The 288358-nt window shown below is 38.9% G+C and overlaps 3 protein-coding genes across 5 annotated transcripts; 2 read left to right on the top strand and 1 right to left on the bottom strand.

The window, feature by feature from the left end:
- The first annotated feature begins 66122 nt into the window (after positions 1-66122).
- Positions 66123-215643, top strand: ANKRD17 (ankyrin repeat domain 17). Of its 2 annotated transcripts, none has more exons than XM_081342915.1 (34): positions 66123-67377; positions 134101-134254; positions 135744-135900; positions 140012-140159; positions 146884-147031; positions 152155-152388; positions 153365-153459; positions 154264-154501; positions 155319-155510; positions 155826-155935; positions 160872-160959; positions 162769-162896; positions 163274-163417; positions 163858-163960; positions 167090-167839; positions 170175-170320; positions 170926-171037; positions 173951-174096; positions 175783-175925; positions 178629-178842; positions 186545-186720; positions 188890-189052; positions 190494-190589; positions 191071-191187; positions 197604-197778; positions 199251-199698; positions 201225-201380; positions 202713-202862; positions 203371-205043; positions 209062-209259; positions 209694-209945; positions 213510-213688; positions 214180-214344; positions 215060-215643. In XM_081342915.1, the coding sequence occupies exons 1-34, from the start codon at positions 67018-67020 to the stop codon at positions 215117-215119; spliced, it is 7818 nt and encodes a 2605-aa protein (XP_081199041.1). In that variant the 5' UTR covers positions 66123-67017; the 3' UTR covers positions 215120-215643. The 2 variants fall into 2 exon arrangements, with proteins under 2 accessions (XP_081199041.1, XP_081199040.1); XM_081342914.1 differs by having other exon boundaries at positions 170172-170320.
- Positions 215644-233458: 17815 nt separating this feature from the next.
- Positions 233459-263962, top strand: COX18 (cytochrome c oxidase assembly factor COX18). Its single transcript, XM_081343822.1, has 6 exons — positions 233459-234123; positions 234897-234997; positions 235971-236134; positions 253618-253739; positions 262118-262225; positions 263454-263962. Exons 1-6 carry the CDS (start codon positions 233782-233784, stop codon positions 263619-263621), a joined length of 1005 nt encoding a protein of 334 aa, XP_081199948.1. The 5' UTR covers positions 233459-233781; the 3' UTR covers positions 263622-263962.
- A 3846-nt stretch (positions 263963-267808) lies between these two features.
- RPIA (ribose 5-phosphate isomerase A) lies at positions 267809-286743 on the bottom strand. Of its 2 annotated transcripts, XM_081343823.1 has the most exons (10): positions 286678-286743; positions 286434-286587; positions 285497-285557; positions 282689-282744; positions 281962-282021; positions 279471-279535; positions 278056-278124; positions 276775-276916; positions 270019-270118; positions 267809-268954 (listed from the first exon to the last, which is right to left on the bottom strand). In XM_081343823.1, exons 1-10 carry the CDS (start codon positions 286719-286721, stop codon positions 268857-268859), a joined length of 849 nt encoding a protein of 282 aa, XP_081199949.1. In that variant the 5' UTR covers positions 286722-286743; the 3' UTR covers positions 267809-268856. The 2 variants fall into 2 exon arrangements, with proteins under 2 accessions (XP_081199949.1, XP_081199950.1); XM_081343824.1 differs by lacking the exon at positions 286678-286743 and having other exon boundaries at positions 286434-286653.
- Positions 286744-288358: the final 1615 nt, after the last annotated feature.

Raw genomic sequence — 288358 nt, 5'->3', positions numbered from 1 at the left:
CCATAACACAGAATATGATACATATGCAACTTTTTTAATATTTGAAAAATCTTCCTATTTGAATTAATAAAATAATTTTATTATGCAAACACAGAGAGTCCCACAATTATGCTGCAATCACTCTTTAGTTTGGCCAAAATTCTCTGACCTAACTAATGGACAAAAGACCACCAAGTTTGGCATGAGGAACTGCTATTGATGATAGCTACTCACGGTCCATGATACAGTATATATTCATAACCACTCTACATCCAGATCTAGTCTGTAACACAATTCTCATCCATTTGGTATGCAAAGTAGATGAAACTACGTGTGAGTTGTAATTGCAAATTTATGTTTCATCCTAGGCAATTCCCTTTTCAATATCATTATGTTTGATTTCCACCATGATTCAGGATGTATCTTACTGCGGTTTTTATAACTACCAAAAAAATGATGGACACTGAGGCTTCCTCAAGAATTGCAAACAAAAATTCTGGAAGAAAAAGGTCTTCCTGTTCTCCTATATAAGGGTCTATACACAGAAACGTGTGACACCCTGTCAGGATTCTATGTGAGAATCTTGTCTTTTTTCATACACATTATTATATTACTTATAACCAATCTGCATTTCTTTAATCTAAAGAGATGTATGAGAAAATTCCTTTCCTTTGATTTACTGAAATTAGCTACACAATTAAATCATGCCAATATATTAAAATAGCTATCTTCACAATGTTAAAGTATTTTTTTTCTATTTAATCCCATACTAAAAGGAGCATAAACTGTGAGATGTAGACATGTTTCAGGTGACATGAACTTTTAACAGGGAGATGCAGACAAATTTGCTCTGCATCTGTCCAACAAAACTGCCTGGATTTATTCGCAAGATGGATGCTGGTCTTGTTGCAAGTCTGAAGAAGATGCCTAGGATGGAATCTTGTCCAGTTACCTGGGAATGGTTTGTAATTGTTGGACGTGAGGAAATGGACAGGAACGTTAGAACTATGAGCTGTTTGCTGTCTATCCTGGTTTGTAAAAGTTGCCCAGGATGTGTATGTGTCATGTGAGTTTGTACTAGCAGTGATTAGTTCTTCTTTGAGTGAAGGAGTTCTTCCTTTAGCTCTTTTGAACAACTTTTGCTCAGTACCAAAAACCCCTTTTGAGGGAATGTCATTAAGAAGTTTGCACAACAGCTTGAGAAAACCCTGGATGAAGCAGATAATCTGGATCCCTTTCGGTCATGTTTCAGAGTTGGCTATGGAGCAGAAATGGCCACTGATTATGCTTTTGAATGATTCTCTGATGTAGGAGGTTCAGTGGTGCTGTGTCCATCCATACTTTACTTGACTTCTCATTGGCTTTTGATGCCATTGACCACAGAATACTACTGGACTGACTCAGAGGATTGGGAGTGAGTGGTGTGATATTGATTCACCTCCTTTCTTCAGGGTTGATTCTGGTAAGTGGAATTGGGAAAGAAATATCCCACCCTCAGCTGCTTCAAGGTGGGGTGTCATTATCACGTTATTAAAAGATTTATGAAAAGGCTAAATACTAGTTTAAATTTGGCACTGATTCTCACCAACCTCAGTGTCATGGGCCACATCTATTATTTAAAATTCCCTTTCCTTTGCTATATTAATGACTCTATTTTGTTAAGAATTGTAACATCTTCATTTAACAATGGCATACTGATTTACTTTTTTAGAGTATCCAGAAAACTGGACTTAAGTGTGATCATTTTTCTTTCCCTTGGATTAGCAAACTAATTGGTTACATTTGAAGGAAAAGTGATAGCCCTCAGACTATTGATTTTTTTAAAAAAATCCAATAACATAATTTGCTCTGCAAAATTCTAAGAGCATTGAAGATTAGATTGGAATTTCAAGAATGCTTTAACTCCTGAATCACTAAGCATGACGGCAGGTCTGGCTTGTTTTCAAAACTAATGCTGCTCTACTGTACAGATTAATATTTTGCTCAGTTTTTATCTTTGCTTTTTTAAAATTATTACCATATTTTTAACATTACCATACCATAATATTACCATATTTAAAACCCTATCAAGTCTCCCTACTGGAAGATGGACAGGTGAGACACACGTCTCCCACTTAGTAGGAACTGTCTGAAAGCTCAACATAAGGAATGATCACTTCCTTTCATAATGATAGACACTTTTCAGATAGTATCTCAGGTTTGGCTTGAGGTGAGTGCATTACAGAAGATAGGCTGTGCAGTGCGGTGCTTAGTAAAGTTTACTAAACAATTGAAATAGAACAGGCAGATAATTGAGAACAGGCTGCTGGGCATAACTTTTTACCAAACTTCTGCTTCCAGTCCCAAGTTATTTCCCAAGGTTACCTCAACAAACTCATTCACTTTATACTTGACATATGTGAAAATTCAGGACTGACACCTCTTATTCAAATTGATCTATTCAGAATATTCTTCCCTGTAGCCATTCCCCACTTTACTCAGCTGGTACTGGCCCTTATAGAATATGTTGAATTCTGTTTCTTCTAACACCTTCTGAAAACTGCTGAAGCAGAATGTTTTCCAAACTATTTAGGTTCAATTTATTAAGTTTTGCTTTGTTATCTTGATTTTTTAAAATTTATTTTAAGATATTTCCCATTGTTTTGGATGAGATATGTCTTTTTTTGTGATTTGTTATATTCTTATCTGTATATTTGAAAGCATATAGTTTAATTATAAAATCATAATTAGTTATATTGTTAATTTAGTTTTTATATATCAGAGCTTGTTTTATTTATTTATTTATTTATTTATTTTTGGGACTTATATGCCGCCCTATCTCCCGAAGGACTCAGGGTGGCTAACAACAATAAAAACAACAATACAAAAGTTAAAAGAAATTAAATAAACAGCCCCAATAAATAAGTTAAACTAAACAATTTAAAATTAAAAAACATTTTAAAAAACCCGGTTGTCAGTCCAAGTCAGCCTGATGAAAAAGGAAAGTTTTAAGGCCGTGGCGAAAGGACCAGAGATCCGGGGCCATCCGGAGCTCAAGGGGGAGTTGGTTCCACAGGGCTGGCACTCCCACAGAAAAGGCCCTCCCCCTGGGGGTCACCAGCCGACATTGTCTGGCCGATGGCACCCTGAGGAGGCCCTCTGTGTGTGAGCGCACTGGGCGATGGGAGGTTGTTCCCGGCAGCAGACGGTCCTGCAAATATCCCGGGCCTAGGCCATGTAGGGCTTTAAAGGTAAGTACCAGCACCTTAAATCTCACCCGGAAGAGAACCAGTAACCAATGCAGCTCACGCAGGAGGGGTGTAATATGGGAGTATCGGGATGCTCCCATCACTACCTGCGCGGCCGCATTCTGTACCAGCTGGAGCCTCTGGGTGGTCTTCAAGGGTAGCCCCATGTAGAGAGCATTGCAGTAATCTATCCGGGAGGTAACGAGTGCATGAGTGACCATACGTAGGGCATCTCGGTCCAGATAGGGGTGCAACTGGCGCACCAGGTGAACCTGGGCAAATGCCCCCCTGGCCACGACTCCAATATGATCTTCAAAACTGAGTCGTGAGTCCACGAGGATGCCTAAATTGCATGCCCTATCAATGGGAGGTAACACCTCTCCTCCCATAACCAAAGATGGAACCTCTTGGACAAGTCGAGATGCCGGTACGTAAAGCCACTCAGTCTTGGCCGGGTTGAGCTGGAGCCTGTTCTTCCCCATCCAAATCCGTACCACTTCCAGGCAATGGGACATCACATCGAGGGCATCGCTGGGTTGGTTCGGGGTGGAGATGAAAAGCTGGGTATCATCAGCATATTGATGATACCTCACCCCGAAACCACGGATGATCTCACCCAGTGGCTTCATATAGATGTTGAACAGGAGGGGTGAGAGTACCAACCCCTGAGGCACCCCACAACTAAGGGGCCTAGGGGTTGACCTCTGCCCTCCTGCCAACACCGTCTGCGAATGGCCCGAGAGGTAGGAGGAGAACCACCGTAAAACGGTGCCTCCCACTCCCAAACCCTCAAGACGTCACAGCAAGATACCATGGTCGATGGTATCAAAAGCCGCTGAGAGGTCTAATAGGACCAGGACAGAGGAATAATCCCTGTCTCGGGCCCGCCAGAGATCATCCACCAGTGCGACCAATGCCGTCTCCGTGCTGTACCCGGGCCTGAAACCCGATTGGTATGGATCCAGATACTCAGTTTCCTCCAGGACCAAAGGGAGCTGCCATGCCACCATGCTCTCGACAACCTTTGCAAGGAAGCGAAGGTTGGAGACAGGACGAAAGTTATTTAAAATAGCTGGATCCAAGGCAGGTTTCTTGAGGAGGGGCCTTACCACCGCCTCTTTCAAGGCAGCAGGGAAGCACCCCTCACTCAAGGAAGCATTAATAACTGCCAGGAGCCAGCCTCGTGTAACCTCCCGAGCCGCATAAACCAGCCAGGAGGGACACGGGTCCAACAAACACGTGGCGGCACTTAATTTCTCCATGATCCTGTCCACTTAATCTGGAGTCACAGGATCAAACTCTTCCCAAATATTATCGGCCAAACCCATCGCTTCCCCCTCGTCAGATACTGCCCAGTCGGAGTCCAAGCCAGCCCGAATCTGAGCGATTTTATCCACCAGATACTCACTAAATTTTTCGGCCCGTCCCTGCAAGGGGTCCTCTCCCGTCCCCTGATTTAAAAGGGAACGGGTCTCCCTAAACAGTGCAGCCAGGTGGTTATCTGCGGATGCAATGAGGGTGGCGAAGTGAGTACGCTTCGCTACCTCCATTGCCACAAGATAAGATCTAGAAAAGTATCTTAACTGTGTTCGGTCAGACTCGGACCAACTGGATCTCCAAATGCTCTCTAGGCCCCTTCTCCGGCGCTTCATCTCCTGCAGGTCCACAGAGAACCAAGGAGCGAGCTGGGATCTGCGCCAGGTCAGAGGCTGCAAAGGCACAACACGGTCGAGAGCCTCCGAAGCAGCCCGTTGCCAGGCGTCAACTAAGATCTCGACCGGGCTGTGGGAAAGGGAGGAAGGAATCAATCCAAGCGCCGTCTCAAACCTATCTGGGTCCATCAGGCGCCTGGGGCGGAACCACCTGGTCGGTTCTGCCTCCCAGCAGCGGGGAGTGGCATGACGGAGGCCCAACCACAGGAGATAATGGTCTGTCCATGAAAGGGGTTGAGATGTTGGAGTAACCCCACCCAGACCATTAAGCCACTGCCCAGAGATAAAAATAAGGTCGGGCATGTTTCTCCCCTCGTGGGTCGGACCCTGAATAATCTGGGTCAGGTCCATGGCTATCATGGAAGCCATGAACGCTCGGGCCACCCCCGACGCGCCACCCAGGGAAGGCAGGTTAAAATCTCCCAGAACCATAAGCCTGGGAAACTCTTTTTTTTATTGAAAAGTTTTACAGTACATTTTTGACTTCCGGTGGCGGCGCGGCGCCGGAGACAGCCCTTTCGGGCTGCCCGCGGCTCAGCTGTGTTATTTCCACCCGAAACAGCGCCGATCAGCTGTTCGGGTGGATTTGAAGCCCCCTCCTCGGGAGAAGAGGAGGGGGTGAGCCCCCAGGTAGGGGTTGAGTTCTCCGGGGCCGCCTGAGCTTAAAGCTTGGGCGGCTGAAGGATCGAACTCCCCCGTAGCCTGGGCTGCTCCCAGCTGGTCAGCGTCTCTGCTCCGTGATTTCTGGAGTGGAGCCAGGCGTTTGCGACCACCCCTGCCAGAAGGAAAGACCATGGAATAAAAGGAGCAGGCAGAGCGGTACAGGAGGAAAAGGTGAAGAGGATTTTTATGGCTGCTTTCTAGCTTAATGGATTTTATAAATTTAAAAGTGAAAGTGCGTAGTAAGTGAAAGTAAAGATGGCGGCTAAATCTCTCCCAAAAGCTCTTTGGAGTGCTGGAACTTCTCCGGTGCAGCAGTCATCATTGCAAGCGTTGCTTCTTCCTGATGTATTGACACCGAAGGATTTACAAGATGCTCTTGGAAAATTTGCCCAGGTAATTCTGGAAGCAATGGGTGATAAATTTGCAAAGATGGAGGAGAAGTTGGAGAAATTGGAGGAGAGAATAGAAGAGAGGATGGAAGAGAAGTTCAGAGTGATGAAGGTAGACATTTTGTCTTCAGTGTATAGAGTGGCTGAATGTGTGGAAGATTTGGATGAAAAAGTGGAAGACTTGACTCAAAAAAATGCCATATTAGAAGCAAAAGTACTGGAAAATGAAGATTTAAGAGACAAAATGGACAAAGAATTGAGTCTTGCTCAATATTACCAGATGCAGTACGCTGTTAGTGTTTCGTGTGAATTCATGGATTGCCAGACAGAGAAAGCTACCTAGAGATGTGGTGGTTTATTTTGCAAAGAGGGAAATTAGAGACGAAGTTATTCAAGCTGCTTATGGTACTAAAGTCGTGATTGCTGATCAAGAAGTTTTGGTTCTAAAAGAAATTCCTCCAAAGATTTTAAGGAGAAGGAAGGATTTTACATTTGTAGTGCAAGAGCTCAAGCAACGAGATATAAGGTTCAGATGGGAGATTCCAGTTGGGTTGATGGTGATGCATGAAGGTAAAAGGTACCGTTTGGCTACTGTGATGCAGGCGCGTGATTTTTACAATAACGTTTTAAAAGCAACCCCACTATCACTTTTGGAAGCTGCAAAGGGATCTGGAGAAGGAGAACACCAAGAGGCTGAAGATGGACAGACAGAGGAGAATGGTGCTGGAGGAGATCAAGCTACAACTTCTTTGGATGATTCTAGAGAGCAGAGGGAGACGCGTGCTGCTTTAAAACGATAAAAAAAAAATAAAAGAATAAGATCAGCAGAAGTCTATGGAATTTCTAAAATGTATTTACAGCCAAGTAGTGGGAGGAGCACGGCCTAAAACAGATAGTCCTATTTAAGCAAAGGATGCTTTTAGTTGGATTATATGCTCCTAATCAACAACAAGTTGACTTTTTTAGTTTATTTCATACAAAGTTTACCTAGTTGGATTATAAAATTTTTATTTTTATGGGGGATTGGAATGGTGTTTTGGATGTACAGATGGACAAGGCTGGAGTTTTTAAGCGCGGCCCAAGTCATGCTAGACTGTCTAAATCCTATTTTGAAATGAAGGATGACTTGGAACTGCGAGATATTTGGCGTGAAAGACATTCGCATGAAAAGGATTATACTTTTTTTTTCTGACAGACATCAATCTTTTTTCAGGATCGATTTTATTTTGTTGACTAATGACTTTTTTTTAAGGATTAAGAAGGTGAAGATATGTGCAAGAACTATTTCTGATCATAGCCCAGTTTGGCTAGAGATTTATAAGGAGAATAGAGATAGGCGCTCGTGGCGCGTAAATGAGAATTTGTTTAGAAACCAGAGAAATGGGGAAGAATGTAAACAGCGGATGAAGGGTTTTTGTTTTTTTTTTTGAAATTTATATGAATAAGGGCACCTCTATGGATATGGTTTGGGATGCTAGCAAGGCCTATTTGAGAGGGGTGTTGATATATATGAACAATAAACATAGATGTGCTGTGGAAGCTAGGAGGGAAGAATTGGAGAATGAAATAAAGGAAAAGAAAAGGCTTTGATTTTGAATTTAGAGGTTGTGAAGTCTAAGGAGGCTATTAAACTGTTAAGAGGAATGGATTGAGTATATCCAGAACAAATATGGGACTAAGACGTTTCATGTAGTATTTGAATAAGTCTTCCTTTCTTTTTTTTCTGTTTTTTTAATATATTCTATATTAATAGTGTTTGTAGTTATCCTATGTGAGCTAGAGAGTGATAGATTTTAGAGTCTATGGTTGTTAGCATATGGTTGTTTATGATTCTTTCTTTGTTTTTTTATACCTTGTACTTAGCTCTGGGAAGTCGGGGGGGGTGGGGAGGGGGGGAGGGGTAAGGAGGGAGGGACAGGGGAGGGGTAGGGGGGACTGTCAAAGATAAAATGTATGATAAAACTTTTCAATAAAAAAAAAGTTTTACAGTACATTTTTGAATACAAAACCCCTCCCCTCCCCCTCCCCCCTCCCCAAACCTCCCCAACTCTCCCCTCCCCTCCCCTCCCCCCTCCCCGACTTCCCAGAGCTAAATACAGGGTATAAAAATACAAACATAATCTAAAATATGCAAACAACAATAAAATATTAAATTCTATCGCACTTTAACTCTTAATAAAATAACTACAAGCGGCAGCAGCAAGCGTATAGACTAAAAGCAGCCTGACAGGAAAACACGCGGGAACTTTGACAGCTGTCAAAGTTCCCCGCACCGCGCAGGCGCCACCACTGACAGCTCGCGGCTGTCAAACGCCGGACTACGAAGAAGCCTGAGCTGTCAAAGCGTCCACCGTACAGCGCAGGCGCAACCACTGACAGCTCGCGGCTGTCAAAACACTAAGACACGCGGAAGCCGGAGCTGTCAACAAAAGACGACGCGGATTGGTCCCTGCCTGACAGGGCGCCAAAATGGACACCGCTGATTGGTCCTCGCTACCAGCTGCCGGCTATAAAAGCCGGACAAGTTATTCTATGTTGGCCTTGCTCTTAATAAACCTGTTGTTACTAGCCTGTCGTCCCGAGCGGTCCTTCGGCTACTTCACTGGCGACGAGGGTGGGATCGCTCCGGAGCTGAAGTCACGGCCGAGGAAGGAAGTTCCCGGCAAGAGCTGTCACGGAAGTTTTAACTTCCATCGGAGCAACCCAGGACCGGACGACATGGCAAACTTCGGCCGTGTGAGGGAGTTTGATACCCGCCATCCCGAGAGATGGCAATCACACCTCGGCCAAGTCGAGGGATTCCTCCTCGTCAGTAAAATCACTGACGACCGAGCAAAGGCCGCGGCTCAGCTGTACATCAGCGGGCCCCCGGTGTACGATGCAGCCGTCGGGTTGTTCAGCCCAGTGCCCATCACTGAAGTCTCCTACGCGGACTTGGTGGACCAGCTGAACAAATACTACATGCCGGCTCGATCAGAACTGTACTGTTATAATAAGGTTGGAATTGAGGTTGTGGATTTTGAGCTGGCCATCCTGTTGTGGCCCATTTGAGGATTCTGGCAAGTATTTTATCTTTGGCTGAATTATTAGCTATAATGTTTGCAGTCAGGGGGCATTCAGGAAGTTGGGAGATTGCTAAAATCTGGCTGGCTGGGGCTGGGTCTGAGTCCCTGGTTTGTATGGGCAGTCTGCTGAGGCAGTCAGCATGTCCCAATTCTTTACCTGGTTTATGTATTAGTTGATAGGAATAGGCTGCTAAGAATGTTGACCATCTTAAAATTCTCGGAGAGAGAATTTGTGGAGTAGTTTTGTTCCAAGTGAATATGCCTAGGAGGGGTTTGTGATCCGTAAATATAGTAAATGGTCTCCCATACAGGTAATCATGAAATTTTTTGACCCCTGCTACTATTGCTAGGGCTTCCCTGTCAATTTGTGCATAGTTTCTTTCGGCTTTGGACAGAGTGCGTGAATAGAAGGCTATGGGTCTGTGTGTACCGTCCTTAAATATGTGACTTAAGACAGCCCCGATTCCATAGGGAGAGGCATCGCAAGCGATGCATATTGGGGTGTCTTCTCTGAAAAGGGTGATAGTTGAACTGTGACAGATAATCTTTTTTAACGATTGGAAGCTATTCTCATGTTCTTTGGTCCAGGACCAAGTTGTACCCTTGTCTAGGAGTCTATGCAGGGGCTCTGCAATAGTGGCTTTATGGGGAATGAAAGCGTGGTAAAAGTTTAACAGTCCTAAAAAGGATTGAAGTTCTTGTTTATTCCTAGGGCTGGGTGCGGTCTGAATAGCCTGAAGTTTTTCTGAGGTGGGGTGAATGCCCTGGCTATCTATTTTGTACCCTAGGAATTCCGTGGATGTGACTCCAATAGAGCACTTTTCCCGCTTAAGTTTGAGGCCGGCTTCTCTGAGCCGGCTCAGCACAGCTGACAGCCTGTCAGCTAAGTTTGCTTCGTTTTCTCCGGCGATGAGAACATCGTCGAAATAGGGGCAGACCCCGGGTATTCCTTTCAGGGTCCTCTCCATGATACCCTGAAATATACCCGGGGCCGCCGATATGCCAAATTGGAGCCTCTTAACTTTAAAGGCACCGCGGTGGGTGACAATAGTCTGGGCCTCCGCAGTGTCCTCAGTGACAGGCAGTTGCAAATACGCCTGTGTGAGATCGAGCTTGGCGAAAAGGGCGCCAGAGCGGATGGAAGCAAATACGTCCCTTACTGCTGGCACCGGGTAGGCATGGGGGCTGAGGGCTAGGTTGACTGTCGCCTTATAATCAGCGCACACTCTCACTTCACCATTAGGTTTGATTGGGGTGACAATAGGGGTCTCCCAGGTTCCCCCTTCTGTTGGCTCAAGCACCCCTAGTCCTACGAGGCGATCAAGTTCGTTTTCGATTTTTTCTTTAAGGGCAAAAGGTACCCTCCTGGCTCTTATCCTAATTGGTTGGATTGCAGGGTTTAGCTGTAAGGAGATGGGGGGACCCGTATATTTCCCTAAAGTGCCATCGAAAACGTCGGCGTACTTATCGCAAACGGCTTCTAGGCTGGGTGTTTGAATGGTGTTAACCCCCGTTAAGGCGATGCCTAGAGGGCTGAACCAGTTTAGTCCTATCAAGTTGGTACGGTTCCCTGGTGTAACTAAAACCTCCAGGGGACCCTTGAACCCCTTGTACTGCACTACGACCTTAGCTTTTCCTTCCAACGGAATGGGGGTTTTCTGGAAGTCAGCTAGGTGTACCTGAGTTTGTTTCAGGGGAATTTGCCCTCGGCCTTTCTGACAGATCTCCCGATAGGTTGTCAGCGAAATTAAGGAGACTGCTGACCCTGAATCTACTTCCATGTGGCAGGGCACCCCCTGAATTCTGACCCAGATCTTAACCTTGGAGCTTATGCTGTTTACCCTGTCAATTGTCTCTACCAGGGGGCCTGGGTGGGGTTCTCTGCTGGCCTGGGCAGCCGGCCTACCTGGGGGGTTTGCCTCCACCTCATTGATGTTGTCCCGGCCCTTGCTGCGGCACACCGGCTTGATGTGGCCAGTCTTCCCGCAATTGTGGCATTTCGCGTTCCTAAAGCGGCAGCTTCCTCGGGCATGGTTGCCCCCGCAGCTGGCACAGGCGGCTCGTTGCTCGTAACGCGGTGGTGGCGGTGGAGGGTTCCTGGACCCCCGGCGGTCCGACGTTTTGCTCCTTCTCGGCTGCCGGTGCTCCATTCTGCGCTGTAGGGCTTCTCCATCGGTGAAATCTACCGACTCTCCGCTGTCGCTGAAGGCTGCGCTTTCCTGGTAGACGGTCGCGGGGGTCTCTGGGGTCGTGTTAGTCGGCTTCTTCTTGTGGCTGTGTTCGTATGCCATGATCTCCCTGGTCAGCTCAGCCAGGTTCATGTCGGGTTTGGACGTCAGTTTCTTCTGTAGCTTCTCGTCCCTCAGACCGATCACCACCTGGTCTCTGATGCGGTCTTCCAGGTCGGGGAAGCAGCAGTTCCTTGCGGCGTGTCTGACCCCGGCGATGAACTCGTTGGCGGGCTCGTCCTGCCGTTGTTTCTTTTGTGCGAATTGCACCCGCCAGTACAGTTCTGATCGAGCCGGCATGTAGTATTTGTTCAGCTGGTCCACCAAGTCCGCGTAGGAGACTTCAGTGATGGGCACTGGGCTGAACAACCCGACGGCTGCATCGTACACCGGGGGCCCGCTGATGTACAGCAGAGCCGCGGCCTTTGCTCGGTCGTCAGTGATTTTACTGACGAGGAGGAATCCCTCGACTTGGCCGAGGTGTGATTGCCATCTCTCGGGATGGCGGGTATCAAACTCCCTCACACGGCCGAAGTTTGCCATGTCGTCCGGTCCTGGTTTGCTCCGATGGAAGTTAAAACTTCCGTGACAGCTCTTGCCGGGAACTTCCTTCCTCGGCCGTGACTTCAGCTCCGGAGCGATCCCACCCTCGTCGCCAGTGAAGTAGCCGAAGGACCGCTCGGGACGACAGGCTAGTAACAACAGGTTTATTAAGAGCCAGGCAACATAGAATAACTTGTCCGGCTTTTATAGCCGGCAGCTGGTCGCGAGGACCAATCAGAAGTGTTTATTTTGGCGCCGTGTCAGACAGGGACCAATCAGCGTCGTCTTCATCTGACAGCTCCGGCTTCCGCGTGGTCGGGTGTTTTGACAGCCGCGAGCTGTCAGTGGTTGCGCCTGCGCTGTGCGGTGGACGCTTTGACAGCTCAGGCTCAAAATCCACAACCTCAATTCCAACCCTATTATAACAGAAAAAATGAGATCTCAACACATAGAGGATGCCTGCTGTGGGGAAATAGGGTCATCATACCAGAGAGAAACATAGACCAAACATTACAAATCTTACACGAAGGGCACCCTGGAATTGTAAAAATGAAGGCGATGGCTAGAAGTTATGTGTGGTGGCCAGGCATAGATAAACAAATAGAAAAGTACGTGGGTGGGTGTTATACCTGTCAAGGGACCAGGAATGAACCACCCCAGGCTCCAATCCATAAGTGGGAAACAACAAGGAACCCTTGGTCACGTATACATATAGATTTTGCGGGACCCATCCAAGGCCAAAGTTTCTTAATTGTAGTAGACAGCCACTCAAAATGGCTGGAAGTCACCCCCCTTAGAAAAACAACATCCCAAGCCACTATACAAGCTTTACGAAAAATATTCGCTACGCACGGCCTACCTGACACCATAGTTTCTGACAACGGACCTCAATTCACCTCTCGTGAATTTCAGATCTTCGCTACGAAGAATTGTATTAGGTTGGTCACGTCGGCGCCGTTCCACCCATCGTCAAACGGGATGGCTGAAATTATGGTACGATCCACAAAAGAAGCATTAAAAAAATTCGTTAAAGGAAACTGGCAGAGGCGCATCAGCCAGTTCCTCTTAGCACAACACACAACACCTTGCTCCACGACCGGCAAATCACCAGCCGAATTAAGATGGGGGAGAAGGCTAATAACACGTCTGGACAGACTGCACCCTGACACGTATCCAGAAGAAGAACCGCACCCCCACCCCGCCCGCACACTCAACCCAGGTCAATTAATTTGGGCACGATCATACACAGATAAAAACAAGTGGGTCCAAGGGACAGTCATAAAACAAACGGGGCCCATCTCATACCTTATAGCTACGCAAGCACACGGCAACATACGCCGCCATATTGATCAGCTCAGACCCAGACAACCACCACACACTTCTGGGCAACCAACCAATGCCAGCATACAGCTCCCACCGGAAATGCTGCCTATTCCAAACCAGGAAGAAGAACACCAAAACGAAGACCCGGAACCTGAGCACCCTCCACCCCTTCGCCGCTCAACCAGGAATCGGAGACCACCCACCTACCTAAAAGATTATCAGTGGGCAGGTTCAAACGTCCAAAACGGCAGAAACGCACCAGGGGAGGGGTAAGGGGTGTGTTATATATGTAAACAATCCCTTGATATGATGTATATATGTTAACTGTTCAATCAAGCGGCAGCAGCAAGCGTATAGACTAAAAGCAGCCTGACAGGAAAACACGCGGGAACTTTGACAGCTGTCAAAGTTCCCCGCACCGCGCAGGCGCCACCACTGACAGCTCGCGGCTGTCAAACGCCGGACTACGAAGAAGCCTGAGCTGTCAAAGCGTCCACCGTACAGCGCAGGCGCAACCACTGACAGCTCGCGGCTGTCAAAACACTAAGACACGCGGAAGCCGGAGCTGTCAACAAAAGACGACGCGGATTGGTCCCTGCCTGACAGGGCGCCAAAATGGACACCGCTGATTGGTCCTCGCTACCAGCTGCCGGCTATAAAAGCCGGACAAGTTATTCTATGTTTGCCTTGCTCTTAAATAAATCTGTTGTTACTAGCTTGTCGTCCCGAGTGGTCCTTCGGCTACTTCACTGGCGACGAAGGTGGGATGAATGCCCTGGCTATCTATTTTGTACCCTAGGAATTCAGTGGAGGTGACTCCAATAGAGCACTTTTCCCGCTTAAGTTTGAGGCCGGCTTCTCTGAGCCGGCTTAGCACAGCTGACAGCCTGTCAGCTAAGTTCGCTTCGTTTTCTCCGGCGATGAGAACATCGTCAAAGTAGGGGGAGACCCCGGGTATTCCTTTCAGGGTCTTCTCCATGATACCCTGAAATATACCCGGGGCCGCCGATATGCCAAATTGGAGCCTCTTTACCTTAAAGGCGCCGCGGTGGGTAACAATTGTCTGGGCCTCCGCAGTGTCCTCAGTGACAGGTAGCTGTAAGTACGCCTGTGAGAGATCGAGCTTGGCGAAAAGGGTGCCAGAGCGGATGGAAGCAAATACGTCCCTTACCGCTGGCACTGGGTAGGCATGGGGGCTGAGGGCTAAGTTGACTGTCGCCTTATAATCAGCGCACAGTCTCACCTCCCCATTAGGTTTGATTGGGGTGACGATTGGGGTCTCCCAGGTTCCCCCTTCTGTTGGCTCAAGCACCCCTAGTCCTACGAGGCGATCAAGTTCGTTTTCGATTTTTTCTTTAAGGGCAAAAGGTACCCTCCTGGCTCTTATCTTAACTGGTTGGATTGCAGGGTTTAACTGTAAGGAGATGGGGGGACCCGTGTATTTCCCTAAAGTGCCATCGAAAACGTCGGCGAACTTATCGCAAACGGCTTCTAGGCTGGGTGTTAGGATGGTGTTAACCCCTGTTAAAGCGATACCTAGTGGACTGAACCAGTTTAGTCCTATCAAATTGGTGCGGTTCCCTGGCGTAACTAAAACCTCCAGGGGACCCTTGAACCCCTTGTACTGCACTACGACCTTGGCTTTTCCTTCCACCGGAATGGGGGTTTTCTGGAAGTCAGCTAGGTGTACCTGAGTTCGTTTCAGGGAAATTTGTCCTCGGCCCTTCTGACAGATCTCCTGATAGGTTGTTAGAGAAATTAAGGAAACTGCCGACCCGGAATCTACTTCCATGTGGCAGGGCACCCCCTGAATTCTGACCCAGATCTTAACCTTGGAGCTTATGCTGTTTACCCTGTCCACAGTCTCTACCAGGGGCCCTGGGTGGGGTTCTCTGCTGGCCTGGGCGGCTGGCCTACCTGGGGGGTTTGCCTCCACCTCATTGATGTTGTCCCGGCCTTTGCTGCGGCACACCGGCTTGATGTGGCCAGTCTTCCCGCAATTGTGGCATTTCGCGTTCCTAAAACGGCAACTTCCTCGGGCATGATTGCCTCCGCAGCTGGCACAGGCGGCTCGTTGCTCGTAACGCGGTGGTGGCGGTGGAGGGTTCCTGGACCCCCGGCGGTCCGACGTCTTTCCCCTTCTTGGCTGTCTGTGCTCCATTCGGCGTTGTAGGGCTTCTCCGTCGGTGAAATCTACCGACTCTCCGCTGTCGCTGAAGGCTGCGCTTTCCTGGTAGACTGTCGCGGGGGTCTCTGGGGTCGTGTTGGTCGGCTTCTTCTTGTGGCTGTGTTCGTATGCCATGATCTCCCTGGTCAGTTCGGCCAGGTTCATGTCGGGTTTGGACGTCAGTTTTTTTTGTAGCTTCTCGTCCCTCAGACCGATCACCACCTGGTCTCTGATGCGATCTTCCAGGTCGGGGAAGCAGCAGTTCCTTGCGGCATGTCTGACCCCGGCGATGAATTCGTTGGCGGGCTCGTCCTGCCGTTGTTTCTTTTGCGCGAATTGCACCCGCCAGTATAGTTCTGATCGAGCCGGCATGTAGTATTTGCTCAGCTGGTCCACCAAGTCCGCGTATGAGACTTCAGTGATGGGCACTGGGCTGAACAACCCGACGGCTGCATCGTACACCGGGGGCCCGCTGATGTACAGCAGAGCGGCGGCCTTTGCTCGGTCGTCAGTGATCTTACTGACGAGGAGGAATCCCTCGACTTGGCCGAGGTGTGATTGCCATCTCTCGGGATGGCGGGTATCAAACTCCCTCACACGGCCGAAGTTTGCCATGTCGTCCGGTCCTGGGTTGCTCCGATGGAAGTTAAAACTTCCGTGACAGCTCTTGCCGGGAACTCCCTTCCTCGGCCGTGACTTCAGCTCCGGAGCGATCCCACCTTCGTCGCCAGTGAAGTAGCCGAAGGACCACTCGGGACGACAAGCTAGTAACAACAGATTTATTTAAGAGCAAGGCAAACATAGAATAACTTGTCCGGCTTTTATAGCCGGCAGCTGGTAGCGAGGACCAATCAGCGGTGTCCATTTTGGCGCCCTGTCAGGCAGGGACCAATCCGCGTCGTCTTTTGTTGACAGCTCCGGCTTCCGCGTGTCTTAGTGTTTTGACAGCCGCGAGCTGTCAGTGGTTGCGCCTGCGCTGTACGGTGGACGCTTTGACAGGGGTTAACACCATCCTAACACCCAGCCTAGAAGCCGTTTGCGATAAGTTCGCCGACGTTTTCGATGGCACTTTAGGGAAATACACGGGTCCCCCCATCTCCTTACAGTTAAACCCTGCAATCCAACCAGTTAAGATAAGAGCCAGGAGGGTACCTTTTGCCCTTAAAGAAAAAATCTTTAAGTCCAGATAATCCCTCCTTCATTTTTTCACCGGAGACTGACTACAGCCCCTCAGTCGCGATGACATCTTAGGCATGGAGATAGATGAACTACCACCGCTCATCACCGGAGCTACGAAGTTATCCACCAACAGACTATGCTAGCATTCACCGGACTCTCTCTCCTCCTGCGACCTACCCGGAGCTGGATGGTGACCCCCTGAGATCCTGATCACTGTGAGAGGGTGACCATGTTCTCAGGAGCCACTACTTCAGCTCTGTGGTCTTGATATGCAGTTGTTCCTACCAGCTCGTCCTTTACTCCTATTTCCACCTCTGATGGCTTACACCAGAAGTGAGCTACTTGCCCTGAGAGCTTCCCCACTCTCTCAGAGATGGCCATCAGACCTACGCCGCCGTTTCCTTAATGACGGGTCCTGGGACCCCGAGAGGTGGCATGGCGCCAAGAAGAGGCTCTTGGGTTTTCTTTTAAAATTTTTTGAAGGGTTAGGGAGGGGGGAGGGTCAGGCCCAGCAAATCGAGGGGAAGATCCCACCGGACCTGTCTCAGCCTAAGTTGGCCAATGGTCGCGGCAATATGAGGGCCATGGAGAGTCTTGTAAACCAGGGGGATGGGACAGGGATACCGATCCCCACAGTAATTGGGAATGGCAGCAGATGGAGGAGCAGAGGGTCATATCGTATTCTGAGATCACGCCCACGCTATCTTCTTGCTGTGGCGCGCTCTGACCCTCTGGCTCCCGCTTGCTGCCCTGGGGAAGAGGGAGGTCTGACTCCTGAGCTCAGGCTGATCTATTTTAATGCCAGGTCTGTTGTGAATAAAGCTCCCCTCATCCATGACTTGATCGAGGAGGAAGGCGCAGACCTGGCATGCATCACGGAAACCTGGCTGGGCCCAGAGGGAGGGGTCCCTCTGACTGATTTATCCCCCCCAGGTTTCCGTGTGCTACATCAACCTCGAGCTCAGGGTAGGGGAGGTGGCGTGGCGATCGTTATCAGAGAGACCCTCCATCCGCGGGAGGCCACTGCCCCTCAGATAGACGGATGTGAATCCCTCCTCTTAAGGTGGGGTCCTGGTGGTCAGTTGGGCCTACTTCTGGTATACCTCTCTCCAAGCTGCACAGCAACGGTTCTACCCAAGCTACCTGACGCCATCTCAGGATTGGCGGTCAAATTTCCAAAGCTTATGGTACTGGGAGATTTTAATCTACCTTCCCTGGGCAGTGCATCAGAAGTGGCCCGAGAGTTCATGGCCTCCATGACGGCCATGGACCTTACTCAAATTACTCAGGACCCAACTCACGAGGGAGGAAACATGCCGGATCTAATTTTTGTCTCTGGGCAGTGGCTAAATGGGATGGGTGGGGTTACTCCAACATCACAACCCCTTTCATGGACAGACCACTACCTCCTGCGGTTGGGCCTCCGTCACGTCACCCCCCGATGTCAGGAAGCGGAACCGACCAGGTGGTTCCGCCCCAGGCGCCTGATGGACCCAGATAAATTCCAGATGGCGCTTGGACCGATTCCCACCTCCCTCTCCCACAACCCGGTCGAGTCCTTAGTTAATGCCTGGCAACAGGCTGCTTCGGAGGCGCTCGACCGCGTTGTCCCTTTGCGGCCTCTGACCCGGCGCAAGTCCCGACTCGCTCCTTGGTTCTCCAAGGACCTGCGGGAGATGAAGCGCCAGAGAAGGGGCCTAGAGAGCATTTGGAGAGCCAGTCGGTCTGAGTCTGACCGAACACAGTTAAGATCCTTTTCTAGATCCTATCTTGTGGCAATGAGGGTGGCAAAGCACGCCTACTTCACCACCCTCATTGCGTCCGCAGATAATCGCCCGGCCGCCCTATTTAGAGTGGTCCGCTCCCTTTTAAGTCAAGAGACGGGAGAGGACCCCCTACATGGACGGGCTGAGGAATTTAGTAAATATCTGGTGGACAAAATTGCTCAGATTCGGGCTGGTCTGGACTCTGACTGGGCAGTATCTAACGAGAGGAAAACGATGAAGTTGGCCAAGTACATTTGGGAAGAGTTCGATCCTGTGACTCCGGATGAAGTGGACAAGATCATGGGGAAACTAAGTGCCGCCACATGTTTGTTGGACCCGTGTCCCTCCTGGCTAGTCTATGCTTCTCGGGAGGTTACACGAGGCTGGCTCCTAGCAGTTATCAATGCCTCACTGAGTGAAGGGTACTTCCCTGCTGCCTTGAAAGAGGCGGTGGTAAGGCCCCTCCTCAAGAAACCGGCACTGGACCCAGCTGTTTTAAACAACTTCCGTCCTGTCTCCAACCTTCGCTTCCTTGCGAAGGTCGTTGAGAGCGTGGTGGCACGACAGCTCCCTTTGAACCTGGAGGAAGCTGAATATCTAGATCCGTACCAATCGGGTTTCAGACCGGGGCACAGCACGGAGACGGCATTGGTCGCGCTGGTGAATGATCTCTGGCGGGCCCGAGATAGAGGTTATTCTTCTGTCCTGGTCCTATTAGATCTATCAGCGGCTTTTGATACCATCGACCATGGTATCTTACTGCGTCGTCTTGAGGGGCTGGGAGTGGGAGGCACCGTTCTACGTTGGTTCTCCTCCTACCTCTCGGACCGTTCGCAGACGGTGTTGGCAGGAGGGCAGAGGTCAAGCCCTAGGCCTCTTAATTGTGGAGTGCCTCAGGGTTCGGTGCTCTCGCCCCTCCTGTTCAACATCTATATGAAGCCGCTGGGAGAGATCATCCGTAGCTTCGGGGTGAAATATCATCAATATGCTGATGATACCCAGCTATTCATCTCCACCCCGAACCAACCCAGTGATGCCCTCGATGTGATGTCCCGTTGTCTGGAAGCGGTACAGATTTGGATGGGAGAAAACAGGCTTCGACTCAACCCGGCCAAGACTGAGTGGCTGTACATACCGTCATCTCGTTTAGTCCAAGAGGTTCCATCTCTGACTATAGGAGGAGAGATGTTACCTCCCATTGATAAAGCACGCAATCTGGGCGTCCTCCTAGATTCACGACTCAGTTTTGAAGATCACATCGGAACCGTGGCTAGGGGGGCATTTGCCCAGATTCGTCTTATATACCAATTACGCCCCTTTTTGGACCGAGATGCCCTACGTACAGTCACCCACGCACTCGTTACCTCCCGTATTGATTACTGTAATGCTCTCTACATGGGGCTGCCCTTAAAGACCACCCGGAGGCTTCAGCTGGTGCAGAATGCAGCTGCGCGGGTTGTGATGGGAGCTTCCCGATACTCCCATATTACACCCCTCCTGCGGGAGCTGCATTGGCTACCAGTTGCCCTCCGGGTGAGATTTAAGGTGCTGGTACTTACCTTTAAAGCCCTACATGGCTTAGGTCCGGGATACTTGCAGGACCATCTGCTGCCGGGAACAAATTCCCATCGTCCAGTACGCTCACACAGAGAAGGCCTCCTCAGGGTACCGTCAGCTAGGCAATGTCGGCTGGCAACCCCCAGGGGGAGGGCCTTCTCTGTGGGAGCACCAACCCTATGGAATCAGCTTCCCCCTGAGCTTCGGATAGCCCAAAACCTCCAATCCTTTCGCCGCGGCCTCAAAACACACCTGTTCCACCAAGCTGACCTAGACTGACAGGCATCTTAATTAATTTATATTTAGTATTTTTAATTCATTTTTAAATTCTCTAATTTTTTATTGCACTGATGTTCTCAATTTCATTTATCTTGATTTATGCACTTATTATATGTTTTATTGTGAGCCGCCCTGAGTCCTTCAGGAGATAGGGCGGGATATAAATCCCATCAATAAATAAATAAATAAATATAAATCCACTACTTATTCAAGTCCACCATATATGACCCAACTGGCCCCCAGGACCCCACCTCAGGAGAAGGGACTCACATCCGCCTATCTGAGGGGCAGTGGTCTCCCGCAGACAAAGGGCCTCCTCAATAACAACTGCCACCCCCCCGCCCCTACCCTGAGCCCGAGGCTGGTGAAGCACACGGAAACCTGGTGGGCATAGCTCAAGCAAAGGGACCCCTCCCTCCGGGCCCAACCAGGTTTCAGTAATGCATGTTTTAAATGTTTAAATGTTTTTAAAAAATGTTATATTGTTTCAAGTTTAAATTTAAAAAATAAAAATAAAAATAACTTTTCCAAAGAGCATTTCCTTTAATAATTTTTTCTTGACAACCTTATTTCACTTTGAATTCTCATTTTGCTTTAACAAAATATTGATATTGATATCATTTTATTTAATTTTGTTATAACTTTTAATATTTCATTACTACTATAATATATCCTTATCTTGTTATAACTTAGACTAGTTGTTAGTTGTTTAAATGGAAGTTAAAGCTTAGCATGGAATTTTTTATCAAGATTATTACTATATGCACAGAGATTGAAGGACTCTGAAATACCCTACAATGCAGGAATGATTGGCAAAAACGTGCTTGTTTAAAGAAAAGACAACCACATTTGTCAGTGGATGAAAATTCTGTAGGGGCTGAAATTCTGTATTTTGCTGAAAATGGGGGGAAAATGAAGTTGTGATTTATGGATTTGATTATCAGAAAGGATAGAATAGGGAGTCCTGATGTAACTTTTGAGAAAGGATAAAATACAAATGTATTTATAATTATTATAAAGGAGATAGAAGCAGCTTCTTTATATCTTTTAACATTTTTCTCTTTCTTTTCTTACTTTTTTCTTTTATTTTTTTCCTATTTATTTACCATATCACTTTTCTTTTGCTTTGCTTTGCTTTTTTCCCTTTAAATCTGTATTTATTTGTTTTTTACTTTGGAAAAACCCCTCTGAAATAATTAATTAAAAAAAACCTTACCATGGAATTTTAACTGTTATAAGCCTTAACAACCATTTCTTGTTATATTAACTACAGGAATACTAAAAAGACCTCTCCCAACACAGAGCCCATTAGATTAGTTAAGTCTAGATCCTATACATACGAATGTCTTCAGTTTTGAACTTGTTGCCCTCCTAGAGTTGAAAGTCAAGTTCCTCAAATTCTCATGAGCATAGCCAGGAGATATATATTCCCAACATGTCTGGGGAAACCGGCCCTTCCCATTAAGAACCTGTTTATTCTCCCCACTGTCATCAACTGCAGCAAGTGGATGTAGAGAACCACAGAGATTCTATTCTGCTGAAATTTAGCTACATCAACTCAAAGGAGGTGTGATGCTGTTTTTAGAAAAGGCAGTTCCATTTAACTGGGGCTTTTGCTACTATGTACTGATGAGTGAGCTCCTGTTACTTGTCCCAGCTTCTGCCAACCTAGCATTTCGAAAACACGTAAAATGCAAGTAGAAAAATAGGGACCACTCCGGTGGGAAGGTAACAGCGTTCCACATGACCACGGAGACATCCTCAGACAAGCACTGGCTCTTCGGCTTTGAAACGGAGATGAACACCGGCCCCTAGAGTCAGAAACGACTAGCATGCATGTGCGGGCGAACCTTTACCTTTACCTTACTGATGATTCCATTGTTTTGTATGGTTTTGTGTATACTTTATATTAAATGGCATCCACTGTTGTTTTTAAGTTGCAGAGCAGCTAGGGCTCTTCTCCACAGAAACAAGTAAATAAGTAATAAATGCGTGCATAACCTTCCCCCTGGTTTATCGGGTGTGCTGCTAAAGCACAGGAAATGATGTCCCACAAGGCATTGATTGCACAAAACATCACAAGAAATGCTTTGCAGAGTAATGCTTATGACGCATGTCTCGAAAAGCTTCAAGGCGCTGAGCTTGTCAGCCATAACATAAGCTGATGACAAGACAGGAAGATAAAAGGTGATTCAGCAAATTATATTCAGCTTGCCAATGTGGTTTTTCTTTCAAAACAAATGTTTTCAAGATTTCTGCTCTGTATTTTGAAACTGATCACTCTGTCATTTTCAAATAGTATTTTATAATTGGGAATATAATTGTAAGGCCATGGGGTGACACATAAGTGAGATGGGCAGCTATACAAATTGAAATAAATAAACTTTGTGGAAAAAAATCAGTTTTTTTCTGCAGTACTAATTGTTCTTTATGAGCTTTTGAAGGTAAATTATTCTCATAGATGGTCTACTACTTCAGTTAGGACTTATCTTTTACCATATGAGTCTACACTCCGTTGTCAAGAGAGGACGTTGCAATTTAAAATATTCTAGGCAATTAGGATATTACATAGAAAAGGAGAAACTTGCAGGATTTTGACCAAGTGGCCAAGGGCCATGTTTTATTATAAGTGCTCAATAATTCAAGTCAAGGCAATGCTCACAAGGGGGAAAAATGAGCTTTTATTTGAAGAAAATCACCCCCCAAAAGAGAATTTGCTGAGATTTATTTATCAGGTATTGTTTGGACTATTTAATGCTGAATCAAGGATGCTTGTACATGATGTGCTGTTTCATAAGATCAAAGCACTTCCTGGTTTTTTGTTATGTAGAGTAGTCATATTGATCAATTTTTTTCTACTAATGCTTTTCCTGCTAATAATTTCAAGTATTATGACATAAATTCCACAATCGGAACCTGAAGATCATCAGAACAATGGCCTTGCCTGCTTGTTTACTCAGCTGTGATTGCTGGAAAACCAGCCAGCAGTAATTGCCTGAAAGCAAGGAGGCCTTAATTCTTAGAATGATTTTAATTCTAAGAATTTTAATTTAATTCTAAATTAATTTCTTTAATTTAAAGAACTTGATCTTGCCCAGGAGGTCAAGAGAGTTTTCCATTTCCTTTTTGAGGTTAATATTAGTCATAATATTAACCTCATGAAGGAAGGAAGTCTAAACTCGGTGACCTTGATTATCATAGTTTATTTCAACATCTGCAGCAAAAATCGGTTAAACTTTTTTTATCCAAGAGACTGCACTTCAAAAACATCTCAAAACCTTTTTCTTCTAAAGGCAACTGGACTGTTTTTTCCTTGAGGAGGAAGAAGAAGAAAACATTTCATTTCTCATCCAATATGCTTCATCAGTTCTAATGGAGGTAGAATGGAAGGATACTGACAGTTGAGACTGGATGGTGATGGGATGGAAGGATAGGTTCTGATAGGATGGTGGGAAGGAAACAAAAAGATTGTATTTCTTTGCAGTCATCTGGTCGTGGTGTCTTATTTCTCCCTCTCTGTTGAAGGAGGGTGTTCAGTTCTAACATAGACAGATTCTTTTACTTCTCTTTCAAACCAATGGTCCTCTCTATTTCAAAATGTGGGATTTGCTATCTTCAGAAGAGTAACATTTGCCTTTCAAATACAGATGGACTGCTGAATCTTGACTTAATAGATTTGATCTCTTCTGTTGTGCCATGTGTTTGTGAAGTGGTTTTGTTTCACCAAAGTACAGATCTGCACATCTCACTACACTGTATTGCATATGTCACATTGCATATATCACATATATCAGTTTGTATCTGGTGTTTTATCCTCGGGTTGGACAAGCTTCTGCCATAGTGTATTATTGGATTTAAAATATACATGTATGTTGTGTTGGTTGAAAATTATCCCAAGCTTTTCAGCTTTTTCTGGCAGGAATGTCTGAAAAGCTCAGGAGGATTTTCAACGAAAAACCTCTGCCTTAGTGTATTCTTGTTTAAAGTGTACATGTATGTTGTGTTGATCCCAACTGTCAGTAACTGTCCATCCTCCCACCATCAGAATTGATGAAGCTTCTTGGATAAGAAGTGAAATGTTTTCTTCCTCCTCCTCCTCAAGAAAGAAACAGTCCAGTTGTCTTTTGAAGAAAAAAGCATCTTTGAGACAACTATGATCAAGGTGATTAAGAATCTACACAGACTTCAAAAGGAGGAAAAAATAAATATGATTTAAGGGTCATGTGGATATTTATCTAATAATTGAAGAAAAATAGTTTAATCCTTTTGGTTTGGGGAATTGACAAACCTTTACAATTTTTTCTTTTCAGAAAATTACCATTTCCTTCTTATTTAAACAGTTGGCTTTACTAAAAGTCTATAATATAAAGATGATAGTTTGGTTACTAAGTTCAGCTGGATAACTTCACAGAGTTCCATATACCATATACCTGGTTATCTATCCAATTTACGCTGAGATCTTCAGGTGAGAACAGTTTTAAAGTTTATAGTCTCCCTCCCTCCTTTTTTCTCTCATGCCATCATTAAACAAAGGAAGCTGGTAAGGTTTTTTTGGCCATGACCAAAGATCAATTATTTTGTGAGATAGGGATTTTCCTCCTTTATTCTGCCCTGGGTCCCATTACTTTTGCCTTCATCTGTAGCCTATGACTGAGGGAGTTAACTGACCCTAATTCCAGATTTCTCAAGATGACAGCAATCATCAACAGGTAAAAAAAGTGAGGACAAGTTCAGTCTTCATGTAGATGGTGGCAGATTCAGCTGACCCACAGGAGCTGAATACATTCATTACTTATTGATCACACTGTTTTTCCTTGAGGTTTCGGCAGTCTCCTCACACATACCCCTTTTTTATTTGTAGAGGAGGGGAAAGCAGGGTGCAGCTATTGGTTACTTCATATCAATAAATAATTTGTTCCCGAAACAGGATATATGTTACTATAACAAATAATTTTATGGTTATGGTTGCCCAGAGTCACTTCAAAATAACCCTTCAAAATAACTCTCCAAATTACAGATTGGGATGGAAGTGCAGTGCCTGGTAAAGACTGACAGTGGTATACAGTCAGTGGTATAAAGACAGTGGCTTTTTTTGTCATAGAACGCACCGGAACAGAGTTCTGGCACCTTTTTTCAATGAATTTTCCGAAGTTGCGTTCTTTTGCCATTGTTTCCCTTCCTATCCTCGTTTTTGTTTCTGAAAATGCCCCGCTGGAGGTATGGTGTGGGCAGGGTCCCCTCTGGAACTGTCTGCCTCCTCTAGGAGGAGCCATGAGGTGCTGGAGTATCACAGCCAGAGCGTGCCTTGATTGGCTGGGTCGGACCATGTGGTGTGGAAGCTGATGGTGGCAGTGGGAGACACATAAACATGGAGGCCATCTTTCACGAGTGGGTGATTGAGCCTTTTGCCTTCTTTTACAGAAGGTGGGGTGTGAGGTTAAAAAGAGGCCAAAGTGAGAGGAAAGAAAGGCAGCTGGCATGGAAACTTGCCCAAAAGTGAAACTTTGCTGTTTCAGTTCCTTGGGTAGTTCAAAGGCTGGGATGTCTAAGAAAATCTCTTTTTAGTCTTTTATACTTTATATTCAAACTTCAGAGGGGAAGAATAAGAATAAAGCCAATGTCTTGTGATTTGGAGGTATTATTATTAATAATATATATTAATTATGTATTGGTCAGAGGTAAAGGTAAGACCTACAGTATGAGGTTTAATCAGATCTATTTATTAAATTGGGTTTAAATTAAAGGTAAATTAAAAGTAATCTGTTCACTGACAAAGTTTCAACTTTAATTTGTTTCAAGTCAATATCCATATTAAACTCTAAATATAATTTTTCCCACCTTGTTTGACAACTTCTTAAAAATAATTCAGCCTTTTACAAGCAACCAAATTTTGTTTTATTGGGCCAATTTCATTCCACATAGAAAGCTGACATTTCCACTCATTAAACTAAATGGGTGTGCCAGTGGTAAATGTCCCAAAAGACTAATAAAATGACTTCTTGTAATTTAAAGCCACACAGTGCAAGGTAACATTAATAGTATTAACTTACCTTGAACGAAATCCTAGTCTTTTAGATACATCAAAAATTGAAGGTTTTTTTTCCGACTACAAAGGTAAACCTTGTAGGGTAGGCAAAGCGGGTTGTGTGACGGGTGAGAGTTCCGGCACCTTTTTTTTTTTTTTTACAAAAAAAGCACAGGCAGTATATACAAACTCGGTAACAAAAGTCTTGTTTTGATTGCTGGCAGGAAATCTGTAGTGGGGGGTTGCACAATGCTCTAAAATGGCATTTCTGCTTTTACATGCAGGCCACCTATCAGATTTCCTCACCAGATCTTGGGAATAAACTACAGAACTCTTGCTTCTTTATGACTTAGCTTGACTTCTCAGCTGGACTTGACAAATTACCAGACACAGACAGTATAGATTAGTGTAAACACTTTATTACAAACAAGAAGGAAGCCACATCCAATAGCTGAGTGTCCATTGCCTGAGAAAAGATATGCATGACTTTTATACACACTGATGTTTTAATTGTTTGTGCCACCTTTTTGAATTGATAGTTGTCACAATACAATTGTTGTTGTTAGTTGCGAAGTCGTGTCCGACCCATTGCGACCCTATGGACAATGTTCCTCCAGGCCTTCCTGTCCTCTACCATCTTCTGGAGTCCATCTAAGCTCACGCCTACTGCTTCAATGACTCCATCCAGCCACCTCATTCTCTGTCGTCCCCTTCTTCTATTGCCCTCAATCTTTCCCAGCATTAGGCTCTTCTCCAGTGAGTCCTTCCTTCTCATTAGGTGGCCAAAGTATTTGAGTTTCAGCTTCAGGATCTGGCCTTCTAAAGAGCAGTCAGGGTTGATCTCCTCTAGGACTGACCGGTTTGATCGCCTTGCAGTCCAAGGAACTCGCAGGAGTCTTCTCCAGCACCATAGTTCAAAGGCTTCAATTCTTTGGCGCTCAGCCTTTCTTATGGTCCAGCTTTCACTGCCATACATTGCAACTGGGAAGACCATAGCCTTGACTATACGCACTTTTGTTGACAGGGTGATGTCTCTGCTTTTTAGTGTGCTGTCTAGATTTGCCATGGCTTTCCTCCCAAGGAGCAAGCGTCTTTTAATTTCTTGGCTACAGTCCCCATCTGCAGTGATCTTGGAGCCCAGGAAAATAAAATCTGTCACTACCTCCATTTCTTCCCCATCTATTTGCCAGGAATTGAGAGGGCCAGATGCCATGATCTTGGTTTTCTTAATGTTTAGTTTCAACCCAAGTTTTGCACTCTCCTTCTTCACCCGCAACACGAGGCTCTTTAGTTCTTCTTCACTTTCTGCCATTAGAGTGGTATCATCTGCATATCTTAGGTTGTTGATGTTTCTTCCGGCAATCTTAATTCCAACTTTTGATTCATCTAGCCCTGCCTTTCTCATGATGTGCTCTGCATATAAGTTAAATAGGCAAGGCGACAGTATACAGCCTTGCCGGACTCCTTTCCCAATTTTGAACCAATCAGTGGTTCCGTGTCCAGTTCTCACTGTTGCTTCTTGGCCCTCATATAGATTTCTCAAGAGACAAATAAGATGGTCTGGTATGCCCATCTCTTTAAGGACTTGCCAGAGTTTGTTATGATCCACACAATCAAAGGCTTTAGCATACTCAATGAAGCAGAAGTAGATGTTTTTCTGGAACTCTCTAGCTTTCTCCATGATCCAGCGTATGTTAGCAATTTGATCTCTAGTTCCTCTGCCTCTTCGAAATCCTGCCTGTACTTCTGGTAGTTCTCGATCCACATACTGCTGGAGTCTAGCTTGTAGAATTTTAAGCATAACTTTACTAGCATGAGAAATGAGTACAATAGAACTTGATAATTTTATATTTACCTAACAGCAGTTGCCCCTTCATGGATTACTGCCTTGTCGTGGCGAAGGGGCTTGCGTAATTCAATGAAGCCATGAGCTATGCCGTGCAGGGCCACCCAAGACGGACAGGTCATAGCTGAGAGTTCTGACAAAACGTGATCCACTGGAGAAGGAAATGGCAAACCACTCCAGTATCTTTGCCATGAAAACCCTATGGACAGTACCAAAAGGCAAAACGATATGACGCTGGAAGATGAGCCCCTCAGGTCGGAAGGCGTCCAATATGCTACTGGGGAAGAGCAGAGGGCTAGTACTAGTAGCGCCAGAAAGAATGAAGCGACTGGGCCAAAGCCGAAAGGACGCTCAGCTGTGGATGTGTCTGGTGGTGAAAGGAAAGTCCGATGCTGTAAAGATTTTTTCTCCATAGGAACCTGGAATGTAAGATCCATGAATCAAGGAAAGCTGGACGTGGTCAAACAAGAGATGACAAGACTGAACATCGACATCTTAGGTATCAGCGAACTAAAATGGACAGGAATGGGTGAATTTAATTCAGATGACCATCAGGTATACTACTGCGGGCAAGAATCCCTCAGAAGAAATGGAGTAGCCTTCATAGTCAATAAAAGAGTAGGAAAATCAATACTGGGATACAATCCTCAAAATGACAGAATGATCTCAGTTCGAATCCAAGGGAAACCATTCAATATCACAGTAGTCCAAGTCTATGCCCCAACCACCAGTGCTGAAGAGGATGAAATTGACCGGTTCTATGAAGCCCTACAGCACCTTATAGAACTAACACCAAAAAATGATGTCCTTATCATCATGGGGGATTGGAATGCTAAAGTAGGAAGCCAAAAGATAACTGGAATAACAGGCAAGTTTGGCCTTGGAGTACAAAATGAAGCAGGGCACAGGCTGATAGAATTTTGTCAAGAGAATACGATGGTCATAGCAAACACTCTTTTCCAACAACCCAAGAGACGGCTCTACACATGGACATCACCAGATGGTCAACACAGAAATCAGATTGACTACATGCTCTGCAGCCAAAGATGGAGAAGCTCTATACAGTCGGTAAAAACAAGACCAGGAGCTGACTGTGGCTCAGACCATGAGCTTCTCCTTGCAAAGTTTAGGCTTAAACTGAAGAAAGTAGGGAAAAGCACTAGGCCAGTCAGGTATGAATTAAATCATATCCCTGTTGAATATACAGTAGAGGTGACAAATAGATTTAAGGAATTAGATCTGATAGACAGAGTGCCTGAAGAACTATGGACAGAGGTTCGCGACATTGTACAACAGGTAGCAACCAAAACCATCCCAAAGAAAAAGAAATGCAAGAAAGCAAAATGGCTGTCTGAGGAAGCTTTGCAAATAGCTGAGGAAAGGAGGAAAGCGAAAGGCAAGGGAGAAAAACATAGATATGCCCAATTGAATGCAGAATTCCAGAGAATAGCTAGAAGAGATAAGAATGCCTTCTTAAATGAACAGTGCAAAGAAATAGAAGAAAACAATAGAATAGGGAGGACCAGAGATCTTTTCAAGAAAATTGGAGAGATGAAGGGAACATTCCATGCAAAAATGGGCATGATAAAGGACCAAAATGGCAGGGACCTAACAGAGGCAGAAGAGATTAAGAAGAGGTGGCAAAATTACACAGAAGAACTATACAAGAATGAGCTTAACGTCCCAGATAATCACAATGAGGTGGTCACTGACCTCGAGCCAGACATCCTAGAATGTGAAGTGAAGTGGGCCTTAGAAAAGCTGAGCAACAACAAAGCTAGTGGAGGTGACAGTATTCCAGCTGAGCTATTCAAAATCTTAAAAGACAGTGCAGTAAAAGTGCTACACTCAATTTGCCAGCAAATTTGGAAAACTCAGCAGTGGCCACAGGATTGGAAAAGATCAGTTTACATTCCAATTCCAAAGAAAGGCAGTGCCAAAGAATGTTCAAACTATCGCACCATTGCACTCATTTCTCATGCTAGTAAAGTCATGCTTAAAATCCTACAAGCTAGACTTCAGCAGTATGTGGATCGAGAACTACCAGAAGTGCAGGCAGGATTTCGAAGAGGCAGAGGAACTAGAGATCAAATAGCCAACATACGCTGGATCATGGAGAAAGCTAGGGAGTTCCAAAAAAACATCTACTTCTGCTTCATTGACTATGCTAAAGCCTTTGATTGTGTGGATCATAACAAACTGTGGCAAGTTCTTAAAGAGATGGGAGTACCAGACCATCTTATTTGTCTCTTGAGAAACTTATATGCGGGTCAAGAAGCAACAGTGAGAACTGGACACGGAACCACTGATTGGTTCAAAATTGGGAAAGGAGTCCGGCAAGGCTGTATACTGTCGCCCTGCCTATTTAACTTATATGCAGAGCACATCATGAGAAAGGCAGGGCTAGATGAATCAAAAGTTGGAATTAAGATTGCTGGAAGAAATATCAACAACCTAAGATACGCAGATGATACCACTCTAATGGCAGAAAGTGAAGAAGAACTAAAGAGCCTGTTGTTGCGGGTGAAGAAGGAGAGTGCAAAACTTGGGTTGAAACTTAATATTAAGAAAACCAAGATCATGGCATCTGGCCCTCTCAATTCATGGCAAATAGATGGGGAAGAAATGGAGGTAGTGACAGATTTTGTTTTCCTGGGCTCCAAGATCACTGCAGATGGGGACTGTAGCCAAGAAATTAAAAGACGCTTGCTCCTCGGGAGGAAAGCCATGGCAAATCTAGACAGCACACTAAAAAGCAGAGACATCACCCTGTCAACAAAAGTGCGTATAGTCAAGGCTATGGTCTTCCCAGTTGCAATGTATGGCAGTGAAAGTTGGACCATAAGAAAGGCTGAGCGCCAAAGAATTGAGGCCTTTGAACTGTGGTGCTGGAGAAGACTCCTGCGAGTCCCTTGGACTGCAAGGCGATCAAACCGGTCAGTCCTAGAGGAGATCAATCCTGACTGCTCTTTAGAAGGCCAGATCCTGAAGCTAAAACTCAAATACTTTGGCCACCTAATGAGAAGGAAGGACTCACTGGAGAAGAGCCTAATGCTGGGAAAGATCGAGGGCAATAGAAGAAGGGGACGACAGAGGATGAGGTGGCTGGATGGAGTCACTGAAGCAGTAGGCGTGAGCTTAAATGAACTCCAGAAGATGGTAGAAGACAGGAAGGCCTGGAGGAATGTTGTCCATAGGGTCGCGATGAGTCGGACACGACTTCGCAGCTAACAACAACAACAACAGCAGTTGGGAACACTGGATCACACCTCACTCATCAGAACAACCATTCTGCATATCAACTATATAAATATTGGAAGTGCTTTTTTCTATATAAAAAAAACAAAAGGTGCTGGAACTCTCATCTTGTTAATCTTTTATTTATATAATTTTATTTATATATTTATTTATATAATTAAAAATTATATATTCAATTCTTAACATAAATTTAATTTATTACATTTAAGGCAAATGTTCATAGTAAATTCCAAAGCTTTTTCCAATTCTCATCCTGCAAGTCTTTGAGCCAAGTTTAATTCATTTGAGCCAAGTTTAATTCATAACTGCCTTTAGTTTTTTCATCTGTTTTTGGCTTAGATGAAGTAATGCATCTTTCAGGCATTCACCAAATAAACTAGGAGTGCACATGGACTCCGCTTTTTTGGCAGGGAAGAATTAAGTGCTGCTCCCCACCTCCCACTCCTGGTCCTCTCTTACTTACAACTAGGAGATGGTGTAGTTGGGCAGCAGGGAGGGGTGCAAAGTTCCTGCCAACTCGTAAGACAACTTGCATGTGCAACATTTGCTGGCCGGGTCTTTTGGTGCGCTCAGCAGCAATTCCTATTGGCTTTCAAAAGCCAATAGAGGGAGTTGCACAGCTTATGCAAAAGTTGAAAAAATCCATCAAAAAAAGGTGCCAGAACTCTGTTCTTAGTGTTCTATGAGAAAAAAATCCCTGTGACTTGGGGTGGGAGCTGCCAGTAAAGCAAGACATGTTGCTTTACTATTGTACTTTTCTTAGCAGGGTGCATGCGTGTGTTCTGAAGCTTTCATTTACTGGTTTTTCTATTTATTTAATTTCAGTCATTAGATAAATATCTGTGACTGTGAATATAATGGGCTGCCAGACACTAACAGCTGATTCTTCTTTTAATTCTACCAAATGGGAAAGAAGAAGGGGTATTAAAGATAAAAAATTAACTCTGATATGACAAGCCTGAAGAAAGCATCAAAACTATAGAAAAGTGGGACTTGAGTAATTTACAATTCAATACAATGCAATGCAATGCAACGCAACGCAACGCAACGCAACACAATACAATACAATACAATACAATACAATACAATACAATACAATACAATACAATACAATACAATACAATACAATACAATACAATACAATACAATACAATACAATACAATACCAGAATTGGAAGGGACATTGGAGGTCATCTAGTCAAACCCCTGCTCAGGCAGGAAACCCCATACCATTTCAGAGAAATGGTTGTCCAATCTCTTCTTAAAAACTTCCAGTATTGAAACATTCACAACTTCTGGTGGCAAGTTGTTCCATTTGTTCTATTTGTCAGGAAATTTCTTCTTAGTTCTAGGTTGCTTCTCTCCTTGATTAGTTTCCATCCATTGTTTCTTCTTCTGCCCTCAGATGCTTTGGAGAATAGCTTGACTCCATCTTCTTTGTAGCACTGAGATATTGGAATACTGCAATCAGGTCATCCCTTCTCTTCATTAAACTAGACATGCCCAATTCCAACAACCATTCTTTATATGTTTTAGTCTCCAGTCCCCTGATCATCTTTGTTGGTCTTCTCTGTACTCTTTCTAAAGTCTCAACATCTTTTTTACATTGTGATGATCAAAACTGGATGCAGTATTCCAAGTATGGCCTTACCAAGGCATTATAAAGTGGTATTAACACTTCACGTGATCTTAATTCTATCTCTCTGTTAATGCAGCCTAAAACTATATTGACTTTTTTGGCAGCTGCAGCACACTGTTGCTCATATTTAAGTGATTGTCCACTAGGACTCCAAGATCTCTCTCACAATTACTGCTTTTGAGCCAGGTACCACCTACACTATACCTGTGCATTTGATTTTTCTTGCCTAAATGTAGAACCTTACTTTTTTCATCCCTCAAATTTCATTTTGTTAAATAGCACCCAATGTTCAAGTATGTCAAGATACTTCTGTATCTTAAGCCTATCTTCTGGAGTGTTGGCTATTCCTGCCAGCTTGTTGTCTGCAAATTTGATGAGTTCCCCATCTATCCCCTCATCCAAATCGTTGATGAAGATGTTGAGGAGTACTGGGCTAAAACATCCCCCACTGCTTACTTTCCCCCATGTAGATACAGTTCCATTGAGGACTACACATTGAGTGTGGTTGGTCAGCTAGTTATGAATCCATCTGGTAGTGATGCTGTCTAGTCCACATTTTTCTATCTCATCAAGTAATAGGTTGTGGTCTACTTTATCAAATGCCTTACTGAAATCCAAGTAAATGATATCCACAGCATTCCTCTGGTCCACTAATTTTATCATCTTGTCAAAGAATGCAATAAGATTTGTCTGGCATGATCTGTTTTTGACAAACCCATGTTGGCTTTTGGTTATGATTTTGTTTGCCTGTGTTCACTGATTCATTGCTTGAATATCTTTTCTAGAATCTTCCCAGGTATTGAGGTCAGGCTGATAGGTCTATAGTTTCTTGGATCTATTTTTTTTTCCCTTTTTTGATGATGGGAACTACATCAGCTCTCTTCCAGTCCTCTAGTTGTTCCCCAGTACTCCAGGATCTTTGAAAGCTATACTTCAATGGTTCTGAGACCACATCTACCAGTTCCTTGAGAATCTTTGGGTGTAATCCATCTGGTCCTGGTGATTTGAACTCGTCTAGGCTGGACAGGTGCTCACTTACCATTTTCTTGCCTATTTTAACTTGTGTTTCTATTCTGTTTTTATGGCACTATTTTTGATAGGTTGGTCTGTTTTTTCCCTTTGTGTAAAGACAGATGCAAAAAATGAGTTAAATAGTTCTGCTTTTTCCCTGTTGCTTGGGATGTGTCAAAGAGTTCTTTATGCAGCCATGCTGGTTTCTTTTGAGAACTGTTATTTTTCTTCTATGTTGGTATTGTGCTAGACTGGGCTTTTATAATCTCACTTTTCAAAATTTCCCAAGCTTCTTCAGTTGTTTTCCCCTTGAGGATTCTCATCCATGGAATCCTTCCCAAACTCTCTCTAAGTTTATTAAAATTAGCTCTTGTAAAGTCAAAGATTGTAGTTTGACTGTGTTCTATTGCTTGTGCTTGCATAATGTTGAATTCCAATGTTACATGATCACTCCCCCCTCCCCCAATGTTCCTGTGGCTTCAACACTCATCTCTGTTAGTGAGAATTAGGTCCAATATGGTTGATCCCCTAGAAATGGCTTTTTGATAACGGGCAATTTTAAAACGCTCCGATTAGGAAAAACTGATCAGTCAGAGAAGTCAGTAGCTGCACATATCTCTACTCAATTTTGAATGACTAAATGAAAGTTTATCCACAGTATAGAGACTTCCCCACTCACAAGATTCCTATTCTCCAAGTCCTCAAAATGTCCTGAATCCAACTCAGGTATCCTTGCTTCCACTGACCTTGAAACAACAAAGTAATATGTAAAAAATTATTCTTCAACCAGAATTCTACTCTGAGTTGTCACTAGTTCTGGAAAAACAAAAATTCTCTCACCTCTGACTACACAAAAAGAGACAAAAGGAAATTGTAAACACAATTTTCCCACTTAAATCTATGTTCTTAATTTGTGCAATTTGCTGGTTGCATGCATACAAAGAAGTCCTGAATGGCTGTTACAAGGTGGATTTGCAGAGTTCCCAATCTGCTTGTCCCCTCAAACATTTTATGAAATAAAAGTGTAGGTGTGAAATTTAGTAGCAAAGAAGCAGGGTGACACAAGAAATATACCAATGAAAGAATGGACCAATCCCAGCATTTAAGAGCTACAGTTTTGCAAAACCATTAGTTTTCTTCTAATTTCAGATAAACTGGCATTGAATCAAAGGGCGAAAAAAAATCAACAAATCAAGACACTGTATACCCTAGCTTAAAAATAAGACTGCCTATTAGTTTTGAGAGAAAAAGAGAAAGACTGAGAACTGAAAATTTGACTTCAGAAGTTCTAATAATAATAATTCTGAGAGCCACATCATGTAGTGTTAAGCTGTGCCTCCATAATGCTCAACTGATGTACAATATTTGTAAATAAATTCAAGCACTTTGTGAATTTCCTTAAACAAACTGAACCTGGGAAAGCACTATGTCTATAAAGCAAGTGATTGTGGCAACATATCATTTTATTGGAATTGGTTCAATTCCTGGTTAATAATATGGGTACATCATAGATTTGCATAATTTTATCTTGGTAGATAGTATAGGCAGTTTTATTTTTAGTCACTTATATATAAACTTGGCGTGGCATTCACTTTTGAAAATCTATTTTAAGCCCAAGCCAATTATTGCAAATTGGTACGTCATATGCAAATTTTAAGCTTTATGTATCACAGATACTTTTTGTAAGATCAAAAGATTGTTATGGTTGGATATGAATTCAGGAATGAAAGATGTTGCTGGGGGGGAGGGGATTTCCAGTATGGATGTGGACTTTTTATTTTATTATTCTAATTCTATGCGTCTACTATATTCACACTTTAGTCCATCGAGGAAACTAGTTTACATTGGTATGTGGTTTTCATTGTAATAAATTCTCAGGAAAATTCTGAGATGCAGAGCCAGAAACACTTTTGCTAAACTCATCCATCTTTTCAGTTTCAATTTGTTCTCAAATTGGATTGATGGAATAGAGTGTGCTCAAACAGGGAGTTGGACTAGAAGACCTCTGAGGTCACTTCCAACTCTATTATTCTATGTTCTACTTTTTTAATTTAATTTAATTTTTATTTTTCAAAATTTTATTGATTTTCTAGTTTAATGAAGAGAAGGGTGAGGGGTGACATGATAGCAGTGTTCCAATATCTCAGGGGCTGCCACAAAGAAGAGGGAGTCAAGCTATTCTCCAAAGCGCCCAAAGGCAGGACAAGAAGCAACAGATGAAAACTAATCAAGGAGAGAAACAACCTAGAACTAAGGAGAAACTTCCTGACAGTTAGAACAATTAACCAGTGGAACAACCTGCCTACTGGAGGTCTTTAAGGAGAGACTGGACAGCCATTTGTCTGAAATGGTATAGGGTTTCCTGCCTGAGCAGGGGATTGGACTAGATGACCTCCAAGGTCCCTTCCATCATCATCATCATCATCATTATTATTATAAAATCTAATAAGAATACATGTCTTATCTATTTGAATATATTTTATTTCTCACCATCTTACATCAACTAATTAATAATACAGTATAACATTCTTATTTTCTATTAATTTCCAAATGTCTTAAATTTAATAACCAAAATTTATTTTATTTCAACATTAAATACTTCCTCTCTTTTTCTCTTGGTGTCTACTATCTCATATTTAAGTTAGTGATTTTTATTGTAGCAGCTAAGTAAAAACATTTATTATATTTATCAATAGATTTTTAGCTTATATATATCTTAATTACTTTTAGGTTCAGCCTTTATAAGCAAATCAATATTCAAATTTAACTTTTAATATTTATACTTCCAAGTTTTAAATGACCAAAGTTTTCTTTGTCTCAGCTCATAATAAAATCTAATATTCAAAATACACATCTTGTCTATTTGAGTATGTTCTGTTTTAATTCTCACTGAGTGATGGCTCAGTGGGTTAGGAAACTGAGTTTGTCAATCAGAAGGTCGGCTGTTTGGCGGGTCGAATCCCGAGTGCCGCGTAACAGAGTGAGTGCCTGTTACTCGTCCCAGCTTCTGCCAACCTAGCAGTTTGAAAGCACATAAAAATGCAAGTAGAAAAATAGGGACCACTACGGTGGGAAGGTAACAGCGTTCTGTATGCCTTTGGCATCTAGTCATGCTGGCCACATGACCACGAAGACATCCTCGGACAAGCGCTGGCTCTTCGGCTTTGAAACGGAGATGAGCACCGGCCCCTAGAGTCGGAAACAACTAGCACGCATGTGCGGGGGAACCTTTACCTTTACCTTAAAAAGTCAAAACCCCAATTTTCTTCAGCCTTATTCTAGCTTTCTTTCTTTGCCAACTTGGCTTCCAAATCCCTGCTTTTAAGTCATCAAATAGATCTCCCTGTATTATTATATATGTTGTTTGAAGTAGAAAAGGCCATCTGGTTGCCATTTTTTGGAAAGTAACAAATTGTCTCTCTATTTTTCCATCTCGACATAGTTGTCCCTTCAGTCTGTTCTTCTTCTTGATCCTCAGGTTTCTTCTGGTTTATATAGAAAATCTTTCCCTTTTCCATGTTGTCCGTCTCTTCTCTGGGTTTTCCATTAACTGTGTTTGTTGGTCAATTGAATCTTCCATCATAGTATTTAATTGTTCCACTTCTTCTATTATATTCTGTGTAGTTAACTCTTTAGTTGTAATTTTGTATATCTAGGCTGACATCTTGTTCTTTTCTGTAGCTTCATATTTTATTAGTAGCTGTAAGAATAATTCCATAAATTGCTTTCAACATAAAGAGAATCTGTTCCTGATCTTCCTCCATGTTCTCTTAGTAGAGTGTTAAGTTAAAAGCTTTACAATCCGAAAACGAAAATAATTTTGTCATTGAGTATAGAACACAGCTGGGCTTCTCACAGCTGATATCTCTCAAGGTTGCAGTCTTATCTATAGTCTGGGCTTCAAGCCAAGTCTCTTTTTAGGCATTAACATTTCAAATTCTCCTGGACAGTCAGTTGCCGCCGTTTTTAGAGGGTGGGATAGAATCTCCCTTCCCTCTCTTACAGGGGGAAAAATACTTTGGGCAGCTTATACAGGTGAAAAAAATAGTTAGGATTGAAGACAGTGTTGCCTATCTGCCTTAAGAGGGCCTCTCTATTGCTGAATGGGATTCTATGAAACTCAACCTGAAAAAAGGAGGAAATGGTGACTAGAATATCAATAGAGGAAAATTCAACTCTATTGAGAACTTAAATTCTGCTTCATATATATTCTAAATGTGAGAGTTTGAGGGTTGTGTGAGAGGCTGTGCAAGAGACAGCATTCTGAATGGAAATCTGACCTGAGCATTGATTAGTAAAACTAGTTTTATAATTGCATCAGAAAGGAGTTTTATTTAAGCAATATTGTGTAAAAGAAATATATTATGGAGAGGAGGAGAAGAAGAAGAAAGTATGTGCTGCCCCAAAGCATGTGCTCTGCACATATACGCCCAGGAAATAAGGTAGAAGGAAAGTACCTGCAATTAGCAACCTCATAAAACCAAGAACAGAATGTTAGACAAAGAAAAGAAACAGAGTAAACCCTTTAATTCTGCATCTATCTCACTGCTCCTTCATGAACATTTGGATCATAAGTTGCTAAGATTTGCTGCCCTCCAACGTAAAGAACAAATGTATCTGTGACTTGTTAAGCACTTTGTGCTTAACTGGTTGCATCTGCATTCACATCACCCACAATTCAATAGCTATACCAGGGTAGGCAACCTTGGCTCTTTTATAACTCGTGGACTTCAACTCCCAGAATTCCTGAGCCAACTCCAATTCTGGGAGTTGAAGTTCACAAGTCATAAAAGAGCCAAGGTTGCCTACCCCTGAGCTATACTTTTCACTATACTAGTAAAACTGTTTCTTGCTACCATTAGCCAAATGAATTCCTTTTATGTTAATGTAAGGATATTTTACTTTCCAGAAAGCCAACTCAAACTTCTGTACATAAATGTTGGTATAGTATCTAATATGATGTATGAAGATCTCTGAGCAAACTCCAGAAACGCTTGGATTTCTGGAAATATTTTATTGCTAGTGGGGTAGTGCAACAGAATCTTAAGAGCCTGCCAAAATAATTGTCTGCACAACTTATATCTGGTATAATTAAAATTGGAGTGACTTTCCCACACTTTCCCCCTCCCCTGGACTCAAGAATCTCATTTTCTTTCTTCTGTCTTTCTGCCTCTTCTAGCTAGATGGGCCTAAGCCTGATCTTGCAGAACCATTTTCATGTTCAAAAGACCTCAAGTTCATGCATTTAGAGACTATGCTGGCTGGAAATGATATTATATGCATTACAAATATGGTAGTACATTTAAAAGAAAGAGAACAATGAACTGACGAAGTAAGAAGCTTATTACGGGAGCACTATTTAGCTTGCCTTAATGTGAGCAAAAAAGATCTGTGGATCTTGAAAATTCCCTTGCCTTTGAATGGAGAGTATATGTCTCTGACAAGGGATATCTTGATCTTTCCATTTTTTTTATTATTCACATATAATTTAGTTTGAAGATATTTAATTCACAATTATAAATTATTCTAAGAGCACACTGGGACAGAATGGGAATAATAAAATGAGAAGCACATGAAATTGCACAGTTGCTGTTTCTTGAATATTTTTTATTTTTTATTTTATTTTATTTTAATTCCATTTATATCCCACCCTTCTCCGAAGACTCAGGGCGGCTTACAATTTAAGCACAAACCAATGTGCTTAGCAATAGCCTTCATTCTATGTATATGCCTGCTTATTAGGGCTTTCACACACACACCCCAAGTGGCATTATTACAAAGTCAGCTTAATTGCCCCCAACAATCTGGGTCCTCATTTTACCTACCTCGGAAGGATGGAAGGCTGAGTCAACCTTGAGCCTGGTGGGATGCGAACCTGCACTAATTGCAGGCAGCTGGTGTTACTTAAGGAGGCATTAGCCCACTGCTCCACCAATATTACATACTGTTCTTAGAATGGAGGAATGAAAATAGAATGTAGCAAATTTTAAAATAAAAAATGTAACCTCCTGCTCTTTGGAGGTAAAGGTAAAGGTAAAGTTTCCCCCACACATGCGTGCTAGTCATTTCTGACTCTAGGGGCCGGTGCTCATCTCCGTTTCAAAGCCGAAGAGCCAGCGTTTGTCCGAGGATGTCTCCGTGGTCATGTGGCCGGCATGACTAGACGCCAAAGGCACACAGAACGCTGTTACCTTCCCACTGTAGTGGTCCCTATTTTTCTACTTGCATTTTTATGTGCTTTCGAACTGCTAGGTTGGCAGAAGCTGGACGAGTAACAGGCGCTCACTCTACTACGTGGCACTTGGGATTCGACCCGCCAAACTGCCGACCTTCTGATCAACAAGCTCAGCGTCCTAACCCACTAAGCCTGCTGCCAAATATGAAGTCCACCCTCACCCTTCTGGCCTTCCAAAAGGACCAGTAAATTTGGCTCTGTCAGTTGACATGAGATGCCAATGGAGACTCTTCTGACAGGAGAGTGACATTAGAAAACACCACCTCCACTCTTTGTGAGTCCTTGATTTTTATTCTCTTTAATTCTTCTAATTTTAACTGTTTTGGTATTGGAAGATAATTGTTTTTTTATTTCTATTTTTATTGCTTTTAATTACATTGCGGTTCTGGGTAGAGAGACGGGTCGCATATAAATTTAATAAATCAATAAAACAATGTTTTTAGGACTCATCCAAATCAATGGGCCTTAAGCTAATTATGATTAAGTTTTCAAATCAATCATTGTTTTCCTTATTTGGCTATATGAGGGACATTTTGTTTTTCCTGACAAGGAATAGATTAAGTATCTGGTTCGCTTACATGCTTACCATCCATCAAATATAAATAGATTTGATATTCCTGAATCTCATCATTCAAGGGAATTTATGATGTTAAAAACCCATGGCTGAAAAGCTGAATGCCCAGTGATATTCTCCTTCGTGGGTCCTGAATGCAGGATATTTTCCACTACTTCGTAAAAAGGGTATAACAGAAAGGTTCTGTTATATATTACAACATGGTTTTACACTGATGGATCAACAACTAAGAGGCAAGAAGTAAAACCAAACCAAACATGGTGGAAAACAATTCTTTCTATTTTCTGACTATAAGGGAGGAGGTCTCATTAGAATATTTTACAGCCAGTACACTGGATAATAATCATAAGGTTTGTATATGAACACATCTAAAAGCTATTAAATTGACAAAGATTGGCTTAGAATATAATTATTTCTTGATACATAGAAATTTTTGGCTATCAGAATTTCAGAAATTTCACAAAAATAGACAACTCTATGGTAAATGTTGAGATAAGCTCAATAGCTTTTTGGTTTGGAAATTAAATATGTTACAAGCTCATAAAATATCACAGAAGTAGTTTACACTCTAAAGCAGAAGACATCTGAAATATATTTGCTGAATATTATTTAATATTATATTATTCACATCCCCTCTCCCAATTTCAAAAGTTATTCACATTATATGAATGAGTTACTCATCTGAGATTACAAAAGAGATAATTCAATAACATGGCAATGAAAAGCAACTAGTAATTGAGAAAAACCCTGCAAATGAAGATACATGGCTTTACTGCCAGTTTTTATTTTGAAAGAACTAGAGAATATTTTCTTCCATTCCTACACAATTCTTTACTGTGATTGCACATTGCAAGAAAATATTAGCAGTCCTTCGGAGAAGCTCATCCATCAGCTATGCTATGTAGTGAAACAGATTGGATGCATGCAATTTTTATTTGGCAAGGGAAATTCCAGAGGTACTGATAAATTGTTAGAGGTCAGGGACTGGGATTTTCCTTTCTTTCTTATCTTATTACCTGGAAAGAATTTACATTCTCTCTACTGCCATCAAGAGGAAACAATAAAGGAAATGTGTAGCAGCAATTGCACATTGTGTCATATTCAGCTTCCTTAATAAATAGTCTCCATCACTTTATGACTCTCCTAGCCAACTTCCTAGAAATTTTGCCTGACTCAAACAATTACAGTATAATAAAAATAGATTCTTATCTCCTTTACCATCAAAGCTTGAAGCTGCCAATTATCCTAGTTTGGCTGATATTCTGCCTGGGAAACAAATTTTGACCATTGCCATCACACTGACATGGTCCTGCAGCTGCTGCTACTATGTGCCCCATTTGACCATTTCAAAAAGTGGTTTTTACTCTGTCTCGTGAGCTTACTCTCCTCCCTCTATCATTGTGTTTGCATCACAGACAGGAGAAGAAGCCCTTCTTTCTGTCATATGGCAAGGTTTGTGGGAGAAAAAGTGATGGGGATGGCTGCCATATCTACGTCTGAAGCTGCTGGCTGCTGCTTTCCAGATGATGAGGCCAGTCCTGGATTAACCATTAAGCAAAGGACATCAAGGGAGAAGGCATTGGAAGTTTTTCCCCCTAGCTATCAAACTCTTGGCTCCTTCACTGCTCCACTCAACTTTAGTTTTCAACACTTGGTAATTAGAGTATATGTTTTCTCTAGGCAATATTATTCCCAAAACATTATTATTTTATTTTTCAAAAAACTATTGCTTATACGTTCACATCAAGGTTGTGTTCAGTATATGTTATTTCTCAAATTTGTTTCAAAGATGAAATAAATCTTTTCTTATTCAGAACAATACTGTGTTTCCAGAATCTTATTGTTAGAATATGCTGAGACAAAATATAATGTAGGTAAAAACGTAAACTACATTTACTCATAAATATTGTCATGAAGACGTCCAGAAAAGGACTTTTGTCAAACATGTGCTGATGGCTTGTTACTCTAACTTGCAGTGTAAAAGGGATATATAATATAGGACAGGTACAGAAAGTCAAAGTTTTAAATCTTTCCAATTGCAGTCAAACTCTTGATCTAACCAATACAATGTACAAAGCGGAGAACACTTTTATTATGATTGATAGCTGTCTGCCATAATAATAGTATTGAGTCTTAGTGGCCACATAGAAGGACTTTATCAGGGTGATCTGTCCACAGTCTAGCCACTTTTGGAAATTGAGTTAATCCATCTTGCTGGTGGTCATCCTCTCCTCTCCCCTTCCACCATATAAATTTCTCAAAAGAAGTAGGTTTTCATATGATGTTTCCAAAATGCAGTAACTTAAATCTGGTAATCTGTGCTTCAAGTGAAAAATTTGGGTTTCTTGCTTCTATGATATATTTTTTCTTGGCTACCTATTGTGTTGGAGAAAAACAGCCTGGATGAATGGATGGGTGGAAGGAAGGGAAGAAGGAAGGAAGGAAGGAAGGAAGGAAGGAAGGAAGGAAGGAAGGAAGGAAGGAAGGAAGGAAGGAAGGCTTCCAGAGGAATAGCATGAATAGATTAGTTCGTCACAATGTCTCCAGAGAAGAAAAAGATGGGAGATCTCCCACACACACTCTGAAGGCTTGCTCCTTGTGAGGAGATGACAAGACAGTGGTCTCTGGTGTGTTTTGAATACTGGATGATGATGGGAATAACCATCTTGCTGACAGCATGGTTGGCACCTATCAAAAGATACTAAGTTTGCAAACTTCCTTTTCTAATCATATTTGGAAATTGCTTGTAAATTACTTTCAAGGCTAGAAGATTGGAAGCCACTTTTTTCTGTATTCTTTTTCTCTTTCTTTACTATAGTCTCATTTTTTTCCTTCCTATTTTCTGTTTCTTCCTCTCCTTTGCACTTTTCACTCTTTTTATTTTTCTTTCTTTTATTTTGTATTAAATTTTAGCACTGTAATTAAAATCATTCATACACACCAGAGAGACGCACACATGCTAACAAGCTAATGAAGATGCAAGAAAACTTTATTACTCAATTATCCAATACTATTTGGACATTTCCTTAATAAAACAGATGTCTTAAACAATGAAGGATAAGTTTATATAGGATTTCCATACACATATTCATTAGTTAGTTAACAAGCATAATTTAACAGTTTATATTTAAGACATCCACACAGTTGAGTAACTTGGGTGTTTCTTATCAAAACATAGTATTTGTATACTCTCCTTTCTCAACTGATTACAACTAATGTTGTGGTTTAGACATATATACTCTTGAGGTTAAATAGAGTTTGGCAATTTCTGTACAGGCTGGGATAGATAGCTTGTTCTATCCAAGTATATAGTTTGGTTATGAAGGGCTTTCCTATGTTTACTAAAAGCCTAAACTTACCAAAAGCTTACTAAATTTCCCTCACAATGGTATTCTCAGGAGTCTTCTCCAATACCAAAGTTCTCCCCTAGAATAATTGCTAATATTTATTTCTATTTTTTTTACTAGAAATGTTTAGCAAATTGCTTCCCAGAAGAATGCACCATTAGCTTCATGTATCCCGAATATTATGCACTTGAAAATGACAAAGATCAAAGCATTTTGTGTAATTTTTTTGTTATGTTTATGCCATCTGGCTCTCAGTTTGGAGACTTGTGATAGGCAAGCCTATATTTTTTAAAAATGCAAACCACCAATTCTTCAAGAATAAAATAATTCACTGCTGCCTCAGTCTCACATAGCTTGAAATTACCACAGTCTATAGAGAAACTCTGATGATATTTCCAAAGAATCACATAGGTTGATGACACACAGTTTGAAAATCACTGTATCACGAAATGCATTTGGAATTTTTGGTGAATGGTTTGGAGTAGACTTTCCCAACTCCATAACCTCTGGATATGTTGAAATCTAGATTCTAGAGTTCCTTGGCCGCAAGAATTGTATATATTAGTTAGTGTGAAACTCTAAGAATTGCAATTCCAACAAATCTGCCAGTACTGGGAAGAATAAGACTAAAGTATTGATTTCTTATCATGACAACTTATTTTAGCAATTCAAAATAATACTAATATCAAATTGAGTTCTACAAATGTTCTTTGAATTATTCTGTTGAATATTGGGTCCTATTTCAAATGTTCCAGTATGTGTGATATCCCAAAGGTGCTTTTTCAAAAATCAACCGGACTTTATTTTTTCTTGAAGACATTTCACTTCTCATCTGCTTCTTCATTTCTGACTTGTGTGATAGTTTCAGTGACATCGAGCATATCTGCAGGCTTTCAAACAACTATCTACCTATAAGAAGATTTAGCTTTGGGTAGAAAAGGAGGAGCATCTGACAGCTGGGTCATAGGAGATAGAGCAGCTTGATTTCTTTTTATTTCAGGAATATTAATGACTATAAAAAAAAACATCCTTCGTTCCTGCTTTCAGATAAATTGGCATCTCCATGTAGCACAGGGCAGCAACTGAAACTCCGGGAATTGTACAAAACAGTATCTTTACATAGCTTTTTATATCTTGTTGAAACTCTGTCAAATTATACAATATAACATACGACCTTTTGTGATCACATTTATATCTAATAAAATTCAAATTAGTTTTTTTTAAAAAAAAACCCTAAAAATCTACAAAATTATCAGTTCTAAGAAAACATAAATAGGCCTATGTACAGGACAGGAAGGCCTGGAGGAACGTTGTCCATAGGGTCGCGATGGGTCGGACACGACTTCGCAACTAACAACAACAACATTGTATCATGGCTTCACTCATCAAAAAAGCAAAAATCAGGAATTATAGCACCTCTTCAGGGTAATACATTTTATTATAAGGTATAAGCTTTTGAGAACTACAGCTTACTTCATCAGATGCCTGGAGCGTATGGGAATGATACAAAAGGCCACAGTGTATGGCAATGATACAAAGAGGACTTGGAAGGGGTATTTTATCCACATGAGCAAAGTTTGAGAGGGCTGTTTTTTAAATTTGAACTAAACAAAATCTAATTCAGGTCTTATGCTATTGTTTCCTTCCACAAATGGCAGAATCCCATGCTGTCATTTCCAGAAATTCTGCCACTAAATTTTTGAGGGAATGCTGGGCTACACAAAAGGGTTTTTTGAACCACAGATTGTCACCTTGCATTTAAAGCAAATGGGGAAATGCTCTTCTTTTGGAGCTCTAATTTACCTTAATTTCATCTGCAGGGATTAGTATGTGAAAAAGCATTATGGAAGTCAAGAAAAAGGACAATTCTGCAATTCTGCTCCTATCCCAGTGATGGCAAACCTTTTAGAGACCAAGTGCCCAAACTGCAACCCAAAACCCACTTATGTTTCATCGGGTGCTGGGTGGGCGTGGCCAATTAGGTGGGTGTGGCCTATTGGGTGGGTGTGGCCCATTGGGTGGGCATGGCTGCAGTGGTAACGGCAGACTGGGTGTGACTAAAAAGTTCAATCAATCAATTCCAACTTTGCGAGATCTTTTTTTTTCTTGCGAGAAGTTGAAATTGATTGATTGATTGAACCTTTTTTTGTTTTTTGCACATGGCGGCAGAGGCCTAAAGTGAAAAGGTTTTATAAAACGCAGCTGAAAACCTAGGACTGGGGTGACAGCGCACGTGCCCACAGAGAAGGTTCTGCATGCCACCTGTGGCACGCGTGCCATAGGTTCACCACCACGGCTCTATACAATGTTCAGTGAAATCAACCTTTATCTTAGTATAATGTTTCCATGTGTAGTTGCTTGTGATATATTTATTCCACTAATATGATGACAGATTAAGCACTCAAAAATTAAATTGGCTTTTCCTGAAAAAGCACTACTGTAGTTTTCTCTTTAAACAAGGTGAAAACGTCATGTTTATTTATTTTATTTATTTATTTAGTTATATTTATATACCGCCCTATTCCCTGAGGACTCAGGGCGGTTTACAGGGAATTAAAAATCCAAAATACAAAAATTAAGAACCAAATTAAAAAATATTAAATTGACCCTGTAGTCGATTAAAAAGAACCCCAAATTAAAATTTCTCCTCAGTCTGGGCCCGAGAGCTCGAAGAGCCAGGTCTTCAGGCCCCGGCGGAATGATCGGAGGTCGGGAGCAGTCCTCAGCTCCACCGGCAGCTGGTTCCAGAGGGCAGGCGCCCCCACTGAGAAGGCCCTATCCCTGGGTGTCACCCGCCGGCAATCTCTTACCGGCGGGACCCTGAGCAGACCCTCCCTGTGGGAGCGCACTGGGCGAAGGGCGTTTGATGACGGCAGCAGGTGTTCCCTCAAATACCCCGGACCCAGGCCATGTAGGGCTTTATAGGTGATAACCAGCACCTTGAATTTCACCCGGAGGGCAACCGGAAGCCAATGCAGCTCGCGGAGTAGAGGTGTTACATGGGAGTATCGGGAGACCCCCATTACAACTCGCGCAGCCGCATTCTGCACCAGTTGAAGCCTCCGAGTGGTCTTCAAGGGCAGCCCCATGTTGTCCAACCAACTTTCCACCCATTCTGCTCAGCTAACATAATGTGACACTTTCTTTTGAGAATATAAATTGTGGTTAACCTCTTAGTCCTAGGAGCTGCCACTTTCCCCTGTTTGTTCATTTACACCTGGTGTTAGTAGTTACCAGCAGGAAACCCTTATCCTGACTTCCCGAACATCTAGGGTAGTAATGGCGAACCTTTTAGAGACTAAGTGCCACAAACCCAACCCCATCCCCACCCCCTCCACCCCTGCCCTGCCTGCTCCACCCCCGCTCCACACTCCACCCGCCTGCAGGGCCACCCACCGCCTCCACAGCCCACCACAGCAGATCACCTAGGCAGCCCAGCAGTGCCATGGTGGCCACGCCCTCTGCCCACACCCCACAGCACCATCTGCACATGACAGGGTGTGAGGGCGGAGTCTTGTCCCCGCTGCCCAGCTGCCATGTCCTTGGCTGCGCTGCTCTGCACAGGCCTTGTTTGGGAACAACTCTCCTTGGGAGAGGGGCTGTAGGTGAGGAGGAGGCCCTGGGGGGAGGCGGGGCTGAGGCAATGGCATGCGTGCCCACAGAGAGGGCTCCGAGTGCCACCTTTGGCATGTGTGCCATGGGTTCGCCATCACTGTCCTATCCTGTAGAACAAAAAGTACAATAAAGCACCTCAGTTATTCTTTGTCTGTATAATAAATATGCACATAATAATTGGCTCAATTTAGTGTAGCCGTGTTCATCTCTTTTATTAGAACTCTTTCTTGTTCTCTACAACATGGCCATCTACTGGATCATGATAAGTATTGTAATTCCACAAATACAAATTTGTTAGCTCAGGTCAGGTTCTTTTCACTCCAGTAGCTGTGTGTCGGGTCCCTATACATATGTGCATGTGTGTGTGTGTGTGTGTGTGTGTGTGTGTGTGTGTATCTATCTATCTATCTATCTGTGCATGTGTGTGTGTGTACATATGTATATGTATATATATTGAGAAATGATTAACCACACCTATTCATCTGGGACAACTAGGTATTTGGTCTAATAAATAGAAGCACTTTTTTACATGTCATATTGGTAAAACCCCAAATCTGCTGCTTACTTTGTCAGTTTAAAAGAGAACTGGGATATGAATGGCTACAACCCTAAAGTATTTTTGTCTTCTAAAACATAAGCAGCTTACCTTAAATACCAGATGTCAGAGCACAACAGTGGAAGAAGATCATTCCCCTTCCTATCTGTTTTTGTGAACTTCCTAAATGTAGCTAGTTAACCTCTGCAAAACACAGTGTAAGGTCTTGCCTCAGCTATCCCCTCAGGATATATATACATCCTTAATAAGACTAAAAATATGAATCCTGGGTGTGTGCATGTTAGAAAAAAAAAAGAATTGAGCACCAGGATAGAAAAATAAACAAATTATTTAATATGCAAAACACTTAGCTTTCATTGGCCAAACTGCCGACATCGTCAGAGTAAGAATAGGTGATCCGAGAGTTTGCCTATATAGCCAGCTGCTTTTGCACCCTGCTCAAAGAGAACTGGGATATGAATGGCTACAAACCTAAAGTATTTTTGTCTTCTAAGAAATGTCCCACATTTCTTTGTGTGCTTGCAGGATCAAAAGTTGTTTGCTTACTCATGGTTGCTCCCCTGGTGAGCGTATACACATCAGGGAGTCGATTACCCAGCCGCAGTTGCTTTGTACCTCCCCCCCCTTCTTTATATTTTTTTTTAAATTCCATTTATATCCCGCCCTTCTCCGAAGACTCAGGGCGGCTTACAAGCTTAGCTTAGCTTTGGTCGAACCTGAGCCTCCGTCTCAAGACCTAAAGCCGGGCATGTTGTGGATTCGTCCTTCCTGGGGATCATGATTGTGGCCACCCCCTTCAAATTGTGATCTAATACAGGCATGTCCCAAAGTCTGACACAGGGCATATTGAAGATTCATCCTTCCCGGGGATCGCTGTTGTTCTGCCTGTAGCAGCGTTGTTCAGGTCCTGCAAAGAGGAGCCTCGTTGTGCCCGTCGTAAGTCATAGCATCGTTCCTCCCATTCCCTGAGCATCTGGTAAGCAGGTAAAAGGTCTATATGACGATTAATGGAGTTTTCATCAGATAGCCAGGCCTCCTTAAGCAACCAGCTGCCCTTGGTGTCATCCCGGGCTACGGCCTCAGCGTTGGCAAAATCAAACATATGTTTGTGACTAGCCATATGTGCCCACACCTGTGAGCGTTGTTCTTCTCTCTTGATCGCCAACTCATGTTCATGGAGCGTGGTTTTGAGCCTCTTAAAGAGCCACTCCCCAACGAAGAAAGATCATCAATTATATGTAGGATTCAATGTAAAAATGCAATTACGTTGGAGAAACAACTAAGAGGGAGAGAGAGAGAGAGAGAGAGAGAGAGAGAGAGAGAGAGAGAGAGAGAGAGAGAGAGAGAGAGAGAGAGAGAGCGCTTATATAAAGCTTATATATATAAAGCTTTTATATACACACACATACACACGCACATATGTATATACATACACGCATATACATACATATATATATATATACACAAGAATTGAAGCCTTTGAACTATGGTGCTGGAGAAGACTCCTGCGAGTCCCTTGGACTGCAAGGCAATCAAACCGGTCAGTCCTACAGGAGATCAACCCTGACTACTCTTTAGAAGGCCAGATCCTGAAGCTAAAACTCAAATACTTTGGCCACCTAATGAGAAGGAAGGACTCACTGGAGAAGAGCCTAATGCTGGGAAAGATTGAGGGCACTAGAAGAAGGGGATGACAGAAAATGAGGTGGCTGGATGGAGTCACTGAAGCAGTAGGCATGAGCTTAAATGGACTCCAGAAGATGGTAGAGGACAGGAAGGCCTGGAGGAACGTTGTCCATAGGGTCGCGATGGGTCAGACATGACTTCGCAACTAACAACAACAACAAAATACACACACACACACACACACACACACACACACTCCTTTACTTCCACCTTACAAGGCTCTTCTTGTCTCCTATTAACTTATGAATGTTGGATTCTAAACAGCTGATTTTCATGAGTTTTGCACTGGAATGTTGTTTCAGTTTAAAAGACAATTTGGAGAGCTCTTGGATATTTTTATTCCTCAGACATAATTTGATCTCTGGTCTTTGTTATAACAGTTTTAATTCATGCACCTCTGCATTTAGATGGATGTACAGGATCTCATTGGACTGAGTTTTCAATTAAATTATTGGCAGATTACTAAATTCTATAGTATTAGTAATCATAATGGCTGCATGTAACTAATTAATTTAAATAAAGATGAAGCCAGTCATAGGCTGCCTCCTGGTGGTTACCTAATGTGTAAAACCAACAGGAATAATGAATTTCCTGCCTAAGAACCTATAATTATACATGTAATCATTGACTTATGACCACAACTGAGCTCAAAATTTCTGTTGCTAAGTGAGACAGTTGTTAAATGAATTTTGCCCCATTTTATGACTTTTCTTGCTACAGTTGTTAAATTAATTACACGGCTCTGAATCTGGCTTCTTCATTGACTTTGCTTGTCAGAAGGTCACAAAAGGTAATCACATAATCCTAGGATATTGCAATCATCATAAATATGAGTCCATTGCCAACCATCCAAATTTTGATCATGTGACCATGGGAATGCTGCAAAGGTCATAAGTGTGTGTTATGTATGCAGGCATCTGCATAGCAACAGCCATCAGGGGGCGTTGGCCTGGACAGTTTCGGCGGGAAACCTAGGGCCAACCCCATTGGCTGTTAGCTTACCTGGCCAGGTATATAAGGAGGCCAGGTAGCCCTCATTCCCCAGTTCACTTCCCCTTCCAATAAAGAGCTGAACTCACACACTGGCTGGCGTCTCTCTTGCGTCGGACCCACTACACAATAGTGTGAAAAACAGTAATAAGCAATTTTTTCAGTGCTTGGATCCAGGAAATTATAGACCAATCATCCTGACATCAGTACCAAGGAAAATCCTGGAAAAAATACTGTAATCAAACAACAAATCTGCAAACACTTAGGAGCAAGCAAAGTGATAACCAGAAGCCACCATAGGTTTGTCAAAAATGTTTTGACAGCAACAAAAAGATGCAGACTTTGCATGCATAGTCTTGAAAAAAGAAAGTCATCAAAGACAATTGAAATTCAAGGATTGGCTTGAGACACAGCAAGAGTACACTTGCAGGCATTAATCAAAGATGAGAGTGGATGAGATAAAACAGATATTTCCTACCTCCTGTACCTAAAGAGAGCCTTTATAATTCTTACACGGAGGAGGAAGATGAAGTAGTCCTTGAATTACAATGGCAATTGGGACTGAAGTTTCCATTGCTAAGCAATACAGTGATAACACATTGCTTAGTGATGGCAATCCCTGCGGTCCCCATTATCATTGTTAAGTACAACATAAACACAGACGTATTTTGGGATGGTGTGCAGGTGGAGAAGACTCACCTGAGCAGTTTGCAACCTTCTCTGCTCACTTGCCTATTGACTTTGTGGGATACTGCAACCATTGTAAATGAGAGCCAGTTGCCAAGCACCCAGATTGGGATCATGTGCCTACAGGAGTATTAAGACGGCCAGAATTTTGAGGACTAGACATAACCATCCCTTGCTCAGCACCATGGTAATTTCAAAAAGTCACTGAACAAGTGGTTGTTAACCAAGAAATACTTGTAATATAATCTCACATAAGAGAGTTTCAACTTTCTCAGATGAGGTGTCTTTAGTATTTCTGTTATTTTTTTGAGCCACATCTGTGAATTTCCTTGAACTAATAATTTGCATCTCACAGCACACTGTGAGTTTGCTGCAGTGTCCTGGGGTCCCATAGCACACAATTTCGAAAGTGTGGCCATAAAGGTATTGGCAAATATTTGCAGATTATGCCTGCAATTCTCAAGGCATTAGGGAGGGTATAGGTGGCACCTGTCTTCAACCTGATTGCACAACTAGCATTAAGGACACAGAAGACATAACAGTTGAACATTTCATGTAAATCCTACCAGACCTTGTCAGATTCTGAGGTCATCCTGAGATAGGAAAGAGAGCAATAGAACTGGCAGAGAGCAGTCCAAAATGCACAAAACACATTCTGTAGTATTTCTGATCTTAGCAAACATCACAGAGCTGGAACTGGAACTGCAAAGGAGAAAATTAAGTCTTAAAAGATAAAACCTCTTAAGCGGCAATTCTAATGTTAAAAAAGGAAAAAGAAATCCTAAAGAGAGAAAAAGATGGTGAAGAAACAAAAGGAAACAAAAATGTCACCACAAAATATTGGGCAAAGCCTTCAAGAGAATGTTTCAAAAGCTACTACCTTAACTCTCCAGGATACTGTCCTGCCGAAAATGGTTATGGAGGCCAGTGGTTAGAGGGGCTCTTGGACACTGGCAATAGAAAAACTTCAATGAGGCCATATCTAGTCAGAAATGTATCCAGAATGGGTTTGGAGACCATCATTAGTGTCACTGGACTAACTAGAAAAATGCCATTGGTTGAAACTTGGGTTCAAAGGACAAAAGGAGAAAATGGCAAAAAGGTGACAAGCAACAGGAAGAAAGCAGAAATGCTTAACTAGTCTGTCTTTACACAAAAGGAAAAAACAGTCCAAGCTATCAAAAACAGTACTGTAAAAAACAGATTAGGAACACAAGTTAAAATAAGTGAAAAAATGATAAGAGAGCACCTGTCTACCCTAGACAAATTTAAATCACCAGGAGCAGATTATATCCTCAAGGTTCTGAAGGGGAACTGCAGATGTGTTCTCAGAACCACTGAATCATATATTTCAATGTTCCTGTAGCACTGGGGAACTACCAGAGGTCTGGAAAAGGGTTGATGTAGTTCCCATCTTAAAAAAAAAGGGCGGGGGGACAAATCCAGCAAACTACAGATCTATCAGACTGGCATCAATACTTGGGAAGATTCTGGAAAAGATAATTAAGCAACAAATCTGCAAACAGCTAAAGATAAACAGTCATAACCAGAAGCCAATAAATCATACCAGACAAATTTTATTGAATTCTTTGACAAAGTGACAAAATTAGTGGATCAATGAAGTACTGTGAATATAATTTGCTTGGACTTCAGTAAGGCATTTGATAAAGTAGACCACAACCTATTATTTGATAAGGTAGAAACATCACCACCAGGTGGATTCATTACTGGCTTACCAACCATACTCAAGGTGTAATTTTAATGGAACTGTTATGTCAGTAGCTTTAGTGCAAAGAAGGTTCCTTTGAAGCGGGAAGCCGGGGTGCAATTATTGGCTAACGTTGTAACGGCGGGAAACCCGGGGTTTGGATTGGATACAGTTCAAACGGCTCGAGTATAAAGCCGCAGTCTTTTTGACAGTTGTCAGTTGACCATTGTGTATTAATAAACCTTTTCTGCTGTTAAACCTCACTGAGTCATTCGTCTGTCTGAACTTAACAAGTGGCGACGAAGGTGGGATAGACGGCGGACTAGTGAAGGATCGGCGACAACCAGCTGAGCGTAAGGCGGTAAATTTAAAAATACACAGTCAATCGCAAGCGGCCGCGGCAGAATCAACAAACCTCCGAATGGCGCAACTTGGCTCTTTAAAAGAATTTGATCCAAACTACCCAGAGGACTGGGAAGAATATGTAGGACAGGTCGAAGCTTTTTTGCTCGTGAACGGCGTTACTGACGACCGTAAGAAGGCGGCTGCCTTATTAACTATTAGCGGCACACCTGTGTACCGGGTTGCCGTGGGACTCTGTCAACCGTTGCCAGTAGCAAGCGTTCCGTACGCTGACTTACTGGCCAAATTAAAAGTACATTTTACGCCGAAAAGATCAGAACTCTTTTGGCGGCGCATTTTTGAAAAACGCAATCAGAGACCGGGCGAGTCAATCCAAAAATTCGTTGCTGCGGTCAGAGAAGCAGCGTTACGATGTAAATATGACAATCTAGAAATAAGGATTAGGGATAGAGTGGTGCTGGGCTTGCGAGACGAACAGTTACAAAATCGTATCATCGCTAAGCCCACCTGCGATTTGCAAGAAGTCCTTGACGAACTTTTGACGTACAAATCCACTGGAAACCGCGACCCCCCCGCAATAGCACGGCTACTTCTTCCGAAATAAACTTAGAAAATCGTGCGGACAGTGGGGAGGTGGATCAACAATGGGAAGCTGACATAGCCGAAGTCACCAGAAGGTTTGGAAAAATGGCGGCAAAACCATTCCGCAGTGAAGGACCAGAACCGAGTCGCCGATTCCAAACAACAGCACCGCAACGTCAACCGAGAGACATTCCAACAAGACCGCGCGACAGCGACCTCAGATGTGGAAGCTGCGGGGGCAACCACCCCAGAGCAACATGCAGATTCTGTTCGGCTAAGTGCAGATTGTGCGGAAAGACCGGCCACATTCAAGCCATTTGCCGGGGTCGTTCACGCGACAATCGTCTACACAAAATCGACGTTTGGGCCGAAGGTAAGGTAACCCCTTATTATAGTGGCATTGAGACCCCTAAACCTTTGGCACAGGACCCCAACCGCGGGGAGGTGGCGCGAGTCAACCACATAGGAAAGCCTAAAATAAATCATATTCTAAGACCAAAATTAAAAATCTTAGTCCAATTGCAAGGAATTTCTTGCAAAATGGAAGTTGATTCTGGGGCCTCGGTATCAATAATTTCCTACGAGACCCTTAAAATTATCGAGCATAAGAGTGGCCAAAGAATTCCAATTAGTCCAACAACAATTCAATTAGCTGACTTCCAAAAACCCCCAATAAATATTAAAGGGAAGGTCAGTTTAAAAGTTAGGTATAAAGGATTTAATGGCTTCTTAGACTTATTAGTCACCAAAGGCCATAGAACCAGTTTAATCGGACTTAATTGGTTCCCAGCTCTGGGAATTTGGGTTGGGGGAATAAATACCATCAATACTAATAAAAAGACCCTCAAATCTGTCTGCGATGAATTTGCAGACGTATTTGATGGATCTTTGGGAAAATATAAGGGGCCCCCAATTAACTTTAACTTAGACCCGTCAGTAAAGCCCATCAGGCTTAAGGCCCGTAGGGTGCCTTTTGCCTTGAAGCAAAAAATCGAGGCCGAGCTCGATAAGCTTGTAGGCCAAGGCATTTTAGAACCGGTTGAGGGTGGCTTGTGGGAAACACCAATCGTCACACCCCTTAAACCTAATGGGGATGTGAGGATTTGTGCTGATTACAAAGCCACCCTGAACCTCGGAATGAAAAAGCATGCTTACCCGGTCCCGACGGTGAAACAGGTCCTCGCCACGATACAGGACGGCGCCATATTTGCCAAGCTCGACTTGGCGCAGGCGTATTTGCAACTTACTGTTTCCAGGGAAGCTGCTGAAGCTCAAACTATTGTCACCCACAAGGGGGCGTTCCGAGTCCACAGATTGCAATTTGGTATTGCTGCTGCTCCAGGCATCTTCCAGGAGGTGATGGAGAGGACTTTAAAGGGCATACCAGGTGTATGCCCTTACTTTGATGATGTCCTAATAGCTGGGAGAAATGAAGAAATTTTAGCTGAGCGTCTGGAACAGGTACTGGGAAGATTCAGGGAGGCTGGACTTAAATTAAAAAGAGAAAAATGCTGTATTGGAGTTAAATCCACTGATTTTTTAGGATTTAGAATAGATGAAAAGGGAATTCACCCTACAGCTGAAAAAATTAAAGCAATCAAATTGGCTCCAGAACCAAAAAATAAGGCTGAATTACAAGCCTTTTTAGGATTAGTCAATTTCTATCACACATTCTTGCCACATAAAGCTGCCATAGCGGAACCATTACACAGACTATTAGATAGGAAAACCCCATGGCAATGGCAAGAAAAACATAAAGTCAGCTTTCAAACCTTAAAAGATATTCTATCTAGCCAGTCCACAGTTACTCATTTTATTGAGAACAAACCAATCTATTTAGCTTGTGATGCTTCGCCTTACGGTGTGGGGGCTGTCATCAGCCACATGGATTGTCAGGGCATTCAAAAGCCAATTGCATACTATTCCAGTACGCTTACCAAAGCTGAACGGAATTATGCACAAATTGATAGAGAAGCATTAGCTATTGTGGCAGGAGTAAAAAAGTTCCATGATTACCTTTATGGTAGGAACTTTACCATACTCACTGACCACAAACCGTTACTGGGACTGTTTACCACTGATAAACAGACACCCCAAATAATGTCTCCCAGGATGCTGAGGTGGTCAATTTTCCTCTCAGCATATTCATTTTCATTGCAACATAGACCAGGTAAGGAAATGGGCCATGCGGATGCCCTTAGCAGACTGCCTCTAACTAACACCGAGGAAGACCCTGCCCCAGTAGGCCAAATTATGTCACTACATGAAATTCCTGAATGCCCCTTAACAGCTAGAGAAATAGCTGTGGCCACTAAAAAAGACCATATTCTCAATAGGATTATGACCTGGGTACTAGGGGGTTGGCCAAGTAGTAACCCTGACTCCAAGTACACTCCATATTTTAGAAGGAAAGATGAACTATCATCCCATTTGGGGTGTATATTGTGGGGTAATCGTGTTGTTATTCCTGAACTTCACAGGAATACAATTTTAACGGAACTACATGAAGGTCACCCTGGGATTGTCCGAATGAAGGCATTAGCCAGAAGTCATTTGTGGTGGCCGGGGTTAGACAAGTCTATAGAAGAATGTGTTTCAGGGTGTTATCTGTGTCAGCGATCTAGGCCTGAACAGGCACACGCACACATGCATAAGTGGGAATTGGCCAGGAATCCTTGGTCTAGGATTCACATTGATTTTGCAGGGCCATTTCAAGGCCTAACCTTCCTAGTTGTGGTGGACAGCTTCTCTCGGTGGCTGGAGGTTGTGCCTGTTAATTCAATGACATCTGGTAAAACAATACAGGTTTTAAGGGGCCTCTTTGCCACTCACGGGTTACCTGATGTGATAGTATCTGATAATGGGGCCCAATTCACCTCTGCTGAATTTCAGGGTTTCCTCAAGGCCAACTCGATTAGACATGCAACATCAGCACCCTTCCACCCGTCCACCAATGGCTTGGCTGAACGCAATGTGAGAACCACCAAAGACGCCTTGAAGCGAATCATCCGAGGCGACTGGCACCAGAGACTGGCAGACTTTTTGCTGACTCAACACACAACACCTTGCACGGCTACCGGGAAAAGCCCTGCAGAAATGAGGTGGGGCAGACGGCTAACCACTAAACTGGACCGGTTACACCCTGATAGACTACCCTCCAATGCTGAACCGGACATTCAAGATTGGAGACTTAGTTTGGGCCAGGAACTACGGACCGGGGGACAAATGGGTTCCTGGGGTAGTCACTGACATAATGGGGCCATTGTCTTACACCATTGAGGGGGAAGGGAATAGAGTAAGTAAAAGACATATTGATCAACTAAGGAAGAGGGTTCCCGAAAGTGTGTCAGTCAATGAGGGTCAAATTGAACACAGGGGTAATACTGCATCTTGGCATAATCAGAATGACCTTCCAGATAGTGGCGGAGAAGTGGAAACTCAACCCTATATAGCTGTTGCAACCCCACAGCATGGTCAAAATGATTGAGAGCTGTTTCCTGTGGACAGGCCAGCAGTACCTGAACAACAACAACAACAACAACAGCCACAACAGCAATTACAATCAGTTAGTAGGGAAATTTCAGAGCCAGTAACCCATAATGCCAGACCCATAGCAATCAGCCAGTCAGCCAACAATGACGTAAGTGGCAAGTCCAATAGATACCCATCAAGGGCCCATAAGCCACCCAAATACTTGAGTGATTACGTCAACAAATAACATCAACTGGGGGGGAAGGGGTGTTATGTCAGTAGCTTTAGTGCAAAGAAGGTTCCTTTGAAGCGGGAAGCCGGGGTGCAATTATTGGCTAACGTTGTAACGGCGGGAAACCCGGGGTTTGGATTGGATACAGTTCAAACGGCTCGAGTATAAAGCCGCAGTCTTTTTGACAGTTGTCAGTTGACCATTGTGTATTAATAAACCTTTTCTGCTGTTAAACCTCACTGAGTCATTCGTCTGTCTGAACTTAACAGGAACCACATCTACATGGAGGGAAGTATGCAGTGAGATACCCTGAGGCTCTGTCCTAGGCCCAGTCTTTTTCAATTTCTTCATCAATGATTTAGATGAGGGGATAGATGGGGAACTGATCAAATTTGCAGATGACACCAAGCTGGCAGGAATAGTCAACACTCCAGAACACTCCAACGCTTCAGAAGATTCAGATGGATCTCAACAGACTTGAACACTGGGACCTCTCTAACAAAATGAAATTTAATGTAGACAAAAGTAAGGTACTACACCTAGGCAAGAAAAACGAAATGTACAGGTCCACATTAGGGGAAACTTAGCTCGATAGCATTAACTGTGAGGGGGATCTTGAAGTCCTAGTGGACAATCACTTAAATATGAACCAGCAGTGTGCAGCACAATACAGTCCTAGACTGCATGATCAGTGGATAAAATAAAGATCACATGAAACATTAGTACCACTTTATAAAGCCTTAGAAAGACCACACTTTGAATACTGCATCCAGTTTTGGTCACGACTGTATATAAAAAAAGTTGAGACTCTAAAAAGAGCACAGAGAAGAGCAACAAAGATGATTAGGGACTGGATACTAATACATAGGAAAAACGGTTTCAGAAATTAGATGTGTCTAGTTTAATGAAAAGAAGGACTATGGGTGACATGATAGCAGTGTTCCAATGTCTGAGGGGCTGCCACAAAGAAGAGGAAGTCAAGCTATTCTCCAAAGCATCTGAAGGCAGGACAATAAGCAACAGATGGAAACTAATCAAGGAGAGCAGCAAACTAAAACTAAGGAAAACTTTCCTGACATTTAGAACAATTAATCAGTAGAACAGGTTGCCTCCAGGAGTTGTTTCAGAAGAGATTGGACAACCATTTGCCAGCAATGTTATTGGGTTTCCTGAGCAGGGGGTTGGACTAGATAGGTGTCAGAAAGAGTAAATAACCCCTATCAGAGAGCGATGAATCGTGGTTGTTTTGATACATGATAAACAAAGAAAACCTGAAGCATATATTCTACTATTAATCTTTTAATTACAAAGAAACTTGTAAAAACACAGAAAACTCATGGCTACATGTCTATCTCCCAGAGAGCAACAAAGAAGAGGAAAGAGAAAGTAAGTTTTGCTTTGGACATGCGCACACAGTAATAAAACCAAACAAAATACATGGTTGAACATGTGACACTCACCATGGTTACAATGATAAGATAACAATTCCCTTGCAAAAAAACCCCGACTGCCAGGAGCTTACTGACAAAACTTAAAACACAGTGACATCCCCTTCTTTTGTCAGTAAGGCAGAACTCAGATAAGACACATTTTCTTACACAGATACTCGTGCTGGGCTACAGGAAGTGGCTTGTTCAGCATATCAGCAATCTGATCATGTGTAGGCACATACTGTAATTTTACAAAACCTTGTTTAACTACTCGTCTTATATTTTGATAACAGATGTATCCTACCCAATCTTCAATGATTATAATGTCACAGGGATGTCACACTCGCACACAGGCTCACAATCACAGCAATAAAAACAACCATTTGCAATCGGTAATGCAGTTACAATCACAAAACCAGCACATCCAGTAACTGCTGGAGTTCAGTATTTGTCACTTGATCCTTAGGGTGGAATAGGATGGGTTGTCAACTTTTCCTGAAGCAGTATAGTGCTGCAAAACCTGCAATGAGAAAAATAGAAAACAACAACCAAGCCACTATCTCTCCATTCTATAGCAACTACATTATTTTTAATAATTGTTAATTTTAAGGGTCCATTTTCTTGTTCTGCTCTCCACTCCCTTGGTTTGTCCACTGGTCCTTTCACTCTGGTATAAAGGTCCCATCCTTTTTCTTTTGTCCGAATTGCTGTGTCAGCTGTCAGGAGGACTTGATAGGGCCTGTCCCAGGCTGGACTAAACTTCTCTTCATGCCAGTTCTTTATTAGGACCCAATCACCAGGCTGGAACTTGTGAACCACAAATTTGAGTGGAAGTGTTTGTACTAGGAGACTTTTATTCCTGATGGAAGACAAAGCAAAAGAGAGCCCCAGCACATGGTTCTTTATATCCTTAGTTTCATGTTGTGGAATTTCCCCCACTTGAGGTAATTTAAAATCAACTTAATTGCATTGAAATGGCCTCACCACTAGATGATGTAGAATTTTTGATTTATCCATTTACACACCATACATTTGTCACAAACTTGTTTAGCCACTGTGTACAACCCACAGCATCCATAGGCTTCCCAAAACAAATCACATAATGCCTTAGTTCCCCAATGTCTACCCTGATGTAGTACTTCCAAAATTTCCCTAATTATCAATGTGCCTGCTCCTTCCACATGAATAATAGCTAACTCCTGTGCTAACTCCTGCTGCTACAAGCACATCTTCTATCAACTGTACATGAGCCAACTCTTTCCCTTTACTATTAATCAATCCTCGTTCTTCCCAAATCTTTTCAAAAGTGTGTACTACTCCAAAAGCATAATTTGAATCAGTGTATATAGTCTCTCTCTGTTTCTCCAACAATTTTAAAGCTTGATTTAATGCATGCAATTCACAAGTCGGTGCAGACCAACTTAAAACCAACTTTCCTGCTACCACCAAAACTTCTTCTCTTCCTTCTATTATTGCATATCCATTCCTTTGCTTCCTTTCTACCACTATACCATCTCTGATCCTCCTTCTAAATCCCTTCTTAAAAATTGAGCTGGATTCAAGCTAACATCAGTAGTCAATATTAAATCATTTTGTTCAATAAGTATACTCTCATATTTTTAATACAGAAAATTACAACATTATGTTGTAACTCACAAGAGTATATTTCAATCCAGACACTCTGCCCAGCCCTACCAACAAGTAGACATATGATATACATTCAAGGTTCTTCCATTAATACTTTTGGTCTGGGTGTGCCTTCAAGTTAATGACTTCAAGCCACAGCCTGCTGTTTTCTCAGCAAGATTTCTGGAAGTGGTTTGCCACAGCCTCCTTCCTATGGCTGAGAGACATTGACTGGCCCAGGTCACCAAGTTGTCTTTGTGGTTAAGATGAGACTAGAACTCCTGATCTCCCAGTTCTAGCCTGGTGCTTTAAGCAATACATCAAACTGGCTCTCCTATGAGTATTTACCAACTCAGTTAGTCTTTGGTGGGATATGTTTATAAGTCTTCACTATTTTACAAATGTGACTTTTCATGGATGCCTATCTACCTATATCATACACACATACATTATTATACTGAAGCAAAAATGTGACACATGAACAAATCTCTTGAGAAGGAAGAAATCTCTAGGAAAGATTTCATCTGGAATTAGCAACTCTAGATTGTTAAGATGGGGAAGCTCAGCATTGTGTGTAATTTTTGTGTATATTTATAGATCTCTTTCTGTCTACTCTTGTGGAATTATCTTAAATGTATCTTGCCTTCTTTCATCTGAAAGTGTAAATCATTAGCTCTGCTAATTGCTAAATGTAAATATGTGTATTTAAATTAGGAAGAATTGCTTATTATATTTGAAGCATAAAATTTCCTCTTGTCTTTGTTTACCAAAATTGGATGCTGCATGGGAGATAAAATGTTGTAAGAGATGTTGGGGTTCAAATCAACCACAAAGCTCAAAAAATAGATAAAACTGGGAAAACTTCTGGAATAAGGATGCAACACAAATGTAATTACTTAGGAATTTTTTAAAAATGCACACGAAAAAGAGTTAATAATTGCATTATATCACTCTTCTGGGTGCCCTTTGTAAGATTCAGGAGGTAGTCATCCTTAAAAGTATCCAAGTAACTGGAAAGACAGTTAACAGCACTCAGTGCTTCAGACAAGTACATACCTCAGCATTTCTTAGGGCCTTTCAATCTCTTAGTAGCCTACAATTTTTTTAATACTAGTAACCATGTTGAGTAATAGCTTAATTAAGAAAAAAAAAATAACATAAACAACTTGCTGAGCTAGAACATTTCCTTTGCCTAAACATGCATTGCCATCTTAAAAATGCCATGTTGCTAGTCCTACCCAGGTAATTGGAGAAAGTATAGCAAGGTGGAACTTGCCATGGCATGCCTGGTTCTTACTATGTCTCCCTTGCCTTGGGGCATTATCATGCAAGTTAGAGGAGTGATATACATAAGCAGAAATATATATATGGTTTTAAATAAATAAATGACAAGGCCTTATTACTGCTCTCTCCTCTTTCATTCATATAAAAAGCTAAATTCTTTAGATTTAAATATTTTCCGTGCCTATTTCTTGCAAGCTTGATGGTGGCTCTTCTGTTTAGGAACTGAATTATTACAATCTCATGTCATGCTACCAATCCCAGTCCCTTGTAATATCAATCCTACTGAATTTCAAGTCTGTTTACAAGATTTAATCATATTATTGTATAGCATTTATAATTGCCTCCCATTTCAAGGAAGAAAGAATAAAAGAAAATTCATAATAACCAGGGCTTTTTTTGTCATAGAACACTCAGAACGGAGTTCCGGCACCTATTTTGGATGGAACCTTGTAGGGTAGGCAAGGCGGGTTGTATGACATGTGTGAGTTCCGGCACCTTTTTGTTTTACAAAAAAAGCACTGATAATAACCCTCGCCCATCAGAAAAACAAGAACAACAGATAAAACCCAAGATAGGCACCCACAGTCAATAAGCTGGGGCCAAAGGTTTGTTGAAACTGAAATATCAATTAATTAAAGGCTGCATATATTGTACTTCTGGGGAAAAGTATTCTTCAGAAGAAGCAATCAGTATATCTCATGCTACTTTAAGGATTTGCCAACCCTAAGCCAAAAGAAAACTAAATTAGTGTAATATTTGTTGTCACCATTCCCAATCCCTATCCTGCCTCTTCTGGCTTACTTCCAGATATCCAGATTTTGCTGAACATATATTAAACAAAACCAATGGTTTTACCCCTTGGCTTTGCAGTCCTTCCTCTTCTCCTATATTCTTCAACCAGCAGAAAACACTATTGTGTTTGGCAGATAGTTTTGACAAACATCTACAGCCATCTATAAAAACTGATTATCTCCAGAAGCCATTGGACAATGGAAAAGACTCCTGGCTTTACTAAACAATCTCCCAGCTGATGTCAACACTTTACACTTTAAGGTAAGCTTCCCCAAAAATTACAAATACATTTTATTGGAAATGTATTAACATAGGGTACAGTAACTTACTCTTGAATGCCTGCCATTGTTTCCCCTCCCCCCCTTCCCTCCCAATTATTGCAGAGTTAAGTTGGAAACAATTTATGTTTCTACTGTTGTTTTTCCATTTTAGGCTTAAATCATGTTTTGCTAACCGCCACTGCATATTTTCTTCAAAGTAAGCTCTATGGTTCTCTATAGCTCTTTAGTGGGTTTGCTTTGATGCAGGTCTATTGAAAGAGTACTAATCCTACCCTTAAAACCAGCCCCCATAGCAGCTAGTTTGTAATATGGAGGAGGCTACATGTCAAAGAAAAAGAGACAGCTTTACCTGAAAACAAACTGGGTAGCAATATGAACATAGTGGGGCTGTCAGTAAAGTTTTTTTTTTTACCAAACAGCCCCTGCTCTGTTAATCAACAAGAAGTTTCTGCGTGGCTTTTAATAGTCTTTTGAAAGAATAATGAATGTGGATTCCAAACAAAGTACCCAAAAACAAATCTTTACTAAGCAGATCCTATACCACTCAATTATTATTATTTTTTGAGAACATGTTTGGATAATGATCTCTTTTCCCGTATATTTCTCTTATCCCACTGATAACCTACTTAGACTCATGGGAAACAACCAGCAGACCTTATTCTGACAAACTAGGAATTTATTTATTTTTTAAATGGATTTAGACAAACCATTCTTGTTCTTAGGACCATGCAGTGCACCAGCTCAAAGTGACCAAAGGATGATAACATTTTCCCAATCCTTTCAGATTATCTGAATGCCAGCAACATCTGACTGGGAAATATGAAAGATTGTCTACATCCTTAAAATGTTGCTGATTGTTTAGCTTGAAGGGGGAAATATGATCCTAACCCACTACCGTGGTTTCCTGAAAATAAGACACAGGGGATATCTTATTTTGCAGCCACCTGCCCACTCCATCCCACTGTCTGGTTGCTCGCAGCTGCAACGGGGCAGGAGAGCATACATTGCACCTATGTCACCTCTACAAGGTGAGGAAAAGCAGGTGGGGGGGAGGTTGAACCACATCTGCTTATATCAGAGCCCCCATAGCCAGGTGACTCCCCACTCAGAGACCTCCCCTAGCCCATTTAATAAACCCAGCTGCCAGCCTGCCTCTTCCCTTTCACTCCCCTCCTGAGCCGGACTGCCATGCTATGGAGGATGGGCGGGGCAGGCTCAGTCACCTTAACCAGTCCCCCTCCGCTGTTTTCAGAGGTGGGGGGAGTGATGGTGAAAGGCTCTGCAGCTGCTGCACAACAGTTGTGTCTGCCGCTGGAGGGGCTTTCTTTGGTCCTGGCCAACCCTGCTTCGCCCACAGATTTGCCAACTATCCGGAAGCCAAACCTGAGCGTCTGGTAGGCAGAGGGAGGTGGCAGGGGAGGTTGCATCGCTTGGTCCTTCGGCTGCCCCTATCTGTCTATACTGCTCTCCTCCTTGCCTGAAGGTGCATTCTGCCAGCACTACCCTCACCTCCCGAGTGTCTGCCATGGGAAGCCCTATAAGCCACTGTGGCCATGGGCAAACAAGAGGTGGGAGAGAGCAGGCGGGTGGCTTCAGTGGGTGACGGGTAAGCAGAGGGTGGTGGCAGGGAAAGTTGGCAGCTGGAGTGACAGCAGCGTGTTTTTTGGAGCACCCCCACTGCCAGCCCTCATATAACTTTTCTATGGCTATATGGGCAGAGCTGAGAAGGGGGCCGGTGGCCAAAACAGCCACCCAGGGATGATGCAGAGAGCCTACCACTAGCCTCCAGAGCTACCACCATTGCTATCACTTTCACTATCATTCCCCCTTCTCCCCAAAATAATTGAAGGGGACGAGATAAGGCAACTGAGCCTCCCCCACCCATCCTCTGAAGCATGGCAGTCCAGCTTGGGAGGGGAATGAAAGGGAAGATGCAGTCAGGCAGCTGTGGGGCCCCTGAGGTAAGCAGGTGTGGGGCATGTGGGGAAGCTCCACCCCCACCTGCCTCATCTCAACTCGTGGTAGCGGCATCGGTGTGACACATGCTATCCTGACCCGTTGCAGCAGTGAGCAACCAGAGGATGGGACGAGTGGGCAGGCTCTTAACTAAAGCTTATTTTGGGAGTAGTGCTTACATTAGGCACATATGTAAAAATCATGCTAGGGCTTATTTTCTGGTTGGGTCTTATTTTGGGGAAAACATTCTGAAGCAATTAATGATTTAAGTCTATAGTATCACAATTTGCCTTTTTCTTAGAACCTTCCCTAACTTGCAGCTAATTATATGAATATTCCCTGGCAAGTCCTCATATTTAGTTTCCATCTTTCCATTGGGATCTTAAGATGGTATGCAAAGTATTCTCCAGTGTTTCATCCAACCAACCTGACATAGGCTGCACTAACAGTATGAGTAGCTCAAGGTCACTAAGTAAAAAAGTATGCTTTCAAAGCGATGGTTGGGATTTAATCCTACAGTTTCCTCAGATCTAATCCAACATTTTCATCAATATACCACACTGGCATATTCTCTAGTATTTGTTATAGCCGGTCCTCACTGAGAGCCATTTTTTCTTCCATCTCCTTTAAATCAGTTTTAACTTTTTCCAGATCTTGTTGGGTCAGCATCAAGGCTTGCATCTGAACCAGGATCTAATTTAGCAAATTAATTGAAGACTCCTCTTCCACCATTTTCCCTGGTTCAGGCAGATAATGATACAGCTTTAAAAAAAAATAATGGCACATCTAAAATTAAGCGAGCTATTATTTATTTGTTTTGATGTATATACCGCCCTTTTCCCGAGGGACTCAGGGCGGTTTACAGGGCAAATTAAAACAGTGCAATGTACAAATTAAAATAAAATTAAATTAATAGCCCCCAAAAAGTTTAAAATTTAAAACCTTAAAATCCCTCAGTCCAGGCCAGCTAACTCAAATAGCCAGGTTTTTAGGTACCGGCGAAACGAGCGAAGGTGAGGGGGGGGGGGAGAGGGGCGATCCGGAGTTCCACATTTGAATCTTGTTGCCATCTCAACAGTTCATAGAAGGAAAATAAAATACAATGAAATGTTTCATTTACCCAACGAGCTAAGTCTTTGTTTAGACAGTCTGGTAATCTAGAAACCTGAAAACATTTAATCGAGAGAATGGCGAGAGACATCCACTCAAAGCGCCATGCAAAACCGGAAGTTTATTCAATAAAACACAATTAGGAAAGCTGACCATAACCGTAATTAGGAAAGCTGACCCGGACTTGTTACCGTTTCCAAGACCCATTTCCCCCCCCTTTAAAAAAATAAAATAAATCCCGCCCCCTTTCCTTCTGTCCCAGTGATAATTCCCATCAAGGAAAATAAAGTAGTTAAACAGCCAGAGTGAGAGGACAAGCACCTTCCGAAGTTTTGAAGAATGTCAACTCCCGCACTGCGAGAGGGCGCACCGCGATGACGCACGCTCCAAACGCGGAAGCCCAAACCCCGGAGTTTGCGCAGAGAACAGCCAATAACCGGAGTTGCTCCTTTTCTGGCTGCGGTATAGTGTGGTTGCGCTTGCGCGTAGCGCAGGTCGGTGGCAGCAGTTGAAAAGCAAGCCGGGTCGGGTCGGGTCCCGTTGACTTTCCCATCTCGCGAGAATTCCTCAGCTACGCGACGGCCCTGGAAGTGACCGGCTGCGAGAGCTGAGAAGCCAGCGGTGGCGCGAGCAATCATGGAGCCGCCTCCTCCTGCCCGGGCGGAGGTGAAGGGCAGCGGTGTTGAGGGACAGTCCAATTCTTCTCCTTGCTCGGCCGAGGGGCTCGCAAGGGTTTGCGATCTCCTCCTAAACAGCGACCCGTCTCAGCAACAACCCCCGCCGTTGTCATCGTCGTTAACGCCGCCGCCGCCGCCTTCTCAGCCGCCGCCAAAGCGAAGCTGGATTCGGCGGCGGCGGCGGCAACCGGGCGTGGAAAGTGGTGGCACCAACTGCAGTAGTAGTAGTGAAAGCAGCTGCGGTGGTAGCGAGGACGAGGAGGAAGAGGAGGAGGACGACGACGACGACGAGGAGGAGGAAGAGGAGGAAGTCTCGGAGGTAGGTGACGGGCTCGCCGGGGTCACCTCTCTCTCTCTCTCTTTCTCTTTTTTTATCCCGGGGTCTTTGCGGGACGGAAGAAAACGAGAGTCTTCGGAGTTATGGGCCGGATCTGGTTTCATAACATAGTCCTTGCGGTGACGGTGCTAGAAACCGCCGCAGGGGCAGGCGCGCAAGGCTGTGCCGGGAAAAAAAAAAAGAAGAGCGCGGCACCAGAGCCCCAACGGGCGGCGCCTGGGTTAGCAGTGCCTTCCCGCAGCTGGAGCAGGAGGTGGAGAAGAGATCACGAGGGCATTGACCTGACCAGGGTGGAACGGAAACAGGGTAGTTTGACTCCTCCCTCCGCGTCTTGTTCCCAGGAGGCAGTAGACTTACGGACTGACGTAAGATATGTTTCTGTAGAAGTTTCGATGAAGGTCAAGTAAACTCTCAACCCGACATGGTCCTGTGATGGTTTTAATTTTCTATTCTTTATAGCTTCTCTGCTTTTAAGAATTACATGTTAGAGAATTTTGATTTTATCTTTTAAAGTGTTGCAATTGGATGTCTGTTTTTTCTTCCTACTGGTATCCTGGCAAACAGTATTGGAGCAGATCATGACAAGTTTGAAGTTTGGAGGAGGCTGGAGGAGGAGAAGGAAACTAGACAACTGAAAATAATAGGAAGGCTTGCATATTTGGAAAATTAATTTAGCTCTGTATTAAGTGAATATATTCAGAACTAACATTTTGAGATTAGTGATGTGTGCTTTCAAGTATGTCTTCATTTGTTGCCTTAGATCTGAGTTGCTCTAGGGTTTGGGTATCACATCTTTCATAACCTTTTACATTTTGAAGCACTGTAATGAGGTCCTAGCTAATTTGCTTTGTTGTAATCACAATCATTTTAACATGCATCATCAACTTTTGAGTGCTATTAAAAAGTTTGTAGTGGTTATGACAACATATACTTTGTATGACTTTGGCTGAAGCATTGTGGTTTATTTATGGTTTATGTGATTTCTCCTTTGGAAACTATTTTGTGAGAGTACCCCAATATGGTTTCAAAATGTTAAGTTTGCCTTCCAGCTCCAAAAGACAAGCTAACCCCAAGTGAGCAGCATATTAGGCATTATCAACATTTTAGAAGCAAGGTGGGGATTATCTACATTCATATGTTAACAGCAAATATAATGTAAATCATGTTAAGAAATGGGTGAGTGATGTAACAGTTTTCTTTCAGAAGCCCAAAGATTCAGCGGGATTGTTTAAAACTTGTTTAAATGAGTGAATGAAGAGCATGTTGCTAAGGATGGAGTTCAGTATCACTGCATTGTGAGCCTCTCACAATAGTCCTTCAGAACTGTTGATTATGCATAATAATGGCTTTGGGTAAGTAAACAAAATTAGAGGAAACCAGATAAACAGAGGTACTATTGGACAATAGATGAGCTGAACAAGGAGTAGGGATAAGCCAAATTCTGAGTGGAGGTTCCTTTTACTTGAAAGATCAAGTCTGCCAATTTGGAATGTTTCTGAATTGAACTATGCTATTCGTGGGTGGTAGCTATGTACAACTTTAATCATAACTCCCTGTGTAAAGCCAGTCATCACCTCAAGTTTGGTAACATTCTGATTTTAAAATGAGGCTGCCTCTACAATGCATTTAAAAATGACTGGTTGGATTGATCATTTTATTCTGACTTCAATATATATATATTTTATAAAAAGGATGCTATTTTCCCCATCTAAACGCACTCAATAACACAGGTCTTGCGTTTCATTCCATGAATGCAACATAATGGCTTAATTTGCTAGGATATGTTCTATTGCAGGGGTGTTGAACTCAATTTCATTGAGGGCCACATCAGTATTGCGGTTGCCCTCAGGGGGCCAGGTGGGTGTGGCCTGGGTGGGCGTGGCTAGAGTGCGTATGGCCTGCTCTACATCGTTCGCATCAAGGGTGCCTATGGGGGCCTGGGCAGGAGTGGGACAGATCTGAGGGTCTGTGGTGGAAGGAGGGTCTCTGGGCCAGGGCCAAGGCAGTGGGGACCGTTCCCTCACTGTTTCCAGGATGGCTTCGGGGGCCACATGAAACCACTTCGCGGGCCAGATCCGGCCCCCGGGCCTTGTGTTTGACATGTCTGTTCTATTGTGTCATTTGGTTTAGAAAAGTCCCTCCCTTTTGAGCTTTAGGTAAGCTGTTAATGTTTAGTTTGTAAATATCTCTACTGGTACTATTTTGCTTTTATAAGAAAATTAAGAATGTATTCTTACTTTTGACACATAGGTGCAAAAACAACTACCTCAGGTAAGAATGGCCTCTAAAACATACTTAGAAATGTTGAGACACTAAGAAACAAAACTTCTATGTCTGTATTTTGTTTTAGAATGCTTCAAAATGCTGCAAACAGTTGACATTATTTTAAAACAAGATATTTCATTCAAAACGTTTTGTACAATGTTTGAGATGTATTATTGAGTTGCATATTTTTGTTAGATAAATAGATAACGTGTTCTTCACCCAATGTCAACTGTAATCATCACATAGATTTTGTTCAGGACAAATGTATATGTGTGCGTGTGTATGTGTGCGTGTACACACACACATACACTTAAATGATAAGGTTTGCCAAGTAAAAGGAAGTGGCTAAAGCACTTTACTGATATTAAAATATGAAATATAAAATAAGCATATGCTATTGATTCACTTTTCATCAGGCTTTGATTTCCTGAACTGTATAAACCCTGCAGTCATTGGAAAGAAATTTACCGATTTGACTGAAACCCACATTTAGATTATAATATATTAGAAGAAAGGAATAAACATAAGTTTTGTTTTATGCATTAGTATAATATTAAGTTATTAACTGTCCCCGTAGCAGTTTGAAGCCATGTAAAGTAAGTATTAATACCACTTTACAATGCCTTGGTAAGGCCACACCTGGAATATTGCATCCAGTTTTGGCCACCACGATATAAAAAAGATGTTGAGAAGAGCAACAAAGATGATTGGGGGACTGGAGGCTAAAACATATAGGGAACGGTTGCTGGAATTGGGTATGTGTAGTTTAATGAAGAGAAGGGTGAGGGGTGACATGATAGCAGTGTTCCAATATCTCAGGGGCTGCCACAAAGAAGAGGGAGTCAAGCTATTCTCCAAAGCTCCTGAAGGTAGGACAAGAAGCAACAGATGGAAACTAATCAAGGAGAGAAGCAACCTAGAACTAAGGAGAAACCTCCTGACAGAACAATTAACCAGTGGAACAACCTGCCTCCAGAAGTGGTGAATGCTCCAACACTGTGGAAGTTTTAAAGAAGAGACTGGACAGCCATTTATCTGAAATGGTATAGGGTGTTAGGCATATGGTGTTAGCCTACAATGTTGGGTTAAAAATATATTAACCATAATGCTATGGCTTTAAGAAGTTAATTGGCCAATGGGTGTGTAAGTGTTCTCATGGCCATAAGAGGAAGCTAGGAACGTAGCTTCTTTCTCTCTCTGAATTCACTGATCTCTACTGTTACTGTTTTTTGCTCTGCTGTTGGTTTACTACTGTTGTAACCTGAACTGTGTATTGACCTCTGGACCGGTAAGAAGACTTTGTAGTTTGGATTACTCCTTGGACTGTTGCTATTGTGTATGACTTGGACTGTTTATTTTTGACTGTGCATTTTTGTTTTTACACCACCTCAAAGTAAAATACTTTTTGCTTTTAGAACTCAGTGTATTTCTGTGTGTGATTTTTACTGCTCTCAGTGCCCTTCCTTGTCTGTGCAACTCTTTGGTAGCACAAGGAGACCTCTGCACAACAAATTCCTCAACACTGGTTATGGGCCCAGGCCTGTACTGAGAGTTAGTACACACAGTATTCCTAGCTGAGTTTGTATTTGGTGTAAAATGGCACAGGAACTGTTGTCAGGCATCTCCTGGATAACCCGGTTGGATGGGACAAACTATGTTTCCTGGTCCACAAAATGCTGCTTGCTTTTGCGCAAGGAAGGACTATGGGCTGTTGTAAATAACCCACCAGATACTACTGCTTGGGATCCAGATGACGAAGAGGATGCAAAGAAGTTAGACGACTTTAAACGTAGCAATGAGAAAGCTCTTTGCATTATTGGACTAACACTGAATGACCAGCAGCTTGTCCATATTCGTAGTGAGGAGTCTGCTGCTAGGTGTTGGGATGTTTTGCGAAGGCTTTATGTTCGTGACAGTGTGGGTGCACATATACACCTTACACGTAAGCTGTTTAGGACTCGTCTGCAGAAGAATGGAGATATGCTGACCCATTTAAATTACATGAAGGCAACTTTTCAAGAGCTTCATGAAAAGGAGCTGATTTTTTCAGAGTTGCATCAGGTCTACATTATTCTGTCATCTTTGGATGAGAGTTATGATGAGTATGTTTCTTCTTTGGAAGTCCTGACCAGAGAGGAACTGACTTTGACTAACATTACTGGGAGACTGCTGGAAGAGTCCAGAAGAAGGCGTGACAGAGACCAGCTGAGAGAAACACAGCCACGAGAGAAGCAGCAATTCACCACTGCTTACAACGTCAAGAAATGTTATTCTTGTGGGGCTAGAGGGCATATAGCCAAATTCTGTAGAAAGGGTAGAAAACAGAATGTAAATAGCAGTGGGAAGGCTAAGAAGGGCATTGGTTTGGCTATTTCTGGTAAACCAACATCCAGAAATAATGAATTGTGGGTTGTTGATAGTGGGGCTTCACAATGCATTACTAAAGTGAAAGAGAGGTTTGTTAATATGAAAAACAGCAACCAATATGTTTCACTGGCCAACGGTTGGAGGATGAAGGCCTCTGGTGAAGGTAATTCCTATTGTCCATGCATTGATGAACAGTTACCTATGTTATATATACCTAAACTAAGATTCAACTTGTTATCTGTAAGGGAATTGGTTAAAGTTGGGTTTGTGGTAACATTCAGAGGGGAGCAATGCACTATTGAGAGGAATGGAACCTGTGTAACTGCTAATTTGAAAAATGGTTTATTCGTTCTCACAAGTAACCAGGTTAGTACAGTTAAAGCTAACTCAATATGTGAGAACAAGAAGCCACATGATGAATGTATACATTTATTGCATAGGCGGTTAGGGCATGTAAACTTTAACTCACTACGTAAAACAGTGGAATTAGTAGAGGGAGTTAAACTGAAGCCATGTAGTAAGTATTTGAATTGCAATGCCTGTAATCAGGAAAAGAGTAAGGCAAGTCCGGCAAACAGGATAAACAGCTTCAAAACAACTGTACCTTTGGAAGTTGTGTTTGCTGATTTAATTGGACCCATGAAACCAAGTTTAGGAGGGTCATGTTATATTTTAAGTATATTGGACCACTACTCTAGATATGGTTTTTGTTATCTGCTTAAGTCAAAGGCAGATACTTTCCAACAATTTGCAAACTGGTTGAAGTTCGTGGAGAGAAAAACAAAGAGAAAGGTTCAGTGCATAATTACTGATAATGGTACTGAATTTACAAATAAGCATTTTGTTGATATGCTACAATCAGCTGGCATTGAGCATAAACGTTCAGCCCCTTATAGGCCTCAACATAATGCTTTTGTTGAGAGACGTGGGCAAACGTTACAAGCCATGATGAGAACTATGTTAAGAGATTCTGGCTTAACAGATAGACTGTGGGGGGAGGCAGCAAAATGTGCAAACCATGTTCTGAATATAGTTGTTAATACTTCTACTGGTAAAATACCATATACAATATGGCATGGTAGAAAACCAAACCTTGATTACCTGCACACGTTTGGCACCCCAGCTTGGGTCCACATTCCTGCACAACTCAGGAGTAAAGGCCAACATAGGGCTAGGCAATTATACTTCATAGGTTATGAAGCTAACCATAGATCCTATCGTTTCTGGGAACGAGGCACAACTAATGTATATAACAGTGCTAGTGCAAAATTCCTTGAGCACGTTGGTTGGGATAGGTTAGAGCAAGTAACTGTTAATACTGATCCTCTAGTGTTTGAGGACTCCTCTGATAACGTAACTAGTAATGATAATGCATCTCCTGTAAATATAAAAGATGAAGAGGAGATAGGGGAGATAATAGATGAATCAGAGGAAGGAAAGGAGACAGAAATTCAAAGCCCTGTAATTCCTTGGCCTTCAATGCGTATCAGACATCCACCTGATCGCTATGAAGCTAGTATATGTCAAGTTAATGTAGAGCCTTCTAACTATGATGAGATCAGGATGTATCCTGAAAAAGAACAAGCATCATGGAAAGCTGCAATGAACAGGGAGTTGAAGTCTTTGCAGAATCTTAAGGTTTATCAGAAAGCAAAACTGCCACCTGGTGAGCAAGCTATAGGTTGTAAATGGATATATAAGATAAAGAAAGGTGTAGACGGGACTGTAACCCATAAGGCACGTTTGGTTGCACAAGGTTTTGCCCAAACTACTGAGGATTATGACGAGGTGTTTGCACCCAGTCTAAGGGCAACTACTTTAAGAGCAGCTTTAGTATGGGCGGCTAAAAACCAATATATGGTTAATCATGTAGATGTTGAAACTGCATATCTACATGCTCCATTGCAACATACTATTTATTTAAGAATACCACCAGGATTGACCAATGATAGAGACCATGATTGTTGGGAATTAAAGAAAAGCCTCTATGGATTGAAACAATCAGGCTATGAGTGGAACAAATGTATAGTTAATGAGTTAAGTGCATTAGGTTTTGTAGCCAGTAATGCTGATCCTTGTTTGTTTAGAAGAGAACACAATGGAGTGTTATCTTTTCTTTTATTATTCACAGATGATATTGCAATAATAACAAAAACTGAGTTAGAAGCACAAACTATCATTTCAAGATTGCAAACTAAATTCACAATTAGAAATCTTGGAGAAATTAGCCACTATTTGGGGTTAGATATTGTGAAAACAAATAGGGGTTTTAAGATGTCACAAGCCAGTAAAATATCTCAGTTATTAAAGAGATACAATATGGAAATGTGTAAACCAGCAAAAACTCCGATGGCTATGGATTTTAAGGACACTAATGTTGAGAGTCCTGTATTTGATAAGACTATGTACCAATCTTTGATAGGAAGTCTTATGTATCTGAGTAATTGGACTAGACCTGATATTTCTTACTGTGTAAATCAATTAGCTAGGTACAACAATAATCCTACTGTTAGACACTGGCAATCAGCTAAACGAGTATTAAGGTATTTGAAGCAGACTATTCACTACTCGTTATATTTAGAGCCAAATCGTGAGTTAATCCTTACTGCATATGCAGATGCGAGTTTTGCCTCTGATTCAAACAGTCGTAAATCTACCTCAGGGTTGGCTGTAATGTTGGGTGATTCTTTGATTGGATGGAAGTCTATTAGACAAAAACACATAAGCTTATCTACAATGGAGGCTGAATTTTCATGTCTATCAGTGTTATGTACAGAACTGCTAGTGTACAAACAATTATTGTTAGATATGGGTTTAAATGTAAATGATCCATTTATTGTGTATGAGGACAATCAAGCTGCGATAAAGATGGCTAATAATGCTGCAGTAAGAACAAGATCTAAACATACTGATCTTCGTTATTTAAATGTCAGACAATGTGTCAAAGATAAATTAATACAGTTAGAGTATTGTCCATCTGATGTAAATATTGCAGACCATTTTACGAAGGTACAAAGTGCTGTGAAACACAATGCTAATTGTGAAAGAATGTGCATAAGATTGTAAGAGTTATATATTATTCTACCCAAAGGGGAGAATGTTAGGCATATGGTGTTAGCCTACAATGTTGGGTTGAAAATATATTAACCATAATGCTATGGCTTTAAGAAGTTAATTGGCCAATGGGTGTGTAAGTGTTCTCATGGCCATAAGAGGAAGCTAGGAACGTAGCTTCTTTCTCTCTCTGAATTCACTGATCTCTACTGTTACTGTTTTTTGCTCTGCTGTTGGTTTACTACTGTTGTAACCTGAACTGTGTATTGACCTCTGGACCGGTAAGAAGACTTTGTAGTTTGGATTACTCCTTGGACTGTTGCTATTGTGTATGACTTGGACTGTTTATTTTTGACTGTGCATTTTTGTTTTTACACCACCTCAAAGTAAAATACTTTTTGCTTTTAGAACTCAGTGTATTTCTGTGTGTGATTTTTACTGCTCTCAGTGCCCTTCCTTGTCTGTGCAACTCTTTGGTAGCACAAGGAGACCTCTGCACAACAAATTCCATAACATAGGGTTTCCTGCCTGAGCAAGGGGTTGGGCTAGATGACCTCCAAGGTCCCTTCCAACTACTACTACTACTACTACTACTACTACTACTACTATTATTATTATTATTATTATTATTATTATTATTATTATTATTTTATTATTAAATGCAAGTAGATTAATAAGTACCATTTAGGTGGAAAGGTAACAGCATTCCATGCACCTTTGGCATATATCCATGCTGGACCCATGAGAATCAAAATTATCTTTGGACAATGTTGGCTCCTTCAGCCAAGAAACTGAGGTGAGCACTGCGTCCTAGAATCAGATACAACTGACAGGGAAACCTCTACCTTTATAGTTATTAAGGTATTGGATTGGGAAGGCTCAACTTGAAGTTCTCCTTGAGTTTGTGCCAGTTAAGTTTCTCATTTTATTCTCCATAGGGAATAAAATGAAGAGACAGTTATGTTTCAGAGAAAATGTAGATCATAAATACACCTGAATTTAACAACAAACTGTATTTGTTGATGATAATATAGGGAATAAGTCATCAATTTGGTAGACAAAGTCCAAGTTGTTAATCATTTGTTTTAATAAGCTAGCAAAACATATACATTTGGGTAGCCATTGTGGCCTTAAACAGACAAACTAGTTATTGATGGATTTCTGAGTTTGATTATATATAAATAATTGTTGTCCTGTTGACAAGGCAGGTAGATGTAAGGTTGGTACTAGGGCTATTTAATTTTTGCTATCACACTATAAGATATATCCTTTTTTAAAGCTCTTGGAAGCAAAGCAGTAGATTGCCCCCGCCCTCCAATATTTTATTTTTTAGGAATGACTTTGTGGTCTAAATGGGACCCAAGGGCACTTTACAATGATGTTTTGCACCATTTTAGTTTTACATTTATTTTTAATTAAAATACACACATAAATTGTATGATGTGGACAGGATCATGGGGAGGCTGAGCTTCACCACTTGTTTGTTGGATCCGTGCCCCTCCTGGCTGGTTTATGCAGCTCGGGAGGGGACACGAGGCTGGTTCCAGGCAGTAATAACTGCTTCTTTGAAAGAGGGTGTCTTCCCCGCCGCCTTGAAGGAGGCGGTGGTGAGACCCCTCCTCAAAGAACCTGCCCTGGACCCGGCTGTTTTAAATAACTATCGTCCAGTCTCCAACCTTCGCTTTCTGTCGAAGGTTGTTGAGAGTGTGGTGGCGCATCAGCTTCCTCTGTTCCTTGAGGAAACTGATTATCTGGACCCGTACCAATCGGGTTTCAGGCCTGGTCACAGCACGGAGACGGCACTGGTCGCGCTGGTGAATGATCTCTGGCGGGCTCGGGACGGGTTGCTCCTCTGTCCTAGTCCTGTTAGATCTCAGCGGCTTTAGATACCATCGACCATGGTATCCTACTGCGACGGCTCAGGGGGCTGGGAGTGGGAGGTACCGTTTTATGGTGGTTCTCCTATCTCCTGGGCCGCTCGTAGTCGGTGTTGACGGGAGGGCAGAGATCCACCCCGAGGCCTCTCACTTGAGTCCCTCAGGGGTCGGTTCTCTCGCCCCTCCTGCTCAACATCTATATGAAGCCGCTGGGCGAGCTCATTCATGGTTTCGGGGTGGGGTATCATACCCAACTTTTTCTCTCCACCCCGAACCAACCCAGCGATGCCCTCGCCGTGATGTCCCGCTGCCTGGAGGCGGTCCAGGTCTGGATGGGGAGAAACAGGCTTTGTCTCAATCCTGCCAAGACTGAGTGGCTTTGTGTATCGGCATCTCGGGCTAACCAAACTATTCCACCTTTAATGATGGGGGGTGAGGTGTTACCCCCCGTTGATAGGGCTCGCAACTTGGGCGTCCTCCTGGACTCACAGCTCAATTTTGAAGATCATATAGGAGCCGTGACCAGGGGAGCTTTCGCCCAGGTTCGCCTGGTGCGCCAGTTGCGACCCTACCTTGACCGAGATGCCCTACTCACAGTCACTCATGCGCTCGTGACCTCCCGTTTAGACTACTGCAACGCTGTCTACATGGGGCTGCCCTTGAGTACCACTCGGAGGCTTCAACTGGTGCAGAATGCGGCCGCACGAGTTGTGATGGGGGTTTCCCGATACTCCCATGTAACACCTCTACTCCGTGAGCTGCATTGGCTTCCGGTTGCCCTCCAGGTGAGATTCAAGGTGCTGGTAATGACCTATAAAGCCCTAAATGGCTTGGGTCCGGGATATTTGAGGGAACACCTGCTGCCAGCATCAAGTTCCCTTCGTCCAGTGCGCTCGCAGAGGGAGGGTCTTCTCAGGGTGCCGCCGGTAAAAGATTGCCGGCGGATAACACCCAGGGGGAGAGCCTTTTCTGTGGGTGCGCCTGCCCTCTGGAACCAGCTGCCCATGGAGCTCAGGACTACCCCTGACCTACGTTCAGACCTGAAGACTTGGCTCTTTGAGCTCTCTGGCCCAGGCTGAGAATTTTAACTGGGGTTTTATTTTCAGGGATAATTTAATCTTTTATTTGTCTTTTAACTTTGTATTTTGTATTGGTATGATTTTAAAATGCCGTGTAAACCGCCCTGAGTCCTTCGGGAAAGGGCGGTATATAAATCTAATAAAATCTAAATCTAAATCTAAATCTAAATCTGAAGGGTGGCAAGGGATATCTGAGTCCGGAATATCTGAGGGAACACCTGCTGCCGGCATCAAGTTCCCTTCGTCCAGTGCGCTCCCACAGGGAGGGTCTTCTCAGGGTGCCACCGGTAAGAGATTGCCGGCGGGTAACACCCAGGGATAGGGCCTTCTCAGTGGGGGCGCCTGCCCTTTGGAACCAGCTGCCAGTGGAGCTGAGGACTGCCCCCGACCTCCGTTCATTCCGCCGGGGCCTGAAGACCTGGCTCTTCGAGCTCTCTGGCCCAGGCTGAGGATTAATTTATTTTAATTGGGGTTTTATTTATACAGGGATAAATTTAATCTTTTTTTTAAACTTGGTTTTTAACTTTTGTATTTTTGGTTTTTAATTACCCTGTAAACCGCCCTGAGTCCTCCGGGAAAGGGCGGTATATAAATGTAATAAAATAAATAAAAAAATAAATACCAGCCAGCAAGTGAATGTCATGTAGAGGATCTAAAGATTACTTTAATATGATTTGCTTAAATTAGGCTGTATTATGTAGGCAAGAGATTATGCTTTGTAAACTGTATCTTTGTCTATGGTTTATTCAGTAAAGGTGACTGCACGATGACTTAAGGTGAAATGTGAAACTGCTTATTTTGTGTCCAGAAAACACTGTCTCCTATAAATTAAGTCAACTTTACTATGGTTAGGTGATAGGTGGCTTTTTGTGTACTTAGGATAGTAGGCTACTATTTTATTTTTTTAAATAGTATGCATTTCTTACTTATTTAAGTTCTGTTTCTTCAAGGAAATTAGAACATTTCAACCTTACCTTTATGTATGAAATAGGGTAAATTGGGAAGCAATGATTTGCCCAAAGTTTCCAATCAATTGGATGAACATTCACTTCTGTAGTAAAGAAACAGAATGTACTCAAAGATCTACTGTATATCTTATTGTGGGGGGAAATCATTATAGTGCTATGTTGTTCCTTGTTAATCTCATTGAAGCATTGACATCATAAATAACTCATTTCTTTCTGTATACAATGTTTTTGAAGCCCACAATTCTAATTGTATTGCTTTGTTAATATTTTAAAATGATAAAATATTGAATACTTACAAACAAAATCTGTGCAGTGATACTGTTTGGAAAATATTCCTTATGAACCTGTTTGTATACTTGTGCTGTTTTTGCTCTTATTCGAAGACAAAAGTTTGAAAACAGGTATATTTGGTAAGCCCTTCATTTTAATTATTGGGGGCCTGCTTCAGAAAAAGTGACAAAAATTATTTGTCAGGTTAACTTGATAAGAGTGCAAAGCATTTAAAATAGGATTGTGACAAACAATGTTGGTGTGAATAAAGTTAATCTGCTTGAAGCAGTCACATCCTCAGGAAGGCTTGACAACAGCTGAAGATTGAAGATTCTTTCCTCTGTGATGTGCATACACAGCCACTTCACTTTGCTGACAATCCAGTGGAAGTATTGATTGTATATCAGTGAACAAATGTTTGGGGAAGAATACTTGGGAAAAATCTTCTAAAAGCTGGCTGGAAGGATTTCTTAAATCATTTGAGACCCATGCTTTGGGTATGCCAGTATGTTTTCTGAAACACCCCTTTCAAATGCTTTGCACAATGTTAATGTTTTAATTTGTAGATTACAATGTAGCTCATTTGTAAATAAACCTTGATGGAGAATGATCATCTTGTTTCTGGATCCATGCAATCTGTATATTTAATAGCTTTTTAAATGAATATACAAATTACTAGCAGATTAAATAATGTTATTGTCTGGTAAATTTCCATATTTTATCATTTTTACTCAATGGTTATTCATCAATAATGTTTTCTAAGGTTTTTCTATTAACAGTTATCCTTGTTCTGTGTTTCTAAAACTAAATACTGGGAAATAGAGGATCCCATTATTGTTTTCCTTTTAATTGTGTACAGTTATATATATATGTATATGTATATGTATGTATGTGTATATATGTGTATATATATATGTATGTATGTATGTATTAAATGCTTCTTAACTATTTAGATTACCTTGCTAGGCCCCGAACATGGGACAAATCTTTATTTCCTGTTTCAGCCTAACCGAAGGCCATCGACAGGCAGTATGTATATATGTATGCATATGTGTATGTGTGTGTGTGTGTGTGTATAAAAAAAAACTACACAATTAAAAGGAAAACAATAATGGGATCCTCTATTTCCCAGTATTTCCCACGTGTGTGTGTGTGTGTGTGTGTGTGTGTGTATAGTGTGTGTGTGTGTGTGTGTGCGCATTATACTATGCTTATTAATAGTTCCTATTTTTTCTGCAGTGTTTATACTAAGTGGTTCTTTTGGTAAACTATTGCTACATAGTCAGAATACTGATTTTAATCTATAAGAAATTTAATTATATAGTAGCTTCTCTTATATTTGTCATATAGTCCAAATTTTCTCAAAGAGCTTAAGGTATTGTAATCAGTTTTTCCCCCCACAGCAACAGCAGCTAGGGGTTAGATTTGGCTAGTAACTATTTAATTTATCTTCTACATTTGGGCAGTAGGGCTTAATTTATTTTCAATTTTCTGTATTTGTGCATTTTGACATTTATGTCACTGTTCACTGCCCTGAGTCCTTAGGGAGAAGGGCGGTATACAAATCAAATAAATAAATAAATAAATAATCAATTTGTATACTTGAACATGAATGTAGTTAAATATCTTAATCACTACAGTGAAGTCCTCTACACTGTATCTTTATAGTGTGATTAAATTATATATAAATTATATTTAGCAACATTATATTGCTAATCTTATTTTGTCAATATTTATTTATTAGGAAAATTTATATGATCAGCTGAATGGCTAACACTGACTTTGCGCAGCTTACAGAAATAAAACCCCAATACAAAACCCAATACTCCCCATATGCAAGACTATCATAAAAATTACTTATTGTAGCAGGTATTAATCATATCTGTTTATACATGCTTTTGAAAGGACCTCCCAGCTTTCTAATGTTTTCAAATTTGAGGAGTTACTGATAATAGAAATTCTATTTTTTACACAAACTATTTCTAGAATCAGATTTTAGTTTCCAATTGTGGTTGATAACAGTATGTGTGTACCATCAGGGCCTGATCTAGCATTCAATATATGTTGACAAAGCTTCTACGTTCTGTTTAGTTTTTATACCACACTTTTATTTTAGAATTATATAAGACTGTACAATATTTTCTTTCAGTTCCTTGGTATTACTCTCTTTTGTATCTTCAGGAAAGACTGAAAAATTAGGGAAAAGTAATATCTTGCAGCATCAGGTCTTTATATGTGCTCTGTTATTCAGGGCAAACAGTCAATTTGTGGTTTCCAACAATATAGGAGTACATGGAGGCTACCTATTCCATTGCTCTCCCAATCTTTTTGAGAGCTAGTCAGGCTGGCAGGATAGGATGATCTCCCAACCTCTCTGAAAATGAGGAAGAATCCTTATTTGTTTGGAAGTTAAGTGGCAGCATCCCATCAGGCTGAAATTTATCTTGCACTTGCAAGTTATTATGTAAGAATCATAATGATTTTGTGTAAAATAGTCTTCCTGGAGAAGTTGGGGTGGAGGTTTCAATATATAAAATACCATACTTTTTGTTTATAATTCAGAGAGATACTTCATAATATTTCATTCAGAAGACTAAGGATTTTCTGGATAGGAGAGGAGACTATAACAAGAATAATTTTTTTCCACAGTCTCCACATTTTTTAAGACTGTTTATTTGTGAAGCTACCTTGCAATGTAGACTTCTATTTTAATCTGATGGTCCACTAATTATTTTATTTGGCTATTTTTTTTAAAAAAAACACCTGACAGTTCATAGTCTTGAAGAAAGATAAGCCAAATTCGTTAGCAGGAACATTTCATACCTAGTGCAAAAATAATATGCATTTTTTGTACAAATTATTTTTTTGTTGCTAATTAATTTGAATTTTGGGGGAGGAGTAGATGGTGAACGCCAAAACAAAATGCAGTTCAAATTGAGGCAAATATATTTTTTGTTCAGCCAGCCCTCGGTTACCTCTGAATCCAAATATTTCTGTGTATAGGCTTTTTGATCCCTTAGTACTCAATGAAGTTTCCACTTCCTGTTACAGGATGTCTAAGTCTAGAATTTTATTATTCTATTGTTTAATGTATCACTTATTTGGATCCAGAGCTGCTGCTTGTCAGATTTGCTGCTACCAGACAGACTTACTTGAATATGTTTGTAGCAGGAATGGAAAATGTCCACCTACTGGCATGGCCCAATTCATCAGTCTTCAGATCTCTTTATTATCCCAAATGTAGCCTCACCCAAAGATCCTAAATTCCTCTTGTCAGTTGCATAAAAAGAGTGCATTTGTGGGCACGAAAAGCAACCCTTGTCCATCTGCCAAATTTACATATAGTGGCACAGATTGCTCCTTTTCACATCAATCCCAGTCCCCTCCTGCATGCCTAGAAAGGTATTCATCCACATAAGCATAATGAAATAGATGTGCCTGTATTGTAATTAGCCAAGTTTCCTCTTTCTGATGTTTACCCGATATTTTAGAGATCAAAAAAATATGGTCTGTTCCAATGGCAAGGATCAGAAAGAGCTGGGAACCAATGAAATTTTAATGAAGTATTCATTTATCCCAGTGACTATTTTGCTTGAATAATTTTAGACAGTTGAAATTTCTGAACACTGAAAAAGCCAATTTACATTAAGGATGAGATGTGAGTTCAGATGAAATTTGCTGCCTGCTGTGATCCAGGCTTGTTTGTGTTTTTTCTATATCATTTATAAACATGGGTAACCTTTATATTGTCCTATAAATTTAATTTGCAGAAAAGGCAGTGGTTAATGCTGAAGTGGTTAATGCCCTTTTCCTTCGGGAAAGGGCGGTATATAAATTTAATAAAATAAATAAAATAAATAAGTACTTTGAAAAAAGTTTAAAAGTATGGATTTGCTCCTTTTGTTCTAATTTCTCTAAGATGGAAGAGTGAAGAAAGATGTAACTGAGAAAAAATGCTATGTTCAGAATGAACTAGATAGCTGTAGTCCCTTTAAATAGTTACTTTTTTTCTATGTAGAAAAGGGTTAGGAAGTATTGATTACTACTTCTTCTGCTTAGGGGCTTCTGTTTAATGGCTTCCTATCTGCATTTATATTCTATTCCTGAATGGGCAGGGACGCGGTGGCTCAGTGGGTTAGGACCCTGAGCTTGTCGATCTGAAGGTCGGCAGTTTGGCGGGTCGAATCCCGAGTGCCGCGTAACAGAGTGAGCGCCTGTTACTCGTCCCAGCTTCTGCCAACCTAGCAGTTCGAAAGCACGTAAAAATGCAAGTAGAAAAATAGGGACCACTACGGTGGGAAGGTAACAGCGTTCCGTGCGCCTTTGGCGTCTAGTCATGCCGGCCACATGACCACGGAGACGTCCTCGGACAAGCGCTGGCTCTTCGGCTTTGAAACGGAGATGAGCACCGGCCCCTAGAGTTGGAAACGACTAGCACACATGTGCGGGGGAACCTTTACCTTTACCTTACCTGAATGGGATTCTGTTATCAAGTAAAAGTTTAAGTCACCCTTGAATCAAGTTCATTTTATAGAGGTTATGGCAACATACTATGTTGCATTCTTGACAGTAATTCAGGGTGGATACATTGCAGTCTAGGCTTCTATGAATATAATGAGTTCCTGTCCTGGAGTGGCTAGGTTCTTCTATCTCCTATGGCAGTGGTGGCGAACCTATGGCACGTGTGCCAGAGGCGGCACTCAGAGCCCTCTCTGTGGGCACGCACACCGTCACCCCAGCCCCGCCACTCCCCCGTGGCCCTCTCCTCACCAGCAGCCCCACTGGAGAAGAGTCGCCCCAGGCACAGTCTGCGCAGAGCAGCACAGCCAAGGACATGGCAGCCAAGCAGCGGGGACAAGACTGTCCTCGCGCCCCATTGTGTGCAGATGATGCGGGGTGTGGACAGAGGGTGTGGCCACCATGACGCTGCTGGGCCACCTGAGCGATCTGTGGCGGGCCATGGAGGCTGTGGGTGGCCCTGCAGGCAGGGGTGAGGCAGTTTGGGGGCACTTGGTCTCTAAAAGGTTTGCCATCACTGTCCTATGGTTTCCAATTCTTCATTAAGTAATTAGGATTTCAAGAGAGAAATAATTCTGTATTAACTTTTGCAAACATATTTCTAAGTACTAAGTTTTAACCCAGGATTTAACAAAAATATTTGACCTGCCAATCTGAGTTTTCAAACATAGCACAGTCCCTTGTATTATAATGAATATTCCTCACTCTAATGTTTTAGTAACCAGTAACATTTCTGTATTTTTTCCTTTTTCCTGTGTCACAGGTTTCTGTTGGGGCAATTTCTTGATATCCTTTTCTTTGGTGGTAATTTCTGCTAATTATATGGGCCAAACTCAGAAAAAGGAAACCTCTGAGAAAAGCTGCTAGGATGTTACCACAAAGTTCTTTCCCCCTGTCCCCCATTTTTAGTTATTTGTATTTTTATTCAAACTGTAATGGACTTGCATGCAGTGATTTAGGATTAGTATTTTTCAAACTTGTCAACTTAAGATGCATGGACTTCAATCATTATATCACCCCCCCAAAATTTATAATTACATGCCTTAATGATTACCTTCCAGTTGCACTCACATCCATTATGATGAAGTGTTTTGAGAGACTGGTAAAGGATGATATTGTTTCATGATTTCCCCCTACATTTGACACATTACAGTATGCTTATTGGAAGAACTGCTCTGTAGATGATTCACTTTCTTGTGTGCTTCATCTTCATTTGGTGCACCTGGAGGAAAAGAATAATCACATGCAAAAGCTGCTTGTTAATTTTAGTTCGGTATTCAACACAATCATTCCTCAGCATTTGGTGAACAAACTGGGCCTATTAGGTTTTAATACTTCCTTGCATAACTGGATACTTGACTTCCTTATTGGTAGACCCCAGTTCGTGCAAGTTGGAGGAAAAGTTTCCAATTCCATTTTTTTGAGTAGGGGCTCCCCACAGGACTGTGTTTTGAGTCCGTTATGGTTCACCTTAATGACCCATGACTGCTGTGCTAAGTCTGCTACAAATTATATTGTGAAGTATGCGGGTGATACGGCAGTGGTGGGTCTTATCTGGGATGATAACGAAGATTCTTATAGGGAAGAGGTGAAGGCTTTGATGGACTGGTGCAATAAAAATAACCTGGTTTTGAATGTTAATAAAACAAAGGAGATCACTGTTAATTTTAGAAAGAGCCAGCGTAGTCATACTTCACTTTGTATCAAAACTGCAGCTGTGGAAGTGGTCAATAGTATTAAGTAGTTGGGGGTGCAGATAACTAACAATCTGACTTGGTCTCTTCATACGTTATCTTTAGTGAAGCATGCAAAACAACATTTGCATTTCTTGCATTGGATGAGGTGAGCACATCTTTCTTCTACTGTCCTGGCCACTTTTTACAGAGGTACAAGAGAGAACATTTCCCAAATTTGTTCAGTGTGGGAAAGAATGTACAATAGAAATTAAGGGAACACGAAACAAATGGTTTGATGAATAAATGAATAGGGAGACAAACAGACATAGTTTTTCAATAGATTTGTAGAACAGTTAGCCTTTTTAGAATAGCCATTCTCTCTTCTCAAACTAATGTAATAGTTACAGTTTAAAAGAAATAGAACTGTATTTAATCACACAGAATAACAGAATTGGAAGGGATCTTGGAGGTCTTCTAGTCCAACCCCTTCCTCAAGCAGGAAACCCTATACCATCAGATCACTGAGTGATATTTAAGTCATTTTACATATTCCCTAGCAAAGACATTTGGTTTTCACCAAATAAACGAGTTATATATTTGTATAATTCAGAATATTCACCAACTGATAACCTTTTTACCTAGCTTAAAGATGGCATATTTCTCAATTCCTTCTACTTAATTTTCCAAATCCCAGATATAGCATTCATTCTATATATTACATATTATACAAGTTTACAAATATATGTACTGTGTATATTTTTCTAGTTATAGATTTTAGGATTTAAATACTTTTATTTTGCTCTTACCACTTACCCCCTCATGTAATTTTACAGAAAATTCAACTTAGATTTAATATTCTATATAAAAGTAATGACCAGGGAGAACTTATTTGTTACTTAGTAAATGATGTATTATATTTTCCTGATACCAATCCAGAATATCTATAACCACACACTTGGCTGAAATATGTGAAGAATTATTTAGTTAATTCTTTAGAAAAAAGTAAAAATTCTTTTTTATAGTCAAATAGCTAATGCATAAAATATATTTGCCCTTGAGCAAATTACACAGTTTTCCGTTCTTCCTCTGCATCAGATTATAGCTTTCCTAGTTTCTAGTCAATATTGCCAAATTCTGGGTGGTCTGGCCATGACTTAGAAAGGCTGCCTCAATAGTTGTTGAATTCAAGTCCTTGACCAGCCATGGTGTTATGGAGACTAATCCCCCTTTCTACATTTCTTAGGGTTTTTAAACATCATCTTAGTGCAAATATGCAGGTAATTCTCAGTTTACAACCACAATTGGAACCAGAATTTTGGCCGTTAAGTGACATCAGTGCTCCTAGATAAACTAGACAGAAAACATGAGATGAAATAATTCTACTTTATTGTAAGGCTACATTAACAAGAATCTTGCAATCTGATGGCACCAACTTCCTACCTTCACTTTTAATTACTTCATCCATTATGATGAGTCTTTCCTATGTTTCTTTTACCATTAAGTAACTGGGCTGCTCCTGTTCTTGTCTGACTGTTTCCTAGGCAGCATCTCCTCTTTTCCCCCAAGGTCATTCATACATTCCATTTTATCACTCCCCTTTAGAGTTATCCTCCCCTCCCAAGTTCCCAGGAGGAATAGGTTGTCGGTTTTGAGAATAAAATATAACTCTGACACTCCCCTCTTCTGGCAACTCTCTACAACCACCTGAGGTATCCCTTAAGTCTTCTGCTCCAGTTTAGGGGTTGAGAAGCAAAGAATTGTCTTAACTTTTAAATATTGCTTCCTGTTGGAGTGACCAGGAGAATTGCCAACCTTTTCTCAGGACCTGCAATAGTGGTTTTGCGAATTTGGCAAAATTAGGGATGAATTTTCTGTGGAAGTTAGCAAAGCCTAGGTCCTAGGAAGTGATGCACGTCGTTTGCATTATGTGTGTGTGTGTGGGGGGGTGTATTACAATAGAATAGCCTGCCCCTTTGCTGAATCTGTCCATCCTTTTCTAGTCCACTTGAGTCAGATCAAATGCACATTTTTTCTGATGTAGCAAAAATTGTCCTGTAATTTTTCAGAAACCTTTGATATAGCTTGCATGCAAGAAAGGTTCTTTGAAATAAACCAAGGTATCATCTAGAAAAACAATACCATGAGTCCTTCGGGAAAGGGCGGTATATAAATGTAATAAAATAAAATAAATAAATAAATATTTCTCTAAAATGTATGCAAAAATGTTATTCATGAATCTAGAAAAAATAGTTTCACAGTCCTGTACCATCTTGCTGCATATGTGGGATTGATTGGGGTAGATTGCACGGGTGACTCCAAAATATAATTTTATCATATTTTACTTATATCTTAAATTATTGTACTCTATTACAATTTCATTTTAGATGGTATTTTATTCTGATTTTATTTTAAATCGTATTCTATTACAATTCCATTTTAAACTGTTTTTATCAAATTTTAGTAATAATTTGTTGCTGGAACTTTGCACTTTAATATGGCCCAAGGGCTAATTAATAAAGACTTATTATTAATTAAATGAGTCTTGGTAATCTGAGATGGTGAATATTATGTTCTATTAGTTATGTTTCTTCAGAACAGAATGAAACTGAACTTCACAGTACACATCATATCCTTAAATACCTTCAGTGTTCAGTAGAGTGGAATTTCCTCAACTAGTCTCTAATTGCTATGTAGATAGCAGTGATTAACTTTCCTCCCTGTTTAGTTGTTTCTACACATTTGTTTGTCTCTTTAATAAATCTATTAATATCTAATTTTAATAATACATTGTTGGAGATGACCAGGTGGAGACCAAAGGCAGGGCCATACTTGTCATCATTTTGAAGTGGCTATGGTCTCACAAGATACCTCAGTTCAGCCCTCCCCCTTGAATTCCATTCACTCTTATCAAGTGCCAATTTGCCTTGACCCCTAATAGACTAGATTCTTATGTATAGATTCCACGTAGTAAACTTTTAGAGCTTTGAACTTGATTTGGTGTATAGATGAGTACAGATTACTACTTATGATTTTTCTGCACTAATATACTTTCCTTGAAAGTGAGTATGGTGATAATAGAATGCATGTATTCTTTGGACCAAAGAAAAATAATTTGTGGCTGAAAATTACCGTATTTTTCCATGTATAAGACACACCCTTATATAAGATGCTCTGGCATGCAAGTTCCAAGCTTACAGCAAACAAAGTCAGCACTGGGAGCAACTGCCTCCCAGGACTCTAAATAGACACCTCCCAGCCGGCCCCAGCCCCCACCCATCCAACCAGCATCTGGCACGATGAGCACACATAGTCAGTTCACAGCAGTAGCCTTCCAACCCTGGTAAACAAACTGGCGTGAGCACCGGCATGACAGCAAGGCAAGGGAAGCAAAGGCAGGTTTTAAACTCCTCGCCGTTTCTCTGTATCGAACAGCAGAGATGGCAAATCCAGATGTTCGGCTGGCTGCTATTATCAAGCAGGACGGCCTCGTATCTGTGTTCCAAAGGGTCCCTGGTCAGCATACAGGTATGAGGAAGGGAAAGGGCTGTTGCTGCCATCCATGCTGCTGGTCCCATCCGCTGCCTACGGACGCTGCCATCCACCGATCTTGCCCCCTCCCCCTTCCCGTTAGTGGCAAGCCCACAGGGGCTTAACACCTACACCAGGCAGCATGGCAGTGGCATGTAAAGAACCACACAGGCATGCCCTGGGCTGCAGTGGTTACCATTATTTTTTTGTGTATAAGATGCTGCACTTGTATAAGACGCACCTGATTTTTGAACAGGGTATTTGCAGGAAAAAATAGCGTCTTATACATGGAAAAATACGTTACTCTTATTCCTTTTTATAGTTTTATGGGGGGGAAACTTACAAAAATATACTTTATCTGAATATTTCCTCAGAATTAGTAAATCTAAATGGATATAGCAATGTTATCTCATATTTTAGGTATATACATAAGATTTAGGAGGGCTTACTTTTCCAAAGGTTTTTAAAGTGTCGATTTCCAAATTTCAGGGGCAGGCACACATTATTTTAGGTTTGCACACCCAAAGCAGGATTGCTATTAGAGTTTTCTTCTGCTCTATCTGAACATGTCAGCAACCATTTTGTCTTCTTAGAATGAGCAGGACTGAATTCTGACAAACAAGATCTCTGTCAGAACTTGTTCCTGCTCTGTTTGGCAAATTGGCAGCTGACTTGTCAAAGCAAAGCCTACAATGAGTTCTTCCAGGATTCCGGCTTTGATTTTATACTTACTCAAGATTGATCATGTCAAAATTTATTCCTGCTTTGCCTGAATAGACCACAACAAAGTGAAAAATTTTCTGCAGTTGCTACTTTAAAGACTAGCTATTAATTCAGAATAAATGTAGAATGAGAAATGAAAATTATTTTGAAAAATAAAATATTCAGTGTTCCATTTTCAAAACTGGTGGAGAAATAACTTAGTATCCCTTAGCCAGATGCTACCGCATATGCTTCTATGTAGCCACTGAAATAATACTTTATGGCCTGTGGCCTATACATTTCCCAGTATACAACAACAGGTGATCCATATTATAGTGTCCAGTCTTTGTTGGACATAGAGACTGGTCTGCACCTTGAGTCTGTATAGTTTCTACTAAAAGATATTTCCACTGAAAACTCTGAAAAAGTTGCTAAATTATTTTTTAATACAGTTCCCATGAAGGCCAATAGACTCAAAATGTTTCTATCTAGAATGGTTGATTGCTGCTTTAGTGGACTAAAATGGTAATTGTTCATTGTCAGCTATGGCTTTACTGTTTACAGTATTAACATACCACTTTGAAAATCCATACACACATCTCTGACCATAATAAAATAAACACATAGTTTAAATGTCTAGAATACTGAACATGTATTTAAACTTACATTCCACCGTAGACATATATAAATTAATGATGTTCCATTGGCATTTGCTTTATCGAAAAAGCATAGCTTGTTCAATTGATATTATTAAAGCATCTGGAATGTTATTTTTCTTAAACAATGCCTGTGGCAATTACATAGTGATAATCACGCTAAAAATAGTTGTATTCATGAGATTCCAACCTCTTCAGTAAGTTTAAGATTGAGTGGATATGACATTGAAAAATGGACTTCTGGTAGCGCTGCCGCGCCGAATGGCAGCGTTTCAGAAGCCGCCCGACCTTGGGAAGCGTTAAGCGCTAGGAGACAGCGAAAATCAGCTGTTCCGTGGTGCCGAAGTCTCTCCCTCGGGAGAAGAGGGAGAGACGAGCTTGTCTGGGTAGAGGTAGAGCTCCCCTGTCAATTCCTCAACTAGTTTGGGGGTTGATAGGGTGAGTTCCCTCGGAGCCCAGGCTCTCTCCACTCCCAGGACGCTTTCACCAGAAGTGACAACTACATCTGCTGCTTAGATGGGACTGTGAGTATTTTTTTCTCTGAGAAGCAGGCAGAGCGAAACAGGAGGATTTGAATTTTCAAGTTGGATTTTAACTTTAACTCAGATTCATTATCTTCTTCAAGTTTTAAGCTGATTGAAACGGAGTAAAAATGGCACTGGAATGTTGCTTTCTTGTATGAACTGACAGTTTTGGAAAGTTGCTACATTTTGCAACATAGCATGAGATACAATTTGCAACTGATTCTAACCAGTACCGGATTTTGTGTATTTGAGAATTTGCCTTTTTTTTATTGAAGGATAAGGAATTTGGGAGAAAAACTTTTATTTTTTCTTCCTGTCCTTTTCCCCCCCCTGAACTTTGATTCTGCTAGAAGAAAGAGGAAACCGAAACTTAAGAGATGGCTGCAAGGCGTGGGGGAGGCCCTACAATTTCTAAAAGTGCAATTTCTTCAACTTTATTACAAGCTGCAGGGCAAACTACAATGAAACCTACAGTACAACCATCTTCCCCCCCACCACCTGCATTTACATTGGCAGACATTCTCAAGTTGTGATGTAATCAACGCAAGTATTACAGCAAGAAATAAAGGATACAAAGGAAGAATTTGTTAATCAAAACAAGCAGATGAGGGAGGATATAGTGCTTGCACTTCAGGGCTTGGCTGCACACATTGAACGCCTGGATGTTCGTGTGGATTCAGTTATGGAGTATGTTGAGAATTTGGAAAATAAAATTATCAGTGCTGAACAGAAATTGGACAGAGTAGAGATTAAAATTGACAGAACAGAAGATGAAATGATCATTTCACAATATAGAGACATGGAGTTTGCATTGCGTATAAGGGGTTTGAAAGAGAACCCTAAAGAAGATTTGGAATGGGAAGTGGCACAGGCAGTGGCTCCTGTCTTGAAATGTGAACCTGAAGAATTAGTTAAAGAGATGGATAAAACATTTAGGGTTAATTCCTGGATTAACCTAGAGATGTAGTGATTTACTTCTCCAGGAGATCAACTAGAAATGCAATCATCCAAGCTTTTTACCGGGAAAGATTCCAAATTGCAGGCCAAGATATTATAATTTTAAAGGAGATACCCCCAAAAATTCTTAGAAAAAGGAAAGACTTCGCCTTTTTGTCTGATGGGCTTAAGAAGCAACAAATTCAGTTTAGTTGGGAAATACCCATTGGAATTGTGGTGAATTATGCAGGGACGAGGTATAGGTATAGTGATAGACTTGATAACTAGGCATGTATATGTGTTTGCATTTTATGCTTTTTTGGTGAATCCCCATATCCTATTCCTGTTCAAGTGTGCCAGAGTTTAAAGCATCTAGTCAGCAAGAGTAACTTAAATAGAAAAAAGCTTAGAACTAGTGTTTTTCCAAATCTATCCCACCCATTGTAATTTCTGTTACTCTCAGTAACAGAGAAATATTTATATTTATTATGTAGAGATCAATATATGTGTAGAGGTATGGATGTAAATTTGGATGATATGCAATTCCATGAGTATATTAGGATAAAAATACAAGATGGAAGAAGTTTTGCACAAAGGAAACTGTTTTAGACATAAATTGCAAAAGGAATCAAAGGAAATTGTTCCTTATCAAATTGGAAATATTTTGTTGATGGAAATAAGTATATCTTACAAATTGAAATTGAAAAGAGATTAGACAATTCAATAAGGTGCTGATCCAATGAATACTAAAGATTAAGTACTTAACAGTACAGAGGAAAAAAACAAAGTCTTTGTAATTGCCTTTGCAGTGCTCAGGCTGGAATATCACTAAAAATATAAGGGGCATCCTCAACATGCAGCATGTTGAAGAAACTTAATATTTCAGAACTAAGAGTTTTGCAATAAAAAGTGAAAAAGTGCTAAAAGAACACAAAGACTTTGGAAGTGACAACAAATATTTCTGCCGAAGGAGGGTTCATAGAGAGGATGTCTTGTTTTTTTAAGAATCTATAAGCTACTGCATAGAAATAGTAAATATACTTCCAAATTTGCACAAAGATGTTGTATTTGTATCTTATAGCACTTATGTCAGCTTCAACTCATTCTGGAATTCATTGAAGCATACCGGTACTTATAGTCTCAGGTAACTACACTTTTGCAAAACTTTGTACTGTATATGAATGTTAAAGAAAACAAAAACATACATCTGTCCATTCCTAACTTGAGTGAAATCATATTTACTGTTTAGAGATATTGTTTAGGACAAAAGTCAATACATGCATTTCCTATTTGAAGTATATGTCTGTCTTTTGTACTTTAGAAAATTTGATAATTTCATCTCGATAATTATTGGAGCTACTGTACCTATAGGGATGATTTTTCTCACTGCTCACATTTCTAAATATGGAAAGGAGGAAATTACTCTTTTGGTGATAGGCTGCAAAGACCTTTAAGAAGCGGTTTAGCATCTGCTAGTAATCGTATCCTTGAGTCTTCAATATGGCAATGACCTTGACAGGCTTGACAATCCAGTTCTTATCAGACTCTACATTTCTCATGGAGAGCTTGCTTTGTTACTTCAAAGACATCTTAATCTACTAGTAACATTAATCAAAGAACTTCCTAGTTAGTGAAAACTTTAATCAAAAATGCCTCCCTCTGCTGCTGCCATCAATCTTGAAGGTACTTTGGTGCCCAGCCACAAAAGCTTTAAAGATTAAAATCCTTTGAAGTGCATTTGGCAATCTATTGACAGCCAGTGTAGGACGCACAAAATTCTTAGAATATGGTCATAGGCTAAACACCCAGCAGCATTGCATTCTGGAGTACTTGCAATTACTGAATTATACTGAAAGGCAGTCCCATGTGAAGTGCATTGCAATAGTTCAGACAGGTGGAAATGGAAGCTTGAATTGCTGTAACTAAGTCATTCTGCTCTAAACAGAGGCTGAAGCTAGCACTCTAACAGAGTAAGAATCACCAATCCATGGATCTACCTGTGTCCTCAGCAATAACCACCAGTCAAAGAGAAAAAATAGCAGTAAAGTATTGGATATATCTTCCATCTGACTCACTGTGACTCTAGGCAGTTTACAGATTATTAAAAATACTTCAAAACAGGGAAACAGCAAAATAAAAAATAAATAAGAAATGAGACAATTGGGTAGGGAAAATGAAAAGGGTTTCAGTTACCCTAGTCAAAGGCCTAACTGAAAAGCCAGGTTTTCAAGGCCCTTTGAAACAGGGCAGGTTTTCACAATATTTCTGGCCACAAATAAGGTAACAAATATAATTAAATAATGTCAATATATTGATAGATATAGGCCCTGATAGGTATTATCAAGATTTCCCAGGATAATTTTGTCCTGAACTGCCAGATTATTTTTTCCAGCAGTTTGATGTACATGTTAAATAAATAGAACAAGTAGAGGAAAGGATCAAACTTTGAAATGCCCTGGGTAGAGCCACTGTACATTTCATCATATCCATCAACTAGAACATTTGCTTGAAAAGGAGCAGAACTGCTGCAAAACAGCATCTCCAATTCCCAGTTCTTGCTTGTGTCCCAAAGGAGGCTGTGGCTAATGGTAACAGAGGCTTTTGAAAAGTCTAGTAGGATTAGGAGAAGTGCAACAGTTCCATTCCCAGACAAATGTTATATGCCAATGCCATTTCGATTCCATATCCAGGCCTGAAACCTGATTGGAAAGGGCACTTTGCTGATCATCATAATTTGCTAAACAGCCTGAATAAGAAAAGTTTGGAGACTGGGAAATAGTTATTAAAATCTGCTGGATAAAGGGGAAGACCTCTTATCTAGCAACAGGTTCATGGGCAACAGGTTTTCTGAAGTGAAGCATTGATAATCTCTTAGATCCAGATCGTCATGCACTTGTGACTGCATATAGGAACCAGAAGAGACATGGATTAAGCTCATAGAGGTCACACTGGGTAAGCCAAAAGAGTCCCACCTAACATATTGCAAAACATTGCCCCAGTCACTATATGGATCAAGACTTGAACCTTAGTGACTTTATTAGCAAATTCTGAACAAGGAAGGTATTGTAGTCAGGCAGGCTACAGGTATTCTATCCCTTTCTAGACGGGAGTTATGTAAGTAAGGCCACTGACTGACAATGAACCAATTTCATAAAGGTGGAAAATAACCTCTTTATCTTATTGTGTAGACTGTAATTACATAGCATGGCTATGTTTTGTCACCCCTTCATGGATTACTGCCTTGTCGTGGCAAAGGGGCTTGCGTAATTCAATGAAGCTATGAGCTATGCCGTGCAGGGCCACCCAAGACGGACAGGTCATAGCCGAGAGTTCTGACAAAACGTGATCCACTGGAGAAGGAAATGGCAACCCACTCCAGTATCTTTGCCATGAAAACCCTATGGACAATACCAAAAGGCAAAACGATATGACGCTGGAAGATGAGCCCCTCAGGTCGGAAGGCGTCCAATATGCTACTGGGGAAGAGCAGAGGGCTAGTACTAGTAGCGCCAGAAAGAATGAAGCGACTGGGCCAAAGCCGAAAGGACGCTCAGCTGTGGATATGTCTGGTGGTGAAAGGAAAGTCCAATGCTGTAAAGATTTTTTCTCCATAGGAACCTGGAATGTAAGATCCATGAATCATGGCAAGCTGGACATGGTCAAATAAGAGATGACAAGACTGAACATTGACATCTTAGGTATCAGCGAACTAAAATGGACAGGAATGGGTGAATTTAATTCAGATGACCATCAGGTATACTACTGCGGGCAAGAATCCCTCAGAAGAAATGGAGTAGCCTTCATAGTCAATAAAAGAGTAGGAAAAGCAATACTGGGATACAATCCTCAAAATGACAGAATGATCTCAGTTCGAATCCAAGGCAAACCATTGAATATCACAGTAGTCCAAGTCTATGCCCCAACCACCGGTGCTGAAGAGGATGAAATTGACCGGTTCTATGAAGCCCTACAGCACCTTATAGAACTAACACCAAAAAATGATGTCCTTATCATTGTGGGGGATTGGAATGCTAAAGTAGGAAGCCAAAAGATAACCGGAATAACAGGCAAGTTTGGCCTTGGAGTACAAAATGAAGCAGGGCACAGGCTGATAGAATTTTGTCAAGAGAATACGATGGTCATAGCAAACACTCTTTTACAACAACCCAAGAGACGGCTCTACACATGGACATCACCAGACGGTCAACACAGAAATCAGATTGACTATATGCTCTGCAGCCAAAGATGGAGAAGCTCTATACAGTCAGTAAAAACAAGACCAGGAGCTGACTGTGGCTCAGACCATGAGCTTCTCGTTGCAAAGTTTAGGCTTAAACTGAAGAAAGTAGGGAAAAGCACTAGGCCAGTCAGGTGTGAATTAAATCATATCCCTGTTGAATATACAGTAGAGGTGACAAATAGATTTAAGGAATTAGACCTGATAGACAGAGTGCCTGAAGAACTATGGACAGAGGTTCACAACATTGTACAACAGGTAGCAACCAAAACCATCCCAAAGAAAAAGCAATGCAAGAAAGCAAAATGGCTGTCTGAGGAAGCTTTGCAAATAGCTGAGGAAAGGAGGGAAGCGAAAGGCAAGGGAGAAAAAGAAAGATACGCCCAATTAAATGCAGAATTCCAAAGAATAGCTAGAAGAGATAAGAATGCCTTCTTAAATGAACAGTGCAAAGAAATAGAAGAAAACAATAGAATAGGGAGGACCAGAGATCTTTTCAAGAAAATTGGAGAGATGAAGGGAACGTTTCATGCAAAAATGGGCATGATAAAGGACCAAAACGGCAGGGACCTAACAGAGGCAGATTAAGAAGAGGTGGCAAAATTACACAGAAGAACTATACAAGAACGAGCTTAACGTCCCTGATAATCACAATGAGGTGGTCACTGACCTCGAGCCAGACATCCTAGAATGTGAACTGAAGTGGGCCTTAGAAAAGCTGAGCAACAACAAAGCTAGTGGAGGTCACAGTATTCCAGCTGAGCTATTCAAAATCTTAAAAGACGATGCAGTAAAAGTGCTACACTCAATTTGCCAACAAATTTGGAAAACTCAACAGTGGCCACAGGATTGGAAAAGATCAGTTTACATTCCAATTCCAAAAGAATGTTCAAACTATCGCACCATTTCACTCATTTCTCATGCTAGTAAAGTTATGCTTAAAATCCTACAAGCTAGACTTCAGCAGTATGTGGATCGAGAACTACCAGAAGTACAGGCAGGATTTCGAAGAGGCAGAGGAACTAGAGATCAAATTGCCAACATACGCTGGATCATGGAGAAAGCTAGAGAGTTCCAGAAAAACATCTACTTCTGCTTCATTGAGTATGCTAAAGCCTTTGATTGTGTGGATCATAACAAACTCTGGCAAGTCCTTAAAGAGATGGGTGTACCAGACCATCTTATTTGTCTCTTGAGAAACCTATATGCGGGCCAAGAAGCAACAGTGAGAACTGGGCATGGAACCACTGATTGGTTCAAAATTGGGAAAGGAGTCCGGCAAGGCTGTATACTGTCGCCTTGCCTATTTAACTTATATGCAGAGCACATCATGAGAAAGGCAGGGCTAGATGAATCAAAAGTTGGAATTAAGATTGCTGGAAGAAATATCAACAACCTAAGATATGCAGATGATACCACTCTAATGGCAGAAAGTGAAGAGGAACTGAAGAGCCTCTTGTTGCAAGTGAAGAAGGAGAGTGCAAAACTTGGGTTGAAACTAAAGATTAAGAAAAGATCATGGCATCCGGCCCTCTCAATTCCTGGCAAATAGATGGGGAAGAAATGGAAGTAGTGACAAATTTTATTTTCCTGGGCTCCAAGATCACTGCAGATGGGGACTGTAGCCAAGAAATTAAAAGACACTTGCTCCTCGGGAGGAAAGCCATGGCAAATCTAGACAGCACACTAAAAAGCAGAGACATCACCCTGTCAACAAAGGTGCGTATAGTCAAGGCTATGGTCTTCCCAGTTGCAATGTATGGCAGTGAAAGTTGGACCATAAAAAAGGCTGAGCGCCAAAGAATTGAGGCCTTTGAACTCTGGTGCTGGAGAAGACTCCTGCGAGTCCCTTGGACTGCAAGGCGATCAAACCAGTCAGTCCTAGAGGAGATCAACCCTGCTCTTTAGAAGGCCAGATCCTGAAGCTAAAACTCAAATACTTTGGCCACCTAATGAGAAGGAAGGACTCACTGGAGAAGAGCCTAATGCTGGGAAAGATTGAGGGCAATAGAAGAAGGGGACGACAGAGAATGAGGTGGCTGGATGGAGTTACTGAAGCAGTAGGCGTGAGCTTAAATGGACTCCAGAAGATGGTAGAGGACAGGAAAGCCTGGAGGAACGTTGTCCATAGGGTCGCGATGGGTCGGACATGACTTCACAACTAACAACAACAACAACATGTTTTGTCAGAATCGACTTTTGACTTTCTTTACCCAGTTCTCAAAGCATCGTTTCTGTTACTTCTTTTTCTGAAGTTCATTAGTAAACCATGAAGCATCCAGAATGAGCAAACAGAAACTACATGGTAGCAATCTTATAAAATAACTTGCCTGTCAACTAGAACTCCTGCCACACCACTGGGAAACTGCCCAAGTACCTTTGGAGTCCTCCTAAGTCCATCAGATTTCTAGGAACAACCAAATGAAAACCTAGGTTGCAGTCAGTCTGATTTGGATCAGTAATTAATCTGATCACATCAACAAATACTTTTATCAGAAAGCAAATGCTCAAAGCCTAAAGGGAAAGCCTCCCGTTTGGCTAAGGCAGGGGTGTCAAACTCACAACATCATGTGACATATCGCAACGTATCGTGATTTTTTTTCCATTGCCGGCAATGCAGTAGGCACAGTTTTGGCATGACGCATCCAGTCTGTGGGCCAGCAGTTTGACACCCCTGGGCTAAGTTATCCTGGGAAGTGGCATATGACGGGGTCCAGCAGTGATTAATGCTTCTTTGACGGAGAGGCTGTTATTGCCTTAGAGGTGGTGGAAACATTGGGCCCAGCCATGCTGAAAGACTTTCATCTAATCCCCAAAATCTTTTGAGAGTATAGTTGGTACTCATCTTCATAAGGTCCTGAATGAAGCAGATTATCTGAACCCTTTTCAGCCTGGAATCAAGCCATGGTGCAACACTGAAACAGTATTTGTCATACTTGTTGATGACTGAAGGGCTTGAGAGAGGGGCTGTGCAGTTATCCTGAATCTCCATGCAGGTTTGGATATCACTGACCCTTTTGAAAAGGCTTCAGGGGTTGGGAGCAGCAGATGGCTTTCCTTTCTCCGAGGCTGATTTGGAGGTTGGGGGAGAGGTTGAGCCCTGCATTGTGGGATGCCTCGGGGTTTGGATTTGCTCCCCTGCCTTCTTTAATATTACATGAAATTGCTGGGTGAGGTTATTTGATGGCACAAGATGTGATATCATTAATATGCTGATGTACCTATTTATTTATCTCCACCCTGGTTGGGCAGTTGATGCACTTGTATTGTTGACCAAATCCCTGTAAGCTGTGGAGATCTGGATGGGGAGAAACCGACATTGATTCACCTTAGCAAGAGAAAATGGCTTTGCATTTTTGGTCAGGTGATTTGTCATTTTTGACTCTGGATAGGGTTGCACTTTGTGAGGCTGAACTGGTCCAAAATACTGGATCCTCCTGTACTCACAGCTTCTGCACAAGGAGCAGGTGGTGGCTATAGCTAGGGAAGACCTTTGCCAGATTTATTTTGTGCAGCAATTGTGTCCTTTATTGGAGGCCTTGCTGATTGTCACTCATGTCTTAGTCCAGTGATGGTGAATCCTTTGTGCTCAGCAAGTCAAAAATTCAGGAAATGACTCTAGGAGCATGCCACCCCCACCCCCTTGAACAAAAGAGGCCTCACTGCACTACGTCTCTGAACCCTTTAGAAGTCACACAGGAGGGCCTCTGGAAAGGCTCAGAATGTGCGTGGGAGCCTCTGGAGCCTCAGAAAATCACACAAGACATGGCATATTGTTTCACAGGTTTGCCCCTTTAATCACTTCCTATTTGGTTTGTTGCAATGTGCTTTATGTAGGGCTTCCCTTGAACACCATTCAGAAGCTACAACTGGTCTAGAACAGGGGTGTCAAACTCAATTTCATTGAGGGCCGCATCAGCATTGCGGTTGCCCTCGGGGCCGGGTGGGTGTGGCCTGGGTGGGTGTGGCCTACTGGGTGGGCGTGGCTAAAGTGCGTATGGCCTACTGGGTGGGCATGGCCAGCTCTACATCGTTCGCATCAAGGGTGCCTATGGGGGCCTGGGGAGGAGTGGGACAGATCTGAGGGTCTCTGGCAGGAGGAGGGTCTCTGGGCCAGGGCCAAGGCAGTGGGGGCCGTTCCCTCACTGTTTCCAGGATGGCTTTGCGGGCCGCATGAAACCACTTCGCGGGCCGGATCTGGCCCCCGGGCCTTGTGTTTGACATGTCTGGTCTAGAACATTGTGGTGGACGCAGCTTAGTGTGTCCCTAGGTTTGCCCATATTTTGTACTAGCTGTACTGACTATCAGTTTCCTTCTGGGTGCAATTCAAGGTTCTGGTTACCACCTTTAAAACACTACATGGCATAGAATCAGCTGATTTGCAGGACCACCTCTCCCTGAGAATTATCTGCTTGTCCAATAGATCAGGTAGGATAGGCATACTCCAGATCCCTTCCCTGAAATTTTGCCATCTAGTAGGGCCTTGGAAGCATGCCTTTTCCATGACTGCCACCACCTTATAGAACACTGTCACCCAAGTAACTTGGCAGCCCCTTCCCCACATTTTAACCTTTTGGAATGCTATTAAGATCTGCAGTTTTTACCCAGGCATTAGGATAGAATTTTTTATTTTTTATTTTAATTCCATTTATATCCCGCCCTTCTCCGAAGACTCAGGGCGGCTTACCTGGAGCTGGTTGCGGGGCCAAGTTTTTGATTTTATGCTTTATGATTTTATAGGTATTGCTTTTATTGTGAGCCACCCAGAATTGCATTTTAAGCCATCAGAAAGACAGACAGAAAGTTGTGCATCACATATATGTCTGCATGCATTAGCCTGGAGATTATCTGGAATATGTTCATGGTCACCATGGAAGGTATAATTCCTTCAGCTTCCCTATCATTTAACACTATAAGGTCCAGTGATTTCTGCCTATGTAGGAACAGTAATTACATGTTTATATAGGAAGGCTGTGATGACTTTCTAGAATGAAGTTAATGTTAGTGTAGAACACTCTCATCTCACATATGTGAGGAAAACTTAGGAAAATGGCAAAATGTTGTGCTGCTTCAATATGGAGGACTTTCCTGAAAATACTCCAGATAGCAAAGCATTTGATTGCATGGATGATGCAAGAACTTTGTTGGCTTTTAATGTTTGTATTCCACCCAGAGTTGCCTATAGGCATGATAGGTGAAAAACAGGTCAAACAAAATAAATCGTGTTAAGATTAATGGGCAAAGCAGAACACCATACTATTTTTTTGAGAAATCTACAGGGAACAAGAAACTACTCTAAGAATTGTAAAAACTTATTTTTTTGAGAAACAAAATAGTTCAAAATAGGAAAGGGGCTGAGACAAGGACACATATATTTCCATATTTTTGTAACTTCTCCAGTGAATCTATTATAAGAATTGTAGAATTAGGGTTGATGTAATAAGTTAGCCATGTTTGTACATGATACTAATCTAGGATCAGAGGTCATCCAGTGGCAATATTTGGAAGAGATTTAGAACAGATTAAAGAAAGCATTACTTCATAAATTGCATAATTTTCCTGAAAATTCATTATTGCCAAGATGTACTGTACAAAAATTAGATGATTTTAAAAATAGACAAGATAAATTCATGAATAACAGATCTGTCAAAAAACATTTATCAGCTTTATTTCTGAGAGTGGCCGCCCCTCCTCCTCCTGCTGCTTCCCTGCATGGTTGGCCAGTCAAGGGTTTGGAGCAGCAGGAGCAGCCGCCGCCACTGGGCCATCTCCACACCGAAGGGAGATGGCGGAGGCTCTGATTCCCCCCTGCCAGCCAGCACTCCCAACCCCCTGCCTGGTGCCCCTTCCATGCAATCCTACATGACTGCAGTGTGGATGAGAGGCTCATCTGGCGGAGGGGGAGGCTTTCCTCTGCAGAGGTGTCCCAGCCCTCCTAGCTAGACCCCCTTGCCTTCCCCTAGCCAGGACCTGATGACCCCCATCCTCTTGAAACCCCCCAGCTGGGAACTCCAGCAATTCTGCAACCGGGAGCTCTTGCCCCCACCCCAGCTGACCCCCCGAGCAGCCCATTCAAGGTGCAGGGAAGGTGAAGCAGAGAACCAGTTGTTAAATTATTTGAAACTCACTACTGGTTTCTTACAAAGGCCGTTTACTCACTCTCCTGCCAAAACCTGCTTCTTTTGTAGGGTCCCCTCTCTCTGCTCGGCTCTTGCAGCTGTTTCTGGATTCTGCCTGTGTGGAGAGGGGGAGGGGAGCAGCCCGGCCCCGCGTCCTTCTATTTGGGGTGACGGCACACGTGCCCACAGAGAGAGTGCCACCTATGGTGGCGTGCCATAGGTTCGCCACCACTGGTCTATAGAATGCCAAGCTGCATTTGACAACTTAAGAAGACTGTTTGCAGCCGAACCTGCTTTAAAACACCCAACCCGGATGAGCAATTCATCATCCAAGCCGATGCCAGTGATGTAGCTGTGGAGGCAGTCCTTCTGCAAAGAAACCAAAGGGGAGACTAACAATTCTACGCCTACATCTCCAGGAAATTAATGGACGCTGAGCATAGGTGGACTGTTTGGGAGAAGAAAGCTTTTGCAGTGAGGTAGGCCCTGCTGACTTGGCATCATTTCCTTGAGGGGGACAAAGTGCCTTTTGAAGTATGGACTGATCATAAAAATTTAGAGGCATAAGTTATCTCCCAAACAAGTTCGTTAGGCACAGTGTTTTAACCATTTCAATTTTACTTTAAAGTATTTCCCAGGGGGAAACATTTTTTTGACTGGCGCCTTGTCCAGAATGCCCAGTATAAAAGTCGCTGTGAGGAGATTGTGAGCTCCATCATTCCACTACCACAGTCAATCTCTCAGATAACCCCTGGACGCCAGGTGCAGGCGAAACTATCTGAAACAGATAGCCCATTGACAAAAAAAACTTAAGGAGGAATTAAAAACAGATTCTTGGTTCCAGGAAAATAAAACCATACTGACTTATAGAGATGGGCTGTGCAACTTGTGCAGCCATGAAAAAACACTCTGGTAAGCCTCTTGGATTATTGCAGTAAGTAGCAAACCCCGCCCCCCAAACCCTGGGAGGAGATTGCCATGGATTTTATTGTGGAATTACCAGAAAGTAGGGGAAATATAGTAATATGGACTGTCATTGAGCTTTTTTCAAAGCAGGCTCACTTAATAGCCTGTTCTGGTCTCCCCTCCACAATGAAGTTAGCCAAACTGTTCCTTAAGCATATATACTGTCTTCATGGAGCATCAAAACAGATTATTTCAGATAGGGGAGTTCAATTTACTGCAAAATTTTGGAGGGACTTCCTTAAGCTGATCGGATCATCAGCTTTTCATCTGAATACGAATGGAGTGGCAGAGAAAGCAAACTCAATGGTGGAACAATACATTAGATGCTATGTTGATTACCAACAAACGACCTGGGTCCCTTTTGCTGAATAGCTTATAATAATACTGTGCATAGCAGTACTGGACTTACTCCTTTTAAAATAGCTACTGGTCGAGAATTCATTCCTGTGCCTGAGTACCCGCAGGAGCCTCCCGCCTCTCAAACCTTAGATTGGTGGGTGACCTGGAAAACTCTTTGGAACAATGCAAAAAAGGCTTTAGTGAAAGCCTCAAAAATTTACCAAGGGCAGGCAGACAAGAAACAGGCTCCTCAGAAGCCGTTTCATGTGGGGGAGAAAGTCTATGTCTCTACAAAGTATTTAAGACTCAAATTGCCTAGTAAAAAATTAGGACCAAAACTCCTCGGTCCCTTCCCAATAGTTCGAATTATAAGCCCTGTTACAGTAGAATTAAAACTACCTCATCTCTTGGAAAAAGTCCACCCTGTTTTCCACTGCAGTTTACTAAAACTTGTCAGGGAGTCCTCCTTCAAGACCTGTTCCCAAAAATCGCCTGGTCCTCTTGGTAGAGGGAGAGATCCATTATGAAATAAAATGAATTCTTGATTCTAGGTTGTAGAAGGGAAAATTACAGTATTTAGTACAATGGAAGGGATACCACTATCAAAAGCTACTTGGGTAAAAAGTCAAGGCAGGTAGGCTAATATGTAGATTTTTTTGATAAGCACCTCATAAGCCTTGGGGTAACTTTTCTTCATCTGCAGGATTCTGGGGATCCAACTGTCAACACTGCAGCAATCTTCGCTGAAGCCATTTTTTCTTCGTTTTTAGTTGCCACAGTACTGGAAGGGGGGATGAGTGGTTTTAAGCTTAGACTAAACAATAAATTGTCCTGTCTGAACCAAGGTCCTACCTGCCTTCCGTTAGAAAGCCCACCAAAGTATTCTATTGGGAAACGTGGATAGTTACATAATGCTCTGGTGGGAAGTTCAACTTTTAACGCTTGGGAGGGAACTCCAGAGTTGGTTGCACTTTTGACTGTGCCGATACTTTGTAGCCAATAAATATGTTCTTTAAGGAAACCTCTTGCCTTGGAGTTCTGCTTTTACTGGTCTCATCTATCGAACCATGACAAATAGGAGAGGAGTATGTCTCCGTCTCTTCTTGGTGAGCACTGAGAAACAAAATGCTGGACTATGCGGTTTCTTGTGATTTTATAGGCCTGTGGAGAATTTTGCAAGACACTCAAGAAATTGATTGGAACCAATCTCTCTGGGATAAAAACAGATTTTCAATATACTTTTCAGTCAGGTTTTAGGTGTTGGAATGATCTTTGCAAAAGACAGATGGGGTCTGCTAAGGTGAACCTTTCAGCAGCTTTTGAGATAATGATCTTTCTGAAGTTTTTTAAACTAAGTGAAGCAGATTTTTGTTGGTTCTGTCCAGGCCTGAATGGTGATACTGGGGGATTTTTGCTGAAGTCATGCTGTTTATGATATGGAATTCTGCAGTTTTCCTTTTTATAATTCATACCCTTTAACATCTATATGAAGCCCATTCAGATACCTAAAGACAGATGTGTTCAGAGTGTTGCTCACATTTTTATCAGGTCCAGGACATTAGTAAAAGTACTGAGTCATTGTGTTGGTCACTGTAATGGATTAAATGAGCACCAAGAAATTTAAAGTCATTCTGGGTAAGACATGTATGCTGTTAACAAATGTGTTATCTATCCAGCTGAGTTTTTTCAGCTTACTCCAGAAGAGGTTGTGGCCTCCGAAAGGTTCAGATTTGTAGCTATGAGTCATTGTCATTCAAAGCATAAGTGTCATCTGTAACAAAAAACACCTTTTACCAATTTAGGCGGGCACACTGATTACAATAGGAATGGGGAGAGAGAGTTGCTATGGCCTGGTTGTTTTAAATTTCTACAATTGTAGTAAAAAGAATCACCCTCTAGGATTGAAATTTCAGCTTGTACAAAATACAAAGTAGTCTTCAATTTATAACCATAACTGAGCCCAAATTTCTGTTAACAAAGACATTTGCCAAGTGAATTTTGTCCTTTCTTGCCACAGTTGTTAAATGAATCACTGCAGTTGTTAAATTAGTAATATGCTTGTTAAGTGAATCTGACTTTTCATAGATTATACTTGTTAGAAGGTAAGAAAGGTATGATCTCATGACCCCAGGACACTGCAACCATCATAAATATGAGTCAGTTGCCAAGCTGACTCATTTTCATCATTTAACCATGGGGATGGTTGCAAGAGCTATAGTTGTGTGAAAAATGATCATTTTCAGTGCTATTGTAACTTTGAATGGTCATTAAATGAATGGTTTAAGTCAAGGACTTCCAGTATTGCAACAAGAATACTGACTGGAACTGGGTAGCATATGCCAGGGGTCCCCAACTCCACGGTCATGGCCCACTACTTGGGCCTTGAGGTGTTTGGAACTGGGCTGCAGAATTGGTGGGCGAGTGCACCCGTGTGTGCGCATCCCCACTTGCGCAAACAGCAAGTGCATGTGCCCACACTCCGTTTGCACGAGCAATGGGCATGTATGCTAACTTCTCATGCAAATGGAGCTGCACACGCTTGCCCGCCGCTCACACAGAATCATCCCCTTCCCCCTCACTGATCCTCAAGGCTGGAAAGGTTGGGGAACTTTGGCACATATAATCAGTTATTAGAATCTTCACTTGCTCCAAATTTGATTCCATTTTAAAGTGAGCAGGTTAATTTAAGATGGTATAATTTCATGGCTTGGAATCACAGAATTTGCTTCTTTCTAAGCATTCCTATTTCTATTCAGAAATTATCTTCAGAAGCCTTTATGTGCCAATCATGCCAAGATGAGTTCCTTTCAGGATGTTTTCGAGTATGACTTAAACTTGCAGGTGGTTTTAAAATCATTTGATATAATATGTTTTGTTCATTACAACATATTATCTATTATGGCTTAGAAAATGCATTTTTGTGAAAACATCTACAATCGAAATGGGCAGAAATGTTTCTTATATTTTTATAGGCCTGTGGAGAATCCCATACTTCTGTTAAGTAGTGATCTCATTCTATAACATTATTAAATACGTATAAGAGGCAAGTAGAAGAATGCCATATCAGGATTTTTTATCAGTGTCATTCTGTTAATTTTTAGTCTTCTGACATGCAAAACAACCTGACTGATTAGGATGATAAGTATTCAAAGAAAAAAATGCACAGAAGCAGACATTCTAGCAACTCTTCAAAGCAATTGCATCTTTTTCCAAGATCCCTGATTGCCTTATACAGCTACTGAAAGGGAAAAGACTAATTGATTTAATGAGTTGCAGACAAGTGGTGTATGCATGCCCATGGATGTTCTGGGAACATGATTTTCTCCAATGGAAATGCTGCATAGTTTAAATAAAACATATTTGAAATAAAAACGAATAGTAGTAAACTTGTTTCATTTAAACTAGAGCACTCTTTTTAGTTAAAAGACAATGGGAAGATTTCACTATAGGCAAAAGCCAATAATTGGGATATTTGTTCTTATACACAGAATATTTAATCCCAATTACACAAATAAATAGGGGGCTGATTTATTAATATAGGTAGTCCTCGAGTTACGAATATAATGGAGGCTGCCAATTACATTCGCAACCCGAGGATTTGTAGGAGTGCGTTTGCACTCTGGCTCAGAGCGGCGCCTCTGCTGTGTGTGGTGTGTGCGATTGCCCTCCCTGCCGCCTCCAGCGCCTGCAATCTGCCCAGCCTCCCCTCCGGTCCCGAGCAGCACCTCTGCTGTGTGCGGCTGTCCTGCTCGTGCATGCGGTCGCCCTCCGCACTGCCGCCAGCGCCTGTAATTTGCCCAGCCTCCCCTCCAGCCCCAGGCAGCGCCTCTGCCGTGCGTGGCTGTCCCGTCATACCTGCGATCGGCCTTCGCGCCGGCAATCTGCCCGGCATCTCCTCCACCTTCTTTGCACAGCTCCTCCTGGGCCCCCCGTTAACCCTCCCGCCACCATACAGGGTAAAGTTGCTGCCCCCATCCCTATCCATATGCCCTTGCCTCCCCCAAGTGGTGTTTTTTTTTTACTAATCTGCCTTTCAGCTGCATTCTCAGCCTTCGCCATGTGTTTGTGGGACTATCGGGGGAAAAAAAGTTCCATGAGATTTTTCTAACTTCTTGTGAGATCTCATGAGAAGTTAGAAAGTCTCATAAAACTTTTTTTTTGTCCCACAAACACGGGGCAAAGGATGAGATGCGAATGGAGAAACGGAATGCAGCTGAAATGCAGGTTAGTAAAAAAACGCTTGGGGGAGGTGAGGTCACCTCAGTGGGGTCGGGGGCAGCAACCTTATCCTGCGCCGCTTCATCAGGTATCTGGCAGGGGGAGGGAAGCAACAGGTCTTGCCCCACCCCTCACATGGAGTGCCCTGCTCCCTCCGCTCCCCTCACCCCCAGACGGCATCTTTTTTCCAACTCTGATGCATCACTTCCTGCACCGCTGTGTGGGACACAAAGTTCAATCAAGCAATTCCAACTTTGCAAGATTTTTTTTTTCCTGCAAGAAGTTGAAATTGATTGATTGAAACTTTTTTTTTTGCGCGCACGGTGGCGGAGGCCTAGGACTGGGGTGACCACGTGTGTGCCCACAGAGAGGGCTCCATGTGCCACCGGTGGCACAAATGCCGTAGGTTCATCACCACAGGCCTAGTGCCTATGGAAACCTGGCTGGGGGGAATAGATAGGGTGAATGTTGTGGTGCCTCTGTGGTCATTTGTAAGGTTGAGCGACTGCCGTGGTGCTGCAATTCATAACCTTGGGACTGTGTTGTAAGTACTTTGTGTGTGTGTGTGTGTTATGTCGCAACTTTGTTCGCTAAGTGAAGTGACGTAATTTGGGGATTACCTGTAGTTAAGTTCATCTATGTTTCATACAATCAATGATTATGGACTGCTTCTATAGACTATATTTGGGCATTGACTGGCAAAAGTTTAAATATAATCATGTAATTTTTTATGTAAGTGGATTTACTTTACAGAGTTTATAATAAGGAGATTTCCAGTTTTGGAGGAATTTTTTTAATAAATACTTTTTAGGTGGCATTGTAGCTTCCTTCTTATTAATAGACAGCTATGTAAGCTTATTTCCCTAATAATTTATAACAGACTTGGAATAAAGTTGAAAGTATTGGAATTCATAAACAAAAATAGAAGTTTTGAAAATCTAGCTATTAGCTCCTTCCAAAGATTTTGAAGTTCTTTTGAAAATGTTTCTGCTGCTAAGACTTTTTCAGTTGTTTCTAATTGTTGCTTCAGTGGCTCCTTGGGCAGGTGCAATTAATACAACTTTTCATGGTTCCAAATTTGCATTATTTGGACATAAAGCTTTGCACTGTGGATTATATATAGATCTGCATTTAGGATGGGATTTTTTTGGAAGTGTCAACATTGTTTTAGGTATTAGTAATTTGTATTGAACATTCATTGATTTGATAAATGGAAGCTTATCAAAAATGAGAAAATAATAAGGGGAGGTAATTGAATGCACATACACATAATAGTGTGAAAAAGATTTAGGCGATTGTGCAAAAATGCTGAAAATTAATGCTTTCAGAAGTAGAAATATTAATAGTTTTTTATCAATGAACAAAATGGAAAGTAAATGAACGAAATCCATATGAAATCAATATTTGGTGTGACCCCCTTTGCTTTCAAAACAGCATCAATTCTTCTAGGTACATTTGCACACAGTTTTTGAAGGAACTTGGCAGACCTGTGGATGTAGGCTGCCTCAAATCTTCCTATTTTTTTATGTAATCCCAAACAGACTTGATGTCGAGATTAGGGCTCTGTCGGGGCCAAACCATCACTTCAAGGACTTGTTCTTCTTTATGCTGAAAATAGTTCCTAATAACATTAGCTGTATGCAGAATAAATTTGGGGCCAATCACACGCCTCCCTGATGGTATGGCATGATGTATAAGTATCTGCCTGTATTTCTCAGCATTGAGGACACCATTGATCTTGACCAAATCTCCAATTCCATTTGCAGAAATGCAGTCCCAAACTTGCATGGAACCCCCACCATGCTTCATTGTTACCTGCAGACACCGTTTCTACCAGTTCTGTGCTTATGGCACTGCTGTATGCGTCTTTCATCTCCTGCATTAAGTTTCCTTGGCCGACCACTGAATCTGTGGTCCTCAACATTGCCCATTTCTTTGTGCTTCTTCAAAAGAGCTTGAACAACACATCTTGAAATCCCAGTCTGTGTTGAAATCTTTGCCTTAATCTTAGAGAGACCTTCCTGATGCAGTATAACTACCTTGTGTGTTGTTCCTGTACTGTTTGCCTTGGTGTATGTCCTGTGACGTGAAACTGTCTTCCACAGCCTCACCTTAGTAGCAGAGTTTAGCTGTTCCTCACCCAGTTTTAAGCAGCTGTTTCTGTTTAAAGTTAATGACTGTGTTTCAGCCTACATATGAAATTGATGATCATTAGCCCCTTCTTGGTATAATTGGTTAATCATACACTTGACTTTAATCCTATAAAATCCCTGACTTGGTGCAAGTGTAAGAATTGATGCTAGTTTGAAACCAAAGGGCAGCCACACCAAATATTTAGTTTTTTCTTCTGTTCACTCACTTTGCATTTTAAAAATTGATAAAAATAAACTATTAACACTTCTATTTCTGAAAGCATTCTTAATTTGTAGCATTTTTGCACTGCTGCCTAAATCTTTTGCACAGTATTGCATATGTACTCAATTTTTATAATGTTCCTTTTATAGCATTACTGAATGTTTAACACAAATTACTAACACCTAAAACTTCATGCTTAAGCTGGGACTAGTACTCATGGTTTCCCAGTTTCTATCCTGGTTTGTTAATCATTGCACTAAATGGATTGTAATCAAAACTTAAAACTACAAGAAGTTTAAATGTTTTAGGTTTTAGAGCTAGTTGAGTTTCAGCAAAGCAGCATATATCTGCTCAAAGGTTTAGCACAAGTAAATTGCAGTTTAGTTTGAAATGACCACCCAGAATCTTTTGTAAAAGAATTTGTTTATAATTCAGATTAAAACACATTTTTCAAAAGGAATGTTGCAAAACATAGTTGTGTTTGTCTTGTGTCCTTGAAAAATGCAGCTGTGCCTTTAAAAAACTATGCAGTGAGTCACCCCTGTTCTGTTGGTAGATCCCTAGTTTGCCAGCAGTAAAGGATATAATAGAACATTCCATTTCCTGTTCCCTTGCTGACACGGAGGAGTGTTCCTACTGACAGTGATCTAATCGGGAGTGCAGCAAGAATCATGGTAATTTGATAAAACATGATGGAGACAGCATCTGAAATGGAAGCATATGTTTTAGAAGACATTCTTGAGGTAGGAATTGGATTTTATAATAATGCAGGGTACAAGGAAGAACCAAAAAAATATGAAGTCCCTTTAGAAGGAAAACCTGTGCACTGAGAGCTTGCTATGTGTTTGATGTGCCAATATTGATTTGCAGTGCAGTTAGATCAGTTGAGAATTAAACATTATTGGTTATAAAATATAAATTATAGAATAGCTGCAGAAGGACGGAGGAAAAGAAATGCTTTGTATTTCATATGGTGCCTGCCAGCTTATGACCTTTAGAATAACTCATTAGAAAGGTAACTGCAAATCATGAATATATAATCATGTTTTGTACAGTAGAATTAGATTCTAGCATACTGTTTTGTAATTAAAAGATGAAATGTGTTTTTCATGCAAAAGAATTATTTCATGTCAGCATTCACATACTTCCACTTAAGAGATATCTGGAACACTAAGTCACTGAATGAGTATATACTATATTCCACATAGAGAAGTTAACAGTATTAAGACTCCTGACTTAATACCTCATAGCCTGCTTCATAATCAGGTTGTTATTTTGATATCTGATAAGGGAATTATATTAGCATGAAGATTATTGGAATTCCCAATTAACAGTAATGCTGATCTTGGGGGAAGAGATGCAGTAGAGAAGATGGACTTCTCAGTATATAAAGTGTTGCATGATCAATGGACATTTTTTTAATATCTCTGTGAAAGTATGATAGGAGAATTAAATATGATGGGGACAATACTGCAGACAGGTTTATACTTCTGAAACATACATTATTTAAATTTTGATTATTATAAAGCCTATTCTCTGTGCAGTTACTCAGTACATCCTTAATTATAAAATATCATTGGCTAGTTGCATTTTAGGTTTAGGAATACTTTTGAAGAGTTCACTGATATTTCTTCCTCTGAATACTAATGAACATTCTTTGAAAAATTACCGTTAAAAGGGCAAGTAAGGAGAATTTAAATATAATTTATCTTTTTTTACTAAGCTTTCTGCCATGTTCTGTTTTGAACCTTGTGTACTTTCCAAATAACATTTTGATTTTGTGTATATTCCTCATAAAGATGGTATCATGTATTTCTTATGAGGATAGATTGAAAGTTGCTTTATGAAATCATTTTTTTTCTTTTTTCTATTTTAAATTGAAGAAATTTAATTATGAAATGAACACATAGCATAACCTTAAGCAGTAGTATAACCACTACTTAAGAATTATTACGTAATTGTTAAATAATCAGCAAAAATATGTAGAACAGTCAAAACATTCTGAAACTATCGGGCTGTCTCCGCTGGGACCTGGTTGCAAACAGGTGCAAAACATTGGTAGTTGTATCAGCTGCCTTGTGGGAAAAGTACAGGTGAAAATGCAATTATGGTAAGAATTTACTTCATTGCTAATCATTGACAGACTTACACTTCTGAACAGTACTTCTTTTTTCAAACTGTATAGTTGTCTTTGCAACATTTAGTCGATTAAGAAACAAGAAACCTAAGTTTCTTTTGTCTAATAAATGGAATGTGCATGAAATTCAGACATTTAATGTTTGGATATTATTATCATTTTCTGATAATAGAAGCAGAAAGAAAGCCAAGGAATATCTAGACTGTTTGGCAAACATGTGCTTTAGGAAGATGTTAAAATTATTTCCATAACTTAATGATGGGAAAAATAAGATATATATATTCTCACTTTCAGCATTAAGAAAATACTATTAATATGCCAATTGTAGGTTGACAAATAACATACACACTGTTGAGATTCCAGGCACTGAAAGTCACAGAATAATAATAATAATAATAATAATAATAATAATAATAATAATAATAATAATAATAATAATAATAATAATAATAATAATAATAATAATAATAAATAATTAATAATAATAAAAGAAGAAGAAGAAGTAGTAGTAGTTGGAAGGGACCTTGGAGGTCATCTAGTCCAACCCCCTGCTAAGGCAGGAAACCCTATACCATTTCAGACAAATGGCTGTGCAGTCTCTTCTTAAAAACTTCCAGTGTTGGAGCATTCACCACTTCTGGAGGCAGGTTGTTCCACTGGTTAGTTGTTCTAACTGTCAGGAAGTTTCTCCTTAGTTCTAGATTGCTTCTCCCCTTGATTAGTTTCCATCCGTTGCTTCTTGTCCTGCTTTCAGGTGCTTGACTCCCTCTTCTTTGTGGCAGCCCCTGAGATATTGGAACACTGCTATCATATCACCCCTCACCCTTCTCTTCATTAAACTACACATACTTTGTACTCAATATGTGCACGTGTACACATACACATAATATTTCAAGGCTGCATACCTAGCACTTCCTCCTTCCATTTACCTTGAAAGCCACACTTCATCAGGCAGATTGGACTGAGAGAAAATCACTGGCCTAAAATCATTCAGTGAGCTTTTGTGGCTTAAAGTGGATTTGAACTTGGCTCTCTATTATATCAATTTAGGGTTGCCAAATATCTGAACAGGCAAAGGAAGATATAGACAGTTGGAAAGGAATAGGAATAGAATAGGAAAAACAACACACACTATTTACCAGTAATATTTGAATGTACATTCATTGGAGAGAAAAAGATTACAAGTGAGTAAGCTGGCACCCAGTGGGGAATACACATTGAGAGGGATGTGCTAACAACATTGAAAGAAAGCCAAGCCTTTACTGATTATTTGCCTGCCTGTCAATTTTAGGCAGAACTTGTTAACTTGAACTTAGCACTTCTTAGGTAAGTATTATAGTGGGAGAAAAGCTACTCAGATACTCAAAAAGTCAGACAATAATCTTTTAAGGCTATGCCTGCCACACAGAGGACAAAGGGGGAGGATATGTCCTCTTTTAGTCATATTTCTGGTAACTCTGTTCCAGTCCAATATCTTAATTGTTATACCATACTGGCTTCCATATTTTGAATTTGATGTTAAAATTGAATATTGGAATCTGTTAGATAGCCTATTAAGTAAATAATCAGATGTATTTAATTTTTCATACAGATATGGAAGTTATACATAACTTTAATTCCCATACAATTCCCATTCAGTATGCTTATCCCATACAATACTTATCCAATATTGCAGATGTTTACATTTATCCATGACACCACTTTTAACAAATGTCCTTATTTTATATGCACTTGTCCCTGAATTATGTTAAATTAATTATTTCAGTTTACAAAACTAATTTGCTTAAGTAGATTCTTATTCATTCCAGGTGTATCCCTTTGGATGAATTATTAAATATATAGCCGATATTTTTTTAAAAAATGAAGAGTATAGTACTTGATGGCATCTTTCATACAGATGAAATGCTAATTGCACAATGTAATTGAGAGATTAAAAAGATGTTGCAATTTTTAAAAATTTTGTAGAAATTCCATTTTTATTACAGCGGTCAAAAATAAATGCTTTTCTCTATTTATTATCAGGCCTGTGACCTCATCATTTTGTTCTATTATGGCCAACAATTTTGTGCTTGTTTCCAGAGGTTCTTCCAGTATAAAGACCAAGTCATCCGCAAATGCCTGCAATTTATATTTTTCACCCTTTATCTCCAGTCCTTTGATCTCAGAATCTTGTTTAATATTTCTGTTCAATACTTCCAAGTTTAATATAAATAGCAATGGTGATAAAGGACATCCTTGTCTTGTGCCCTTTTTAATAACAAAGTTTTCTGTGTAGTCTCCGTTTACAATTACTCTAGCAGTCTGTTTATCATAAATTGCATTCATAAAGTTTTCCCCAAAATCCATTTCCAAAAGTTGCTGAAACATAAATTGCCAATTTAAGTTATCAAACGCCTTTTGCGCATCAAGAAATATCAGCCATCTGTTTGCCTGGATGGGCCTCATAATACTCTAGAACGTCCAAGATTGTTCTTAAATTGTTTTTTATCTGTCTTTTAGGCAGAAAGCCATTTTGATCTGTGTGTATAAATTCAATCAAAAATTACTTAATTCTTTCCACCATTATTGAGGCAAAAATTTTATAGTCTACATTTAGCAATGACATTGGTCTATAACTTTTTATATGTGTCAAATCTGTATCTTCTTTGGGTATTAAGGTGATATTAGCTTCAGACCATGTCTTTGGTCTTTTGGTTTTCAGAAGAGTTTCATTACAAAGTTCTTTCAGGATCGAAGTAAACACATCTTGTAACGCAGTATAATATTCTGCAGGTAATCTGTCTGGCCTCGGAGTCTTTTCCTTTTTTTGCCTTTTTATAGCTTCTGTAGTCTCCATCATTGTTATTGGTTCGTTTAATATATTTTGGATTTTCTGAGGAATTTTCGGTAGATTTGCTTTTATTAAATACTGCTCTATTTTTTCCTTAGACATTTCCTTTAAAATGTCTCATTCTTTCACAATTTTTCTCATTGCATCGTTTTGAAACTGTGTTTCTCCTTTTGTATCTTAGAGTTTCTTTATCATTTTCTGTTCTTTTTCCTTTCTTAATCTATTTAGATTTTTAGATTTTATTAGATTTATATACCGCCCTTTCCCGAAGGACTCAGGGCGGTTTACAGGGCATTTTAAAATCACATCAATATAAAATACAAAGTTAAAAGAGAATTAAAAGATTAAATTATCCCTGAAAATAAAACCCCAGTTAAAATTCTCAGCCTGGGTCAGAGAGCTCAAAGAGCCAAGTCTTCAGGTCCCGGCAGAATGAGCGTAGGTCAGGGGCAGTCCTGAGCTCCACGGGCAGCTGGTTCCAGAGGGTAGGCGCACCCACAGAAAAGGCCCTCCCTGGGTGTTATCCACCGGCAATCTTTTACTGGCGGCACCCTGAGAAGACCCTCCCTCTGCGAGCGCACTGGACGAAGCTTGTTAGCGTTTTCAAAAAAGTTCTGTTTTACCTGTTTAATGTATTGAGCCATTAATTCCATCTCAACTAAGTTTAATTTGTGCTTTATTATTTCCATTTGTTTCTTGAGTATTACTTTCTCTGGATCTATTTGTAATTCTAGTTCTAGTTTTCTAAGTTCCTCCCTCAGCTTTAATTGTAGTTGTTTCTTTTCTTTGATCTTCTTAGCTGTGTAAGTTATGGCCAGGCCTCTAAAATATGCTTTGGCAGTGTCCCAAACATTTTGAAGTGATGTTTCTTCCTTCTTGTTTATTTTAAAGAAAAATTCCATTTCCTTTATTGCTAGTTGCAGGAATTGTTTATCCTTCATTATCGATGTATTTAGAGACCATCTAGGTTTCTTCTTAATTCCTTTTCATATCATTTTTATTGGATTGTGGTCTGCCCAGTCATTGGTTTCAATTTCCGTCTCTTGGATCATCAGTTTCAAGTCCAATGACATCCATATCATGTCAGTTCTTGACCATGATTTGTGTCTGTTTGAGTAAAATGTATATTGTAGTTTCTCTGGGTTTTTCTCTCGCCATATATCTAAAATACTAAATTCTTCTATCATTTTTGAAAATGCTTTAGGTAGTAAATTTCTTCCTTTCCATCCTTGTTTAGCACTTTTATAGTCCAAAGTTCCATCCAGTATTGCATTAAAGTCTCCCATTATACAAAGGTTTTGGTAGTTTAAGTCTAATATTTTCTTATATAGTTCAAGATAAAATTGTTCTTGTTTGTCATTAGGTGCATATATTCCAATCATTAATATCTGCTTTTGGTCCATCATGATTTCAACCATTAAGATTCTCCCCTCATCATCTGCGTAAATTTGTTTAGGCATCATCTTTTCTTTGATATAAAAGGCTACTCCTCTTTTCTTTTGAGATGACGCTGCAAAGTAAAGTTTGCCGATTTTTGGTTGTTCTAAAATTTTAATACGTTGCCTCTTAATATGGGTTTCTTGGAGACAAACTATATCCATTTTTAATTTTTGTAAGTGTGTAAAAATTTTCCTCCTTTTGGAGGGGGAGTTTAAGCCATTGATGTTTATTGATAAAATCCCAATTTCCTCCATCTTTTTCAATAATATCTAGGTTTTAATCTTCTAGTCGATCTTATCTGTCTCTGATCTCTTGGTCTTGCGCCCTCTTCTGGATAAGAGTATGTAGTTTTACTTTCTTTGGTTTCTTCTCTTACTCTTTGATCGGTCTCACTTTCCACTTGCGCTTTGTCTTGTTTCTTGGGTTCCGAGTCATCTCTCTCCAGAAAGGCTCTGTAGCTATCGAAGAACTCCAATGCTTTAAGTGGTGTATCCAGTCTGTATCTTTTCGTATCCCAGAAGATTAAAATCCCTTCTGGAATCAACCATCTGAAATTCACTCCTTTTTTGACAAGTTTCTTAGTTAAAAAGTGGTAGTCTCTTCGAGCCTCTCTTATCCTTCTAGGGATTTGCTTGAGAACCACAATTTCTTTTTCTTTGTATTTCAGCAGTTCATCTCTCACTTTTCTCAGGATCTCATCTCTTGTAGCTCTTTTTAAAAATGTGACATGCATTTCTCTGGGCACCTTATTTCTTCTAGCATAGTTGGAGTTAACACAATATACCTGGTCTATTTTCCCTGCCATTTGTGACTTCCCAAATCCAAGTGCGTCTGCCAGCAACTCTGTCATCAGTTCTAAAGGATCCTTTTCCTTATCTTCCTGTATATTTTGAAATCTTAAAAAGTATGAAGCTCACTCCATTTCTATAACAGCCAAGGAGTCTTCCAGTTCTCCATTAATTTGCATCAGTTTTTGGTTTTTATCTTTCAGGTCTTCCAGTTTCTGGTCCACCTCCGTTGACTTGTGTTTCATTTTTTGGATTCTTTGTTGATTTTCTGCAATTGCCTTTTTGAATTCTTCCATTTGGGAGTCTATATTAATAATTCTTTGGTTCATTTTGTCTAAATCACTTTTCAACTCTTCATGATTTTGAGTTGCTGTAGCAGACTGGGCAGCGTTAGCATCCTGGATTGCTTATATAGAATTGCTTGGGTGTCCTTCTGTTGGGTGTCAATCTTCTCCTGTTGTAACATTGTAGTAATTGGTTTGTGGTAGACTGCGCTTGCAGGGGTTGAAGCAGGGGTAGAAGAGCCTTTTTTCCAAGTTTGTATAAGTTAGAAGTACTCATCTTTTTCTTCAAGTCGTATGGTGTCTCTGCCCAATAGAAAAATTTTGTAATCCAATAAACTCCTAATGGTTAAGAGAGGAGAACCATCAAAATAGTAAAAATAGTAAGTAATATGAAAATCCACAAAAATAATGATCCCTCCCCCCAAAAATGGAAGGGGAGCAAAAAAGAAAAGAAAAGAAAAAGCAAAAAAAGAGAGACCCGGGAAAAGTAAAAGGAGCAAAATAGGAAGTATCTGAAAAAATAGTAGGGGGAAAGAAAGTTACCCCAAAAAGCATAAAAGTGAGAAGAAAAAGAAAAAAGGAAAAAAGGGGGGAAAAATGGAAAAGGCACACAAAAGAGTACAGGGAAAAAATAGAAGACAAAAAAGACAAAATTAAAACTAAAGAAAAAAATGGTAGAAGTAGGTACTAAAGATAAGTAAAATGTAGTAAACTAAGTAAAATTGTCAAAATTGTAGTCCAGGAAATTATATTCAAAAAACCAATAATAAGAGTTCCAAGCTTTTGTATATTTATAATCCAAGGGAGTCCAAAATTTTCAAAGACAAATTTGTTTAGGCAATAATCTATCTTGAGAAAGGTAGAAACACACCAGACAGGCCAAAAAAGAAAAAAAAAGAGCAGGGAGTCTATTTTTCTGAAACAAAGTCTCCACTAATTTTCAAAGGAATGTCTGGGCAAACAGCCAAGTTTCAGGCATACATAACTCCATGGAGGGAAGGCGGATGTAGTTTTCATGTTTTGCCAGTAGATGGCAGTAACTGTACATTCCCACCCTTTTTGCCGAGCAAGACAAAAGGGATATATTTATCACTTTCGATTTTAAAAGGTTTAAAAAATATAAGTACAAATAAAAGTAAAAAGAGAGGAAAGAAAAGGGAAAAATAAAAGTTGTGATGGCTTTCAGCAACAAACGCCCAGTTCTGTCAAAACAAAAGCTTCCGAAACTTTTATGCCACAGACAGCCTTGTAACAAGGTGGACTTTTCACTTAGCCAGAAGCTTAAACTGCCGCTTCTAATTCGGGAGGGAGGGGATGAAAAAAAAATTCCACCCCCCTCCCTAATAGTGAGGGCTTCGCTTTCAAGGGCTGGAAGGGTGCTTTCTGCTAAAGATCTTGGCTTGTAGGGAGAGTAAAAGGAAAATTCTCACCCAGACCAGCTGATTGCTCTTTTAATTGCCATTCTTCTGCTTCCACCAAACAGCTGCTAATGGTGGAACACAAAGTGCGGTCCGCCTTTCTTCCTGCCGGTTCCAGGGGCTCTGTTGGGACCAGCGATCTGGCTACCGCCTAGTCGCAGTCCTCATAGATTCGCCTGTTGGGGGCCACCTCTACAGGGCGGCATTCAGTCCATTCGGACACACCAGCTGGTAGAATTCGGACCCGGGGAGAGAGAGAGAAACAATTCCTCGAGTCTATCTCAGCTGACGTCAGCCAGAAGTTTTGACAAAGAACTTTAACAGAAAAACAGAAAATGCAACTTGCAAGAAAAACAAATCTTCAAATAGTTAAAAAAGTTAAATACTTGGGAATTTATTTAACACCAAAATGTATAACAGTGAAAGAGGACAACTATACAAAACTATTAAAACAAATAAAACTGGACTTAGAAAACTGGAAAAATCTCCAACTGTTAATATTGGGGAGAATAGCTACAATTAAAATGAATATCTTACCGAAAATAGAAAGGGGAGGTCTTGGGCTTCCAGAGTGGAAATTATATTACCAAGCAGCTATTTTAACATGGATTAAAGAATGGGTAACACTTAGAGACAAAAGATTACTATACCTAGAGGGCCATGACCTGCAGATTGGCTGGCATGCCTTTCTGTGGTATGGAAAGAATAAAGCGCATAGATACTTTCAGAACCATGCTGTAAGAAATGCACTTCTTAGAATGGGAAAAAATAAAAGAAAAAAATAATACTAAGATACCTGAATGACTTTCAACAATGGAAGCCTTTGCTTACCCAAACTTAATTAACTATGATAAACATGTAAAGACTTACTGGACAATGAAGGAAGATTGAAATCCAGATAAGACTTACAACAACAAGGTATTGACCTACCATGGTGGCCATATTTACAAATTCAATCAAGATATGAAAAAGACATGAAAGCACCGGGGCTTTATAAGGAACAGACAGAACTTGATCGTACATTGCTAAAAACAGATGAAAAGCTGATTAAAAAACTCTATAGATTATTGCTTAACTTAAAGATGGAGGGAGGAACAAGTTAAAGAAACAATGATAATATGGGCAAAAAATATTGGACATAGTATAGAGATTGAAGAATGGGAAAAGCTATGGGATAGAAATATTAGATTAACCAAAGCGGTATCTTATAAAGAAAATTTATATAAAATGTTTTGTAGATGGCACATGACACCAGTGAGAGTAGCTAAAATGTTTAAAAATACTTCAAATGTTTGTTGGAAATGTAATCAAAGACCAGGTACTTATTACCATATCTGGTGGTCATGTCCTAAAGCAAAAAGGTTTTGGCTTAAGATACACTTATGATTAGAGAAGATGATTAAAAAACAAATAGAATTTAAACCAGAATTTTTTCTCTTAGGAATGATAGCCCCTAACTATGACAAGGAGAGCGGATACTTAATGTTACATGTATTGACTGCAGCGAGAATTATGTATGCCCAATATTGGAAAAATGAAAAGCTACCGACTGAAGATGTATTAAGAAAATATTGGATTGTGCAGAAATGGATAGACTAACCTTAGAGATTAAAGAGAAAGAACACTTAGTTTATTATAGAACTTGGAATAAATTTTATCAATGGTTAGATAAGCGAGTTAGAGAGAAAGGAATGTGATATGCAATTTTGAATTTATTTGAGTAAGAATGATATCATACAGTGAAAATTTAGTATTGTTTTTGATAATTTATTATACCTATCAGTGTTATTGTTAGCTTTATTATCTTGATTTATGTACATTTACCCAGACAACATGCCATTTGCCTAATTTTGAATGTTATTGGGGGAAACCCCAACCCTCACCCCCAACCCTTCTTCTACCCTATCCCAAACCCCCATTTCCCTACCCTCCTTTTTAATTGTATAAAAACTAATAAAAAAATTTCTAAAAAAATGCTTTCACACTAATTCTGTACTTAGAATTCATTTGTAAAATATGCTTGTAATGAAAAATGTTTAGGATGGCATGTATTTGAAAAAATATTATTATCTGGTGGGGTTTTGGGGTGGGTGGTTTTAGTAGCCTTGAAATCAATTAGTGTTGCTGAAGCTTAGATAAAACTGAATTATATACACAAACATGTATACATAAGCAAATATTTTATTTTTAATATCTGGATTTTTTATAGTAGTTCAAGAGGAGGCTTACCTTGCTTTAATGAATAAGTAAAAGTGTTTTGTATATTTGCAGAAAATCATTATTTAAATTGATGAATTATTTGTTCTGTTTTATGAAAGGGCTCTCCATCTTTTGGGATCACTTGGGGATATTTGCAAAATGGAGAACACACTATGGATCTTCTCACAAAATGGTTGCTGTATGTTATACCCCTTTAGTTTTCTGTCCCCTTTAGCTTAAAATTGCACCTTTTTTGGCATACCAAAATACTTTCTTGGATTCCAGTTACTTACCATTTTTATTATCAAAGAATGTATTTGGATCTGCATCCCATACATGAGATGGAAATAAAAAAGATACTATGACTTTGCTTTTGCAGCACACCAGCTTTGTCATCTGCGGAGAAGGGAATCTGCTGTATTGTAAATAAAACATTACCTACTGAAAACTTTGTTTTTTTTAGTGTATTATAGTAAGATTGCAATCCTATAATACTTTCTTCAGAAATAAGTTGCACTGAAAATAATATTGCTCTATTATCAGTAATCTATAACAGTAATCTATAATCTATAACAACATAAACTTAGTAGCTCACTAGTTAACATACTGTAGTTAAAGTGACAGAGGAAGTAGCTTGGTTTCTTTTATCTCCACACTTTCAGGAGTTAATACTTACAACCAATGGTAATTTTAAAAACAGCCATCCTCACGCTGGTGCCCTCAGTTTTTGTTGATTAAGTTGCAGTTTGATTCCCATGATTTATAGCTCACCTTAGTCAACCTGGGACAACTTTTAGGAACAACTGATTAAATGCATTCTTGACCCTTATTATTACTGTCATACGTGGAAAATAATGAAAGGAAACATGACAAAACAGAAAATCATAGTTGCTATTGAGTCCCTAACAAGTTCATTTCTGATATTGGTTTGACTTAATTTGTCCTATTCAAAAAATGATTAGCTTTTATGTATGTTAAAACTGTGGCGTCCTTGATGCTGTCTCTGAGCTTGGTTGTTTGCTTGCAGATATTTCATTATCAAATTAATAATGTCAAGGACTTCACATTTAAAGTCTGAGCTTCGTATATTCTCTTCTATTAGGATATTAAATTGTGTTCTAAACATTGTCATTATTATAATTCTCATATTTGTTTGGATATTTTAAAAAAAACTATCCTGAAACAAAACTGTACTATAGTGCTTAAAGATTTGTGTTTTCAATATTTCTGCATAGATATGAGCTAAAATGCAATCTATTTCCCATATTAGTCCTAAAACTAAATAAGGAGAACCCAGTCAAGTTAAAAATATTAGGGTTTTTTCATTGATTTGAGGAAAATAATCCAAAGCTATCTATTGTTGTGTGGCAAAAGTATAAGAACCTCTAGGATTATTATTTGAAGGAGAAATTGGAGTCATTTCAATCAATAGGATGATAAGATGATAGCCAGATATCAGTATGGTAGTGTTACAAGAAAAAAGCCACTACTCTCCTGAAATAATGGATCTATATCAAATTTCAGCATAAAATCTTATCAAATATGTGAAACTAGTAGACCAGTAAGATTTCAGTAAGGCATTCGACAAAGTAGACCACAACCTACTGTTAGTAAGCTAGAAAAAGGTGCATCTGTAGCTGGCTGACAAACCATATTCAGTGAGTAGTCCTCAATGGTACTACATCCAGGGCTTTTTTTTTTCTCATAGAACGCTCAGAATGGTGTTCTGGCACCTTTTCTTTTTTTTTGCAAAAAAAAGCTCCCTCTATTGGCTTTAGGAGTAGGCAATCTTGGCTCTTTTTTTGTATAAATATTTTATTAGAATTTTTTAATATAACATAAATCATTCAGTAATTTGTAAAAGACAATGTTGTCTGGGTAACATTTATAAGACAGTCCTTAACAATTAATTTCTATGATCTATATACCATATGTTAATTTCATTTGATTTCCCCTTCCCCCAAAGTATCTTTCTTTGCAAAACATTAGATTAAGACAATTCTCATTATTTTAATTAACAATAGTTAAGTATATGGTTTCAATAATCCTATTTGTCATTTTAATTGCCTTATCATAAATCCTGTTACCGTATTTATTTCAGCTTATTTCTCCCCCCCAAATTGTAAATATTCTTACAAGTGACAATCTTTTCAACACTTAACTATATTTACATTGGTGGGTTTCATTCTGTTTTTTCCATATAAACCTTCTCATGCTTTTATATTTCTTAATAAGTAAAAAAGTAAAAAGAGACAAGAAAAGAGAGACACAAAAAAGAAAAAGAAAAAGAAGAAAGAAAAGGGAAACAAGAAAAAGAGACAAGAGCACTAAGATACAAAAAATAACATATAACTTAAAATATGTATCCCTCCTAATTTAATATATATTTATTCCCTCAATTTCTTATTCTTTTTGACCATAGCTAAGAATGTATTTAATCTGTTTAAACTTTAAGCATTCCATTCAATAGTTCTGATCATCTAATCCTTTAACTCTCATTCAAAACACATTTTTATGCTTTTCTTATTGTCACATTTAAATAACTAAAACATTTGCTTTTGTTTAAATCATTTCAACTTTTTTCAGAGGGAAAAAACATATTAATTAAGGGGGAAAAATTCATCCCTCTAAGAGTAGTATATTTCAAAGTTTTTCCATTTCTTTAGACATATTCAAACAAATGTTTCTTTTTAAAGTATTCTTTCTGATAAGCTCCATCTTTTTTCTGAATTTCCATTTTAGTCTTTTTTCTCTGGCCATTGCCTTTCTTAATATGTTTTGCTGCATCATTTGTTTCCCTGTAAGGAATTTTTTCTCATTCTTTTCCTTATCTTCAAAGTTGCTTAGACGTATTGGAATATTTCCCATTTGGATTAAATCATAATTTTTTATTTTATATAGTTCCATCTTCAAATCTCTATCCTCAGAATTACATTTAGTCATCTCTACTGTATTTTCCTGAGAAATTTCTTGGAGTGAAATTAGGTTAAAAATAAGTTGATTTATTCTCTCAAGGTTGTTCTGCATTTCCCTGTAGTTTAAAGTCATTGTCCTTTGAAATTTTTGCCGCTTATCATATGTTTCCTTTTGTAAAGTAATTATTTTATACGGTTCCATCTTTAAGTCTCTATCTCAGAATTTTGTTCAGTCATCTCTTCTGTATTTCCTGGGAAATTTCTTGGATTGAAATTAAATTAGGAATAAGTTGATTCATGCTCTCAAAGTTATTCTGCATTTCTATGTAGTTTAAAATCATTGTCCTTTGAAATTGTTGTCGCTTATCATATGTTTCCTTTTGTAAAGTATTCATTGCTTCAGCTTTATTATTCTCACTTTGTTTACACAGCTACATTTTCTAACAAGTTTGAGGTGCAGCGGGAAGAAAATCCTCATCCACCAGCAGGTGTCAGCATTTGTTCATTTTTCATGTCTTTCTAGTTTTTTTCTCTAAAGAGTAAGTTCCGCCGCTAACTAAAAGGGAGGGAGCAGAGTCCCCCTCTCCCTTTCCTTCTTCGGAAATCTCTTATTTTGGGGACTTTCTTCTTCAGGAAAATAGGTAGAATAGAGAAAATCAATATTCTTACCCAGATTCAAGCATGCTGTTTAAGATCCGCTTAATTTAAAAGCTTATGGCTTCCGTTGTTTCAGCTATGGCTGGACACGGAGTTAGCCAGCCTTTTCTTCCGTTGGTTTTTGGGAGGCTTCTCCTGGACTGTTTGGACAGACCGCCGTCTCTCCTAAGTCCCTGGGATTTCCTTCCTTCATTCCACCCCTTCAGGGTGGGTTCTGGCCCCTTAGGGTCCCCAACAAAAAGAAATTTCAGCCGAAAGATTCAGCATTCCAAATCTTCCAACTGCTCAAACAGGAACTGGAAGCCAATCTCTGCTCTTTTTTATGACTCGTGGATTTCAACTCCCAGAAATTCTGAACCAGCCATGCTGAGGGGAAAGAAAGAGGTTTCCAAGCTGAGCCATGCTGGCTCAGGAATTCTGGGAGTTGAAGTCCTTGAGTCATAAAAGAGCCAAGGTTGCCTACCCTGCACTAGAGGAGGACATTAAAATTATTTACAAGGTTACTTCTTTAGGAACTAAACTTTTAGAATCTAAAACAGCTAATTCAAAAAAGCCAACAGGAAAGAACCTCACATTTTTCATATGCTTCTGTCTTTTGGAAGGTAAAATTAGATAACAAAATAATCTGTTTCCTATGTTAACATCTCTGCAATGAAATCAATAAAGGTAACAGGAAAGAAATGAGAAACATTTTTCTCAATGTAATATGTCTAATTTAGCTGATGCTAGAAAAAAATAGTATCTTTTGTAAACTTAAAACTATTTTGAATCTATAACCATCTATTACAACTAAACCACTTTAAATTAAACAATTCTTAAGAATGAAATATTCTTAATTTGGACTTTACTTTTACTGTTTGGACTGTTGTGTGTTTTGAAAAATAGATTATTTAGAATCTAGTTATGTTGCACTTCAGTCTTTAAATAATTAACCTAGTACATACATATTGTATTACATCCAGAAATGCCAACTTTGCAATCAATATTTCTCATCCATAACTATGGCACCCTAAGGATACCTGCATACATGCAAATGCTTCTCTGGGATTAGTAATGCAGCAGGGATTGCTTTTTCCTTCCAGTAACAGGTTGCTGGGAAATACCAAACATGGCCTTAAGAATTCCAATGTTTGTTACAAATTTTTCTGGATGTGGTTGGAAAGAGGCTGTTTGGCGCTGGAGACCACTGCCACTAGGAACACAGCTCTGTGTTGGGGTACAGAGCAGCTCCGGTTGGGGGCTCAGCACGGGCCACAGCGTGGCAACTGCGGGGAGGGGAATCCCCATGGCAGCTGTGGGGAGGGGAATCCCTGTGGCATGTGGCTCCAAGCTGCAGGGGCGGGGGTGCAAAGGACGGATGGCGACGCCATAGCAAGACACTGGCATCACTCCCAGTGACAGCACCTCTGAGTTCTGGCACCTTTTTTTTCAAGAAAAAAAGCACTGACTACATCCACATGAAGATAAGTAAGTAATGGGGTACCACAAGGCTCCCTCTTAGGCCCAGTACTCTTCAATATCTTCATTAATGACTTAGAAGAGGGAATAGAAGGGGAACTCATCAAATATACATATGACACTAAACTGGCAGGAATAGCCAACACCCCAGAAGACAAGCTCGGGATCCAAAAAGATCTTGACAAACCTGAACAATGAGCCCTATCCAACATAATGAATTTTAATGTGGAGAAAAGCAAAGTTTTACATTTAGGCAGGAAAAATCAAAGGTACAAGTAAAGATTAGGTGAGACCTGGCTCAAAAACAATAACTAGGAGAGGGATCTTGGAGTTCTAGTGGACGATAACTTGACTACAAGTCAGCAGCGAGCAGCAGCAGCCACAAAAGCTAATAAAATCCTGGGTTGTATAAACAGAGGCATAGAATCAAGATCACACGAAGGATTAGTACCGCTTTATAAAACCCTAGTAAGACCACTCCTGGAATACTGCAACCAATTTTGGTCATTATACTAGAAAAAAGATGTTGAAACCTTGGAAAAAGTTCAGAGAAGAGCACCTAAAATGATCAAAGGCTTGAAGACTAAAATATATGACGAATGGCTGTAGGACTTGGCTAGTCTGAAGAAAAGGAGAAATGGGTGACATGATAGCAGTATTCCAGTATTTGAGGGGCCGCCACAAAGAAGAGGGCATAAAACTATTCTCCAAAGCACCAGAGGGCAAGATAAGAGAGAATGGTTGGAAACTGACCAAAGAGAGAAGCAACCTGGAATTAAGGAGAAACTTCATAACAGTGAGGACCAGTGGAACAGCTTGCCTTCAGAAATCATGGGCGCTCCATCACTGGAGATTTTTAAGAAGAGACTAGACAGTCACTTGTCTGAAATAGTATAGGTTCTCCTGCTTGAGCAGGGGGCTGGACTAGAAGACCTCCAAGGTCCTTTCCAGCTCTATTCTATTCAAACATAATGGTGGCAATATCATGGTTTTGGCCTTCTTTGATGCCTCTAGTCCAGGATGGCTTGCAATAATTGATAGAACTATGAATTCTTATTATACCAGCAAATTCTACAGGAAAATATCAGGTTATCTGTCTAAACTGAAGCTCAGAGAACATGGATCATGCAACAAGACATTGATTCAAACCGCAAGCCATTTAATCAAAGAATAGTTAAAGCAGAAAGAAATTAATGTTTTTGAATAGCCAAATGAAAGTTCTGATCTTAATCCTATAGAAATGTTGTGGAAGAATGTGAAGTGGATATTTCATGTGAGGAAGCCTTCCAACATCCCTGAGTTGAAATTCTTTTGTAAGAAGGAATGGCTGAAATTCCTCAAAGCTGATGTGCATGATTGATCCACAGATATTGGAAATGTTAGTTGCATTATATTGCGGTATAATAATTGAAAGGAAAGCTTCACATATTTCTGTCTCACACAAATAGGTTGATTTGAATCATTTTCCTCAGTAAATGAACAAGTATAATGTTTTTGTTTAAGTGAATTCTGTTTATCTAGTTTTAGGACTTATAGATGACCCTATCTAAGCTACGCTTATGCAGAAATATTGAACATTCAAGAAGTTTCATAAATTTTTAGGCACCACCATAATATGTTGATATGTAGTCTTTAACTCTTTTTTTATTAAAGAGTTTTACAAAAACAAAATTTTACAATATATCCCCAAATCCCTCCCACCCCAAACCCACCCACTTCCCCCCCCACTTCCCAGAGCTAAATACAGGATTATAGTTACAATAATCATATTCTAAATAAAAATTATGCATAATATACAATTAACCAAATTCATAATGCGCTTTAACTCTCTTTTAACATAACTACAAACAACGTACCAATAACAATATCCCACTAAAATCTACTCATAAGCTAAATGGAACTTTTTAGTCCCATATTTGTTTTGAATATAATTTATCCATCTCCTCCAAACTGAAATATATCTTTCCTGTGAATGATCCTTCAAATAAGCAGAAATCTTAGACATTTCTGCAAGATTCGAAACTTTAAACACCCATTCTTCTACAGTGGGCAAACTATCCTTCTTCCAATATTGTCCCACCAGTAACCGTGCTGCCGTTATCATGTTCAACATCAAGTTAGTTTCTTTAACATCACAATCTACAACAATACCCAATAAAAACAATTGCGGGGAAAACTTTATCTTTCTCTTAAAAATCTTTTGAATGTTCCACCAAATTTTAATCCAAAAAGCTTAATCCAAAAAGCTTATATTTCTACAAGTCCACCACATGTGAAAATAAGTAGCTTCTAAACTACCACACCTCCAACATTTAGACTGTAAATTAGGATACATGTTGGACAACTTCTTGGGATCCAGATGCCATCTATAAAACATTTTATAAAAATTTTCTCTTAAATTTTGAGCCTGGGTAAATTTAACATTTCTGACCCAAATTATCTCCCAGGTGTCCAACGAAATTGGTTCCTGAATATTTTGTGCCCACTTTATCATGCAGTCTTTAACCAGTTCCGTTTCCGAATCCAATTCAATTAAAGCATTATATATCCTCTTTATATGTGCACAATTTGAATCTCTAATTTGCTTTACTAAATTTTGATCTGTAATTGTGATGCCAACCTTTTGATCTGACTTCCACCTAGCTTTCAATTGGGTATATTGAAACCAAGAATAACTTATGTTTTCTTGTCTTAACTCCTCTACTGGTTTAAGTTGCCAATCATTCCCTTGCAATCTGAGTAGTTCCTTATAAGAAACCATATCCATACTTATAAAAACCATATCCATACTCACCATACTCACTCCCATAGATACGCCCTCTTTAATGACCACAATTGGGACTGGCAACTTGGTTCTTAAGTGAAACAGTCACTAATTGAAACCACAATTGTGTGTTCAGTATTACTTTGGCTTTCCTTTGCTTGACAGACCTGTGAAGGTTGTAAATGCAAGGATTGGTCATAAAGTTACTTTTTCATCACTATATAACTGAATGATTGCTAAACGAGGACTCCTTCTATTGCCCTCTAATAATAGCAATAGCACTTAGACTTATGTGCTGCTTCACAGCATATAAGCTTGACAGCCCTCTCTAAGTGGTTTGCAGAGTCAGCATATTGCCCCCAACAAATTGGTTCCTTATTTTACCGACCTTCGGAAAGATGGAAGGCTGAGTCAACCTTGAGCTACTGAGAACCGAACTGCTGAACTACTGGCAATAGACAATCAGCAGAATTAGCCTGCAATCCTGCATTCTGAACCATTGCGCCACCACAGCTTTTAATAATTGGGTTTCCTAATTTAGAAAAATATTCATTTTAAAAAATCTAAAGTAATATTGAATTAATTGCTTAAGAAATTAGCTGCTTAATTTGAGATACATCAGAAACAGTAAGCTTATAACTTACTTTCAAATTGCATGGATATTTTATCACTATAGTTAATGAATTATTTTCATCCTAAGTGACTTTTTTCAGCATGTGCAAAAGATATATTTATTGAAAATTTCATTGTTGCTTTATTTTGTTAAATAGAACAAAATGCATAATCAGTGTTGTATTTTTAAGTTTATATGCTGCCCTTCTAACAGACTCATTATATTTGTATGGCTTTTTAGAGCTAACCAAGTTATAAATTTGTATTCCTCAGTTAAAACCGAATTAGACTCTTACTTTGGATATACTTTCACTATATCAGGCATGAATTAAAGGAACAAAACTATTCTACTCCATAAGACTATCTGATTATTTTTACATTGATGAACCAGATGTTTCTGGAAAAGCAAACTGCTCTCCTTGTTTGTTTGTTTGTAACCCCTGGTATTTAACTGCATACAGTATTTGAATTCATATTATGTACATATAACCATCATAAAATGTTTACCTTTCAGGTATTTATCCAATCCTTGTTAAAAGGCATATAAATGCTGGCAACATTTAATACTAATTGTGGAGTAAATTCTTAAAAAACACCAGACTGTATTGTGAGCATTTTTTTGTCTTTCAAAAATTTTATTACCAGGAAAAACTACCATAAGTTATCTTCCAGTTCTCAGTCCCCTCTTCTATAGCTTTATTTCTTTCTAAAGTAGAAAAAGGGGTTATTTATTTCACAGCAAATATGTTTCAATTCATTTGCGTTACTGCTTCTGCACGGATATACAGTGTGGCTTTATATGGAGGCCAAATGTGGCCAAACCATAGACTTGAATATAGAGTCATAGAATCTAAGAGTAAAAAGGGGATATTGGATAATTGCACCCAACCCCCCGCCAAATATAGGGGTCTACTACTACAGAATCTATACTGATGGCCATACAGCAGCCTCTGTTTAAACCTCTCCAGTAAAGGAAAGTCCACCACCTTCAGGAATGGCAGTCTGTTTCATTCTTGAAAAGTTTTTATTGTTAATAATTTTTGTGCGATATCCAGCTATAATCCTCTTACTTATAATTCAGTTGTTTCTTGTCTTTTTTTTAAAAAAAAAACAATTGTACAAATTTCTGCCCCACCTTCTACACTGACACTGCTAAGACAGATATAACCCCCCCCCCTTCACCAAGTCTTCTCCAGGTGAAAGATACCAAGCACCATTGTTCATGAGTTTTTCCTTCCAGGTCCTCTATCATAATATTCTACTATTGTTGATTTGTTGCCAAACATTAACAGTTTTGAAAGATTCTTCTAATACTACTGTCTTGCTTGAGTTGTCAGGAATTCTATATCTTTTGATGTAATTTCTGAAGGCTCATTTCACATAGCTGCAAAATATACATAGCGAATCTGAATTTATTTCCTGTAAAGAATTGCCTAGTTAATCTCTGTGATTAAAATAACTGGTTGTATAAAATTAAGAAACAGTAATACCACTGTTTCATGCCAATCATATTTTATATGAAAAGATGGATGAATCAGTCATATTGAGGATTTTTGATTAATGTGGTTTTAGCGGCCAAGCAAATTCAAAATGATTCAAGTGACAAAGTGTTGAAAAGAGGTTTTGAAATATTGTTCAGTTGCGATTTCCAATCCCTAATGCCCATTAAGCATTGCCTACTTAGGGGTGAGGGTGCAGGATCTGAATTTTTTGCAAGCTTAAATTGCCTATTTGATATTTAGCCCTCTAGCTCTACCAAATGGATAGGGCCTGGGGGTACATGCCCCTTGAATGTTGTGCCTTCATGTTGTACATATTTTTTGTTCCAATAACATCTGGAAGTTAATGTAAATGATTACCTGGATGCATTATAATTTTTGGTTACTATATGAAATTGCCACTGGCTTGAAATAACTGTAGAGATGTACAGGGAACTTGGTGGAACAATTGCAGTTTATCTTGTGTGGTATCAGGCTGGGTTGTGTCTTAAGTGGAAATGTGAAGGCTTCAGGGAGAGAATAATAATTTGAAAAATTTAAGAAAAAATCAGGTCCTCCTCACCATTTGGAAAAAGTAAGAATAAGCTTTAATGAAACGTTTAATTATTACTTCTAACAAATAAGTAAAAATAAGATATTATCATCAACTATCTTTCATTGATATCAACTATTTCCCCAAAATAGTTTATATTAAGTTATTATAGGAACACTTTTATGTAGCATATAAGACCAACATAACAGTTTCTGTAACAGAGAATGACCAATGTAAGAGCAAGATATATTTACTCCTCAATATTCAATTCCAAATTTATATTGTTTCTTTTTTATCTAGAGAAAAGTTCTCTCAGAACATGCTTAACCTGAAATACTATCATTGTTAAGAAATGGGAAGACCAATTGTTATCTATTTACTTATTTATCAGATTTCTATACTGCCCATCATACTTACTCCCCTATTGGGTCCCCAGGCCAACCAGCAGAGCCAGGTCCTTAGGGAAGGCAATTTCAGAGAAGATTCTCTTCTTAAACCCTATCAGTCAAACTTCAAAAACCCAACAGAGTTCCTAACATTCCTGCCTGCATGACCTGGTGAGATAGGCCAATGAAATAGGGGTGAGATGGTTCCTTAGATAATCTGGTCCTATATTATGAAGGTAAAGGTAATAACCAATACCTTAAATTGGACCCAGGAGTAAACTGACACCCAGTGCAGCTCATATAGCAGAGATGTTACATGCACACTAGGGATGCCACAAAATGCACCACCACATTCTGCACCAGCTGCAGCTCCTGGATACTCTTTGTTTTATTAAATTTGTATGCTGTCCATCTCATGGTTTGAGGTGACTCTGAGAGGCCTTTCAAGGAGATCCCCATGTAGAGGGCATTTCAGTAGTCAATACTGGAGATTACCAGGGCATGAGTGACTGAAAGAAGGGTCTTTTAAAATGGGAAGGGGCAAAACTGACATACCACACAAAGTTGAACAGAAGCCCCCCTATGTCACAATCTCTTCCTGCTATTTGAGACTCGAGAAGATTACACATTGGGTCCTTCTGGGGCAATTCCATCCAGAACCAAAGAGGTTTAAGGGTTTAAGGTGATAATCATGGTTTTTACCCCAATAATTTTTCAATAAAACATTTCCTAACAGTTCAGGTTTATAGATTGGGATTGCTCTTTGATCCTGTGCTGTCCTCGGATTCAAAAAGGCATTAATGACAAGAAATGTGTCAAGTTTAATGTGTGAGGTGCAAGTATTTCTGGCTGTCCTATTAATAATTAAACATACATTGATAGCATTGAAATTAGGCTACTGCAATGAATTCTGCCTAAAATCTTAATTTGGTTCATAATGCAGCATTATCTGATCAGCATACTTTATGGTGATCATCATGGGGTTATTGGAACTTTTATTAGTTTTTTTCTAGATTTAGATCAATGTATCAAAACTCTACATCAACATTAAAGGTGATCTGAAGGTGTGCCTCTTGTTATGATCTTGCTGAAATCAATTGGAAGATCCTTTCAAGGAGGCTTATATTTGCAAAAATTGGTTACCCCCATATTCATAAAATGGTATATTCCATATCATTCACAAATTGAGGGATATGCTGAATTTAAATTGCTTAAATTTAATTTACATTTTAAATTATTCTAATAAGTATGTTTCTAGTTTGACAAACCTACTGTTTCTTTTTCAACATGCTATGGTAGATTCATTACAAATTTGCTTTTGATGTGTAAACTCAGCCTATATTATGAAGTCTTGTTCTGTTTGCCTTATTCTACAAATGTTAGCAAACTATTGAAAGACATAATGAAATCATTGTAGCAAATTTTGCTGCATTTACCAATTTTACCTTCTGGATATCTGCATAATATTTTCAAATGACTTTCTAATTCTTGATTTATTTGCTGTCTTTTAAAACATAATTTTCATTTTTGCTTACTTAGGGATACAGTCAGAGTGTAAGCTAGTATAGTTCAGTGTTGGTCATAGTAAATTTTATTCCTGTGCAAACATTTTTGATAGTTTAATTAATAGTTCAAGTGCTGTTGGAATTCAAGTGCTGTTCACAGGTTTTAGTTTATAGAATTCAGGCTAGATGAACTATCTTCCCAATGCAAGAGTAAAAGGAATAGTAAAACAATTCTGGTTGTTTAACAATGCATGCAAAAGAGCTATATCCCAAAAGTCTACATGGAAAATCTTAAAAAAGAGGTATTGTATCTGTCTCATCTTTATTTGGGAATTCTATCACATTATGACAATGTTAAGAGTTTAATTAGATTAGAAAATAGGAAAAATAATAGAATAGTTAGAAAAGATAATAGAAATAGTTAGAAAAGAGAAGAATTGATTATAGTTCTTAATTTAGAAAACAGAAAATAGAAGTAGTAAGAAAGAGGAAGTGATTATAATTCTGAAATTTCATAAAACTGGCAAGTAGATGGTTTGGAAACAAATCAATATAGATAATTTTTCTTATATGTAGAGAACCTTACTTCAATATAAACTTATGAATTAAAAATCATTTTCCTTCTAGGTGGAGTCATTTATTTTGGATCAAGATGATTTGGAGAATCCAATGCTTGAGACAGCTTCAAAATTGCTGTTGTCAAGTACTGCTGATGGTGCTGATCTCAGAACAGTAGACCCGGAAACGCAAGCTAGATTAGAAGCTTTACTAGAAGCTGCAGGTAAAAACACACCACTGATTTTGAAGAACAATTAATTTACAGAATATTCATAAAACAATATCAAATTCTTGAACATTTTAAGTATTATAAAGTTTATGTTTATGTGTGTTTTGAAAAACATCTTGATTGAATTTGTATAATACATTCTCTTCCTTACTTAGCAATTGCAATCTGATCCATCAACTTTGTCATTAAGTGAAATGGTCACTAAGAAAAAATGTGCCTGAGAGCAAAAGAGAGACATGTTGTGAAGATCACTGGTCACTACCATCTCATTCAGATAAAGTAGTCACTATAGCAGGGGTGTCAAACTGCAGGCCGGACATATCATGCGGATGCCATGCCCACCCCATTGCCAGTAATGGCAAAACAGTCCCGATACTTTGCGTGATGTCACGTGATGTCACGAGTTTGATATGTCTGCTCTATAGTGTCTTCTCTTTTTTTTCAGGGAAGGTTTTACCACCTTAAAATTGCTTTAAAAAAGTGTCTCTTCCTGAGCTCTTTCTCCTGCAGTGATAACCTCAAGTTAGTAAGATGAGGCTTGTGACCTAAATTAGTTGATTAAACCCTCCCCCACCTGCTGGTGTTGCTACATAAAATTTACCAGACATAGCTTTTTTTAAAAAAAATGCACAAAATTTGGTTGTAAATGTGCATTGGTTGGAAAACAAATTATTTAATACTGTCATATTTGCAAATGGCTGCCAATTGATGTAGTCTCCAGCTGAGGAGTGTCTATATGGTTTCTGCAGTGACTGTTAAACATTATAAATTTTAATTGATACATAAGAAAGGTTTTGAGTTGAAATTGGTGGTAACAATTACTTAATATGGAAATGCCTCCATCACATTCCTGTAGGGAGTTTTACTTCATTTTATGATTATAACCTAGTTATCTGAAGAATTGCCTTTGCCTATATAAACTTGCCCAGACATTTTGATCCTAATCTGAGATCTTGTCATGTCCCTGTTATCATAAGTAAGCCATGCAATTTTGATTGTATATTATTTATGAATAATATTCTACAAGTGTACCTTTGGCACGTTTTAGTGTCAGATAATTTTTTTATTCAAACCCTTTTGGAATTTTCAGTCTTTAGCAAATAATAAGCATATTTTATCCGCAAATTATTGATTTGATTTCATTAGTCCATTTTAAATATTAAATAATGTTGATTTGCTAGCTGTTTTAGAAATGTATTTTAAATTTTAAAATGATACCACTTCCAGAAAAAGAAATAATATTACCCAGCTAGGTTTTTTCCTATGCTAGTTGAATGTGGTTTTGTTGTAGAATGTTACCAAGTTACGAAGAATATAGTAAGAATTGTACTGCATCTTCTCCAAGACTGTTTTCAAGTATTATCATTTTACATGTGCTTGCTTAAGAATTATGCTATTGGTAGTGTGAATAGTGTTTTGTTAATTGTCTTTATTTTCCTCTTTCTGGATAAAAAATTGCTGATTTGTGATCTAAAAACAAAAGGAATAGGTAAGTTATCCACAGCTGATGGAAAAGCCTTTGCAGATCCTGAGGTGCTTCGCAGACTAACTTCGTCAGTTAGCTGTGCATTGGATGAAGCTGCTGCTGCACTTACCCGAATGAGAGCTGAAAGCACAGTAAACTCAGGGCAGATGGACAAGTAAGTATTTACCTGAAACTACTTATTTCTTATATTTCTGCTTAAAAATGAATTATTATTAAACTATATTATACAGATTTCAGAATGAATTTCTTCCTTAAATTGTTATGTACTACATAGGTTGGAAGGGATTATAGAGGACATGCAGTTCTGCCCTCCCCCTGGCTTTGATGTAGAATCACAAGAGAAGCTCTGACAGATGGGAACCTAGTCTCATTTTGAAGACATCTAATGAAGGACCCTCACCATGTCCTCTAATAGCTTGTTCTGCTTTCTTTCTTTCTGATGTTTAGCCTGGATATTAGCTTCCCTGCAGTTTTAACTTGTTGGGTCTGGTCCTGTTTATTCCTTTCAAATATTTGAAGACTGGTATCACATAATCCTATTAATCAATTTTTCTGTAGGTTAGGTATAGAATACCAGTCAAAACCGCTCATCATCTTGGTACCATGCTCTGAACTTGCTCCAATTTATCACTGAATGATTGTACTCAAAGAGTGCTCTTTGATGCTGAAGTTTAACTTGAAGAGAAGTATCAAGAAGAATGCTATGTCCTGTGCTATTTAATAAGCATATCAGTGACTCGCATGAGAGAGTTGAGAGGAAAGACACTAACAAAGTTTGCAGAAAGCACAAACATTAAGGAGAGAGAAATGCATTAGAAGAAGAAAAAAATCTAAAAATAATAAAATTAATTTAATGTAATAAATTAGTTTAATAAAGTTAAATGGATAGAAATTAACAGGGAGAAATGTTTCTGCTTTGCTTGCCAAACTCCTGTTGTTTTCCCTGTGAGATTTATGAATAGTTTCATACAGTTCATTTATAAAATGTTGAGCTCCAGAAGGCCAAGGAGAGAGCATTTTGTCATTTTATTTGATTCTTCTCTTCAAGCTGATACATTATCAAACCATTTATTCTTTTTCCCTTCAAGATTCTCTGCAGGAAATTTAGTGTAGGGAATATTTGTATGATCATCTGAAAGTGTCGGCATAGGAGTGGGGAGACCATCAGTAGCAACTGAATTTATAGTTGAAATTATAAGCTTAAAGAGTTCAGTTCATGAATTCTTCCTTAGCCATATATAAAGTTGCATATTGTGGTGCATGGCAAAATCACAGCAGGCATTTTGCACGTGACAAAAGCTATTTTTGCATTTCTTGTATAAAGATTTTAATGTAATTTAGGGACTCTGTTGCTTCAAACTTAATTTTGCAAGATTTCAGTCTGTAAGTTAAATACCATTCTGATATAAGATACACACTTTTGGTGAATCAAGGACTGTTACAGATTCTACAGGGCTTCAATTTATAGATTTATGGGTCCATAAAATAGAATTTTAAAATGGATTTAGGGCAAATTAAATTGTATTAATCCTACACATGGTATTCACATTCCCTTACATTTTGATTGGTTCCTAAATTTATAATTAAATTATGTGTTAGCATATAAATATAGTCTTCATTTAACAATTGTAATCGGGACTAGGAATTCTATCACTAAGCAACATAGTCATAAAGCACATGTTGACTTAGGACAGTTGTGGCACTTCCAGTTGCCAGTGTTAGGAGAATTCTGCATAGTTGCAGATCCCATAATTATGTAATCATTTGTGACCTTCTGCCGGCTTCCCAATTAACTTTGCTTGTTGGAATCTAGTAATAAAGTTTGTGACTGTAGCTGCTGCAATATAATTTCAAACCAGTTGCCTAAATCATGACCCTGGGGATGTCACAACCACTGCAACTATGAGGATCTATCATAAGTCCCCCTTAACCAATACCGTTATAACTTTGAATTGTCACTGAACAAATATTCATTCAGTGAGGACTATTTGTTCATACATAAATACATACACATGCTGATACTTTCACAACCATGAGCCTCATGTACAAAATCACACAGTGACTTGAGATAGAGGCAGCAGTATAAGATTTTGTTGCTAGCTGGCAGGAAAGCATTGACTACATAGGACTTGCTCTTGATCATTAGTGGGCTGAATGTCACTCAACACTGCAGTTTACATTTACCTCTGTTGGAAAGCAAAGATTTTCTAAAGAACAAATGAATTGAATGGCATTAAATACATAAACATATACCTACATTTTGTGGACTGGCTGCAGGGCATTTGTTTACATTAACAAATATGAAAACAAATCTTTTTATAATATAAAAGTAAAATACAAAACGTACAGACAAAATAACTATGAATAATTAATAGTATTGTTCACAGAATTGGTGAGATAAACATTATTTCATCCATTTTTGGTAATATGTACATATTTAACTGACGTGTCATGAGAGCTCATTTTGTTTTTCCCCATTTGATTCCATGTATATGATACCGTTTTATAATCAGAATGCAAGTCAAGATTTCATTTCACTGAAATTATGTACTGTTGAACTATCCACTCTGTGTTATCCCCATGATAAGATGGGTGGTCAATAAATTTTATAAATACATAAATCCACTAGATAAATAATTTGCATTTTTTCATATCTTTCACATTTATACAGTAATTGTCATTATAAACTAAAAGGTACTATATATACTAAAAAGATACTAAAATGTCTGTAAAAATGTTCAGTGAAATTTTGACAGATCACAGCATTGTTATAAAGTCTTTGATTTCATATTACGTATGGGTTAGTTTTGCTTAATCGGTCTTTATATGATTTATAATAATTTGCTATTTTGGTTGTAAGCTGTTGCATCACAAGCTCTCATGTTTTCTCATTTTTCTGTTAAGCCTACAAAACTAGCTTATTGAGGATGATATACCTCCAAAATTAGGAAATGCAAAAATTAAGATACTATAGTAGAAAAGTATTATTTCAGGGAATTACCACATACTGTTTATTGGCAATTGTACAACCTTGTCTTCCTCAAAAAAATCTTACATTACATAAATATATTCTAAATAAAATATTTACATTATTTGGATGATTCATAGTGGGGGAAAAATTGAAACATCAAGGCTAATAATCAAGACCAGGATGGAAGATACTGTTTATTTCTCCTTATATTTATTCTACAACTCTATGCACCATCCTTCAAACATTTTTTCCTAAGTAGTTTAATGTACAAAATGTTAATATTACAATTAAAAAAATAAACTGAAAATATTGAATAAATAGGTTAATGGAGAAACATCAAATGCAAAGAGATCACAAATATATTTTAAAAATACATTATAGCATAGCAATTATTAACACACTAAAATGATTTACAAAGTGTTCTGCAGATCCAGATCTCCTGGAGCTCTTTAGCAGCTCGCGCTTCTGACTTAAAAAAAATATGTTAGGCTTGTATAGACAAAATGGAAGTGTTTGCCCGTTGCTATACCTGCACAACCCTGCAATAGGCAGTTGTGATACTGCAGAGTTAGAGAATTCCCTAACTTTAATGTATAGATTAAAACTTAATAATTTAAAGTAAATTTATATCTTGCCCAGCTATAACTCCAGTGAAAACTTTAGTTTCATTCATAGAAGTTGCACAAATTGTCACATGAGATTATGATGCTACAAAATTTGACAACTCCTACATTAAATATGTGTTTAATTTTAAAAATTTAATGACTAAAACAGATTTGCCTAAATTTGGAAAGAAAACAAACTAAGCACTATTTAATTTCCAGTTGAGAGGATATTTGGAAGGATGGAGAGATTACTTTTAATAGCTACTTGCTTCCTGTGAATTATTGGTGAATAGGGCATGGAAGATAGTTTGAAATGTTGCAAATGTAAAATTCTGCATATCTACCCTGAAGCACAGATTGGGCTATTTTTCATATTGCTGAATCATGTTGATCTTGAAGTAGCAGCTTTGTTCAGATTAGACAACTTCCAAAGTGCTCAGAATATCTTACTTTGTAAAATTTCATTTTCAGAACATTTAAAAATAAGCACTAAAGCCAATTCTCTTAGTAAATGGTGGACTATAATTTGGAGTTCTTGACACTGCAGCTTCATAATTGTTCATCTCCAGTAATCATAATATATTTCATTATATGCATGACATGTTTAAGTCTATATTTTATGGTAATCTGATTATCTGTAAAATATTAATATATTCATGCTACAAATAACTTCCTCTGTATCTCTGTAGCCGCAGTTTGGCTGAAGCTTGTTCAGAAGGAGATGTAAATGCTGTGCGGAAGTTGCTTATTGAAGGACGGAGTGTGAACGAGCACACTGAAGAAGGGGAAAGTCTCCTTTGTTTAGCCTGTTCAGCTGGATATTATGAACTTGCTCAGGTTTGTCTCTTTACATTGTTATAGGGAAGCTAGAGCATTTATTTATAACACATTCTGAACATGATACAGAATTCAGTTTGTTAATATTTACTTTGGATCAAATCCATTGTCATGTGGATTGGCTATCTGTGCAAGCTGAAAATTCAGTTGATCATCTGCCATCTATCAAATTCCTATAGAGTCTCTTAGCCAGAGGAGATTTTTAAGATATCAAAGGGAAAGGGAAAGAATAATTTTCTCTCCATTCCAAATTTCACTGACCTAATCAATTAATCAGTAGGATTGCTTTGGGTACCATTTTGTTCTCTTAAACTGTATGCAACAGAAGCTTGGCATTAACTCGGAGAAGAGCAAAAATCCATTGGAAGAGACAACTCAAGTCTGTTTTTTTGTATCAGAAGGAAAGATTGCTACATACAGAGATTCCAGGAATGTTTCATGTCCCTTGCCTAAAATCACCATTCCACCTTAGTGTTGTTTTAATTTACTGAGAATAGAAACTCTGTCCAGAATATGGACTTCAGACAGAGACAACCACTGGATGGAAGGAGGGGTCATCTATGTTAAAACTGAACAGGCCCTCAACAGAGAGGGAGGGATATGACGCCATCTATCTACAACACATTCCTTTCAGCAGAAGGTTCACAGACCTATTTACACTATTCAGGTAACCTGAGAGCACACATAAATCTCCAAGTGGCCTCAACCTCTCATAGAGAGTGCTAACAAACAGATGACTTCAAGGAGTATAAATCGTTCCATTCTTTATCAGTCGGTCATAACTGAAGAAGCTTCTTGGATGAGAAGCGAAACATCTTCAAGGAAAAACAAAGTCCAGTTACCTTTTGAAAAAGCATCTTGGGGTCTAAGCCTGCAAATGTATGATGATTTCCAGCAATGCTTGCATTCTTCCTGTGCAAGTCACAGCTAATTATTGAAATAATGGGAAGAAGGTAGACTGTAGTGGTTTTTCATTAAATGCTAGGGTGTAATAACTGCCTCGGAAAATACGATGCAAAAGCATATTGATGGGAAGTCACAAAATTCCATCCTCTTCATAGTAAACAGCATTTATCTAGCTTTTGCTTCGTAAATGCTTGAGCAGTACATACATGCTTTCCAACCATTTTCAAACTTAGGAAGAGTTGTAGTGAATTAATGAGTTAGTTACTTTATTAAATGCTTCATGAAATATCTCTAAATATTGTACAATACAACAGATGTACATTAAATACGATAAAGTGATACAAGTAAATAGAAACCATCTATTAAATCTTTTTTTTGTAACTGAAGAGGGAGGTGAATTTTGAAGCTAAGCAAAACTGCCAGCATACAATGGTTGGTTGGTCTTATCAAAGCAACTTTAGTAATATGCTAGGTACTGAATTAATTATGTTACATTTTTTTGGCATTCAGTAAGTTTTTGTGCCACATTTATCTTTAAAAATGTTAAAGATCCTAATTAAAATAAAACAGAAGCTAGGATGCTGTAAAGCAAACAGAGCAAATCTCTAGTTTTATCTTTGTTTATAAAATGCCTTTGGGACCAACATAGGCCTCATAAGCATTCAATCAATGCTAAATTTGGAAATATGTTCATTTTGCTTGGGGAAGAGAAAGTTTTCCTAGCACAAAATATTCTAAAAACTTCAAGGACATGGAAAAAAGCCAACTCCGTAGTTACCTTTTGATAAACATTTGTGTTGTTCCTACCTTTACCACCATTTTGCTCATCAGAAAGATTACTTATTTCTGTTCCAGAAATACTGTTTTCTCTGTCAGCTGTACAAAATGTCCACACTGAAGCATTTGATGGATATTCTTCAGGGACTGAAAGAAGTGATGTTTATGTCTTATAAACTTGTTGAGAGAAATATGTGAAAGGCATTTCCAATATTAAATCAAATTGGTTCATCATGAATATAGCATAGTAATTCTTAAGTCTTCGATTTTCAACTAATTGAGAACAGAGATCCAAACTTATCTTTTTGCTTCTCCCAACTATCAAAAAACAATTTAGATTCAGTGCAGGTCCATGATGGACAAACAATTTAATATCAAATAACTGTATTGGTGTTTATCCCTAACATCCTAAAGCTTACAAATAGTCCTTACAACCACAATTGGGTCGAGAATTTCCATCATTAAGCATCATTAGCGACAGCAGTTCAGGCACTCCCCATTGCTGTCACTAACCAAATTCTATTGAAGTTAGCTGAGGATCCATCCATTATTCCAGGCTTGATCCCTTCTAGCCTCAAGTCTCAGTAATAGAGCAAATAGGGGTTGAACAAATAGGGCTCGAACAGTGGTGGGATTCAAATATGTGAACAACCAGTTCTCTGTGTGGATGCTGCTTCCGGAAGTCCATTCTGGGCCTGGGCAACAAAAAATTAGCTACTGGTTCTACCGAAGTGGTGTGAACCAGCTGAATCCCACCACTGGGCTCAAAGTTAAATGCTTTGGATTTTAATAGTAAGCCGGAAGTTCCAATTTGCATGTAATGCTAAACAAAAACTAAAAATAAAAAGTTATCTGATTGATTCCTGCTACAGTGTGGTAGCATAGAGCAGAACATGTTTATTCAAAATAAATTAGATTTTGAAGGATTTTGCCTTATTGTTGCATATTTCATTTGTTATTCCCATGGAAGTTGCAGTTTGTATTGGATGTTGCAACTAATCTGCTGATACAGAGATTACATATGTTCAAAAAGATTTATAAGGTAAAGGAATTACATGATAATTGTAACTTGCTAATTGCTTATTAGATGGAAGTTAAGGTATTGGTATGATATTAATCTTTAAAGTTCTAATGACTCTGATGGACAGACACTGTTTACTATTAAAATTTACCAGTGAATCCTTTTGAAGATACTTTAAGATCGAACCTTTCATTCTGACATGGCAAAGAACACTGAACAATAAAGAATTTGCTGAACATTTTAGGGTGTATGTTATACTGGACTGCTAATCACGATAAAAACCTGTAATTAACATATTGTGTACTATTTTATAGAATTCTTTTGTTTTACAGATTTTTCTTTTATATATTTTAGGTTTACTAATTTTCACTTGCATTATAAGAAGCTTTGTGTAGCTTATGCATGTCCAGGCATGCATTCAGGGCATATTGCATAACATTTGCGGAACAGTATAGTTTGGGCATGCCTAGGCATGCTTAGGCTGAATGGATGCTGCCTGGAAAGGTTATCAAAGCAGCTCGCATGCACAGATGCTACTCATTTCATTGATACCAGTTTCCATGTATTTTGATATGATTTTTCTACGCATAGAGTTGTATATGTACATATAATTTATATAACAACTAAGCCAGTAAGTAACAAGTAAGTCTTGCTATAGGGCAATTGGTGATAGCAGAAATATTTTGCAAGTCTCAGAAGAGCTGTGATGTGTTCTGCTACATTTGTGGCAAGTACACTTTAAGCCTCAAAAATGCCCCATGACTGGACTTGTTAAGAAAGCATTTAAACTGTACTTTGGTTGTAAGATTGGCAATCAATACAATCATTGCCATTTGCTGGTTCGTCTGCTAAAAGTAAGACATAAATTAATACCCCAGTCTGCCTTCAACCATGAAACCAGTGCCTCATGACAAACAGTCTGCCAGTATCAAAGCCACCAGAGAAATAGAGGTTAGATGAAACAGATGAAGATGGTGTACCGGCCAGGCACGGACATTCACAATGATCTGAATTTTGAACTCTGTATATTTTGTGAGCCTCATCTCATAACACAATCAAAACTAAATAACCTGGTCAGAGATTTAGGTTTGTCACATTCCCGTTTTATAGAAATCTGTTTTTACACAATGGCAGTGTTCACCTTTCAATACCTGTTGGCTACACTGCATTCATGAAAGAAACATATAGAAACATGGAACTGTTGTTGAAGCACATCCAGTACAGCAAGTATAACTGGAATATTTGTGACGTTCTAAAAGTAGTGGCTCCGCTGCTTGGAATGCTGTTTGCATATATCAGGTACTGTTGTTACGTATGTGAATAGGGCAGCAATGCAAGAGAATCATATTAAAAAGAAATTTGCCACTCTAAAAGACTTCGGTTCCAGGATAGAAAAATGTGGCACATGAACAAGTTTTTGACCAAACAAGGATATTTTTGCCTCTGCCTCACATAAAACTTGAGCTGTGGAAAAATTTTATGGAAGTGGTAAGGAAGGTTAAGGTTTTTGTTATTTGAGACAGATGTTTCCAAGAATAACTGATAACAAGATTAAGGAAGATATTTTGGTTAGTCCACAGATCAAATATGTCATCAGTGACAAGCAGTTTAAAGGCCTATTAATGGAAGTAAATAGCCTGAAAAGCATTCAAAGATGCGTTAAGAATTTTTTCTGACAACTACAGTCCCAAATTACATTGAACTGATTGAATCTTACAGCATACAAGACCATAAAATGCAACTGAACAGTTATTTTCTGCATTGACAGTTGGACACTTCTGAAAATCTAGGTAATGAACACAGTGAAAGGTTTGATCAGGACATTGCCACAGTGGAAAATGTGTATCATGGCAACTGGAATCAATTAATGCTGGCTGACTATTGCTGGATATTGGAGCATAGGACAGTGAATACAAACAAAAATCAGCAGCAAAATATTTAGCCATGTTGAACTCATGCAGGGTGACACAGTGACATTTTGTATAAAATCATTTTGTATAAAATTTTTATTTTTAAAAAAGGAGTCACCTTTTTTTGCTACACCAGGGTGATTCTCTAATTATATTCATAATTCATTTCACGGTCTTTTTAATCTATGTCAGACGTCAAACTCATGACGTCACGTGACATTGCGTGACGTATTGGAGCTTTTTCTCCTTTGCCGGCAGTGGGGTGGGTGCGGTTTCCTGATGATGCATCCGGCCCGTGGGCCGGCAGTTTGACACCTCTGATCTATGTAATCTAAAAAGTATGTAATTTCAGATTGTACTTGCAACATCAACTTTAATTGGGAAAAACATGGCAATGTGAATGGGGGAAAACCTTGCACTTTCAGAAAAGGAGATATTTCTGTCTCCTTTCCTCAAAAGTAATATCCACAACAATCTGATGCAGCCTACATATAAAATGGAAATTTTCTGTCATTTGCTCAAAAAGAAGACCCAAAAAGATAGAAACAAAGCTTCTAAAGTTTAAAAATCCTATATATTTATTATTTATTAAATCAATTTTAAGAACTAGCCCTTCTCAAAAGCAAGCAACTCTAGGCAGCGTAAAACAGATACTTACGTAGATACTTCCCAGCTTCCCATGTATAACAAATACTTTCCAGGTTCCTATCTTGTCCCCAGGCTTTATATCTATATCTGGAAACCAATCCTGGAGGTGTTTTCCTTAACAAATGCATGTATGTGTCAGGCTTGCATATATTTGTGGAAATATGCATGTTTATATGCGAGTTGACTAGGTGACAAATTTTGTAAATATCCTAATATTTTCATTTATTATTGCAAAAATACTAATACAGCAAATATTGTCAGTCCTATCATATAGATCAGGCTAAGATTCAGGTGCTGTCCTTCAATCTAATGCAGTGTAATTGAATGATTATTAGTGGAAGTTATCTGTAAAATAAGATGCCCTACCTAATTGAACATGCGCACAGACATATACACAGAGGAAAAGAGACTTTGGAAATGTGGCATAACAAGCATAAATGTATGCATATTCTGTTGTAAAGAATTCAGTATTTTGTTCCCAGTGCTGAATGCTATTCTGTCCCTTTCTCTTTGTGGAAAGGAATGGATTGATGAATGACATTGGAATTTGGTTGAAAGCATAACTAAAATTATGTAGTATGACTCACTGAGATTTCTAGGTAAATAAATTTAGGAATCTTAGTCCTGTTCAGTCAGTATAAAGGGTGACTTCGTCCAGTGAACTGTCTTTTTATCCCTGGAAGACCCTGATTTTCCAAAAAAGAGAAAGCCTTTGTGGATAAAGGAGACTCTGCATTCCAGAGACTGAGCTTCTACAGTGGATGATGATAAAAGAAAGAAAGGGTTATCGTGCTTTTCCCAACCTCCCTCAAGGGACATCAGAAGCTTTGGTCTTATTCTTTCTCCCTCAACTGTTTTCTTGATTTTCATTTTCAACTTAGGTGCTTGCTTTCAATTGCATTTTCCTTCGTTGTTCTATGCTTAACAGTTTTGTAGTCCGCCTCTCCCTATTAACCAGTATTTAAGAAAAATATAAACTTTTTCATTTCTGGTAAATACAATAATTGCTTTTCTACTCTTATAATGGCCCACCTAGCACTTACATAAAAGAGACAGAGTTGGCAAAGGCTATGCTGAATAGAATCTGATTTTTTGCCTGGTAAGAAATCAAAAAGAAATGAGTCAGTTAAGGGTTAGTCAAAACATGGAATAAACAATACATTTTCATATATTCTTTTCGAACAAAGTATTTCTGTTTGTTTTGTATTGTCATGCCTAAGAAGTAAAACCTGAAACTGCAGCTTTTTTCTGTCTTGGAACATTTTTTGGGTTTTGTAAAGTTGGCTAAATAATGCCTAATTAAAATGCAAATCATAATCATGATAATGTTGCTACATTATGCTTAGAAGTATTTTAAGTGGCTGGTTTACAAGACAGAGCAAGCAACAGGAATTGCATAGTTACACAACAGATTTACTCCCTTTTTATACTAATTATCAGTTTTTGTTTTCTGTATCAACAGGTCCTCCTAGCAATGCATGCAAATGTTGAAGACAGAGGTATCAAAGGAGATATAACACCTTTAATGGCTGCTGCTAATGGAGGCCATGTCAAAATTGTTAAGTTGCTGCTAGCTCATGGTGCTGATGTCAATGCACAATCTTCAACAGGTAAATATATTATAAAGACATGGAGGGAATGTAAGAGCTTGGAACTCTCTGTTATTAATATATAGAAGAATTTATATGCAGATTTATTTAATACCAGTTTGGAAAAAGTATGAATTTTTGCAGAGGTTAACATGTAGGGCAGTGAGAACAACTGAAATGTTGATATAGTTAAGCAAGGATATTTTTTAATTCACTTAAATAAATTTTCTTTGTGAACATTATATAAAGATGTTGAACGATGCTCAAAAATGTTGCCAAGGTTTTCACATTTGCTTTATAAAGGCTGTCAGAATTTGCTAACATTTAGAATATGATGTATGATCTGACATAGTATATCCTTTCTGTGCAGTGCTTTGGATTCAATTCAAAAATTGAGATGTTGGTATGCGGATGGAGCAGCTCCTAACTCCTAAGAACAGCTGTGTTTTGGGAGGTGCACAGCTGAAGCTGCTGGACCATCCTTGAAAAAGACAACTATCTTTAGCAGTTGCAGGCAGGTGCTATGTATATGCTCATGGACACTTTAAAGAACCCTTTTTGGGATCAGATCCAGATTATTTGATCCTTGAATTTGAAACTACATTCGTTTGTGTCGCCTTCATGTAGAGGTGACACAAAAAGAATTGTGTGACCTCCTAGCATAAAGCTTTCCATCAAAGGTGAATTTAAGTCACTTCTCATAGGCCTAATAATAGAAAAGAACATAACTGAAAAGAACATAAGTTCAGTACTTTCTTAGATAGAAAATAAAAGAAATCTATACATCCATCCATCCATCCATGACAAGATTTCTGATTATTCTCCATACTAAGCTAGCATTCCCCTCTTTAGTAAATTTATAAAGACTAGTTATTTACTTAAACAATTCTTCCATATTTTGGGGAAGGCCACAGTTCTTCCCTGATCTAAATTACATCGTTTCTATGAAAGAGAAATATTTAGTTTTATACTCTTTGCTTTTTTTGCCAATTCTCAAAGACAACAATCAGCAAAGAGGGAAAGGACTAGAAGCACTCAGGTATTGGCTTTGACCTTAATTGTAGTGTCAACCTTTCTTAGAAAAGCTATGAGCGTATATACTATGGTCTCCTGAAATGCTTAGTATTTTTCATTATGTTTATTTTTATATCACCTATGATCCTATCTTTCTTTGTTAATATTGCTAATTGCCTTCAGTTTTTCTCCACTTGTCTCTATTTGAAATACGGATTGCTCTTCTAGAAGACTATTTAACCAGAATAACATGCTCAGCTTTAGCTACTGGCTTATTTATGCACATAATGATTGAATTAAAAGTTGAAAGGAGTTCAGTTTTCAGTACTTAGCAAGTTTGGTACTCATGATTCGCTATTTGAATCTCTGAGGAAACAATTACAGAAATCACAACCAGATAATTGTAATTATTGAAACATTTACAACACTGCCTTCTCTGGGAGCTCAAAATATCTTCTGGTACAGTGAAAATCACCAATAGTGAAATAAGTATGCAATAAAAATCCTCATTACAAGATCAGTGCAAATAGCAAGTTTAAAACATGTTCTGAATGTTTCAAGCTAGTCTGTCTTGGCAATTTTTTTCTGCAACAGTTAGGTGACTTATCAAGGAAATGTGTGTCCAGGTGAAACTTAATTCAGGGTTTTTTTGACCATATTTAAATGGCTCTCAACTGACTCAATTAAAAAAAAGGTATGATATCATGGACATATTTATGTAGTTTTCTTGGCAACAGTACAGAAATGATCTGCTGTTGTCTTTTCCCTCATTTTTTGACTTTCCAGTCTAATCTATAGTTTTAGGATTTTGTGGTGGCCTTCCATCCAGAATATAATTCTGCTTAGGATTTAAGATCACTCCAGTTGAGTTAAATGCTGCTTCAGACCACACTGTCACAGGTATTATATTTTTTAACGTATATGTCACGGGTTCTTTTTAAACTACTCAGTTTGATTGACTCAAACTCAAAATATCCATCAAAAGCACTGGACTCTAGCTAATTGAATATTTATACTTCCCTTTAAGTGTTGGGGAGATATTTTAGTTTGAAAGAAATATCCAAGATATAAAAGTGAAACATACAACATGTGCAAGTTTTTTCTATGTTTCTATTTTCGTATACTACATACTATTTATGTTACCATTTGTGGTATACAGTGTTCTCTATACTATATACCTAGCAGTCTGCTCTTCCCCAGTGTACATCCAGTTATGTCCTATATGCATCTGTGAGCTTGACATAACTTCCCTGAGTGGGACCTTAAAAAGCTCAGTACAGTCTCATTATACCTTTTGTGACAAATATTATTTTACGATAGAATACTATCAGCATAAAATGGCTACCATTTTATAATAATACCATCACAACTTGGATTTTAAGAGTATAATAGGATAATGCTAATGTTTTTATTTTAAAAGTTTTGATAAAGCTTTTATTACTGATTTTAACTACAAGGTTGGTAGTAATGGTAACTGTAAATTAACATTTTAAAAGTAGTGTAGCCAAATTTTAATGTTAAATAAAAGAAATAAAAAGGATGTGATGAAATGGAAAAGGGTTATTTAGACAAGGGGTTTGTGTGTATATGTATGTACATACATATAAGTTTAATTTGTATATGTGTACATACACATACACTTAATTATTAAATTTATATGCTTCTTACTATTAATTCTGGGCAGCTTTGGAGTAAGACCTACTGCACATACGAGGGCAATTAGGAAATAAACCTCCATTTGATTATCAATGACAGACACTACAACATTATATTACTTTCTGACGTAATTGCCTTTCAAATTGAGGCACTTGTCATAATGTCTTAACAAGGTTTGAAATTCCTTAGTAATAGTCACTTGGCGCCAAATCTGGGCTATAGGGTGTGTGTGTTCAAAAACATCCCAATGGAACTGCTTCAAAAGTTTTTGGGTGCATCTAGTGGTGGGTGGGCATGCATTATCATGAACCAACACCACATTGGAAGTGGTGCCATAGAAAATCCCGCCAAATGTGAAGATGCCAAAGGAGTGCTGCTAGTGAAGTTCATGGAGCGTGGTTCGACCATCAGTTCAGAAGTCTACTGTGAAACATTACGAAAACTCATCCATAACAAGTGTTGGGGTATGCTGATTTCTGGTGTGGTATTGGTTCATGATAATGCTAGCCCACACACCGCTAGACACACTCAAGAACTTTTGAGCAGTTCCGTTGTGATGTTTTTGATCACCCTCCCTATAGCCTAGATTTGGCGCCAAGTGACTACTACTAAGGAATTTTTTACCTTGTAAGACGTTATGACAAGTGCCTTAATTTGAATGGCGATTATATCAAAAAGTAATGTAATGTTGTAGTTTTCTAATGTATATAATAAAAGTTCTGTATTTGTAAGTGTCTGTCATTGATAACCAAATGGAAGTTTTATTTCCAAATTGCCCTAGTATTTATAGTAGTTATTTAAGTCAGCTCACTTGGCTAAAATCTGGATTCATGTCATGAGCTCATTTTGATGGACTCCATTTGACAATTTCCTAAGGCAGGTACATAACGTGACTTTATTTGGAAAAACTGACATGTGACTCAGGGGCCATTAAAACAATGGCCCATATTTTTTGCTTATTATAAGGATATTCATTCAGAGTAGTTCACTTTTAAATAAATATCAAATCAGTATGAGTTTTATTTGTAAATCAGACCAGTTGGATTGGTGCACATGGCATCTGCAATGTTGGGACTTTTTCCTGCCTTTCCTGTCAAAAGAGCTTCCAAGGTTCTGGAGCAGATTTTTGGAGGACTGTTAGCAGGAGCTGCAGGAACATAGACTGTCAAAAATTGCTTCCTTTTCTAGTTTCTAAAGTAGTTTATGAATCAGTAAACTTACACTACTTAAGAAAGCAGCTGAAATGATGAAAAGGCTTTTCATACAAACTTTTGTAATCCAAATGGTGATCCAATGTGGTTTAATCATGAAGCTGTTGGACCAGTATTGGGAAAAATAGATTCAAATGGCTTTGGGTTGATCTGTGAGCCAATCTCACAGTGTTTATTGTTGTTAAAAAGGGGGAGAAAGGGCTATGCATACTTTGGAACATCTGGAGGAAATACCCAGGATGTGCATCTTTCAAATAAATGCATTTAAATGAAGTAATAATCGTTTTGTATTGTAAATACAAGCTAAATATTGTGAGATTCTTAGACCAGAATATAGAATAACATAGTTGTACATGATCTTAGAGGTCTTTTAGTCCAACCTCCAACTTAGGCAGGAGACCTTATGTCATTCTGGACGAATGGCTGTCCAATCTCTTCTTAAAACCTCTAGTGATGGAGCATTCACAACTTCTGAAGGCAATAGTTGCATTGATTAATTGTTCTAACTGTCAGGAAATTTTTCCTTATTTTTAGGTTGGATCTCTTTGATAAACTTCCCTCTGTTGCTTCTCGTCCTGCCCTCGGGTGATTTGGAGAATAGGTTGATTCTCTCTTCTCTGTGACAACCCCTCAAATATTGGAAGACTGTATCATGTTGCCCCTCATCCAGTGGTGGCGAACCTATGGCACGTGTGCCAGAGGCGGCACTCAGAGCCCTCTCTGTGGGCACGCACAACATCACCCCAGCCCCGCCACTCCCCCTCCTCACTAGCAGCCCCGCTGGAGAAGAGTCGCCCCAGGCGCAGCCTGCACGGAGCAGCACAGCCAAGGACATGGCAGCTGGGCAGCAGGGACAAGACTGTCCTCACGCCCCATCGCGTGCAGATGATGTGGGGCATGGACAGAGGGTGTGGCCATGACACTGCTGGGCCACCTGAGCGATCTGTGGCAGGCCATGGAGGCGGTGGGTGGCCCTGAGGGCTGGAGAGGCAGGGGCGAGGTAGTTTTGGGGCACTTGGTCTCTAAAAGGTTTGCCATCACTGCCCTAGTCCTTCTGTTCATTAGACTAAACTTACCTAGTTCCCAGTTATTGAACATTTTTTATATAGACCAATTGTTAAAGGCCGTGGCAGAGACAAAAATTGAATTTAGGATTTATTATACTGTACTGAATAACATTATCACCTCATTGCCTCTCATATATATACTAATGTTTGAAGTATAAATGCATATCTGAATAAATCTCTATTTTTTCCTAAATAGGCAATACAGCACTCACTTACGCTTGTGCTGGAGGCTATGTAGATGTTGTGAAGGGCCTATTAGAATCAGGTGCTAGTATCGAGGACCATAATGAAAACGGCCACACTCCCCTTATGGAGGCAGGGAGTGCTGGACATGTAGAAGTTGCTAGAGTTCTGTTAGAAAATGGAGCTGGAATCAATACCCATTCCAATGAATTTAAGGAAAGTGCACTTACGCTGGCTTGCTATAAAGGTAAATATTGTAATCTATCAGTAATTAACCATATTCTTAAGTAGAAATTTCTGCTGAACAGTGTTTGATTGATTTTGATTATTTGCTCTATTTTTCTTGCAATAAATACATTGAATAATGTACTTGTATTTTTTAATTTAAATCATATTAAATATGATTAATACTTAGCTCTCTATATTTTATCTTAGTCAGGATGGTATTCTAATGCTTATGGAAAGAATATTTAAATTTCAAACTTTCAGTACTAAAATACGTAGCTAAATAAAATACAAGAAAACTTTTGTTGAATGTATTTTATTGGATAGAGATGGCATCCAATATATAAGGATTGCTTTCCAGTTGTGAATGTGATTTGCATTTCCCAGAACTAGAAATACATTGAAACAATGAAAGACTTACAAAATCAATTACAATTATTTGATCACTGAAAACTGTAAGACAGCAAGCACAATAGAAAAAGGTTTTTTTTCTTACATAGTGTCTGTCTGCCTGTCTCTCTTTTTCTTTCTCTCTCTCCAGCATTCTGTTCTTTAAAGAAAAAAATGAAAGTCAAAAAACTCACTTGGATTCTTGAATCACTTTTATTATTGTTCTGACAATTTTTTATTTTCATTTTTCCCCAATTTTCATATTCAACATTGAAAGTCAGTGTCTTTGTATTTTCTCATGAGGAAATGTTTCTAGATTATCTGTTTTCTAGACCCCTATAAGAGTTTGTATTTGAGGGTATACCTAGTTGTGCCTTTTCCAGAACTCTGGTTTTCTCATTCATTGAGACAGAGACTAAAACTTTTTATTATAGGTCTTCTGAATGCTAATGAAATAACTAAAATACATTCCCCATAAAGGTTTTGAGAATTCTTACTCTTTTGGTTATTTAGATGGTATCTTTGGCATCCTTGGTGAATAAATATATGTGATTATGAACTGAAATTTTCAGTGAATTCTGAAGTTTGGGATTTTTTTTCTCTTTTAGGCCATTTAGAAATGGTGAGGTTTTTGCTGGAAGCTGGTGCGGATCAGGAACATAAAACAGATGAAATGCATACTGCATTAATGGAGGCATGCATGGTAAGAGTCATCAAAAGTAAGGCAAATATATCAAGTTTGGTTTAATTTACTTGGTAGTTTTAAAATTTAAAAAGCAGTGCAACAATTTACTTATATTTCCTTTGGTGAAAAGGCAACCAAATTGCATGTAGCCCCTTGAGTTACATTGGGGGGGGGGAAAATTACCCTCTCGTTTAAACAGTTGGAATGGTATTTAAAAGAGTAAAATGAAATCATTAAACTGTAAGGCAGACATTTTTCCCGATTAAAAGTTTCAAAACTATTCCTCTTGAAAAACTTACTTTTTTTGATTGGGGTTGGCTTTTTTAAGACATAAAATTAGTATCTTTGCAGAGATTTAAAACACTTAATTTATTTCTTTAAAAACAAATAAATTGGGCCAATTTTTCAGTTTTTCTTCAATCAAGCTTGAGTATCATAAGTAAATTCTCCATCTCTACTAGAAAAACATAGTTTTCTTTTCCTCCTGTGTCTACCTCAAATATGCTAAAGGGTTCTGTTAGTGTCTGGAATAAATGTGAGATACCAAAAAAAAGTCCCTTCAGAGACATGAAAGTGTATTTCATTTTAGCCCACACATTATTTGCTGGAGGAGCATTTTTATCCAGCTTTTATGTTTATTTTACTTGGGATCAATGGCTAGTAGCCTTGATGGCACCATAATGTCTGAAGGCCATCTGATAGAAAATTAGTGGGCTCCCTTGGTTGGCTACTGTGAGAAGAGACTGTTGGACTACATAAGCCAGGGTCTGATCCAACAGAATACTTTCCATGTTGATATATACTTTTATTTTTGCTTTCTAGGATGGACATGTAGAAGTTGCTCGTTTACTCCTTGATAGTGGTGCTCAAGTAAACATGCCTGCTGATTCCTTTGAATCTCCATTGACTTTAGCAGCCTGTGGTGGACATGTAGAGCTGGCTGCTTTATTAATTGAGAGGGGGGCAAACTTAGAGGAAGTAAATGATGAAGGATATACACCATTAATGGAAGCTGCCCGAGAGGGTCACGAGGAGATGGTAGCATTGCTTCTTGGTCAAGGTAAAAGTATAGTAACTGCATCAATTGCAGGGCTAAATATTTCTCAATTTCTTGGATTTTTTTGTAATTATGAAAATATAGTTTATACAAAATGCATTTCAAGAAATTCATAAATAGTGATTTGTTCATTGTTGTATAATATGTGATATCAAATATTAAAATATTTTTACGTGAGAATACTTTGGGTATTCTGATTATTTTAAATAATATAGCAGTAACAGCAAATGCATATCTAGAAAGTTGTCAGTCAGTCAGAAAGGTAAATTTATATTTTGTGGGTCCACTTGACTAATTTCTAATCCTCTCATACAGATAGTCCTCAACTTAAGATCACAATTCAGCCCAAAATTTCCATTGCTTTGCTCCATTTTATGATCTTTTTTGTCACAGTTGTTATATGAATCACTGTACTTGTTGAGTTAGTAATATATGAAATCACATAGCTTCCCTGTTGACTTTGCTTATCAGAAAGTCACAAAAGGGGATCACATGACTCTAGGACACTGCAAACATCATAAATATGAGTCAGTTGCCAAGTGGCAGAATTTTGATCACATGATCGTAAAAATGGTCTAACAGTATAACAGTATAACTTAGAATGGTCATATGACAAATTGTTGTAAGTCGAGGACTATCTGTTATATAAGAAATTGTGTCTGTTGATTTTAATTAGTATTAACACTAATGCTATTTGTAAACATTGTTAGACCTAATTATTGTAAGTGTTTTCTTAAAAGGCTTAACATAGTATATCCATGCTAGTTTAAAGAACTGTTTTGAAATCTTAATTTGGTACTTATGTATTTCTGTTTTCAAGGAGCTAACATCAATGCTCAGACAGAAGAAACCCAAGAAACTGCCTTAACTTTAGCATGCTGCGGTGGTTTTTTGGAAGTAGCTGACTTCCTAATCAAAGCAGGAGCTGATATAGAACTTGGCTGTTCAACCCCTTTAATGGAAGCTGCTCAAGAGGGTCACTTGGAGCTAGTTAAATATTTATTAGCTGCAGGTATGGCATTAATCTCTGAGCATTTATTGTCTCAGATTGAAACAGAATTTTAATAAAGCCTTGCTATCTATGATTATTTTTGCCTTTTGGATATACCTTTTCCTTATATGCCACTGAATCCAAGTATCAGTTTGGTTTGCTTGCTGGTTTATTTTTGGGGGAAATATCTATGCAGTAAGAGGATTTTCCCCCCAATAATAATTGGGCATTGCATTATTTGAATATTTACAATGAGATTTATATAAACTGTCCTAATAGAGAACATTGAGATTTATTTATTTTTTTCTAAGAATAATGTTATTAATATTACTTCAGGAGCTAATGTGCATGCAACAACAGCAACAGGCGACACAGCACTAACATATGCCTGTGAAAATGGTCATACCGATGTTGCAGATGTATTGCTTCAAGCAGATGCTGATTTGGTAAGCTACTAATTTTGTAGTCTCTTACTGTGTTTGATATTGACCAAATCAAAAATAAGATGTTGAATATTAGCATGATTCCCCCCCCCTCCCTAAGAGATAAAACTATACTATGAGATGAGAACTCATAGTCTTCTGGTTTTTAGTCGGGTGCCTTAACCACTGCACCAAACTGGCTCTCATACAAACATAGAATTATTTAAACATACTAGATACTTTCTAGTAGTAGCACTACTTTTGTCATACATTTGCAGTTTCATGTGACTTATTAAGAAAAAGTTTCATTTTCTAAAATGGCATCTCTTCTTTCTTCTGAAAAATTGTGCCTGGTGCTCCCCCTTTCCTTATAGTGTAAGTTTTGGATTTGAGAACTGTACTGCATGACTTTTTCATAAGTTCCCACTTTTTCATATAGTTTAGCCAGGTTTCAGAAATGGAGGGGTATATATATATTGTAATAATAAAGAATAAAAAATAAAAAATTCTGGTGAGAATATGAATGTATTGTCTGAGAGTACAAGATAATTGTAAACTATACAGCATATCCAATTTAAATTAACCAATGGCAATTACACTATTATAAGGACAGAGTAAAAATGCAGTTTAAATTATAAAGTAATTGCCCACATCTAATGTAAAGTGATTGAATATTGTTTTTTCATCAGCCAAACTCTATCCCATTGGATCTATCAATTGCATATCAAACCCTGTTTTTGGAGTTGGTTTCTGCTGACAAGACTAAAACTGCTGTTGGTATACTAAGTGCCATAGGCATCTGGAAAATGTTGGAATTTCTGAGGCTTTTAGTCCTGGCTGATTTCAGCTTCTGTGCCTGGGTCCAATGTGGTTTGTGATTTCATGATCTTGATGGCAATTAGGAGCTTGTGAAAAGTAACTGACACTAATCTACTTCAAAGGGGACATGCTTGACTTGTTCTTTATTTTAGAACAACTAAGATTTGATTTGAGCTGTTCTACTGTTCTCACTGTTAGGAAATTTCTCCTTAGTTCTAGATTACTTCTCTTCTTGATTAGTTTCCATCTATTGTTTCTTCCCTTGATTTTTGGTGCTTTGGGAAATAGGTTGACCCCCTTCTTTAGTTGTAGCCCCTCAAATATTGGAACACTGCTATCATGTCTCCCCAGTTCTTCTTTTCACTAGACTAGACATACCCAATTCCTGCAACTGTTCTTCATATGCTTTATCTTCCAGCCCCCCTAATCATCTTTGTTGTACTCTTCTGCACTTTTTCCAGAGTCTCTACATCTTTTTTATAATACAATGACCAAAACTGGATACAGTATTTGAGTGTGGTCTTACTAAGGCTTTATAAAGATGTACTAATACTTCATGTGATCTTGATTCTGTCCTTTTAACGCAACCTAGGATTACATTGGCTTTTTTTGGCTGCTGCCGCATACTGCTGGTTCATATTTAAGCAATTGTTCACTAGGATTCCAAGATACAATTACTGCTATTGATCCAGTTTTTACCTAATCTGTATCTGTACATAGATTTTTCGTGCCTAAGTATAAAACCTTACTTTTCTCTACATTGAATTTCTTGTTTTCTTTTTTTGTATATATTTTATTGGTATTTTTAATATAACATAAATCATTCAGTAATTTGTAAACAGTATGTTGTCTGGGTAACATTTATAAGACAATCTTTAACAATTGATTTGTATAATCTATATTCCATATGTTAATTTCATTTGATTTCCCCTTTCCCCAAAGTATCTTTCTTTACAAAACATTAGATTAAGACGATTCTCATTATTTTGATAAACAACAATTAAGTATATAGTTTTTCTAATAATCCTATTTGTCATTTTAGTTGCCTTATCATAAATCCTGTTACCATGCTTATTTCAGCTTATTTCTCCCCCCAAAATTCTAAATATTCTTACTAGTGACAATTTTCTCAACAATTAACTACATTTACCTTGGTGGATTTAATTCTGTTTTTTCCATATAAACCCTCTCATACTTTTATATCTCTTAATAAGTAAAAAAGGAGAAGGAGAAAAGAAAAGAGGAGAGAGACAAAAAAGAGGAAAAAAAGCAAAAAGCACTGAGATACAAAAAATAACATACGACTTAAAATATGTATCCCTCCTAAATTATTATATATTTATTCCCTCAATTTCTTATTCTTTTTGACCATAGCTGAGAATGTATTTAATCTATTTAAACTTTAAGCATTCCATTCAGTAGATCTAGTCATCTAATCCTTTAACTCTCATTCAAAACACATTTTTAATGCTTTTCTTATCATCACATTTAAATAACTAAAACATTTGCTTTCTTTAAATCATTTCAAACTTTTTTTTACAGAAAGGAAAAAGAAAAAAAAAACATTAATTTAAAAAAATTCATCCCTCTAGGAGTAATATATTCCAAAGTTTTTCCATTTCTTTAGCCATATTCAAACAAATGTTTCTTATTGTATTAGTTAACAAAAAAATTCCTTTCTAAGAGTAATATATTCCAAAGTTTTTCCATTTTTAGCCATATTCAGACAAATGTTTCTTTTTAAGTATTCTCTCTCATAACTCCCTTCATCTATTTTTTTTATTTCCATTTTAATCTTTTTTCTCTTGCCATTGCCTTTCTTAATCAGTATGTTTTGCTGCATCATTCGTTTCCCTGTAAGGTATTTTTTCTTATTCTTTTCCTTGTCTTCAAAGTTGTTTGGATGTGTTGAAATATTTCCCATTTGAATTAAATCATGATTTTTTATTTTATACGGTTCCATCTTTAAGTCTCTATCCTCAGAATCATGTTCAATCATCTCTACTGTATTTTCCTGGGAAATTTCTGGAAGTGAAATTAAGTTGGAGATAAGTTGATTCATACTCTCAAGGTTGTTCTGTATTTCTTTGTGGTTTAAAATCATTGTCCTTTGAAATTGTTGCCGCTTATCATATGTTTCCTTTTGTAAAGTATTCATTGCCTCAGATTTGTTACTCTCACTTTGTTTACACAGCTGCATTTTTAAGAACTTTGAGGGTCAGAGGAAAAAAAAATCCTTACCCACCAGTAGGTGTCAGCGTTTGCTCATTTTTCAGGTCTTTCTAGTCTTTTTTTTTCTCTCTCTAAAGGGTAAGTTTTGCCACTTCCGTTAACCAAAAGGAGGGAGTAAAATCCCTCTCCTTTTTTCCCCCCTGGAGATCTCTTATTTTTGGGACTTTCTTCTTCAGGAAAATAGGTAGGATAGAGAAAATCAATATTCTTACCCAGATTCAAGCATGCTGTTTAAGATCCGCTTAATTTAAAAGCTTATGACTTCCGTTGTTTTCACCTATGGCTGGACATGGAGTTAACCAGCATTTTGTTCTGTTGGTTTCTGGGAGGCTTCTCCTGGACCATTCAGAGAGTCCACCGTCTCTCCTAAGTCCCTGGGATTTTCTTCCTTCATTCCACCCCTTCAGGGTGGGTTCTGGCCCCTTAGGGTCCCCAACAAAAAGAAATTTCAGCCGAGGGGTTCGGCATTCCGAATCTTCTGACTGCTCCGCTGAAAAACAGGAACCGGACTTCTGTACATGGAATTTCATTTTGTTAGATAGGGCCTTGTATTCAAATCTGTTGAGATGCTTTTGGATCTTGAACCTAGCTTCTGAGGTGTTGGCTGCCAGTTTAGTGTTGTCTACAATTTTGATGAAGTCACCTTCAATTCCCTCACCCTAGGCATTTGACAGATTTGAAAAGTTTCCGGACAATAGAGTTTCCTAGCAATTCTGTCTTCTACCTGGCCAATCTGTACAACTTTGTGGTGGTGGGGAATGCGCTGAGTATCATGCCATAACTTTATTTTCAGTGCTGCCATAATATGAAAGAATTTTTGGTAATACACAATAATAAATATTACCACGACAAAAAAAGCCAGCATCACAATAAATTTAAGTAATAGTTACAATCGAGGATAGGTACCTATAATCACAAAATAGAGTTTTAATAGGACAACTTTGTTAATATTTATTAAGAATATTTTTTAAAAACATGGATCTTGAACTTTTTTTGTTGCTATCCATAGCTTTGGGGAGGCATATGTGTTGTGGTTGCTTTCTTGATTGATTATTGTATAACTAAAGAATCACTTCAGGCCAAACAGCAACAAGGATACCCTGGTATTGCATTTTTCTCTGTCATAACCCAGTTGCCTTTAGTTCATTTGATCACCACATTGTTGCAGCACTTTCTAGTTTCTCCATCTTTCTAAATCTCAAACAACATGCTCTTCAAAATAGTGGACCGAAGACTATAGAGACTTTATTAGAAAGTTCCTTTTTCAGGCCTATTATTTTATCCCATAGTAGTTTATCCTTATGATATAGATAGTCCTCAATTCACAACCACAATTGAGCCCAAAATTTCTGTTACTAAGAGAGACAGTTGTTAAGTGAATTTTGCCTCGTTTTATGATCATTGTTGCCACAGTTTTTAGGTGAATCACTACAGTTGTTAAGTTAGTAATACAGTTGTTAAGTGAGCCTAGCTTCACCATTGACTTTACTTGTCAGAAGGTTGCCAAAGGTGATCACATGATCCTGGGACACTGCAACCATCATAAATATGAGTCAGTTGCCTATCATCTGAACTTTGATCAAATTACCATGGATATGCTGCAGTGGTCATAAGTGTGAAAATGGTCATAAGTCCCTTTTTTCAGTATCATTATAACTTAGAACAGTCATTAAATGAACTGTTGTAAGTCGAGAACATGCAAGCTTTGATAGAAATTTTTTTTTATTAATACAAATTTATTTTTCAAAGTTTGGAAATATTCCATCGTAATTATATGATGAGATCAGTAACAGATCACAGTGTTATGCATGTTTTGCTCACCCCACAAAAAATGAAAATCTAAAAAATTGAAACAATGTGAGACTTTTATTTTTTAAGTTTTTTCCCCTCAATGTTTTTGTTTTTATAGGAACATGAATCTGAAGGGGGAAGAACTCCATTGATGAAAGCTGCAAGAGCTGGCCATGTCTGTACTGTCCAGTTTTTAATTAGTAAAGGTAGGATTTACAAATAGTAAGTCATTTTCTTTCCACATTTTAATAACCTCTTCTTTTTAAAATGTAATTTTATTAAATATTACAATTACAGCAATAAAAACTAACCAAAAAAATTAAAACATAAAAAGAAAAACATACTTATTTTAACCTTGATCAAATAAACCAACTTTATAGTTTTTCCTTTTGCTTCTAACGGTCTTGAATTAGTCCCTTCAAATAATGTCACAAAATTTTTCTTTGTCCCTTCTCACAAAATTTTAGCAAGTCTGCCTTGTAAATCCAATTTAGGAAAATTATCCAGATCACTACCTTGGGCTTTTTTTTCGTATATCCCTTTTAATGATTAAACTATCAGCCAGTTTCTTTAGTGTAACATCTTTTTCCATGTCGTAACCTGTCATTTTATCCCCTTTAAAATTAATCTCAGTCTTATCAGGTAGAATTTAAACATAGTCTATCTATAGAAACTGAGACTCTTAAAATTAACTTCTGGTCCATTGTTCAAAAATATCTTTCAGTATGTCCAATGTTAAAATATTTTATAATTATAAGTCAGATTTAAGTGTTCTGCTTTAATTATAATCTTTAGTTCTCTCTAGTATCCAGTTTTTAAAATCTTACTATGTTTTTAAATTCAAAACAAAAACATTTTTCCATGCAAAAATTCTTTATAATTAATTCAAAAATCTTATTTCAAATTTATCTGGATGCTTAAGTCATTTGTGAAATCAAAATTTTAATCACTATTTTGCTGTTAATTCTCTTCCTTTTTTAAAAAAAATTCTTAAACCTGTAGTTAAAACTCTCTTTGCTAAGAATTGAAGAATACTCATCTGGGGCTGTAAAACCTGGTCATCCATTTCAAATAGTTGAAAAGTGGTTAACGATTTCCTAAAGTGATTAGAAAAGGAAGTATGTGAAATCAATATCCTTTCAGAGGTACCGTATATGATTAAGTTGGCTATTTCATCATCTCCCAGAACTCTTAAACCAGCCATAGACCACAGTCTTGCAATCTCCTTGTAAGAAGCAACTATCGGGAACACTTGTGGACCTTGTCAAGTACTCTCTTTCTTCAGAGTGGAATTCCAATCAACTCACCACATTTGTTAGTTCAGTTTTTCTCAGAACCATTTCAGTCTGCCATTTCTTTCCCAAAAGTGCTTTAATGGGCTTTTTTGGTTTGTTAAATATTTTAAGTTTTTCATCTTTTGATTTAAGAAAATTTCACTTGCTTCAGGTTTCTCATTACATGACAAATGTCTGCTAACCTTGAGTATCTGAAAAGTGAGCAGTTATATACTGTATGATATAACTTCAGATGGCAAAGATAATAATGAGCAATTGAACTCTACTTGTACTTAGTTCAATAAACAATAATACAAGAATCTAATTTCTAGAAAACTTGTGAGTTCTAAGAATTCCAAGCCCAAATAGCAGTTGATAAAAAAGGATCGAAATGGTTCCCTTTTTCCAAGGAAAACATCTCATTGTCTATATGAAAACTGCCAGAATCACCTTTAAGTAAACTTTTATATCTTGCACAGATTTTTAAGGGGAAAAAAAGTAGAGTTAAGTATCATATTATGACTAGATACAGGATTGTAACCTCAAATAGCAAAGGATAAAACTAGCAATTGTTTTTATTGTGTGAGTTACACTGAAGAGTTAAAAATATTTTAACTGGAAAGGTGGAAGTTCTGGAATCAATTTTGAAACATTTCTCTCCTATTTTATATATGAGAAAAAGAAGAGTTACAGGCAGAGAGCTTTGAATGGCTTTTGTTTTCCCCAATGCATTAATAACAGGAGCAAATGTGAACAGGACCACTGCTAACAATGATCATACAGTATTATCGCTTGCCTGTGCTGGAGGCCACCTGGCTGTTGTGGAATTGTTATTAGCTCATGGAGCTGATCCTACACACAGACTAAAAGTACGTGTTGGTTTTGTTTTGTTTTTCTTAATTTAATTACCTATTGTTTGAGTATTTCATTGAGGACAGATTTTGGAAGTTTGTCATGAGGAACCAAGACATAATAATGCATCATTTAAGCATTTTTCAATTGTAAATGTGGCTTAACATTTTTAAGGAGTTCTTACATTAAATATATTTTTAAATTTGTGTTCATTGTGTTCGATCTCCAGGTGAAAAGGCAAAAAAACCCCTCCAAAATAAATGGGCAGTTTAAACTACTGTTCAGTTATTGAGAAATAGTCTGAGTAACATTCGTGCACTTTAGATAACATTTATTAAGTTTTTGTCAAAAGAGATGCAAAGTATACTGTTTTTATTCCATTATTTCTTTATAGGATGGTTCAACCATGCTAATAGAAGCTGCTAAAGGTGGCCATACAAGTGTAGTTTGTTATCTGTTGGATTATCCTAACAACCTACTTTCTGCTCCTCCACCTGAATCTACACAGTTGACTCCTCCATCTCATGATTTAAATAGGGTACGACTGTTCTGGTTTTTATTATGCTTCATTTTTTCATATGCTAAAACAAAGTCCATTAATTTGAAAATAGACATTGTATTCAATAGATTTTTAGATGACTTGGTAAATTCTGATCAGCAATTACTATTATTAGTGACTTAATGACTAATGACTTTTACTTCCAAAGAAAATGTAGGAAAATGTTGATTAGGAGGTATTTTTTTCAATTTTTTACTTAGTTGTTTTTTTATCATACTATACCTACATTATTAAAATGTCTTATATTTGGATACTTTGTTAAAATGCTTCTGTTAGTACCAAGAATGTAAACTATTAATTGATAAAATATTTAAACCTGTAATAATACTTACTGAATTGTGAAATATTTATGCATGCTTCTCTCTGTGTTTTGACTATGCAGAAGAAAGAAAATAATTTTAGTGTCCGATGTTTTTTAGGCTCCTCGTGTACCAGTGCAGGCACTTCCCATGGTAGTTCCACCTCAAGAGCCTGATAAACCTCCTGCCAGTGTTACCACCACACTTCCCATCAGAAACAAAGGTTAGTTGTACCTCATATATTATTGCTACAAGATATTTTTCAGTGGAATACATTATTGGTATTTTTTTAAAAAAAATAAAATACTAAATTATGTTCATTTTAAAGAAAGAAATCTTCCTTTATATATAATAGTTGTGCTTCCAACTTCTGTTTTTTTTATAAATCAGATATTCTAGGGTAAAAAAACGGGGAAAATTATGATTTTTAAAAAATATTTTATGCCTGAATACAATTAACATTGAATTTCAGCTTTCACATTTGAATTTTGAATTTTATAAATTTTAGTACATCTTTTCTGTAAAATATTAAAAACTGCTTGCTGTTTATGGAAAAATTATTTTAAAATATGCTAGAGCAGGAGTGTCAAACTCAATTTCATTGAGGGCCACATCAGCACTGTGGTTGCCCTTGGGAGGCCGGGTGGGCGTGGCCTACTGGGTGGGCATTGCCAGCTCAACATCACTCGCTTCAGGGGTGCCTGGGTAGGACTGGGACAGATCTGAGCGTCTCCAGCAGTAGAGGATAGGACTGGGGCGAGCACCGGGACATGGTCCCTCCCACCCTCCCTCCCTTCCTTCTTCTGTTCCTTCCTCCCTCCCGCCCTCCATTCTTTCCTCCCTCTGTTCCTTCCTTCTTTCCTTTGTTCCTTCCTTCTTCCCTCCCACTCTCCATTCCTTCCTCCCTGTTCCTTCCTCCCTCCCTTTTCCCTCCCTCCCTCTCTCCCTTCCTTCCTCTTCTGTTCCTTCCTTCCTTTCTCCATTTCCCCTCCCTCCCACCTTCCCTTCCTTCCTCCGTTCCTTCCTTCGCCTTCTCAACTCTTTCCATCCCCCGCACTCAGGAAGGGGTGATGGGAAGGGGAGGGATTGCCAGCACTAATATGCTGCTGCTGGCCATTCCTATACCATGTGGGTGGGCAGGGGCAGTCCTGTTGAAAGGGATGCCTTGTGGCTGCAAGGCTGGAGGTGCTGGTGGGGGGGGGGTGGCACTGATCTACAACCTGGTTGTATCCATCAAAGCCAGAACACACGCAGCCTAAGATCCACTGGAACCAGCAAGGAGTGCTCCGCTGCCTCTGTCCTGCCCCCCATGTGTGCGCAAAGGAGATGGCCAGTGCTGGCATCCTGGTAGCCAGCAGGGAAACTGGACTCTACTTGCACGCACACCCAGGGGATGGGGTGGGACTACCCCATGGATTTAATGCTGAGTGCATTCCGGCTTTTATGGACACAACCAGGTTGTAGATCAGCGCCAACCCCCCACCACCATCACCTCCAGCCTCGCAGCCATGAGGCTTTCCTTTCACCGGGACAGACACCCCCCATGTGGGATTGCAAGAGCAATGGCAACATGGCAGCTCTGGCAATCTCTCCCCTTCCCATTATTCCTTCCTGTGCATGGGGGAAGGTAAGAGATGAGAAGGAAGGAAGGAAGTGTAGCAAAGAGGGGAATTGGGGGGGCTTGGTGCTGGCTGGGGGGCTTTCGGCAGAGAGGTCGGGAGCTCCAGAGGCCTCTTTGGTGGCTGGGGACGGGGTGGGGCTCTTGGGGAGGGATTTTTAAAGGGGAAGAGAAGATTGACTGGGAGAAGAAGATTTTAGTTTCTTTTTTCTGGAGAGACAAGCCAGAAGGAGGGAGAGCGAGATAGGAAGTTGGCAAAAGGCTTTTTTTTTCTCTCTCCAGAGAATAAACTTCCTACCTCACTCTCCCTCCTTCTGGCTTGTCTCTCTGGAAAAGAGAAATGAAAATCTTCTTCCCCCAGTCAATCTTCTATTCCCCTTTAAAAATCCCTCCCCAAGAGCCCCACCCAGCCACCTTGGAGGCCTCTGGAGCTCCCGACCTCTCTGCCAAATCCTCAGAGCTCTGGAAAAGCCTCCCAGCCAGCGCAGATCCCAGACAGCACTGATCCCCCCCCACAATTCCCCTCTCAGCTACACTTCCTTCTTTCCTTCTCATCTCTTTCCTTCCTCCACGCTCAGGAAGGGGTGATGGGAGGGGGAGAGATTGCCAGCACTGCCATGTTGCTGCCAGTCTTGCTATCCCATGTGGGTGGGTGTGTCTGTGCCGATGAAAGAGATCCCTCGTGGCTGCAAGGCTGGAGGTGCTGGTGTGTGTGTGTGTGGGGGGGGGGGTTTGGCGCTGATCTACAACCTGATTGCATCCATCAAAGCCAGAATGTGCTCAGCCTAAAATCCCCTGGAATCAGCAAGGAGCTGCCTTGCCACCTCTGCCCTGCCCCCTGAGTGTACGCACAGGAAACAGCCAGTGCCAGCGTGCTGGGTGAAGTCAGCCTGCGGGACAGGAGCCAGCAGGGACTCTGGACTCTGCCTGTGTGCACACCCAGGGGGTGGGGTGGGGCTGCCCCGTGGATTTACCGCTGAGCGTGTTCCAGCGGGCCAGTCCTTCACTCTTTCCAGAGCAGGTCCCCGGGCCAGACGGAACCACATGTCGGGCCGCATCCAGCCCGTGGGCCTTGTGTTTGACATGTCTGTGCTCGAGGATAAATTCCATGATTAATAACAGAATATTTTGTTTATTGTTTTTAAATGGTTTATACTAAATCTTTGTCCAAAACAGCACATAAAGCCCCTAAGTAGATTTCATAATCTTGTTTATAATTTAGAATTTAATTTATAGAATTCATTTTGATTTTATATTTCATTTCATTAACACTAAACTATCATTTAGGATAATTACTTTGATATTTTTCCTGTCTCTTCAAACCTTGTGACCATTGTTTATATATTGATATCCATATGCCTTGAATCTTGAATCTTGCCTGCTTTATCATTTAGGTTATTTAATTGCATCTTAAATGCCTGCTTAATCTTTTGAATAAAGTATGCATAGTAGGATTGCCTTATTACTGAAGAAAATAAATAGCTTGGAAAATACCTTGTTGCAATGTAGTTTTTTGTTGGTAGTAAAGACCTCTATTCTCCAGCAATTAAGCAATTTAGAATTGTAATTTATTTCTTAACAAAACATTCGAAAATATTAGGCATATGCTTTTCCCCTAGCCTTTTCAGTTCTGGTAGGTGTCATCTTTGTGCTTGATTGATCAGTAGGTCTGTAATAAGAATGCTGTTCATGTGGACATCCATTTGGTTCTGAGGAAGTGTCTCTTTCATACAGCCACTTCCAAACAAAAGTCCAGCAGCCATTTGCAGCCATCCAATCCAGAAGTACAAGGTTACATCGCTAATCAGTCTCCAGAAAGCATTGTTGAGGAGGCTCAGGGCAAGTTGACGGAATTAGAGCAAAGAATAAAGGAAGCCATAGAAAAGAATGCACAGCTACAGTCTTTGGAATTGGCACATGCTGACCAGCTCACTAAGGAGAAGATTGAGGAGCTGAACAAAACTAGAGAAGAACAAATTCAGAAGAAGCAAAAGATCTTAGAAGAGTTGCAGAAAGTAGAGCGAGAGCTGCAACTGAAAACACAACAGCAGCTGAAAAAACAGTATTTGGAAGTTAAAGCGCAGAGAATTCAGTTGCAGCAGCAACAACAATCTTGTCAGCATTTGGGAATATTAACTCCTGTTGAGATAGAAGACCAACTTACTGAAGAAGATTATGCCCGCATACGACAAGTGGATCCATACTTACTCACTGATGAGCCTATGCCAACTGTAAACCAGATGGGTTTTGCTCCAATTCAGCCTCTGGCAATGCCACAAGCTTTGCCTCTCTCTACAAGTTCTTTACCACCAGGTTCCCTGGCAAATCTTTCAGAACTCCAAAGTGTCATAGTTGGACAGCCAGTACTGGGCCAAGCACAACTTACAGGGCTGGGACAAGGAATTCTGACAGATGCACAGCAAGGGTTAATGGTTGCCAGCCCTGCCCAAACCCTCAATGACACACTGGATGACATCATGGCAGGTTTGTATGAATTGTTACATGCAGATAAAATGTCAGTGCTGAAACATTTTGAATATATCAACAACTTTATTTGTTTCAATGTCACAAAGATTGGATTATTTTAGCTTGTTCTTAATTACAATTTAAAACTGAGTCTCCATTTACATTTCCTGTGTTGTCTACCTAGTTTGTTAAAATAGACCAGTGTTATTTGAAAAATGACAATTTATAGCAGAAATGAACAGCTTTTAAATAGTGCAAGAACAACAATGGCCATGTTCAATATCTCCAGCAGAAGTAGTCACATGAAGTGAGTAAAAAAGCATTTCCACTGTCAAGTGTATTGTCCCTTGTGTCCTAGTCCCTAAACCAGATGTTTATGCCTTGGTATGTTCCTGACTTCTTGTTTTTCCAAGAGCACCCATGAATGAATTTCACTTCCAGTGTTTACCCTTTCTAAAAATACATGTGAAAAAACACATTTATCAAGTTTTCCTGTGAATTAAACAAAAATAAAAATGGAATCAGAGTACATTGCTTCCTTTTTTAACTCAACTGAAATAGTCCAAAATATAACAACCCGGATACAGTAAATTCCAGTGCATATCTGCAGAGCTTTGTGTTGCTGCTTCAATTTCTCTCCCTTCGTCCTCATGGCTTAGAAAACTGAATAGAGAGGCCCTTGCAATGCAACTTAGTAGAGTTTAATGGCATTTCTAAACTTGTTCAAAGCCAAAGAGTTTTATTTATTTATTTATTTGTAAAATATCAATAGCACTTAGACTTGTATACTGCTTCATAGTACTTTACAGCCCTTTCTAAGAGGTTTACAGAGTCAGCATATTGCCTCCAACAATCTGGGTCCTCATTTTACTGACCTTGGAAGGATGGAAGGCTGAGTTAACCTTGATCTGGTCAGGATTAAACTCCTGGAAGTGGGCAGAATTAACTTGCAATACTGCGTTCTAACCACTGCACCACCACAGTTCTCTTAAAATAATGCAGATTACTCATAGAGTTCATATTATGGAGCATTTCCTTTCTTTAAGTGGTATGAGTCAGGCCAACTAGGAAACTATTTACAGTTAATACTTTCCTTCTATTCTTATAAGCAGAAATGTAGTATTTTTTTTCAATATTATCATCATCTCTAAGACCAAATCATGTATTCTGCAAACTGTGAAGTTTTGGTCTAGATTCAAAATAGGTCAGACTCTCTATTGCCTCTGAATATACAGTTAGAACAATTATTCAGTGGAACAACCTGCTTCCAGAAGTTGTGAATGCTCCAACTCTGGAAGTTTTTAAGAAGAGACCCGACAGCCATTTTTTGAAATGGTATAGTTTCCTGCCTGAGCAGGGGGTTGGACTGGAAGACCTCCAAGGTCCCTTCCAATTCTATTATTATTACTGTTGTTGTTGTTGTTGTTATTGTTATTTTCATCATCATCTACGCTAGAAAATTCTGAAACACAACTCTAAGAATAGTTGATGAAATAAATTAACTGAAATTAGATTTAAACAACAAACTTAGGGCTCTTCAGAAATGTGTGCTATATCTGACTCACCCTTACTTATTTTCTAACGTGAAGAAGATTTCCTTATTGCTACTAACTGTCAAGTAAGAGTTTGAATAACTACTGATTATTTCTTCATAGTCATAACCTCATTATAATTTTAAGTCATAAGGAATTGCAATATGCTTTAGCTTTTTGTTAAGATTGCTTAGGTAGTAATTTTAGAATTCAAAGATTTCCATAATCTCTAGACAGAATTATTTGTTCCACTGCTAACTAATGTAATTTTAAAAAGGAAAGATAACATAGGAATTCTGTCTCTGAAATTTTTGTTCCCTCTGAGTAATGTTCTCAGATTATGATTTTATTCTCCCCAGTTAGCATTTTGGAAGAAAACATATCGGAAGTCATTTAAACATTTAACTAAACTAAATTAAAATCTCCTATAATGGATCAAATATTCTGCCTACATTAAGGACTTCCTAAGGCTCTTTTCACTAATATTCTAACTCCTTGCAATTTAATTGCAACTACGATTTTGTTGGTAATACATTGGGTATTACAGTAATATGTAGGAAAAGTAGCAATTCCTATTAGAGATTGGGGAAAATTCCAACAAATAATTAAATTGGTATCAACTGCTTTTAGGGAAATTCTCATTACGTTAAATCAAGTTTCTTCCTTCTCAGCTGTATTTTCAGAAGGATGGGAAACCTGTTTATAACTGTTTGATATGTTGTGATTTCTCAGTGCTTGTTGTCGTTCAAAGAAATTCTAGCACATCCAAAAGGATAGTTAGTTATAATGTTAATAAGCCAAGTTATTCTCTTTAATAGCAGTGAGTGGAAGAGCATCTGCAGTCTCAAATACCCCTACTCACAGCATAGCAACATGTGTTTCCAAACCTCAGACACCTGCTCCTAGTCCTATCATTTCTCCTTCAACCATGCTACCAGTTTATCCTGCCATTGACATTGATGCACAGGTAAGTCTAAAATAATATTTCTTCTCCTTTGAAATGAAATACAAATTTTAAAAAATGAAAGGAAAATAGAAATTTTGCTTGTTTGCTAGATGGACTTGAGGAAGAATTTTTTCGCAAAGCATGAGTATGCTTTCAAAACATACTGATGCTTTGCAAAACAAATTCTTCCTCAAGTCCATCTAGCAAACAAGCAAAATTTCTATTTTCCTTTCATTTTTTAAAATTTGAATACTTTCAGTAAATCATTCTTTGAACTTCAGATAAACATAATATTTAATAAATGTGTGAAAAGAATGATTACAGAAGAGTGGTAGTTGAATTTTGATTATTTGTTGTATTCAGTTCAGGTTTTTTTCAGACTTTGTGTGAAATGCAAGTATCTTCCCTTTCATTTTCACAAAACTAAACCTGAGAGAAATTTATATTTTAGTGCTGTTAAGAATGTTCAGATCTAATTAAATATCTAGAGATATGTAAGTATGTGATATGGCTTTAAATACTCATGATTTCCTTTGTTATGTGGAACATGGGAATCAGTTTGAATTGGATTAAGCTCTGCTTTCCTATATTGAATACAAGCACTTTAATGACTTTTTTTTTTAAAGACTGAAAGTAACCATGACACAGCACTGACTCTTGCTTGTGCTGGCGGACACGAAGAACTAGTACAAACTCTTTTAGAGAGGGGAGCTAGTATTGAACACAGGGACAAAAAGGGTGAGTATCTGCTGATAAAAATATCAGTCAATTTGTAGATTCCATATGCACGTGTGGTTGTGTATTCCAATAAAAGTAAATTCAGGAGATACTCTGGCATTGGAGTAATACAACCCTAAGCAATACAACCCTAAGTAAGATACAAATCTGTATTCTGCAATAGTTTTATTCAAATGTATTATAAGTTTTTGACTTGTTATAGTCATTTTTTCCCCACAGTAGAGAAGGATATTCTTCACTTTGTTGCTTCTCACATTTGCTCTGGTAAGCAGGAACAAATTTGCCCAATGTATCTATGGGAAAAAGCAGTCTCCACTATAGTTCCACTCTTGCCTTGCTCTGTCTAGATCTAGAATCACAACACTACATCTTTTCTTATTTAGGCTACATTGGTAGACTTTTAAAGACAAGTGGCCGAGCTTTATACCTGGGATAATTTATATGAAACTTGGGATCATAGAACCAAAATTCTTCTGTTTAGACAGTTCAGGTCCCAGGAGGAATTAATCATTCATTTGACTGCCTTCCCAGTTTTCTCATATCAGTTTCTGGTGACAGCAATTCAGATGATTTCACCTGGTAATCATCCCTCCAATTTAGTGAAAAGCTTAAACATTTGTGGGGGTGGAAACTAAGCTCGGGCAGAGTGTCTGTCTCTGCCTGTGACTGTCAGCATGAAATTGTCACTAGATTACACAGGTAATATTGTCTAAAATGGTTCAAATTTATAGAATTTTTCTTGGCACAGAAAAAGCAGAAGTCCAGGGTTTTGAAATTGGCTTTCCTTCATATTAGATTGGATTTGCACTATGCCAATCCTGTCAGATCTTACCATATGAGCACATACACTGGAGTAAGAAGGTTTATGGCAAATAAAGACAAAATATTAAAGCTCAGAGACATGACTATGACATTTATTGTCCTAGTCACAGTTGTGATACATGGCTGTGAAAGCCGGAGGATCCAGAAAGATTAAATGAGGAATAATGGATGCCTTTTAAGTGTGAGACTGAAGAAAATCATTGAAGATGTTTGGATCAAAAGAAAAACCACTTAATATTAAATGAAAAAGCAAAGCAGGCAACTGATAAAAAGCATTAATAATGAAGCTAAATATTTCAGATATGTAATGTGAAGGCAAGACCTATTTGGTGAAAACTGATGCCTTGAAAAATCAAGTAATTGAAAAAAAGGCCAACATGACAAGTTAATTAGATCTTGTGTTCCTAATGTCCAATTTTAAAAATTGAACTGACAGAAAGCATAAGTTTACAGAAACTGAAAGATTGTTCTGGAAAAATAAAGTCAGTCAAAGATATGGAAGCAGCTGCATAACACAATATGTACAATTAAATCTATTACTATCATGCACTCTGGAGCAATGAAGAACAAGTCTAGATTTATAATACTAAATGCCCCATTTTTTCTCTCTCCATAGCTTAGTTTCTGTTTTTCTGATCCTTATATTTCAATTTAATTATTGCCATCTAAGCTACATGTTACTATGAACATCATGTGGTATTTTGTCAATGAAGTTTCTGGCATTCCCATAGTTAGATCACTTAAGCCTGTACAATACCTCAAACATCTTTTGTGAATAGAATCACATCTTCCTTATTTGCAGAAGTTATCAAAGATCTGTACAAATTGATTACTGACTGGCTCGATTTGGGTGGACCTGAATCAGAGAGAATGATACTTTCATTAGTTTTTAGTCTTAACTGTCAGTTCAAATGCCAATATTGAATCTGCCCTCCAGTCACCACTCAGAGAGGAGATGAATGATTACTTGTTATGCTCACCCAAAGGCTTTCTTCATGGAATTCGTCTAGTTTGATTTGGCTGGGTGCTGCGCAAGGTTGTGTTGAAAAAAAAGGGAAGCTGATCCAAGTGCTTTCTTTTACTAGCCCGGAATACCTGGAATATCAGTTGTCAATAAATCCAACTTTGCCAGTGTTTTATCAATCAGGTCTGAATAAATATTCTTGAGCAAACATATTACCTAGTTAGATCTCTGGTCTGTTGCCAGTTCTTTTAGTCAAGAATTTACCATTGTTATCTTTACACCCTCAGTAGAATCAAGATTTGATCCTATTTATATTAGTTTTGTGCAAGCATCTGGAAGAAGAAGAGTGGTATAAGTGGAATATATAAAAACTACTTGATTAGAGCTGAGAAATCCCAGAGTTCAGAGCATCTCTGCATTTCCTTTTTGCAAGGGTCTCTTCTTTATATCCAAGGGGCCTGGAGGAGTGCCTCACTTAGTGCATGAGCCTCAGGTGACTTCTTGTTCTAGGGGAGTCATGGCTCCTTCCATTAAGAGCACTGCTACTTCTTTGGCATTCTCTAGTAATGAACATTTGGAGAATATTTATACTGCACCTGTATAATATCACTTCTCTGCATTATTACTGAATGGATAGTACTCATTAGCCAGAATGTCCTTGGTAAGCAGTCTTATCAGTAGGTTGTAGCTTTGTCCTAGGAGGTTTGGAGTATACATTTTCTCTCTCAAGGCTGTAGCAGTGGTTCATGGCAGCAAGAATCCCTTTTACCACTGTATTCTTTCCAATAGCTAGCCAAAAATGATATGCTAGTACTTAACTGTGAAAGGTCATTTTTCATAGTGGGTGGAAGATATCCAGTTCTCCTTCAAATGAGTTGGCTTGCCGACAGGGAACTGGATATCAATAGGAATTAGCTGTTACATGTTTTCCCCTATTTTTGAAGTCTATAAATGAAGGAAGGGGATGGCTTTCTCCCATAGATTTATTAGCAAAGCATTTTAGAAAATTGTACACATCATCCACTGTGGAAAATAAATCGTTATGGTAAATACTTATGTATCAATTTAAACAGTGATACAGATTCTAGTATACCATTTTAAGTGGTATTTACTGATATTTTTTTCAGGGTTTACTCCACTTATTTTGGCTGCTACCGCTGGTCACGTTGGTGTAGTAGAGATTTTGTTAGATAATGGTGCAGATATTGAAGCTCAGTCTGAAAGGACCAAGGACACACCATTATCTCTAGCTTGCTCTGGAGGAAGACAAGAGGTAAAATATTACAAATTGTTGTATGTTTTTCTTGTAAAAATGAAGTTACAGTTCAGATCCTGATACCTAACCATATTCTTCAGAAGCCTTTTTAGTGAAAATTAAGGGATATTTTGTAGATATTGATATTACTAATGTTTATGCATGATTGAGAAGTTCCACAGAAGTAATAGGACATTCCCTTTGAAATATTTGGATGTTTTATTTTATTTTATTTATTTTATTTTATTTATTTTATTATTTTATTTTATTTATTTTATTTTATTTATTTTACTTTATTTTACTTTATTTTATTTTATTTTATTTACAGTCACTCACACGTGTAGATATAGATATATAAAAAATATAGGCTGCTTATCTTATTATAGGGTAACTCTGGGTAGCTTATGTTTTCTAATAATCATGTTTTTATTGCAGTATATAATAACTTACATGTACTTTTATTTAATATATGGTGCTAACTCATAATTTGTTCAAAAAAGGTTCAAATCCTTTTCTGTAATCCTGGTTTATATCATAACCTTAGTTCTCTAGTCCAAGCTTGCAAGTAACAGAGTACTTTAATTAGCTTCAGAATCACTGTTCCCAATAGTCACTGAGTAAGCCGGAGGAAGAATAGAGAAATCTAAGCTCATACATGTTAATGTTAAAAGTAGTGTTGCATATTATAATTGCATTGAACATGTAACATTTAATCATATTTTATTTTTCTTAATCTTGGTTAAACCCTAACTGAATACTATAATGAGACCCATGCTGAACAAGACCAGTACCTATCTACTCTGGTATTCTTTCCAATAGCTAGCCAGAAAACTTTTAGGCTGGACTATAATGATGCTTACTTATTCTATGTCTTTGAATGAAAGTATTATAAAACCATCACAATCAGAAGCCTTTTCGAATCTAGTCTTATTTTAGTATCTGCTTTTCCAAAATCTGATCTAATAAGCTGGACTCTGATAAATTAGAGTGCAGTTTATTAAGTCTGATCTATTTACTCCAATTTTCAGCAGTAGCTTGAAATAGTGGGGCTACAATCCAGAAGTTCCTTTCCTATACAAGGGATTTGGTAGATGCATGAACTTTCACCCTCCAGTTATTTCATCTATGATCACACATCTGCAATAAAGTTTATGTGGTTTGTTCATTTTTCAGACTCCTCGCAAAGAAAGCTAGCAGTGATTAATAACATTGAACAACAATAAAACTATATTAAAATGAATAATCCTGCCAATAAATATTAATAAACTAATCATATAATTAAAATTAGTAAGGAAGGTATTTATTCAAGTGTGATAGATGATAAACTTGCATGTTTATTTCTGATTGTTGCAGGAATGAACTTCCATTCATGGAGGAAAATACATCCAAGTCCTATTTCATTATTAAATCTTTTCCTAGATTCTACTTGTTCTCCCTCCCTCCCTCTGAAAGAAACTTAAATAGACTGCCCAATTTATATCTTGTTTGAAATGTCTGTCACACTGGTGCATTATTAAACTATAATGAATAGTTGTGTATATCACATCGTTTATAAAATTGATAGTTAATTGATGCAAAAATAAAATTAAATACAAATGTATTCATTGATATTGTACTAATCAGGAAGAAATTTTGATATAAGTTTCATGTTTAGGATTGAAGCAGTAATCACTTCTTAAAGTAACTTTCTATATGACGCTTCAGGTGGTGGAACTTCTGTTAGCACGAGGTGCAAACAAAGAACACAGAAATGTTTCCGATTATACACCTTTAAGTTTAGCTGCTTCTGGTGGGTATGTGAACATCATCAAAATATTATTGAATGCTGGTGCAGAGATCAATTCAAGGCAAGTTCTCTTTTTAACTTTCTACTTCATAGTTGTTTGATTAATTTACAGGGAAACCATTTTTTTTCATTGTAGCAGCTGACACTAAAATGTGTTATTTAAAGTTTTGGACTTCAGCTATGGAGATTCATTTGGAGTCTCCACTCAATCCTGAAGTTCACATATATATATATAGTAGAACCCCACTTTATAACTGGTTAAACTGGACTTCTGGTAATTTCATGGACACGTCTATATTGTTTTTTGGCCTAGAGAGCATTTGGAGAACCAGTCGGTCCGAGTCTGACCGAACACAGTTAAGATCCTTTTCTAGATCTTATCTTGTGGCAATGGAGGTGGCAAAGCGCGCTTACTTCACCACCCTCATTGCGTCCGCAGATAACCGCCCGGCCGCCCTGTTTAGAGTGGTCCGCTCCCTTTTAAATCAAGGGACGGGAGAGGACCCCTTACGAGGACGGGCCGAAGAATTTAGTAAATATCTGGTGGACAAAATTGCTCAGATTCGGGCTGATCTGGACTCTGACTGGGCAGTATCTGACGAGAGGAAAATGATGAGTTTGGCCGAGAACATTTGGGAAGAGTTTGATCCTGTGACTCCAGATGAAGTGGACAGGATCATGGGGAAATTAAGTGCCGCCACATGTTTGTTGGACCCGTGTCCCTCCTGGCTGGTCTATGCGTCTCGGGAGGTTACACGAGGCTGGCTCCTAGCAGTTATCAATGCCTCACTGAGTGAAGGGTACTTCCCTGCCGCCTTGAAAGAGGCAGTGGTAAGGCCCCTCCTTAAGAAACCTGCATTGGATCCAGCTATTTTAAACAACTTTCGTCCTGTCTCCAACCTTCGCTTTCTTGCGAAGGTCGTTGAGAGCGTGGTGGCACGGCAGCTCCCTTTGGTCCTGGAGGAAACTGAGTATCTGGATCCGTACCAATCGGGTTTCAGGCCCGGGTATAGCACGGAGACGGCATTGGTTGCGCTGGTGAATGATCTCTGGCGGGCCCGAGATAGGGGTTATTCCTCTGTCCTGGTCCTATTAGATCTCTCAGCGGCTTTTGATACCATCGACCACGGTATCTTGCTGCGTCGTCTTGAGTTGGGAGTGGGAGGCACCGTTCTGCGGTGGTTCTCCTACCTCTCGGGCCGTTCGCAGATGGTGTTGGCAGGGGGGCAGAGGTCAACCCCAAGGCCCCTTAGTTGTGGGGTGCCTCAGGGGTCGGTGCTCTCGCCCCTCCTGTTCAACATCTATATGAAGCTGCTGGGAGAGATCATCTGTGGCTTCGGGGTGAAGTATCATCAATATGCTGATGATACCCAGCTTTTCATCTCCACCCCGAACCAACCCAGTGATGCCCTCGATGTGATGTCCCATTGCCTGGAAGCGGTACAGATTTGGATGGGAAAGAACAGGCTTCGGCTCAACCCGGCCAAGACTGAGTGGCTTTACGTACCGACATCTTGTTTAGTCCAAGAGGTTCCATCTTTGATTATAGGAGGAGAGATGTTACCTCCCGTTGATAGAGCACACAATCTAGGCGTCCTCCTGGATTCACGACTCAGTTTTGAAGATCATATTGGAGTCGTGGCTAGGGGGGCATTTGCCCAGATTTGCCTGGTACACCAGTTGCGCCCCTTTCTGGACCGAGATGCCCTACGTACAGTCACCCACGCACTCGTTACCTCCCGTATAGACTACTGCAATGCTGTCTACATGGGGCTGCCCTTGAAGACCACCCAGAGGCTTCAGCTGGTGCAGAGTGCGGCTGCACGGGTAGTGATGGGAGCACCCCGATACTCCCATATTACACCCCTCCTGCGTGAGCTGCATTGGTTACCGGTTGCCCTCCGGGTGAGGTTTAAGGTGCTGGTACTTACCTTTAAAGCCCTACATGGCTTAGGCCCGGGATACTTGCAGGACCATCTGCTGCCGGGAACAAATTCCCAGCACCCAGTACGCTCACAAAGAGAAGGCCTCCTCAGGGTACTGTCGGCTAGACAATGTCGGCTGGCGACCCCCAGGGGAAGGGCCTTCTCTGTGGGAGCGCCAGCCCTGTGGAACCAGCTCCCCCCTGAGTTTCGGATGGCCCAAGATCTCCAGTCCTTTCGCCGCGGCCTCAAAACACTCCTTTTCCACCTGGCTGACCTGGACTGACAGGGATTTTAATTATGTTTACAATTTTTAACTCTAATTTTTAATTTAATTTAATTTTTAATTTTAATTTATTGTACAGAGGCCTTTAATTTTAATTTTATCTTAATTTCTGTATTTATTGTATGTTATTGTTGTTAGCCGCCCTGAGTCCTTCGGGAGATAGGGCGGGATATAAGTCCCATTAATAAATAAATAAACAAATAAATAAATTATATGGAAATGCTTTGCCATTATCTTCCAGGATATTCTTTTAACTTCCAGGCTTTACTGTGTATTTATTGTGGTCTCCCAATTTTATTATTATTATTATTAACCAGATCTAACCCTGGTTAACGTTTCAAAATTAGCCAAGGCTGGCCAAGTCCTATCACTTAGTAGGTCTTCCCAGCAGTATATATAATTATATGAGTAGCTACTTAACCTCTGAACCCCCACTGAAAGCTTTGCATTGGAGGAGGTCCCATGCATATTTCTTCATTACAGAAATAGTTCAATATTATTAAAAAGTCAACATATTTGCAATACTCAAATGTGGCATATATTGATTTACTTTTAGAACTGGAAGCAAGCTGGGCATCTCTCCGTTAATGTTGGCAGCCATGAATGGCCATACTACAGCTGTTAAGTTGCTCTTAGACATGGGTTCTGATATTAACGCACAGATAGAGACAAATAGAAATACTGCCTTGACACTAGCCTGTTTCCAAGGAAGAACGGAAGTGGTTAGTCTTCTCCTTGATAGAAAAGCTAACGTTGAGCATAGAGCTAAGGTAAGGAGTAACTCTTGATTTTCAGTTTTGCTTTAACAACTTGTACACTTATAGGTAGTCCTCAACTTATGACCATTTGAAGTTGCAACAGCAGCAAAAAAAAGTGATTTATAAGAGTTCTTGCCCCAGTGACTGTTGCAGCATTCCCGTGGTCACATGATCAAAATTCAGGCGCTTGGCAATTAGCATGCATTTACAATGATTGCAGCATTCTGGGGTCACATGATTGCTATTTGTGACCTTCCCAGGGGACTTCTGACAAGCAAAGTCAATGGAGGAAGCCAGATTTATTTAATAACCATGTGATTTCCTTAACAACCAGAGTAATTTGGTTAACAACCACAGCAAAAAAAATTGTAAAATTGGGCATGACTCATTTAATAATCATATTGCTTAGCGATAGGACTTCCCATATTGTCATAATTGAGGACTACATGTATCTAAAGTATATAAAAAGAGTTTGCTTTTCTACTGATTTCAACTATTCCTAAATATATAGCAGGAACAGATTCCTTGTCCATAATTTCTGTACCACATGTATAGATTTCAAGGCTGTGCAAAAGATTATTCAAAATGCTGAACAACATTTAGCATTCCACTATCCCAAAGGACAGACTTTTATTTATTTTAACAGTAGCATTTATAGGAGTATTCTTTTCTTTTCACTCTTTCTTTCTTTCTTTCTTTCTTTCTTTCTTTCTTTCTTTCTTTCTTTCTTTCTTTCTTTCTTTCTTTCTTTTTTGATCTTCTCTTCTCTCCTGACTTTTCTTTTTTGGCACAAGTTTTATTAGAATACTATATTTGGCCAAGTGTGGTTAGACACACAAGGAATTTGTCTTCATTACACAAGCACTTAGTGCACTTGCAAAACAACAGAGAAATAATCACAGTAATAATACTAAAAGTGTTCAATCAGTAGAAGGGGGAAATAAGAGGTAATTACCGTAATACGTTGCATCTGACAGAAAATGTTCAGCCGAGTGATGGCAAGAGGAAGAACAGTGTCCCTTTCCCCTAGTTGTCTTGTCAAAGCGTCATCTTAAGGAAGGAATTGAAACTGTTCGTGTCCAGGATGTGAGGGGTCTGCAGATGCCTTCTCAGCCTTCCTTCTGATCCACACAATGTTCAAGTCTTCTGTGGAAGGAAGGCTGGTTGCAGTAATTTTTACTGCAGTCTTAACTATCTGTTGGAGTCTTACCTGTCCTGTTTGTTTGCTGTTATCAAACCAGATAGTCATAGAAGTACAAATGGCAGACTTGGACTGTATCAGCACCTCCTAGGGTAGCTTGAACTTTCTGAGTTGATACAGGAGGAACATTCTTTGTTGTACCTTTTTAACAATAGTTCTGATGTAAAGTGTCTTTTCAAGTCCTAGATTTCAAAGTCCTATTACTTTCTTTAAAGAAGGGGAGAGCTATCTACCATATTCTATGATTCTGAAACTCTCTTTTGAAATGTATGTAGTACAGCAGTATATTTTCTCTTTCGGGTAGACAGGCTGACATTTATTTAATGTAGTAGTTTCTATGACGTCATGAAAAGAATACTGTTTTGTTGGTGCCAGCGTTCAGTACTGCAGATTTTATAAAAGGTAGAACTTAGCCAGCTGTCTGGTTTACTGAATAACAACAACAACAACAACAACAAAAGGTTTATTCATAAGAATGTGCATGGTCTCTGCGTGGAACAGCTGGATTCATAATAGTTCATTCTCAAATTGAAACACACATTTCAGATCATTATTTTATCTGTGGACTGAAATGTGGGATGTTTTGTTTTAGATTTATATTAAAACCTAATGTTTCCTGGACAAAAGTAACTGGGGGAGGGCATAGAAAAGGAAAGGAAAAAACACACTGCACACTGGGTTATTTATTATTGGTGAGACTGTCGCAATATAAGGAGCAGCTGCATAAACTAATGGACTGGTGAAGATAGCAACTGAAGGGGGAGCAGGAGAGGAAGTTAAGGGAATTGATGGCCCAGTACAGGTAGTCCTCAGCTTACAACCATTCATTTAGTGATTGTTTGAAGTTACAACAGCACTGAGAAAAGTGACTTATGATTGTTTCTTGACCGCTTTTCACATAACCATTGCAGCATCCCCATGGTCCCATGATCAAAATTCAGACGCTTAGCAACTGAGTCATATTTATGACAGTGGCAGTGTTCTGGGGTCATGTGATCATCTTTTTTGACCTTCTGACAACAAAGTCAGTAGGGGAGCCAGATTCACTTAACAGTTGTATTCCTAACTTAACAACTGCAGTGATTCACTTAACAACTGTGGGAAGAAAGGTTGTAAAATGGGGCAAAATTCACTTAACAATGATATAACCTAGCAACAGAAATTTTGGGCTCAACTGTGATCGTAAGTCAAGAACTACCTGTGGAATATATTATTGTGTGACATTGCAGTGACTGAGAAGGGAAGAGGGAAAAGAAGGTGCTAGGAAGGTCACAGAGGCTGACCAGATGGTAACATGTTTCCCTATGAAGCTTCTGAGAGGAGGAGGGCTGACGTGCATCAACCTTTCCCTAAATGCCCCATAAAATAACTCTGGGATCCTCTGAATCTAAAACTCTGAACAGCAAACAATATACCAGGCTTATATTTTGCTAAATCAAGTTTGACACAACTTCCAGAATCTGATGGTTTGCTCAGGATTCGAAACAATATAGTTTTTTTTTCATTTCATTTACTTGCTGTTTCGTAAAGCAAAGCGTTCTGAATCATGGGAGGCTATTTCATTAGTATTTGAGCTTGCACCTTTGGATTTATGTGAGGCCTTATGTGCTCCTTTCATAATTGATGTTTCTTTCTGCATACAAATTGTCACAAATAAGCAAAGCAGAGACCTCTGTGGGAATGAGTGGCAAAGAGGAAGCAAATAACAAAAGCAACATTTTGCTGAAATCCTTCAGTTCCGCTGATACCCTGGAAAGGCTACAACCTGGTCTCAACATTCCTATTAATTTCACATAACTGATTGAATGCTAGACCATATGCCACTGTTGAGTGAACTATATTTAGCAGGTAAAACAAAAAAGAGTCCCTGCGGATTTTATTCCGCTAGTTGTGCCGACTATAGGGGGCGGTGTTCATCTCCATTTCAAGGCTATTGAGCCAGCGCTGTCTGAAGACATTTCCGCAGTCATGTGGTGAACATGACATCACAGAGCGCTGTTACTTTCTCACCGAATGGTACCTATTTATCTACTTTCATTTGAATGCTTTTGAACTGCTAGGTTGGCAGGAAGAGTGAGGACAGAGCTCATCCTATCGTGTGGAGCTCGAGTCTCGATATTTAACAACTAAAGGAGTGGATTTGGGAGAGGGAAAATACCTCTCTCTTCACTAGAAGAGAGGTGTAGTTTACTCTGTAGTTTACAGTTTTGTCCAAATTTTGTCAAGAAACAAAAAAACCCATATCCTTTCAAATGGGTTGGATGCTCTCAGAGGAAAAAAATAGGGTATGTCTTCCCAGTGTTGCCTTTTTTTCTGTCAGCAGTTATCCAGAGCTATGCAGTCTCTTCAGTTTGAAGTGTCTTCCTGCACTCCCTGTAATAAATACCTGGGATTACATCATCCTTCACCTTGGTTCCCTCACCTGCTCCTTCTTGTCCTTTTCCTAGCTTACTTTAGCCATTATCTGTGGAGGATATTGAAGCTCTTCAAAGCCAAACTTTATCTCTGTTCCTGAGCCGATATGGTGCAAGATCTTCTCATACCCCATATAGAGTGGCAATTGGAGCATCTAGAGCCCTCCTGCCTTCTGAATCTGAACCTGCCAGTAGAGCCAACATGGCTGGAAGGTAAAAGCTGCACTTCATTGGGGTTTTAATGCCTCACTTATGCTGCTCAGAGTCTCTTCTGTGGCCTTCATTAAGGTGTTCAGCAAACTGCTTGAGAGTGATAAGTTGGACAAGGATACTAGAAATTTGTTGAAGAAAAGTTTTCCATGGCCGAATTGATTGACACCGGATTCTTTACAACAAATTAATGGATTGCTGATTGATACTGGATTCCTTAACAACCAAATTAATGGATTGCATATGATCATCAAAAGAAGCCTCAGGCTGTGAAAGAAGGATATAGATATAATTTGGTAGAGCAATCTTTGAAACAGACTTTTTTTCTTTTTTTCTTTATTTCTTTCTTCTTTTTTTTGACAATGCAGTAGAAGCAATGAAGGAAACAAAAATTTTCTCCAACTCTCCAGAATGAGAAGAAAAGAAATCTTCTAAACAGTCGAAGGCTTTTTATTCCTCTTACTTTTTCAAGCAGTCTTTAAAGATTCAGTCGTAGATAAACAACAGCTTAAAACTTCAGACTGATTTAGCACTCTAGTGAGAAACTTTAGCTCTGCGTGGTTATCTTCAGAAATTTGCAGGTGTCATATAATGTGAATGGCTTTTATACTCCAGCACCAAAATTTTTAGTGGGTTTTAGAAACAATCAAGAATTATACAATAGAAATCAACCGGATAACGTTTTTTTCCAGCTCTTATTCCCAAGGCTACATCCCTATCAGAAGATACTGTCATCATACAGATGTTCAGGCTGATTACTTGGTGGTCATTGTAGCACCAAAAAAGGGAGAGATCAGGACAACAGTGGACACAAACATGCCAATTCATTTATAAACTATTTGTAAATTCCAGATAAAAAGGTTGTCAGTCCTGACACGTCTCAACAAGGAGATGTTATTGAATATAATAACTTCAATAAACTTCACCACCATCTTTCTTCCGAAATTGAAATGTCATAGTTTTTTTTCCTGTTTCTGCTATGTGAAGGAACGACGTATACACTGCCTTGAGCTTTTGAAGAAAGGTGGTATAAATTTCTAATGAATAAATACTAGTTTAGACTTTTCCCCTTCAGGTTTATATCCTCTTCCATCTGGTAATCAGACTACTGTCATTTTAGCTTTGTGTGCTTTCCTCAATTCTTGCCTAGGCATTTGTCTCTTGTACAGATACTTTCCAGTGGGCAATTTTTCATTTCAGTCATTTGTGTTTAGGTTCAGGTTACCAAGCACCATTAATATTTTAAAAGCAAATCCTCTTAACTTAGATGCCTGCCATAAAGTTACGGGTCAAGAATTTCTGTTTATTTTTTTCACCAGATTGAAAGCTATGAATATAAATCTTTTGGCTCTCTGAGAGATCATGCTACTCTTCACCCACTTTTAAATAGAAAATTCAATGGATCCATGTTTTCATTAGAGCAGATAGTATGGTAATGACATGTATCAACTGTAAAAGGATTTCCAGATCTAAACTTTTTCAAGAAATTACTTGTTCTCTTGGGTAATATTGTGATTGCTGCCAATCAAAGCAGAACATCTAAAAGATATTCTCTGCATACACAGATTAATCCAAATTAATGAAGGCTTAGCAGAAAGTTAACTATTTTGAAAACTCAGGATTTAAATTTGGAGCTCCCATTCTGGCCATCTTCTTTTCTCCACAGAATAGAAACTTTTCAAAAAGCTTTCTGGAAAAAAAGATTTTAGAGAGAGAATGAACATAAAGCATAATAGTTTTGTCTTTTCTTTCACTTGCCAATACTATAGAAAAGTAGAGAGCAGCAGAAACTAATAATAATCATCCCTGCTTTGGGATTTAGGTCAAGAGCTTATTTCTTAACCAATATCAGAATCTTTACAGCAAGTTTACATTTTAAGATGCTGAAGCTCACCGTTTGGAGATATGGCCAATTCTCAAAGGAGAAAAGACATGCCTAATATCCAGGTACTCTATGAACACCCCTGAAAAGATCCTTTATGTGGTATAGCAGTATATAGATACCATTTGTGCCTACTATTGTGGAGCTTTATAAGATTTTGAGCTTCACTACAAATTTGTCTCACCAATGATTTATTGTGCGTGATTTTGCCTTTTTTCTGACACCTAGAGGTTCATAAACTTTCTTGGTGTTCAATCTAGCAGTAATTGATTGCATTCTGTTTGGATGGTTAACTACATTCTTTGCAAAAGAGGTAGTCGTTTTTAATCTTTAAAATTATCTTCCTTAAAGACATTCATCTTCAAGATAGTTTTACTTACTATATTGACTTAAGTACTTCGGGATTATATTCCACAAATATTTTTATCTTTCAGATATTAATATTAATTCATGATTATACAGGTTAAGTATTGAAAAGCAGAATCTTTTCGGCCAAACAAGTTGATTGCATTGGTTGGTATAAGTTATTTTCCACTAGGATCCTCTTTGATTAGTAATGTACTCTCAGCCATCTAAAAAAAGAATTGTGATTTAGTGGTCATGAATATGCAGATAACATCCTGACATATGTTTCCTTTTCTTTGTGCTGTAGTGAAGAAAAAACTTCTAAGATCGCTAATAGGCTGAATGAGAGTTAATAAATAGGATGAGCAATCTATTCTGTCTTGGGTTATGCTCCCTCTGAAGAATAAGTCTTAGAAATTTGCTTTTTTGATACTCACATGGCCCTTCTTAAAAGTCTTATTTCATATGCTAATTATAATTCATTCTCTATGGAACCAGATATTTTTATCAAAATATTTTGCAGCTTTTAATACCTCTTATATGCGGCTGCCTCTGAAAACTTGAGAAAAAATAGATCTGGTTCAAATTATAGCTGGGGATTCAATCAATGCGCCGGTATAATTTTTAAAGACGTAGATTGGGTTCAGTTTTTCCTATTTATTTGTCTCCCTTTCTCCCTCTTGAGATTATTAGATTCTTCATGAAGGTATATTTGCTGTATGAAAAGATATTTCTTTTCCAATTAAAGTAAATTTCTTTTGTTCCTTTGTAACCCCAAATAATTCAGGTTTCTGGACTTTTCCATGCATGTTCTTTCTTGGGAGTTAGACCACCTTCTGTTTGAAAAGGCTACATAAGCAGACTTAAGTATTTCTTTGGTTGAAAATCTCATTGAACTCAGTAGGACATCTGAACATAAAATCTGAATATTTCATAATACATACTGTATATTCTTATGGTGTGAAGTACCTGAAATATCTGAAGAAGCAAAGGTGCTTTAAATGTAGCATAAGCAAAGACATTTTTCCCAACAGCAGTTCCATAAAGGAGATGCATTTATAGCTGTAGTGCAAGCTCAGGAACAGGCATGGGTCTTTTAAAGAATTGCCAGCTGAGAAGCGAGCATGGCCATTAGATCCATTTCAGGACCTTTGCCCATTTTAGATCCAAATTTGTTTCTCTTGTACGTATTATTCCATAAAATGTTCTATTTGTGATTTTTTGTGTAAAGAAAAATCTAATAATAATTAAACATTTTGCCCTCATTATACCTTTCACCAAATAGGAAAAATTAAGATTTTAAAATTATTTAACAACCCATACAAAATCTTATTTATTTTCTTAATATTTTTCTTGTTGATGTTATTCAGTTTTAGTGTCATTCTGTAGTAGATATCCTGCCATTTATTCGTGACGCAAAGCCTCCCCTGCTCCCAATCGTCCCTGTGAATTATTTCAAACATTTATAATCAAACCAATCAGGAGTCAGAGTCTTCTTCCTTTTTGACTTCTTTTACAGAGAACCACCATAAAAGTTAATAATGCTTGTCTATACACTAAAAACTATATTGGTTGGGGTTTTTTTTTACTGTTGTTTTAATCTTTTATATATATATATATATATATCACTTGAGAAAACATTTAATGTTATTGTCCATCTAGACTGGACTGACACCATTAATGGAAGCTGCTTCTGGTGGCTATGCTGAAGTAGGCAGAGTTCTTCTCGACAAAGGTGCTGATGTAAATGCACCACCAGTCCCTTCTTCAAGAGATACAGCTTTAACCATTGCAGCTGACAAAGGACACTACAAATTCTGTGAGCTGCTTATTAGCAGGTACTATAGTTTATCTTCTACTGAAGAGTCTGATTTTTTTAACTGGTCCAGGAGCCATGACCTCTTGGTTCTCTGACCAGTTAAAAGGTTAATAAGGGTGACTATTAATTCCATAAAACATTGAATATATAGTGGATTGTGAAGTAGTATAGAAAACAGATTCCACTTTCAAATCTAAATGTAAGCAGCTACAGCATTCATACAAGAGTCTTAAAGACAGCTGTCCAGTGTAGTATATTTGTGGTTGTATGAAAAGTATCCTGTGTGGGGCATTCAAAATGTTATAAACATACCTGGGGATTGCACAAGGAGGAAGAATAATGGCAGTGTAATAGACACTGGCTACATCTCTTACGGGTTTTACCTGAAGCTGTGCTGCCACAAACTAAATAGACTTTATAGGGATCTCCACTTCTCCACCTTACCATACCAATGAAGGAGAACATTTGTAGCTCAAGGTTTAAATGGGGGGTCCTTGCTGCTCTCTGAGCTTGCTTGTTTTCTTGCAGACATTGCATTACCCTAACTATGGTAACATCATCAGTGCTAGTAAGGAGTGCTGTTTGCTGTCAGTTTATATTCTGGTATCTTGCCTGTGTGTGTAGTAGGGGCTGTGTTAGGGATTCTTTGGTTGTGCTGTTTACTAATGGCTCTTTGGCAGTCTCTTGATTTGGGTATTGCTTACTTGATTGTTGATCTGAAGTTGACCTTGTAACTCATCTATGCTGATCTGAGTGCTGATGGAGAGGTGCTGGAGTCTTTTCCCCTTTTGGGCTATTTGATTGTCTCTTTTGCATGGTCTATAGATGTTGTTAATGTCTGTGTGTCTATTGATGACTGATTTGTCAGAGTGCCAGGTTTCTAGAAATTCCCTGATATTTTTGGATTTGGACTGGTCTAGGATTGTCACATTTTCCCAATTAAAACTATGGTTAAATCTTTTTATATGTTGTGAAATTAAAGAATTCTTGTCATGCCTTTTGACTGCCAGTTGGTGTCAGTAATTAGTAATCAGCACTCAGATCAGCATAGATTAGCTCCAGGGTCAAGTAAGCAATACCCCAATCAAGAAACTGCCAAAGAGCCATTAGTAAACCAACCAATTGAAGAATCCCTAAGACCGCCCCCACCCACATAGACAGGCAAGAAACCAGAATATAAACAGACAGCAAACAGCACTGCTTAGTAGCACTCATGTTACCTAGTTAGGGTAATGCAATGTCTGCAAGAAAACAAGCAAGCTCAGAGAGCATCAAGGACCCCTCTGCCTACCATGTTGAATTGGTACAACTTGTCTTTGAGAAGTCAAATCAGACAGGACCTTCTGTGTTTGTGGTCTTTCCATCCCAAAAATATTTACTGTGGTCTTGGTAAAATCTTGGCTGAAAGTAAGCTGAGGATTTGGGATCAAAACACACATACAGAGTGTGCATATATAGTAAATGTTCTGTTGTAAAAACCAGAACATTGTTAATAATCCTAAGAAAATAGTGAATATTTGATAGAATTGTGAAAATTAACGCTAGCCATTAGATTATTATCATTAATACTTTACTGTTATGTTCATTCAGAATAACAAAAAAGAATTTTGAATATGGAACTGAATACAGTGGCTCAGCTGTTCAACCTTCAACCCTCAGTGACTATTATTAACAGAAATTTATCTCCCTTTTTTGCAAAGAGTTCATATTTCATAACAGGCCTGTTTCATTGTTATTTACATTATTTTATTTGTAACAGTTCCCATTTTTCATAAGTTAAAACAGTTCCAAACTAGATTTTGAATTTTGTAACATAAAATAAAAAGTAGTGCTTTCACTACAGAGAAGAAGATATGTTAATATAGCTCCTAACTTACTTATCCCTCTTAAAATAAAATAATAGCAATTGCTGGTTATGTCAACAGACTTGTGGGTCGCAAGAAAATGAAAATTTGATTAGGTGGCTCAATTGTTTATAATGTGATGCTCTTATCTTTTTGTAGTAACAATATTTGTATATTTTGAATTCCTCTAAAATTGTTTTTACACACAACATGAGCTTGGTGGCTATATAAATATGATTAATAAATTGATCAATAAATAATAGCAGCCTTTGGAACAGATTTTTTGGGGAGGGGATTAGGTTTTCCTTCTTGATTAATCAAGCTTTTTTTTAACTTTTTGGTAGGGGAGCTCACATTGATGTTCGTAACAAGAAAGGAAATACTCCATTATGGCTTGCTGCAAATGGTGGTCATTTAGATGTTGTCCAGTTATTAGTACAAGCAGGAGCAGATGTAGATGCCGCTGATAATAGGAAAATAACTCCTCTAATGGCAGCTTTTCGAAAGGTAAATATTTTTTATCTTTATTTCTGTCTCAAAAATGCAAAAAATACAGGAAGTTCTTGACTTACAACAGTTTGTTTCAAGTTACAACACCACTGAAAAAAGTGACTTATGACTGTTTTTCACACTTATAACCGTTGTATGGTCATGTGATCAAATTCAGATGCTTGGAAATTGACTCATATTTAAGATGGTTGCCATTTCACTGGGGTCATGTGATCACCTTTTGTGACCTTCTGACAAGCAAAGTCAATGGGGAAGCCATATTCATTTAATAATCAGGTTACTTACCAACTGGTAGTGATTCAGTTAACTGTGGCAAGAAAGGTTGTAAAATGGGGCAAAACGCAGTTAACAAATGTTTTGCTTAGCAAAAGAAATGTTGGGCTCAATTGTAGTCCTATGATGAGGACTACCTATACAATGATTTCAGTATGGAAATATCATCTGTTACTATCTATTGGCAAGTTCGTGTGAATCCCATATATATTTGCCATGGGATTAGCTCCATCTCTCTTGATTTTACAAACAACCCTCAAGACATGTCACATAATCAGATTTGGGTCTTTCAGGATACAGAAGACCTGCTGAGATGGCTCTCTTGTACAGATAACCATTTTTATTCCTCTCATCACATATGATTTGTGTCATAAGCTTTTATGATACTAATACGAAATTTTACATTTTCTATCTGTGATCTTTACATTGTTGTTTTATCTCATTGTGTGCTGATAAAATGGGCATTTATATAAATTTGATAAATATTGAACTGGAGCAGGTTTGTTGAGGTATAAATTTAAAAAAAAGGCATTGCCATTACAATCTCACTATCTCCTTGCATTTATTTTATAAATTGCTTATCTGTTTCCTAATAAAAGCATCTAAAGTCTGCTTTATTATTTTGAAATGATAATATTTGAAACTTAAGATATATTTTAGTTGGATGGATACAATTCAGAGTTGCCGTAGCTTTACAATTTTAAGAAACAATATATTTCAGCAGATGAATGCCTCAATCCAAATTCCACCGACAAAAGATTTTCATAGTTCTCCATCAGTATTATACTGGCAATCTTTAGTTATGCTAGGGTTTTATTCCAGGAAATTTGTTTTGTTTATATCTTTAAAAATACCAGTAATTTTAGATGTTAAATTTATTTCATTTTTTCCTGTTGCATATGTCTGCAAAGGTAAGTAGTGTTGTATTTTCTTTGAAGCTAAATCCCAAATATTTTATTTTTGCTTAGGCTTTAATTGAATAAAAATGATCCAGGAAAAGAGATCCTCTCTTGATTATATGAATTTGCATGCATATATATTCCTCCCTACATTGGGTAAATGAGTTTGCAGAAGCAAGATGTTTTAGTAAACTGTCATATAATTTTGGAATTCATTTTTCATGTCTTTAAATATTCCTCCGTGATGCTGAAAATTTGTTTCTTAGGGTCATGTGAAAGTTGTACGCTATCTAGTAAAAGAAGTCAACCAATTTCCATCAGATTCGGAATGTATGCGATACATAGCAACAGTTACTGATAAGGTAAGAGTTATTTTTCTTTCATATTGTTCAGAATATTAGACAAAAATATGGTATCTAAAAATTGTGCTCAACTCAGTCCTCACATTTGTTTAATTTTTTTGTGGTCTTAGAGTTCTAATTCATTTATAGTTGTATGAAGAATGTAAATAATAAGTAAAAATAAATAACAGTAAATATTCATTCTTGAATGCACAAAATATAAGGATGTTGTATCTTACCAAGTTCTGTTTAATATTTGTGAACATAGGATGGCTAGTGAAATATCTGCCTATATTCTTTGTCTTATAAAAATTACCTGAAAATTGTATCAATAGTTACAGTACTAAATTAATTTATTTTCATGGTTAGTTGAATATTTAACTTTTCCAAATCTTTCAAAAGCTTGTGCCATGAATTTATTCCACCCCATGTGATTCTGTGCTGTATTGGTCCAATTATTGGTGCTCATTCCTCCTCTTTCTCCCTTCCTTTGCTATTTTAGGAAATGTTGAAAAAGTGCCATCTATGTATAGAATCAATTGTTCAAGCCAAAGACAGACAGGCTGCAGAAGCAAATAAAAATGCAAGCATTCTTTTGGAAGAGTTGGATCTGGAAAAGGTAAATAAACACTTTTCTGAAAAGTTTGTATTTTGTTTTTGAAGAATAAACAGTAATAGACTTAGAAAAATAGAAACTGATGTCAGAAAATGACTCAGTGGTCCATCTAGTTTGCTTTTTGAGTTTTTTGTTTTTTTGTTTTTTTATTTTATTGTTTTTTTCTTATTTGTGGATTTTTATTTTTTGTCAGAAGACAGACATATGTTTATCCCAAGCATGTTTAAACTCAGTAACTGATAATTGACCCACTATCTTCTCTGGAAGTTGGTTCCAAGCTTCCAACATTCTTTCTGTGAAGCAATAGTGTCTTTACTTTGCAATACTTTATATTACTTTTGAATTTTCCTCCTGTCAGTTTGATGTTCTTGACTTTTGTGTAATGTTGAAAATATTGCCTTATGGAACCTTATTTACATCCTTAATATATTGAAAGATTTCAATCATGTCCCCCCTTTTCCTTCTGTCCTCCAGGCTCTCCTAATATATTTTGATCCCCAGACCTTGCAACATTTTTGTTGCCTATCTCTGGACTTGCTCAGTCTTATCCATATCTTTTTAAAGTGAGGTCTTCAGAATTGGAGATGGCATTCCAAATAGGGTCTAACTATATCCCTATGTAGCAGGATCAGGACCTCCTTTTTCCTGCTGCTAATCCCTCTAGAATTTTGTTTGCTTTCACAATTGCCTGGCCACACTGTTAATTCATTTTGTACACTTGAGCTATGAGCACACCTGAATGCTTCAGTTGTTCTGTCTAACACTGTATTGGGGGTACAGTACTCTGCCGGAGGATTCTTTTTCCCCAAATGCATGATCTTACATTTAGAAATATTGACCTGCTGTCTCCATATTTTGACCAATTTTCAAGCAATGCCAAATTGTTTCCGTATTACGAATACCCTCAGGAAGGTCAAGTCTATTATACATCTTTATGTCATCAGAAAAAAGACAAACTTTACCTGCAGTTATATTACAAGCACATTGAACGGAACAGGACCTGGGACTGAGCCTTGTGGTATACCACTAGTGACTGGTCTCTTTTAGACAGTGCTCCTTGACAATCACACAATCCCTGAACCAACTTCCTATCCACTAGATCAGAGCTCCCCAACCTTTCCGCATTGGCGGCCTGACGGGAAAGGAGAGCAGGGAAATGTGCATGCATGCATATGCAAACAGGGACATGCACAGTGGCGGGGCTAGCACCTGTGTGCATGTGCAAGTGGGCTGCTAGCGCCTGCATGATGCTGGCGGTGGCACTAGTGCTCCTGCGCATGAGCAAATGGGGTCGCTAGTGCCTGCGCAGTGGTGCTAGCACGAGTAGAGGTGTTTGTGTGCACTTGCCAGCCATTCCCGCGGCCCGGTAGCCAATAGGCAGACCGCAGATCACAGGTTGGAGACCCCTGCACTGAAGCAGTAGCTAAGCCCTAGTCTGTACAACTTTTTTATGAGCTCATTTTGTGGAACTGTATAACATGCTTTGCTAAAATCCAGATAGGCTATGTCCACAGCATCACCTTCATTCAATATACTGTATTTGTGACAGTTTAAAAAGTAAGTCAGATTAGTTTGATGTGATCTACCTTTAGTATAGGCATGCTCCTTTGGGGCTATCAGGTTGTGCACTTTTAAATATCCATTAACTTCAGTACTACAGATGTTAAGCTCACTAGCCCCCTTCTTGTGGATCGGTACAATATTAGCTGTCCAGCAGTCCTGGGGAACTTCACCTGTTACAAGAAACAGATCGGTTAATGGTCCAGCGACCACACCTAGAATTCCCTTAAAACTCTGGGATGGATACCATCTGAACCTATTGCTTTATTAAGCTTTAAGTGGGCTAGCTTACCTGCCATCTCCACCTCCAAAAACCCTGGAAAAGAAACAGCACTGCTAGGACTAGTGTCATCTGTCCGAATACTGAACTCAAAATTAAGGAATCTTCAAGGCTTTGAAGTGCCATAAAAGATAAAACTTTATTGAATAAATACCTTGGGATGAAGCCTGAAAAATTGCTTAGTTAAACAATAGCTTACCCCACTCCTAGCCACCAGATACTCTCATTGTGCAATCATAGAACTTTGGCTTGTTATGGGAATGGTCCACTTCTCCGTCAAGCACCTGTGTTAGTGACCTTGGCATTCCTGCAGGCTTTCATGGTCTGTAGGAATCCTTCTTGGAATCCTGTTTCCTCCCTGCGCTTTCGATCCCTCTTCCCCCTTTTCTGTGGCAAGTTGATTAGCAATAAAAGTTAGCAGGTCTCATAATGGTTCAATCTTGACAACTAGTAGGATTTTGCCAACCTGTGTTTGTTCCTGGTATCCACTTCTGAGAGACGCTGCAGAAGTATTAGATGGTTTGCTATACCTAAGGTCTCCCTTAACATAACAATTGTTTGCATTTATTTTAGTGATTGCAAAGGGTTTTTTCCTTTTGTCGCTAATGCACCTAAAACAGTTTTATTCCCCTTTTTAATAGCTTTAGTCTGTTCCCCCTGTTTCTGCACTGTAGCAACACTAACAACCTGGCTTCCCTCTGTAGGTTCTTTTGCACCTATCTATCAGCTACATTTCCGAACTTCTTGTATATTCTACATGCTGATTGTTTTTCTCCTTTACACAGTACATGTGCCGTGAACCAGAGTTCTCTTTTTTTGTTCTTAACAATGTGCCTCACATAGAACTACTTGCTTTCAAGATGGCAGCATCCACTGAGCACGACTCCTGTCACTGTACCACCCTTCAAGTTCATGTTTTAGATAATCTCCCCTTTCTGTAATTTTTTTCCACTTGAAATCTAATACTTTAGTTTTAGTGTATGTTTTATTTTAAATATCAAATAAAAGACATTAGTAATCATTAGTGATTAGTACATTTTTGCCTTATTTCACCTTCTCGTACCTTATCCCCATTTTTCAAAACTTAAGTCTAGAATATAGTCCTCTCTTGTTCAGCATTTTACTATTTTAGAAAGGCACTTTATAATGCTTCGAACATATCCCTGCTCCTGCTTGTGCAATTGAGAGATTCCAGTTAATGTCAGGCTTATTGAAGTTACTCATGATTACATCCTCTTTCTTCGTTGGCAATCTTGGTTATCTTCTCAATAAGAATGCTGTCATAATCCTCTGAATATCTTGAGGCCCTGTATATGACACCATTTTTGATAACCGATTCTTCTTTGAGCAAATCCAGAGGGCTTCAAGTAGATGACATGTTTTCTGAATTAGTGTTTCTTTTGTGCCTACTTTGACATAAATGGCAACTCCCACACACACACCTTTTCTACTCTGTCTTTTCTGTATAGTATGTAACTTGCTATACTTATACCCCAATCAATAGAATCTCTGAATCTATAATTGTAATAAGATCAAAGTTATCCCTGTACATAACAGCTGTTAGATCACAAAGTTTGTTGCCTAAACTCTGAGCATTAGTACATAGGTATGGCACAAATTAGGGGACGCGGTGGCTCAGTGGGTTAGGACGCTGAGCTTGTCAATCAGAAGGTTGGCAGTTTGACAGGTCGAATCCCGAGTGCCGCGTAGCAGAGTGAACACCTGTTACTCGTCCCAGCTTCTGCCAACCTAGCAGTTCGAAAGCACATGAAAATGCAAGTAGCAAAATAGGGACCACTACGGTGGGAAGGTAACAGCGTTCCGTGCGCCTTTGGCGTCTAGTCATGCCGGCCACATGACCACAGAGACATCCTCGGACAAGCGCTGGCTCTTCGGCTTTGAAACGGAGATGAACACCGGCCCTTAGAGTCGGAAGCGAGTAGCATGCATGTGCGGGGGAACCTTTACCTTTATGGCACACATTATCAAAAGGTTGATTTTTCTAAATAGCAGCCTTAATATAATTAACCACACAAACTTGTATGTCAGAAACACCAACACTATTGGTGTTAGAATGCTGGGGTCAGAAATGTTTCGTATCAATTAACTCTCTATCCCCCTTATTCAGTTTAAATGCTTCTCCAGAAAACCCCTGAATTTAATGCTAAATAGCTCAGTCTCTTTCTTCAAACCATCTCTTTTATACAGCTTTGCATCAGACCAACTGCAGACATCATGATTAACATAACCAATACTTTCAACTTTACACCACTCCTTTAGCCACACATTGAACTCCACTATATGCCAGCTTTTTCCTTTTTGCTCCTTACATACAGATAAAGTCTCTGAAAAAGTAAAACTACAGCCTATCTTACTAAGTTCCTGCCCCAAATTCCGGAAATCCTTCTTCACAAAAAATGCATCTTTTTTGGACAGATCATTAATGCCAAGATGCACAATAACATCAACATCACAATCATTTACTAGCATTCTTGACAATCTTAACAGTGCAGTTCTTTTCTCTGCTAGCAGTAGCACCAGGCAGATACCTCACCTTCTTCAATACCTCCACATCCCTTTCTAAGTAGAAACTTCATATAACTGAGTCACCAACCAGAAGATGATGTCTCTTTTAGATACCCTACTTATCAGATGTGACCGATTTACAATACCTGATGCAGATTTTCCCTTATCCAGGTTCATCTTTTTCCTCACAGAGCATGGTCCCCTCCCCAGTTGACTCAACATTACAAATGGCTGAGTCTGCCTTAGTATCCCTATTAAGTTCAGCAGGGAAACTATAACTATTATACAGGGACACACCAAAAGCATCATGTTTATGGTCCACATTTCTCACTCTGCCAGATACCACAGTTCTCCATAGTGCCCTTCTTCAGCAGGGTCTTTGTGGAAGCAGGCTGCTCAATAGAATCATTAGCTTGCAATGCATAGCTTAGTAGAATGGCAGCCATGAGATATGACACATACTAGCTGAGTTGGCCACCTAATTTCAGCCTGAAGAGCATAAACTAAAGATTCTAGACAAGCAATCTGTCTATGTAAACTAGTAATCTACTGTAGTAAACTAGTAATCTGCAAATAAATATGACAGTATCCAAACTTAAAAAGAGTATCACAAAAACAGCTGCACTGAACTAATCCAGATCCTCCTAAAAATAAAATTGGAACCTCACAAGCACTTATCAAGGATGAACTACTTCTTTTCAAAATACTGATGTTTTTAAATACAGTTTTACTTAGATGCACAGCTCTCAAAATTAGTAACTTCACAGAGTAAATGCGGAGTTCTTTATATACCCTTATATACCATACTAGCTAGGATCTAACACAGCTATTACCTTTTAACTAAGCTAATAGAGACACTCTCAACCCTGGCCAATTACCCTAGAACAGTGATGGCGAACCTTTTAGAAACCAAGTGCCCAAACTACAACCCAAAACCCACTTATCTATCGTCAGGTGCCAGGTGGGCATGGCCTGGTTGGTCTAAAAAGTTCAGTCAATCAATTCCAACTTTGTGAATCTTTTTTTCCCTGCGAGTAGTTGAAATTGATTGATTGATTGATTGATTAAACCTTTTTTTTTGCACATAGTGGCGGAGGCCTAAAGTGAAAAGGTTTTATAGGGCTGGGGCGACGGTGCAACAACCCAGCCACTAAGCAATATAGAATTAAGTTAGAAAAATTGGGAATATTTTCTAACTTACCTTGTCCTTCTGTTGATGTTTTAAAAACTATACTTGCTCAGATGTACGCTTCTGGTCAGATGCTTTCACAGTGAGTAACGGCATGCAGGCTAGTAGCTTGTTCTGCTGGATGAAGTCCCAGGTCTCTGCAGCTCATGGTGAGCAACTACTTGCTCTCCCAAAACCTCAAGTGCTCTGCAAATACAATCAAGTGATTTAACTTTAATTGGCAAGCACTCTTAAAAATGTTACAAAAAAAGCATGAATTCCCATCAGTAAACATCAGGGTGTTGCCGCCCAATCTAATTGTACCATCTGATATCAAAAGGAACCCACTGATGACCAATAGCTCACACAAAAATCATTAGATTAGAATTTGAAATTCCTCTTTTAAAACACTTGCATCCTATCTTGTGGTTGTTAAAGTTGATTTCAATACAAATAAACACTTTGTTCAGAGCTTTCTGACTATCTAGCTATACAGTGGTGTTAAAAGTTTGTGAACCCTTTTGAATTTTCAATATTTCTGCACAAATGTGACCTAAAATGTGATCTATTCTTCAAACAAATCCTAAAAATAGAGGACCCAATTAATTAAATGAGTCAACCTGTATCATAAATCAATCAGATTAAGATAAATATCTATTTTTCAGCTTATCTGCCAATCTTTCTCAACATAGACACACACCTAATATGAACATAAGAGACTACATAATTAATCTATATTGATAATAATTGAAAGCTACTGAAATGGGTATAGATGTGTATGTTTCTTACTGTCTCTGTTTCAAGCTCTGAACCAGTCTTATCTGTTCAAGATAGTAGTTTTCTTTTTTGACAGTTCTTCTGATCACTCTCTAATCTAATTTGTAGTTAAGGGAAGAAAGTAGACGGCTAGCACTAGCTGCTAAAAGAGAGAAAAGAAAAGAAAAAAGAAGAAAGAAAAAAGAGGAGCAGAGGAGAAAGCTAGAAGAAATTGAGGCAAAAAACAAAGAAAATTTTGAACTACAAGCTGCTCAAGAAAAGGAAAAAAACCTAAAAGCTGAAGGTACATATTACAGCACTGTTCTTATTGTTAGTTGCGAAGTCGTGTCCGACCCATCGCGGCCCCATGGACAACATTCCTTCAGGCCTTCCTGTCCTCTACCATCTTCTGGAGTCCATTTAAGCTCACGCCTATTGCTTTAGTGACTCCATCCAGCCACCTCATTCTCTGTCGTCCCCTTCTTCTCTTGCCCTCAACCTTTCCCAGCATTAGGCTCTTCTCCAGTGAGTCCTTCCTTCTCATTAGGTGGCCAAAGTATTTGAGTTTCAACTTCAGGATCTGGCCTTCTAAAGAGCAGTCAGCACTACTCATGGGGTAATTATAAGACTATTGTTGAAGTTGTCTGGTATGGTTGCCACATAAAGTTAGTTTGAAACAGCCAGGAGTTCATCAAATTCCATAGGTTTTTATTTTTCTATCCCAAAATCTTGCAAACTTTATGAGATTTGTCAGTTTCCCATCATTTTTGCCATAGTCCAGTGAATGCCATCTGCAGGAGTCTTCACAGGCTACAGTGCTTATAGGCACTTTAGCTGTTGAGGCTTAAAGGCTTTAGAGCAGGGGTGTCAAATTCACAATGTCTCGTGACGTGTTGCGACGTATTGTGACTTTTCCCCCATTGCCGGCAATGGGGTGGGCATGGTTTTGGCATGACGCATCCAGCCCGTGGGCTGGCAGTTTGACACCCCTGCTTTAGAGGATGAAGAAGAGGATTTAGTGGCCTGTATAAAGGAAGAAGGTGGTAACTATAGTATTACAGTTATCGTCTTTTATTCCTTTCAAAACATTTGACGTCTACTCTTAAGCATCAGTTAAGTAATAAATTGCTTATTTTAAATCATAATTAAATCCTATCATCTTCATTAAATTACATCAATATTATTAATTAATAAAACTATTCAATTAAAGCAAATTCCATACTATAAATTAATAGAAATTTTATGTAAACGTATATTCTTACTCTGTTACTTTTAAGTTTGTGTTTATAAATTATAAATTGTATACGTTTCCATTTTTAATCAGTTGAAAAGATCAAAGTGATTTTTGCAAAGAACTGGTATTCAATTTTTGGAATTGTCCTTGAGATTAACATTAATGATATCTAAAAATTTGATTGATAATTTAAGTACATTTTTAAAATTCTCATGGACTTTTGTTTTTTTTTTGTTAAATAGGACTTTTTGTAAAATACTATGAAGGAAGCTTGTCCATTACCTCTCTAAATTCAGTTGTTCTTTTCTCTGAAATTTGTAAATTAGATTTGTGATCAAATCCTCAGCTTTTAGAGGTGGAACTCTTATTTATATGTTCACACATCAACCTATTTATTAATAAATAGGTATTAGGAATCATGACATTATAATGGATCTAAGATCTCCATAAAATGATTTGCATAGAAATATGTGGATCAAATACTATCTTAAATACGTCAGGAATGCTTGGGCTTCAATCATGTTCTTTTGTTTGTCAATTAGAAGACCCAGGAGTCCCAACAGAACCCCCCAGTGCTACCACAACCACCACTATAGGTATATCTGCAACATGGACAGCTTTGGCAGGTTCCCATGGGAAAAGAAGTAATAATGTAACTACAAGCAACTCTAAGAGAAAAAGCAGAAAAAGTAAAATCAGCCAAGATACGGTTCAGATAATATTTGATGATCAGCTTCCAATCTCATATTCTCAACCAGAGAAAATAAATGGTGAATCGAAAAGCAGCAGTACAAGCGAAAGTGGTGACAGTGACAACATGAGGATTTCCAGCTGTAGTGATGAAAGCAGCAATAGTAATAACAGCCACAAAAGTGATAGCAATTCACCCACAGCAGTCAATAAAGATCAGAACAGCAAGAAGCAGCCAGCAGTGCTTGTTACATTCTCAAAAGAAGAGCGAAAACCAATGTCTAGCAAATCTCCACTCAAGTAAGGTTCTGTGGGTTTTATTGCCAAAACAACGGATAAATCTTAATAGTGCTCTAACCACTCTGATTTTTTTTGTTGGCTTGTATTTTCTTTTCCTTCTGCTCCTTTATTAATTAATAATGTGCAGTGTTTATTAAAATGTTTCTGCTGCCTTTCTGCCAAATAAACTATTTAAGGGTAGTGTAAGTGAATTCTCAGAATCCTAGAAAGAAGAAACTTGGCAAACAAGAGCCAGATGACATTTCAACCTTCAGTGAGGTTTCAGACAAGCTATTAGGACATCTGTGAGAGAGGTTCAAACAGCTCACAAAGAGACTGTCTTAGTGCGTTCACTAACAAAGGAGGGATAGTTAGGGAATTGATCTTCCTTGAACAAATGGTCAGTTAATGTAAAAGAAACATAATTAAAGATATAAAAAGCATTACAAAGTGCTCAAAGTTCTATTTCAGAAAAGCCCCCTTTGTGCACATAGAAATAAAAATTAGTGTAATAATTAGAGGCCAGGTTACAAGTAGGTTAAAGCAATATTTGGATTCTAGCTTTTATTTCATACACGTATCCATTTCAGGATTTCTGAGAGGAACCTTCTGTCTTGGAGAACATTTTCTAACAGTAGCTTAATTCTAAAAGTAGACTAGACAGTGTGACCTGTTGGACTATCTTTGAGAGAAAGGTAGTGTAGTGTGACATGATCAGAATGAACACTATTTAGAATATATAAAAGAATATGTCGTAACTGGAAAAATAATTATAGTGGCCACTGAATTTTGATAGTAAGTGTTTGGTTATCTAAATAGATATGACCATAGGTGGCAAATAAGCAGTGGGAGGAGGAATGTCTTCCAACTCCTGCCTTTCCCATTGATTTTGGGATAAACACAACGAGAGGCTTAGTGGTATATAAATTGTGCATCTCATTAAATGGAATTTATTGGATTTGTTTTGATTCTTGAGTGCAAAGCATATTTCAATTTGTAAGAAGCATTAAACAGAAAAACTAAAGGTTTCTATCATGTGATGCAGGTTGCTTTGGCATAGCCGTAATATTCATTTGTTGTATTTTTCTATATATTTGAGGTATACAAATGATTAAGTATCATATGTTTTAACTGCTGTAAAATGAGGACCCAGATTGTTGGGGGCAATTAAGCTGACTTTGTAATAATGCCACTTGGGTGTGTGTGTGAAAGCCCTAATAAGCAGGCATATACATAGAATGAAGGCTACTGCTAAACTTGTAAGCCGCCCTGAGTCTTCGGAGAAGGGCGGGATATAAATGGAATTAAAATAAATAAAATAAAATAAATAAATATGTGTTTTGTAACTGAAAATCAGTCATTTTAATATGTCATAGATTTAAAGGGTTGGATCCCAACATAATTAGAGCAGACCTCTGGATATCAGTAGGTTATCAGTAGAATATTTTATTCTCTTGTATTATTTGTTTTAATATTTATATTGTAGAGATTATGTTAACACAGGTATTTCTTCCTCTCCTGTGTCTTACTCCCATTTTACTTGAAAGGTTATCAGAGGTTATTGGGGAAGCACCTGCTAATTCCTTATCTACTTGCACAAAGTCTTGTCCATCACCTCTTTCTTCTCCTAATGGAAAAATCAGCTTAGCTAGTCCTAAACGTGGTCAGAAGAGAGAAGAAGGATGGAAAGAAGTTGTAAGAAGGCAAGCTAAATTTTATATTATAGCAAATTTCCATTTTTCTTCCTGTCTGCTTTGGAAACTATATTTTAACCTTGCTTAATCCTGCCAATCAATATTATATAGTGAGTATATAATAGTTGCATTCCTAATTTAACAGTTTCTCAAAAGGATTGCTGTAAAATATATCCACATATATCTGTTCTGTGATAACACTTTCTCTTTCAGATTACATCACTTTCATATCTAAAATATCTAATAAAATAATTTACTACTTCATTTAATTTGAAGTTTGTTAACACTTTTGTATTGTTTTAATGATGAAAAATGGCATATAGATTTTATCAATATGTAATAAACTTCCTGAATATATGACATGCCCTGCATATACTTCCTAGTTGATGAGATGCTCGTAATAGTATATTGGCTTGCAAGGTTGCCTCTTAATGAAAGATCCTAAATTGCATAAAATAACATGACAAGGCCTAGAATAAAATTGACCTTTGATTACACTTGTGACATTCGATTAAATACCCCCAAAGTGAGCAGTCTGGTAACCTTAACCTTAGCTGATGACCTAAATGATTTGCAGTGAATGTTAGATTATGTGATATAATGAAGAGCCTAGAATTGAAAATTAATATACCAAAGAGCAAAGTAGCTGTTTGTCTTGTAGATTGGACTAAATATTTCCAAACTATTCATAAATGGTGAAAAACTAGAGCAAGTGGAATGTAGATGAACCTATGTACCTTGATAGAATATTTAAGAAAACCGGGTAAATAGCTAGACAATTTGTGACATATTTTAAAGCTGGTAGATGATACAGTGGTAAGTTATGTATGACATATTGCAAGAAATGATTGTTGAAAGCAGCAAAATAATTTCATATAGGAGCACTGTTATATGGAAATGAGAATTTGGGTGTTAGGAGAAACATGAATGCAAAGAGTTAGGGTTAAATAAATTACTTTTTGCTCTGTTTCAGTTTGCGTTTCTTATATCATGCCTTTAATTTTTTGGGTGTTCCTTATTCCTTTTCTGCATTTAGCACAATGTTGCTGACTCAGTAAGGAAATAGTGAATAGCTATTCAAGTAATTTCTCATTAAACAGATTCTCAGTATTAAGGGAGTAGAATGGTATATCTTTGCATTTAGGAGCTGACAAGAAATTTCTTAGTGTAAAAATGCCTCTCCAACTTTCTGAGTAATCATCTTTGATTTAAAACATCAGTAATTTTATGGCATAGCTTTCATGTCAGAGTGTACAGTTTTTGGAAAAACAAAACATAATCCTGCTTTATAGTATCTTAAGTTTGCTGTTATTTTTGATTTTCCTGTTCATTTTTTCTTAGATCAAAGAAGGTTTCTGTTCCATCAACTGTTATTTCCAGAGTAATTGGAAGAGGTGGTTGTAACATCAATGCTATCAGAGAATTTACAGGAGCACACATAGATATTGATAAACAGAAAGATAAAACAGGAGACAGAATCATAACAATAAGGTAAATCCAGGCACTACTTATTTCATTTCTAATAATTTACTTGGTCTTATTTCTGTACTTAGTTATTAAATGCCTCAGATGGGCCCTTGTTAAGGGACAGATTTCAGCCAAAAATATTACAGTGCATTCTTATCTTCTTATTGGAAACCTCCTGCCAAGAATTTTTAGTTAGATAGATAGCTGTGCTTTCCTGTAAGATATGAGAGATTCAGGGAGCACATTTCATTCCCTCATTTAAGTTTTTCCTTAATTTTGGCTTTTTATTTTTCCCTGCGTTTTTCTGAGATTGAGCACTTTTTTCTGTATTGCACTTCAGTGTATCTAGGATTTATCTGAGCATAATTTTATTTGTAAATGATTTTTTTTTATTTATTCAAACCTGGTTGCATTCTTTGAGTTCACAATTAGAGGGGGAAATCATAACATAAACGTTGCCATAAATAATTAAATTTCATTTCCTTAAATATCTTATTTTTTTAAAAAAAATCTCCTCATGCATCTGTTACAGGGGAGGCACAGAATCAACACGACAAGCAACACAACTTATAAATGCTCTGATTAAAGATCCAGATAAAGAAATTGATGAGCTCATTCCAAAGAATCGTTTAAAAAATTCTGCAGCCTATCCCAAAACAGGAGCATCATCACATGCCACCACTACAACAGTTCAGAATTCTGTAGCTGGGAACAAAGTCACCACTGTAGCAGTATCATCGTCATCATCTCAGATTGCTACAGCAGTCTCTGTGCCTGCAATTTCATCAGCATGTACCCATAAATCAGTGAAGAATCCCATGAACAATGTTAGACCTGGATTTCCAGTTTCTCTACCATTAGCCTATCCTCCTCCCCAATTTGCACATGCATTGCTTGCTGCTCAGACATTCCAACAGATTCGCCCACCAAGGTTGCCCATGACCCATTTTGGAGGAACTTTCCCACCAGCTCAGTCCACTTGGGGTCCTTTCCCTGTTAGACCTCTGAGCCCTGCAAGAGCAATTAACTCACCTAAGTCTCACACCGTGCCTCGCCATAACAATCAAAACAGCAGTGGTTGTCAAGTGAATTCTGTGGGTTCCTTGACTACTTCTTGTTCAACAGCTACCACAAGCTCAGCGGTGTCTACCGTGCCTGTTTCTGTTTCTTCTGCAAATGGCAGCCCCAGTTCTCCCTCAGTGAGAAAGCAACTATTTGTCACTGTGGTGAAACCATCCAGCACTACCACAACAGTTTCAACCACAGCAAGCAACAACAGCACAATACCAACAAATGCCATATATCCTTTTCCTACAGCCAAAGAGCAATACCCAGTTTCATCCACTTCCTCCCCTTCACCACCAGCCCAGTCAGCAAAGATTTCTAGAAATAGTCCTTCAGAATGTACAAGAAATTCTCCAAGCAAAAGGGTGTTATCATCTGACCAGGAAGTAGGTAGTTCACCAGCTGTGGAAATGGTAAATTTGGCCAATAATAGGCAGTCAAATAATAGTTCTGTTGGCATTCCTTCAGAGCATCTGGGTCAGCCACAGTCTCTTGGGCCCCTTTCTCAAGAAACAAGACCACCTTTACAGCCTCAGGTTCCAATACAAGATCCTCGTATGGTTGTACCTCCAAATTTAACTGCAGTGAGTTCTTCTGCCCCAATAGTTACTCCTGCTAATGCTTCAGTGAACTCTCCAGCAAACTATCTTTTGCCTCAGGCATCAGTAGGATCAATTCAGTCTTCTGCTCCAACTAAAATAGAAAATGCCTCTATTAGGCTACCTTCTCATAGAACCAATCCTGTACACAAGAATTCAGCTCCTCTTCAGAATTCTACAGTTCCAGTCCTTAATATCAGCCACATAAAAAGACCCCACAGTGTTCCTTCTTCAGTGCAAGTTCCTTCCTTAACTACTCAGAGTGTTTCTCAAAATTCAGTCCTTCCCACAAATAAATCCATGGCTGCCAATTTCAGTGCTGCTTTACCATTTGGACCATTTAGCACACTATTTGAGAATAACCCTCCCTCAGCTCATGCATTCTGGGGTGGTTCTGTCTTGTCATCTCAGACAATGCCAGAATCTATTTTGTCTGGAAAGTCTTCATTTCTGTCAAATTCAGATCCATTACATCAGTTAGATACTTCCAAAGCCCCAGGTTTTAGACCTCCACTGCAGAGATCAGCTCCAAGTCCCTCAGGTAAATATGAGATCCACCTCTTTCCTCATTTCGTATGTGCAGTATTACTCTAATGTTTTTATTATTGGACTGCAGACTGATTGGTGTAAAATCTTATCTTTCTGCTGAATAATGGGATCATATTCTAGCTGTGCATGCAAATAAGCAAACTCATTTTTAGAAGGTTTAGCTATAAAATGGAGCATGAGATAAATATAACTGCAAAAGGGTTTTATCTGTTTACTCATCTTAAAATCTGCTAATCTTAAAAAAGTGAATTATTATTTATCACTAAGTTATATTTCTTGAATATGTTTACTTCCCCAGAAAGATTTCACCCAACAGTCATGCTGTTTTTAACAGCCAAAATACATGAATAATATTGTAAATCGTTTTATCTAAAGCTTATGTATTTAATAAATTTCAATTTGTAAATGTGCTATTACTTCAAATATAGGGAAAATCAGTAAAAGATATAATAATTATAATTATATTTATGAAAAATACAGTTTGAAACATTGTGAGATCTCACAAACTGTACAGGGAATTTGAGGGGGGAAAAACCTTAGTGATATTGGCAAAGCATTATTGATAATATAGATTGATCTTGTTTGAACCAATAGATCAGTCCATCCCAGGGAACTAATGACCCTGATGGATTCAGAGGGAACCTGAGGTTTTTCCTCGGGATTTAGTAGGCCATTTGACTGAGACATTAGCTCTACCTGTCAAGGATCTTATATGTGGTTGATTCTTTGTGGTTTTTCCTATGTATTGATCTCAGGGGTCACCCTGGTTTTCCAAGGAGTTCTGGGAAATGAAATAACAGAACAGATGATAAGACAGCCATTGGGGCAAAAAAATGAAGAGTGTTTCTGACTATTCCCATTTGTCAGCTAACATTAAAGATTACATTGTGGCGATAAGATTGGTAGAAATAACTACACTTCTGCTCTTATTGCATCTCCAGATAACTGATTTGATTTGATTTTGACTTTATTTTATTAAATTTATATGCCGCCCTTCTCCCTGAGGACTCAGGGCGGCTCACAACCATAAAAATTAAAAAACATAAAGTAAAAAATTTAAAAAAGAATTAAACAATAGATGCAATAAATACAAGACAATTTAACCCAGTAAAGAGCCTAATTAAAAACCGTAGTCAGTCCAGGCCCGCTTGTTGGAACAACCAGGTCTTCAGGTCACGGCGGAAGGACCGAAGGTCAGGGGCCGTCCACAGCTCTGGTGGTAGTTCATTCCAGAGGGTCGGCGCGCCCACAGAGAAGGCTCTCCCCCTGGGGGTCGCCATCCAGCATTGCCTGGCCGACAGCACCCTGAGGAGGCCGACTCTGTGGGAGCAAACCGGGTGATGGGAGGTTGATAATGGCAGCAGGTGGTCTCGCAAGTACCCCGGACCTAAGCCATGTAGGGCTTTAAAGCTTATTACCAGCACCTTGAATCGCACTCGGAGGGTAACTGGAAGCCAATGCAGCTTGCACAGGAGTGGTGTAACATGGGAGTACCGAGATACTCCCATAAGCACCCGTGTGGCCGCATTTTGCACCAGTTGAAGCCTCCGGGTGCTCTTCAAGGGCAGCCCCATGTAAAGAGCATTGCAGTAATCCAGGTGAGAAGTGACAAAGGCGTGGGTAACCGTGCATAGGGCATCTCGGTCCAAAAAGTGGTGCAACTGGCACACTAGGCGAACCTGACTAGTAGCTCTGTTTAAAGTGACAGTTGCTGGAGAGGAAAAGCCCATGTGAACATCTACAAGTCTATTTTAGGAATGTACTAGATACCCTATAAATAAAATCACTAATTCATACTGAATTAGATTTGAACTGTGCATGTGCATTTAAGTTGATTGAGGCACGGTCTTGTCCTGTCCTATTAACTGGAAAGGGTTTGATCCTTTGACTATTAAGGAAGTTCACAGGGTTGTTGTTAATCTAGATACTAGTTTGTTAGATTTGTATCCTTTCTAGTTGGCAGTGAAATCATCCTTGAGGGAGGAAGTGGTTCCGTTTGCTTTAAAGGGGGCAATAGTGCACCATCACCTCAAGAAACCATTACCAATCCCAGCAGTTCTGGACAATTTACACCTACGTCTCCAACTTCCATTTTTAAGAAAAGCAACTGAGAAGGTGGCACAGTTGCAGCTTCCAATGACCTCAAAAAAAGCAGATGATCTGGACCCATTTAAACCAGTTTCAGGCTAGGGTGTGGTACAGAGATGGCATTGATTGCGCTGATTATTTGGGCAGAGCCAGTATGGCAGTAGTAGAGCCATCCTGGTTCTTGATTTCTCAGCAGCCTTTGATACCATCATCTTTAACTTTCTCAACCAACTATGGAATTGAAAATGATAGACTGTGCTGCAGTAGTTCTCCTTTCACCATGTCAGGTGAAGAGGTCGAGCCTGAAGCGCCTGGTTGATGGATTGCCACTCATTCTGTTTAACATCTATATGAGGCTGTTGAGTGAAGTCATCTTCTAGTATAGGAGTAGGCATCATCATTATATGAATGATACTGAGGTTTATAACTCAACCTTTGGTTAACAAAACTGAAAACTAGAGGTTTATGGTTCCTCCACTATTGAGTATTTATTATCTTTAATTAAAGGTATTTTTTTAAGATTAGGAGCCTCTAATCTTGTGTATGTAGTTGTTGGATCTGGAATGTGTTGGTATAATTTTAGGGGCAAAGCAGATACCTTAGTTTGATGCAGAATCTAGGTCCCATGTTACATCATTCTCCTGTTGTTTCTTGTTTATTATTATCATTTCAGTTTGGGTGGTTGTCTGTATTCGAGATGGATATGCAACATGGTGCCGAATAGTATATGGCAATGACTTTGGGAGACTGGAGAAAAGCCATAGACTAAACAGTGGTCAGAGAAGTGGCAGCTGAACCCTCAAAACAAATGGGGGTGTGACAAACTCAGATGGGACCCACTTTAATTTTGTGGACTATAAAGGCAACAGGAGAGAGATGTACTTTCAGATTTGCAAGATTCTGTTAATACAAGATTCTGTAAAGGTAGAGCTAGTACTTCTGAGCATGCTTCTTGTCTGGATTACCTCGCAAAGCTGATGGTGCTTGAGAAGATGGTGTGCAATTGCACATTATGGTAAGCTGTGAGCTATAAGTGGCAGCCAATAGTAGTCTGTTGTTCTGTCTTGATAGTCTGCTTTTAGTTGTTCCACCCTCAGAATTGATCTGGTTGTATTAATTAGTGTGTTGATCTTGTAAGGAGGGTAGTTCTATCTCCTGATGTCTGGTTTAATTCCATTAGCTGAGTATCTCTGTATAATGGGTCAGAAGATACATGATTATATTGTAAAGCCTGGTTATATATGATAGATGTGATGGTCTGTTCTGGATGGAAGCTGGAAGCCTGCAGTTTATTTGTTCATTGTGTAGTTTCACCAAATTTTATGTGTATGTGTTTGTTTGTTTGGCAAATTTGTATAGTCACCCATCTGCCAAAAAGAGCTCTATCAAAAAAGGGAACTTGTTCTGTAGTTAAATCAAAGTGAGATTGATGGGATGGAAGTTTTTGAGATCATAATGGAACTTGATTATTCATTTCAGTAACTCTTGTTGATGAAATTATCATAAATGAACTTATGTATGACTCTACATAAGTGGTTAGCTGCAAGGGAGTAAGAGTAGAGAATACATTAAGGTCAGCCATGAACATTTTGACACTCTTTAACAACTAAATTAACACTGTTCTGTTCCATGATTCACCATTTGCAAAGCAAAGGTATGTTTGCTTAGACGTTTTAGAAAGTGAAATCTGATTGTTTTGTTGATTAGTGACATATTTTAATATGTAAGTAGAAAGATTATATGGTTATCTTCTTGATATAAGTGGATAAACTGATTTGGTATATATCAAAGTAAAAAAAATCATAACGCAGAATATTAGTATTATTAACATTATTGTATACACAAATTACGTTTTTTCCAATATCAGCATTCATGCACCATTGTTCTTCTTAGCAAGTGATGTTTTGCACATAATTTTACAGGTATTGTTGGTTTGGATTCATCTTATGGTTCTGTTACACCTCCTTCTGCACATTTGGGTAACTTTGCCTCAAATCTTTCAAGTGGCCAAGTATACGCATCAGGAACTGCTCTTGGTGGAGCACCAACAGCTGCTAATTTTAATAGACAGCATTTTTCTCCACTCAACTTATTGCCTCCATGTTCCTCTGCATCAAATGGTGAGGGTTTTGTTGCCTTCTTTAATAGCATAATCAAGTTCCTTAACTTAGAGAGGAGTAGAATACTCTATTAGGATATTAGCTGCAGTTCAGTTTTAGTAACAATCCAAGAAATATTTAAGTTATTTTATTCGGATAAGCTGAGTTCTAGAATCATGATTGCAGAGTTTGAAAAACTGCTCTAGTGACACAAGTCTCTCCAGTGATTACTTCTTTTTATATTTGCCCTACGGCATACATTATAAAAGTTACAAGCTGTTACTTCAGAATTATATCAAGCCTCTGGTATCAGAATTTTATCTGTTTGCAACTGTTATTTAATGTTTTAAGTCATGTTATTCTTTGAGTCCGGGATAAAAGCAAGTATTGAGAAGAAAGGGTGTTGTCTTAAAATATTCACAGCAAATTCACTCTTCCTATGTATTTGCTTGTAGAGCCATCTGCTCAACCAATGACTGCTGGAGTAAGAGCACCATCTCCAACCCCTTCAGCTGTTTCCATTGGGTCAGAAAAGCCCAGCAGTGTGTCTCAAGACAGGAAAGTTCCTGTTCCAATTGGAACTGAGCGTTCTGCACGTATTAGGCAAACAGGAACATCTACGCCTGCTGTTTTAGGGAGTAACTTAACTGCTCCAGTTGGTCATAGTGGCATATGGTCTTTTGAAGGACTAGGAGGAAATCAAGGTGGTATGTATTGCCCTCTGCACATCTTCCAGTAATGTATTGTCAAAACAAAATGTAGAAATGAATAACTTAAATGTTAAAATAGATGCCTCTCTCAGAAATACTAGTGCTAATTTTCTGGTTTCTCCATATTAAATACCTGATTAATGCCATTACAGGTTTATTGGAATAGAACAGAATTCTTTATTGGCCAAGTGTGATTGGACACACAAGGAATTTGTCTCTTAATGCATAAGCTTTCAGTGTACGTACTAACAACAAAGTGATGTCATAGATCAGAAATCATAAAATATAATCAAATGATAAGATAAGATACAATAAATTATAAATAATAAGTTATGAAAGGGAGAAGGTAGTAGGAAAGATGAGAAGGTAAGAAAGATGAGAAGATGATAAGGATAATAACAATACAGCTTACTACTTACATCTACTAATATTTTTAGGCATAAAAGAGTGCTGTGGGAGTTAAGTGTTTAGCAGAGTGATGGCATGTCTTTCTGTCTGGTTTTGGCATGCAATGTCCTATAATGGCATTCTGAGGAGAGAATTTGAAACAGTTTATGTCCAGGATGTGAGGGTCTGTAGATATTTTCTGGTTTCTAGCCCTCTTTCTGGTTCATGCGCAGTATGTAGGTCCTTACTGGAAAGCAGGTAGGTTGCAATTGTTTTTCTGCAGTCCTAACCATCCATTGAAGTCTGTACCTGTCTTGTTTGGTTGCTGTGTCAGACCAGACAGTTATTGAGGTACAAATGACAGACTTAATAATTCCTCTGTAGAACTGTATCAGCAGATTCTTGGGCAATCTGAGCTTTCTGAAGTGACACAAGAATATTCTTTGTTGTGCCTTTTAATGATGATTCTAATGTTAGGTGTCCATTTCAAGTCCTGGTAGATTATAGAACCCAGAAAATTGAAGGTCTCTACTGTTGATACTATGTTGCCTAATATTGTAAGAACTGGTAGAATAGGAGAGCTCCTAAAATCTGCTATCATCTCTACAGTTTTAAGAGCTTCAGATTGTTCTGGCTACACTATAGGGCCAATTATTCTACCTCCTATCTGTATGCAGACTCATCACCATTTCAAATGAGACCAGTGACAAACTTCAGTACTTTAACAGAGATATCCTTCAAGATGCAGTCTTTTTTGGGGGGGCTCCTGTGCTAATTGAATGGTTATTCTGTATTATTTTCCCTAGCTTCACCTGCTGCTTCTTATTTGTTAGAACAGGGCTTTTCAACCTTTTCACCCATTGTACCACTTTTAGGATATGGCAATATCAAAAATACCACCAGTCGCCTAGCAAGATGTTAAAAACTTGACAAAAAAAAAGAAAAAAAGTGATAAAGTACAGGTAGTCCTCGACTTACAACAATTCGCTTAGTGACTATTCGAAGTTACAACAGCACCAAAAAAGTGACTTATGATCATTTTTACACTTATAACTGTTGCAGCAGCCACGTGATTTACAGTCGGATACTTGGCAACTGATTCCTACTTATGATGGTCACAGTGTCCCAGGGTCATGTGATCACCTTTTGCAACTTTTTGACATGCCAGACATGATCACTCAGGCGGTAGAAAACCATTCTCATCTGAAGTCCCCAGGCGGGTATATTAGGGATCTGCAGGAGTGACACCTCAAGACAAGGCAAACTCCTTCCAGGAGGAAATGCATGCTATGCTGCAATCAATTCAAAATACAATTCTTTCACATAAAGAAGACACAAAAAACATGATGAGAATAAAAACAATCTAAACAACATAAATGAGCAAATCCTTAATCTAAGCTTACAATTAAAAAACTCAGAAAATGAAGACAAAGAATGAACAAACAAGTCAGAAAACAGAACATAAACCAGAGGAAAATTACCAAAAGTTGGAGGCTACAAATGAAGAGAATTATACTTTGGCACAGGCAAAGAAAATACCAGAAATGGAAAAGGCCTTATCTTTCAGGATTTCAAAATATACCTGAGGAGAAGAAAGAAGATCTGATAAAATGGATTATAGAGTTGTCAGGAGAATCACTATAGTTTGGGAGAGAAAAAATGAAGAGAGAATTTGAGGGAGAAGGAAAGTGGGAGTGGTTTAATGAATACAAATGGGTGAAATTCCCCCACAAAAATGCTCCACCTAAATTGTCTCTCCCATTCCAAACAATATCCATATAAATACAGAAAAAATTCCTTGGTGATTTGAATTCACTGACTTGGAAAGTGGCTTGGCAAAGGAAGAAGGCTAGAGTTAGACTTAACAGATGATTTGACCTACCAGATTGGGTTTTCCATGACCAAACATTTGTTTGAATATGGTTAAAAGAATAGATACCTTTTGGATATAAATGGATTTTATAGTAAGAGGAATATGATTTATAATTAGAATAGCACTTTTTTATGATATAGAAAATGTAAAAATATTGGGATGGCTTACGCAAATGAAATGTCTGGGCACTTACACTTACATTGGGAAAATCATAACTGACAAGAATATTTTGAATACTGATGGGAAACTAAATTTAAATAAGAGCTTGAAAAACAATCTTCATTGATTCAATAACAAGACTTTAATTGCAAATACAACTGAAACATAAGCTGGTTAGAAAAGATGATATATACTGATATTATTGTTATTTGTACACTAGAAAAACATCTATATCTAATTTTGTATGTATCAATAGTACCAAGAACTGTATTTGCTTAATGCTGGTAAAATGAGAATATTACTGGATGAAGAGAGGATCAAGAAAGTGTATTGCTATCTAACGTGTTAACTATGGAATTATAGAAATTAATTACTATTAATCATTGTTAAATATATGAACCCAGACAACACATTGTTTACCAAGCACCAAAGATTGTTACTTTAAAAACCAATAATATGTATATAAAGATATTGTAAGATTTGGTGCCGTGCCATACTGATAGCATCATCTACCAATCTATTTGTGCGGTAGGCAAATTGCAAAGGGTCTAGCAATGGATCCGTAATGCTTTTCAGGTGGGCCAGCACTAACCTTTCAAAGGTTTTCATAACTACAGATATCAAAGCAATCGGTTTATAGTCATTCCTTGATGGAGGGCTTCTTTGGCACTGGGATGATAATAGAGTGTTTGAAGCAAGAAAGGACGTAACACATCTCCAGTGATTTTAATGCAGTTGTAGATGAGGGCCAGTTGATCAGCACAAACTTTCAAGAAAGAAGAATTACCCTGTCTGGTGCTGGTGCTGTTCTAGATTTTTGTCTGTGAATTAAACCTAGCACCTCTTTTTCTAGGCTTACCACAGGTGAAGGACCCAGAGGGATGGAGTCAGGTGTAGGAAACTTGGCTGTTGTTGGTGTATCTGAGATGGAGAATGTAGCGATAGTTGACAGTGGTCCCTCTCATGGTTGTTTAATTATATCCTGCTATAAAAGCTTAACTTTTAAACCTTACTGTGACATATTGTTTGCAACTAAATGAACAGAGTTGCCTTTTACTTTAGTTTTTTAGATCACGGCATAGATAATACTAGTAGTAAGGTAAATAAGAATATATTAATAGTTATACTTTTTTTCTTCCTAGATAAAGTAGATTGGTGTCAAAGTGGAATGGGAAACCATATGATTCACAGGCCAATGTCTGATCCAGGAGTATTCTCACAACATCAAGCAATGGAGAGAGACAGCACAGGAATTGTAACTCCTTCTGGTACATTCCATCAGCATGTTCCTGCAGGATACATGGACTTCTCTAAAGTTGGGGTAACCTAGCATTTAGATGATTGGCCAGGTTTTTATTTTTTAAATGGTTTTTCCTATTTAAACATAAACTAATTTTAAGTTTCACTTGATGTTTTTGAGTTTCCTATTGTGTCTAGAAAAATCCTAAATAGCTAAGAAATTAGTATATATCAATTACTTTGTTATTTAAATATTTCTTAGATATTTTGTCTTCTTTATTTATGGAGTTAGATTTTGGTCCTCTTACATATATCAATAAGTAATTTTATAAAACATTCTCATATATGGATATATCTATTTTTACAGTTTTGTATACTGCCTCAGATGCAAAATTGGGAGACGTTCTTAGGAATTCTCATGTTTTTAGCACATGTAATATAAATTAAGAACATTAGATTGAAGATAATTTATAATACAAACTTCTCTTAAAATATGCATGTATCTAGAACCAGGAATACAATAGTTTTGTGAAGATATATGAATAAAATAATGCATTATTCTGTTCTTGACAGGGCATGCCTTTTTCAGTATACGGGAATGCAATGATTCCTCCTGTTGCACCCATTGCAGATGGTACTGGTGGGCCCATATTTAATGGGCCTCATGCTGGTGACCCAACTTGGAATTCATTGATAAAGATGGTTTCAAATTCTGCAGAAACTAATGGCCCCCAAACAGTAAGTGTCAAGGGTATTTGAACTAAGTATTTATGGACATATATCCCCTTTCAGTATTGGAAAAAAGGGAAGTTTTATCATTCTCTTTGTCTATAATGCTGTATTAGCATTACTTTTAGTTTTCTTAATTCCTACAGTTAATAGTATTCCAATGACAGATTGTGGATGACATTTGTATGTGGCACTTAAATTGTCCAAATAATATTTATATAATTGTACCAACAATCTAAAAAATTGAGGCAGTTTAGTTTGAGCTAATAATGCAGAGTTTCATCAGGCCATTTTGTGTAAGTACATAAAAAGCTCATAGAAGAATGGATATTTAGGTGAGAAAGGAATAGGATACTCTGAGAGCATAAAACCCTGTCATTTTAATATTTGATACTTCCTGATTTTGGAGATCTAGTAACTATAGCCCAAATGTTAATTTCTTATTGATAGTGAATAATGTGTTGAACAGATAAAAGTGATAGCAACATTTCACACAATGATATACAAGTAGTATGCACATGATTCTTGAAATGGATCAGAAGAGCTAAGAATGTTCCATATGTTTATATTTTACTTTAAAGAGTAACCAATTGAGATAATATTTTACATATGTCAAATGGGAATTAAACAAGTGTGTGTGTGTGTGTGAGAATGTGTGTGTGTGTGAATGAATTAATATGAGACAAAGCTCTGCATAGCTTAAAACATCTACTCTTCTCTCCAGGTTTGGACAGGAACATGGGCACCACATATGAGCAGTGTGCATATGAACCAGCTTGGTTGAATGCAGATCACTTTTGATAGCCTGAAGATTTCTTTTTGGCTTAGAGGAAACTAGACATGGCAAAAGCAGTTCTCCTCAGCTTTCAGATTATTCTTCGATTGTATTGGACTGAAGTGTGTAGGCTTTTCAGAAGAACATACTGACACTTTTCTGTGAACATTATGACTGCTCATTGCCTTCCACTACGTGGTTCATCTTAGCCTCTCTTAGTTTCATTTTCTTTCACCCTTGATTATTATTAATTTTGGACATAACTTTTTATTGAAGCTGTTCTTTGGCTGGTTGGTTTTTAGTAATGTAAGCTGCTTCTGGGCATACAAGAAATTTAGCAAAATTATGTAAACCTGATCCTGACATTTTAGAATGGCAGATAAATGTACAATTGTTTACATAACAGAAATGGCTAAGCAGAAGGTAAATTTTTCCAATATGTCAGTATAGAGGCTCAACTTTAATGTGACAGATGTATCTTCATATACAGCAGTCTGGATGTTTTCTTCATACATTAAAATATTAATAAGCATTACTTTTCTAGTTGTGTAATTTTAAGTATACATAAAATGGACATTATTTTTTAATTTCTTCCATAACCTTATAGTATGTTTATACAATGAGATTTGGTATTTAAGCATTATAAATTTAATTTTTAAATGGAATATGACATTTATGCAAAATTCTTCTTGAACAATACAACAATATAAATACAGATACTTAATCATTATATTTAGGCACTTCCAAAGCTCCCCCTCTTCAATATTATTAATACATTTCAATGTTAAGATATAGAGTCTAACAAGATTACTACAAAGATGGGTTAATAAAATTACTGTCTGCAACTAGTTTGAAAATACTTCTTAGTTTTCTATTCTCTATCAGTTATTTGCAAGGATTTTTTTTTATTCAGTCAGAATGAATTGACCATTGTTTTCTGCTAAGAACTTTATTGATAGAAATGGCTCAAATTTAGAAGATACTGAATTATCATGCCAAGGGAATAATCTATTCTGAAATTAATCTTTGTTAGGTTTATTTGGAAGATTCCATATCAAAATGTATAATGTGACGCTGGATTACTTCCACTGGCTAAAACAGGAGTCTTCAAACTTGGCCCTTTTATGACTTGTGGACTTCAACTTCCAGAAGTCCTTAGCCATGCTGGCTGAAGAATTCTGGGAGTTGAAGTCCACAAGTCATAAAAGCGCCAAGTTTGAAGACCCTGGGCTAAAAGATGGCACAAAAGAAAACATTAGAATACTAATTGGGAAATAATCTCTTCCAATCTAGAACACATTTTTGAAGTACCTGTGGCAGATGGTGACAAGTAATTATAATTGTTACCACCTGTCTCAGGTACCTCTAAAATCTAAATAACGGATACGTCAATGTGTGGTATGTATTTTTAAATTTTATAAGTTCTATTCATGGCAAGTATGACGTGAGAATACAAAGAGGCCAATGTCTTTTTTCTTTGATAGTTGGGAGAAATGAACTGTGTTGCAGTAGCAGTTCTCATATGGAATGAACACTGCAAGCTTCTACATATCATTTCAGAAGTAAGTGCCATTGAATTTAGTAGGGCTTACTCCCACAGAAATAATAGTGTTGGTGGTTCAGCACAAGGTTTACACAAGTGAAATTAAGACTAGACTAGTTCAGTTTTTAGTAAATTCTAAAATTTTGTTTCAGGTGTAAAGCCAGCAAAAAAAACGATTTCCCCAAAGAATCCTGCAACCTTGTTAATGCACATTTAGAAATGTTAAAAATATTCATGAATAAATAAGTGTGTCTGTGTACATGCCCTCAACTGGTGCTCTTAAAATAACCTTTTCATTATTTTTTATTATACCTATTGAATTATTTGAAATTGGTTGTAAAAAAAAGAACGTCTATCCAAATAGCTGTTGATGGAAAGGAGAAAAACATACCAACCTAATTTTCAGCACTTTAATGGGTGGGGGAATAATGCTATTTAAGTATTTTATATAATATTTGCAACAATCTTTAGTTTATGCTTACTACAACTAATTAGGATTATTTTGCTTCTTTAAAATAATCCTTCAGCAGAGTAGGTGCTGCTTAGTATTTATTACAATAAAATATATTGTCAGGTTCAGCTAAGTTTCCTAGGATGTGGTTTCTTATTAAAGCAATCTGTATTTTGTTGACTTGAAAGCAAAATATTAATAGAACAGATTGAAACACTCCATGTCTTGTTTATGAAATAAGCCTTGTCAAATTGAAATACTGGGCGGGTGAATGCTAGAAGTCTGTATTAGGAACATTTTTAGAACACTTTTTATATTTCAAATGTAATGCAAACGACCAATAAAGACAAGGAACATGGGGGTTTTTTTTGAGACCTTCTAGGTCTTTATTTTGAAATATATCCACAAACTATTTGCAATATATATGGGTAGGTATATATTTACTTACCGTAAGTAATAAAATAATTCATGGAATCCTGGGTAGCTCAATGTATAATTCACAGGGTTTTAAATATATAAAAGCCATCCTACACCATTCTTACATAGATCTTCATGCTAGTCTTATCTGAAGTGCAGTTCTGGTTATCAAAAATACTTTTATAAGTAATGGATAAACCACAAAGCATGGGTGTAATTAGATTAATCATAGTTGCATACAGAAGCAAAACATTTATTTTTTTCTTTTTGAATTGCAGAACCTCATACCATAATCACAATTTTCTTAATAGAAGTATCCTAAACATCTTTTTTTTTCAACTTTTGGACAGGCCCCTTTTCTAGGGCTTTCCTTTCTTATACTACTGATAATCTTCAACACTATACAGAAGTAGTTGCACTTGAAATACAATTTTTTAAATAGTATTTTTCTCAACAATTCTTGTTGGTCATTTCTTTTCCTCAGCTCTTGAACTTGTGCAGTTTAAACATTTGAGGGCTTATCTTCTCCATAATTCCATACACATGTAGTAACACCACCAAGATTGAACAGTTTCCAAAATAGCGATGTATTTATTCCTTCTCTACTGAAACCTAAAAATAAAATAATAAATCTTTATGATATATAGTAAAAGAAATATCCTGCCTTAGCCAACATACTGTGGGCTGTCTAGTTCCAAGTTAAACTCCTGACCTGCTCTCTGCTTGAAGCCTCATGTACAATATGTGCTTTTCCTGTGCTTTCCATACATATTGATATCATGATATGCACGTCAAACTCATAATTTGCAACGACACACTCCCTGTGGGAATGCTATAATAAAAATATTGTACTGCACAAAATTGAACTAAATCAATTTTTTACAATCTGAAATTTTAGTCATATCTCCACATGCTGACATGTCCATAGGCTGCTCGAAGAAGCTCTTCTGCCCATTCTGATAATCAATTTGGCATAAGCTAATCCATACTCAGACCCTCTTAATCTCACATCAAATTATCCAATATATTAGAAGGAATATATTTCCTATATGCTTACAAAATGCTAACATAGAACACAAAGATATTTATTAGAAGGAAGACAACTAGATATGCATGAAATCAAGACATGCTTTAGTTTAGATCCCTGAACAAACGGTCTGAATAAAGCTCCTTCCTAAGAGTATGAAAAATGTTTAAGTTGTATGAATAAAGCTTCATGATTTTAAGGATTCTACATTATAACCATTACTATTACTCATCTGTAGGCAGTTTGATAAAATTTAAAATAGCTCACTGTCAATAGGAGAGGCAGCAAAGCATAAATTCTTCCAAAGTTTTGTTATAAAGAATTGCCCTGGAGAGGTGATGAGGAGGAAGGGAAACCTTGGGAGTTTGGAGCAGACAGTCAGTCCAAATGAACTGAGGAACCTCTTCAAAAGGACAGAAGAAAGGCTGCCTGTTGGCACAGGCAGCCCAAGTCATAGACAACCGGGAAAAAGGCGAAGAATCCTGCAGCATGCTGCCGAACAGCTGATTGTCAACAACATGCTGAGAACTGGATGAGACTGTTTCTTTTATTCCTCTTCCTTATGCACTTGAAAATAGAGATCCCCTGATTTGATAAAATTTTCAAAGCAAAGACCCCAGGAAGATTTGGGAAGAAGGGAGTTAAAAGCGGTGAAAAATTATAAATGGGGTAATGAAATTAAGGAATACTAAAGAATATATAAAAATGGAATTGGGACTGATTTAAAGAAAATTTGGTTAACTCTTACCGTGTGGAAAATCCTTTTTTATCTAATTTCTATGAGGGGAAAAAAAGCTTAAACCTGTATATACACAATACAGTAAATAAGGACATCTAATGGTGAAAAGAGATATTAGAACAATACTAAAATACTAAAAAGAACTAGAAAAGCTCTTGACCTTGAAACAACACCTGGTGTAAACAAAAGAATCTTATGTGACTATGCTAGAAAAGACTTTCTACAATCATATCTTTTGACCCTGTATATAACTAAAATAGAAATTATTTGAAATAGAGGGCTTACATCTTTAAACTAACTGAAACATTTGGATTAGCCTGAAGCAGTTGGTTTGTTTCACGGTTGGATTATAGCCTAAGCCTAAGGCTTACTCAATTGAAAAACGAGTGCACCAAGACTTACTAAAATTATGAAAAAAACCTCTTCTGCACCCTCTGGTGGAACATCCAGCCCAGCAAGTTAGGGATCTATTGAAACAACATTGTGAGGAAAAACAAACAGCGCTCAAAAAGAGATGCAAGCCACACTACAGCTAATTCAAGGATCAATACAGAAAAATCATGAGACAAAAAACAACTTAGATAAGCTAGATGAGCAAATGCTGGATATAAAGGCACAATTTGATGCCCATCAACAAATGATTGCTAAAAATGAACAAAGAATTTAGAAAATGGAGAATAAATCAGATAAAACTGATAAAAAATGGAGGCATTAATAGATAAAATGAAAGCTTAGAATAAGCAAATCAAAGCTTAAGAGGGAGCAGTTGCAGCCTTGGCAATGGAGAAAGCTGTACGCTACCTAAGATTCCAAAATATACCTGAAACAAGGAGGAAGATATATCAGAAGTGATTATTAATCTATTGGCAGAGGCTCTTAAAACAGAAAGAGTAGAGATAGAAATGGATCAAATATTTCAAATGAATTCAAGCTAAGCGAGGAAATGCAAATTACCTAAAGAAGTCCATGTAAGATTTATAAAGAAAACAATAAGAGATGTGATACTGAGAAGAATCAGAGATGAACCATTACAATCTAAAAGCAAAGAAATTGTGTTGAAGCAGATCCCTAAGATAATAAAAGACACCCGAAGACAATATCACTTCTTGACTACAAATTTAGTTGCTAAAGGAATAAACTTTAGATGGTTAATGCCAGAAGGGATCTTAATCAACTGAAACAATACAAGATATTGATTGGATTCAGTTTGGAAGGCAGAAGACTTTGATGAAAGAAACAGAGCATTCCTGGATGAAAGAGTACAACACAAACGAGGATAGAAAAGACCAGAAGCAGACAGAAGAAACAACAGAAGAAACAACTATACAAATAGAAGGAGAGAAAGAGAAGCCAGGTCAAGAGGATGAGGGAATAGCAAGAGAACAGAGGACCATGAGATCAACAAAACCTAAAAATAAGTGAACAAAATGAAGAAAGAAAATGGATTTTTTTTCAGTGAACATAAATGGACTGAATTCCCCATCAAAAAGAAACATTTAAAAAAAAATTACAGAAATTAAATATTGATATAATTTGTTTGTAAGACACATATAAAAACAGCCATTTGTCTGAAATGGTGTAGGGCAGACATGTCAAACTTGCTATGTCATGTGACATCACACAACGTATCGGGACAGTTTTGCCATTGCTGGCAATGGGGTGGGTGCGGCTTCCAGATGATACATCCGGCTCATGGGCCGGCAGTTTGACACCTCTGAGGGTTTTCTGCCTGAGCAGGGGGTTGGACTAGATGACCTCCAAGGTCCCTTCCAACATCATCATTATTATTAAACAATACTACAAACTTTTGGAATAACCCAAAATTGGGAAACACTATTATGCATCAGCACAACAGGAAAAAAAAGTAGCTATATACGTCAAGAGACAATAGACTCTAAAATGATTTATTCAGATGAAGGAAGAATTGTGATAGTAGAAATATTTTTACATCAAAACCAAATGTTTTTGGTAGTAATATATGAACCAAATAATAAGAATTTTATCAAAATCTTCATAGAAAAATAGTAGAAATGGATACCACATTGCTACACTCCAGCTTCCCTTGCTGCAAGTCAGACCAAGGAGATTCACATCTTCTCAGACACATCCACTGAGGCCATAGCAGCTGTTGCCTACCTCAAGGTAAGAGACTCTCTCAATCGGACCCATGTAGGGTTTCTATTTGGCAAAGCCAAGTTGGCACCTAAGCCTGAGCACACAATTCCTTGAACTTTGTGGGACTGTACTGGCTGTAGAGATTGCAGATTTCATACTGCGTGAGCTAGACATTCTACAGACAGCAAGGTTGTCTTGGGCTACATATACAACAAGACAAAACATTTCTATGTCTATGTCAGCAACCGTGTAGAAAAGATCAGGAAATCCTCAAAGCCTGAACAATGGCATTATGTTCCATCAGAACTTCATCCTGCAGATCATGCCACCAGGCCACTGTCTGCATTCTTCATGGTTAACAGGTTCTGAGTTCCTGCTTGATCATACAGAAGAAAGTACAGCTGAGGTCTTCAATCTTCAAGATCCTGACAATGATCCAGAGATTCGTCCTGAAGTCAAGACCCTTCTCACCAGATCTGAACAAAGAGCCATCATGGACTGTCAAGGCTTTGAACGGTTCTCCAAGTGGACAAGGCTTGTATGCATCATTGCACGGTCTTCAAGACAACAAGGCAAATCATAAATATTTATTTGCATTTGCATAACTACCGTTATAGTATTATATAGTGGTATTTTACAATACCAGACGGGGAGTGTGCTGTTACATCAACTATAAAAGTATTATGCAGTGCATAGTTGGTTAATTTTGTGTTATAGTGAGTTAGATTTACATGGTTAATTTTCCTTTAGGGATTATATTGTGCTACCATCATGTGGTCGTTTTAGGAACTACAATATGTTCTGTTCATGTTAATCTGTTCAGTCAATCCCTCCCATTTTGTGATGTATTTCCTCCTTCTTGTTAATCTTGAATATTGTATCACTTCCTGGACACCATTACATGTGGTCTGCTCTCATGGTAGGACCATTACTGTCTTTGATCTTGAAATACTGTCCATTTCATTATCTGCCACATCCTGTTGTCTTGCTGTAAACCTCCTGCAAGCAATAAAGATCTTCGTGGATGAGAAAAGGTACTTTGTGAGTTCAGCTATCTGATAAAGACTGTCAGCCTTGGTGGAGCAATGGGCTAATGCCTCCTTAAGTAACACCAGCTGCCTGCAATTAGTGCAGGTTCGCATCCCACCAGGCTCCTTCCGAGGTAGGTAAAATGAGGACCCAGATTGTTGGGGGCAATAAGCTGACTTTGTAATAATGCCGCTTGGGGTGTGTGTGAAAGCCCTAATAAGCAGGCATATACATAGAATGAAGGCTACTGCTAAGCTCGTATGCCGCCCTGAGTCTTCGGAGAAGGGCGGGATATAAATGGAATATATATATATATATATATATGTAGGTCTAGAGTCTCGGGTTTCTTCCCGCGTTCCTTTCATCTTCAGAAAGTTGTGGCGACGTTGATGATCACATCATCACCCAGCACAAATAAATTCAGTAGCCAAAACACTAATAACAAGAACCAGACGCCTTGCAGATGAAACACATATACAAACAGAACTACACACCCTGACAGACATATTGACAGCAAACAAGTTCCAAAAAAACAAAATCACCAATATAATTCAGCAGCGGACTCCGAAACAGAAAAACATCCAAGAAGAAGAACAGAACAACGGACGAGCCATCTTGCCCTACATAAAAGGAACAACCGACAAAATCAGTAAAGTACTACGCAAACATAACATCAAAACCGCATTTAACACTGCCAGAAAGATATCAACCATCCTGAGAAATCCCAAAGACAAAATAGAACTGGAAAACCAGGGCATATACCAAATCCCATGCGCCTCCTGTCCAGCAACATACATCGGACAGACTAACAGAAGAATAGAGGTACGTGTAGAAGAACATAAGAACTCAGTACAGAAGAAAGATCACACATCTTCACTAGTACAACACATAAACACTACGGGACACAACATCAATTTTGAAGGTACAAAAACAATCGCCAAAATAGAACATCTCAATAGCAGAATAATCAGAGAAGCCATTGAAATAGAAAAACACCCAGACAGTATGAACAAGCGAGACGACACCTCCCGCCTACATGCCATTTGGAAACCAGCATTGATAGACAAACGAATTTCAGCAAACAAGGATTTAAAAAACCAACAAACAACCCCAAATGCCACCAGCCCCAACAAGACTCATCCACACCCAGAACAAAAACTCTCCCACACAGAAGACAGAACAAGTCAAGCAAAAGTGCTATCACCCAAGCAGAAGAACGCACACACGAACCTGACTGACCCATACCAGAGATGCATGGCGGGTCCTCGAACTCGAAGCCAAGCCAAAGCTCTGGAGGCCACTACACAGCCCACTCCTCAGGACACCAAATCACAACACTCAGGATATTACGACACAACAAAAAACCCCACCCATTCAGAACACACCCCACCCAATCAGAAGACAGCCACGCCTCCAACCAATCGGAAGACAACCACACATCCACCCAATCAGAAGACAGCCACGCCTCCACTCAATCAGAAGACAACCACGCCTCCACCCAGTCTGAGGACACCCCCACCCAATCAGAAAGCAGCCACGCCTCCACCCAGTCGGAACACAGCCCCACCGGCAGTTGGAAGCAAAGGAACAGACAGACCACGCATTGCTCCTGAAAGCAGCAGAAGGAATACTCCGGCCTGATGATGACGGATGGGATTTCGTCGAAACGTCGCCACAACTTTCTGAAGATGAAAGGAACGCGGGAAGAAACCCGAGACTCTAGACCTACACATACAGACACCCGCGAGAATCTACGAAAACAAATAAATATATATATATATATATATATATATATATATATATATATATATATATATATATATATATATATATATATATATATATATATATATATATATATAAGAATACTATGAGAAACCTCATGGGAGAAAATGATTCAACATATGGAAAAAAATAATTTACCAAAAATCTCAGAAAACTTTAAAATTATGTTAAATGGAAAAATAGCAATGATGGAATTGACAGAGGCTATAAGAAGACAAAAAAAAATGGAAAAACACTGGGACTAGATGGGCTACCGTATAAATGCCTACAAGATACACTAAGAGTACCATTGAAAGTTGTGTGTAATGAATTTTTGTGGGAGGAGGCTAAACTCCCAAATAAATGGACAGAAGCAAATATTACTTTAATACTGCATTTCCCCAAAGGTTAGACGCAGCCCAAAAGGAAGCCCTAGCTTGATTTTTGGGGTGGGCGTAATATAAATCCTACTCCAAAACTAAGCCCTAGTTTTCGGGTGAGGCACACCCCTAACAATCAAGCTAGGGCAGGGTAGGGGGAGTGAAGCTACCCCACGCAACCCACACCTGCTTACCAGTACGACCACCGCAGCCAGGCCTCCCACCTGTTGTGCCGCTGCTTGACTTCTGCAGCCACTTGCATCCACCTGTGGCCTGAGGCCATGTGGCACATTGTGCCTTTGATCCTCCCAACAGTATGCAGCATAAAGCTTTGGGCCACTTCTGCAGCTCACATGCTTTGGGCCTCTTCTGCAGCTTGTGCAGCACTTCAGGCCGTTTTTGCTGCTCGCGGGAGGGCACTGCAGAAATGGCCTGAAGCGCCATGTGGCCTCTTGCCGCATGCAACAGAAGCGGCCCAAAGTGAACGAACAACAGAAGCGGCCCAAAGTGGTACACAAGGAGTGGAAGCGACCCAAAGCACGTGAACAATAGAAACGGCCCAAAGCGCTGTGCAAGTTGAAGCGGCTGCAGTAGAAGCAGCCCAAAGCGCCATGTGGCGTCCTACCAGGAAGAGCAGCAATGGTGCAATGCGCCACATGGCATCCAGGTGCAGTGTCAGCAAGTGGACATATTCATTGGCATTCTTCAGTCTTGAGAGACTATGGTATCGTGCTCTGGAAAGAGGTCCTAAAGCAGCATCTGTTGTGGCTAAAAAGGCCAATTCGAGAATGGCGGTCCCTTCCACACTGTGGGCAGATACAATCTGTCCCCTGTCCAGGCCCCAGATTTTGCTGGTTCCAGGACTGCCTCTTTGCCTCAGCCTGCTGTACAAGTATCTCTTCGAATTGGAGAAGGGCATGCTACGTCTTTAGCCTCCAAGCTGAGCGATCAGAGGTCAAGGTTTCCCAGCTGTTAATGTCTATTCCCAAGGCCTTTAGATCCCTCATGCAGATATCCTTATATCGCAACTCTGATCTCCCTCTGGGGCACTTTCCCTGCACTAGTTCTCCATATTTTTTTAGTTATTTATTTTAATTCCATTTATATCAGCCATTCTCACAACATGCCCAAGTGAGCATAGACATCGCTATTTCAATAGTATATACATGCTAGAAATTCCAGCACATTCCAGGACTGCACTATTTGGAACTTTGTCATGCCAGGTGATGCCAAGAATACGTCGGAGACAGCGCATATGAAAGGTATTTAACTTTCTCTCCTGCCATGCATAAAGGGTCCAAGACTCACTGCAGTACAAGAATGTGCTCAGGACGCAGGCTCTATAGACCTGGATCTTTGTATCTTCTATCAGCTTCTTATTAAGCCATACTCTCTTTGTAAGTCTGGAAAATGGGGTGGCCACTTTACCAATATGTTTATTCAGCTCAGTATCTAAAGAGAGAGTGTCGGAGATGGTTGAGCTGAGGTACACAAAGTCATAGACAACCTCCAGTTCTTGTGCAGAGATTGTAATACAGGGAGGTGAATCCACGTCCTGACCCATGACTTGTGTTTTTTTCAGGCTGATTGTTAGTCCAAAGTTTTGGCAGGCCTTACTAAAACAGTCCGTAAGTTGTTGAAGGTCTTTGGGAGAGTGAGCAGTAACGGCAGCATCGTCAGCGAAGAGGAAATCCTGTAGGCATTTCAGCTGGACTTTAGATTTTGCTTTCAATCTAGAGATTAAAGAGTTTTCTGTCTGATCTGGTCTGGAGATAAATACCCTCTGTTGCAGTTCCAAAAGCGTGTTTCAGCATGACAGCAAAAAAGATCCCAAATAAAGTTTGCACAAGGACGCAGCCCTGCTTCACTCCACTTCGAATGTCAAAGGAATCTGATGTTAACCCATCAAAAACTACATTGCCCTTCATTTCCTCGTGAAAGGACCTGATGATGTTGAGGAGCTGAGGTGGACATCCTATCTTGGGGAGAATTTTATAAAGGCAGTCCCTAGTAACCAAGTCAAAAGCCTTCATAAGATCTGTGCAGGCTACGAAAAGTGGCTGTCTTTTGTTCCCTGCATTTGTCCTGCAACTGTCCAAGGGAAAATACCAATGTCAGTAGTGGACTTGTTGGCTCGGAATCCACACTGTGATTATGGGTAGACTCTCTCTGCAAGCACCTGGAACCTCTTCAGTATGACACAGGCAAGCAGCTTCCCTACAACACTGAGAAGAGAGATGCCGCGGTAGTTGTTACAGTCACCCGTCGCCTTTGTTCTTATATAGTGTGACAATATTTGCATCCTTCATGTCCTGTGGTACTCCACCTTCCCTCCAACAAAGACAGAAGATTTCATGCAGTTCAGTGGGAATGTTCTCTTTGCAGCACTTCAGAATTTCGGCAGGGATGTTATCTTTCCCGGGTGCCTTGCTGGAGGCAAGGGAATCCAGGGACACATTTAGTTCTTCTAAAGTTGGTTCACTGTCAAGCTCCTCCAAGACAGGCAGGCACTCAATATTATTTAATGCTTCTTCAGTTACCCCATTTTCTCTGGAGTAATGCTGTACCCAACATGCCATCTGCTGTGCTCAGTCCTGGATAACCTCGCCTGTAGAAGACTCTCTTCTGTGCTGGACCTAAGGCCTGCTTGATGCCATCATACATCCCCTTGATGTTGCTTGTGTCAGCTGCTATCTGGATCTGAGAGCAAAGCTGCAGCCAATAGTCGTTAGCACATCTCCTGGTGGTCTGTTTGACTTTGCTACGAGCAGCTCGCAGAACCTGTAGGTTGTGCTCACTGGAACAGGCTTTATATGCAATTAGAACTCTCCTTTTTTCCTTGATGGCTGGTGTCGGCTCCTCCGAATGGGCTTCAAACCAATCTGCTATCTTTCTGATCTCTTTACCAAATACTGACAAGGCGGTGTTATAAACAGCATTCTTGAAATATTCCCATCGTTCAGATGCGTTTGCTTCAGCTGGGCCTGAGAGAGGTTCCTTGAGTGCTTGTGCAAATTCCTCCACTTTGCCCTGATTGCGGGTCTTGCTGATGTCAATTCGTGGTCTTCCTTCCTTCTTTGAGTGAAGCAATCTCTTTGTTTTCAGTTTTATTTTGTTGCACACCAAAGAGTGGTCTGTATCACAATCAGCACCCAGGAAGCTGTGTGTGATTGTAATACTGGAAGGTTGGAGCGCCTGGTAAGAATCAAGTCGAGCTGGTGCCAATACTTCGATCTTGGATGTCTCCAAGATACTCTGTGTTGAGGCTTTGTTTTAAAGAATGTATTGCTAACACAAAAACCATAGTAGCAGCAAAACTCCAGCAGGCATTGGCCATTTTCGTTCATCTTCCCGACATTGAACTGACCTAAACAAGTGGGCCAAATACTATAATTAGCTCCAACTCTGGCATTAAAATCACCAAGGATAAACAGTGGTTCTTTCTCAGGGATTTTCTTGATAGTAGCAGCCAGACTGTCGTAGAATTTGTCTTTGGATTCTACTGAAGTTGATAATGTTGGTTGTTGTTGTTAGCTGCGAAGTCGTGTCCGACCCATCGCGACCCTATGGACAACATTCCTCCAGGCCTTCCTGTCTTCTACCATCTTCTGGAGTCCATTTAAGCTCACGCCTACTGCTTCAGTGACTCCATCCAGCCACCTCATTCTCTGTCGTCCCCTTCTTCTATTGCCCTCGATCTTTCCCAGCATTAGGCTCTTCTCCAGTGAGTCCTTCCTTCTCATTAGGTGGCCAAAGTATTTGAGTTTTAGCTTCAGGATCTGGCCTTCTAAAGAGCAGTCAGGATTGATCTCCTCTAGGACTGACCGGTTTGATCGCCTTGCAGTCCAAGGGACTCGCAGGAGTCTTCTCCAGCACCATAGTTCAAAGGCTTCAATTCTTTGGCGCTCAGCCTTTCTTATGGTCCAACTTTCACTGCCATACATTGCAACTGGGAAGACCATAGCCTTGACTATACGCACTTTTGTTGACAGGGTGATGTCTCTGCTTTTTAGTGTGCTGTCTAGATTTGCCATGGCTTTCCTCCCCAGGAGCAAGCGTCTTTTAATTTCTTGGCTACAGTCCCCATCTGCAGTGATCTTGGAGCCCAGGAAAACAAAATCTGTGACTACCTCCATTTCTTCCCCATCTATTTGCCAGGAATTGAGAGGGCCAGATGCCATGATCTTGGTTTTCTTAATGTTAAGTTTCAACCCAAGTTTTGCACTCTCCTTCTTCACCCGCAACAAGAGGCTCTTTAGTTCTTCTTCACTTTCTGCCATTAGAGTGGTATCATCTGCGTATCTTAGGTTGTTGATATTTCTTCCGGCAATCTTAATTCCAACTTTTGATTCATCTAGCCCTGCCTTTCTCATGATGTGCTCTGCATATAAGTTAAATAGGCAGGGTGACAGTATACAGCCTTGACGGACTCCTTTCCCAATTTTGAACCAATCAGTGGTTCCGTGTCCAGTTCTCACTGTTGCTTCTTGACCCGCATATAGGTTTCTCAAGAGACAAATAAGATGGTCTGGTACTCCCATCTCTTTAAGAACTTGCCACAGTTTGTTATGTTCCACACAATCAAAGGCTTTAGCATAGTCAATGAAGCAGAAGTAGATGTTTTTCTGGAACTCCCTAGCTTTCTCCATGATCCAGCGTATGTTGGCAATTTGATCTCTAGTTCCTCTGCCTCTTCGAAATCCTGCCTGTACTTCTGGTAGTTCTCGATCCACATACTGCTGAAGTCTAGCTTGTAGGATTTTAAGCATGACTTTACTAGCATGAGAAATGAGTGCAATGGTGCGATAGTTTGAACATTCTTTGGCACTGCCTTTCTTTGGAATTGGAATGTAAACTGATCTTTTCCAATCCTGTGGCCACTGTTGGTGCATATGTGCTAATAAGAGTAACCAGCCCTGTTGATGAGTGGAGCTGCAGGGAGAGAATTCTTTCACTTCCTGCAGCAGGTGGAGTAATGACTCCTAGTAGGGTGTTTCTGACCGCAAAGCCAACCCCATATTCCCTAGTCTCATTCAATGGCTTTCCCTGCCAAAAGAATGAGAAGCTCTCTCCTTAACAGATCCTGAGTCTGACAGCCTTGTCTCTTGAAGGGCAACAATGTCCATCTGCAGTCTGCTCAGCTCCATGTCGATGACAGCTGTATTATGTATGTCATTTATTTCTTGCCAATTGTCAGAAAGGCCGGGGGTCATTGTCCAAACATTCCAAGTGACCAACTTTAGGGCTAAAATTTTCTTGTTTGTTGCATGGTGCCAAGTTATCGATCTGCTTGTCCACTTTGACCTTAAACCCCACACACCCTGTAAGGTTAACAGACCATGGCAGGGCAGCAACTTACTGGCTGGGGGCTGCCCAGTTTAAGGCGGGCGGTAGCTGCCCAGTGAGGTACAATGACCTCTCCCACTGTCAAAAGTGGCCCTTGGCGTCACACTCTATGCCAATCAAGCAAAGACTTATAACCGGTAACTGCCGCTTCCAGTGATGTTTCATGCTGTATGCAAACCTGGAGTGTCCTCTTCAGAGCACGAGGCCTGGGTAGATTAATATGGAAGATAGACTGTTACCCAAGCAGCAGTCCCCCCCTCTCCATGTTGCTGAAATAGTCCAATGGAACAGCGAGGCCGATACGATTAGTTCCAGCTGCGTCGCAGGAGTTTCCAGAATGTGATTGTACAGTCACAAATTGCTTCCGAGACTCCGGCTCCGGATTTTACCTCGAGGTTGACTCCTGAATCCTTTTCCAGTAGTAGATACAGCCACAAGGCAGTGGAGATTTGAAATCAGTGTTTCCCTTTTCCTAGAAGATGGAAAATCAGAATATTGATCTATCATGGTGGGCATATTTACAAATGCCAGTTAGATACAATAAAGATTTTAAACTGTGTGGATTATAAAGAGTAGACCTTGTTTGATTTCACATTATGATGAGAAATTAATTAAGAAAATCTATAACTTATTGAATTTGAAAATGGAAAATGAACAAGTTAAAAAAACAATGATAACATGGGGAATTTTGGATATAATATAGATTTAGAAAAATGGCAAAATTTGTGGGAAAGTATAAATTGACAATGTCAATTTCTTACAAAGAAAATCCATATAAAATGTTTTATAGATGGCCACCAGCAAGATTAGCAAAAATGTTTAAAAATATGTCAGATAGATGTTAGAAATGCAAACACAAGTCAGGTACTTATCATGTATGGTGGATATGTGTTAAAGCAAAGTGGTATTGGACAAAAATACATACTTGGCTAGAAAAGATGTTGGGAAACCATGTAGATTTTAAACCTGAACTTTTTTTGTTAGATATAATGCTACATGTGATAACAGAGGCAAGAATCATATTCGCACAATACTGGAAAAATGAAGAAACACCACTAGAGGAAGAAATAAATAAAAAAAACTAGAATGTGCGGAAATGGACAACCTTACTTTAAGGTTGAAAGAAAAAGAAGAAACAGAATACTTTCAAACTTGGGACTTATTTTATCAATGGTTGGAGAAAAGAATAAAGGATTAAGAATTAAATTTGTATTAGTGAATAATAAACTCAGACCACACATTTGTTGAATAAGTACTACTGAATTGTATGAAAAAGTTAATAAAAACTTTACATATAAAAAAAAAGAATTACGATTATTGGAATCCAGAGGAGCCTTCTCTGCAGCAGAAACTGCCCTTTGGAAAATCCTGCCTTCCAGAGTAATATCTGCCCTCAATCTCCTTTCCTTCTGTAGGAGCCTAAAGACCTGGCTCTACAAGTTGGCCTGGGGACACAATTGGAGAGTTCAATTCTGAAGGTAGCTGCTAGATCAGAGGTCTCCAACCTTTTGGGCACCAGGAACTGGTACTTGGAGAGAGGTTTTTCTGTGAACTGGCGGGAGTGCGGTTTTGTATGCAGCCTGCATCCTATGGATGGGGCTTTCCTTGTTTGTTCGGACTGGTTGCTGGCATGCTGCGGCCCAGTACTGATTCACGGACCGGGAGTTGGGGATCCTTGTGTTAGATTGACTGCAGACTCCACCTCCCCACATGCCCATTTTTTTACTATTCATATTGATGTATTTTTGTTTTCTTTATTATATATTTTTTATTTTATTGTTCTATTATCTTTACTTTCATTGTTTAATCTTCCTTTTTATGTCTTCATTTTTTATTATAAGCCAACAGAGTGGCCCTATAGTGACATAGGTGGTAAATAAATTTAATAAGAACAGAAAAGTGGCATGGGAAGATAAAGTATTACATGGCCAGTACATTAAAAAAACCCCCAGGTAAAGCAGAATACAAGACCTGGCAATGGCTAAGTGCAAGAAAGTTGAAGAAAGAGACAGAGGGGCTAATTCTGGCTGCACAAGACCAAGCCTAAAGAACAAGTGCAAACAAAGCCAGAATTGAGAAGGCAGCAACAGATAGCACGTTCCACCTCTGCAAAAAAGCTGAAGTAACAGTTGATGCAAGAAGATTGCACAGATTGACTACAAACAATGGTATGACAAAGTAGCAACAATGGTGCATTGGAAGATCAGCAAGAAATACCATTTGCCTGTAAATAAGAACTGGTGGGACCATAAAATAAAGACATAGAAAATGAAGAATCTAAATTGCTCTGGAATTTTAGAATTCAAACAGGCAATTGCTGCATGACACCCCAGCTTTAACTGTTATCAGTAAGAAAGACAAAATCCATGGCCAGATTCATGAGTTTTTTTATAACATGAATTTTTAAACTAAGCATAAAAATATTTTAAAATTATTATTAAATTAAATCTTCTGTACTTTCCAATTCAAATGGTTTAGAAAATTCTAGCAATAACAGTACAATAAAAATTGTTTGATGGTAAAAAATCAATGACTAAAAATAACTTTCCTGATTTTTTTTAATACTCAGAGAAATCTGATACAAGATATAATGGAACAGAGTTAATTATCAAAGCAACTTCATAATATTGCAATAAACTAAAATGTTTACATATGCTCAGCTCTACAGGTGACCACATCACTGTTTGACATGACACTGAAATTGCTAGTTTAGTTCAGTACTGACTGAATTTGTGTAAATAATAAAACTGAATTTGATTTTGGATTTGAATTTGATATTCCACTCTGAAAACAATTAAGTCAGATATGCAAAAATCAGACACATGCCATGAATTGTACATACACCTAATGGGAGTGAAATAACTTTCCAGGTTACAATCACTTTTGTAAATAAATGTAAATGAATGCTTGAACTGAAAACATTAGTGCTCTTGGATAAGAAAATATCCTCTACAGTTTACTTGAAAAGCAGAGATCCAGGGAATACCTTTATAACCACAAGCATCCTGTTTATCATTGCAACGAAGGCTTATAAAGAAAAATGTTCCTAGGCCTATAAATGTTTTAAAACGGCCCTGACTAATATTGCCATCCCTCTGGAAATTATTATGAACTGGTATGTTAAACCTCATGTAATCTTTTTCTTTTCTGTTTATTTTTGCAAATCAAAGTGCACATCGGCATAGGAAAAAAGGGAGGTTTCATATTAGAAATAGTAATAATCAATGACTTGATGAAGGGGTTCCTCTCTCCCTCCCGCTCATTTCATGCAATTTTCCTTGAAGATAACTAACTTTCCTTAGTTTGGGGCTAATGTATAGAGGGGATACTAGATAATATACCGCAGAGAGAATAACAAATGTTTCTTGGATAACCTTCGCTGCAATGTCAGCATTATTTGGCCTCATTATAAGAAGCCTCGCTTTTTCAAATCAAGGCTATCGGTAAACAATATTTAAGCCTGAGGCCAAAAGTATCGCTTTACATTTCTCGTTGAAGAAAAAATGTTTTACCATATACTTGTCCTTTTAAGAAAAATCCAATCTTTATTTTTTTTAATCCAATTCTTCAAATACAATAAAATAGTTCATTCTTCACCCAAAGCGATTCCATGTGCAAAAAAAAGGGGGGGGGGAAGGAATACACAGACGCGCACGGCTGAAAATCGTCAGCTATATGGTCCTTCACTTCCGCTCAAGCACAGCGACAAAGACGCCTTCAAAAACCGGAACCGGAACTTTCAAAAGCTAACGCCAATATTTCCCATTGAGATGTGCGGGCTTCAATTTCTAGATAAACTACCCAGTCAAATATTAGCTTAGGCCTTGACGATAGGGGGCGTACGCATTCTGACCAGCAATATGGCGTCTTTTGCTGGAGCGAGAGTGGCTGTTCGGGTCGCCTACGGGCTGCGCTCCCGCTCCTGCCTCGACGTCCTTTGCCGTTGTGGGGGAGCTCGATTCCTTTCTACGCCCACGCCCGCCGGGGGAGTCGAACAAAGCCACACAGACCCTTCCTGGGTTGGAACCTGGTATGAGACGTTGTCTTCGTCGGTACCTGTCGCGACGGTAGAATCGGGTTTGATAGCTCTGCAGGCCGCATCTGGACTGCCCTGGTGGTCCACGGTGTTAGCAGCTACCGCCATCCTGCGCACTGGCCTCACCCTTCCTCTCAGCGTCTTCCAAAAGCGCGTCGTCGCCAGCGTGAGTTCACAACGCCACTGAGCGTGGGTAGAGGGTTCTTGTCCTAATAAAATGTGCTTTATTTACGAAATGTGGAATTAAAGGAACAGGTGATGCTTCCGAGGAAAGTGGGATGCACGTTTGTTACACTGATTGATATTAAATTATGACAGCATATAAATAGGAAAATTTAGATGTGTAGTCCAGATTCTGCTAAGGTCTTTATGTACCTGTGAAAAACGTGGCAGCACAAAGAGGGTGGTACCTACATGATCATGAATAGGATTCTTTTGGATTTGCATGCCATGTAAGTACAGTTTGAGCTCCTGAACTTCTAGTGAGTAACATTAAGTTTATCAAATATATGAAGTGATATGGATATACCGATGCATTGAGATTTATGGAATATATTTATTTTAATTAAATTATGAAAGCAATGTCTTTAGTCTGGATAAATGTCTGTGCGTCTTCCTTTTCCTTTTTTCTTTTTTTATTGTGCACAATACTTTTTCTTATCATATTGTATTTGTCTATTTGTTATCTTCCACAAGACCTTCCAACATTTCTCATTTTGCCTTTTCATTGTTTGTACTTTATGATATACACTAAAACCTCCATTAGAAGGAAAGATAACCTTAACACAAATCTTGTGAAAAATGTCACATGATGTATAATGTAGTGTTAAGGTGCTGACCTAGAAATTAGAAGACTGGGTGAAGCATATATCTTTAGAAGATAATATCTGAGAAAGTGTGTACTTTATATAACTAAGACTTCTGTATCTTTTCAGCTAGTTAGAAAAATTGCAACCTGAAATTGAATACTTAGCCAAACAGCTCCGTTATGAAGTTTCACTTTCTGCAAAGCAATACCATTGGTCTGAAAAGGAGGCTGGGTAAGATGATTTGAATACTGTCTCTAATAATCCCATAAAATACCAATATATGTTTTTCAGTATTTCATATTTGGATTGGTTATCTGAGATTACAAACTTAAATATTTGCAAGATACTTTACTACATCCTATTATTTATACAGTAATCCTATTGTAGGTCTCACTCTGGGATTTGGCTTCCTTTTCTATATTTTTCTTCCAGCTATTTGTATATTTTTTGATTAGCATTTCATAGAAATCTAAGTAAACTGTTTCTTCTGATCTTTCCTCCTTTATTAAAAATATTTTCTTTACACTCCCATTAGCTGCTTCCAGATATGACTATTTAGATTGTTTGTACATATAATGTACAAAATTCATGTGAAACATTTGTCCAGTTTGTCTGCCAAAAGTTTCTCAGAATCATTCTCATATCAATTAAAATTAAAGAGTGCATTCTCTGCTTTCAGTATACAATATAGAAAGCATCTCTTTTAAGAAAAAGGTGAGAAATGAATAAGTTTAGTTTCCAAATTTTACAGTATCTGTTCTTACTGTGACAATCAGGAATAAAAATAGAGTGTCATTAACCATTATTTCTGTATGAATACTTTAAATCTTAGAGGCTTTTTGCTGCCATCCTTAATCTTAAAATTTTAAAATACAGGTGGTCATGTTGTTATTGAATTATCTCCTGAGTAGCTGCTCCTGAAAGTCAAATGTTTTCCATAGGTAGTTACATTAAAAAAAATAGTCCAAAATTAATGGTTGTAGTTCCACAAGGCATAGCTTTAATATAATGTGCTATTCTTTCTTACCTTAGAAACACTGCTAAATTCTAATTCTAAACAATCTCCCTATTGCAACATTTAAAGTCAAGATAGGCTTCACTTGCTATGTACTGAAGTTCTATTGAACTCTGTATAAGTAGCCACTTTAGTTCAGGACTGTGCTGTTAACCTATAATATTATCTTTTATTTGTCTTTCCATCCAGGGCATGCTACAGGAGAAATATAAAAAGAATAGTTTCAGAGTTATATATTCGAGATAATTGTCACCCTTTCAAGACAACCCTGCTCATATGGGTACAGATTCCAATATGGGTCTTTGTTTCTGTAGCTTTGCGTAACTTAAGTACTGGCAGAGGAGATTCTGAAGGTAACAATTTTGTAGTACTACTTAAAATATATTGTATTTTCTAAAAATCTTTTCTCAGTGATTTACTTTCTTAAAAGAAACATTTCTTTTCAGACTTAATTTATTTTTTAGCTTTGCCATTAAATATTCTTTATTCTGGGAATGATTACAGCAAGTATAATTAATTAAGCTGGTATACCGCTTAATTTGCAAAGACTGGGTACTTCGCAATAGCCAAATAAAGACATTATAATAAAATGGCAAGTATGACAGATGGAATGAAGCAGGGAATCTCACTCTCCTTCACTCTCACCAAAGGTTGGTGAAAAGCCAGGATTTCACCAGTAGCAGAGAGGTCCATCCAAATCTCTCTCTCTTTTTTTGGGGGGGGGCTCATTCCAGAGACAGGCAATAATATACTTCCTGAGTCCTTTTAAATGGAAGCTGGAGCATAGCAACTCTGCAAGATCAAAGTAGTCAGAGGCCACTTTGGGAGGAGGCAGTCCCTCAAGAAACCAGATCCTATACCATGTAGGTTTTATAGATAACAACCAGCACCTTGAATTGCTCCCAGAAGCAAGAGGTATGAAGCAGAAGTGTTACATGAGCATACTGAGAAATGCCATCACTGCTTGCACTGCTGCATTCTGACACGTTGAAGCTTTTGAGTAGTCTTCAGCGATAGCCCCATATAGAGTGCATTGATGTAGTTGAACCATGAGTTAAATAGTGCACAGATGATTGTCTGAAGACCCCCAAGTCTAAAAAATTGCATAACAGGAACATCAGGTAAAGCTGTGCAAAGACCCTTCTAACTACAGCTGTCACCTGTTCTTCATGCAGGACCTGGGAGTCCAGGCAGACTTCCAGGTTGTATACCAACATGGAAAGGTGAAATAGTATGCCATCCAAAGGCAAAGATGGAATATACTGAGATCTGGTTAATCCAAACACTCCTAGTCACTTGCTCTTGGTAGGATTGAGTTGGGGGTAGTTTCTTCTCCTCCAAACCTCTTCAAGGCACTAGGATAGAATCTCACCAGCCTCACTTAACTGCCCTGGATATATATTATTATATAACTGGGTATCATCAGCATACTGATTAAATCAATTAAATCTTTAAATGCTGATGGTGCTAAACCCAAACAGACAGATCACTTCACCGAATGGTTTCATTGTATTTGTAAATTGCTAGTAGAATAAAAAAAATATTTTTAAGAAAAAGAAGAGACTTTAGGATGCATAATACTTATACAGAGTCAAGACCACTTATAAATAAATTGCTACTAAAATATTATATGAAGGCTGAACAAGTCAAACATTGCATAATAAAATGGATGCAAAATTTTAATTCCAAACTATAATTTAAGCGGAAATTGTTATTAAATGTTTTACAGATAGTACAAAACATTAATAGAACAAGAGATAAATCATAGAACAAAAATAAACATTTTATATGTTTATATGATATGATCCTCACTTAATTGCCATTTGAAGATACCCCCCCCAAAAAAAAACTGTGTATGATCCCATTTTGAAGTTACAACTGCAGCACCCCATGATCATCCTTATGAATGGTAGGTATGCTGCAGGACCTCCCATTCCTTCCCTGCTAGGAACCCCATAGCACTTAGGCCAGATCCCCACATGCCTGTCATCCATTGTACACTTATTTTTTGAAAATCCCTGAATTTCATGTTGGGCAAGGCCACTCATGTATGGGCTATGTAGTTGCCTCCCAAAAGCAGCTGCCATTGGCAGGTGGGCTCTTCCCCTCCACTGGGCTACTTTTAGCTTTGCAAAGTTTTCTGCTTGTCTGTTTCTAGAGCAGCTAACAGGCCTCAAAAGACCCCCTCTACCCATGGGGCACCCTGTGTTTCACTTAGTAACCCACATGTTCATTCCTGGGCCACATCAGGAAGAACAGATCATAGGGGTTGTTAAGCAAAGCTGTCTCACTTAACACACATCAATATGAGGCTGTAATGGGCAGGCTTGATTACACTCACAGGTCGAGAACTATGTTGGAATTAGATTTTTAAAAAATCTCAAAAGTACTGAAAAGAAATATTGGTAGTAGTCAGCAACCATAACTTTGAACAACTATTCAAAGTTACATCATCACTGAAAAAAGTGACTTACAACCAGTCCTTTCATTTACAGCCATTGTGGCATCTGCTTGGTCATGTGATCAAGATTTGAGTGCTTGGTAATCAGCATGCATTTAGAATGATTGCAGCAACCTTATCACCATTTGTGACCTTCCCTGACAGCTTTCAACAAAGTCAATGTGAGAAGCTGGATTCACTTGCTGCATGATTAACAGCTGCAGTAATTTGCTAAACAACCATGGCAAAAACCATAAAATTGGGTACAATTCACTTAAAAATCAAGTGCAACTCAGTTAAAATTCTGGTCCCAACTTGTGGTCACAAGTCAAGAACTACGTGTACACGATATATAAAAAAAATCTCATTTCAGCCTTGTGTAGGTCTACAGTCTTGTTCCTGCCATCCTTGGACAGCTCTTTGGTCTTGGGCATGGTGGAGAGTTTGGAAACTGATTGATTGATTGCTTCTGTAGACAGCTGTCTTTTATACAGATAACAAGCTGAGATTAGAAGCACTCCCTTTAAGAACACTCAGCAGGATATAACTGTATAAGTCCAAATTAAACCATCCAGTACAACAACTAGATAGAAGGATGGTTGGAGTTGTCATTAGTAGAAATGTCAGTCTTAGATCAAAATTGGGAATATTAGCAATCAAAGAGGAGCAATAACTACAACTTATGAGAAATATTGAATTTTATAATTGTATTTACAATTATTTCAAAAATTACAAAATTTCATTTTAATGTATGCTGATTAGTGTACATTCAAAGTGACAATAAAGTTATTATTATTCTATTATTATATTCTACACAGGAAGCATAGTCAATAGTGATCCAGCTCCAAAAACAAGTTGATATTCAATACCCTTATTCCCTAGTCAACCAACCCACTCAGAATATTCTGCTTTCGGGAGTCCTACACAGCTGGCTGGAAAGAATTGGTTGATATGGACTAGTGAGCTTCCTATGTAAATTTGATATAATAGCCATCCAAGAAACCTGCCTAACTGAAGAGGATGAATTAGTACAACTTCTGGGCTTTCGGGGATGGGCTTCCCCTACCCGAAAAACAAAGAATAAAGGGCAGCTCTCTGGTGGACTATGTATTTTTATTAAGCAAGAATTGCAATGGCAAGGGGAGAAACTATATAATGATAAGTTTTCATATTTTTAGTTGTGAAATTTAGATATGAGGAGTTTGAATTAATATTGGTAAATGTATACGTTCCTTCAAACACATCCCTGTATTATAACTCGGACTATTGGACATGTTTAGAAGTCACATTAGATGATATATCCATACTGTATCCTCAATTCATAATTATACTGCTTGGAGATTTTAATACTAAATTAGGTGCATGAGTTTGCTGAAAAGAAAGTATTCCCAAAGGAATTTCTTTTCCCCCCCATACATCATTTAATAGTTGGTAAACAGTGTGTTTGATGGGTTTACATTTATAAAGAAAAATCATTAAAAGTTGGTTTCTATAATCCATAATCCACATAGTACATTTAGTTGATTTTCCCTTTTCCCCAAAATGTCTTCTTTGCAAACCTTGAATTAATACACTTCTTACTATTTTGATAAATAACAGTTACATATATATTTTTCCCAATATCCCTAGAAATAATGATCACATCAATATCTAATCATTCTGGTTGCCTCATCTTATATCCTGTACATTCCTTATTTAAATTTGTTTCTCCCATAAAGTTCAAAGTATTCTTGCTGGTTAAGATCTTCTCAACAGTTAATTATATTTAAAGATTTAAATCCATTTTTCCCATATAAATAATCTCAACACTTTTACATTTCTTAAAGAATAGGTAACAACAGTAAACAAAAGGAAAAGAGCAAGAGTAAAGAAACATAGAAAGTAAAATACTACTTAAAATATATATTCCTCCCAAGCTGATATATATTCATCCCCAAAATTTCTTATTCTTTTTAACCATAATTAAAAATATATTTAATCTTTAAATATTCCATTTAATGTGTCTAATCATCTAATCCTTTAACTCTTATTCAAAACATTTTTTCTTTTTTATGCCTTATAATTTCCCTAAATTCAAACACCTTTAATTATCTAAAACATTCCTTCAGCTAAGCCATTTCAACAGTATTATATTATTTATTTTATTTTTATTTTTTATTTTTATCACATTTATATACCGCCCTTTCCCGAAGGACTCAGGGCGGTTTACAGGGTGAATTAAAAAACAAAGATACAAAAGTTAAAAACAGATTAAACAAAAAATTATATTCGTCCCTGCATAAGTAAAACCCCAGTTAAAATTAAAATTAAAACTAAAATTAAAATTCTCAGCCTGGGCCAGAGAGCTCGAAGAGCCAGGTCTTCAGGTCCCATCGGAATGAACGGAGGTCGGGGGCAGTCCTCAGCTCCACTGGCAGCTGGTCCCAAAGGGCAGGCGCACCCACTGAGAAGGCCCTATCCCTGGGTGTCGCCCGCCGGCAATCTCTTACCGGTGGCACCCTGAGAAGACCCTCCCTGTGGAAGCGCAGTGGACGAAGGGAGCTTGATGCCGGCAGCAGGTGTTCCCTCCGATATCCCGGACCCAAGCCGGGATAAAAAAATAAAATAAGGGGGGGGGAAAGCATACAGTATTATTTAAGGAATTCATCCCTCTTAGAATGACATATGTATTCAAAATCTTTTCTATTTCTTTAATCATATTCAAACAAATATTTCTTTTTTAAATATTCTCTGGTAAATCCCATCATCTATTTTCTTAATTTTCACTTTAATCTTTTCCTTTGACCAGTATCTTTTTGATCAATTTGTTTTGCTGAATCAAAAAGTTTTTCCATTTATTCATGACTGTTACTGTAAGTATAAGAAGTAAATTGAATAAAGTGTCTTTATATGAGGCTTTTGCCTTTCATGTTTCTTGAAAATCTTTTAAGTTTAAGTTTATTAGATTTATATACCGCCCTTTTCCCGTAGGACTTCTTCTCTGCTTCTCTTATCACTTCCTTTCTCTCTGATGTTTTCAACATCTCTACATTCCATTTTATCCAATCTGTTTATTTGTCCTCAGATTTATTTTGTAGTAGGAATGAGTTGTTTTTTCCATTTCTTGTGATTTGTTTCCCACCAGGATTAAATCATGTTTTCTTTCTTTGTTAAGTTCCATCTTTGAGTTTCTATTTTCAATTTAAACTGCCCATTGCATTTAAAATGCCCAGAGGTTGCTGGGAAGAATTACAACCTGTGAGTTAAAAAGGAGGCGGGGGTGGGGAAGTAGCGGCCTGCACGCCTAATGTCATGCGAATCATATAACTAAAAATCAAAAACTGGCGGTACATTCAGGGCACGTGCATTTGAGATTCCTTGTATCTCAGAATGTCTGGCTTAGTTCAGTGCAACACTTGTTTTGCAGCTGTCTTTCAACAGTACTCTTTTCAAACTTGGAAACTGTCCTATCTGTAAACAAATCAATAGTCTACAAGGATAGATTATTTATCTAGGGTCTGTAATCTGTGCTCTTTAGGCAGAAATTAGGTGTCCAGTTCATCCCTTCTACTCTATTGAGCCTCTGAGCTATCGGCCTCCTCTACCACAAAGATCCTGCAGGAGAAGGCAGTGTGGACAACCATGGGATCTGGCAGGGTGAGAGCTATGAACCATAAACACAAAGCTTTTGCTGTGTCCCTCCACAACAGATACAGTGCCCTTGCTGAACTTAATAGGGACCTTAAGGAGACAGGTAAAGGTAATTGTGATGATAACTCAAATAAGCAGGGGGTCATGGTCTGAGATGAAGAACTTGTTTTTGACAGGGAGAAATGTGAATCAGGTATTACACATCATGCAAGAACAGAAAGGCATCAAAAAAGAGAAGCCACCTTCTGGTTGGTGATTCAATTATAAGGGATGTAAATTTAGGAGAGGACGCACAGGTTTCGAAAGAGGTCAGTTGTCTTCCAGTTGCTACTGCCAGTAGGGAGAAGAAGTGTATTTTTAAAATAGTCAAGAATGCTAGCAAGGACTATGATGTGGATACTATTGTATATCTTGGCACTAACGATCTTTCCCAAGAAGATGTACTCTGTGCAGAATGATTGCCAGAGCTTGCAGGAACTTAGCAGGATAGGCTGTGGGCTTACTTTTTCAGAGATTGTACCAGTGTTTAAGGAGCAAAATGGAAAAGGTCAGCATATAGCAGAATTCAATATGTGGCTAAAGGAGTGGTGTAAAGGGGAAGGCTTTGGTTATACTAGTCACAAGGTCTGTAGGTGGTCCAATGAAAAAATGTACAAAAGAGATGGTTTACATCCATCAAACAAAGGGTCTGAGTTACTTGGCAATAAACTCACAGATTTTCTGGAGGAATATTTACACTGAACAACGGGGACAGTGAGTTAATTGATACAGAACATTCCTGTCCCCAGCAATCTAAAAAAATTTAGGGTTATCAGGGCATGTAACATAGGGGTGTGTATGGACAAGAATATCAACTTAGCTGTCAAGCAAAATCAAGCTTTCAATAGTGAGTGTCACACCAAGTACACTAATCAGACAGGTGGTAAGAAAATAGGGGAACTCAGGCACCACACATGTTATGTAGAAAGTAAACACAGGATCAGTCAAAAAGGACTCAAATGTCTATATACCAACGCACAGAGTATGAGCAATAAACAGGGTGAATTAGAAATTCAGGTAAATGAGGGCAGATATGATATTGTTGCCAATACGGAAACATGGTGGGATAAAACCCACAAATGGAACACATAGATAGAGGGATTTAAATTATTTAAAAGAAACAGACCAAATAAATCAACACACTGTCCCCATTGTTCAGTTTAAATATTTCTCCAGAAAACCTGTGAATTTATTGCCAAGTAACTCAGTCCCTTTCTTTGATGGATGCAAACCATCTCTTTTGTACACTTTTTCATTAGACTAGCTGCAGAATTGTGACTAATATAACCAAAGCCTTTCCCTTTACACCCCTCCTTTAGCCACATATTGAATTTTGCTATATGCTGGCCTTTTCTATTTTGTTCCTTACATACTGATAAAACCTGTAAAAAAGTAAGCCTACAGCCTATCCTGCTAAGTTCCTGCACCAAGCTCTGGAAATATAATCCATCATTAAAAGTTTAAAGAGTAATAAAGCCCAGGTGAGTATTTTTTACCAGCAGAACTATTTCAAAAACTCCCCGATTGGTGGGGTTCATTATTGGCAGGTCTTTTTACACATATAAATAACACCTGCCATATCCCATCTGGGTGGAAGGTGGCAATAGTTGTCCCCGTATACAAAAAAATGGAATAAAAAGGATCCTAGTAATTATAGGCCCATCAATCTGATTGACATCGTAGCAAAAATGTATGCTAGGTTTCTTTTGAATAGAATTGAAAACTAGGTAGAGGAAAATAATGCTTGTAGAAGAACAAGCAGGTTTTAGATGAAGCCGATCTACCATCAATAACTGTTTTGTCTTGAACCAACTAATTGCCACATTTGCCTATAAGAGGAAACCCTTGTTTGCCGCTTTTATAGATCTCACAGTTGCATTTAATATATTAAACAGAGAAGTACGGTGGAGTAAATTGACAACCCTTGAAATAAAACCTAGACTGCTGGCTTTGATTAAAGCCCTTTAATACAAGCAATTGTTTGAAAATGCGGTATGGGGTTATGGGTGTAATCCTGACTAATAGGATTATACAAATAAAGGGGTAAGACAAGGCTGCATCTTAGCTCCATTTTTATTTAATTTATACATCAATAACTTGCCAGATTAATGAAAGATCTCATGGTACATATGTCAATGGTCCTAAATACATATTGTAAGATCTTACCCTATGCAGATGAATTATTTTATTATATTCACAAGTAGGATTATATAGGCTATTAAGAGTTAGCTCCTGTAATCAGGATAACTATTAGTAAATCCACATAAAAAATTATGATTTGTGCTTCTAATTTTCATGTCGTGGTGGGACAGACGCAGGAAGACAGGGCTCTGTCTTTCGTGTTTGATTTTACCCTGCTGGGGACCCTGGAAAAGGTTGAAAGTTGCTCCATAGAGGTGACAAGCAAGGAGGGGACCCTCATTTGACGTGGGAGGGTAATGGCCCTTCTGTTTGATCTGAGGAAGCCCTCCAAACCAGCAGGGGGAAGACTGCCTACATTTGTGTAGCCAGTCAGAAGCTGTTGACAACAGAAGACAATAAGCACTTAGAAGCAACATTATAGCAATGTGGATGAAACTGGATGAGACTGTATCCTCTCTTTAAGACTTTAAGACCTCTTCCTGGAAAAAAACCTGCCCAAAGCAGTTTCTACCAAATTCCCTCAGGAAAAGAAAAGTGGCAAATTAATTACTTGGGAGAAACAGAGAAAATTACAAGATTAATTTGGAATTAATATGCATTTATAGCTTTAAATTTGGGGACTAAGGTGCTTTTGAGACTTTTTCTTTAAAGAGATTTAAAAAGCTTACATTATAAGTTGAGATTTAAAAAGCTGGAAAATGGAGCTAATAACATCTAGTGGTGAATTATGGCACTATAATTTGTTATGTCTAAAGGAAACTTGGCTTAAAGCCCAGATTTGCTGACCTCGGAAGCTTTCACTTTTTGAAGATTGCAGCTGGGAAAAAGAACTTTTCTGCTTGTAGTTGGGGCAGAGACGATGAATTATTTTGAAACTTGCTTGCCTGAACTCCGAATATAAATATCTGACTTTCAGAGTTGTGTTGTGGAACTATTTTCCTGCAGGAGAAATACACTTCATTGCCTGAGATAATGGAATATTTTGGATTACAATTCCTTTTTTAAAAAAACAAGTTTTATTGGTTTTCCAGTTAAAATCTACATATTTAGAAAGTATCATAGTGACTGGGTAATCAGAGTTTTCAGTATATAATTCAGGTTACATTGTCAAAACATCTTTCTCTATTTCTCTTAACATTTCATACAACAAGTTTAAACTATTGAATTTATAGAAATAGCATGGTCAGTTTGTCCTGTTATTAAATTTTATCTAATTTTAATTTTAACAATAATATTCAAATTTAGCTTTTAACATCCCAAATAATATTCACAGCCCAAATTTCCCTTATTTCTTTACACCAAAAACTGTAGCATTTAACATATACACAATGGCTGAATAGCAGTAAACATTGCCTGTTTTACATCTTAATACATCACACGTTATTGATAAGACCACAGTCTATGTTTATCAATCTACATCTACTTATACACAGCCAGATTCTGTTTTAAATTTTAGCTAATTCCTAATTCTTAAATCAAACGTCTTTTAACATCAAACTTGGGATCCGTAAGCCAAATTTCCATTATTTATTTTATTTATTTATTTTAATTCCATTTATATCCCGCCCTTCTCCGAAGACTCAGGGCGGCTTACAAGCTTAGCAATAGCCTTCATTCTATGTATATGCCTGCTTATTAGGGCTTTTGGGGGGCCCCAAGCGGCATTATTACAAAGTCAGCTTATTGCCCCCACAATCTGAGTCCTCATTTTACCTACCTCGGAAGGATGGAAGGCTGAGTCAACCTTGAGCCTGTCAGTGTACAAATTATAATGTCTAAATTAAGCCTAATAGATACATAAACACATTTTAGTTCTATCTCATAAACATTTTCTATTTTAGGTCCTGATAGATCACTGATTACTAAAGGGGTAGCCTTTAATGGTTCTCTAAGAACTCGCTTTTTAAATCTAACTCTAGATTTCTTTTTTTGCCAATCAGGTTTCCAGACTAAGGCCTTTAAATTGCCAGATGGGTCTCCCTTCACTCCAATATATATTATTTGAATCGAAGGAGGCCATCTAGCCATCAGTGATCCACAAAAACCAAACCATTTGTAATCATTATGTTGTTGCCTTTAGTTCTAGTCTCTGTATTTGCTCTGAAGACTTTATCTTCAGTTCAGTCTGGATTCCTTTTTCATCTGGGTTCATCTGCTTTAAGTAGAGAGTCTTATGCAGTTTTGCAGTTAATGCTTGGCTATCCAGGCTTTCAGGAAACTGTCTTTATTGATCTTCCACCTACTCTATGTTAGCATCACTATCTTGCACATAGTATACTTCTGAAGTTGTAGGCTCTTTTGATGAAGTTAAGAGTTGAGTATTAAGTTTTCCCATAGTTTGTTGTTGGTCCTTAAGGTTATTTGCCATAGTGATAGTTTCTTGTAATTTTAAAGTTGTCGGTTCTTTGGATAGAGTCAAGTTTTTAGTATTAGTTTTTTCAATATCTTGTTGTTGTATCTTGCGTTCCTCTGTCTCAATAGTAATTTGTTTCAGTTTTGTTATATTCTGAGTTGTAAGTTTTTTAGTTAAAGTCTGGGTTACGGTTTGTAACTTGGAGTTGGCACTTAGATTTTCCAGTCTGGAGATAAACATCTCAGTGACTTTGTGGATTGTTTCTAATATGAGCTTGTAATCAAGCGAGATTTGTGGCTGATCAGTCTCCATTTTGAAATAATGGTAAATAGTCCTTAGTGGAGGCTAATTTTTAAACAAAAGTCAGTAAAAGTTCACCTCCAGCTGTTTCAGGATTTTATCTTTAGCTGATAACATCAAGGGCAGTTCCAAAATATAAACAGGTTTATTTGCCAAAAATATTCACTTACTATATCAGGTTTGGCCACAAGATGTCCCCAGCGTACTTAAAACCTGTTTCAGACAGAGTAACTTCATCAGTTTTGAGTCCTTTTAAGTAGTTCTTTTCTCTCTTTTCTTCCTTTTTTTAATCAGACAGATAGAATAGTGAGTTTCTGTAAGAATAGGAGTTTTGGGTCGCCGGAAATAGAGAGGAAGTAAGTCGAATTAATTAGTATTAAATAGTATTATTCTGTTCAAGGTTCTTTTTTCTCCCAACGTGATCAGAGGCTGCCTTTAAGGAGGGTGGGGGGAAAAGGGATCCCTTTCCTCGCAGGGGGAAACAAATTCAAGAAGCTTTTAGCAGGAGAAGGTAGACAATTAGGAAAGGAAGAAGGCAATCCTCACCCGGTTTTCAAGTGCTTTGTTGTAATTTTGGCTTCGGCAGGAAACGGCTGAAGGGATGGGCCATGGGAGTGGCCGATCCTTTCTTTGTCGGTTCGGAGAGATGTTCCAAGCTGGTGGGAGGGTTGCCACCCTTCTACCACCGACCAGAGAGTCCTCTCCCCCACTTGTCACCCCTACAGGGTGACTTTTGACCCCTTTACAGGGGTCCCCCAGCGAAAGAAATCCAGACAACGTGAAGAGCGTTCTCCTGACACGTCTAGCTGTGCCGTGATCCAGAACTGGAAGCCAGATTACAAATCCTTGATTGGTGAACAATTTTTATTATAAAGACCACCTACAAAAAAATGAAATGGATGTCCCATACCCAACTCAAAATGGTAAAAAAATCTCTAGCACCTGTTCTCCAAGGCTTCAAATTGATATACTACCAAGAAAATATGGATGAAGATCAGAAAGAAATTCTCTCCGTGCTGAAATCAATACAAGAGACTATTGCTTTAGTTCATGATGAGACTAGAAATAACACAAAGGAGATGAACAATTTTATAATCTGAATTTACAAACTCAACCTAGAAAATAGAAGGAAAACTAGAGGAAGCAGATTGAGTACCTAAAGGAAGAAACCAACTGTGGGGAATTGGACAAAGAGGGAGGCTGTTTAATGAATATCAATGGGTTATTTCTTCCAAAAATACTTGTAACCAAATGTTCTTTCTTATTCCAATGAATGAACCTTTATTGTCAAAGTACAACCATGTATACATTGAGATTGGCCGAGCCTCCCTTCATGCCCCCCCACCACAACTCACAGTGGCAACAAATCCACCATCTTGTTACACCCATGTGAGCTAATTGCACACAACACACCAGCCTCACAAGTGAATCATACATAAAAGTTATTTCCCATTGAAGAGCCTGACAGCCCATGGATAGAAGCTGTTCTTCAGCCTGTTGGTACAGCTGGCTATACTCCTGTATCTCCTACCCGATTGTAGGGAGAGCAAAGAGGTACCGACCAGGGTGTGAGTCCCTGAGAATTTTCCTCATTCTTCCAAGTTAGCGAGCCCTGGCAATGTTAACAAAAATAGAGCAAAAATTACTTGATGATTCAAATGCACTGACTTGGAAAGTTAATTGACAAAGGAAGAAAGCTAGAATAAGAAGAAAATAGAGGTTTTGATCTATTAGATGGGATATTATATTATTAACTAGAATATGGTGCAGAATAGATAATTGCTAGAAATAGAACTATTATAACTAGAAAGATAAGATTTATAACTAGAATTTTGGATTTTGGTATGAAATAGGAAAACGCTAAGAAGTTTGAATAAGAGAAGCTTTTGGTTACCCAAATATAACTTTGAAATTATAAACAATAAAGACATTTTGAACACTGATGGGAAATTAAAATTTAAAAAGTGAAAGCAGGATATTGATTAAACATATGGATATTAAGTGCAAATGCAATTAACATATGTTTCGGTTAGAAAAGTAATCTAAAACTAATATCAATATTATGAGAAAAAGTAACAAAGATGTTGATATTCAATTGTATATTTACTAATAACAATAAGAATTGTATTTGTTTAGTGCAGGAAAATAGCTATTACCGGAAGAAGAGAGAAAATATTTAATGGTGCAATATTGGATCTAGATTGAAGAAGTTAATATACACCACTGAACTATTAATGGACTCAGACAACATTTTGTCTATTAAGTACTTGATTGTAAAAATAGAAAATTAATAAAATATTTGAAAAAATTATAATGTTTGGAAAACATCATCAGACATAGATGGCAATTAGGTGGTGAAGCAATTAAACAGGTTAACACCTTGTATTTAGGTGTAACTTTTTCCAAGAATGGATGTTGAATTTGCCATCATCAACGGAATGCACTTGGAGCAAAAGCTCATTTCAGTTTACTGCTTAAAGAAGCATAGTTACCCAGGGTCCCTATCCCCATTAATTAAAGTATATAAAGCCAAGGTTACCCCTATGCTCTTGTATTGAGCAGAGGTTTGGGGTCTACATTCTACTATTTTAGAAGAAACACAGTCCCAGCACCTGAGATGTATTTTAGGTGCATATCTAATGACATCTGCAGCAGCTAGAGCTGAATTACCGTATTTTCCGGCGTATAAGACGACTTTTGAACCCCTGAAAATCTTCTCAAAAGTTGGGGGGTCGTCTTATACGCCGGAAAAAAAACCAAATCAGTCGAGCGTACTTTCTTGCAAAGCCGGCGCGGCTCCGGGACACGGCTGGGCGGGAGCATCGGGCGGCTCTCCCCACGCGAAGCTTTGCAGGTAACTCGCGGGCTAGGGAGCGGCGCCCTCTGCACGCCCGTGGACCCGGAGCCGCGGCGGAGAGGCGCTTTTTCCCTTTCCCTTCATGGGGGTGGTGGTGTGCGCCTCTCCAGGGACTGATGGGTGGGCCGCGTGAAGCCGAGCGGCGCCTCCCGCGCGAGTGGCTCGGCAGAGGCGCTGGGAGAGGCCGGGGAGCGAGGCGGGCTGGCGGACAAAGGCGAGAGGGGCATGCCTGTGCTGAAGGTTCTCCCGGAGCCTGGCCTGGGGCGGGGGCTAGGGAGCGGCGCCCTCTGCACGCCCGCGGACCCGGAGCCGCGGGTTAGAGGCACTTTTTCCCTTTCCCTTCATGGGGGGGTGTGCCTCTAAAATTTAGGAAAGAGTGGGGAGAAAGAGCTGTGCCCATCTCCCCAGATGGATCAAAGAAGTCCATTGTGGGGGCAGGGGGGGGTTGAATGTGAGTAGAATTCTAACATTCCTACAGAAGTTACAAGCACCCAAAGGAGGAATTCAACAACGATTATAGAGATCTCTCCAAGCGGGAAGAGAGCAACATTAACCCCTCCCTCCCTCTCCCCTCGGACGCGCGACTACTCTTCCCCCGCTAGCAAAGAAAGCACTCCTGCTCAAGTAAGCCCGCCGGCAGTTGGAAAGGGAAGAGTCAGAGGGGCGTCGAAGGCAAACGCGCGTGCAGGCTCTGATTGGTGACTTCTCGCGCAGGCGCCTGAAGGCCGGAGCCAAGTAGGCCGCGGGGCTTTTTGTCAAGGAAACGCCTCTGTTTACAGTTGTTGCGTCCTTCTCTGCTTCCACCGCAACCGCCTTCTTTTCTCTCCCCTTAGAAGACTTGCACGTTTTCGCTGTCCACGTCTAGTTCCAGGCAGGCGAAGAGTCATGCCTGTACGCTGGAAGGTGAGAGGGCGCTGCCGTCGTGTCCTCGGCGAGAGGCTGTCCCCTCTTTTCCTAAGAAGCTTTAAGCTCTAGACAAACGCTCGGCTTCCGTTTTTTATCTCTCCTCTCCTCTCCTCCCCCCGCGCATACTTGGTATTGGCCGTTGTATTATGGTCGTTTCAAGAGAAACGCCCATTGTTGCCGCTTCGGGGGTTTGTTCTGTCTTCATCAGAAAATAATTCGGGTCGGCAGCTGCTGGTTGTCTCGCAAACCCTCGCAGGACTTCCCTGCCGGCTCCCGTCCGACGCTTTTCCCTCTTGAGGCAGCATCCCTGAGGACTCCTTAGGAGCCAGGGAGCGATGCTGCCTCAAGAGGGAAGGGCGTCTGGCGGGAGCCGGCAGGGCAGTCCTGCACACGCGCGCACTCCCCAGCTGCTAAGGAGCAGCCGGGGAGTGCGCGCGTGCGCAGGACTGCCCTGCCGGCTCCCGCCAGCCTGCCCTGCGATTTTCCGGCGTATAAGACGAAAAGTCTTTAAAATCACCTCAAAAGTTGGGGGGTCGTCTTATACGCCAGGTCGTCTTATACGCCAGAAAATACGGTATACAATTCATGCACTGTCTAAAATCAGAGCATATAACTACTAGTACAAAATCAATGAAATGGAGATTGATAGATTCTCCAAGTTATGTTTAGTAGAACAGATAAAATCACAATTACAAACCTCTTGGATTACTAAACTGACAAATTTTGTAAGAAGCTGTGGCCCTCTTGTCTCTTGTGCAAAAAAGCTGCTCAAAGCATCATGGACATAGAAGCACAAGCAATATAGCCACTTTTAGTAAGGCTAGTAACTTAAAATGGCTGAATAAATATAAACTTACTTTTCAAACAGACAGCTATTTAAAGTTACAATTGCCTAAATATTTTAGGGAGATATTTATGTGAGCAAGTTTCAAACAGCTTGATACAATGGTTAGATATGGGAGGTTCCATTCTATACCATATGATGGACACATCTGCATTTGCAGTGCGTTAGAGGTAGAAGACGTGACTCACATACCATTGGATGTTGTTTGTATAAGAGGGTGAGAGACATACCTTGGTTCATATATTAAATGCATGACCCATTGAGAACAACATATCTTATGTGTGGCCAGAATCTGAAAAGGATATTTAACATGGCAGTACTTGAGTAAAATGGTTCAGTTGAGATCAGCATATGTTAGCCTGATTGGGGAAGATTGTAGGGGTGATACCAAGATATAATTTTATCTTATTTATTAAATTATTGTATTTTATTTCAATTTCATTTTAAATTGTTTTTATAGGATTTTATTAATAATTTGTGTTTGTAAATCTGTATTTGATACGGCCTATGGGCTAATCAATAAACTAAACTATACAAAATCCTTGATTTACAACAGCAATTAGGACCAGAAATTTCCATTACTAAACGATGCAGTCATAAACTGAATCCCGTGATCATTAAGCAAGGTAATTTCCTGCCAGCTTTCTAAAATCAAGTTACATATATATAAACTAACAAATTTAATATGAATGTATATGTTATAGTAAAAAAAATCAAAAGTACTTTGAATATATGTTTAGAAATTCAGATTTAACTCTTTGAAAATCAGCCTAACCCAGACATGTCAAACTCGCGACGTTGCGTGACGTATCGGAGCTTTTTCCCCGTTGCTGGCAATGGGGTGGGCACGGTTTTGTGACGCATCCAGCCCATGGGCCGGCAGTTTGACACCTGTGGCCTAACCTTTTGATAATCCTAGGAGAAACAGTTACTATCCTACATTTTGGGGAGGACAGATGCCAAGGCCTGAAGGTGTTTTCCATCATTGGATTGGTCCTCTGGAGTGGTCCCTGTAGGAAGTGCATTTTATTAAAATCCTAAAATTTCTAAACCAGAGCTTTTCTCCAAAAAATTTTGGGGATTGATACCCGATGCTATCTAATTTCTTTCTGTATTTTTGATTGTAATTTTAATTTGTATTGTTAGATACTGTTTTTATGTATGCTGCCAAAAGTCTAGGAATTGCTGCAGGGTATAAATGCAATATTTAATATGTAATTATATAATATGTAGGTAAATATGTAATTTATGTAATATGTACATGTTATGTGTAAAACAGCTCTTCATAATACAGATTTGAATAAGAAATGAAAGAAATGTAAATATCTCTTATTGAAGCCAGTGCATGGGGAGAAGTACAAACAAGATCCAACATAATTATCCAAGTTTTAGTGCATTGTAGTAGAGCAACAAGAGTTAATCAGCAAAAGCTATTTATTGGATATTATATACAGGTTTTTTATGTGGTGCAGCAAAGAAGTTCTAATTTCACTATGATTGCAAAGCTAGCAAGGTGAGCCAGTCACTTTCTTTTTAATCCTGGGAAGTAGGTAATGGCAAACCACTTCTGAAATCTTGTCAAGAAAACTGCAGGGACTTGTCCAGGCAGGCACCAAGAGTCAATACTGATTCAAAAACACTGCCTATATAGGTGTGAAAACTGACTAACTCTCTCAACTCAAACCACCTTAAAGGGGTGTCATCGTGAGGAAGTAGAGGAGGCAGAAACATTATGTGTGTATGTGTCAGACAGACAGAGAAATTCTATAATAAAGGTCTATGTCAAATGACCTATTTACCTTGGAAGCTGTTGAATAATATTTAATATGTAAAACGTGTGAGCATAATTATCAGTGAAGTTATGTAATTCAAAAATCTGAATTTAAGAGAAAAATTGCAGTGACTTCTCAACTATTGCTTTAGTCTAACCCTTTGGTATATCTAGCTCTAGTGCAGACATGTCAAACACAAGGCCCGGGGGCCGGATGCGGCCCGCGAAGTGGTTTCATGTGGCCCGCGAAGCCATCCTGGAAACAGTGAGGGAATGGCCCCCACTGCCTTGGCCCTGGCCCAGAGACCCTCCTTCTGCCAGAGACCCTCAGATCTGTCCCATTCAGTTTGACACCCCTGCTCTAGTGGTTATATATCTAATTCAGTAGGAGAGAGCCAACATCCAGAAGTTGCTGTTCCTAGTCCTTTTTGCAATTCCTAGTGTAAATTCCTAGTTTAAATTTGTTGTATCCATTCTATATCAATGCTCTAAAGTATTTGCCATATTTACAGTAAATAATAATAATATGCCAATTATTTGTGTATTTTCAACAGGGCTTTTAATTCAGCAGCAGTTTTCCACAGGAGGCATACTCTGGTTTAAGGATCTCACTTTACCTGACTCAACTTGGATTTTGCCAATCACTCTTGGACTTCTCAATCTACTGATAGTAGAGGTACTAGATCTATTATAAAATCATTGGGTAGATTAGAACTTGTACTGCAAGTAGCATAACAACTTATAATTTATTTATTCTTATATAGTTCTAAATTAATACTGGCTCCTCAGTTTTCAAAACACTAAACAGGATATTTAGAAATAAGCACAGTGTCCAAAGTACCTATAGAATTAGAAACAGACAATTATTAAACAAGTTATATTGTACAGAGAGAAGGATAGCAGTAAATAAAATAAAGTTAGTGCTGGTATTTGCACTCCTACCTTTCAGACCTTGGTGAAATATCAAGATGCTATCCCAGGAGCATCTTTATATTTAATTTTCATTTGGAAATTGTATGCTTTTGCTTGATTTCAATAATTCCTGACAAGATGAATGTTATCAGAAGTGCAGTGACTGCTGCTGCTGACTATATTGTAGATTTAAGATTCAGATAGCACCTTAGACATAGATCTAATTTATTAAATTTGTATACTGCATGACTCTCAACAACTCTGGGCTGCTCATAAAAATTAAATTACATTAAAATTAATGAAATGTAAACAAAATTAAGATAGACGATGGCAAGCTGGGAGTGGGATACTTAATAGTAACCAAGAGTGGGTCATACCATATTCTAGTTTTCTTATTTTACCACATGTAATGATTTATAGTGTCCCATCACTATGTTCACTGGAATGTGGTTGTGGGCGTCAATCAAAAAATGAGTTAAGTAGTTCTGCTTTCTCCCTGTTGCTTGTCACTTTCTTGCCACTTTCACCCACTAATGGACCAATCGTTTCCTTCACTTTGTTTTTACATGTTGAAAGCAGCTTTTTTATTATTTTTGACTTTGATTGCAAGCTTTAGTTCATTTTGGGCCTTAGCTTTCCTCACTTCATATTTGCTGTTATTCTTCCTTAGTTATGTGCCCCTTTTCACTTTTTATACTTGTCCTTGTTTATTATAATTCCAGATCTCATAGACAGAATTTAACTTAATTTCCAGGGCAAATGTTATGTAGATAGTTGATCTAAATAACTAGATCAGGGCTTTTTAACCGGTGGTATGTGAACCACCAGTGGTACTTTGGCACCTGGCAGTGTTGTGATTCCGTGCCAGCCAGTGGACCCAGCAGCTTAGTCTGGGGAATCAGAGGAGGAGGAGGAGGGCCTGGAGAGCCATCAGAGTCAGAGGACGGCTCTGATGAGCTCCAGGACTTACAATCTGATGAAGAGCCTGGCCCCTCCACTCGTGCTCAGGCTGAGACCCAGCTGTGCTAGGAAGCTGAGTCAGACTCTAAGGACTCACAGCTGGAAGACATCATAGACACTTGCAAATGCCATCAGGCAACAAGAGTAGGACAGAGGGAAGCAATGGGGTGGCTCCAAGGGAGGAGGAAAAGGCATTGAGAAGCCACACCTTGGGGCTGCATAATACAAAGGGAAGGTGTGGGCGGTGCTGGTTGCTGAAGGCAACCGTTTGCAAAGGACTCAAGTTTCATGGAATCATGTTCTGTTTGCCTTGCCTGTGAACAATTCTCTGTTTGAATCATGTTCTGTTTACCTTTGGACAATTCTCCGTTTGAATCGTGTTCTGTTTGCCTTTGGACAATACTCCATTTGAATTGTGTTTTGTTTGCCTTTGCTTTTGGGACATTTTGCAGGTCTGTAAATAATAATAAAAGGGGTTTGTTTTTCCTGCATTTCCAGCCTACTTGTTAAAAGAGGCGTTTGTCCTTGTGAGTTAACAAGGACTCACATAGGCTGGGACAGAACGGGCAGGTGGCACGTGACTGTCCTAGAGAAGTGGTAGGGGGGCAGAGAGGAATGAGCTGAAGTGGCGACAGCACCGCACAAGCCTGAGGGAGACACAGCTGGAGCTGCAGGGCTGTCGGAGCTTGGCAGAAGCACCAGGATCAGTGCCAGGCTCCAGCTGATGGCGTTTATGGAAGCTGGAAGTGCGCTGAAGAGAAGAGGAGGGGGAAGAGAGGAGAGGATATATAAGGAGGGTTTGGTGGGAAAAGGCCAACAAAGGGCAGCCTCCGTCCCGCCCCCTGGGTACGTGAAGAGGAGGCAGTGAGCACACGGCATCCCTGCTGACCGTCTGCTGACCACTGAGAAAAATAAAAGGTAAGTGAAGCACTTCCCTTTCCCCCAGGGCTTGCGTACTCGCCGCCTTTAAAAAAAAAAAGTTTTATTAGTTTTCCAATTTAACATCCAAATATTTAGAAAGCATCATGGTGACTGGGTAATCAAAGGTTCAATAACAGAGTTTTTAGTACCTGTCTCAGGTTACATTATCAGAAAATCCTTCTCTATTTCCCTTAACATTTAATATAACATGCTTAGACTAGAAAATTTCTAACAATAACATGCTCAGTTAAAACAATTATCAGTCTGTTTTTAGTTATACATATCCATATCCTGTTTTTAAATTTTACCTAATTTTTAATTTTGATTATAGTATTCAAGTTTCGTCTCTAACATCCATAATAGCATCTATAACCCAAATTTCCCTTATTTCACTACACAAAAATTATAACATCTAAAGTAAACCTACCGTATATACTTGAGTATAAGCCGAATTTTTCAGCCCACTTTTTGGGCTGAAAAATTCCACTTCGGCTTATACTCCAGTCAACAAAAAAACTTACCGAGGACTTGTGCGCGGCCGAGGCTTTGGTGCTTCCAGGATCGCGCGCACCTCTCCCAAGCCACCGCCGTCTGAGACCTGCCGAAGTTTGGGGAGGTTTGGGGAGGTGCGCGCGCACCTCCCCAAACCTCCCCAAACGGCAGGTCTCCGTTCCTCCGCACCCTGCCTGCCTGCTTCTTTCCGCAGCGGAAAGAAGCAGGCAGGCAGGGCGCGGAGGAACGGAGACCTGCCGACGTTTGGGGAGGTTTGGGCGCCTCCCCAAACCTCGGCAGGTCTCCGTTCCTCCTGCCGACGTTTGGGGAGGTTTGGGCGCCTCCCCAAACCTCCCCAGGTCTCCGTTCCTCCTGCCGACGTTTGGGGAGGTTTGGGCACCTCCCCAAACCTCCCCAGGTCTCCGTTCCTCCGCGCAGACCTGCCGACGTTTGGGGAGGTTTCGGCGCCTCCCCAAACCTCCCCAAACGTCGGCAGGTCTCCGTTCCTCCTGCCGACGTTTGGGGAGGTTTGGGCACCTCCCCAAACCTCCCCAGGTCTCCGTTCCTCCGCGCAGACCTGCCGACGTTTGGGAAGGTTTGGGCACCTCCCCAAACCTCCCCAAACGTCGCGCAGACCTGCCGACGTTTGGGGAGGCGCCCAAACCTTCCCAAACATCGGCAGGTCTGCGCGGAGGAACGGAGACCTGGGGAGGTTTGGGGAGGCGCCCAAACCTCCCCAAACGTCGGCAGGAGGAACGGAGACCTGCCGACGTTTGGGGAGGTTTGGGGAGGCGCCCAAACCTCCCCAAACGTCGGCAGGTCTGTGCGGAGGAACGGAGACCTGGGGAGGTTTGGGGAGGTGCCCAAACCTCCCCAAACGTCGGCAGGAGGAACGGAGACCTGCCGACGTTTGGGGAGGTTTGGGGAGGCGCCGAAACCTCCCCAAACGTCGGCAGGTCTGCGCGGAGGAACGGAGACCTGGGGAGGTTTGGGGAGGTGCCCAAACCTCCCCAAACGTCGGCAGGAGGAACGGAGACCTGGGGAGGTTTGGGGAGGCGCCCAAACCTCCCCAAACGTCGGCAGGTCTGCGCGGAGGAACGGAGACCTGGGGAGGTTTGGGGAGGCGCCCAAACCTCCCCAAACGTCGGCAGGTCTGCGCGGAGGAACGGAGACCTGGGGAGGTTTGGGGAGGCGCCCAAACCTCCCCAAACGTCGGCAGGTCTGCGCGGAGGAACGGAGACCTGGGGAGGTTTGGGGAGGCGCCCAAACCTCCCCAAACGTCGGCAGGAGGAACGGAGACCTGCCGACGTTTGGGGAGGTTTGGGGAGGCGCCCAAACCTCCCCAAACGTCGGCAGGTCTGCGCGGAGGAACGGAGACCTGGGGAGGTTTGGGGAGGCGCCCAAACCTCCCCAAACGTCGGCAGGAGGAACGGAGACCTGCCGACGTTTGGGGAGGTTTGGGGAGGCGCCCAAACCTCCCCAAACGTCGGCAGGTCTGCGCGGAGGAACGGAGACCTGCCGACGTTTGGGGAGGCGCCCAAACCTCCCCAAACGTCGGCAGGTCTGCGCGGAGGAACGGAGACCTGCCGATGTTTGGGGAGGTGCGCGCGCACCTCCCCAAACTTCGACAGGTCTCCGGACGGCGGCGGCTTGGGAGAGGTGCGCGCGATCCTGGAAGCACCGAAGCCTCGGCCGCGCGCAAGTCCTCGGTAAGCTCCGGGCAGTCACTTGCTTCGCGTCTCCTGAGGGAAGGGGGGGCGACTGGAGCGGGCGTGTTTCCTCGCCTGCTGGGCGCCGCGATTTGCCCGGGGAACGCGCGGGCCCCGAATGGCAGCGTGGAGCGAGGAAGCGGACAGCCAGGGCTTCCCCGAGAGCCGCGGCCACACAGGGTATTCCTGTGTATTCAGGCTTGCAAAATGGCGGATCGAGCCTCTGCTGGCGGCAGAGGCTTGCAGAACGGCGGATCGGCTTATACTCGAGTCAACAACCTTTCCCAGTTTTGGGGGGTGAAATTGGGGGTCTCGGCTTATACTCGAGTCGGCTTATACTCAAGTATATACGGTAATACCTATATAGGTAAATTCTAGTTTTATTTCATAAACATTTTCTATTTCTCATCCTGATACATCACAGCTTACTAATACAATAACCTAAATTTGTCAATCTATTTTTACTTATCCATATCCATGTTCTATTTTGAGTTTTATCGAATTCTTAATTTTTAATTAAAGTATTCAGATTTAACCTTTAACATTCATAATAGCATCTGTAACCCAAATTTCCATTGTTTCACTGCACAAATTGTAATATCTAAAATAAGCCAGTAAATACATAAACATATTCTAGTTTTATCTCATAGACATTTTCTATTTCATAACCTAATAGATCACACCTTACTAAAAGAATAGCCTTTAGTAGTTCTTGTAACAGTTCATTTTTAAAAAAACCTAACTTGCGCACTCGCCACCTTCTCTGGGCACCCTCGGGGGGGGGGAGGCAGAGATAGCAGGGGGGCCCTCGCTGGCTTCAGGGCTGCCCCATGGATCTAAGGCTGAGCGCATTCCAGCTTTAATGGCCCCCACCGGTAGATGAGGTCATGCCCGCTCACTGACCTAACCTCACAGCCACCAGGCTTCCCTTTCACCGGGACGCCCCTGCCTGTGTGAGATAGCGATGGCCGGCAGCAGCATGGCCAACAGCAGCACTGGCAATCTCTCCACCTCCCGTCATCCTTTTCTGAGCAGGAAGGAAGGAAGAAGCGAGGTGGGAAAGGGACCGCCTTCTGAGCGCTTCTCAGGTTTATTTTATTTTTAGCAGCCAGAGGCTCTGGGCAAGAGGCTTCCCATTTTGACCCCTCCCCATCATTGCTTCTGTGCCTAAAGGGCCTCTGCATGGCTCTCAGCTCACCTCTCCCAGACCCGTGCACGGTTGTGTGTGTGGGGGGTCTCACTCCTTGCAGCCCTGCGCTGTGACATTGGGAGGAAAAGAATGGGAGACACGAGAGAAGCTGTGATGGGAGCTTCTTGCAGCCTTCCATGGGGCTGGGGGCAGGAGCAGAGGGGAGTGAGGGTTGTGATGCGATTGGCGGCACATTGAGAGAAAGAAACAAATACTCCAAGAAACAGTTTTCATTAGTTTGCAGCCTGCCATTGCAGAAGGTCTCTGTTGAGGATGCGGGGCTGCAAGGGGGTGAGACGCCACCAACTGCCTGCGCACACACACAAAAACACATACACGGGTCTGGGAGAGGTGAGCTAAGACCAACACAAAGGCAACAACGAGGGAGAGATCAAAATGTGAAGCCTCTGCCCACCGCTGCCTGCCTGCTGTCACCTCTGCCTGGAGCCTCTGGCAGTTTTTTGTTTTGTTTTGTTTTGTTTTTAAAAAAGGGGGGAGGGAGGGAGGGAAATGCCCCAGTTCAAAGGAGAAAGCAATTTTGTGTTCTGTTTTGTCACAGACAGAACTTTGTTGGCAATCCAAGTTAACATTGGTATTCTTGAATTGTGAGCTCTTAGGAAAGTATCTCCTCCTTGTGTGTTGCTAACAGCCATTTCCAGTGGGGAAAACAGGACAAAGCAGAGGGGGAAAAATATTTTCCTTTGCTATATTTCCACTCTCAGTTAGATCAAGGCAGGGTCCCCACACGAGAGCCCTTTTAAGGATTATGTATTAATAGAAAAGCAACTAAGCTACCTTTGTTCCTAAATGCTAAAGCTGTTGCACATAAAAAATGGAGGAACTCTGATCAACTATCTCAGCCACCATTTTGACAGTTTTGCTGTACTGTTGTCCACTAAATGCAAGCACGGGGTAAACTGAGCCTGGTTTTTCTCAATCATTTAAGTGGTCACAAACTACTAGCAAAAGTGGCATTTGATCACAAGGCAAGGAGGCATCAAGAAATGTTTTCCTTTTGCATTTGAGCATCCAAGAAGAGACAGGAAAGAAGAAAAGGAAAGAGGAAAGACAAAGAAAAAGAAGGAAAGAGGGGAAGAGAGCAAGGAAGGAAAGAGGGAAGGAAAAAGAATGAAGAGGGAAGGAAAAAAGAAGGAAGGAAAGAAGGAAGGAAGGAAGGAAGGAAGGAAGGAAGGAAGGAAGGAAGGAAGGAAGGAAAGATTATAATGAGAAGAAGGGAGGCTCTGAGGGAAATCCTGCCTTAGCACTTGGCTACCAACATCCCTGCTGCCTTTTCACCATCCCCTTCTGGCCTAACCTGATGGTCTCCCATGCTATTGCAATAGATGCTTTGGTTACAAAGCCAGATCTCCTCACATGATGAGGGAGTGTGCCTCCCTCTGACCCACACACTTTGCCCTCCTGCAACCACCATGAGCAACCTGGTCAAGGAGAGTGAGCACAACAGCAGCAGCAGCCTTGAGGAGGTAAGTGCAGCCAGTGCCCCTCAGGAAAGTGGGGCTGGACTGGGTTGAGCTGCACAGTCCTGATGCTCTGGGAGCTCGAGGGCCGGGCTTGGTGCTTGCCCTCCGCTGCCCAGGGCTCTGGGCAGCCTGCACCACCGTCTAGGAGTCCCCTGCATAGCCCAAGAGGGACGGTGAGGCTCCTTTGTTGGACTATGCCCTAGTGCCCACCTCAGTCCCACTCTACTCCACTGGAGTCCCCTGGATCCCCCCTAGACCCACCCGTCCCCCTACAATTGCCCCCCAGCCATTGACTTCGCTTGTCAAAAGGTTGCAAAAGGGGATCACATGACCCTGGGACACTGTGACCATCAGAAATATGAATCAGTTGCCAAGCATCCAATTCCGGAGATGCTGCAGCGGTCATAAAATGAAAAATGGTCATAAGTCACTTTTTTCAGTGCTTTTGAACAGTCACTAAGCGAGCTGTTGTAAGTCGAGGACTGGCTGTACTTTATCACTTTGTTCGGGGGTTTTCGGTCATCAAATTTTTGACACCTTAGGTGACTGGTGGTACTCAAATATTGCCTTATCCTAAAAATGGTGCAATCGGTGAAAAGGTTGAAAAGCTCTGAGCTAGATGGTTGCCTACATAGGTTTAATTTGTAGACCTGCAGTCCATATCTCTGTAAAGTTCATGTAGCTACTTTAGGAACAAACTGCTTTAGTATGTATGGATATCATTGCCAATGGTTATTTGTTTCTCATACTGTAGAGATTAACTTGAATCCTTAGTCTGAAAATATCTCAGACATTCTGGGTCATAATAATTGACATAAATATGACAACCTGTTGTGAAACTTCAAAACAAATGACTATAAAATTCATTCACAGTACTAGAGTGCAGAGTAATTTTGCCCAAAGAAAGGAAATTGTTTAAGTTGGCAGCATGTGTAGTTTTACATGTGATGAGTAGTTTGATATAAAGAACACAATTGGGAATTTTAAAATTTTGTAAATGAACTTTAAAAGATACTTGGTAAACATATTTTATGCTGATATGGATCTAAAAATACATACAAAATCATAATAGAATGGGTTCTGTCAATTGTACTTTAATTTCTTACTTGGCATCAGTACCTCCTGCCCTTATCTTCTCAATTGTGCAAGTTAACAAAAATTTAACGTATGATCATTTCTGTATTTCTATTATTGTGTTTGATTTATCAAAATCTCTAATTCTTGACTTGTAATTTTTTGTCATAAGGCCCTCCATCATACTGTGGAATACTATGGCTGTAAAAATTTAAGTGTAAATATGGAAATAATCAGCTAATTTGTCCAGGATATTATTCAGTAAATATAATCCTAGTTGATATATTTTCTTGCTGTTTCTAATTTGTCTTTCCAGATTTTTAGTTTAAGAAAAACTGAAACATCCCGGTTTTGGAAGTATGCTACCAACTTTTTTCGAGCAACCTCTTTGTTAATGATCCCCATTGCTTCAAATGTTCCATCAGTAAGTTTGTTAGTACAGTATATTATATTAGCTGCAAATGGTCTTTACTTCTAACATTGAATGACTTGATCTAAATGTTCAATGTTAGGGGAATCATATTATTAAGAATATTGTTTTTCCTTTGCATAACCAGTAGCTTGGCAGTTTGATTCCCACTGGCTCAAGGTTGACTCAGCCTTCCATGCTTCTGAGGTGGTAAAATGAGGACTCAGATTGTTGGGGGCAGTAGGCTGACTTTAAAACACTTAGAGATGGCTGTAAAACACTATGAAGCTGTATACTGTATAAGCGCTATTGCTATTTTAGATTGGTATTTCTAGCTTATCAATACTTATAGTGTTAAGTGTTTCCTACATTGTGTGACGGTTCAGTAGGGATTTGAATTCAAACCTTCCTCTCGCCAAATCAGATTTTGTATTAAACCCATTGTGCCCAACAAGTGATATATGTGCCACAGATGGGATTTGGAAATCATCTAGAGCAACAGCCCCCAACTTTTTGGGCACCAGGGACCAGTTCCATGGAGAGAGGTTTTTCTATGGATCAGAGGGCATGGTTTCATGTGCTGCCTGCATCCTGCAGATGGGGCTTTGCTTGTTTACATGGCCCAATTTATGGCATGCTGCAGACCAGTGCCAGTCCATGAACCGGGAGTTGGGGACCCAATTTAGAGATCATAAAATAAGACATTAAATCTTGCTAAACATTATTATGCATATTCTTTGCCATATAAATGACCTACTTGGAGGAATGTCTTTTTGAGTCAGTCAAGGTAGGATATAAAATGTATATAAGTTGATTGGTGATAAACAGTTGTGAATTTTAATGCTACATGACAAATGTGAAGAAAACAGTCTGACATATTAAAATCAATAATTTCAAATGCTGTGTGTAAACTATGGTTTACGAACCTCAGTTTTTAAGATGGCTTCCTGTGTAGAAATTGCTGGATATTTCAGTCATTGTAAATAGGATCTCATGGAACCATGGGTTATTCACTATTTCTCATCCTAATATATAACACATTATAAAAATAAAATTAGAGGAGTATACACCTTGTTTATCATTCTGAATTCCTAGGAGGAAAATGGGATAACACTTTATTCAAGCTTTTTTTTTCACTTGTGGATATTCTTAATGAGGGATGTTAAGGCGACTATTTACTTGGCAATAGTACTACTTTTATTCACTTTGTCAAAATTATTATGTCCTTTTTCTTTTGTTTCAGATACTAGCTTTGTATTGGGTATCTTCCAGCTTCATAGGCCTTTCACATAACCTTCTGCTGCGCTCTCCTGCTTTCTGTAAATTATGCCATCTACCTCGGACCAAGTCAGATTCAGACACTCCATACAAAGATATTGTTGCTGCTTTGTCCATGAAATATTTTAAGTGAAATACATGATATTGAACCAAATGATTTTTTTTACTTTGTGAAATTGTATTATGAAGCTAACTTTGATAGAGTGGAGAAAGTATATGTCCCTTTCAGACAATTATTTTGTCAGCAAGTAGACAACAGCCTTAGCTTTCAATTCAGTACATGTTTCTAACTTATATGGAATTTCTGAAATCTTGCAGCTTTTTCTGAAAAATCATTTCTTGTCTTTGTAGGTGATGTAATTGTTTTAATATTATGTGTTAATGTTTGTTTCTTAATCATGTTGCCAGCTTAAAATACATATTTTTCAGTATGATTGTAATATGTTCATAAATTAATAAACTCATTTTCAGATATTTAAGAAGTGACCTAAGAGAGAGAGAAAATAAGTGTCATGTCCTAACCTACCTCAGATGCTGACGTGTACATACACACATAAGCAGACATCTGATTGTCAAACAGAAAAGAACTTTAGGAGTGGAAGTAAACAATAAAGCTCCAAACAGCTCCCATATCAGACTTTGGACTTTGTTGCAATTGACCACATTTCAGTCCAGACCTCCTAGAAAATAAGTTTCTTGCACCCATATTAGTCTAGTTCAGGGGTAGGCAACCTTGGCTCTTTTATGACTCATGGACTTCAACTCCCAGAAGTCCATGAGTCATAAAAGAGCCAAGGTTGCCTATCCCTGGTCTAGTTGAAGTGGTTAAATATATATATATTACTTTTATAACACCTATGATAACTTAATTTTGTTGTGAGTTACACAGTGACAACAAAGATTCTATTCTATGATGATTTACATTATTGTATTTAAGAAACATTGAAATATTTTATCAGTGGGTTATAAGCATGCAATTAGAAATCTGAGAGTTGGGGAATACATTACATAAGGGATGGTCATCTTAAGTTTATGAGAAAAAAATCTTCCTTTCTTGAGCAACTTTGTTGTTTTCTAGCAATACCAATAATTGACTTCTGACAATTGCCCAATTTTATTATTAACAATGATGGCATATTTCTAATCATGTGGGATAGATTTTTAAATTTTAAGGAAAAGAGATATTCATCAACCAGTAACCATTCTCTTCAATCTACATTAAACAGAAAGTCATCATTTGGCTTCATAGCTCTGTATAAAAAACAAAAATAAACTAGCCCAATACTTTAAAAACTCAATTGTTGAACTGGAATTTTGAAAACAGTAATACCCCAAATACCTGCTCTTGCAATGAACAGGTTCTTCCATCCTTTTTTTGGCACACGTGGAATTTAATGTATTTGGATACATTTCTAATTTTCCTGATAAACTTACTTTCACACATATATTGAAGTAGACAAATTTAATTGGTACATAGTTTTGAGTACTTTGCAGTGAGTTGATCAGCTTAATTAATAATTATGGCATAGTGAGGCTGACAGCTGATTTTCTATCTTTGGAGTGTAAGAAAGCAACAGGAACTTAACACGATGCTTCATAAATAAAAAGGTTTCCCCCCTCAAACAAAACCAGCTGAGATTGTTCCATACTTTTCAACATCACAGATATAGCATCAACCAAGCTTTCTGCAATCTAACTTCTGGAGATGGGACAAAATACCGCTGTGGCTGAGTTTGAGGATGCTGATTTGTTCAGTGGTGTTTTGTGAATCCTTTTGAATGTTCAATATTTCGGCATAAATATGACTTGAAACATGACCTGTTCTATACACAAGTCTTAAAACTAAATGTTTTTGTTGTTCACTACTTTTTAATTGCAGCTTTTGGTTCAATTACTGTTTTATGTATATAACTTACCTTCATATACAGTGCTAAAATGGCATACGTTCACTGGCAGTGTCTTCTAATTTTAATAGAGAGCTAAAAGCTTACAATTTTTTTGTTAAACTTATCTTATTCGCCAGGTTATAAAACCTTCCATAATAAAAGTTTTGCTAGTGTCTATAGTGTATCTACTATCCATTGCAATAGATTTTAACTTCAGTCTTTGCTTATATAGTCTCCATCTGTTTGGAACCATATTTATTTATGTACCGATTTATATCCCATCTTAAATTATTTTGTATAAATAAGTTATAGTGGCATTATTTATTAAACGTCTTGGCTGCCCACTTCACCATGAAGTGAACATACTATTTTTCTCACAACAATCCTGACATAGGTTGCGTTGAGAGTAACTTGCCCAGTCACCCAGCCAGCTTTCATGCCTAGAGAGACTAGAACTCATGACCACCTATTCTAATTTGGTGCCTTTACTAGACTAAGTAGCTCTCAAAGAAGATTTCCAAGTGACATATGTTTCCAACCACCCCAGCCCACAATCTTTTCCCAAGACTTCAGAAACTGCCTGACAATCCTGAGACCTAAAAAATATGACTTTTTTTAAAGTGTGCTGTCTTTGATGAATAATATTCACTATCGCAAACAATTGAATAAAACACTGCCCACCAAAATCAACAGAAACTTTTGAATTAGGTCTCCTTGTATATTCTTGAACTGGAGCCAGTGAATTTCATTATGAATTGGTCTCTTCCTTGATTTTTGCAAGAACAAGGGCAACAGAGGTAGCTGTTTGAAAACTTAAATAATAAATGTTAATATATTAAAATCAATATTACATTGTTTTAGTGATATACCTGTTGGTTGCTAGAGATTGACATACAGTTGTGCAGTTCTCACTTTGATACAATGCAGCACAAAAACTAATCTGGAAAGTCTGTTAAGGAGAAGTATCTTGACAAAACTCCTTTATATCGTCTATCAGTTACTGATTATAGTTAGGTTTTGTCTTCAGCATTTCAACATCACTAAGAGAAGAGCAACTTACCGTAAGCAATTTTTATATTGGGAGCTGGGATGTAGAGTATGGTGCATTTTAGGGTAAATACTCATCACATGTTCTCTGAAATTAACAATATTACAAATTTTAATTTTATGCAGTTTTATGTGTATCCTATAACATGCTAATTAATCTCTTAAAAATAGTGAATTCATATCCAAAGAATTTCACAAAATAATTCATTCAAATAAACTGCCTTGCTACAATAATGGAGGACCATGAAATTTGTTCCTCAGCAGTTAGCACAAGGGGAAAAGTTTTGATTTCTTGGAATATCAATGCTGCAGCCATTCTTTCCACAATACTCAATGATTAATTGAAGTGAGTATTTTGTATGGCCTTTATGAGCATCACTTTGTTGGATCCAGAAAAACTATGACAAAGCTTTGAACTTGAGTGTCTTTCTCCCCAGCCTGACCCTTAACCTTCTAGAATCTAGATACTGAGACAGCTTACTGATAAGCTTTACTTGATCAGCCCATAGCTGGATTATGTAACTGGATATAATCAGTGTTCTGGTGATATCTAACTTGAAGTGGTGGATGACTTCACTCAGTGGCTTCATAAAGATGTGAAACAGAACAGGCAATAGTCTACAGCAGACATGTCAAACTCGCAACGTCACGTATCGGAGCTTTTTCCCCATTGCCGGCAATGGGGTGGGCGCGGTTTCAGTGCAACGCATCCAGCCTGCGGGCCGGCAGTTTGATACCCCTGGCCTACAGCCTTGTGGCACACCAGATATCGGGTCAGTTTCAAAATCATCCCCTCTTAAAGAAGTTGACATTACAGTTATCTACCACCTCCTGGGAAGGGCATGAATCCTATTAAGTCACATGGAACATGAATCTAATAAGCAAGAAATCAGATTAGCCATCCTGAAGATACTGCCCACTAACCTGGGAATAGGCACAAAATGCTTTTATTAATCTATTTTTATCTGTTATAACAACAACGAAATGAAAAACTTGTAGGGGTTAAATACATTACAAATACAGCAAAGTGATCTTTTTGCATTGGGTGCATTAAAAGAATGAACTAAGGATGATCTACCACTTCCCTATCTTATTTGTGGTTTTCTAACAAGCTGGCTATTAGTGCAGGGGTCCCCAACCCCCAGTCTGTGGACCAGTACCGGGCCGTGGCATGCCAGCAACTGTTCCGCAGAAACAAGCAAAGCCCCATCCGTGGGATGCAGGCAGCACACAACCATGCCCCTGCCGGTCCGCGGAAAACCCTCTCCATGTAACCAGCCCATTGCCCAAAAGGGTGGGGACCTCTATTAGAGCAGGAGGATGGAGAAAAGAAAACCACTGGAATTATCCTGCAAGACCTTTTTTAGAAAATCCACCAGAAAGTCATTTAAACATACAATCACATGGCTGGCACTGCAGTATTTTATTTAAATGCTACAGCAGAGGAAGTATCAAATCATATTTTTGATCAGGCAACGCATTAAGGAATAAAGTATGGCTCAAATTCTTTCTACATTTATATTTCATTCAAGAAGATTCTAATTTTGTCTTAGTTACATCATCTACATCACTATGCATGGGATTAACAATTCTCAGCTCTTAATAAGAAGTGAACCCCAAATTATAACCATAATTATTAAAATGGACTGGAATCTTTTGCTACTAGGAATAAATAATGGGAGTACTGAATTTTTACATTAAAATTGTGGCTAATGAATACATTATTCATAGTGTCTTAACAATCTTTGTGGCAAGACTTCTTCCAAACTGTTTCAGAAACATTTGAAAATTGGCTTGCCCACAGTATTGATATGAATAAGTTCAAGTCACTATTGACTGGTGTCAATGACACTGGCTAGAAATGTCTGGACACGCAATCTGTTTTTCATATTAATTCTCATGGCAACGTGAACAATTAAGGAGATGCAAAATATAATAAGTCAGTTCTAGGTAGAAATTAAATTTTAATTTAAATTAAAATCAACTACTGAAATATTAGTCTCATTGTAAAGAATATAACAAGGCATTATCTAATTAAAATAATGATTAAAATCATTTTAAAGGCATAAAATATAGAACCAAAATGATTTCTAGCTGAACACAGCCCTTTGACGTAAATACATCTTGGGTTTTTTGGATTTAACCATATCACATATTTTATTTACTTTCTTCCCTCATAATGCACTGAAGTCAAAATATTCCAATACTGTACAAAGTAACTTTTTTGTAAATTATATAAAAAATAAAAAGTTTGAAACATTCAAAATGATGATCACTTTTTAAAAATTACATTAAAAATAGATTTTATGATGACATTCCCTGGACCTTTTTACTCCATTCACTGAGATTCAGACTGAATGCTTTAAGGCAAGTTGTCAGGCTGGCATCATTGATGATAACAAGATAGCAGAGTAGAGCTGAATAATTGTAAGAAGTTAGTGAACTCGCTTCTCATGTACAATAACAGAACCATCTTCCATGCCAAAGTAAACCCGCTCTGCCATATTGATGAAGAGACCTGTTTCCACTACTCCTAAAACAGAAAAGTTCAATTACTTTTAATTATTACTAAAAAAAAACACCACATTACATAATATTCATATCTTAATGGTATAAATCAGGAAATATACTGAAAGCTTCAAAAATGAAAATCCTATATTAAAACACGACATATACCAGAGCAGTATTTCTCAACCTCAACAGTTAGGTTCTGTAGACTTCAACTCCCAGAATTCCAGGTCTTTGCATCTTGAAGTTGCTGAGGTTGAGAAGTACTGCACCAGGGAAGAATGTCTTTCTACTGCCTTGGATTGTTGAAGAGTGAGAAGGGGGAAGAGGAGTCAAGAAGATACATTTCTTTCGATAAGGTTCATCTTGAGATCATTTAGAAGCAAAAGCAAAGTTGACATTTGCCCCACCATCCCTTTTTTCTCACTGATTTTTTCACAGAAAAAAGAAGCAAAAGAAATAAGAACTGTAGCCTCAAACTGAGCAAGAGAAGCCAGACAAGGCAGTTGGGAAGATTTCTGATGTCTATTTGAAAATCACTTTATATTAGTTGTATATATTAGTCCTATAGGATAAGCAGATCTGAGGTTTTATGCAATGCAACATCAGCAGGTTCCCTTACTGCCCAAGTACTTATGAGCACCCATAGGGGATTATTTTATAGATAATTATCTAACTCATATTGTAAAAACTATACAACAGCTTTGCCCAATACCAATTAAGACTTCAGACATAAGCTAATTGAGAAAATGAACAAAAATTGCTAAATTTTACATTGGTGACATGACTTATTTTCATGAAACAACACTGCCACCCACAGATGCAGTAATGTTCACAATTCCTTTAATAACATGCCTCGCATTTTTGGTTATAATTTGAAAAAAAGTCACCTTTTAGCTATCAGCTTGCTACAGGTTTTACAGAACTAAACCAAAAGCATAAATTCAATTTTTGAAAGTTTCAATTTTGCTCAAGACATTGAACACATAAGGGTAATACACCTAATTGCTTTTGAAAGTACTACAATAATTCAGAGACCCAAAAATTAATCCTTTGCACTATTAAAACTAAATGGTATATGAAGGCCACCTGGTATCATCTTGATTGCTATATTCATTTCATTCCAATTATGGACTTTATCAAATTTCCAGTCCAATAAAAAATTCCCGTTGTCTGTCACCACAGGACCCTATAAGCAAAAGTAAAAATATTATGCACAAGATCTTTTATTTTGAGCTATAAATCAGACACATCTAAAGTGACCTGCATGTGAATATTTATCTAAAACTAACCTGCAAACATCATACAGATTTGTTAATATAGTGTAACTCCTAGACAAAAAAACAACAGAATGGAAGCAAATCGCAGAATACCTATCCTTTGCTTATCAGAATAACACATAAGAAGGGGCTCTGGAGGTCTTATAGTCCAACTCTCTGCTGAAGCAGGAGACTCTATACCAAAAGTCTGCAACCCGCGGCTCCGGAGCCACATGCGGCTCTTTCAGCCGTCTCCTGCGGCTCCCAGTCCTCTGCCATGTGCAGTCCAAAAAAAAAAGTGAGACTAAAAAAGTTTAACCAATCAATTCAAATATGCAAGGTAGGTGCATATCTTGCCTTGGCTCCACTCTTCCGTCAAACCCTGTTCTGCGCATGTGCGCATGTATGTCCATGTGCACACATTTTTTGCGGCTCCGTTTTTCCTTTTGTGAGGGAACCAGTTCCGAGTGGCTCTTTCACCGTTTCAGGTTGCTGACCCCTGCTCTATACCATTCTGGACAATTGGCTATGCAATTTCTTCTTAAAAACTGCAAGTGATGGAGCACCCACAATTTCTGGAGGCAAGCCATTGTTGTTCTCACTGACAGGAAATTTTCTCCTTAGTTCTAAGATAGTTTCCATCCATTGTTTCTTGTCCTGTCTTCAGGTACTTTGGAAAATAGGTTAGCCCCCTCTTCTTTGTGGCAGTCCCTCAAATATTGGAACGCTGCTATCATGTCACCTTTAGTCCTTTTTTCACTAGACTAGACATACCCAATAGTGTTCCTTCGTATGTCCTTTCAGCATCAGAGAAATTGTTTATTTCTTCAGGCCTTTCAGCAGTTTTGGTTGTTACGTTTTGACTGTCATATTACTGCCTATTTAGTTTTATATTTTTATTTTTAATTATGTATGTTTTTATTTAGATTGTATCTTACTGTGTTTTACTGTAACCTTTCTAAAGAATTTGGCCATTGGACAAATTAAACATTTCAAAAATAAAATATCTGAAGGGTACTGAGCTGGCATAGGCCGGTTAAAATTATTCCTAAGCTAAAATTTTACTATAGGCTCGAACTTGAGGAAGCTGCAATAGGCTTTTGGTCCCTCAAGAAAATCAACTTTACTTTTTACAGTAGTGGCGTTCCTGCATGTGACATTTTGAAGAGAATACATTGCTTGTTAGGAGTACTATTTGTTGCCCAGTTCTTTGTTTTCATTTTCAAAATAGTCAGGATGCTATAATATCCCTTCCTGCAAATGGAAAGGAAGAGGGAAACATTATCTTGGTCTGAGCTCTCTCAAATGTGCTAGTAGGAGTCAACTAGGGAGCTGTACAGTATTTTAAAAGTCAATCCCAAGGTTTACAATAAGTGAAAAAACTGGAACAACAAATATGTATTAGTCCAGCTGATATGTGGCAAAATTCAATAAAGATTTATGCAAGTAAATCTTGCATAACATTGACCCATCCTGACCTCTGCAAAGCTAGTAATTTATTTATTCATTTGTAATATATTTTATTGATTTTTAAAAACATAAACCACTTAATAATTGGTGAACAGTGTGTTGTCTGGGTTTACATGTGTAAAACAATCACTAACAATTGATTTCTATAATCCATAATCCACATAATGGTTTTAGTGGATTTCCTCTTTTCCCCAAAATATCCTCTTTTGCAAACATTGAGTTAATACAATTCTTATTGTTTTGATACATAATATATAATTTTTCCCAATATTCCTAAAAATAATAATCACATCAATGCAATATTTTTTTTCCTATCCAATCATTCTGGTTGCCTTATCATAGATCATGTTACAGTCCTTATTTAAATTTGTTTCTCCCACAAAATTCTAAGTATTCTTACTGGTTAGGATTTTCTCAAAAATTAATTACATTAAAAATTTAAGTCTATTTTTTCCATGTGAACCATTTCAGCACTTTTACATTTCTTAAGGAATAGATAAAACTGTGAAAAAAAGAAAAGAGGGCAAGAGTAAAGAAACATAAAAAATAGCATACTATTTTAAATATATATCCCTCCTAAGCTAATATATATTTGTTTCCAAGATTTCTTATTCTTTTTAACTATAATTAAAAATGTTTAATCTTTTAAGTATTCCATTTAATACATTTAGTCATCTAGTCCTTTAACTCTTATTCAAAACATTTTTATCCATTATAATTTTCTTAAATTCAATCACATTTAAATATCTAAAACATTTCCTTTATCTAAGCCATTTCAACTTTTTTATATAGAAATAGAATAAAAAAGGGGGAAAAAGTATACTATATTATTTAGGGGATTCATCCCTCTTAAATGACATATATATTCCAAATCTTTCCTATTTCTTTAACCATATTCAAATAAATGTTTCTTTTTTAAGTATTCTCTCTGGTAGGTCCCATCATATATTTTCTTGATTTCCACTTTGGTCTTTTTCTTTTGTCCAGTATCTTTCTTGATCAATGTGTTTTGCTGAGTTGAAAGGTTTTTCCATGTTCGTAAATGTTACTGTAGATATAAAAAGTAAATCAGATGAAGTGTCTTTGTACAGGGCTTCTGCCATTCCTTGTTTGTTGAAAATCTTTTTCTCTTTCTCTCCACTTCTCTTATCATTTCCTTTCTCTCTGATGTTCCTGGCATCTCTATAGTCCATTTTATCCAATCTGTTTTCTTCTCCTCAGATTTATTTTGTAGTCTTAAGGGATAAGTTGTTTTTTTCCAATTCTTGTGAATTTTTTTCCACTAGGATTAAATCATGTTTCCTTGTTTTGTTAAGTTCCATCTTTAAGTCTCTATTTTCAATTTGGTATCCATTTATTTATATATCCATATATCGGAGGTGGTGACCCTTTGAGAGCTGTATGCAACGAAATTTCATTTTGATGTATGCCGATTGGTGTACATTCAAAGTGACAATAAAGTTATCATCATCATTTACCTGTTTTATCTGCTCCTTCTCTGTTGTTTTCTGGAAAAATTTTTGTTGTAGTTAACTTGGAAATAGATTGATTTATATTTTCAAAGTTATTTTGGATTTCTTTGTAGTTTAAAGTCATTGTTTGAATTAGTTGCAGTAAACTATGTATCTCATCCTGTGGAGTATTTATGTTTTCTTGATATGTTTTTTTTGTAAGTTTTTGTTTTTCCCCCCATACATTCAGTAATAATTTTTCAACATTCGCTAATATTTACATTCACTAATATTTAATTCCTAATCCTTATTCTTTCCTCTAGCCATCAATAAAATAATTCCAAGTTTGATAATATTCCATTTCTTCTTTTTCTTTCAGCCTCATAGACAGCCTATCCATCTCTGCGCATTCTAGTATTTTTTTGATTATTTCTTCATCTGATGGGATTCCTTCATTTTTCCAGTATTGCGCAAATATAATTCTTGCCTCTCTTGTGACATGCAAAATCAAATATATGCTTTGTTTGTTAGTCTTTTCTGGCATTATACCTAATAAAAAAAGTTCAGATTTAAAATCTACATGTTCTCCCAACATCTTTTCTAGCTAGGCATGTATCTTTTTTCAATAACTTTTTACTTTGTAACAAATCCACAAAACATGATAATAAGTGTCTGACTTATGTTTACATTTCTACATCTATCTGATATGTTTTTGAACATTTTTGCTAGTCTTGCTGGTGGCAAGTGCCTTCTATAAAACATTTTTATATGAATTTTCTTTGTAGGAAGTTGACCTTGTCAGTTTGTAATTTCTTTCCCATAAATTTTGCCATTTTTCTAATTCTGTATTGTATCCAAAAATTTTCACCCATCTTATCATTGTTTAACTTGTTCGCTTTCCATTTTCAAAGTTAATAGAAAATTATACATTTTCTTAATTAGTGTCTCATCAGAAGTTAACAATGTCTTATCAAACAGAGTTTGTTCCTTATAAAATCCATAGTTTAACATCTTTATCATATCTAGCTTGCATTTGTAAATGTGCCCACCATGTTAAATTGATACCCTGATTTTCCATTTCTTGTTTAGATTTTAAATTCCCTTCAGATTTTTTCAAAGTTCACTAAATTTGGGTGTACAGTGTTGACAACCACCTTGGAATTTTCAAATATATTTTACATTTTATTTTTTCCCATGTTGTTAATAATGCATTTCTTATATAATGAGTTTGGAAATATTTATGGACTTTATTTTTCCCATACCATAAAAAAGCGTGCCACCCCAATTGTAGATCATGCCCCTCCAGATATAACAGCCTTTTATTTCTAAGAGTTATCCATTCTTTTACCCATGTTAATACAGATGCTTGATAATATAAAACCCACTCTGGTTGTGCTGGACCAGTATATATTCAGCTGCTCCATTTTATACCTAGTTTAGGAATTAAGAACTGTGTTAGTGTATACAGCATTTACAGGGTTAATACAACACCCTTAGTAGAACATGTAGCATTTACAGGGTTAAACGTTATTTCCTCAACAGATGCCTTATGGGAATTGTAGTCTGACTGTTTAGTGAATACCATGCTTACCTACTTAAGTGGGTGGAGCTTTCAGGATTTCATGGCTATGTGCCAGGTGGGTAACTTCTTTGTTCTAACCAACTATGCAACACGCGTGACTGAACAGCTGTAACCACCAGTATAGCTGGGATGGGAAAATCACTCCTTTTTTACTGTTTTGATTCCCAGAACCAAAAATGCTTCTTTAGCTCCAGAAATCATAGTTTCACTCAATGAAAATTGATTGCATAATAGACACCTTTATTGTCCAGAAGCTTTAAGCAAAGACTCACATTTTGCAGGAAACATCCGGTCATCACAACATATGAAATGCTAGCATCTGTTCATTTCCATTGAACATCTTGCTGTTAAATATATTCCCAGATATTTAACCTTTTTAACTATCTGCAATTTTGTTTTTTCCGACATTTGGCTTTTTTGTTTTGTTTTGTTTATCTGTAAGGTTTTTAACTATTACTTTGGTTTTTTCTCTCTGTTTATTTTCAGTCCTGCCATTGTTTCTCTGTTTATTTTCAGTCCTGCCATTGTTCTATCTTTGCCAATAGTTTAGGAATCATCTCCAAAGGTTCTTCTAAAATAAATACCAAATCGTCAGCAAATGCTTGTAATTTATGTTTCACCTTTTATTTCTAGTCCTTTAATTTCTATATCTTGTCTAATATTTCTATTTAAAACTTCCAGAGTGAAAATAAATAACAATGGAGATAATGGACATCCTTGCCTTGTTCCTTTTCTTATCTCAAAGTTCTCAGTATATTCTCCATTCACAATCACTCCCACTGTTTGTTTATTGTATATTGCTTTTATCATGTTTATAAAGTTCTGTCCAAAGTCCATTATTTGTAATTGCTGAATCATAAATTGCCAGGAAACATTATCAAATGCCTTTTGGGCATCTAGAAATATTAGTGCCAATTGTTTCTCTGGGTGTAATTAATAATATTCCAATACATCCATTATCAATCTTAAATTATTTTTAATTTGTCTCTCTGGCAAAAAAACCATTTTGGTCTGAATGTATAAATTCAGTTAAGAATCTTTTCAGTCTCTCTGCCATTATTGGAAGTATAATCCACATTAAGTAATGATATCCATTTATAATTTATCTGTGTCAAATTGAGTCTTCTTTTGGTATTAAGGTAATATTTGCTTCTATCCATGTATTTGGGAATTTGGCCTTCAACAAAAATTCATTGCAAATGCCTTTCAGCGGTTCATTGTAAAGCTTTATATAACTCCGCCAGTAGTCCATCTGGCCCCGGTGTTTTCTCGTTTTTTTGTTATTTCCATCATTGTTATTTTTTTCTCTAACATACTCTTACAGGTTTCTGAAATTTTTGGAAGGTCATTTTCTTCCAGATATTGAATCATTCTCTCTCTTGAAATTTCTTCTATGTCATACAGTTTCTTGTAATATTCTTTAAGTATCTTTTTTATTTCTTCATTTTTAAATTGTAGGCAACCTTTTTCATTTACTAACTTGTTTATCATTTTCTTCTCTTTCTGTTTTTTAAGTTTATAAGCTAACCATCTTCCTGGTTTATTTGCATTTTCAAAAAACTTTTGTTTTGCTCTTATTTACTGTGCCAATTTTTCTGAATCCAACAGATTTGGTTTGTGTTTTATTGTTTCCATTTCTCTTTTCACAATCTCTTGTGGATTCATTTGCAGTTCTGATTCCAGTTTTTCAAATTTTTCTTTCAATAGTACATATTGATGTCTTTTCTGTTTGTTTTTTTTGCCATTTATGTTATAGCTATAACTCTATTAAAGAGACAATAGATTCTAAAATGATTTATTCAGATGAAGAAGGAAGAATTGTGGAGCACCCTTCTTTCTTCACTGCCTCTCCGGGGTGACTTAGACCCATTTAGGGTCCCCTGGCAGGGCAAAATTAGCCATGAGGGAGCAGAAAATCTGTAAGCCCATGACCAGTCGCTACCGCACAAAACCAGAAGTTCTAAAGCTAATAATTTATTAATAGCAAAGGTTTACCTGTCCACCCACTCTGAAAAGGAAAGAATTAGTAAATGTTTCTATACACCAATACCATACAGATTATGAACTTCTTAACTATACATACAGCTTTATTGACAGCCATCCTCAATTCTGTAACACCTCCAAATTTATTGGTCAGAAGCTTAATGATTGGGACATAGGCCATTGGAATAACTTCAATAGGAATCCCCTTCTTCCACTGTTCTCCAAGGTTTTTAGACCTTTTTCTACAAGAATATGGATTAAAAGAAGATGTACATTAATATTATGATAGTAATAACACAGGAATCTGCAAACAAACGTCAACTTGCTGAGATATCCTGACTTTACTTCTGAAAGCCAGAACACATTGCCTTTCAACAATACCAACAAACAGAAAGGCACATGCTCAAGAGATGATACAGAATTTCAGATTTGTGTATGTGACTATCTAGGACACTGCTGATTATAACCAATATCTGAGCTGTTTTGAGAGGATGAGCAATTCATTATATAGCAATGTGTTCAGGAAACACAGAGGACTAAGCAAGACAAGACTATGTCAGCACTGAACATTTTACATATGTAATAAATGTGTATGCTTTTATATTGACTTACGACCATTCATTTAGCAACCACCTGAAATTCCAATGGAACTTCCAATATACAACCAATTCTTGCACTTACAACTATTGCAGGATGTCTGTAGGCACATGATCACAATCTGGGCACTTGGCAACTATCTCTCACAACTGTTGCAGCATCCTGCACTCATCTGATTGCCATTTGTGATCTTCCCAGATAGCTTCCAAAAAGCAAAGTCAATGGGAAGCCGAAAGGGAAACTCACTTGATGTCTCACTTAATGACCCATGACAAAAAACACTGTAAAGTTATGTGATGTCTCACTTAATAACTGCACTTAACAATTTTCCAGTCCAATTTTGATTCTTAAGTTGAGGACTACCTGTAAATGAGATATATAATATATATATATTTGTGAAGTTACACATAAGCTCAGGTGTTTTTATTTTACAGAGACCACCAGGAAATAGGATATAGGGACCCGTATCTATCCAGACAAGCTTGACATGGCCTAATTGAGAAGAAAACCAATGGAGTACTGCCACCTGGTGATTATAGAAAGTAAAAATACCACACCGGATATACCCTATGTAAAAAAAGAGAATCTTGTGTCCAATTCTTGTTAAAACTTCATACATGGAGACATGACATAATGCAACATTTCAAGCCCTAACAGCTTAAGTAAAACTAGACTGGATATATAACTCTGATATAAATTTATATGAAAACCTGCTATGAATAAACACAGCCCTTTCTGCAACTTCTTAAAGGGGAAACCACAACAAGGAACGCTGTCATTTTACCTGTAATCAGCAATAACTATGAAGCTTTTTGCACAACCAGCTACTATCTTCTCCTGTGTCAGGCAACCGCTGAAGAATAAAAGAACAGCTTTCAAGCTCAACAAACTAATCAGTAGGTTAATACCAAATTTAAATCTAAGCATATTCATTTTCCTTTACCCACAAGTCATATTCATCATAGTATTCATAAAAAATGAGATCATCATCGCTGTTACCAAATAAAGCCCTGAATCCTAAGACAGGAACTGTTAAGCATTTAAGTTGAAAAAAAATTGTCCTCTCAGCCACCTAAACCCTTGAACTAGGCATCACGAATTTTACGAATTTTCATCGCCGTGGACAAATATGGTCAATTTTTGAAAAAAGCATCCAACACCATTTTAAACAATGAAATAAAACCTCAAATCTTGACACAGGGTTTTAGCATTTAAGTTGGGGGAAAAATTATCTCTGAACCAGGTATCATAAATTTTACGAATTATCATCACTGTGGATGAAATATGGTCAATATTTGAAATATAACAAGATTAGCACATACCCATACCCTGCCCAAATAGGTGGCCTCAGTAAAAAATACTATTTACAAACATAAAAACATTTTTACACTTAAATTCTGCTGAAGTCAATAGGAGTTACTGAGCTATGGACACGTGACAGACATATTTCTATAATATGTGATCCTTTTCCTACATTTACTCTAATTCTTAAACCCATTATTAAAGACAAACACTGAAAATTGTGTGGGAAACAGTTTTATTCCTAAAATAAAATCCATGCAGTATTTCTGTAAATCTCTCATTTTAAAGCAAACTAATATTCAATGCTACTTTCCACCCCATAGCAGCTGAAAAAAATGCTTCGAATTTCTGCTACTTGACAGATATCATTTTAGAACTTTGTTTGCAAATATCAGAACAAAAACAGAGACATTTGCAGAAGTGTTATGGGGAGGTGGCGAAATTAGGTTGCATTTTCCAGCTATTTGTCTTGTTTCTAAAACTGCAGGAAAGGGTTCTAATCACACAATGTGAACACACACTGAAATCCGTCCGTTTTGATGTCTGCCTCATTTCAGAAAAGATTAGGTCACACCAATCAGGGTGTGCCCTGGAATAAGATAATTTCCTTGGGTCATCTTGCTCATTCTTTCAATAATGTAGGTAAGAGCCCCAGCTCATCAGTAGAACATTTAGCCCTTACAGCAGTCCTTACATTAATATTTCCCAACCTGTTTGACTTATATAGTCCTCAAGCAAATATTAGAGTTTACCTTCAGCAATTTAATAATGAGACATTAACTTATAAAGCTACAAATTTTATCTTTCAGATCACAACCAATATATACTACTGGAGAGCCACTCACATATTTTATTTGATTGATTATCAATGAATACAAAAATAGTAATTATTCTTACCCTCCTCCTTTGATGAGACTGAGGTCTGAGTCAACTTCATCAGCTCCATCAATAGCAACATTCAACTACATAAAAAAGAACAATTTATAATACATACACAAAACACTTCTACTATGAGGAAAGTAGGCCTGTGAAGATCTTTCAATAAGGCAGCCCTTTAGATCTACAAATGACTGCTTTAAAAGTCTTCTGGCTGTAGGTGTCAATCAATTAGCCAATAAAATAAGTTTATTCATTCTATATAGCTGCCCATCTCACTTCCACATTACTCTAGGTGGCTTAAATAAAAAACCAAAATACACAAAATACACAATAAAAAAAATAGAAACACATAGCAGTGAGGCATAATCTTGTTGAATGATTTGCCTGACCTAAAAGAAAGTAATTCTAGAGTATTAGCTACACTAATTCAGAACCAGGCTTAGGAACATCTAACAGGAATGGTAAAAGCTGTAGAAGTATTATGGCAGGGAACAACATCCCACCAGGCTCCTTCCGAGGTAGGTAAAATGAGGACCCAGATTGTTGGGGGCAATAAGCTGACTTTGTAATAATGCCGCTTGGGGGGGGAAAGCCCTAATAAGCAGGCATATACATAGAATGAAGGCTACTGCTAAGCTTGTAAGCCGCCCTGAGTCTTCGGAGAAGGGCGGGATATAAATGGAATAAAAATAAAAAATAATAAAATAAACATGAGAAAGAAGCTAGATTAAAATATTTGATATTTAAAGAGCAGGCAGTTAGAAAGACCTCTTTATATGTTTCTAAAATGAAAACAATAGGTTCCAGGGAGTCTTCCCGTAAGTTTCTTTTATTACAAAGGTGCATTGTAAAATTGTTACATTGGTATTCTGTGAGTTTCACATGTCTGGTTGGAAAAAGTTTCCAATGAGGATCTTATCCATCCTATCATATGCTATGACTACAATTCCTAGAATATCCAGCTAAAAGGACCAAAGGGCAATTCTGGGAATTACATGTCTGGAGTGCCCCGATTAAGATGACCACAATACACAAACTGTCCTCCGGGTACTCTAGGTCAGTGGTGGCGAACCTATGGCATGCGTGCCAGAGGCGGCACTCAGAGCCCTCTCTGTAGGCACGCGCACCACCAGCACTAGCAGCTCGCGCAGGTCCATTAGGCCGCCACTGCCCGGAGCAGCAACGCTGCCCAGCACAAAGCAGGCAAAACGGCCGGCTAGCAAGCTCAAGTAGAGGTTAGAGCATCGAGATGGCCACAGCTACCTGGCCACACCACCCAGTCTGCTGTGACTACCCTGGCCATGCCCACCCAGTGGGCCACACATCCCGCCCTCCCTGAGGGAACCACAATGCTGATGCAGCCCTGGCACTTTGCAATAAATAAATGGGGTTTGGGTTGCAGTTTGGACACTTGGTCTCTAAAAGGTTTGCCATCACTGCTCTAGGTCATCAACATGGAAACAGATGTACCCATCACACTATTCCCTTTTGAAGTAAGCAACATTAGCAAAGCATGAAAAAGAGTTAATAGTAATACACCAAGTAAATCAAATATTAGAGGTCTTTTTAAACAATATCTATTTAGTTTACACTAACGACATTCTTATATCAAATCATCTGTTGGAAATGATGTTTCTGAGTATCTTAGGAAGATTTAGAATTTATTTACTGTTCAAGCCTTGCTCAGATTTGGTCATCCAAGATAAGCAAAATAGAAGATGGGTTGAACACTTCCAGGAAACTTTTAATTAGCCAAACCCGCTCTCTACATACAATTTTAATGAAGAGTGTGCCCTATAAGAGCTTCAGGTGAATAGTGATGAAATTACAATTGAAGAAATAAAAATGGTGATTAAAAGCCTTAAAAACAATGAGAGAACTGGCTTAGATGAGATAACTTCAAAGATCTTAAAACCAGGTTGTGGTGAAAGAAGTGGTAACATTGTTTAATAAATATTGGCTAAGTGATATAGTTCCAGAGGACTGGTAAAAATTGAATTAAGCAGATCAAAAGAGATATTAGGACAAAAACATTTCTAAATCTGTGGTGTAGAATTGATGTAAAAATGAACATGACATCAATGAACACACACACAATGCCAATTATCACTTCTATTTATTGGTAATTCCTTACTGGTTGGATATGACTATTATGATGAACCAGATTCTTAAAAAAATAGCGATCAAATATATTAATGTTTTATTAAATTATATTCTGAATGTTTGGAATTATTCATTTATAAAAATCTTTGAATAAATTGTGGCTGAATTAAAGCCATCAGGGCGATAATGTACTCCCAAAAGATATTTATCTACAAAGTTGAAAATGTTGGTTGAGCTATGGGGTGGGGGGAAACAAATCACCTTTGAATGACACAGAGTCAAGGTTTTAAATAATCTGTTACTTTCTTTCATGTTGATGATAAAATGCACATTAAAATCAACAAAAAGCATTAATTGAGAACTGGATAATGGGACAAAGTGTCTAACAATAATCCAACCAACTTACCTCAGGATGTCTGTCTAAGTCACTTAAGGTCAAGCCATTCTGCAGAATCAATTGACGTGCCTATAGGGAAATAAAACGCAATATTATTTCTCAATATTGATACATGTTTGGAATGTTATTTTTATTCCTATTTTAAAAATGTTTTATTGTATGTATCTTGTCATAGTCTACAGCTAATAGAGATTCACTCATATTATAGAATTAAAGCCAATAAAAACTGCATATATAGGCATGGGGACACACATATGCACTAGTTTCCATGAAGAAATAGATTCCTGGGGCAATTACAGTTAATAATCATTGACTTCTCCTAAATTTTAAGTCCTTCAAAGATCCATTCATACATAGATTGATCTCAGTGTGATCTATCTGATGTTTGAGATTGGGAGACAGAGATGGTAAATGCTGATACAAGAGCCCAGAAACCTCTTAATATTTTCAATTAAGTTTGATTAAGGCTTCCAACTGTGGATACCTTCTCTTCAGCATTCTAGAAATTTTCCTTCCTGACCCACTGCAGACTCAATAAAGATAAGGGGAAAGGGAATGTACTATAAGAGTGCATAAATGTCACAGTGAGCGCTAAGGACAAAAAAAGTAGGTGGATGGAATGGCTAAACAGTCCCCATGAATTTAATGCAACTTAGAAATCTGAACCGGAATTTCCAAGATAAGAACAGCAAATTATCTACTAATGCTCAATAAATTGTTAAAAGGAAGAATTTACCTGAAAAGAGGTAGGTATACAAACTATGTTGAGATTCTCTTTTTTAACCCTCTCAGCTGTAGGAGAAAAATTATTGGATTTACTAAAGATGTAAACCATTAACAACAATCTATATTAATAGATCTCTGCTGAAATGTCTCCATTTCAAAATGCTCCATACTAGGCTTATTTATTTATATCCTGCTACATCAGACGATGAATAGTCCTAGTCAACAGCTGGAATAATAAGGAACATACACAGAGCACTTTCAAATAAATACTGAGGCAATATCAGTTCTTTGAGATAGAGAGTCCTGCTGCATGTTAAATAGCAGCAAGGGTACTGATTATAATGTACATTCTCTCTCTCTCTCTCTCTCTCTCTCTCTCTGGAGGGAAGAAAGGAAGGAAAGAAGGAAGAAATGGACAATGGGAGAGAGGGAGGGAAGGAGGGCACCCACCCCAGTCCCACTCTCCTCCACCAGAGACCCACGGATTCCCCCCTCCCATAGGCACCCTGCAACCTCAGGGAGGGACAATGGGAGGGAGGGAAGGAGTAAGGGACAAAAGAGGGAAGAAAGGAAGGAAAGAAGGAAGGGACAATAAGAGAGAGGGAGGGCACCCATCCCAGTCCCACCCCTCCTCCACCAGAGACCCATGGATTCCCCCCTCACAGGCACCCTGCAATCTGAGTGATGATCTCCTCCCCACCGGCCATTGACTTTGCTTGTCAAAAAGTTGCAAAAGGTGATCACATGACCCTGGGACACTGTGACCGTCATAAGTATGAATCAGTTGCCAAGCATCCGAATGTAAATCACATGACCTTGGGATGCTGCAACAGTCATTAAGTGTGAAAAATGGTCATAAGTCACTTTTTTCAGTGCCGTCGTAACTTCAGTCACTAAGCGAATAGTTGTAAGTCGAGGACTACCTGTACTTTATCATATTTTTTTCTTTTTTGTTAAGTTTTTGACACCTTGCTGAGTGACTGGTGGTACTCAGATATTGCCTCATCCTAAAAGTGGTACAATGGGTAACAAGGTTGAAAAGCCCTGCCTTAAGGGACCATTTCCTTCTTACCTATGGTACCTCCCCAAAGGGGAGATTCCAGAGATAAGATTCCATGTGTTTCTCCTCTGATGTCCCTGCCTCACACTATAATTGGCCCTACTAATCTTATCTATAGAAGAAACCTCATAATAGCTTTATTTCGGTGTATCTTTATGCCCTGGGGTGGTCTGCGCCCAAATCTGGTTTCTTGTTTCTTTTCTTGTTTCTGTTAATTTTGTTCTTATTGCTGAGTATTGTAAGGGATCCATTGTTAAATAAATAAAACAATGATAATGGGGAAACCTATCTAATTAATCATAAAGACAACATAAGTGGAAATTATTATTTAACTCTTATAATCAGAAACCACCTGAAAAACCTGAGATAAACTTTTTCCTTATACTTAGAAATAGTTTTTCATTTTTCAATGTGACATTTTGTCAAAATTAATACTAATGAAATATTTTAACAGGTTTGTTACTTGGGCCTTCTATTCCCGTAAATTCCTACTACAGATAGTGCTTGCGATATGACAGCAATTAGGACTGGTTTTGCCAATGTTACCATGCAGTCATAAAATGTGATGTCATATGTCCACATCATTGGGAATCTCAGGTAAGGAGTGTCTGGGTGCCATGCGCAAGGGAGACCAGGGAACGGCCTATGCAGGCTGCATAGCTATGGGAGGCCATTTCAAGAGGAATTTGGATTGCATTTCACTGTTCTCAGAAATTCACACATTTGATCATTCTCAGTGCCTACATTGGCAGAAAATAGCAATTGTCACCTATAACTTCTTTTGTATAAAAAGGGCCTTATCTTGTATTATCCACGAATATGTCCAAAGCCCTTCTAATACACTGAAGAAACTAATAACAATCAATTAATGTTGGTTAATTAAAAATTTTGAAATGAAAAATTTCTCCAATAGTCCTGTAAATTAATGCGGTGACAGCTATCACATCACTGCCTCAAAGTGGGAGTTGAAGTCCAAAAGTCATAAAAAAGCCAAGTTTGAAGACCCCTGATATAAGTTAAGAGCAGCCTGACTATTAAGTTGTATGCCATAATGTTTATAAAATGGGTCAGTAATGTCATTGACCCTATTTTGATTTTGATTTTTGTGGTTACTAAACCACCACTGCTGTCTAAATGCAGTTTTACTGAAAACAGGAAATGCTGGATTTCAGCAAAACATATCATAAAATAGTTACATGACCAACGGCTGTAAATGGGACTGTGTTGATGAATGTCCAAAGTCTGGTCATGAGGACTACAAATGAAGAATCCATCCATCCATCCATTGCAACACTGAATCTGGTCGGAATTCAGATCAGTTGTTAACTTCAGACACTAAGCAACCAGTTTTAAGTCAAGGACTACCTGTACATTTAAAGTACAGTATTATACAACTGAAGAGTAACAATTACTCTAAAACCTATAACAATTTGGAGACTTTCTTTTGTGTACCTAAAAGAATTAATGGCAAATGGAGCCCAGAATTTTTCATTTCAGTTTGTATCATGTGTAAGAATCGACTGATATATAACTTAAAAGGATTTTTAATGTTTCTAGAATTCAATCTGGCTTTTGTTCACTGCAGTATTAAATGGAAGACAGAAATCAATTTAATAAAGTATAAATAAGCTCCGTAAAGGAAAGTTTACTATTTTGGGATCATCTTCAAGAATTGCTTCAAAGCAGGTACATCAACTGTTTTACTTGGTAGAACAATAAATACTTATGAGGGGAAAAAAGAATAATAGTAATACGTACCTAGTTTATGTACAGCATGAACAATTGTAGATCCACTTCCAATTCCAAGGACATGATTAGTCTACAAAGGAGCATAAATATTTGCTTTTGTAAATTAACACAGAAATTGTACCACAGCTTTACTGAACAGCATAATGACATCTTTCTTTTAAGCAGTTATAGTCTGGCTTCTATGAGACAAAAACATGTTTCATACAGGCAATTAAAACAAGAGTTGTTCAGTATAAAAACCTAATACTTCTGTGAACATTTAGGAGGCCAAAAAAAGAATAAACACCAAACCTTAATTTCTCTAAAGTAAAATAATATGTATACAGTTGATAAATGTAATTGGCTACTAGTTAACCTAATATATCTAAATAGTTTGTCTAACTGTGTGTACCACATCAATTTCAAACAACTTCTTTTCATAACTGTGCTTGCGCATTAAAAATAGTGTTGCCTGAAAAGCCAACATGTGAAGAGTTTGATCAGTAACTTAGTATTTAGTTAAGTATCCACAGAGTGAAACAAATAAAAGTATTTTATTTGCAAGGACAGTAAGCAAATTACAACGCCAGGTAGATATACGGATCATTTTAGAACAAATGGAACCATTTAACTAATTATATGGGTCAAAATATTTCAGATGACTATGAACTAAAAATTTAAGCAAATCCAATTCCAATGGTGAAAGTACTCCTGAGGATCACAGCGTAGGACGAGCCCTTTGCCACTGATCTATTCAGAAGTCTTCATATAACTTCAGAACAAGTGGCAGTTTCGGCACCCATGAAATCTATAAATCAGCTCGCATTTTTGTCATGAAGAAAATTAATTGCGTTCGTCTATAAATGTCAGAATACAATTTTTATAACAACTAAAAACATTTGGTAAAAGCAACAGTTCCAAAAACAATAGTGAGGGAATGTACTTCTTTGCAAAATTAACTCCCTACCTGCACGTGATTGCTTACAGCCTCCCAGGCGGCCAGCTTTTTGGCTTCTTCGGTCATATTCTTGCTCCCGTGGCTGCTGCTCAACAGCCTCGGGTTTAGCCCGCGCTTTTCCCGCAGAACTCTCGATTCGATTCTTCCTTCCGCTAACAGCGTCCTGTAGAGAAAAGTGAGAAGCTCCGTACTGTGCCGCATGACGTTGACCCCGCCCGGCCGCCGCCTTTCTCTCCGCCTTGGGCTGCTGCACCTTGACTCTTGCGATTGCCCCGAACCACCACCATTCCGGGACATTTCGCGATTCAGGATGCCTCACGAACGCTTACTTAGGCGCAAGTGAGATTTAGACTACCACTTGCAGATTTGAGCGCACGTAGTAGTGCTTGAGCCCCCCCTCCTCCCCAAACGACTGCTGCATCCCGGCATTCAGCTGTTTTGAACGCACACTTAAAAAAAAATCTTTCTGGTAATAGGAGCAGGTGTATTTTAGTCACAATGAGTATCAGGTATTACCTACACGGTTAATCATTTATTCACACAATAATGTATTTATGCACGTTTTAAAATACCTTTTTGCCAGATATTAATATCAAAACGCTTTACGTCTGACATCTTTAAGATTAAATATCCTCAGTAATTTGGATTCGAGTAGATCTCTGCATCTCGTGCAAATCTGATCTTTTAAACTCTTCTCTTTGGTTACGATTTGTGATCGGAAATTATTTCTATAAGGAGAAAAACTACTGTACATATATGGTCTACATGGACAGAATTTTCTTTCAAATTGAAAGGGGGGGGGGTATGAATTTCCATAAATGAAATGAATACACAAGAATATAAATTCATGTGGCCTTAGAAGTCGACAGCGACTTGATGGCACATAATTTGTATTCCCTTCTCATATTAGTTTGGTAGTAATCTATTGCATTGCCACTCAACATTTTTTTTGCAAACGAATGTATATTTCATATGGCCAAATTACGGGGTGCTGTTATTTTTTATCCTTTTTTGAGGACTGTGTAATTCTCTCATGTTTATTCATCAGAAACTGCGTGTAGAGTTTTTAACCATAGGAGCGGAATGCACCAGTACAGGTAAAGGCCATCACTGTTTCTATGATTCCAATCGCAGGCAGCAAGGTTGTTTCGGTCCAAGTGTTTCGGTCCTTCACAGGTGCAAATTCAATCCAGTCACCTCTATAAAAAACGTCAGACTCGGCATTTGGAAGAGCGTCATAGTCCTAACACTGGGTGGAACCACACTGTAGGCAGCAACTGAGGGATCTGGGTTCCCCATATGAAGACCTTCTTGCAAATAAACCTAAAAAGCAACTAAAACTAGGGCATCTGTTAAAAAAACGTATAGTTCTCTCCACTTCTTCAGTGAACAAAGTTTTAATTGCAGGAAACCATCAGCATTTAAATATATTCCCTGGGAATTTCCCAACTCGTTCCGTTGTGCGTCCACATCCGGTTTGGTTGTTCTTAGATCCACTTTCCTATTTAGAATTAGAATTTCTATAAACAGGAATATATTTACATTCCTTTTTTCGTCCCGGCCAGAAATGAAAGAACTGTTAAATGCCAAGTCGAGGACATTTTTACCTTCTGCAACCCGATGCGGTTTAACACCCGCGGCTTCTTTAAGGCGTCCCCTCCCCCAGCCCTCCGCTCTGGAGAATACCATCAACACTCAAAATCGGCCACGTAGGAAGCATTGGGCTTGCCCAATCAAGAGGTGAAGGAAAAGAGGAACAGCCAATCCCTGCACTCCACCAGCTATCTCCACGTTCTCCAATCAAGAGCGGAAGTTAAGCACAAAAGTAGCGTTGCTGTTTAATCCAATCATGGAAACCTTGGAAACACGAACCTTTTTATTGGTGGGCAAAAGCCAAAAAGCGTCATTTTCATTGGTTCTATTTACATGCTTTC

This window comes from Vipera berus (assembly GCF_964194415.1).
Source record: "Vipera berus genome assembly, chromosome: Z".
NCBI classification, from domain to species: Eukaryota; Metazoa; Chordata; class Lepidosauria; order Squamata; family Viperidae; genus Vipera; species Vipera berus.
This window is presented reverse-complemented; position numbering and strand designations above follow the sequence as displayed.

Coding starts and splice junctions, on each gene's coding strand:
- ANKRD17 (XM_081342914.1), top strand. CDS start 67,018: ATGGAGCCGCCTCCTCCTGCCCGGGCGGAGGTGAAGGGCAGCGGTGTT. Junction 67,378..134,100: donor AAGAGGAGGAAGTCTCGGAG/GTAGGTGACGGG, acceptor TTTTCCTTCTAG/GTGGAGTCATTTATTTTGGA. Junction 167,840..170,171: donor ACTGGATGACATCATGGCAG/GTTTGTATGAAT, acceptor TCTCTTTAATAG/CAGTGAGTGGAAGAGCATCT.
- COX18 (XM_081343822.1), top strand. CDS start 233,782: ATGGCGTCTTTTGCTGGAGCGAGAGTGGCTGTTCGGGTCGCCTACGGG. Junction 234,124..234,896: donor AAAAGCGCGTCGTCGCCAGC/GTGAGTTCACAA, acceptor CTTTTCAGCTAG/TTAGAAAAATTGCAACCTGA. Junction 236,135..253,617: donor TGGCAGAGGAGATTCTGAAG/GTAACAATTTTG, acceptor TATTTTCAACAG/GGCTTTTAATTCAGCAGCAG.
- RPIA (XM_081343823.1), bottom strand. CDS start 286,721: ATGTCCCGGAATGGTGGTGGTTCGGGGCAATCGCAAGAGTCAAG. Junction 279,536..281,961: donor ACTTAGACAGACATCCTGAG/GTAAGTTGGTTG, acceptor TTTTTTATGTAG/TTGAATGTTGCTATTGATGG. Junction 268,955..270,018: donor AGCAATCAAGATGATACCAG/GTGGCCTTCATA, acceptor TTTCTGTTTTAG/GAGTAGTGGAAACAGGTCTC.